The 254,620-nt window shown below is 45.3% G+C and overlaps 4 protein-coding genes across 9 annotated transcripts; 2 read left to right on the forward strand and 2 right to left on the reverse strand.

Annotated features, from left to right (window-relative positions):
• Positions 1–68,249: 68,249 nt before the first annotated feature.
• On the forward strand, positions 68,250–102,810 carry LOC144937206 (BTB/POZ domain-containing protein 3-like). 3 transcript variants are annotated; one of them, XM_078864555.1, is made up of 6 exons: positions 68,250–68,386; positions 83,945–84,197; positions 88,719–88,809; positions 93,374–93,492; positions 97,086–97,302; positions 99,894–102,810. In XM_078864555.1, exons 2-6 carry the CDS (start codon positions 84,073–84,075, stop codon positions 100,707–100,709), a joined length of 1,368 nt encoding a protein of 455 aa, XP_078720681.1. In that variant the 5' UTR covers positions 68,250–68,386; positions 83,945–84,072; the 3' UTR covers positions 100,710–102,810. The 3 variants fall into 3 exon arrangements, with proteins under 3 accessions (XP_078720681.1, XP_078720680.1, XP_078720682.1); XM_078864554.1 differs by lacking the exon at positions 68,250–68,386 and having other exon boundaries at positions 83,706–84,197; XM_078864556.1 differs by lacking the exon at positions 68,250–68,386 and having other exon boundaries at positions 84,103–84,186.
• An 8,948-nt stretch (positions 102,811–111,758) lies between these two features.
• On the reverse strand, positions 111,759–140,736 carry LOC144937207 (uncharacterized). Of its 2 annotated transcripts, none has more exons than XM_078864558.1 (4): positions 140,567–140,736; positions 137,717–137,823; positions 134,436–134,599; positions 111,759–112,019 (listed from the first exon to the last, which is right to left on the reverse strand). In XM_078864558.1, the coding sequence occupies exons 1-4, from the start codon at positions 140,601–140,603 to the stop codon at positions 112,007–112,009; spliced, it is 321 nt and encodes a 106-aa protein (XP_078720684.1). In that variant the 5' UTR covers positions 140,604–140,736; the 3' UTR covers positions 111,759–112,006. The 2 variants fall into 2 exon arrangements, with proteins under 2 accessions (XP_078720684.1, XP_078720683.1); XM_078864557.1 differs by lacking the exon at positions 111,759–112,019 and adding an exon at positions 123,617–131,245.
• A 13,264-nt stretch (positions 140,737–154,000) lies between these two features.
• LOC144937033 (potassium channel subfamily K member 2-like) lies at positions 154,001–169,173 on the reverse strand. Its single transcript, XM_078864271.1, is given in 6 exon segments — positions 154,001–155,789; positions 158,901–159,087; positions 159,934–160,094; positions 161,683–161,809; positions 161,811–161,825; positions 168,985–169,173. Coding segments are annotated over 6 exon segments (1,182 nt in total). The 3' UTR covers positions 154,001–155,286.
• A 7,946-nt stretch (positions 169,174–177,119) lies between these two features.
• SPATA7 (spermatogenesis associated 7) lies at positions 177,120–212,937 on the forward strand. Of its 3 annotated transcripts, none has more exons than XM_078864559.1 (15): positions 177,120–177,234; positions 178,824–178,941; positions 190,558–190,629; positions 193,149–193,241; positions 196,078–196,125; positions 198,213–198,349; positions 200,016–200,256; positions 201,880–202,132; positions 202,771–202,822; positions 204,004–204,077; positions 205,201–205,236; positions 205,775–205,852; positions 207,457–207,514; positions 210,685–211,134; positions 211,888–212,936. In XM_078864559.1, exons 2-15 carry the CDS (start codon positions 178,920–178,922, stop codon positions 212,659–212,661), a joined length of 2,388 nt encoding a protein of 795 aa, XP_078720685.1. In that variant the 5' UTR covers positions 177,120–177,234; positions 178,824–178,919; the 3' UTR covers positions 212,662–212,936. The 3 variants fall into 3 exon arrangements, with proteins under 3 accessions (XP_078720685.1, XP_078720686.1, XP_078720687.1); XM_078864560.1 differs by having other exon boundaries at positions 178,878–178,941; XM_078864561.1 differs by lacking the exon at positions 190,558–190,629 and having other exon boundaries at positions 211,888–212,937.
• The last annotated feature ends 41,683 nt before the right edge of the window (positions 212,938–254,620 follow it).

Below are 254,620 nucleotides of genomic sequence, written 5' to 3' on the forward strand. Positions count from 1 at the left end.
GAAAAGAACCAAAGAATAACAAATACATTGCTACATTATTTTACATGCAAAAATAAAGGAAGGGGGGGAACTGTTCACTTTCAAATTACACATTCGAGTTTCCACTTCGCACCGGTGGAGCGATTGAGCAAGCGCTGTGCACGATGGAAAGAAACATTTTCAGATGAACAAACTGCTTCCGAATTAATGACAACAAAAATCGGCCCCCCCCCCCCTCCTCGATTGATCCATTTTTTAACGTTACTTGTCCTCCCCGAACAACTCACGTCAGAATAATTCCCTGCACAAAAACGACGATACAGTACTTGAGAAAGTATCGTCGCTTCTCCGTACAAGCGTTCGCATTTAAGCAACGCTGACAACAACAACATCATCAAAATATCCCGTCAGATTTAGACATCGCCGGGCGATGTGACGTTCTACCCTCATACACGTTGCCTCGAATTTACATCAAAGTCAGTTTTTTTTCTCATAATTGCACTAATTAATTAGTCCAGGCGTGCTCTCTTGCGGAGTATACAAATCGAGGCCTTTCGTATACATACTTTCCCACCCCCGTTCATGCGTTAATCAAATTACGTGGATTGCTACATCCATGTTGGATTATGTAAGGGGCCGTCCATAAATGACGTCACGCTATTTTGGACGATTTTTGACCCCCCCCGGCGTCACAAAAAGTCAGACCCCCCCTCAAATATGACGTCACAAAGCTCTGCCCCTCCACCCCCCAAAAAAGAAAACATGCTTCAAATCGCTTTAAACTATTGTCATTGTAGTGCGTATTTAATGTGGCGCTACACTCTGATGTTGTAGGAGAAAACATTTATTAAAAAGTATATTTAATTAAGTAGAACGTGTTTCTATATTTATTTAAAGTTGCGTATTTTGATGTGACGTCACATTTCTCAAACCCCCCCCCCCCCCCCCCATCGTCACACATCGTCACAAATGTCTGACCCCCCCCCCCCTCTAGGTGCGCAACGTCATTTATGGATGGCCCCTAAGGGAACTGGATATGCTTTGAAAAGGTATGGAGAGTGCCTTGAAGTCGTCTCCTTTGTATCCAGCGCTCGTTCAACGCGACCGGCGTGCGGGTCTAACAGTCACCAGGCAAACCATGCGTCTGTGCCATCGTCCCTCGTCGGTGAATGATAACTAACAATATGCTTTCCGATTTAAAGCTTTCGTGACTGCAGGGATTCATATTCTTGGTTCTTTCGGTAAAGTCACGTAGAAGGGAAATAATAAAATTCTAAAAATATAAAACAATTAAAAATTCTCACGACGTTTCCGACTGCAACACGAGCAATCATCACCAGGTGTGAAATCCACAGCCGTACAGGTTATTTCAAGTCGAGATTGCCCGTTCGACCTCCGAATTTCGTTCGGTTTCCGGGGCAAAAAATGTTCGGAAATATCGTTCGAACACCGATTTGTTCGAGTTCTGGTGCGTTCGATCTCCGAGGTTCTACTGAATTATTAAACCGTTCTCCGAAGAGTGGGGCACTCACTGTTCAAACTTTTGTATGCGGGCCTGGTAGGTTGTATAATTTTTTTTGTGGGGCGGGGGGGGCGGTGTAATATACACGAAGATGGTGTCACCTATAACACTTCGTTGCAGATGTCAAGGCGTCCCCATCTCAATTGTCCTTCCCTCGTTGTGGTTTGAGAACCCCACCCAGTATGTGCAGGGGTGGGGAACCTTTTGTCTGCCAAAGGCCATTTGGATATTTATAACATCATTCACGGGCCATACAAAATTATCGACTTAAAAATTTGTCTGTTATATTTGGTCAAACATTTAATTAACTCACCCCTAATGCGATGGCTGCAACTGCTTCTCTTTGGTGAGGCCTGTGATGTTAGCTGGTATTGATGATGTTGCTGCTACTCGCAACTGCTTTTCCAGGTTTGCTCCTAGATTTATTGAATTTCGAGTCCCGCCTGCGGTTGCCTTGGCAAGGCCACACCAAATGATTTTGCGGGCCTCATACGGCCCGCAGACCGGACGTTCCCCACCCCTACAGTATGGGAACTCGGCCTACCAGACTCACGGCATCGTCTCATCCACATAGCGTTCAGGCACCACACTGCATATCTCGGCCTCGCCGTGCGCTGCGTTGCACCGCTAGTCGAGTAAATAACCATGTGTTCAATAAACCCCCGGAGCCAGGATGACCGTCCAACTCCGATCGTCATTTATTGATTGTAACAGGTAAAACTGGTGAGAAAACACAGATACAGCATCTGTTATAATTCGGAAACACCCACACAATGAACACCACAGCATCAGAACATTGTCTCAGATAACAATAGATCCTGGAAGGACCAGGCCCCCACATTACCCCTGAACAACTAGACAAAGGCACAAGCTGGTGCGTTGCATACAGGCACATAGTGTAGTCATCCCACTGCACCCCAAATGTACAGCATTACACTTAACACTAAACTGTGGATGAGATACTTCGTCATCACTCTCAGGATCGCAACATAGGCACAAGTCTGACTCGACCTACTAAATCACAAGTAACATCCACAATAAGGAACGTCACAGGCTTCGTTACTAACTAGGCCTCGTATTTACTACAACAACTTAACGGCACCATAAAGGCATTTACATTGCTATAACGGTCATTCCAACATTACAACAGCATTTCCAATATTATAGGAATATAAACAACTTACAGATAATGCTTCTTAAGCTCCCACAATGGACAAGTGCAGCTGTGATCTCACTGAGATGCGATGCGTGCCGCCATCTTGACTTATCTGTGTAATGGCTGACGCCCGCGTGGTACAGTGGAAATCTAACATCGTCACTTCCTGGTCACGTGACCAACATTAGCATCAAAAAACAGGAACTTCCTGTGAACACACGCTCCACATCTGCCGTGAGGCAAGACACTGCAGGTTACAACAACACACACACCCGCTCACCCGCTCACCCACCTACTCCACACTTGTCAACCCAAACGGCTTATCCGTATTCTTGTGCAGGGGAATTGAGTTTTCAGGTCAATACGGCGTACAGCCGTTGCAATACGGTAAAAGTAATGAAACTGCTTTTTTTTTCCTCTGGAGAGTAGAGACCCTCTGTGCATCCACATATCAAGCAATCGGCAGCATCAACATGCAAGATCACAAACAGTAGCATGATAAGTAGCATCAATGACACCAATTATCTAAATTAATATGTAAAACATTTTTTGTTCAGTAACATAATTTTGTCGATTTGTTTGTGTTTCTCCCTTGTGAGAGGCCTTTGTAAGATGAACGTAAGAGATTTATAAGAGGCACGGGGTGGCCAATTAGCTCTGAATTGGTTTGTAATAAGGTAGGCACTGATAAGGGGTTGACAGCTATGCTACTCACTCACCCACTCAAGCACCCACTTACCCACCGACTCACTCACCCACTCAACCACCCACTCACCCACTTACTCACTCACCCACTCTACCATCCATTCACTCACCTACTCACTCACCCACTCAAGCACCCACTCACTCACCCACTCTACCATCCACTCACTCACCTACTCACCCACTCAACCACCCACTCACTCACTCACCCACTCAACCACCCACTCACTCACCCACTCAACCACCCACTCACCCACCTACTCTACCATCCACTCACTCACCTACTCACTCACTCACTCAACCACCCACTCACCCACTTACTCACTCACCCACTCTACCATCCACACACTCTACCATCCACTCACTCACCTACTCACTCACCCACTCAAGCACCCACTCACTCACCTACTCACTCACCCACTCAACCACCAACTCACCCACCTACTCACTCACCCACTCTACCATCCACTCACTCACCTACTCACTCACCCACTCTACCATCCACTCACTCACCTACTCACTCACCCACTCAACCACCCACTCACCCACCTACTCACTCACCCACTCACCCACCCACTCTACCATCCACTCACTCACCTACTCACTCACCCACTCAAGCACCCACTCACTCACCTACTCACTCACCCACTCAACCACCAACTCACCCACCTACTCACTCACCCACTCTACCATCCACTCACTCACCTACTCACTCACCCACTCTACCATCCACTCACTCACCTACTCACTCACCCACTCAACCACCTACTCACTCACCCACTCAACCACCCACTCACTCACCCACTCAACCACTCACTCACCACACTGCAAGTCACATCATTTATCTCTCTCCACTTATTCACCTCGCACTCTTCCACTCTGGAATTCCCTCCCATCGTATATCTTTCCTGCACGTTTGTATAATCTTGCTCGATTCAATAAACGTGTTAAATGTAGTCTATTACAACGACGATGGCGCTTGATAGTTTGACGCCGGCCCCTTTACGTTTCGGACCTTTGGGGCCTCTGCTCAGCAAATGCGTTTTTAAAAAATGCACAGCTGTGGTGTGGTCTAAAGAGGTTGGAGGGAGATCAGTTGGATTGGTGTGAGCTCAAAACTAGGAAATATGCTTTTGGGCAGAGAACTTCAGAACACTAATATAAGATGTGGCAATGACTCGGACACATTGTCAAATGCAAATTGCCAGCAAGTATTATCTTGTCCCTGACAGGGAATTCGAATAAAATGTATTTCTGCAGAGGGTAAAGCTAAAAAGGTAAAATGCTCACTCATGTCACTGCTGGCAGAAGGGCCTCCATGAAAGAGAGCTATAGCAAAGCCCCTTGTAGAAGGCATTTTGGCCTACTCTTCCATGCTGGCCAGATGTCTTAGAAGAGGTGAGAGTATCAGGACTGTCCCAGCTGAATGGCGTTTCTCCGTAGCCACACCGATCATCTGGAACTCTCTTCCACTGCACACACGAAGCATTCAAGTACCATCCACTTTCAAGCAAAAACTCAAGGCTCTCATTTGTTCAGGCCCTCGCCTGTTCGGGCTCGCGTTTGAGGGACTTCGAGCTCCGGCTCCGAGTCCTTGATCGAACATTGCGTTCGATTCCAGAAATACGTACACTTTACAAATCGTGTAAATTACTATTAGCTATTCGTAGTAGTAGTAGTCATACCCACACTTAGCCCCACCACGTGTGACCCTGTCGATCTACAATGCACCCATTTACACCGATGGGTGGGCAGAGGCGATGGGGGAGGGGAGTTTAAGAAACTTGTGCCCATTGTTCAAACTGCCACGCCAGGATATTGGACCTTTTGCGATATCTCACGTGTTGAGAGGCTAGGCCTACATTGATGTGTTGGTGGAATGTTCGGGGGGCTGGGGGAGGGGTCCTGGGGTCCCCAGCAAATATTTTCCGGATAAACAACCACATTTATGATGTTTTCTCACAAATGCGATGCCTTTTCAGCCCCCCCCCACACACAAAAAATATTATTGGGAAAATAGTTCCTGCAATAACATATATTATGTATGGTGTAGACATGTACAGTATTTGAAGGATATATATTGGAAACTAAAAACTGGATACACCTACAAATATTTAATTTAAATCAAACAACATACTTTACCACAAGGGTATTTGTAGATTGCGAGTGTGTTAAAATAGCCACGTTGGCATTGTCACATTGTTCTTACTTAAATTATCTGATGAATTATTTCTGTGTCTCTTCCCCTGCTGCGGAAAATAATGTTGATGCGCACTTTATGTGGCATTTCATACAATGAGCTTCATTGCTCGCGGCTAACTTCCCCCCCGCCCCCCCACCGTTCCGTGCTATTTCTTTTTAAATGCCTTGTGGAGCAGAGTCGCGCACTAATAATTATACCTTCACAATAACTTGAACTTGTAACGCACCGCGGCACAGTAGTCGCTCGCTCTCGTAGAAAAAGAGTGACTCAGCAGTCCTATATATATAAAGGTGGCATCAACAATTCCCCAAGCTCTGCGGTCCTCTATATATAAAGGTGGCAGCAACGATTTCCCAAGCTCTGCGGTCCTCTATATATAAAGGTGGCAGCATCGATTTCCCAAGCTCTGCGGTCCTCTATATATAAAGGTGGCAGCAACGATTTCCAACGCTCTGTGGTCCTCTATATATAAAGGTGGCATCAACAATTTCCCAAGCTCTGCGGTCCTCTATATATAAAGGTGGCATCAACGATTTCCAAAGCTCTGCGGTCCTCTATATATAAAGGTGGCATCAACGATTTCCCAAGCTCTGTGGTCCTCGAAATATAAAGGTGGCATCAACAATTTCCCAAGCTCTGCGGTCCTCTATATATAAAGGTGGCAGCAACGATTTCCCAAGCTCTGCGGTACTCTATATATAAAGGTGGCAGCATCGATTTCCCAAGCTCTGCGGTCATCTATATATAAAGGTGGCAGCAACGATTTCCCAAGCTCTGCGGTCCTCTATATATAAAGGTGATAGCAACGATTTCCCAAGCTCTGCGGTCCTCTATATATAAAGGTGGCAGCAATGATTTCCCAAGCTCTGCGGTCCTCTATATATAAAGGTGGCAGCAACGATTTCCCAAGCTCTGCGGTCCTCTATATATAAAGGTGGCAGCAACAATTTCCCAAGCTCTGCGGTCCTCTATATATAAAGGTGGCATCAACAATTTCCCAAGCTCTGCGGTCCTCTATATATAAAGGTGGCATCAACGATTTCCCAAGCTCTGCGGTCCTCTATATATAAAGGTGGCAGCAACGATTTCCCAAGCTCTGCGGTCCTCTATATATAAAGGTGGCATCAACAATTTCCCAAGCAATGCGGTCCTCTATATATAAAGGTGGCAGCAACGATTTCCCAAGCTCTGTGGTCCTCTATATATAAAGGTGGCAGCAACGATTTACCAAGCTCTGTGGTCCTCTATATATAAAGGTGGCATCAACAATTTCCCTAGCTCTGCGGTCCTCTATATATATAAAGGTGGCAGCAACGATTTTCCAAGCTCTGCGGTCCTCTATATATAAAGGTGGCATCAACAATTTCCCAAGCTCAGCAGTCCTATATATATAAAGGTGGCATCAACAATTCCCCAAGCTCTGCGGTCCTCTATATATAAAGGTGGCATCAACGATTTCCCAAGCTCGGCGGTCCTCTATATATAAAGGTGGCAGCAACGATTTCCAAAGCTCTGCGGTCCTCTATATATAAAGGTGGCAGCAACGATTTCCCAAGCTCTGCGGTCCTCTATATATAAAGGTGGCAGCAACGATTTCCCAAGCTCTGCGGTACTCTATATATAAAGGTGGCATCAACGATTTCCCAAGCTCTGCGGTCCTCTATATATAAAGGTGGCAGCAACGATTTCCAACGCTCTGTGGTCCTCTATATATAAAGGTGGCATCAACAATTTCCCAAGCTCTGCGGTCCTCTATATATAAAAGTGGCAGCAACGATTTCCCAAGCTCTGCGGTCCTCTATATATAAAGGTGGCAGCAACGATTTCCAACGCTCTGTGGTCCTCGAAATATAAAGGTGGCATCAACAATTTCCCAAGCTCTGCGGTCCTCTATATATAAAGGTGGCAGCAACGATTTCCCAAGCTCTGCGGTACTCTATATATAAAGGTGGCAGCAACAATTTCTCAAGCTCTGCGGTCCTCTATATATAAAGGTGGCATCAACGATTTCCCAAGCTCTGCAGTCCTCTATATATAAAGGTGGCAGCAACGATTTCTCAAGCTCTGCAGTCCTCTATATATAAAGGTGGCATCAACGATTTCCCAAGCTCTGCGGTCCTCTATATATAAAGGTGGCATCAACGATTTCCCAAGCTCTGCGGTCCTCTATATATAAAGGTGGCATCAACGATTTATCAAGCTCTGCGGTCCTCTATATATAAAGGTGGCATCAACAATTTCCCAAGCTCTGCGGTCCTCTATATATAAAGGTGGCATCAACAATTTCCCAAGCTCTGCGGTCCTCTATATATAAAGTTGGCATCAACGATTTATCAAGCTCTGCGGTCCTCTATATATAAAGGTGGCATCAATTTCCCAAGCTCTGCGGTCCTCTATATATAAAGGTGGCATCAACAATTTCCCAAGCTCTGCGGTCCTCTATATATAAAGTTGGAGCAACGATTTCTCAAGCTCTGCGGTCCTCTATATATAAAGGTGGCAGCAACGATTTCCCAAGCTCTGCGGTCCTCTATATATAAAGGTGGCAGCAACGATTTCCCAAGCTCTGCGGTCCTCTATATATAAAGGTGACAGCAACGATTTACCAAGCTCTGCGGTCCTCTATATATAAAGGTGACAGCAACGATTCCCCAAGCTCTGCGGTACTCTATATATAAAGGTGGCAGCAACGATTTCCCAAGCTCTGCGGTCCTCTATATATAAAGGTGGCAGCAACGATTTCTCAAGCTCTGCGGTCCTCTATATATAAAGGTGGCAGCAACAATTTCCCAAGCTCTGCGGTACTCTATTTCTAAAGGTGACAGCAACAATTGCCTAAGCACCAGAGTGTGAAGGGACAACACTATATCCCATAGAAATTGTACAGGTGGAGTTCACATTTTATTGTTTCCACCTTCTCCTGGAAGGTCAAGATATGGCTACTTCGACACCCACAGCAAGATAATTTCAGAACATTTGTGTGATCCACTAACCCTCACCTCCACAGTGCTGGAAAGCAGGCACGTGCCACGACTAAACAGATAATTAATCACACAGATCCTGTCAAAAATAGTTTTTGTCAAGTTTGACTCTTATGATATATTCAAATGTTTAACCCGGATAATCCATTGAGATTTTACATTTTGTTGACAAGGGTTTCCAGGGTGTCATGTGAAAAATATATAGCAAACAGCTAAATTACACCTTATACAAACATTTAAATCTATAACCCATACAGTACACATTTATATAATGTCAACATACATTTGCACATTGTCGAGAACAGGAACAAGACAGCGTGTGCGTGAAACAAGCCAGCAAAAAAGCTCAACATTGCACGTGCCTTGTGTGCCAAGGTATGCAATCACACAGAGCTCAGAGAGCCTTTCATTAAACCAGCATTTTATTGAATTTAATCGAGTCTTTTACCGAGACCCAAAGAGTGAAACGTGCCAAAATAGTCCGCATCTTGCAGCAACAACGGGTCTGGCGGCGTTACGAAACCGAAGTAGTGTAAACACACTAACAAAAGTAAATGCCACAACCTCGGAGACAAATTGAGTTTCACCGTCCCGGACGGACCATAGCTGTTTTCATTCTCATTATTGTGTCCGTGGCCCATTCTGACGAATACTCATTTGGGTGTCGGGTGACTCGAGGATACAGGGTATTGCTACGGAGCCCAAATGCCCCCACACACCGAGCGAATGCGGTGTGCAGCAGGAGCTACGGTCCTCAGGGGGAACCTCCCGTTCCCACTCAATCACTGCGCTTATACATCCCAGGGCACTCCTCGCAAAAGCCGCTCCAGACGCTTTGCAACAGGCGGTGAGTGGGTCCTGAATTCAAATACAGCAGAAGCTGGATATAAGCACACGCGTGTATAGCCCCTTGGGAGAGAGGCCAGCTGTGTGTGTGTGCTTGTGTCCAGAGTAGTGTGCTTTAATCGGAAGTTGCCCTTTACCTTGCCCCTTACCCCAGCAATGTAATGGAAAAATGTTCCGATTAAAATAGAACTGTCATTGTACGTTTATGCAAAAAATTAGTGTCATTGTGAAGAATATCAGTAAAATATATAAATAAGCAGACAAGAAACTTACTGCCCATTGGTTGAAGATAATGTGTTGAATCAGTGCTGTTGGTATTACGCACTTCCAGATGGCCATGTGGCTGATGGGATGTGTGGAAAATAAAAACAAATTGTGAAGGGACAGATTTTGGAAGGAGGCATATTGTCTGCGTATTTATTCTGCCCTCTTATTAGGTGTGCTTAAATCCAGCTTCAACTCTGTCGGCGTGTTTTTAATGTGGCTGCTTGCTGGTGACTGGTTTCTCGACAAGTGACAGCCAGAGGATAAAACCTATCCATTAGTATGTCCGCTGAGAAAATGGAGAATATGAAATCGGCTCGTTTGCAGGTGCTAGGTGGTTCGTTACATCGCAGAACCACGAGTAATGGTAACGACTAGGGGAGCTCTTCATCCAGCACTGGATTGATTACGGTTGATCATAATGAATGTTAAATTGGGGGAGCGGTGGCTTAGCGGTTAGCGCACTGCTCTATGAACCTAGCCACGGCTTGCTAACGTCAACAACAATGCTGTCTGATCTGGTCCTGGGACTCCAACTCACGCTAACCAGCGTATTATCAAACAATCCCAGTGACTGAGATGGTGTGGAGAGACCTTTACCCAGCAATACAGTCGGGGATTGGCAAAGGGCCGTACATTTTTACTTCAATTATGATTATTAGATTCCTGTTAGGGGTATAACAATGCATCACTTCATCGAATAATATTGATTACTAAGCTCGCGATACTAAATAGATCCAATCATGCAAAAAAGACTTGGTGATTTTTTTCTTGGGATACACAGTATGCAGCCACTAGAGGCCAGTGCAATGCACCGTGACGTATAAAATATTGATTCGTACATCGATTTGAGACGGCTAAATCACAGAAATTAATCAAATCTCCGGGGTGGGAAAGCGGAGGGGAAGATCAATCGTATGCACCGTACTATTGTAGCTTAATAAGACAGTACAGTAATGAAATAATAATTTACAGCCTTGGCCAATCGACTGCTGAATGAAGGACTCCTCATGCCATATCAGGATCTGATTTGTTTTTTAATATATACTGGAGAAATCCGATGAGCTATAAAGCTCTTTTTCACAGGCGTTCAGTAGGGTTGTTTGACCATACTCAACCACGCTGGTAGGTGTGCACCGGTCAGAGGTCGGGAAACCCAGGACCTGTGAAGATATATACTGGACGTGAATATTTGGCATGCTATTGAATTTAAACCAACATTGCTATTAATTAAAGTGATACAGTATAGTATTGTTAGTTATCCTATGACGTGAATTGGATATAACGCAATAAATGCGTTCGGGAATTTTTCTTTCATAACGTGAACATAACTGCGTCGCGTAGCATGGCACAAGGCATTGGGATGCTGCTAGATGCTTCTAAATGCTACCCACGCACCTCAGTCTTTGTTCAGCCTGCGTATGCATCCCACGTGTTTTCGCGGACTCCGCTTTAACATATATTACTTATTATAACGCGATTTTTCCCATAACGCGGTGTTCTTCAGGAACGCAACTACCGCGTTATAGGAGGACGGTACTAAGGGCACTCGCGTTTCCGCTCACAAGCACTCAAAAAGGAATGAGCCAATGGGTCAGAACAGGAGTTCGTACCAGCTCAGGTGCCACCATCTTTAGTAGTATTGTACCAACGTGTTGCTGTGGTTAATTCAGAGTGGCATACTTGATAACCCCACGAATGTCAAGTGGCTATCAGATCAATTCACGGTTATTGGGCACACAACAGAAATTGGAAGCACACAATTTAAGCCACCTCAGGTGGTACCCAAAAGTTAATTATCTTGGGCTGGACTCATGGACTGAGTCAGACATTCCAAGCAGCACCCTCCTAAAAAAAAGTCAGCGATGACATCTCTTTGTAAAATGGCGTGTGGTATACAACCGCTTATGAATGAGAAAAACGTTGAAAGAGCAGCTGGACAGTACTCGTACATATATTAAACTACTCGCGGTCGCTCAAGTTCCACAAACTCAAGCACACGGGCGAGAAGCCGTACATGTGCGACGAGTGCGGCTAGAGGTTTCTCGTGCTCGGCCTCCCCGTAATTTTTCACTTGTGTGTTTAACTGTGTGTACCTTTGTTATTTTAAAGATGGCAGTTCTCCTGCTGTGTATCCGACTGCTGTCTCTCCCGGCCATATCTAGTGCCACTCTCAACTCGACCACCGACAACCCTCGTTATTTCTCGCCTGTACTTGATGCTCCATTTGCCACTACACCTGCTAGTGAAACAGCTAAAAGCCACTTCTACACTCCATCATTGTATCCTTTTAAACCCTATCTCTGTCCCATTACTTCACCAGCACTCCTTCCAAACTTCATTCTGCTCTTAAAAATGTCGCCATCTGTGAGCTGCTGCTATTCGTCCAAGGTTCGCCGCTCTTCATCCTTTCACAGAAAATAAACTGCAACTTGGATCACTACCTGTGAGATCTGCACTCAAAACTGCTCTTGAGGAGCTGTACACCCCCCAACCCCTCCGCTGCCACTGCTATGCAGAGTAGCCTGAAATGAAATGCATCGCTCCGGATGTCCGCTGCAAAGTATGGTCATGAGTTTGTATTCTAGTGTGTGATCTTTAAAGGTGCATTGAAAACAATATACATAACATGTACGACCTAACTTTGCAGCCATAGCTGGCAGCATGATTCACTCCATAACAACGGAAGTATAAACATAACTTCAACCGAGAAGACGAATACAAATTGAGCAATCATTGGCAAGATGTTATTAACCAAGTTAAATTTAACGGTTCATAGTTGTTCCATCTTATTTACCGGGCTACTAGTCTATTTCACCGAGTTGATTACATCCTCAACGTTCAGCAGTGCAGCTATTTTGTTTTGAGATCCAGCATCTGTCTTGACGGCAACCGTGGAGCCGTTTTGCTCTCCTCTCCGCACCCTACACCGATTCAGGTTACTTACAGCCCCTCCCACTTCTCCCCCCCCCTGCCCAGTCTCATGTTCCCAGTCATTATCGCACACGCAACGCTCCCCCTCTCCTCATTCCCCCCCCCTACCGCCCTCTCTGACTTATATAAACCCTCTTAACTCCGGCATCTCTCCCACTTTAGTAAAACAATTATTGCTGTGGTTGTCACACCTGATGATGATTGCTTGTGTTGCAATCGAAACGTCGTGATTTATTTATTTATATTTTTTATTTTACTTTATTATTTTTTCACTGATGTGACTTTACCGAAATAACCAAAGAGTATGGATCCTTGCAGTCACGAAAACTTCAAATCTAGAATTAATCTAAATTGCTTTATGGTTGTTATTGTTTGACTTGCATCCCACTGGGATTTTTGCACACCGCGTTGATGGATTGTTGCTTTTTTCTGGAAGATTTTTGCTGGTTTTTCCTGGATGTTTCTGTTGCGTGTCGTCACTTTAAGATGTTCTTTGTTCATGTTTTTGTTTGTTGCGGTTGCACCCGAGTCAAGAGCCGCATGTCTCACAGGGCTATACCTAATAAATAAAACTGAAGCCCAAACCCGATTCAGATTTGCGTTTGTCACAGCATCAAATCCCAGCGGTCACGATTCACAGAAACACGAATCCACAAACCCGTGTCAACATTGCGTCAGAACAATCATATCTCTCCCACTGCACAAACCACCCCGGTGAGGAGGGAGCATTACCACCCTCCCCCCTGCTGCCACTGCTGTGATACAACAAAAACAATGACCCAGGAGCGGGCTGTTGTTGTGCCGGGCACGATGCACATCAACTCGGGCTGGTCTGTGATGTCCGGGCACCGTGGGGCTTTGGGTGCGATTCCTTGGGCTTATTGTGGCTTGGGTGTTTTGTTGTCAACGTTATCCAGTCAACTCTCGTTTATTCGACGTAATTGTGGGGGGGGGGGGGGGGCTGGGGGTGGAGATAGCCCCGAGTAAAATAATACCACAGATAGCTCAAACATATAATTGAGGCTAGCAGAGCGTATGCTCTGTATTGTTAACCTATGTTAAACATTGGATTAATACGTGGATTATTATCCATTCCATTGCCTCGTTAAGGTAATCAGTATACTGTACTTTAGAACTTGCTTGTGGTCACGTGGGCACCGAATCTTTGACCCTCGACGAGTGAGGAGCAGATCATAATCAAACCGTGGCTCGCGTAAAATACTTTATTGAATCCCCTATCAGAATAAGCCACCCCACAGATAATCGGGTTACTGGTGCTAGAATCGGGTGGAGTGGTGTTGCAGTGGTTAGCAACACTGCACTCTGCACACAGCAAGCTGAGATCAGTGGCGAGTGAAATCTGAACCGGCCCTGGGTCCTCGCCCTAACCGATCCGCACGGACCAGCGTGGTGCAGCGTGGTGCAGCATACAGCGGTTGAACAACTCACACACCTGATGCAGGGCGCATGGGCACATTAACGCAGCAGTGGATCGACACGCAATACATAGTAATGTATGACAACATTAAATTGTCAAATGTGTTATATATCAGACAAAGATCCCCCGTATAACCTTACCATACAGGAGGGGCAAGTGCTGTTAGCGAGCACCTATGAAGGCTGGAACGGTACACGAGGGAGTGGGTGGCCAGCACCACGCCCGACCGCCTTTGTCTTTCCAGTGGCGACCGCACCAGGTACTCATTTGAGGCTGAGTCGACCTATGAGAGGCCCAGCACCGGTTCAAATAATCGTCATTGGTGTTGACCGTGAGCGGGAATCGAACTCGGATCGCCGGGTTCATAGCGCAACGCGCTAACCGCTACTCCACCGCTCCCTACAATATACACACACAGACCTAGCCAGGGCAACACGAATCGGTAACCCTAGTTTATTATTTAGCGGGTACCCGGTAAACATTAAGATTTTGGTTACACACTTCACCCCGTTGTACTCAATGGGTGTATTCGGTGAGGCAGCAGCGGTAGGAGGAGGGCATTAGCATGGAACACGTGAGCTTTGCATTTACATTGCCGAGGTCATCCGGAGTTCAATACAGGCCCTTCCACCCCCCACCACCACCACCGGATCAAATCGGTTGTATTTAATGAAGGGAGTCGGCTGAGCCGTACGCGGTGACGATGCGACGCCACGCCCCCCCGGTGGCAGGATGGATGGATGTCTGTCACGTGCGATGCGATGAGCCGAGCAATGAGGGGGCGAGCGAGCTGGTCAACAGATTACGCCCGCTGTTTATTTACACCCTCCGAACGGAGCTTCAAATCAAGGCCCTGTCGTACGCGCGTCTCTCTCTCTCTCCCCACGCGATGCTGGCTCGCTCCGTGGCTTGCTCGCCACTGACGTTTCCGCTCCCTGCCCAAATGTATTTCTCAGGCGGCATCTAGCTCGCTCAGATAGTGGCGTGTGTGCCATGTCGTTTGCCACTGCGACATTGTCCGATGTGGCTCAAACGTTATTGACTCCATTGTCTTTTCAGCACTTCAACAGCAGCTGCTGGGGGAAATGCCATGCAACGAGAGGGCCCAAATTGCGACTTGACTTTGTGCCATCTCGCATGCTCCGCGTGCAACGTCTCGCTCGCTATGAATGGATAACAAACAAAAAAAAACCCCAGTCAAATTATTCTTCGGTTCGCCAATGTGTTCCACTCAATTTGCAATTAGAAACATATATTGTATCTCCAGATTTGGAACATTTTTCGATTGAATGCAAATTTTGACATGCCATTCCACGTACTTGTTGGCCATACGCATTATAAAACTTTGCGGCAAGTTGCATTTTATTCAATGAAAGTGGCAAGCATTCCCATGTTGTATTCGGTTAAAGTAAAGGTGCAGCCATTACATTGTTCGCTCACGCTACTGCTGGCAGAAGGGCCTCCACTAGAGGGAGTTTAGAGAGCTCCTCTCGGGGGTGTTTTGGCCTACTCTTCCACGGTGGCAAGATGCATTTGAAGAGGTTGAAGTAGCCGCATGTTAAACCACCATATGCACGACCTGCCGACCGATCTTTAAGTTTGTAATAGGTATTCATGTTTATTTAAAGTAAAAAAAAAACTGGAGAATGTTACTGAGAATCGAGCTGACGAACAAAAGAACGTACATTTGAATGCAACTACGCCGTGTTGTTTTGTTTAAATAGAGGTATGATCTTGTATTGCATGTGACAATCTATTACTGGCAAGGAAAATATAGAAGCAAAACTCGCCAGTTCAAAGACTAAATGAAGTGCCCTCGATATTGTATATTGCAATCTTTTTCCACACACACCCATAAATTCAATTTTTACTCTGAGCTCTTACCATAAATCCCCGTGAGAGCGGCTCGCTTTACCGCCAATTCCTCGTCGCCGCCTGTGACTGTTACGGCTATTTCCAGCTGTACAGCACATCCCGTCAATCGTTTGTCCATCTGCACTGAACGCCACCTGATGTGAAACCTCGCAAAAACCACGAACCGGAGCCCCGGAGCCTGGAGCCTGGAGTCCGGAGCCTGGAGCCTGGATTCCGGAGCCTGGAACCCCAGTCGTCTATGTCTCTCCTTTATCACAGCTCTGAGACTCAAGCGAGAGAGTGTTGGTGTCCTCACCGACGGAGTTGGCCCTTTAACCCCGCCCCCCCCCCAACTGCACGAATAATTTGCTCCGCCAGTAACCACAACGGAGCTCATTCATCTTGCTCTACCAAGCCTTGCTCAGATGCCTCCTTAAAGATCACAGCAACCTCTCACAAGCTCCTACAGGACAGCGGAGAATAAGACCAAACGAAATAAATGGGCACAACTCTGATGATACTAATAATAATACTAACGTGAAATAAATTGCCGTGTTACATCAGTGTCAGTGTTGATGTTTAAAGCCCTTTGCATCCATGAGTTACGGATAAGGACCCCCAATTGAGACGCCAGCCACCCGTCGGCCAAAGGCAGGCGCGTGGGGATATTATTGCGCTCAAAATGTTTCAACGTTAAGGCATTGCGCGAGTGTGTAATCATTGAGCCAGGTAAGCTTCGGTGGCAATCGTCGTGTCGAGGTGCGTTAAAGCCAGGGATGGGAGTTTGGCGGGTGAATGTGACAGAGTGATTGTTCACCCGATTACCGGAGCGGGAAACGAGTGGAATAACACGTAAATACTGGCTGGAATGGCACGGTGAATCATAATCATCGGCGGTCGTGGTCTATCCGCTGCTACGTGAAAGCTCCCCCCCCCCGCCGTCGCCTTCATCTCTCAATAGCCCCACGACGCAGAGATCCGTCAAACGACCTCCACTGGGCGGCTGATGTTTTGGTACCCATCTCCATGGCGGGAGGATTTTCGTGCACACACATTGCGGACATTAATAATCTCTCTGCAGCATCGTTACTTAAGGGTGGTAATTATGGATTGATTCATCGGTTTGGATTGATTCTTATGCTTAGTACGTACGCCCATTGAATCGCGCGCGTAAGAATCAATTGTGTTTTATTCGTATTAGTCGATGCTGGCTATCGGCTGATGAAGCTGGTTGGATTCGCCAGCGAAACGTCACGGAACTCAAATTGTAAATGTTGTGGGTTTACTCCTCCAATACACAGGTGTGATGTAGTGGCAACTTATTGGCACGTTTTGTGTACATGACAGCCCTTACTAATTGGCTGTATCGGGCGTTGGCGGGTTTAACGACACATTTATATTTACGCGAACCCAAAAAAACCTTTATTATGGATCGTATATGTTGTATGCAGTTAGTTCATGTGACCCACGCAGTCACTAGAAGCGCTACAATTTACCGCAATGTAAAAAGAAGTACAATGCGAATTTGTTCATTGAATCGTGACCCTAAATAATGACGGTTGAATTAACCACTATAAGGGGGAAGTAATTATTACAGGCCTCATATGAATGTGTTATTCCGTGTATATGTACCTGATAAGAACAGTTATAGGGTAATAAAATATATATTTAATAAATGAACACAAACTTCCAATGACTATGGGACTCTTTTTCCAGCATCAAGACTCCGAATAATAAACAGGCTTTTACCCTTTCTGGCAGGTGTTAAGATGTTCCAACATCAAATTGACACCCATTACAAGGCATCATGTCTGTGAAAAACACACACTTGTGGCGTAAAACGCAAGAAAATACACTTTGATTATGTATGACCCACTGCCCTCGAAACTGATTGACCTGCAACAGAGAGACATCTTCCTTGTGGCTTTGTCTCACCGGTGCTACAGCACTGCATACGACATGTAGCACAGACGTTGATGCCTTGTAATGGCTCTCAATTTGGTGCTTCGACATTTTAACGTCTGTATTTACGTACTTTTACCATTCAAAAATCCTGCAATTTTTTAATATTTTATTTTGTTAGTAACCCTTACATCAATCAATTTCCTGTGTTTAACATGTGGCTACAATACTGGTATAACATATATGCGAGGGTGGAGTGGTGGCACAGTGGTTAGTACACCGCACTAAAAATATTCTGGCAATGGCTAACATGGGACAGAATATGTATATACCCTGTTGGGGTCTAGTTAACTAAGTGTACGTTATGAAGTTACCCTGTTGGGGTCTAGATAACTAAGTGTGTGTTATGCAGTTACCATGTGTTATGCAGTTACCCTGTTGGAGTGTTATAATAAACATGTTACCTCCCAGTTCAAGTGTGCGCCTCTGTGGAACGCACTACACATGTATAGCAGCCACATACTCTAAACACAAGTTTGTAAATGTGGAGGGAAAATACTGGAGGACCCCGATAAAAATCCACGCAACTGTGGGGAGAGAGATAGAAAACATGCAAACTCCAAATATACAGGCGTCAGGGTGGGGATGGAACCCACGACCTACTGAATACCAGGCAAAGTAGGGAGGAAACTGGAGCATCTGGACAAGACCCACATGCACGAGGAGGAAAAACTCTATATCCGTACAGATGCAAATGGAAGGCGATTAGTCCACATGCTGTACTGCCTTCTTCTGGCGAGGCGGGGTTATGGCACCTGGATACCCACAGCGTATGTGCGATCGACCAACTCTCGCTGCCTCCGCAGATCCAACCCAGTAACAGCCAGAAAACACATCAGAGGGATAGTATTGTATTTTTTTTAAATACACGAATTAAATGGCGACGCGATTTTATCACATTAGGGTGTGTTTGATTTTGCTCTTCACAAGAACATAGATACTTGTGGAATAAAGTCGCTGAAAGTGGCTCATCTAATCTCTACACTCAGTGCAGTAATGTGAGTTGCAGAAACTTAACGCTTTCGCAATAAGGGAAATAAATCAATCGTTCAATAAATGTCTTTCATTAGACGCCAATTACTCCACTCAGTGATACATTTTGAATTGTGTAAAGGAAAACAATATGGATAACACTCTCCGAATCATCGCGGTGAATTAAAATTATAATGTTTGATCAAGAGATGGCAGAAGCATCAGTTTATTCTATCATCTATTTGTGCAGGGTTTTAAACGTCACACCCTCACATGCATGTGTTTTTCTCTGGGTACTCCCGTTCCCTTCCAGAATGCAGAGCATGTCCGAATGGCAATGGCTGAACGTCCGAATGAAAAACAAGACATCATTGTTATTGAGTATGTACATGTACAGTCCTCTGTCAATCTATCATCGGCAGCAGCAGCAGCAAGAAGCAGAGCATAGAGGAATTCAAAAAATCAAGAATTTCATAAAACAAAAAATGTATCGGTCCATATAATGTATTCCATCATAGTTCTGCTATCTAATCACGCTGTTAAATATTAACACTGCCTTAAAAATATATATCACATAGAAAATTTGCTATGAAGACAGGCCACAAGACAGTGTTATTGATGAATATTTTTATATTGTTGTTAATTGTGACTGTGCATCACTGCCAACACAGCAGCATCATATTATTTATTAAATATTAAGGTGCAATATTAATGCTTGTATGATGCAATACTTGGTACGTCGGAATAAATGTGCAAATTCTCATGGGCTGGGAGGTGGCCACATGCTTGGTGGGATTTATACGATTTCCTCCCATCCAGAGCCAAACGCAACTTAACAGCATTGGCCAAACATTCCAAATGCGAGACCCTTCAGAAAATATTCCTGAGACTCGGCGGTGAAGTTTTCGTTGGTAAATAACGAGCAATAATATTTTTATCTTGACTTAAAGCTTTCGTGACTGCAGGAATTTATATTCTTTGGGTCTTTCGGAAAAGCCACGTAGATAGAAAAATAATAAAAATAATAATAAATAATTAAAATAATAACAATATTAAGACGTTTCGATCACAACACAAGCAATCGTCATCAGGTGAAAAATATAGTGGGAGAGCTGCTTAAGCAGGAAAAAATGTATAATTTTTTTTTCCTGCCAAACCAAAAACCCAAAGAATACAATAATATGTTATCATACATGTGCAGTGAGTCACTTCGGAGACACTAATAGTAGGAGGCACATACGTTAATTCTACACTTAAACACTTCTGCTCACACACGGGATAACAACAGACGGGTCAGGACAGCCGGCATGCTGCCTGACCCACGATGCCGAGGAGACGAAGACGTAGCATGACGGGTTCCATTCCAAACGACAGCCCCGATCCAGCCTCGGGACCTCCCTTTTATGCCCCCCAGCGTGGCCTGGCTCCGCCCTCGGCCACGCCCCCTTCTGGAACCTACCAGAAGGTTCTGGGCTATACCCCACGTGTCCCCTCTGTCACCTTTGCCCTACATCCCTTACCCCGGCCTAACACGTGCCCTGTTAGCCGACCAGGCTGCTACGTCCTCAGATGCCCTCTCTCTGCCAGCAACCAGCGCTACGCACCCCAGTGACCCATTCGAGGGCATGGCATGCTCTGCTGGCAGATCGGCTGCTACACCCACAATTCCCCTCTCTGTCAGTAGCCAGCGTTACGCGCTGTAGTGACCCATTCTATGTCACTACACATGTACAACCCGTTTTTGTCAATCTGCTGCCGGATGAGGGCCCTACTCACGTCTAGTGGACCTGTATATTGCTTGTATGCGTGACCCCCAGCCGCACAAATATACAGTGTGCTTCAATAAAATGTTAACACTTAAATGGCACTATCGTTTTTAATGGGAAAATTAAAGATAATATACTGTAACATAATAACAAATGTAATGTTAATAGCTTCAAAAAGGTCAAAGAGTCTCCACTTGTTCGCCATCATTGTCAACACATGCCTGTAATCTTCTCCAGGTGGTCTCCAGAGCCCGGAGGCACACTTCTTATGGCATTCTTGCAAATTTTAAGAAGCGTAAAAACAAATTAAGCACCCTGTATTATTTGGCAGCGCACGGCTTGTAACGCAGCACTGTGGAGGCGTGGGTTGGTGGATTGTAAAGATGCTGCGAAACACCCTTCCTGTGGGCCTTGAAGAGGAGCCATGCCGTGGCTTGTCGAGAGAAGGCGATACAGCAAAAAATGTGGACGCCACCTCTCGTCTGTATGGAATTAGAGCGTTCCTCCCTCAGATGCGTGGGTTTTCTCAGGCTGCTTCCGTGTCTTTCCACGTGTAAACACTCGCTAATTGGCCAATAATACCTTCGTATATAGAGGACCACAGAGCTTGGGGAGGGACTTTGGTACTGGCCAATGCGACATTTAGAGGAAGATGAGGATGCCTTGTACAACCTTTATCAGGTTGTTGGGGCAAGTGCTGTTAGCGAGCACCTATGAAGGCCGGCATGGTACATGAGGGGGTGGGTGGCAAGCACCATGTCCAACCGCCTTTGTCTCCCCAGTGTCGATGTTTGCACATTGCACCAGGTTCTCACTTGAAGCTGAGTCGACTTCGGAGAGGCCCAGGACTAATTAACAAATATTCGTCACTGATGTAGGCCATGAGCGAGAGTCGAACTCGGGTCGCCAGGTTTGAAGCGTGGTGTGCCAACCGCTACATTACTGCTCCCTAGCACACACAACACACACATACGTGCACGTGTGGAATGGGTGACAGTGGAAGAGGTGGGGGGGGAGAAAGGATGTGGGGGGGAAGCGATATATGGTGCATGGTGGCAACGGCCTCTACAATGCGGAGCAATAACGCCGAGCGCGTTGACACCGTGTCACCACAATTGTATCTCTGCCGCACAAACCGCTGTGGCCATCGGGGCATTACTGCCACTTGCGGCCACGATAAATCGCCCTCTGGTTGCATGGATGCTGCATAGGCCGTGTTGGTGAATACAATGCAGCTGCACGGACATCTACGTGCTGTGATATATTCCAGAAGAAGGTTGGCCGCCTAAAATCTGATACTTGGGCACTTTGTGGGTCCCGAATCTGCCAACAGTTACCGTGATAAGTCGATCCGTTGGGTGCCAGACTCGGCATTTAAGCGGTCATCAATAATGCTGGCCTTTTTGCACGTTCAATCATAATTACTGATTCCGAGGAGCATGGATAGGGAAAGCACGGATAGGGAAAGCACAGCCGAAAGTCAAATTATGCCGATCTATACCGTCATACGTCGGCCAAATGCTCTCATCCTTTGATGGAACTGGGCCAGTGGTGGAAGTTCTGCATTACTGTGGCAGGAACCGTTAACTCGAGCGGAAATGTTTTTTGACTTCCAATCACGGAACGCTTCTTCACTAGGTGGTATTCATTTTAATGACCCCGGAGAGATGATGGTGTGTCGATCCCATCCAGGATTGGAACTTGTGAAATAATTATTCAGAACTATGCCGCTCTACCAACTGGGTTGTATCCTAACTTCAGCAAATAATGATGGTCATTGTTTTTTCTTTTCCCAAACAGTGTTTATTTATATAATGACCAGAAAGATTGCTTTTATGTACATAACACATGTGCGCTCTCTATTAGTGTATGTATGTGCAAAGGCAAGTCTTTCTTGCTCAATGGATTTGCTTTGTAATCATTGGGCAATGACCTTGCTTTAAACAATTGCCACATAAAATAGCAGTTAGAGTAAATGTATGGTCGCATTTATGTGGGTGATTCTAAAGGTTTGGAGAGTGTGCTGATAAAAAAGAGCTCGTAAAAAAGATTGTACTATTTTTATTTTACCAGGTAAAGCCCATTGAGCTATATAGCTTCATTTCAGAAGCGACCTGGCCACAAATGATAGCTGAATGAAGTGACTTAGCACGTGGAAATGTATAGCGGCCAAATTCTCTAAACGCGTGTTGATTCTCTTGTGCAGGGAAACCCCGGAGGACCCGGAGAAAAATCCACGTGACCAAGGGGAGAACATGCAATCTCAAAATATAGGACAGGCGTCAGGGTCGGGATCTCATTCACGACCTCCTGGACACCATGCGAGGTAGTTAATATCTCGCCGCCGTGGTGCCTCTTTACCTAATAAAGGTAAAGTCCAAAGGTAAAGGTACAGGTCAGCAAATTTATTTCTCAATTCACTGCTGGCAGAAGGGCTTCCGCGAGAGGGATTTCTAGAGAACCCCTCTCAGAGGGAATCCAGCCTCCGGACTTCCTTTTATGCACCCCAGCGTGGCCTGGCTCCGCCCTCGGCCACGCCCCCTTCTGGAACCTACCAGAAGGTTCTGGGCTATACTCCGCGTGTCCCCTCGGCCACCTTTGCCCCACATCCTTTACTCCGGCCTATCACGTGCTCCACCAGTCGGCCGGGGTGCCACGTCCTCATTATGCCCCCTTCTGCCAGCAGCCAGCGCCACGCACCCTTGTGACCCACTCCGTGGCATTGCAATGCTCTGCTGGCAGAACGGCTGCCACGCGCTGCCCTGCCGGCAAGTCGGCCGTTACGCCCAAATTACCTCTCTCTGTCAGTAACCAGCGCTACACGCCGTAGTGACCCATTCTATGTCACTACACTAGTAATGAATTGGCATGTTCCGTTTACGTGACAAACCTTACTAATTGGCTGTGATGTGTGGTGGCGGGTTTAACGACGCATTTATATTTACGCGATCTAACCCAAAATAAAAATGATTTTACATATGAAATTCCAGAAACTCTCTGGTCACGAGGTGGCCTTTGCGGCCGTGCATGAGCCTGGTGTGTGGTATTCAAACACCCCGGGCATGTGTTTCACCAACAGACCGCGTTACGCGAGTGGCACTCAGGGCTCCGCGAGTCGGGAATTTCGAGTGGCACGTTCAAGCGAAAATCGCTCCGTCCGACCTTGCGGCGATTTGGCCCATAGCAGCCCCGCTTAGATTTTTCCGCCCTGCAAATGCCACCGTGCTTTTTTCTCGGTGCACAAAATGACAAAGATCCCCCGGATAGCCTTTAACAGACTGTCGGAGCATCTATGAAGGCCTTGCACGGTGCACGAGGGGGGGGGGGGTGGCTAACACCACGCCCGACCGCCTTTGTATCCCCAGTGGCAATGTTTACACATTACACCAGGTACTCATTTGAGGTTGATTCGACCTAGGGGAGGCGCAGGACCGGTTCAGATAATCGTCACTGGTGTTGGCCGTGAGCGGGAATCCAACTCGCGTCGCCGGATGCGTCGGCAGTGCACTAACCGATACACCACTGCTCGGGGCAAAAGACAAAGATCCCCCGTATAGCCTGAACAGACTTTTGAGGCAAGTGCTGTTAGCGAGCATCTATAAAGGCCAGCACGGCACACGAGGGGGTGGGTGGCCAGCACCACGCTCGGCTGCCTTTGTCTCCCCAGTGGTGATGTTTACACATCGCACCAGGTACTCATTTGAGGCTGAGTCGACCTAGGGGAGGCCCAGGACCGGTTCAAATAATCGTCACAGGGTATTGGCCGTGAGCGGGAATCGAACCCGGGTCGCCAGGTTCGTAGTGCAGCGTAGCGCTAACCGCTAATCACACACACAAACACGAATACCGACTCACACGGGAGCACGGGCGCACATCCTGATTCAAATATTAATGTCGACACATTCAAATGCAAATTCCGCACCTGCCGTAATCACACAATTACCCTCGGATTCTGGGAAGCTCATTGGAAATTCTTGGCGTGTTTGTTTTTGTTGTTGTTGTTAGATGTTTCGTCGATGCTGAGGGTGTTGCAGTTTTCGCGTCGACGTGTAGACATTCAGGACGCTTTTGTCGAGCGCGACCTGTACCTCTGTGTAGTCGTAGTTAGTATCCTTTATGCAACCAGGAGGTGAAATAAACCCATTGAGACACGCGAAACATTGCCTCTTTTGCAAGGGCGACCTGCGTGTTGCAGTTACTCGGGATTTAAAAAAAAATAATTTTCAAACGCAAGTGCCAACATTTAGCAACGTGCGAGGAAAACATCACATCGATGCATTGTCCCTTCCGATCTACTTTAACATTGTATCAAAAGCAATGTACATCCTTGTCTGCATAGTAGAAGGCAGTGAGCAACATAAGGCTTCTATTATATCCTGTGCAGCCTGTATCCTGTAATTTTTTTGTGTTTGTTTTTCTGCATCCCTGTATTGCATTCACGTAAAATCTATTTCGGCTGCCAGATGCATCCTCTGGTAAATATGCACTGCAAACAAGGCACCAATATCCCAGGCAGTAAAATGTTTTTTGTAAACACATTTAGTTTATTTTATTTTATGTCCAGTTGTCGGTGATTTGGCTAACACCATCAATCTAACAATACGTGAGAAAATATATACACATATATATCACCTGCAGACGATTGCTTGTGTTGCGATAGAAACGTCGTGATATTGTTATGATTTTGATTATTTTTTCTATCCACGTGGCTTTACCGAAAGACCCAAAGAATATATATACGAAAGTCTAGAAAGTTACATGTTTTGTTTTCCACTCATATGTCTGAGGTTTTAAACTTAGAATCGAGGTATTGAACCCAGAATCTAGGGCAGAAACCCAGAAATTCAAGCTCGAACCAGGAATCGAGGGAATCAACCTAAATACAAGGGCTTGAACCCAGAATAATCTCAGGACTTGGACCCATAATATGAGACTTGAACCAGAATATAGGACCTAAACCAGAATATAGGGCTCTAACCCAACATTTTGCATCTGAAGCCGGAATCTCATTGCTTGCACCCATAATCTAGAGATCGAACGCATGATCGCAGGCTATCGTCTCAATGTCGCAGAGGTGCTGATTGGTTGCACTGAGAGAGGCCTAGTGACAATTGAGATGTCAATAATTCCTTTCCCAATACTATTTTTAAAGTATAATCAATTACTAAAAATCTGACCTCATCTGTTGTATTAGTAAAAGGAAACGCCGGTCGTGGTATTTTAGAGTACTAATGTGAATCATGCATATGAATGGACACACCGTCTCGTTAAGATGGTCACGTGACCAGCTATGCATATGTAAGAGCACCTGATTTAGTGGGTCCCAGACCATGAATACCTCCTAAGTATCTACGTGACTTGTAATTACTAAAAAAAGAATTACTAAAAAGTCACATTGTCCTGCTACTTGTCTCTACACTCAGGACACAACATTGGTGTTTTGCTATACATTTTCCCAAACTAAGTCCTTGCATGCAGGGTAGAACGGCTGCCCAGTGGTGAGCGCACTGCGCTATGCACCCAGCAACTTGAGTTTAACTCCCGAAGAGCATCAACGGCGATTCATGTCTGAACCAACTGACTGCCACGACATGGGGGGGGGGGCTTTAACCAACAGTGGTTTGACAATAAATATGATTATTTCTTTGTGTATTTAGACTGTGTAATGATGCTTGGAGAATTAACTGACTGTTTATTTATATGCACTCGGCAAGAACAGAAAGCGATGCTTTTGAAAGTGAAGTTTTGGCCACGAGTAGACCATATATTTGAGTCATTAAAATAATATGATTTGTTCATTTTTGTATAAATACATGACAAAAAGCTCAACGCATTCATCAAAAACACTACCCTAAAAATGAAAACAATAGATATATAATAGGTGACGTTTCGGGCAATGGACCTTGTTCATATGAAGGAAAGCCAATGGATAATGCTATTGACAAACGTGTTTTATTTTTTTGTGCTTATGCACCGATCTCAATCGCGGTATTACACTTGCAATTGTGAATCAGAAGCGACTCTGGCCAAGGTATTAGAACTCAAAATGTTTGCCGTGTCAAAGCAGCAAGAGTAACATTTCGAGTGCCAAGGTACGAGCCTTGTAGTGAACAATGATAATACAGGTAGGAACAACAGGTTCCACACTGCCCACCAGGGATTATTTGTCTGTCTGTCTGTCGTGCATATCCGGAATTCCGCCCACCCATGCACCTCCCCACCGAACACAGAGCTACGCCGCGATTGGTTGACGATGTCGGCGAGGGTGGGGGGGAAGGGTCAACATGCCCACTGATCCAACTGCCCCCCCCCCCCCACCTGAACGCCGCACTGTCCAACCAAGTTCCTACCTGCCCACTCCGAAGGAACGTGTTAATAATGATATGGAGATGTAACGCTTTCGTGACTGTAGGGATTCATCTTCTTGGTTCTTTCGGTAAAGTCACGTAGAATGGAAATAATAAAATAAAATAAATAAAACATGATAAAATAATTCTCACGACGTTTCGGCCACAACGCAAGCAGCCGTCCTCAGGTGAAGAACAGGTCTGTCGGAAAGACAGCATCTGAATGTTGGGTTAGAGCCCTATATTCTGGTTAAGTCTCATATTCTGGGTCCAAGTCCTGAGATTATGGGATCAAGCCCAACATTCCGGGTTCAAGTCCTCGCTTATTGGTTCCAGACTTACATTCAGACGCTGTCTTTTCGACAGACCTGTTCTTCACCTGAGGACGGCTGCTTGCGTTGTGGCCGAAACGTCGTGAGAATTGTATTTTATAATGTTTTTTATTATTATTTTATTATTTCCCTTCTACGTGACTTTACCGAAAGAACCAAGAAGATATGGAGAGTTTGTCAAGAGAATCGCTGACAACTGCGTCACATGCGCCGCGACTTCCTGCAGCTCGCCCTTCGCATCCCATCATTTGTCGGCCTCCAGGTGTAAGAACCATCGGTCGGCAGCGCCCGGGGGGGGGAGAGAAATTACTTTCCAATGAAACGCGGCGGAGCTCACAACAGTCGTGATCCGAGAAATTGATATGCGCGAGTCGCCGGCATTGGGGGAGTCTCGAGCGCTTACCCATGCCGCGCCCGGCCGAGATCCAATTTTGCTTTGAGCCGACTCCGGCGAGAATCTCGGAGGGTGTGCAACGCGTCTCCGAGCTGTTTGACGTGGGGGGGAGGGAGCGTGTGGTAAGGTGGAGCCAGCGGGAATCCCACCCCCCCACCAACACCCATATAAGTGGTGCATTAGATTCGATCAATCAGCCGCGCGGCCGCTCGGCCACTCTTAATTGTCTGGCACTTTCGTAAAGCACTCATTTAAGGTTTCACGCTGCGTCTTGCAGTAATAACTTTCCAAATTACCGCAAAGTAATTTAATACGATTATCTGTCTTCTGTCGGTGGCTTCGCTTTTTAAGATGCCACCGAAATAAACTGTGATAAATAGATATGTGCTGTATATTATCGCCACCAATGAAACACTTAACACGTTTAAACTGTCCCTGGATAGATGCATACAAATTTCAGGATTGTAAGAATTTTTTAAATATATTTTTTCGTTATTGAACTCGTTAAAACATGTCCATGCGTAACATCTCATTCACGGCCGAGATCTGGCATGTGTGGTGAAATTCTACGGAGTTGCACTTCTGCCCGCTGCCTCTAAGCACCTAATATTTTCATTTGATGTCTCTAAAATTCATACGTTCCCTGGTCCATGTGTTCCTCGTTCTCACTCTCAGTGTAATTCCAAGCGTGCACGTCTCCCAACTTCTTTCCATACTTCTGTGTGCACTTCTCAGTGTTTGTTCCAAGTATTTTTGTTGGGCACTGTCCATGTTTCTAATCCACATCATAGCAGGCAATACGCACCGATTGCAATGTCCTCCTTTAGGCACATTAGTATGTTCCTTTTTATTACCCCATTACACTTTCAAGAGCACCCCAACCAGCTTCCAATCACCTGATTATTTAAATATTTTGACATCATATTCACGGTGAAAAAATAATTGGGCTTTGCCAGCTCACGTCGCTAGAATTGCTTATAGGCGATGTTCAAGACTGCTGACGGAGTAGCATCCTAAGGAGAGAACATGCTTGAGATGATGATGATGACCACTTCAGAATGAAATGTTTTATTTAAACTCGTTAAGGAGCATAAACCATCACGCTTAACTCCGGTCATCTTCACAGCGGCTTCTGGCTAGCCATCAAACAAAGGCGGTCACTGCATCGCGCGCTTTCAGATGCGCTTCTGCGGCCGTCTGGAACGCTCTTGCTTCCAATGTTAGGCAGCCACTGGAGCTCTGCACTTTAAATATTGAAAACTAATTTCTTTAGAACTGCTGTTTGTGTTTAGTTTGTTGCCCTTCCCCCGCACCTCCGATTAGCACGGATGACTACGTACTGTCCACAAAGAAGTTCAACATATATAAAAATGTAGATGGAGCGATGACACTAGCTCACAAGCGAGAGCCAGATAGACGGTTGCATCACAAGACTCTGAGAGGTTGGCGAAGATTTGAGAAACCGTTCATTCAGCAGTGGATAGAGCAAAACTGTTAATGGTGATGTTTTAATATGCAGACACACTTATTAAAACATTTAAGGGCATTTTTATTAGCTGTACGCCTACTGCTCTGCGTTTGAAATTAGTTGTCCTGCTAAATGAGTCATTAAAACACAATGTGTCATTACACAACGCCTGAATGTGGGATTTTCACTCGGGGTATAACGACTCGCCCCCCTCTCGTGAATCAGTGCATTGTGCTTTATCTTGTAACATCGTGGTGAGTCGTATCACCTCCACGTGGCTGGAGGGGTCGTGTAAACACATTATGTACACTATTTACCAAAATGAATAATACAATATAGATGATTACACGCATTGTACAATGCATCTATTGTGAGCTTCATGATGAATACACTGTGTAACATTTTTTTTTGTTCCTGGGTAGTAAGTGTTATTTTCTAATTGCTAATGCCTCAAAAATACAGAAAATGTTTATTATTCCACACAAACTTTGCTTTTGTGACCATGACAGTGATATTTAGAAATGTACCTATTTCCAATGAGAAAACGGGAGAATTTGTGTCTTTCATGCACATAAAATCAGAAAAAACAACATATGAATACAAATTTACATGTATTTATACTAAAGTAATACAAAAACATTATTACAAAAGATTTAGAAGTGAGTAGATGTGGTACGCCCAACACAGGGGCGACACCGCAGGGACTGAAATTGCTTGTCCCATCTTTAGTAAAATAAAACTAACATCGGAACCGCTATGCCACCGCTCCCCCAACCCCACTAAACTATATATACTGTCGAAGAAAAAAAACTGATCATGAATTTCAACTGGTTTTCGTGTGGATAAAAAAACTAACGTTTAATTAGCCTATGAACTCTTCACCCAAAAAAGAGTTAACAGTTTTTAATGCGTCTCTCCCTCTCTCTTGGTGGCAAGAGGATTAACAATCAATACGAACAAACTAAAACAAGTTCTAGTCCATCTGTGGAAACCGCGCAAATGAGTTGCGCATGTGTGCATCAACTCACAAAACGAGCGTCTTATCTAGAAACGGCTTCTGCCTGTATTCTGAATGTGCTTGTTGTATTAATTTGAACACAGACATGCTTTGAAACCACCCAGTGTCTAAAAAGTCGACCAATGCACGTAGCCAGCTGATGCCGTTCGGACTTCATGGAGAGGCGATTTGCTAATCGTGAGATTGTCAAAGCAGCTCAGCACTTTGAGAGCAATGAATGAAAATCATGTCCGGGATCCACGTGGAACAATGCAAATGTACAGACACTTTGTCAACACGGTGCTGGATTAGAGACCATCTTACGCCATGCGAGTCGTTGGGGTTATTTGACTATCCGTCACCACGCCGGCCAGTTGCAGGTTGGTGAAGACGTGGACCACAGATGCAGGATCATAGTACAGTATAACAATGTCGCACTGCCCTCTGCTGACAGCATAGCCCTGTAATAGCCCACAACACCTGTTCATATATATCTATATCTGGTGGTGCGCCAACGAATCGTCGAATACAATTGTCAACATTTGCTTGCTTTTCAACAACACTTACCTTATCAATATATAGATGTGTGGCACACTCGAAATGAAGGACGTGGGCAGGTGCTCCAAATCGGGGACAAGCACATTTATTGTGGTCAATAGCAATCTTGTGAAGAACAGCACCGTCATTCTGTAAAATGCAACAGCACGTGTCACACACAGCAATTCTTCCGAGTCGCCATTAACCATGTGTCTGGTTTACACGTGCGGTTATTCATTAACAGTTTTCTCTTAAACCCAATTCTACTACTGATAAACCACCTTTGTCTTTGATAATCACAATTGTACATCACTATTCGAATATGCCTTTAATCCTAAGCTGTATGTCTATCTATACCATCCACTTATATCGGTATCTTACACCCATTATATGTACTGTATGTGTACAGTATACGTACTGTATATCACCATTGTACAGCTTACTACTTTACATGTGTTCTATTCTCAATAGCATTGCAAGTAGTCATACTCTGGGTACATGGGCATGGTTATAGACTAAACAGTATTAGGGTTAGAGAATTACAATGACAGTAGGTAATTACAGTGCGTCATCCCTTTACCATGCACAGTGCTAAAACCCCTCTAATTGCATATATCACAAACGAACAATTCAAAGCCAAGCTTAACGTCTAGAACAAGTCTAGAAGAAGTCTAGAACATTTATATAACGATCAAAAACAACCTTTGGGTCCTTTACCTGTAAAATGCAACAGCACGTGTTACACGCAGCAATTCTTCCGTGTCGCCATTAACCATGTGGCTGGTTTACACGTGCGGTTATTCATTAACCCTGCCAGCCACCTACAGGCCCGACTCAGTCATCACATGCTGCTATACACACATGCATTGATGCACTGCACAGCACATCAGGACTTTCACAGAACCACACTTTACTCCCTTGCTGCACAAGGATATAATTAAAAGAGTGATCCATTCCTAATGTGCCACAGATGTATATGGCGCCTTATTCTAAGGCGCTTTACACCAATTATAAAATTGCACGTAAGAAGACAGTGGTTGAAATAAAGAGTGCTGTTATTGCAAAAATGGTGGTGTGATTATGATGACAGAATAACAGGTGGGAAAGGTTAAGGAGGGGTTGGGATAGTGATAGGTGTAATGATAGGGTAGTGATAAGGGTAATGATAGGGTTTGGGGTCGTGATATGGGTAGTGATCGAGGTAGTGATAGGAGTTGGGATAGTGATAGGGTTAGTGATAAGGGTTGGGGTAGTGATGGGTTGGGGTAGTGATAGGGGTTGTGAAAGGAGTTGGGGTAGTGATAGGGTTAGTGATAAGGGTTGGGGTAGTGACAGGTTGGGGTAGTGATAGGTTGGGGTAGTGATAGGGGTAGTGATAGGGATTGAGGTAGTGAGAGGGGTAGTGATAGGGGTTGGGGTAGTGATAGGGGTAGTGATAGGGGTTGGGGTAGTGATAGGGGTAGTGATAGAGGTTGGGGTAGACCTGGTCATAGTTGGGGGCAGGGAGTAGCAGCAGTCGGATGGACTATGGAGAAGAGATGGGGGTTGTTTACGGGGAGATGGGGGGGGGCAAGAAAGGATAAGGAGCGAGAGAGCGAGACCTGGCGCAGGGCGAGGGAGGCACAGAGACGGGTGGTAGAGATTGGGAGCGTAGAGGGCAGGATGGGACAGAGTAATATATGAGAGCAAGACCATGTAGGGATTTGCTGATAAACCAAATCGATTGGTATATTTGCACATGGCATTACAACTTGATTGTATTAGCTCTGTCGGGTGGTGGAGGGTTATAGTTAAAACAAATGACATCATACCTACGCGGTTTAACCCAAAATAAACTTATTATGAATACGTCTACAACATCTGTTTTTTTTTATTTATGCATGGTAGTGTTGGGACATCCAAGCACTATCCAGGCTCAATGATGCTTAGCTTCCAATACACATTCAGGTGATTCGGTTATGAGCAAATATGATTTGGTTGCATTAAATATTCGCGAGATGAAAACCCGTGATTATCTAGGCATACCCTGACACTCCGCTATTTGAAAAGTAACGCCACACACAAAGGGGCTTCTAGACACTATTTTTGCCATAAGCTCAGTACTCAAAGCATGTCTTGTATGTGTAGTAAGTTGCAGGAGGCTTGGACGACAGGGTCGGAGGCACACTTATTTATTAATACCAACTTGTGTACAGTAACGGGTACACACAGCACTGGAAGGGGTATCGTCCCCTTCACTCGTCTAACAGGGAGACACAACGTCTAACCCCGCTAACCTACGCCCGAGTCCTCCACTACGGAGCTAGGGGAGGCTACCTATCCCAGCCCTGGTCAAGCTGGGATCCCGGCACCCTGAGTCTCCAGACCGGCTCTTATAAGAACGTCAGTCTGGGCTCTCGGGGCCACGCCACCGGCTTGCCCTGGTCGGTCCTGACAAGGACAGCTGGTTAAAGCTAACACTCGACCTCGAGCCCTCCGGCTCACCACCTTTTATAGCACTCGGCCCCCGGGAGGGGCCCGTGGGGGATGCAGGTGCAGACGTCGGTGTGAGCACCTCCTCTGTGTACGGCCCTAACCACGCCCCTTGTGTTTGTTATCCATCCGTGCCCATAGATCTACACAATTACACCTCTACATCACCCCCCCCCCCCCCCTGTACAGCCCGCAGCCGTCCCCGGCTGCAACAAAATCACAATAAAGGTGCACCCCCCCCCAAAACCGTGTGTGCCTCGTGTAATTTTAACAAGAACAACAACAATAACAACAGGAAACAGAAAAAATAACCCGACGCACCCCCCCTGAATAAATACCCCATTCCGCAAAACCAACATATATACACGCACACTCCGGACGCCCCCCCCTTCTTCCGCAAGGGCCCCCCAACGGCCGACCTCACAAAAGTCTGCACGTTTTGGCGCGCGTTCTCGCGGTGGGCCCGTCACAAGGGGCCGCCCCGGCTCGCCCAGTGGCGGGTGTCGACAGTCCGGGTGCGAGAGTGTCTGGCTTCGCTGCTGAGTGACCCCCGACCCCCCCGGGAGGGGTTGGTGGTCGTGGACCCGTCACTCCTGGTGCACCTGGAGATGGAACAGTCGGTGTCAGGTTAGGCGAAAGCAGCGAAGCCGGGGAGTCGGCGGACCCCTCACACGTTTGGCCATGCGTGTGTGTGTGAGAACCCTGGGGCGGCGCAATGAACGGTTTCAACCTGGAGGGGTGCACGTACCACCGACGCTTCCCCCACTTGACGCGTACACATTGCGGCCGTAAGACCTGTATGACCTCCACGGGCCCCCGCCACGGCCGCACCAGCCAGTGGCACCTGGGGACAGTGCAACCATGCCCTGTCCCCCGGTTTCCATTGGAACACATGTGCCCACCCCAGACTAAGCCTCTCATTCGCCTTTTGGCGGAGTTCAGAATTTTGCACGGCTGCTTCCCGCGCCTCTGTTAATTTCCCGATGTTAAATTTAACGTGGTCGGACAATTTAGACATCGCCTGAGGCGCCGAGAGCTTCAGCTGAGTCGTCACAGGCGGGTTAGCCTCGCGGCCATACATTAAGAAGAAAGGTGAAAATCCGGTGGCCGCATGGGGAGCCATCTTGTAGGCTTGCAACACACCCGCAATGCGAAGGTCCCAATCTGTCTGGGATTCCGATACCTGCTGGGACAGCATGGACGTGATAGTCCGATGCAGCCGTTCCACCATCCCATCAGTTTGTGGGTGATATGGGGAGGTCCGAATTTTCTCCGTACCCAAGAGGTCGCACACCTCGCAGAGGAGTTTCCCCGAAAATTTTTTACCCTAGTAAGTCTGCAGGCGTTCCGGAGCACCCTTGTCGAGGACGTAGCCCTAGACAAAGGCCTCCGCGACGGCTGCTGCCGACTGGTTGGCCAGGGGCCAGGCCATTGGCCATCTCGTGAAGTATTCGACCCCTGTCAATAAGTACCTATTTCCCCTGGGTGTAGCGGGAAATGGCCCGAGAATATCCAGAGCAACGAGCTCGTTAATCCGGGAAACCTTTATGGACTGCAGCGGAGGGTTGGACCCCCTCGCTGGTGGCTTCCGCTGCGCGCATTGAGTGCATGACCCCAGGAGATCCCCCACGTCCTTTGCCATGCCCGGCCAGAAGAAATCGAGCTGGAGCATGGCGAGGGTCTTGTGAATCCCCAAGTGCAGGAGCCGCTCATGCGCAGCCCACACCACTTTACCCCTCAATGCTGCAGGCACCACCAGCCGTTGGCGGCGGGATTTTCCGTCCCAGTGCATTAAAAGCCCCTGGAACAACCCCCACGAGTCAACGTTCGCCGCCCCCTGACCAACCCCCCCGATGCGACGGCGCAGAGCGAGGAGGGAGGTGTCCTCCATTTGGAGGCATCCCCACTCCGCAACGGACAACCCCAGCAAGGAATCCCTCCCTCTTGCTCGATAGGACCCGAAGTTGAAGGCGCATCGGCGGTGGCCACAAGGACCGAATCCGTGGTCATGTTCGGGGGCCTACAACGCCCCGAACCTGAGAGGCAAGCGCACTCTGAAGTGGGCGGCAACCGCGACAGAGCGTCAGCGTTCGTGTGGCGGACGCCCTTACAATATGTGGTGACAAAGTCGTAGTCTTGGAGAATCTCCAACCATCGAGACAACTGTCCCGATGGTTGTTGAATCCGCAGGGCGTACTGCAGCGCCGCATGATCTGTACGGACGGTGAAACGTCGACCGTACAGATACGGGCGGTACTGCTGAATGAAATAAACGATCGACAATAGTTCACGACAGGAAACGCAGTACCGTTGTTCCGCCGGAGACAACACCCGACTACCGTAAGCCACCACATGATCTACGCCACCAATGAGCTGGGACAGCACGCCCCCAATGCCCGTGTTACTTGCGTCTGTATCGAGCAAGAAGGGTTGTGAGAAATCGGGATAATTCAACGGCGGAGCCCCCACCAGGGCATCCCGGAGGGACAAAAAGCAGCCTCCTCCTCCGGCCCCCAACGAAACCTGACTCCCTTGGACGTCAAGGCATGCAAGGGTTTCGCGATCGTAGCGAAGTCAGCCACAAACCGTCGGTAGTACGACGCGAACCCAATGAAACTCCTGACCTCCCCCACCGAGGTGGGAGTCGGCCAGGAGCTGACGCATTCCGTTTTGGCGGGATCAGTGGATATCCCCTAGCGTCCAACAATATGACCCAAATACCGCACCGATTCGCGGAGCAAATGGCACTTCTGCGGTTTAAATTTCAAATTGGCAGCCCGCATTTTGAGAAAAACAGCACGCAACCTCTGGAGGTGTTCATCGAATGTTTTGCTAAAGACGATGACATCGTCCAAGTAAATTAAACACGAATCCCATTGCAAGCCCGCCAAGACCAGTTCCATTAACCGCTGAAAAGTTGCCGGCGCAGAATGTAAGCCCATCGGCAAGCGGTTAAATTGGAAAAGGCCGTGCGGTGTACGGAATGCAGTCTTAGGTTTAGATTCGTCATCCAGAAGAAGCTGCCAGAATCCAGAAAGTAAATCCAGGATGGAAAAGAATCGCGCCCCCGCCAAGGCATCAAGCGACTCATCCATTCGAGGAAGCGGGTATGCGTCGGCTACTGAAATTTTGTTCAACCGCCGAAAATCGACACAAAACCGCAGTGAGCCGTCGTGTTTATTCACCAAAACGATCGGTGCACCCCACGGGCTGTTGGAAGGGGATATGATATCGGCGGCTAGCATGTCGTCAACGGCCGATTTGACATGATCCTTTTCGGCGGGACTCAACCGAAAGGGATTTTGGCGGATTGGCGCGCTGTCACCCGTGTCAATGTGGTGTCGCAGCAATTTAGTACAACCAATATCAAATTTGTGTCGACTAAAAACGTCGGCAAACTCTTTCAGGAGAACTCGCAGCCTCTCACACTGTGAGTCGGACAGGTCCACTGATCCCGCGCAAAGCGCATCCAGCCATCCGTCATCACAGTCCGAATGCGGTCATGACGGAGGATCGGTGCTCACCTGACCCACGAGCGGTTCCTCATAGGGTGCCGGCGTTGCGTGTGCAAGCACGGTCCCTTGAGGAACCACGGCCGTTCGCGATCCCACATTAAGGACTGCAATGAAGGGGTCCCCATCCCCTTTCACCATGGTCTGAGCCGCTATCAAATCGGGTCCATTGACCCCGGCTCGAGATGGTCCCAACAAGACCCCCCGATCCACAACCCCCTCAGCAAACGGCCGACGCAACCTAAGAGGGACGAGCATCTGAGCTCCCGGGGGTACGCGTACAGTTCTCGCCACGAGCGCCTGCACGGTCGCAAATGCCCGACGCTCCGTGGCAGGGGAAGACAAAAATGTTACACGTCGGCCCGACGGGAGTTCGATGCACCCCTGGTCGATCAATATACGGATAGGCATTTTGGCCAAGAAATCCGTCCCCAACAGGCACGGAATCGCCAGCGAGGAGGAAACCAATACAGGCCCGGATAATTTAATGTCCCCAATGCAAATTTTGGCGCGGATCTGCCCAATGATGCCCAGCGAGCCCCCGTTAGCAGCATAGCATGGCACGTCAACGGGGAGCAAAGGACGGCTTTGAACGGGAAGGATGTTATGAATCAAATCAGATATAATGGTCGCTGATGCTCCCGTGTCAATTAAAATCCGTACCTCAACCCCATCAATGTGACCGACCACGACCGCCAACCCCGCCGACGCTGCAACGACACGATGGGCGAGCTCTGACCACTGGCCCGGTTGGAGCGCACGCCGCATTTCAGAACAATCTGACGCAACGCCCGGCGATTTTCGAGCCCTGTTTGTTTCAGCGAGTGAATGTGTGACAGATGTGTGCACGGGCCAAACGTGTGAGGTGCCACGACTCGCCGTATTTCTCTGCTGGAGCTTGGGTGGAGGCGGCGCGGCGTCCTGACGAGGTGTCGCCCCGCGCTGACGAGGAGCCCGGCATCCCGAAGCCACGTGGCCTTGAAGGCCACAGTTGTAGCAGCGTGTGAGCGCCCCAGATGGCCTGGGCTGCTCCTGGCGGCTCGGTCCGTTCCGAGCCTGTGGTCCCGCAGATCTCCATTCCCCCCGCCGCTCCACCCCGCAGACCTCCTCTGATGGGAGGGCGGGAGCCGCCATGCCATGGCCGGCCACCCCCTTGGCGGCCTTGCGACGCAGGGACCGCAAGCCCCCGTGGATGTGGCGCGCGACCAGCAAGGAAGACATCTCTGTGTCGTCTTGAGCCAAGACGGCGACGTCCAGCTCGTCCGCGAGTAGCAACAGCTTTTCCGCCACCATAGCGTCCACTCCCTCCTCGTCCATCCGCGGAAAAGCTGCCTTCGCCAGGGCCAGGAGAGCCGTCCGGAAAGCCAGAGGCGATTCGTTGGCGCCCCGATGGCGATCGTGGAACAGCTGCCTGCAGTCCGAAGGTGGGCCGTAGACAGCGGACAGCAGCTGCAGCGCCAAGTGCAGCGTGGCGCGCTTTTCCTTAGGCGCCGAGGTGAGGGTAGCCAGGGCGTCGTTGTCCAGCATCGCCGGCAGCGCGCGTAGTGCTTCGCCGTCCGTCCAGTTCGCCATCTCCTGATGAGCGAGGAACCGTCTCTTGAAGCCGCCCCAGTCCCCGTCCGCGCCCACAAACTCTTTGAGAGGTGGCAGTCGCTGCTGTAAAGCGACGTCCGTGGCTGTGGATCGCGCTCCGTCGTTCCCGGCGCTCTGTACAGTGCGGGCGGGCTGCGCGTATGGCATCGCCGGTCGCTCCGTTGTCGACGCGCTGGCCAGTGTTGATGATGTCATGGCTTCTGCTTGGCCCTCGGCGGTCACCTGACGCGGCCCGGCCCCGCCCTCTGCTCCCACTGTAGCGATGGCGGGAAATTTGACTGTGAGCCGCGTCGGGGTGGCGGGAAACGGCGCCGCGCGTCGGCTGCCGTCGTCATCCCGCGCAGCCCCTCCAGCCCCCAGCCGCGTGATCTCCTCCAACGTGGCGGCCGCAGCGTAGAGCAACTCCGCCAGGCGGGAGTGAGCCAGCCGAAGTCCCTCGGCCGACGCATCCCACCCTTCCTGTCGTAGCGGCGTGGGTGTACTCGGCCCCGGCTGCTCGGATCCGACCTCGGCCATCTCTGGTGCCGAGTCGGCCGAGGTGTCCTCCATCTCCGACTCCCTGGTACGTGTCGTCCCTCGTGTGTCCATTGTTGAACGATCACTTCTGACCCCAGATTTAGTAAGTTGCAGGAGGCTTGGACGACGGGGTCGGAGGCACACTTATTTATTAATACCAACTTGTGTACAGTAACGGGTACACACAGCACTTGAAGGGGTATCGTCCCCTTCACTCGTCTAACAGGGAGACACAACATCTAACCCCGCTAACCTACGCCCGAGTCCTCCACTACGGAGCTAGGGGAGGCTACCTATCCCAGCACTGGTCAAGCTGGGATCCCGGCACCCTGAGTCTCCAGACCGGCTCTTATAAGAACGTCAGTCTGGGCTCTCGGGGCCATGCCACCGGCTTGCCCTGGTCGGTCCTGACAAGGACAGCGAGCCAGGGGAGCTCCGGGGCCTATTCTAGCTGGTCTTCACTCTTCGCTGGTTAAAGCTAACACTCGACCTCGAGCCCTCCGGCTCACCACCTTTTATAGCACTCGGCCCCCGGGAGGGGCCCGTGGGGGATGCAGGTGCGGACGTCGGTGTGAGCACTTCCTCTGTGTACGGCCCTAACCACGCCCCTTGTGTTTGTTATCCATCCGTGCCCATACATCTACACAATTACACCTCTACATATGTACCATGGCATCACCATACTGCACGCATCATTTACACAGACTTGTTAAAGGCCACCAAAGCATGGTCATTTTATTTTCGACTGCAGTAGGGCGTTTTAAACAACGGGATGCTGGTGTCATCCTTTTTAGGAATCATCGGTACAGCATGGCCACATTTTTACATATTCGAAAATTATTTTCTTCTACTCAAGTGAGATTCTACATCGCAATTATCACCCCCTACTAGTGGAACTAATGCCCCAGGTCACTCTTGCAAATGTGACCAACCTGCTGTCCTGGAGCCCTCACCTGGTTAAACAAAATAAACTTGAAACTTGACACTTGAAGGCATTATTGCTTACTTGCTGCATTGGGGCTCCGATGCTTCATGTTGACAAGCTGAGCCCGTTCGCCGTGTGGCAGGTCAGGTCTTTGCCACTCGGTCCTTTAGGCTATTTTTCCTGTTAACGTTCGAAAAATTAACTGGTGATGACAAATCCGTGGGTCATTAGAGCCATTTTGAGACGTAACTCACCCTCCGAGCCTCTGTTTATGTTGACATGTCGACTTGCAAATTGACGTATGCAAAGACGCGTGCCACCCAATGTATATGGGGAGGGGGGGAGTGGGGGGAGAACGTTGGCGCACCGGCTGGCACACTGCGAACCCAGGCAACCTGAGTTAGATTCCCGGAGACGGCTATCACATCAGCGGCGGGTCATATCTGAACCGGGCTTGGACCCTTCCCCCTTCATGAACCCGCACTGATGGTGAAATATGGGCAAATAACCCGCGTGACTGACGAAGGGAGGCCTTCGTCCAGCAGTGGGCTTAAGCAGGGCCGTAAGAATATTAAGTAATATTATGAAGTCCTACTTATGGTGTCTTCCATAGAATGTTAAATGTTCTTTCTGCGACAAGTATTTTGATTGTTTCATTCTCACCTTGCAGATGTGAATATTATATTTCTGAAGAACTGAATATTAAATTGACAAACTGAGTATATCATTTTTGCAGATGTGAATATTATATTTCTGAAGAACTGAATATTAAATTCTTGAAAAAGCCAAAGAAGCTCCCAGCACGTAGAGCGAAACGTCGGACATCATGCCAAACAACACGAGGTACAACCTGAGAACGCACTGGGGAGCTTATGGAGTGGGTTGCGTATGACCTTGTCAAACAGCAGGCAAAGAGGTTAGAGGTTCATGCAGACTTGTAAAACATCAACACCTGCTCAGCTGCAAAGGTGGCCAAGAGATGTCAGTACGACAAAAGTATGGTTGAATGCATCTGTGCGGATCTTTCTGTGGTCGCCACATATATCCGTGGGGTTTCTCTGGAGGCACATGCAAATCACTCTTTAATGGAAACGGCCAAACGTCCAAGTGAAATATGGTTTCATCTCGACTCCTTCGCAGTGTTACAGTATATATTTTTTTCTATGTCCACCACTCGGTCATTAATGTGTTCTATCTCCCTGGTTCGATAATTAAATGTTTAATTATTAAAGCAAGCCCTAAATTCGCGTGAAAGTTACACTTTATTTTTCAAAGCAAACCAAAAAAAACGTGAAATCTTTGCTGAAGGATGCGTAAAAAAAACGCATTGACGAGTGGTAGCGAACGCAGTATAATTTTTCTTTAACGCTGCTGCCAATTCAAAAGGATTTCACTCTCCATAAATCCTGGTGCTCATAAAACCTCTGCAGGCGATTACTTAAAATAAATCCTGCCACTTTATCACCTGCTCCCAGGCGCACGCAACTTTCTTCTTAGAATGCCGCTGCGTGACGTTCATTTCGGAGAGTTGACGCGCGCCCCTATCCACCGTCCCAATTTATATGATAAAACATATTTCTCCCCCTGCTTCATTACGACCCCCGATGTTAGCAGAGTCAAAAAATCCGAAATTAGCGCAGCGTCAAACTGTAGTAACGTCACCTTCCATCCTTGGCGACCACGTGCACCGAGTGTGAAAGCAAAAGTGGTCCGAAAGACAGAATCACAATATTTATTTACTGAAAGAATCCGATGAGCTATAAAGCAATTTTTTTTTACAGATGTCCAGTCGGGGGCAGATCTAACGTTACGGCAACAAACAATGCAAAAACACGATAGAAGTGCAAAAAATAGGAAAGGTAAACACATCACTAAACATTTACTAATAAAACGAAACTATATTTTATTTTACCAGGTAATGCCCACTGAACTGTTAGTTTATACTTTTTTCAGAAGCGACCCGGCCACAAATTATAGCTCAATGAGAAGCGGCTCATCAAAGGTGATGTCCTACTCAATTAAGCCGGGGCTCATTTCCTGTTTCTAACCCTGAACCAGTGGTGGAAATGCCACATTTCTATGGTGGGGGAGAGTCTATCCATTGGGCACCCATTGTTAATTTACTCACAAAGTGGTACCTGTTTTACCGATCTCAGACGGATGATGGGTTGAGTCAATCCCCAACCAGGATTTGCAACCTTCCGATTGCGAGCCTTGCAACTCCTCTCTTACCGGGTTTTAAAAACTCATCATTCCGCGGTCAATAAAACGAGCACCAATTTGTGAAGTCGTCATTGCTCGTTTCAATGGCGAGAACGTGTAATTTCTACAGCCCTCAGCCAGGTTATTGAACTCGCAACTCTTCCGGTCGCGAGCCGCTCGCTCTACCGCCGGGACGCCTGCACACTGCATGCCGCATTTTATGTTCGAAAGGATGGCAGCTTGCGAGAGTCTTGACGCCCCACAGTCCAGGACTTTGGAGTGGCACCAGGTGTGGGTTTACGAAGCGTGCAGTTACATGCAAGGGACATTAACGCCCGCGTTTGTTAAATAGCTGACAACACTTTTCTCATCCGTAGGCCATTCATTGTAGTTAAATTTCACATTTAAGGGGTGGCTCTGAGGTCAGAGCGCTGAGCTTCCATCGCTGAATTCCTGAGTTTGAATCCAGATTTCAAATACCTGTAATTAAACCGGATTCTCAAGTACAATGAGTTGATGGTGTCAGCCCGGTCATCAATGACTGCGCACAATTACCCATTGCATTCAATTTGGTTCCAATTCTATCCGTGAGAATGAAATATCGCGGTGGTTTAACGTTTAAATTCTTCGAACATTTCTGTCGTCTGCAGAGTGGGTTGCTGCCCTTCCTACTGTGTGGATCGTAGGTCACTTGAAGGGATCTCCGATGTAGTGTTTCGATGTCCTGTTTTACGAAGGGATGCGGTGCTCTGTGTTATTTTGCCTCATTTGAAGGATGATGATGATGACGATAATGATAGTACAGTCTAGATACAATTATAGGAACATGAAATAACGTTTCAAATCATCCTCTAAACAGGTACACTCAGGGTTTTACTGGTAGGAACCTCCTGGTTCCACCAGCCCACGGGATTATCGTGTCCGTCCGTCCGTCGTGTATCCAAAAATGGGAGGGGTGGGGCTGGGTGGAGAGGGGAGGGTGAAGAGGGCCTGGGTGGGGAGGGGCTGGGTAGGGAGGGGAAGGTGGGGAGGGGCTAGGTGGGGAGGGGAGGGTGGGGAGGGGCTGGATCGGGGCTTGGTGGGGAGGGGCTGGTCACCCCGTGGTGCCCTTATAAAACTCAACGTTTAACCTACTCACGCCGGCTTGTGCCCGCCCTCAGTCGGGCATATTTGCGGAATACACCACGCCGCCGTTGACCCTGGCCATTGACCGAGCAACCCAACGTTCCTACCAGCTCCCTCCGCAGGAATGTGTTCCTGTCTCTCCGTGTGATTCCAAACGGGCACCTTTCCGCATGTCCTTATTGAGACGCCTTCTAGATGTTGTTCCATCCTTCTTCACACTGTTCTTCATATGTCCGAGGCATGCGTCTCGTCGAGACACACTGCACCGGAATGAAGGAGGGGGAAATAAAGAGGCAGACGGAAACATGGTTGAAGTGCTCTTGGCAAATTGAATGTGATCATGAAAGGCAATGTGCCACCCATATATATAATGCATTACACAGCGCGGTGAGAACACAGCATTTCTATGGCAGCACTGCTTTACACCCTCTCACACAGTCGGTGGTGATGTAGTGGCTGGTCTTGTCCAACAACAAGAGTCAATCTCCTCCTACACGTGCCACGATGGCATCTCTTCATTTCCTCTTTTGATAGTAGCATGCGTCTGTGTGTCATTGTTGATTATATAAGCGTGCGTGTGCATACGTGTGTGCGTGTGTGGAGCTGTGGTGTAACAGTAAGCGTGCTGCGCTACGAACCTGGCGACCCAGGTTCGATTCCCGCTCACGGCCAACACCAGTGACGATTAATTATCTGAACCGGTCCTGGGCCTCCCCTAGGTCGACTCAGTGTTTAAACATCGCCACTGGGGAGACAAAAGCGGATGGGTGTGGTGCTGGCCACCCACCCACTCGTGTACCGTGCTCGCTAACAGCACTTGCCACAACAGTCTGTTAAGGCTATACGTGAGGAGGGGGTCTCTTTGCCTTTGTGTGAGTGTGCTCACTTTCATGTGTTAAGAAGCGCTAAGAATCTCCAATCTGCATTATAACACTGTATTGAATTTGACAACACAACTGGAAAATCCGATGGGCCTTCATAAAGTTCACCTGCCGATGATTTGCTGCATGGACAGGTGAACACGATGGGAAGGATTTCAGATGCTAGTGTTTGTTTGTGTGTGTATGTATGTGCTTTAAAGATATGTTAATATGAATCACTTCAATCCTTTCCCCAGTAGTATGATAAATAGTCACGAGTCGGAGGGGGAGGGTCACAATTTCACTCCATAATCGAATTTTATTTCTTGTCACATTTTTACTCCCTCGTTTGTGTTGCTCGCCGTCGAGCTATTCCGCCTGTTGTTCCACACAATGTCCCTTGTTTCACCTCACGCCACTCGAAGCTTCTTCAACTCCCTGATGGAGCACGTGAAGCGAAACGTCGGACATCGTGTCGAGGAACGCGCGGCGCAATCTGTTAAACGCATCCGAGGGTCGTAGCCTCTCATTTGTATTGTTTCTCGTATTTTTCCGGTCCCATTGGTACAGTTTTGTCCGTTCCATTGGGCCTACATGCAATATGGGCATATCATTTCCATACAATTTGAATACGGCGTAAATAATTGATTCCAGTGCAGGCGCGCATACACACGCACACGTGATTTGATGCATGTAACCACGACTGCACACTATGCCTGTTAAACACAGCTGTATCGTGATCGCCTTGCGCTGTAAGAATGAAAACAAATCGAAACGTTCGTCAATAAAAACTGCGTTAAAAAAATCTAAAACAACTTTATAACGGATGACATGTGGCTCTCCTTCATAGCACGTAGAGAGAACCCGGAGAGGCAGGGTCAAGGAGATTGCCGCTAATACCAAATGTGTACTCTTAGGTTTTTTTCGGTAAAGTCACGTAGGTAAAAAAAAGAATAATAATAAAATAAAATAATAATAAATGGAGGCAACTAAAGTCATTTATTATTTTATTTTATTATTATTATTATCTTTTTACCTACGTGACTTTACCGAAATAACCTAAGAGTATGAATCCTTGCAGTCACGAAAGCTTCAAATCTAGAATACCAAATGTGCTAAATTATCGTGGGCGTAAGAACATGTTGTAATTTTAATAGATATTGTTTTTTTGTTAAATCGTGCAAATACAAATGTGTCGTTAACCCCGTCATCACCCGACACAGCCAATTAGTAACGCTTTGATACGTAAACAAAACGTGTCAATAAGTTACTACTTCCGCACAACGGTGTATTGGAGGAGTTGACCCACAGCATTTAAATTTGAGTAACGAATAGGACCAGCTTCATCGGGCGATTCTTGCCGGAATTGTGAAGAAGTAATCAATGAACGCACGCATCATCGTTACACGGCTTCGTTAAAAACATAGCCACGGGCGCATGGACTCCTTTTGTCCTGTGCATCACCATTTGCATGTGCGCATTGCCCTGGTCCACAAAATAAACCAATTTATGGATAAGCCGCCCCTGAGTGACCCCCGCCCGTGAAGGAGCGGCCACCTGGCAGAGCTGTCGAGCTCTCCTCCTCTTCTTCATCCGGTGACACTTTGAAAACACGGCGACAGCGAGGTGAAGGATGACACTGGAAACGAGATAAGTCACAATCAGTCACACACACACACACAAGACAAATATCCCCCCGTATAACCTGAACAGACTGCTGTTGGGGCAAGTGCTGTTAGTGAGCACCTATGAAGACCGGCACGGCAAACTAAGGAGTGGGTTGCCAGCGCCACGCCCGGCCGCCTTTGTCTTCCCGGTGGCTATGCTTATGCATCGCACCAGGTACTCATTTGAGGCTGAGTCGACCTAGTGGAGGACCAGGACCAGTTCAGATATTTGTCACTGGTGTTGGCCGTGAGTGGGAATTAAACCCGGGTCACTGGGTTCGTAGTGCAGCGCGCTAACCACCATAGTACAGCTCTCTAAATATACTATAGTACACACACATCCATATGCATGCACAATTATACACATGCACGCAGTTTAGTATACACCTAAAGACGAATATTGTTGGGAGCAGTGGCACAGTGGTTCGTGCACTGCGCTCTAAACCTGGCGACGTGAGTTCGAATCCCGCTCACAGCTATAATTAGTGATGAATATCTCATTCTGTTCTGGGCCTCCCCTAGGTACACTCAGTCTCAGATGTATACCTGGTGCAATGTATAAACATCGGACTTGGGGATAAAAAAACAGGCCACCGGGCATGGTGCTGGCCACCCACTCCCTCGTGTGCCGTACCGGCCTTAATAGGTGCTCGTTAAAGGCACTCACCCCAAAAGTTTTCACATATATATACACATACACACACAACAATGCAATCATGCACACGCGTGAAAAAAATACACAAAGATCCCACATACAGCCTACATAGACTTGGATAGTGAGCATCTGTGAATTCTGGCATGTTGAATGAGGAGGCGGTGTGGTTAGCACTACGCCCGGGCCGCATTTGTTACCCCCAGCGCTGTTGCTTAAACAGCATAAGGTACCCATTTAGGGCTGAGTCGACCTAGGAGTGGCCCAGGACAATTTTAATACCTGATATCATTCGCCAATTATGTTAGATGGGAATTAAACCCGGGATGCCAAATTCATGGAGCAGTGCACAAACTGCCAGAGTCCTAAATCATTACCCCAAAGACAAAGATCCCCTGCATAGCCTTCACACACTGTTGGGGTAAGTGCAGTTAGCGAGCACCTATAAAGGCGTGGTGTAGCCCCCACCACACCGCGTCACCTTTGTTTCCCCAGTGCTGATGTTTACACTGCACTGGGTACCCATTTAACACTTAGTGTGTATACAAGCATACACTCATACACACTCATGCGTACAGCCAAACACACGTGCATACATACACGCGCGCGCACACACACACACAGCCATAGACACTCAGCATGACCCCAAGGGCATCTTTGTATTTTTAGGAACACAAGTTTTGTGTTGACAGTTCAGGAAATCATTACCAGTGGATATACATTATTAATAATGGCCTTTTCTAGTAATATATATACGCTTCTGCATATGTGCATACATACATGTGCCTGTATAGACATTATACATAATGCATAACAAGCAGACACCATACAACACTCTAAATCAAATGATGTACTCTACTACTTTATATTCATACGATGCTTATATGCAGTGCACACGTGTATCATTTTTAATAGACCACTGCCTTTAACTTGTTTTATAAATCGACCCAATGTCACGCACAGTGTATTGCTTTGTCATAATAACTCATTCCCCATTGGCTTCGTAAGCCAGGTACGACCAGTGCGTCATTTAATCTGTGCCTGCCTCGGTCAGCAAGCCGAGAAAATATATCTGCACCTGGGCACACATCGAGTAAACCTCTCACAATGGCCATGATTGGCAGTCGCATAACCTACCCGAGTCTTCCAGTGACCCGGAGGATATTTCCGCAACCCGACGCACCACATCGAGTAGACCTCTCGCAATGATTGTGTGGTTGTGGGCACCGCGGTGGCGAAATGTTAACTCCCTTGCCTGCTATACAGGAGTTCGTGGGTTCGATCCCGACCCTGACGTTTTTTTGGTTTGGCCATGTTTGTTTTTTGTTGTACGGAGTTAGAATGATGGCTTTAATTTAAGTTGTCTTGTGGTTGTTGTTGTTGTTGTTGTTTGACTTGCATCCCACTGGGATTTTTGCACAGCGTTGGTGTACGGTGCTTTTTTTCTGGAAGACTTTGCAGTTTTTTCCTGGATTTTTCTGTTTGCGCATAGTCACTTTAAGATGTTTTCTTGTTCATGTGTTTTGTTTGTTGCGGTTACACCCGATTCAAGAGCCGAATGGCTCACAGGGCTATACCAAATAAATTAAACTAAAAAAAAACGCCTGTGTATTTGGAATTTGCATGTTCTCCCCGTGGTCGGGTGGTTTTACTCCGGGTCCTCTGGTTTTGCCCTCCACATTTAGAATCAACATGCGCTTTGAGTATCTGGCTGCTATAAATGTCCACGTGATAAGCCACTTGATTGAGCTATCCTTTGTGGCCAGTCCGCTTCTGAATAAGAGCTATACAGTTCAGTGGGCCTTACCTGGTAAAATAAAATATAAAGAAATACAAAAATAAGATGAATTCTCGATGAAGAAACTTGAGGTAAAGAGGATGTTAAGAGGCAGAAAAAGTAAAATGCTGATTGATGACTTTAAGAGAGAAGGGCGTGCTTTCAGATGCGCTTCTGCGGCCCTCTGAAATGTTCTTCCTTCCGATATGAGGAAGCCACTGGAGCTATGCACTTTTAAATCGAGATTGAAAACTCTTTTCTTTAGAACTGCTTTTTGTGTTACGTTTCTTTTACTTCCCCTGCACCTCCGATCAGCACGGTTGACTACGTATGGTGCAAAAGAAGTTCAACATACATGCATTCAAGTGCAACAACGAAGAAAGCTCATGATTGGCCAGGATTGGAGGTAGTTTGAGCCAATGATCTGCCATTGGGCAATGAGCCCATGGCAGATCACTCCAAGTGGTTGGTAGCACTTGGAGTGACAAATGCTACCAGTAGGCACCTTGGGCAGTGTCCATCACAAGCAGAAAGCTGAGCCTGCGCACCATCTGTTTTATAGACACAGTTTCTCTTTATTTTCATATTTTGTCGATTTTTCAGCTCGCATAACCTCCCCCCCCCCCCCGTCCCCACCTCCCGCCCACCAAAATGACATTCTGTGTAAAATATACTATGGGTGCCAGTTTTATGAAATTTTTCTCGTAAAATAAAAAAAAAACTACCATGGTGTACTTGCTCTCATGCATATTTTTGATCTAGAGAAACAATTCTGCATGAAAATCAGCGTTGCCATTTGCCAGCCGAGCTTAAACGAATTTTTCGCTTTCAGGCCAATGGCTCAAGAACCGAGATTACCAAAGAAGACAACGAATGAGTGAGTACGTCAGAATCTTTATTCATCCTGGAGAAATACGATGAGCTATGAAGCTCTTTTTCACAGATGTCCAATACGGTCGGGTCAAAATGTTACAACAACAAACAATACCAAAAAAACGTCAGGAGTGCAAAGGATAGGAAAGGTAAACAAATAACAATAAATAAATAAACCATATTCATAATAGAGGGTTTTGTTTGGGTTAGATCGCGTAAATATATAAATGTGTCGTTGAAACCCGCCACCACCCGACACAGCCAACTAGTAAGGGTTGTCACGTAAACAGAACATGCCAATTCGTCACTAGTACAGCACACCAGTGTGTTGGAGAGCCAAGCCACAATATTTACAATCTGAGTATGACGTTTCGCCAGTTAATACAACTAGCTTCATCAGGCGACAGCCAGATTTGTGGAGAAGTCCACCAAGTTTTAACGACACATTTATATATGTACGCGATCTAACCCAAAAAAAAACATCTATTATGGATGATATTGGTCGCGAAGTCTACGTGTTAAAAAAGATTAAGTATGTAAGTTCAAATTGCATAACTACACCAACTTCCAAGCTGTGGGCAAGGCAGCAAAAACAATACCAGTCCTAGACCACACCAAGACAACACACAGTCCCTCAATAATATTGCATATTACAATTGAACAATGGATACATGGGTAAGGATGGAAGATACGAATCACTTTTGCAAATGCGTCTATATCTGACACTAATCTTCTACTTCAGGACATTTTCTGAAGGAAGATATATATGTACGATGTTAAGGTAGCAAACAAGGTTGTTGTTTAAAACGTCGTTGCTGCAATGGAAAAGGCTCCGTCACCTATTCCCATTTTTTGTTCTTGGGATAGTTAAAAGGCTTATTGGGTTTGACAATGGGGTTTCATGAATGAATCACGTTCAGTAGAACCCGTCTTAACGATGGTAATTGGCTCCACGAAACTGTCTTCTTGGTTCTTTCGGTAAAGTCACGTAGAAGGGAAGTAATACAATAATAAAAATAAAACATAATAAAATAAAATAATTCTCACGACGTATCGGCTACAACGCAAGCAGCCGTCTTCAGGTGAAGAATGAGACACTACCAAGCTAGGAGCTTATATATAAGCTGGGTTGGAGGTGGAAGAGCGCCTTAACAAAAAGAATGTGCATATGAAGAGGAATTTAGCATATTCATGGGAAATGCGTAGGAGGTGGGCGGGGGGGTTTCAAAGTCATATTATGCCCATGCATTATGCAGGATCAGCAGCACCAAGGGAGGGTGCAGGGAGTAGCATTAACAAAGGAAAGGAATGTTAATAGTATGTAGCTGTAGTTACTAAACAACCACGTAGAAAACTAAAGTATAAACTACATAAAAAACTAAAGTATAAACTGCATAGCACCATCAGTATACTTACTATACTCTACAATAAGCTGAGTTACTAACAGCAAGTAATACATTACAATTCTACGTCGTAAAAATTATATAATATGCTTCCATCTAAACTTTATTCTCTTACATCACACGAGCATACACCGTACTATATACTGCCATAGATAAACCCAACATTAAATTATATACTGTATTGCTATAAACCACATTTTTATATAACACTATGTATTATTTTCTACCCACCCTAATGTGTATCACATTGATATATGTTTACTATACAATTACGATACTATGAATATGCTAAATTACTCTTCATATGCACATTCTTTTTGTTAAGGCGCTCTTCCACCTCCAACCCAGCTTATATATAAGCTCCTAGCTTGGTAGTGTCTCATTCTTCACCTGAAGACGGCTGCTTGCGTTGTAGCCGAAACGTCGTGAGAATTATTTTATTTTATTATGTTTTATTTTTATTATTTTATTACTTCCCTTCTACGTGACTTTACCGAAAGAACCAAGAAGATGAATCCCTGCAGTCACGAAAGCTTTAAATCGAAATCCACGAAACTGGTCGTCAAGCGATTCGGTCGTTAAGCGGGAATAGGAAATACACGTGAAAGGCTTAATACGTTTCGATAGCACTGAAAGTTAGCCTTTTTCACCCAAAGAAACTTACTTTATAATATTTATACAATGGACATGAATACATAAAATACCAACAACATTATAAACACATAATATTAAAATAAACATCGTTAACCAATGCATTGAATAATATTGACTGTACCTGCAACAGCTCGTCGTTAACAGTAGAATGTTTACACTATGAGATCTCTTTTACCAGTGGCAAAATATAATGGTAGGTTTTTACCCTTTTAACTGGTACAATAAAGGTGTCAGTTTTGTACCAGTTAAAAGGGTAAAAACCTACCATTATAACAGTAGAATGGTCGGTAAGCGAACAAATTGGGCTCTATGGAGGCACGACACTACTATACGCTACACTTCTTTGCAGTACATTATACACTACTATACAACAACCGCCATTCACCACTAAATGGCGGTGATGTCACCACGACGCTTGTGCCAGGCCATGTGCACCTTGAGGCCACGTGAAGTGTCGAACGCCCACTGATAGGAAGTCACGGGGCAGACCCAGATGCCACAGGTCGACTGACTGAGATGACTGGCTGATACACCACCTGTGCCCCCTACTGTGCCAACTTTCTGTGCTTTATTCAACAGGCGCTCCACTCGTTGTTGTGAGTGTTGCTACTCCGCCCTTCGTTGTTGTTGGAGGGCGACTGCCTCCAATTGTCCAGTAGCGTCCTTCACGAGCCTCCTCCACAGAGGTCGATCTTGACACCGCTGGTACCAGTCATTGGCAAGTCCACTCAGCTCCACATCCTCCTGGACCACATTACTCCATCTCTTCTCTAGCCCGTGTCGCGCCCGTTTCGCCCCCTCAATCCGGTCGAACAAAAGCTGGGCATGCGGTCTACATGGCCCGGCCAACGCAGCCTTGCCCGCCAGAGGAGCTCACCGATGGGACTTTGTCCAGATCTTTCAAGCATTTGTGAGCTCCTCACACAATCCAGCCTGGTTAAACCCATGATGGATCGTAGGCAGGCCAGCCTAAATGTTTCTAACCGACGAAGATGTTCCATGAGGAGGGTCCACGTTTCGCAAGCATAGAGAAGGGAGGGAATGACCATGGCCGAGAAGATCTGAAGCTTCGTGCGGAGCGACAGACCAGGTAGCTTCCACACAGCATTACGCAACCGATGAAAAGATAATGCCGCTCGACTGATTCGAAGTGAGACCTCTGCTGTTAAACCGGAGCAGGTCATGAGCACACTGCCCAGGAATGAAAAACTCTCCACTCTCTCCACAACTGCCCTATCACCAATTGGGAGTTGTGGGGGCGGAGTGTCCGATGGTACAAAATACCCAGGCAGGTGCTTAGTTTTGGTGGGGCTGATGGTAAGGCCCCACCTCTTAGTTACAAGCTCCAACTTCAGCAGCAGCGCCTCCAACTCCTCCTCTGAGTGAGCAGCAATTACCAGATCGTCGGCATACATAACATGGTTGAGCAATAGGGAGCCATACCTTGACCGCACCCGGGCATCGATCAGCCTCCCATTGTATCTGTACCAGATGGAAATTCCTCCGGTACAGCTATTGAAGGCATCACGAACTACGTGGTCGAAATAGATGTGAAATAATGTGGGAGCCAGAGGACATCCCTGTCGCACCCCAAGGTGTACAGGGAATGGCTCCGACTACTGGCCACGTAGTTTTACCCGGGCCCGCTCACCATCATGAAGGTCCTTAATGATCGTGAGCAGAGGGTGAGGGACTCCGAAAGCACGAAGAACTACCCAGAGCCCAGGCCTAATGATGGTATCATAGGCCTTGAGCAGGTCAATAAAGCAGTGATGTAGGTCTTGTTGGAATTCCCTACACCTCTGCTGTAGCAGACGGACAGAAAATATGGAATTTGTGCAGGACTGCCCTTTCCTGAAACCGCATTGGGGCTCCGCAAGCCTCTCCTCAGCGTGCCTGGCAAGGCAATGTTGAATAATCCTTTCTAGGACCTTTCCCGGCACACTGAGAAGTGCGATGCCCCTGTAGTTGTCACAGTCTGTGCGGTCCCCCTTCTTAAAGAGGGGGACCACTAGGGCATGCTTCCAGTCCTGCGGAACCCGTCCAGTGGTCCAGACTGTTGTTATGATGTCATGTAGGGCAGTCTGTGCACAAACACCACCCTCCCTGAGCATTTCGCTTGGGATATCATATCTGCCCGGTGCCTTTCCTGGTCTCAGACTCTGGATCGCCTTCAGTACTTCCTCAACAGATGGCACCTTAGCCAGCCACTCACAAGAGGTAACTTCTTCCAATATTTGAGCCTCGGCAGGGTCATACCCACTTTGTGCCACATTATTATCCAGGCTGAGGGATGTCCCCTCCCCCAGGACCTCACAGAAATGCTCAGCAAATCTGCAAACCTGTTCCTGGGGGTCGGAGATTGGATCACCGTTCTTTCACCTAACGATGGTAATAGGTGTGGCTCTGCAGGTTACTTTTTTGATGGAATTGAAGAGCGATTTGTGATCGCGGGCCATTGAGGCAGACTCCATCTCCTCAGCAACCGACGACCACCACCCATCCTTGCAGCGCCTCACGGCTCTCTGAACCTCCGAGCGAATGCTGCGATAAGCCTCCTCATTCTCTGGCGTGGGATACTGTAGCCAATGAGAGTGAACCTGTCGCTTTTTCTCAGCCAGCTTGAATACCTCCTCTGTCAGCCAGGGTCTCTGGAGAGGTCTGGACCGTGTACCCAAAGCAGCCATTGCAGCTGCATGAGCCAGAGTCCTAAACCTCGCCCATTTCCTCTCGACATCAGGAGGAGTGGGGGACGATGCCAACCCCAGCCGCAAGCGATGATTAAATTCTCACTTGCAACTTTCATCAGCTAGCTGAGACCATGCCACTAAGGGTTCGAATGGGGTCCTGGGTGTACACCCACCACTGGAGTGGAAGAATGGCAGGTGCATCTTACAGATGACAAGTCGATGGTCAGTGGGCAGATGCGCCGATGCCAGAACAGCGTGTTGGTAATTACAAGCCTATGGGCTGCACTAAAATCTAGCAGCCTCCTGCCGTTGTTATTGAGCTGATCTGGCCCATGCCTTCCAATCACTCCAGACCCCGTGCCAGCATCATGACCAACTCGGGCATTGAAGTCACCCAACAAGATGACTCTATCCTAAGGGGCCACTTTAGTTAGCACCTGTGACAGGAGGTCATAGAAGGCATCTGACTCATCGGCCTTGCCTGCATCCCTCCACGGATGTTCGTCTTCAGTGGGGGCATAAGTAACCACGACCACCACTCCTCGCCTCTGGTTGATGGGAAGGTGAGCCCAAAGTAGCCTGGGGCTTACAGCTTCCCACACCTCACCGCTACGCTCCCACGCACCCTTCATTCTTTTGTTCAGAAGAAGAGCCACTCTCTGTTGTTTGGCAGTCTCCTGCCCCAAGAAGAGGACTGTCCACCCCTCATGATGGCAGGAGCCATAGCCGGTCCACCGAACCTCCTGAATACCACAGAGATCCAGGTGGTACTGGTCTAGCTCCCGACAAAGGAGTGGCAGCCTCTCCTCCGCAGTGAGTGTTCAAACATTCCACGTGGCCACATGTAGTGGTTTTTTGTTGTTTCTGGTGGAGCCCCGAGGGTAAAGATTCAGTCTCTTGGCTCTGTCAAATGGGGTTTGGCCAGGAGACGTCATAGACGCCTGTCCCCCCGGGGCCTCCGGCACAAGCTTATTAATTACATTTTTCCGTCGTGGTTTAGTGGTAATTAATTGATGGTGGTCACAAATGCCATGAGGGGAAAGGCCAATCAGAATTGGCCCTCCCCCGACAGCACTGCCCACGACAGCATTGCCCCGTCCGGCACCACGAGGAGGTAAGGGGTTGTTTTGCCGGACACTACTATACTCTACACTATACACTACACATTGAGCTCTATGGAGGCCCGTCATTAAGCGAATAGTTGTTAACAGGGGTCGTCGTGAAGAGGGATTCCAGTGTACTGTATTTAGCAGATATTTTGCCGATAAGGATTGTTGTGGATGAACGGGGCCCAATGAAGTCCGCAGTGGAACGGGAAGAGCAAACTCCACGGCGGGCCACCGGCAGGCGTCTGTCTGCCAAAAGGTTCCATGTGAGCGAGCGCGTGTGGCGCCGAAAGGGAAACGGATTTTTCTCGAGCAGTTTCCATCGAGCGACCGGGGATCGCAGAAGCTCCCTCCCCACGGGAGTGGAGCCCCTTCGCGTGACCCAGGGGACACTGCCACGGCCAAAGTCACGCAACAGCGGCGAAGCAATAGCCAGCTGTCAAAATGGATGGACAGCAGTGCCATCTCTTTCCATTTTTCTTCTGATATGTCTTTTTTTGCGGTAGGATTTCAGATTTTTTTCCCCCCGCCACCGTTTTAAAATAAATATTTCGGTGGCTACAGTTGCTCTGGTGGTTTAACGTGCAGAACACACAACAAAAAAATAGACTTGAAAATGTTTCTTCTACAATAATTTTCCCACTCACCAACAATAACCCAAACACTTTTACCCGCCTTTTCATTTCATTGAACGTTGCTGTATGCAGGTTATGCATTTTTAAGGGTGTTTACGAATGAAAATTGCGAAAAGTCGTGTGATAATATTTTACACAAACATGTTTTGCATGATTATGGCACATTGTATGAAAAAAGTACCTCAAAACTTGAAAACGTAAGGGAAGGATACTAAACAGTGTTAAGTATGTAGGCACCTCCACACTCCAATGGGCATTGCTCAGCTTTGTAGGCAGCCCAGAACTAGTGATAATAAAATCCACATTTCTATTGTCCAGAGTACAAACTGGACAAAAGGAATGTGGAATTACAAAAAAAACTATTACGAATGGCACCTAGGTTCCTCCGACCCGTGTGCCCCTTTACCATCGCCGAAGAGCGATTCGCATTCGACGCCGTGAAACTGGTATCTTGGGTTTGAAGCCTTCGTGACTGCAGGAATCCATACTCCTTGGTTCTTTCGGTAAAGTCACGTATTTTATACCTACGTGACTTCACCGTAAGAACCAAAGAGTATGGTATCCTGGGTTAATTGTTGGCATGGTGCCAAGTGCAAATGTGCGTCTTGAACCCAGATCGGAAATCGTCCAGAACTTTTTCAGCCCTTTGTCAATCCACAGCTGGATGAAGGCCCCCCCGTGGCGTGACGTGTGTGGGTGTATGAGGCTTGTTTGACCTTACTTCGCCTTCTCTGAGGTCTATTGAGCAAAAAAAATTAGCAGCCAGTGCAGCGATGTGTGACCGTCAGTGCAAAGGAAGATGAAGACGTGCCATACTTAACAGTTGCTTACACACTCTACAAGCCCCCAACAGTTTATAACATAAAATACAGAATCTTTCTCAATGCAGAAATCTCTAGAGCGGCTTTGACACGATCGAGTGACACATCAAGCACTTGTGGCAGCCTTCTCAAATTACCATCATGCGCATTGCATGCAAAAACATCACACAGCGTGCAAAAAAAATGCTTGGAAATGAACAAAATGTACTTCAAAGGCAAGAGAAAAACAATATTACCTGTGCCTCACCACATACAAGGGATCCTGATTGCTTTTGGCTGCAATTCCTTCTTATAACGCTGCAGTGCCACCACATCGGTCAATTTTATTTAGTGCTCATGCCAAACTGGGTATCAATGTGTGCCAAGCGTGCTGCTAATTTAGCGTATTCAGCGCATATTTTCCTTGACCGCTTTGCGGTTAATGGCAAGGTTTTTTTTTCAGTTCTGCATGAACCACTCTGCTGACTTTCCCTAATTCATTGTGATCAGGAGAGAACCCCCCTTTTGTCCACGACTCCTATTTTCCACGCTTGCTGTATGGTATGCAAATTAATTATATCCGTGCCACTGTTCCTATTATCCGCATTTATTAGCGATTTTCTCATCCAGTATTGCAGAACGGAGTCATATTGTCCGCAAATGCTTTTTGGTGATGATAAGAGGTTTTGCGCAAATATTTTGCAGATAAGCGATTCGAGGATTACTAATTGTGGCAGGGTACGCTAACATTTGAAAAGTGACCTCGTCAGGCGCTCATGTGAGCAGCCGTCGACCTATTTATCCAGTTTTTACTTTGTTAAAGATGTTTTCAGCCAACGTTCGTGCATTTGTATGGATGTATGTTGAACGTCTTTTGCACCGTACGTAGCCAATCGTGGTAATCGGAGGTGTGGGGGAAGGACAACAAACTAAACACAAAAATCAGCTCTAAAAAATAGTTTTCAATCTCAACCCAAAAGTGGAATAGCGTATCGGAAGGAAGAGGGTTCCAGACCACTGCAGAAGCGCATCTTAAAGGTGGGAGTGAACTGGAGCATCTGGAGAAAACCCACACATGTGAGGGGCAACACTCTATCATTTCTAGATTTGAAGCTTTCGTGACTGCAAGGATTCATATTCTTGGGTGTTTTCGGTAAAGTCACGAAGGTAAAAAATTTAAATTAATAAAAGTAAAATAAAAATAAAATAAAAATCACGCCGTTTCGGAGGCAGCTATCGTGCTGTGACGGTTCCACCTGAAGATGGAAGCTTGTGTTGCCTCCGAAACGTCGTGATTTTTATTTTATTTTTATTTATTTTTATTTTACTTTCATTAATTTCAATTTTTTACCTACGTGACTTTACCGAAAAAAAACCTCAGAATATAACACTCTATCACTGTACAGATGGGAACAGATGGTGATGAGTCCACTTGCTGAACCGCCTTTTCCTGACAAGACAGGGTATGGGCACCTCGACGCCTACGGGAAGGGACTTTCACAACATTTGCGCGTCTTCTTGGTTCTTTCGGTAAAGTCACGTAGAAGGGAAGTAATAAAATAATAAAAATAAAACATAATAAAATAATTCTCACGACGATTCGGCCACAACGCAAGCAGCCGTCCTCAGGTGAAACCAGGTCTGTCGAGGCGACAGCGTCTGAATGAAACAGCACACGTGCTTGGAGCATATATATAAGCTGGGTTGGAAGGGGGGGGGAAGGGGGCGCCTTGACAAAAGAATTTGCATATCAAGGGGAATTTAGCATTAAATCGAAATTTAACATTTGTGCGTTCCACCAACCCTCGCTGCCTCCACAGTGCTGGATAACAGGTCACGTGCGTAACCACGAATGAGATATTGCAAGAGCTGTTACTAGAAGCCTTGCAGATGCAAGCATGAAGCTGGTTGTTTTTTTTACTTTTTAAGTTGTGGTGTGTGATGAATAAAAAATAAATAAAGCCAAGTGCTAAATGTAAATATTTGAACTGGTACTCTTGGGATGACTATGATAACTTAGATGGTGTGGTATGATGAGAATTGTTTTTAACTATAATACTCCACAACTTGACAGAATCAATCAAATCAAGTTGTCACATTGGCAAATATGCCAATTTTGTTTTTTTCCCACGCAAGAGCGGAGTTTTTGTTAACACCTGATGGTGCTGTATGTAATCTCCGGCTAAACGTCATACAAAATCCTCAACACTCTGTATGTATGCATATTGAACTTCTTTCGGACCCTACGTAGCAAACCATTATAATCGAAGATCAGTTTAACACGTAATCGAAGGTGCTTGCTTTCCAACATTGCGGTTTGCTGAAAAACAAAATCCAGTTGCACAGTTTCTATCGTGACAACTTGATTTGTTTGGCGATCGGGTGGTGGAGGGTTAGAGTTAAAACATTGATATTACAACGACACGATCTAACCCAAAATAAACTCATTATGAATAATAACATTGGTCGGGGAAAGCCTACGCATGAAGTGATAACGGAGATTGAAGTTTTAACTTGTTTCCTTTATCGACCTTGTCATCTCGGCAACTGCACTTCATTTCCTAACATTCATACTTGCCCCTTGTTTTACATTATGCCATAAGAACAATGCACAACCCTTTTATCAATCCACTGCTGGATATAGGCTTTCTCATGCTGGCTTGGTCCTCAAGAGATTGTTTGACCATAATTCACCACATGCAGAAAGGTGAAGGGGGCAAGGGATAGGACCGGTTCAGATATCACTCGCCACTAATTTTAGCCACGGTTGGGAATTGAACTCAGGTGGGTCGGGTTCAGAGAGCAGCTGTGCTTACCACCGCGCCACCACTCCACACCATGCTGATAACGACATTTACAGCCCTTTTCTCAATTCAACGCAGGGTGAAGACCTCTCTCCACACTAACTCCGTGTTATAAAATCCGGGTGAGAATTAATGAACATGAAAGCACGACCATTTTATTGCATTTGGTTTCCTATTCATTACGTAAGGGTTGTCGTAATGCACTCGGACAACTGCTTGTGATCTTAAATTCAATTATGTTAAATATGGCCATGTTGGATTACATCAGAGAAGAAGCAAAATGACAAGGTGGGTTTTTATTGCAACAAAACCACATTAATGCACGGTGTCATTACATATGCATATACTGAACATATATATACACCACAGTAATGCCTTTTTTTATTTAAAGCTTTCGTGACTGCAGGGATTCATATTATTGGTTCTTTCGGTAAAGTCACGTAGAAGGGAAATAATAAAATAATATAAATATAAAACTTTTTTATAATTTTCTTGCTGTGGATTTCACACCTGATGATGATTGCTTGTGTTGCAGTCGAAACGTTGTAATAATTTTTATTGTTTTATATTTATATTATTTTATTATTTCCCTTCTACGTGACTTAACCGAAAGAACCAAGAATATGAACCACAGTAATGGTTAAATATATGATAATAGCATGGGGCCTCGTTGTTTATCTTTCTTGTTGTGATAGGTTTAAATGTACCGTACAGTTCTGGCAAAACAAGAGAGGCTGGAACGGGTAAATAAAACGACTAGACATGTAACTATGGATAGATTCATCAATCATGGGTATGTAAAGTGTTTACGATTGTTGTTGTCAGATTCATGCAGATCGTATGCAAATGGCGTGGCAGAGAAATAATGGCGCGTGCAGGTGGTTCGTGCGCTGCACTGTCAGTCCAGCGTTCCGAGTTAGATTCCTGGCTGATGCTATCAGTGGTGAGAGGTTTAAAAAACGGTCCTGCACTTCTCTCAACTTCACAAACCCGCACCAACCAGTTGTGGTTAAATAGGTTGTTTTTATTGTGATACCGTACACATGAGACAATATAATAATAATACAAATAAGATGTTACATTTGTTTTTACAAAACATGGATTCTTGAGTAGAATCATGCGCCTTGAATTGTGACAATTCAACAAATCGCTGTGGGTGGACTGATGTGTAGAAGGTTAATAATAATTAACAGATTTCTAAATAATAGGATATATCATGGCAATTGGAATTGATGATGCCTTTGTTAAAGCTTTGGAAATAAAAATGAGAAGAGATGTAAAATATATTATAGGTAAACTGCAAATTTCGATCAAATCAAACGTGGCCTGCTCGCTTGGGTCTCGATCATGACGTTGATATCACGGATAGACAAAGAAGTGAACAATCAAAGGCCCAAGACCACCCACAAAATCACTGTAGATGCGCCCAATATTGTCAGATCTAGGAAGCTGAGCACGGTGGTGCATGGCTGGTACAGTCCTCGGATGGGTGACCAATAGGAATTATGAGGTAGCCAGAGGATATCAATGGTGAGTGTTACCTTCCTCGTACGCAGAGTGGGTTATTTGCACGAGCACAAATTAAAGGTAAAAAGATAAAGCAGCCCGGCAAGTGCTTGATCACGCCACTGCTCGTGCAAAGGCCTCCACTTGACGGAGCTCTAGAGAGCTACTCGTCCACGCTTGTGAGACAATTTGGAAGAGTTTTGACTTTTAACTTTCGTGACTGCGGGAATTCATATTCTTTGGCTCTTTTGGTAAAGTCACGTAGATAGAAACAATAAAAGTAAATAAACTAAAAACTACGACGTTTCGATGACGGTCGCTTGTTGTTGTGATCGAAACGTCGTAGTTTTATTTTGTTTACTTTTATTTTTTCTATCTACGTGACATTACCGAAAGAACCAAAGAAAATTGGAAGAGGTAGGAGTACCCACATTTACTCCGCCACACTTGACCTGCCGATTGGCTAACTGCGGTGAACCAATTTATACTGCTGGGTGGGCAGCCGTGCGGGTGGGAGGATGGTTAAGCAAATTGTACCATCGGTTCAACTGCAGCGGTGGGAAAACCAAGTGGCCACCATATCGGTGTGCTAACCATCACACCACGGCAGCATCCCTCAGTATCGCAGTTGGCCAAATACTCCAAGGCAAGACGCTCCCACAAAAAGGATATATAGTCTGGAAACTTGGCTTTCATGGGTAAATAACTGTCGCGATGAGACTCTTCCTTACATCGGTAATATTGCAGAAAGTAAACACTGCAATTGATGAGACACAACATGCATGCAGTTATGTTCGGTTGGTTGCTGGGGGAGGAAGCGTGCACATTTATTTAAAATTGTAATGTGTTGGTAATGTTAAGGAAATTTAGAATACAACTATGTAACTATACTTGGCAAAATATGATCTTACACTTTACCCAAATAAAATATGTCCCTTCGCGAGATCTAAACAAACCAAAGTATGTACATTTCAATTATCAGTAGGCCGATTGCAATTAGGGAAAATAATATTATTCATATGATTTCTTGCTTTAAAAAGTTGATCACATTCATTAAACCATTTAGCCAGAGTCTGCTGCACCGAAACTGTTCAAGCAAAGCGACGATAACATTTCTTTCTATGTTGCCCATTTATATCGTTGCGATTATCGGGGTGTCAGAGCCTTTACCCATTTCCTCCAGGGGAGGAAATGGGTAAAGGCTCTGACACTGCAAGTGCAAATTTATACCATTTTGTAACACAACAAAAGCACCAACTTCTTGTCCCCCTATGGCGCTCGATGACCTGGTCATGACCTCGTGCATAGTTAACTTAAAGCACAGCTGTGAAAATTTGAATGTAATGAAATATGCAATTAAGTCACTCTGTGCGGTGTCCGGTGAAGGGAGCGGTGGCACGGGGATTCGTGCATTTGTGCCATGAGGCCATTGTGACTTGAGTTCAATTCCCGGCCATGACTGACATGGGTGCCGAGTGATATCAGAAGCGATCCTAGCCAACCCCTGCCCCTACCCCCATCCCGCCCAATCCCTACCACCAATAAGTTTGACAAGTACGGTTTATAACTTAGAATTTACATTTTGCATGGGTAGAGTGGTGGTGCAGTGATTAACGTACTGCACTATGAACCCAGAGGTCTGAGCTATATTATCGGCCGCGCCTAACATCATTGATGATGTCTGAACTAGGCCTGCGCCCACCCCCCCTTTCACCAACCTGTATTGCCCATCATGAGGAAGTATGGTCCAACCAAGCCCCCTTACTAAAACAGTGGAAGGATGCATTCATCCAGCAGTGGACCGACAGAGCCGTGATGTGTTCATATTTGTGACGTATGTAATAATTTACGGGACAATTAAAATCAACTATTTTAACACACATGCCTTACTGAATTGACTCCTCATTCGAATGCGCGTACCGTTCTGCATCCAATTAATTTTTGACATTTTAAACATGGTGGTTTGATTTTAAGAGATTACAAATTTGAATGTAGCATTAGCCCATTGTTTCAGCTGTGATTGGCCTTTGGATTAAGAACCCTGGCTTCACAATCATGAAAAGTGCTATCATTATAGATAGTCTCACTATTTCTCAATAGAAGGATATTGGCAATGCTACCAGTATTATAAAGATTGGCCATTAATTCTCAACTGCTGATAAAAAAATATTTTGTCCAATAAAGATTTCATTGCAGTCTCATTGCTGATGACAGATATTTTTGATGCACCAGATTAAAAGGTGTTGAATCTGACGAATATGTCAACTGTTTTGGTGACAATTTTTACGGGTATTTAGAAGTAAAGAAATTCCAGCCATTCTCAATTCTAAATGAATGAAGGCCTCCCCATGCAATTGGTGGTGGGGTGGGGGGGGAGGTTAACCATACTGCACCATGTTGGTCAGTGCGGAATGCTGAAGTGGGGGAGGGCAGGACTGGCTCAGATATAATATAATTTCCCACTGATGTTAGCAATGGCTGGGCATTTAACTGAGTTCACTAGGTTCATAGGAAAGTGCACTAGCCACTGTACCACTACTCCACCCGTTTACTGTCATTATGGGGTCACAATACTCTAATCTTGCTTGTGCATCGTGTACCCTTGCCATTAAGCTATACACTGCAGTTTTATACTCGCATTGCTTATACTGTAAGGGAAAAAAACTAATTTTTGGTAGTTGATAGCATTATGGGTTATGAAATAGACAGAAGTCTATCTTTGCACATAATAATCCATATTTTTATAGTCCATCAGCCAGTGGTCCTGACAGATCAATATTTCATGACAGCAATTATTTAAGCAGGCATACTCTAGAATAGTTTTGACCTTCCGAGCTTTTGTTTGCAATCAGGCCCATTAAAGCAATGCTCTTGCGAGATGCTATTGGTTGGCACTATCCGTTTAATATCTGTGCCTCACAAACACCAGAAAATAACACTTTCAAAACTCATGACCGACAGAGAATGGAGAGGCTTTTGCCAATCAGCGGATTGACAAAAGGCTGTAAAAAAAACATTACGGTAAAATAAAAAAAAATGTAAATGGTGTTTATTTATGTTAATTTAGGGTAGTGTTCTTCATTGCGGCCCCAGACAATACACACATGTGAAAATAACCTCCCTCGTGCTGTCAACCCCCAATGGTTTCAAATGTGTGGCGGCCCTCACACTGATGATGTCTTATCGGTGAAAGTGGCCCCCGTCTGAACATTAGGGAAAAACACTGATTTAGCGTAAGCACGGCTGATAATAATATTTTTTTCTTTTCGTTGCTGGTTTGAGCTATTGATTGTACATTTGTCCTTCTGGAAATACAATGAGAAGTGAAGGAAATCTAGTTACACGAATTAATTGAATGCAGCCGGACCATGCCATACTTTTTGCCTACACCTTGCGCATTTCACTTGTGGAACTTCATGCAGTCTTAATTACGATGCCCACTGAACTACGCGCATAATATAAGCGCAGCCAAATGCACATCGGACTGGAAAGCTATCCTCGCATTTAATTTAAATTGGTTCTGCAGGCTCACGGCCACACATTTGGCAGGTGAACTGATTCATCGGAATGCCTGGAAGGGAAAAAGGTAAGGCCAGGAAACACTGCTCTGTTTGCAACCGAAATGTAAATTCATAAATTTTATGAGAATATTGCTAAATTGTTATGTTAACTCATTACGCATTCACCCTTTCTGTGTACTGTGTACCGCTTAAGAATGTGGTTTGCAAGAAGGTTAATGGGCCACTGAAGGTTGTGAAAGGTTATACGGTGTAATGCCATATGGGTGCACTAAAATGAAGCGGACCTGCAGGGCTCCATGTAAGGACCTTGTATTTTAAATTGTGTCCAACACGTTAATTATTGATGCACATATTCAGTTGAGTATGTACTTTATAATGTCAAATCCTGAATATATTTCGGTGACCATTTTGCCGAAAGGTAATTTCAGGCTTCATAATGAATGGATGCCAAAACAAATCCAAGCTCATGTGTGTGTTTTTGAGTCCGTGTGTTTATATTTGCTGTACAGTAATTATGTATTTGTTTAGTTAAATATATATAGAATATACCAGGTTTCATATATGAAAATACCCTTTTGTGTAAACTCCAACTATCTACATTGTGTTATTTGCACAATATCTGTAATAGTCTCAGTCAATAAGTATGAATCAAATGGATAAGCAGCACATTATATTGATCATATTATAGATCCAGGCATGGCATTGCACACCTGTGATCCAGCCTTTGGCAGTAAGTGTTAATGGATAATGCAGATTTGTGAATCTGCAAAACATTCCGGGATATGGGGTGGCCAGATGTCAGTACAGAAAATGGTTTCATGAACCCATCTGTGTTACCTTTGAGCATTCTCCCCTATTATATATTATTCTTTGGTATATTTTGCTCACTCTTTATTTTCTTCCACAGGAAGCCGCTCATTCCACAGGTACCAGCTACTCGTTCTTCAGTAAAGAACCCTCAGGAAAAACATATATTGAGACTTGCTAAGGTTTTCCCTGGTCAACTGGTGTCACTTTATGGTTAACAATAAACCTCGCATGCTAAATTGAGAATTTAGATGCTTTGACATGACTTGCCACATGCGGTGAACACATCCATGCAGGAACTGTATCCATATTCTTAGGTTTTTTCGGTAAAAGTGACGTAAGTAAAAAAATTTAATTAATAAAAGTAAAATCAAAATAAAATAAAAATCACGACGTTTCGGAGGCAACACATGCTTCCGTCTTCCGGTGGAACCGTCACAGCACGATAGCTGTATCAAGTGAGAAACGTCGTGATTTTTATTTTATTTTACTTTTATTAATTTAAATTTTTTACCTTCGTGACTTTACCGAAAAACCTAAGAATATGAATCCTTGCAGTCACGAAAGCTTCAAATCTAAACTGTATCCATTTTTGAACATTCGTGCGGCAGTATTTCTGCACATATAAAACAAAAACAACATAATCGGATAGAGTATTTGACACTGTAATAATTTATAGCCCCATAATAATTGAATGCCCTTTGCCACGTGATGGTCATTATAATTATTTGCCTATACTTCACTGGGTTGGAGACAACCTGAGGGTAATTTACTCCACCAAAAGTTAATCAAGAAAACTGATATAGGTGTACTCTCTGCATACCACCTATAGTTGCAATTTCTGAGTTACAAAAGAACTGGAACATATCATGAGAAGAATATCTCTCAAAACTAGAAGAGGCGGGATGAACTACACACACGTTAAACGCATTGTCATGAGTGGTGCATTATCACGCAATTGACAAAACGGCAACTTTTTTCAATGTCCAGGGAAGACTTACAACCAAGAGGTCGATCCTGGGAAAACCAGGACAGGTGACAGCCCTAATACGACCACTGTTACATGCTGTTGCTGTTTTTGTAACATACAGCATAGTACTGGTGAAGCCACAAAAACCTGCTTTTTATATACAGTATTATTATACAAGCAGGATAGGCGTTAGTCTGGTTTAATAAGCCCGGGGTATCAAAACAATGAATGCCAAGAATCTTAAGACAGCCTTAGTTTGACTGAGCCTGGGGCATGTGCACTGAGCCCTAAGAAACTTTAACTTTTCTTGATATATTCACCGATGTCATAATCTAAAGCCCTTTGTCAATGCCACGACTGGATGAAAGTCTCCTCATGTCAAGTCAGTCATGGTTACTGGTCGACCACATTTCAGTGTAGGTTGGTGGATGGGGTATGTGTATATATATGTTAAACTTCTTTCTCACCGTACGTACCCCAACTATGCTAATTGGAGGTGTGGGGAAGGACAACAAACTCAACACAAAAGAAATTGAGTTTTCGATCTGAATGAGTTTTCAATCCAGGTGGGAACCCAGGATCAGTTTGGATATCACTCACGGCTGATGTTTGCTGTGGCCGCGAATCGAACTCAAGTTTCCCCGGTCAGAGTACCGTGCGCTAACCACAATGCCACCGCTCTACCACTCTAGATCAGTCATTGTCCATCTCACGCAATAAGTGATCGCAAATTTTCAAGCTCATGCCAAGCATGTGTACTCCACGGCTGCATAGCTGGGTAACAGAAGTACCACGTGTTGCTGCTGGTAAAGATGTATATATTGCAGGTTTATTTGCATGTTAGCGATTTGGAGATGTTTCCAAACATCCCTGGTTTGCTTCGCAGTGACTCCAAGATACTGACAAATATTGTAAATGTCTACTCTGAGGTGTAATTGACTGGAAACTTCACTTACACGACCCTCCTTTGGCTCATTACTGTTTTGACCTTCCAAGTGAAATTTCTCAGCCTTCATTAAGCTTGCATTTTGTGAAAATATATTGCGACGAATGCTCTTAATAAGAAGTGCAGCTGCCTAATGGTTAATTAGCAAATGACCCGCAGTGTGAATTTACCCTTGGACATCATTAACAATAACAGATTATTTAAAAAATTACCCAGCGTTAAGAAAGGTGTTGACGTATCTGTGAAAGCTGACATATCAATAAACGAGCTATCCACTGCTGGAAGAAGGCCACCCCAAGCCGTTCCCATCTGTCACGAATTTGCGTGCAACAATCTCTCTCGCATCTGTACACGAGCTGACTTCATTGCTCGATTCCAGCGGTGCATGTTCTCTAGAGCGTTTCCCTCCCTTGTCTGCTACTCTTTAGTTAGTCTTGACCGCCGGCCACCATTCCTTCTGGCCATGAAGTGTCACGCAGAAGCACACTTACATGTTTTAAGTCAATGTGACGCATCGAAATTTAACACGTAGGATTTCGCGACCAATATTATCATTCATAATTGATATTTGGGTCGGGTAGCGTACGGAGAATGTGCTTTACACCCTCCTCCAACCGACACAGCCAATTAATACACATACTGGTGTGCTGCTGAAACAGTAATACATTGGCACGTTTGTTCACGTGACGATTTTATTAATTGGCTGTGTTGGGTGGAGGAGGGTGCACAACACACGTTTAACCTATTCGATTCGACCAACAAATATAGTATGCATCACAACGTATCTAGAGTGGGTATTTTCTCTAATCCACGTGTTCCTCTTGATGTCCCAATGTAATTCCAGGCAAGCATTTCTCAGTGCAGCATTACGCAGTTTGCAACTCTTGGTCCATTTTCTTTTTCATTGTTGATTTTTATGATCCTGCTCAAAGCCTATAACACACACTGATACAAATACCCGCCGATAAGTTATACAATCTCTTACATAATCGTGTTCGTAAGTCACAATTTAAGTTCACACGTGTAGTATCTTCCACTTACATTCACCTAATTTTTTCTCTTAATATTCCAAGCAGTGCAAAAATATGAATTTGCATACAAGGCAAAAATTCTTATTCGTGCACGATTCGACTCTCCACATGTGCAATGTGTCTTTGCATTCATTCTTTGTCGTGGTTCGATCGATTCTAACCGATTCAAGGCATCCATTCATCGATGAACACTCTAAATAATCCACTCTGCAGGCAGCACGTGACCCCTGCAAACACCAATTACGTTAATTCATTCGTTCACGTCGGGGATTGCGTCCAATATCGAAACGACGTAAATCAAAGTGATGGACAGGGTAGGCGGCGGCGAATGCTGACTAGGACGACGTGAAAGGGACGTAAGCGTGGGTTTAAAACCGACGCAAATCTGGCAGTGGTAGAGGATTAACGAAGCGACGACGTAGTTGCGAGACGACGTATAACGGGGTATTGGCTCCTCCCCTCGTGACCTTTTGACCCCCCCCTGAGTTGACATCACGTGGGGGGGGGAGGAGTCGGGGGGCGGGGTAGGCGACTCAAGGAAGAAAAAAACCAAAACAAAAGCGAAGCGCTGGCGATGTGTTAAATGTTACACACACACATATATGTAGCTCCTTCAGAACGCTTTAACAAGTTCACCTCTTTCTTTATGCACAGGTGGTTAAGCGACGAGGACTAACGCGACAGGGTAAGACGAATACGCATCGAAGTCTCTTTACGTGATCGGATTGAGCCGTGTGCGAGTGACGTCACGTTCAACTTATGATAACTTCGGAGGTGTTTGTTTGAACTGCAGCACATCTCTGCGTTGTGTATGTACACACGCATGAGTGTACGTTGTTAACGTGTTGTGTTATTGTGTATAACGCCCTTGTTGTTGTGTGCCTGTGTGTACGCTTGTACTGTGTAGTGGTACACTCGGTAGAAACCTAAGAATCGCGTCACTGTACCAGTAAAATGTTTTAGAGGCACAGATGTCTTTGAATTCCACCAAATTGTTCAGCTTAACTTGTATTTAAATACGCTTCGCCGCTTAAACGTTGACGTTAATGTGTTTCGTAATCGGGGTAAATCCCGCGAAAATTTGTATTTGTGTTTTAAACTCGTGTTATGTGTGTTTTTCTCACTTAGAACTTAAACTTTTTTCCTACTTGTGGAGTAATTTTCATTCACTGGATTACATTCCTGTTTTTGTTACAGTTGAAGTTAATGTAGTTTGCACTCTCCTTGAATGTTGCAGACTTGCTGTCACCTTGTTACACCAGTTCAACTTTCAAACGTGTTGTTATCACGTACAATCGATATTGTTTGATGATGCCGTATTGTCTGTGATTCGACACAATCGTCAATATAAAATATTTAGCTGTGACGGTCCCACCTGAAGACGGAGACTTGTGTTGCCTCCGAAACGTCGTGATTTATTCTTTTATTTATATCATTTTTTTTATTTTTTACTTACGCGACTTTACCGAAAAAAACATAAGAGTATGAATATAAAAATATTAGCCTTTTGCCACGTCCTAGGACGGAAGCTGTAAAATTTACGAAAAAATTGAGCAGAGTATTATTGTATCTTGTGTACATTTAATGGCAGTGAATCATCCACAGAAGAATGTCATTAAACACTGCACTGCATTTCGCTGTAGCACTGTTTTAATGGCAGTGAATCTTGCACAAAACGATGTCATCTAACACTTCTAGATTTGAAGCTTTCGTGGCTGCAAGGATTCATACTCTTAGGTTTTTTAATTATTTTATTTCTATTATTATTTTTGTTATTTATTTTTATTTTTACCTACGTGCCTTTACCGAAAAAACCTAAGAGTATCAAACACTTCACTTAATTTAACTGTAGCACTGTATTTAATTGACCTTTAATTAGCCTTTTGCCCGTCCTAGGACGGAAGATGTAATATTAAAGATGTACATTTACGTTTTATTGTGATTGTACATTTTTTTAGGAATTGTTGCACGTAAATTAAATTTTCTTCACTTAAATTTTTTTATTTCGATTTAAAGCTTTCGTGACTGCAGGGATTCATCTTCTTGGTTCTTTCGGTAATGTCACGTAGAAGGGAAATAATGAAAATAAAACATAATAAAATACAATTCTCACGACGTTTCGGCCACAACGGAAGCAGCCGTCCTCAGGTGAAGAACAGGTCTGTCGGAAAGACAGCGTCTGACAGACCTGTTCTTCACCTGAGGACGGCTGCTTGCGTTGTGGCCGAAACGTAAGAATCGTATTTTATTATGTTTTATTTTTATTATATTTTTATTTCTCTTCTACGTGACTTTACCGAAAAAACCAAGAAGGTTAAAAAAATGAAACCTCGGTATACGATATTTTGTGTGAATCTCTTGTACTGTACAGGGTGTTTAAAAAAAGATGGACCCAATTTCAAAGCAGTATATATCACGATGGCAACATGTTACAATTGCACAAAAAGTTACAAACAGTTTAATGAGTTATCAAGTTTTACCAACCATTTTATATATGCTCTATGTGCCCTCCACCTGCTGTACGGACAACATCGAGACGATAGTTGAATTCGTCCCAAACACCTCTCAAAGTGTCTTCTTCCACTGAAGTCACCGCTGCCGTGATTCTGTTTTTGAGGTCATCCAGATTAGTCGCTAACTGTGGCACAAACCCACGGTCTTTGATGTATCCCCACAAGAAAAAGTCGCAGGGTGTGATGTCTGGGGGTGATCTTGGGGGCCAAGAGTGTAGCGCCAAGTCTTGGGGTCCCGTGCGACCTATCCAACGTTGAGGCAGTGTGGCTTGCGAATGACTGAGACTAGGGGCTGTTTGTGCGCTGAGAGAGGCATCGAGCGGTAATCATTTGAAACTCTATGACCCGACGTCTCTATGCCCCGCCCTCTCTATGCCCCGCCCTCCTCTCTATGCCCCGCCCTCCTCTCTATGCCCCGCCCTTTCAAGTGGTAAGAGTTTCATTCATGGGCGGTTCGTGGTTGCAGAGATATAGCGATTTCAAATCGGGTCCATCTTTTTCAAATACGCTGTATTAATGGCAGTGATTCTTGCACAAAACTATGTCATAAAACACCTCACTTCATGTCACTGTAGCACTGCATTTAACTCACCTTAAATTAGTTCGAAATCACTGATCTGATACTTTATTTTCTTCTGCTTTCGCTCGCTGGGGTTGTATGTATTCATATTGAATTCTATACAATGTCTGGAAAATCACGGAGAAATGTATATATAATAAAGACACCAAATACACTTTGTTGCTGCGTATAATTATTTATTTGATTAACTTTCAATAAAGAAACGTCAAATTAAAAGCGAATTTGCGTAAAAAAATATTTCCCCTCGACCTGCAGGAGTGTCAAAATCCACCCGCTCATGATTATTAATGAGGGGGGAGGGCCTCTTTTGCAGTGACGTCACGTGCGGATGTAGCACTGTGCTGCGTATATGTATTCTTGACCGTCACTTTCTGTAAAGAAACGTCATATTTGAAGCGACTTTGCGAAAAAAAAATTCTTTCCACTCAACCTTCTTCTGCGTGAGTGTAAAAATCCACCCACCCGTGATTATTTTATTATTAATGACGGGGGGGGGGGGTGTGGCATGTGGAGTGACGTCACGCGCGTTACACACATTTCTGGGCTATTATATATAAAAAATATAATGGGCGACGTTTCAGGCAATGGCCCTTCTTCATGGCCATGGCCTATTATGTATTTTTCCCTTTGATGAATTTGAGCGTTTTGTTAATTGTGCTTTTGTATCATTGCCAGTGCAGCAGCACCACCACCAAATAATTCGCGTCTGTGATAGTAATTTAACATGTTTTACCCACAGTGAATTTTAAGAAATTCTCGTCGACCACTTAAAACATTAATTCAACTTTAAACACAGTTTTTCTCACTGGCATATTTATACTTTACACTTTTAAAATTTGTAAAAAAACTCTGCGGTGACTCGGTTTGGCATTCTTGAGTTTTGCTCCTTCGAATCTTCTGAAACGTGTTTTTGTTACTTCAACCACTCCGGTTCAAAATGTTTACCCCTTTTCTCATGTAAACTTTATTTCCACTCGACACTTGTGTTTACGTCTCCTGTCCTATGCATTGTAAATCTGTTTTTTCAACCGTGGGCAAATCTTTAAAATCCCACGTTTTACTGAAACTGATCATAACTAATCCCGGCGAGACTTGTGAAAGTGTTATTACTCGGGTTGCTAAAATCGTTTTGTTTTGCATTACTGTCAAGTGCATGAAAAACCCGTTCCCGGTTTGCCGCACACATAGCAATGCCCAGCAATGAACAGTAATTGTATTTCCTTTATGCCAGAAATGAAATAAGCTGTTGTGGTGTAGTGGTTAGCACGTTTCACTCGGAATCAAGAGGTCGCCTGCTCAGTTCAATCTCCCGGTGCGGCAGTGGAAACAATTGGGCGATTTTCTAAATCCCCTTGCAGTCTAAATGGGTTTATATTATCCAGATAATTTTGCTGCTATACATTTTCACATGATGAGTTACTTCGTTGAGCTATAATTTGTGGTTAGGTCGCTTCTGAAAAAATAAGCTAATAGCTAAGTGGGCCTAGCCTGGTAGAACACAATAGATTCGTTTTATTTTTACATATGTTTTATTCATTTGCTTACCTTTCCCGTACTCTGCACTCAATCGTGGTTTTGCATTGTTGTTGTAACGTTCCGGCCAGCCCCTCCTGGGCATCTGTGAAAAACAGCTTTATAGCTCATCGGATTCCTCCTACAGTATAAATACAGATTCTGATTCTGGGTGCACCGCACTTAAGTCAATTAGCAGGTGGAATGTGGCAGGGTAAAGTGTAATTTGTACATCTTCCAACACGTCTGGTCGTCGTGGAAGAGTAGACCAAATAACCTCGACAGCTTCCTCTAGTAGAGGCCCTTCCGCTAGCAGTAATATGAGTAAGCAATTGCAGGGCTGCACATTTTAGCAACCAAGGCAAATGTACAACATGGTGACTTATGCCTGCGGCCTTGCGGTTTTTTCGTTCAGCACATACATAACCAATCAATGCATCAATTATAAATATCATTGCATTCATTACCAGTTGCCATTGGAAGCAAGTACTGATCCACAAGTTCAGGAATCGACTATTGGTTTTCGATGATCATTTAACAACTTTTTATTGCAAATTATTTGGGAATACTGACTTGGCAGTGGTGCACAAGCACAATTTAAAACAACTAATTTGTGAAGTAAAAATATTTAAAGATACATGCCAAAAAAGGTAGAGTTTTTTTTGGCAGACACATGCACAGGCTGTGTGTGTGCCAGGCTGTTTGACACAAAGTTTAAAACTTTTACTAAATGAAGAAATAGTTTATAAAATTGCCTTAAAGCATGTGAATATTGCGTTCTAGAAACATCACTCTGACATATTTTAATATGCAGTGTGTCAGTGCTATGTGGTGAGCAGTAGAAGAGGGTATTACATAAAAAATAATTTGTTGTACTGTACTTCTATACTTGCATGCGGAGGCCCTCATCCAGCAGTTGATTGACAACAGGGCATGTAAAAGGTTTATGCAGTGATGTCACGGAGAGCACTACGGCTGGGTGTCTGACCATGATTGCAAAGTAGATTCTCTTACGAAAGAAATGCTGCCTATTGTATGTTGTTTTCTCTTCATGGCAGTGTGTTTTATTGACGAATGTGTGCTTGTGCACCCACTGCCAATGCACTATCACCCAAAAACAATGTTCACTTTCTGTAAATGATGGGAACCTCGTTAGACAGAAGAGTATGCGTCGGCTGGGGACAATGGTGGGTTATACTGCGCTGATTATTCCAAATTCGTGTCGACAGTTGTCTCACTGTCGCTGGTGCCTAAAATAATGACCACAATTTTTACTTTTTGGGTTGGTGGTCTAAAGCCTGGCGGTGTGCAGTAAGGTACCCTATTACCACAATGCAGATGTCAATGACGAGAACTTGGACTCATACATATGTGAGACAGAGGTCGCAAACGGGTTTTGATTCCTTAACCGTACCCGGCCGCACCAGGGTCGAAAACGGGTACCCGTACCCTACCCGATACCTGGCTACCCGTACCCGGCCGGGTATCGGGTAGGGTACGGGTACCCGATTGCGACCTCTGGGATGAAGCCATGTTGCAGGTGCGAGTGGGTTGATTCTAGGAACTTGAATTGTGAGAAGAGACAAGACGTTGGGAAATGAGTGACAAACGGTTACTCACCAGTGACTCACGGCCTACCCGTACCCGTACCCGGCCGCACCAGGGTAGAAAACGGGTACCCGTACCCTACCCGATACCTGGCTACCCGTACCCGGCCGGGTATCGGGTAGGGTACGGGTACCCGATTGCGACCTCTGGGATGAAGCCATGTTGCAGGTGCGAGTGGGTTGATTCTAGGAACTTGAATTGTGAGAAGAGACAAGACGTTGGGAAATGAGTGACAAACGGTTACTCACCAGTGACTCACGGCCTACCCGTACCCGTACCTGGCCGCACCAGGGTCACAAACGGGTACCTGTACCCGGCCGGGTACAGGTAGCTGGGTATCGGGTAGGATACGGGTATCGGGTACCCGGTTGCGACCTCTGATGTGAGAGCACACCAGAAAGAGTCCGGATGAAAACTAAGCTTTTGCAACTACTGTGCCATTGAAAGCTCAAATGAGCTACACCAGCTAAATATATTAAAACACATTTATCTGCGAATTAGTATTCATCTATGAATTAAATTTTTTATTAATAATTAACTTATTAAACTGTATTTTACATATTCGTTTTCCCTTGCATATTTGTGTAAGTGTTTTCCCCCCTTTAATATAGTTTTTTTTACCCTTTTTAGTTTTGTTCATTTCGGGTAGGGTTATTTTATGTAAAGCGCTGTGAGGCCTTGTGTTAATAGTGGTGTGTAAAATCGAGTTTTAGTTAGCATCGTCATCGTAATGGAACAATTAATAATTACAGTCCTTTGTCAATCCACTGCTGAATTGTTAGTCCACACACAGTGTCAGGCATGAGGTTGATTGACCATATTTCACCACACTGGTCGTTGCAGGTTTGTAAAGGGGGTTGGGGTTCACAACTGATGTTAGCCTTAGTCGGAAATTTAACTTAGGTAGCCGCGATCATAGCGTGGCGTTGCTAGCCAACGCACCATTGCTCCCCCAATTCAGCATTAAAGTGCCTTTAATGAAAACATGATTTTGTTTTGAATACTCAATAATGATTCAACCTTTCATGATCCAATTTCAGTGCATTCAATTATGTCCTTTATAACCAGCTGAGAGCGTATTAAGACCAAAAGTATATTTCAAGGGAGACCTGTGTTTACGACAGTACAGTATGTGTATACACTATTAAGTACATGGCCTTTTCAGTGTTCTCTGTAGCCTCCAATGCACCACAAAAATGCTTCTAGAACTGCTTGGCAGTGCGTTACACAGTGGAGACTTCAAGGAGAGAATCCTTTTAAGAAGGGATGGATGAATTACTGTACGGTATTTTTTTCTGGGTGGTTCATTTGGCCATGACATGGACATTACATCTTCATATTTGCCAAAAGTGTGTGTGTCATCTGTTGTGTAATGAAACATTTTCCATTCTATATCTGCGAAGGAGGAGCGGTGGTGTCAGTGATTAATAGCTGTCGGTGATTAGTGATTAGAGTTTGAGTGATGTGGCGAGTGATATGTGCGCAGGTCCTGCTCCCGCCCCAACCTTCACTGTGCATTATGGTGAATTATGATTGAGAGAACCACCATGATAGCATGGGAAGGCCTTCATTCAGCAGTGGATTGAAAACGTTTGCAAGTCATTATTCCAGCATTGCAGCTGCTAAACATCCTGTCAAATGGACATCATTATTCGTTGAACTTGTACGCAAACATTGCGGTCAAGTTAAGTACTGTATGCCATGCTATTGACTCAGACTTTAGTAGAGAGAAATATTGCGTTTTAAATTTTTAATGCGTTTAAAAAAAGTGTTCACTCATTCGTGCATTCTGTATGCTTCAGTATGTAACACATTCATGTCATGGGTCAATTAATCCTTTATTTAACCATGCAGGAACTCACAGGGCAGACGTGGGAGAAACAATTTCCATTACAAATTTAACTGATAGAAAACTCAGATGTGTGACCCAGTTGTTTGTAATCTATTATCGTATTTTACTTGTGTCATTGTGTTAAAGTGACAATTATTTACCCAGGAAATCCCCCTTGAGCCTCAGGATCTTTTCTGGAGGGTCCTGTATTGGGATATTTGAATGCATTCTATTATTGAGTGTTTGGCTTCCTTTCGGAGGAAACTGGAATACCTGGAGAATACCTATGCATAAGAGGGGGTAATGCTCAGCACTACCATATCGCTGCCACCACCACAACCCAAGAGCCTACTGACTGCAATGTGATGAACTCGCAAATATTTGTGATACAGTGCCATATAGCACTAGCCGGCCAGTTATAGAGGCAGTGTGGTTGATTAAAGGCTGTACGTCTGAGACAGATGGATTATGTAGTTGCGAAGATTATAATGCCTTTATTGGAATGTGTGAGATTGCATTGCACTTACATTAATGGGCTTTGCCATCTGATACTGCATAAAAAATATCCCTACATGGGATACGTCCGCTCAGGAGACCCTCACCGAAGGCCCTCCCATGGGGAGGGTGGGGTACCCAATCCTGACCTTTCCCTGCGCCGCGGACTGCTTTGGTTCAGCGCCACCTTCCCCGTAGTTGCACCGCCTCCCTTGCGCCACCAAGAGGAGAACTCCTTTTGCGCCTCCCCTAGCCCCACCCATCTTCGCTCTTTCAGGGGCGGAATGGGATGCAAGTCCTTCTGTCCCCTGCCACTGTAGTCGGGCCCGGACTCGGAGTGAGCGTGGCCGTCTCCCCCCTCATCCCCCCCTCCCTCTTACCTCTCTCCCTTTTCCTCTCTCTTCCTCTTCCCTTTTATCCCCAGATTGTTAAAAGGGGATTGCGGGTGGTCGTTTTTGGTGTGTTATAGTTCTTGTTGCGGGTCGTCGTTGAAAAGAAATAGGGTCCGGCCTCGAGGGCTGCACCTCGGGAGTCCATGGTTGACTCTATGTTTGGGCTCGGTTTTCTGGGCCTGGTCGTGTCTTTTTTGTTTTGTTCCCCCAAAATTTTGTTGGCTTGGTTGCCCTTTCCCTGTTTTTGCCCTTGTGTAGCAGCTTCTAAATCCCATTTGGTACATTATGGTTACCTCTTTTGGCCCGGGTCCACTCCTTGTAGCAATGCCAGATGTTATAGACCCGATCCTCCCCTCCCGACTTCTGACAGCTGTGTGACAATCCCTCCGGCAGTTGTTAAACTCAACATAATTTCCCTAAATGTTAATGGACTGAATCAACCCATTAATAGACACCGCACCCTTTCCTTCTTGAAGAAACACAAGGCTGATATAGCGTCCCTTCAGGAAATACATCTTTTCCAACCGGAAGCCAGTAAGCATGAAAGGGGTTGTGTAGGGTGGATATTCCACGCTGCATATACTTCTGGCAGCAGAGGTGTGGCAATCCTGGTCAATAAAAAAAAAATCACCGGACTCGCTGGTGTTGGACTCCCAAGTTAAATGTTTTCCTCACAGGAAAATTACAGGGCAGAGAAATCACATTACTCAATGTGTTTAACACACCCCCATCAACTCTAAAACACTTTTCAGCAATAACGGCTCTGATTGACAAAAAAGTGGGGGAGGTCATTGTGGGAGGGGACTAGAAGCTGGTCTTGGACCATGCCCTCGATAAATCTAATACAACTATCTCAGACCAAAATGCTGCACAGAGACTTCTCTTGGCTGAAATAATATCTCAACACCAACTGGTCTACCCCTGGAGGACCCTGAACCCGACAATAAATTACTTGACCCATATCTCTAAGGTGTAGGACGCTGTCCAGAATTGATTACTTTCTCATTTCCAAACCACTTTTACCACAGCTCACGAAGGTTAAAATTCTGAACATGCAACTGTTTAACCATGCCCCAATAATAATTAATTCAACTCACTTTAGACCCCTACGAGGTGGCGAGTAACTTCTGGTCCCGAGATAGGCGGCTGCTTCTGGACACGGAACACATGATTGAGGAGCTGAGGAAAGCAATGGATGAATTCATCCGGATTAACTCTACTTCTGATCCTCCCCCTCCCCCCAGATAATTTGGGATGCTCTAAGAGCGTTTATCCAGGAAAGACAACATGAGCTGGAGAGGAACCTTGTTTGCCTTCATGGGAAGTTTACATTTTCATAGTCCTCAGGGGTTTTAAAAGAAATAGATGGCACGAAAATGGAACGAGAAAGGCTGTTGAATGACCAAGCTAGCCTGTTATTCAAGAGTCAGGCTGCCCTTCCATGACCCTTCCCGCACCACCACTAGATTTCTGGCAAGGATGGTTAAATCCCAGCGGCATTGCTCCTACATCGCCTCTATTCGAAGTGGGAAGGACTCTCCAGTGATTAAGACCAAGAACATAAATGCGTGTTCTAAAGAGTTCTATGAATCCTTGTACACTTCGTAATCTCTATCCGGAGAGGATATGAATTCTTTCCTGACCAAGATCACCTTCCCCAATTTGGGTTCAAACCAGAACATAGAGCTGGTCAGGCCCATTGCCCCTCATGAATTCCTCAATGCCATGGCCGCGTCACCGGCGGGGAAGGCGGCGAGGCCCGACAGGTTACCACTGGAGCTTTATTGAAAATTAGGGGCCGCCTTTACATGTCAGTTGAGGGTAACGTTGGACACAGCCTTAGATTCAGGATTTCTTCCCTGGTCGATGAACGAAGCCAGGATTTTGGTTCTACATAAGCCAGGTACCCCAGTGCACTGGGTAATTATAGGCCCATCTCCCTTTGCAAAGATCCTTGCAATGAGACTAGACAAGGTTCTCCCGACGATCAATGGCAAAGCCCAGACGGGGTTTGTCAAAAACAGAGATGCCGCAGACAATGTCAGGACTATGGTCAATGCGATGGCGATAGCCAGCAAGGACAACCTTTCCACTTACGCCGTCACCCTGGATGATGGGGAAAAGGCGTTTGATAGGGTCGAATGGGCCTTTTTGTTCCGGTTGATGGACAAATTGGGCTTTCTCCTCACGTTCATTGACGTGTGCAGACTTCTGTATGCTGACCCTATGGTCTCGGTGGTTACAAACGGCTTGACACCTCCCAACTTTGCGCTAAGCAGAGGTACAAGGCAGGGTGGGTTGCCCTCTCTCTGGCTGGAGAAGCCAGCAGTTGGCGGGACTAAGTTTCAGCACGGTAGAAAACAAAATGTTTCTTTATGCCTATGATGCCCTTATCAGATAAAAAACAGAAGTTTCAATCCCAACTATTTTGGACCTGGTGAGGGAGTATGGGGGAGACTCGGGATCTCAAATAAATGTAGCTAAGTCAAAATGAATCCCCCTATCACTGGTATCTCCATCCCATATCAAATATCTCAATGTTATGGTCCCTTCCTCACTGACAACGCATTTCGGGAAAAATGTCCCCCCCCCCCCCCGACCTCAGGAGATTGGGGCCTCATTATTGGCATGGGCAGACATCCCCCTCTCCCTCTATAAGAGGGCAAACCTGATCAAGATGCCGATTTTCCCCAAACTGTTGTACACTTAAGTATAATCCTTTCCCATATTCCAAGGCCCTTCAAGGTACTCCACTCCAGAATTGATATGTTCATTTGGAATCGTAAACTCTCGCGTGCATTGGCTACCCTTCTCCCACTCTACCGGTAAGGGAGATGGGCTTCGCTCTCCTGGATTTACCGAAATACCATACTGGTCCCTCTCCTCAGAAGAGCGTTGCTCTGGAGTAATCCGACTTTGAAAGTGGGGGGGAAGGAGATAATGTGGGTCAGCAGGAGGGAGTCCAGCCTGGAAGTTGTGGGGGATCTTCTGCCTAAGAAGGGCGGGGTGTTGTCCTTTAGTCAGGTGCAGGCTAAGTTTAATACCCCCCGCTCCCATTTCTTTAGATACTTAGAAATCAGAGACGCCATTGTGAAAGTCCGTGGTAAGAACCTGAGCGAACAATTTCACCCAATCATAAATCGGCTAGAAATACCAAAGGCCAAATATAGAATTGCACATGCTTATCGCCTGTGCCATAACCTTCTAGCCCAAGCAGGGATTGAGCACATAAGCCACAAGCTTAAAAGGAAGGAACGAGAGTTTGAGACCAGATGGTCCCCGTTCCTATGGAGCCTGATGGACGGCGAAGGTGCCCAGACCAGACCAGTCACTCGGAAACTTTGAAATTATTTCCCCCTGCAGAAATGGACATAAATCTGGCAAGCCCCTCAATCTGGCCCAAGATAAGGGCGACTGAGGCTTGTCCAGTTTAAATTTATGCACGGATCCTAGATGACCAATGAGTGAAGAGCAAAATTCATGGAGGTCTCCCCAGATTGTCCCAGATCCTCCCCAGGTACAGTTCAGTCTTACCTTCACGCCTTTTGGCTATTCCCGTACGTAATACAACTCTACTGGGAGATCTTGAACTTCTTTAACAGCATTTGTAGCACTCGTCCTCAGCCGTTCAGTTGAAACGACTCTGTGGGGCCTGACATCAGACACCCTGCCGAAACATCAAAATGCTCTACTTCAAAGCTTTAACATTGTGGCCGGGAAGGTCTTCTTGTCCAATTGGAAAGATCATAACCCCCCCCCCCCCTCGTGGAAACAGTGGTTGCCATAACCTTCTAGCCCAAGCAGGGATTGAGCACTTAAGCCACAAGCTTAAAAGGAAGGAACGAGAGTTTGAGACCAGATGGTCCCCGTTCCTATGGAGCCTGATGGACGGCGAAGGTGCCCAGACCAGACCAGTCACTCGGAAACTTTGAAATTATTTCCCCCTGCAGAAATGGACATAAATCTGGCAAGCCCCTCAATCTGGCCCAAGATAATGGCGACTGAGGCTTGTCCAGTTTAAATTCATGCACGGATCCTAGATGACCAATGAGTGAAGAGCAAAATTCATGGAGGTCTCCCCAGATTGTCCCAGATCCTCCCCAGGTACAGTTCAGTCTTACCTTCACGCCTTTTGGCTATTCCCGTACGTAATACAACTCTACTGGGAGATCTTGAACTTCTTTAACAGCATTTGTAGCACTCGTCCTCAGCCGTTCAGTTGAAACGACTCTGTGGGGTCTGACATCAGACACCCTGCCGAAACATCAAAATGCTCTACTTCAAAGCTTTAACATTGTGGCCGGGAAGGTCTTCTTGTCCAATTGGAAAGATCATAACCCCCCCCCCCTCGTGGAAACAGTGGTTGCCATAACCTTCTAGCCCAAGCAGGGATTGAGCACTTAAGCCACAAGTTTAAAGTGAAGGATCGAGAGTTGGAGACCAGATGGTCCCCATTCCTACGGAGCTTATAATGAGGTGCGTGGGTGAGGACGTTGGGAGATGGGGACGGGTGTAAGGGGAGGGGGCCGCAACCCTCCGTCGTGACGAGCGGGAGCAGAGCATCGCTCAGTGGGAAGGTTAGGGGACATCCATTTAGTACGTACGCAAAAATCTGTCAAAACTTGACCCCCCCCCCCTCCCTGTACGCATGCGTACTTTTTACACCCCCCCCCCCCCACCTGTGTATGTACGCTTGATGCACCCCCCCCCCCCCCCGCGAATTTACTACTATAATGATCCAATAATGTCTGTGTCCCGCGCGTGACGTCACTCCACATGAGGCCCCGTGTGTATTATTATTTTTTCTAGGGTTTTTCTTTGTACTCCTTTCCCCCCCCCCTCTCTCCCCCTTTTATCTCCCCCCCCCTTCCAACCTACCCCCGGCCCCTTTTGTTTTCCCAGTATGTTAGTTACCCCTTTCCCTTATCCCTTTCCCCTCCCCAAATCAATCTTCGTGCCCCTTCACGTGGTGCCCCACTTGCAGTGGGGCAGCGAGTCCAACTTCCCCCTTTGTAAGGTCCAGCCGCACCGACATCGGTTTGTTCCCCTCCGCTTGCGACCGGGGCTTGAGTTGTGTTAGAATAAAAACTGTTTAAAAAATCCGTACATCACCTTTGGGACCGTCCATAAATGACGTCACGCACCTAGGGGGGGGGGGGAGTCAGACATTTGTGACGATGTGTGACGATGGGGGGGGGTTGAGAAATGTGACGTCACATCAAAATGTGCAACTTGAAATAAATATAGACAACACGTTCTACTTATTTAAATATACTTTTTTTTTATAAATGTTTTCTCCTACAACATCAGAGTGCAGCGGCACATTAAATACGCACTACAATGATAATAGTTTAAAAGATTTGAGGCATGTTTTTTTTTTTGGGGGGGGGGGGCAGAGCTTTGTGACGTCATATTTGAGGGGGGTCTGACTTGTGACGTCGTGTGACGAAGGGGGGGGGGGGTAAAAAATCGTCCAAAATCGCGTGACGTCATTTATGGACGGCCCCTTTCCTGGTAATGCAAGACTCCTACAGTCGTAACCTACCCCGCTCATTCTGGCATGTGGATGCATGTGCGATTTAAGTTGCACCTTCGCCAAGTCTAAATTTCGATTTAACGCAGGACGGCAGATATAGCGCAAAGGAGGACAGAGTAGAACAAGCTTCTATTACAAAGAAACATGTCCCCCGTATAGCCTTTAAAGACTCTTGGGGCAAGTGCTCTTCACAAACACCTATGAAGGTCGACACGGCACACGAGGAGTTGGCCAGCACCACGCCTGGCCGCCCTTGTCTCTTGCGAGGCAATGTTTACACACCGCACCAGGTACTCATTTGAGGCTAAGTCGACCTTGGTGAGGCCCAGGTCCGGCTCAGATGATCGTCACTGGTGTTGGCCATGAGCGGGAATCTAACCACTGCGCTACCATTCCCCGTGCTACATACACACACCATAGACACATACACAGCATATGTACATGCTTGCAGTAATGCTTTGTTATACACTTTCAATACACTCGCTCACTCGCACCACGACCGAATACCAACACACAACACATACACGCAGAATTTACATAAATATACCCTTTCATTAATACTCGCATAAACATGCTGTATTACGCACGTGCTCGCACAACACAAACACACATACACATCATGTGGTATAAAAAAACAATTAAGTATATATCTTTGAAATAATATTCTGTTAGAGACTCTGTAAACGCATCATATACAGAATATACCGTTGCATCATTACTCTCGTGTACACGCTGCGTTAAAGACATACTCACACATGACCTGCCTGCACAAGGCACATCACGTGTACACCCTGGAGTTAATGATATCTTATAGCCACGCTCACTCATACATAGAACCAATACACGCAGCACACAAACAGTTTGATGTACACTCTTTGCTTTAATAGAGTACACACCGGTCATTGCATACCAACACACATAAAAGACAAAATAACAAACATCACTTGTATGTCTAAACATTACGAGGCTGTTCTTGTACACACGCCGTGTTGCACATCTCCACTCGGAACAACACTGGCTACACACACGACATACACACACACCATACGTAAACACTTCCATTAAAACTCCACTAATCACGCTGACCATTTCACAACACGCACAATATGTACAAAACCTTGCATTAACACACTGTGTACCAGCACACAACACATAACATTTACACACGCAGCATATATACTGTATATCCTTACGTGAATACATGTTGACCAGTCCATATAGTATACTACTTATACACAGCATATAATTGACATTTTCATTAATACTCTTATCAAACACGCTGACCACCGCATACTAACACAGTGCACATGTAGCTCACGCTCACAATATATGTACTTGAATGAGTACTCTATTAAACACGCTGACAACCGCATACCAGCACACAACACGCACACACAACAACACGCACACACACGTGTCCTCTGGTGCGCGTGTCACCATCGCGAACATCACACGCAGCGCGCTCGGGGGGGTTCAACCTCGGTAGCACCGCCGAGCGAACGCCTCTCGTGCGCAGTCTTAACAACACAGAGCGTGCACTTGTGTTCATTACAAGATTTACAACGCAGCGAGCGTTGTCTCTCTCTCTCATCACTTCAAAGCATCGCATCCGAAGAGCGGCCATGTGCGTGCCGGGATGGTAGAAATCTGCAGAAGCTTCCGCTGAACGTGGGCGCGTTAATGCCCGGATCGGACCCGGTCGCCGTGCCTTCCCTCTCTTCCCTCATCTGTCCGGCCGAGCCATGCGGTGTTTCCCCTTCTTTCTGCTACTGCCAGAGTCGCTCAAGCGGAGCCGCAAGCCTCCGAGAGAAGAGGGGACCTCCACCAAGGAGCTACCGCCTGTGCCGAGCCGGCCCTGGGACCAGGACGGGCCCTGGGACCAAGACGGGTCCTGGGAGCGAACCATGGCGGCGGACGTTGGAGGCAACGGCAAGAAGGCGCAGCAGAGTGCCGGTGGGAAGGCGGAGATAACTGGAGTCGAACCGGGACAGGCCAGCTGGCAAGCTCAGCGAGCCACAGTGCGAGAACGGTGGGATCTCGGCGCATTCTCACACATGCTGTGCGGCAGTTCCAATATATTCACATGTACATGTCAAGCATAGGATTAATGAAAATGTTTTAAACCCAGGGCTCCCTTGGAAAAAAAATAACTGGTTTAAATGGACGTTTAACCGATCAATAAGGTCTTAGTTTATATGTACATACAGATACACTATCTTCACTGTGTGACTACATGTATGTTGTGTACAGCATGCATGCGGTCTAGTGCAGCTTTATTTTTGTTCCACAGCTGTGATTCCACGGTGTGTTTTTAAAATAGAAACCCGCATGGTGTCATTAATAATCCACGTGAATATGTTGCGGCACATTCGGTCCGGACTTCAGGATCGTGGTCAGCACTTTTTTGTTTTCATGTTTGGGAGCCGAGTTACCCATTGGAGTTCAAACAGTCAAGCATAATTACGGCTTGTGGCATACACACTACGTATGTATGAATGTTGAACTTCTTTTGCTGAATATATTACACACTTCAGGTAAAGCTAGTTTGATAGCGACTTGCGTAATTATTTGTGGTAAACATATTTATTTCGATTTAAAGCTTTCGTGACTGCAGGAATCCATACTCTTTGGTTCTTTCGGCAAAGTCACGTAGATAGAAAATCAATCTATTGATATATGTAATCAATCTATTGATTTTCTATCTACGTGACTTTACCGAAAGAACCAGAGTAAGCAAATCACATGAAGACATTTGTAAACAGTGCCTTTATTTGATTTCCCTAAAGTTACAGAAAGTGTGGGTATTGTGGTGGATTGCCTATGGCTAAACATTTTTTGTTGTTCTGATAAATACCCTCCGTAAGATCGAAAACATGCTTTCACTTATCTAACCTTCACTCATTTACTGTACATATATGTTTAGTTTGAAGTGAAGTGCTCTAGGCCTTTGAAGTTGTATTTTCGTTTGTTTATTATCATCATCATTAGCCATGATATGTCGAAAACTGTATGAAGGACTCGCCAAGACATCGTGGTCTCATGATGCAACAATTAATCTTAGCTCCTGCACACAAGATGTTTTCATTGCTCCATCTCCAATGTCGACATACTGTCATTCATCATAAGTCTGGACCACGAGGCATCATCCCTTCTAGTGACGTGTCTTTCCCAAGCCCGATTTTCTTATGAGTCAATATGCTGGCGAGATGTTAAATACCTCTCCTGGTATACAGGAGGTCATGGTTTCGATCCCAACACTGACACCTCCTGTGGTCATGTGGATTTATTTCCAGGTCCTCCGTTTTTTCCCTCCACATTTAGAAACGTGTTTAGAGTATTTGGCTGCTTTAAATTTCCACGTGAATAGCCACTTGGTTGAGCTGTCATTTGTGGCCAGGTTGCTTCTGAAAAAGAGCTATATAGCTCAGTGGGCCTTACCTGGTAAAATTTTAAATGATTTAGTTTAGTTTTCATGTCTCCAACTTGTGAATTTTATCTCATCCATGTGTTCCTCTTCTAGTGATTCAGTGTAATTCCAAAATTGTACTGCTTCATGTTTTTATTTAAGCGTGTTATTGCATTCCCATTGTTACTTTTGTTAGAATTACAATTACCAGCATGGGTCTAACCATTCATCCTCTCCACAATTGGATGAATCGCCACGTTTGGGGAGGTCCCATCATACATTCAAGATTTAAGTCTAGTTTGACCCTTGTTAGAATCGATGCTGTCCGAAGTTTACAACGTCACATGAACCAATCACAATAACACAAATAATTTAAAGTAATCTATCCCTACATGCACAATTCGATGAATGCATTGCAAGTGGGAATCTGTTTCATTTGGTGAATCTTGTATCCAAAACAATAATTTATGGGGATTGTTAGTCCATAATAATGCATTTCTATGTCCAGAGCTTTTCATGAAAATGTAGGAGTGCATTGCTAATGCAACATAACACAATTGTCATGGTACAATGACACGCACAGAGACGGAGATAATCTCAATGAATTACTATTTGGCCATGGACACATTTTTTACGCTCAACAAATGTGCTCTACAAACATACGTGGCAAAGAAAGTTTACGTCTTCAGATCCCATCAGAGCCTTTGTGGTAAAACAACATCAAGAAACAAACAAAACAATTTCTTCTTGCTCATTTAAAACCCATTTTGACATCCAGCAGGGTTGGTGTGACCTCGGCTGAGATGCCGCTGATAAATCAAATACCCACTCACACCTATCATAAAATTGGTGGCACACTTGCTTGGCTGCAAACAGCAACAGGTGCTTGGGGCTTGCCTGAGAGACCTACTAAAGTGCACGCAACAGAGAGGACCGGTTGAGAATTGAGCCCATTACTGTGGCTCTTAAGGGTCAGGGAAAACCTGTCGCTCATTGTTTGGCATCATGTGGGACAGAATGAGAGGTATGATTGAGCCGATAATGCCTTGACCAAGCTTTTGCACCCTTTTGTAGGACGGTTACGGAATATGTGTGTGTAGTGTATCGAATATGTATAGCACGTGTTAAATATCGCATTTTGTTCATGGTAGTTTGTAATCTAATGCAGGCATGCTGTATATATTTTCACCGTTAGCCCTTTAATAATGTGCTTTGGGAATATTATCAAATAAGTGCACCATCTGCCCATTTGTATGGAAATTAAATATCCTATTACGTGCATTGCTTGCACTAGCATGCTCTTGTGATGGTGATGTGACGCAATTAGTAACTGTAACTGAAATGACTGAATTTATACATTTTACATTTTGCAACCACGCATGATTGTTGGGACTGAAATAATCTGGTAATCATGTGAAAATGCTGTGTTTGTTAAAACTGGGAAGGCAGTGTGTAGTAGTGGCGCTAAGTGTACTTGTAGGAGTTTTACTTTCAGTGATAATTTAGAGCCATCCTCACAACTGAGGGTTAATGCCGGTGAACTGATGCTTTCCCACCTTTTGCAGACTTCCGCATCATGGCATGTAGAGTCCTGTCCAATTTCTCACCGCCCACCAACTCGTCCATTTTCTTCCACTCCCCTTGTAAAATAGTCCTTCGTTAGATCTCTATATTGAACGGTCAGTGAAAGTGTCTTAAACATGTCATTAATATTATGGTTAACATCTAAACATGCTGTCCTTATCTAATTTCCAATTTTTATGCATTTTTTTAAATATACAGTATCTGATCGTCGATTATAATTTTAAATATAAAGAAATTGTAAATGGTTGAATCCGCATGCAGTAGGGTCAAGACAGAAATGTTCTGTAATGCTTACAAAGCATAACCATAGCGCTTTCCTAATGGCCTTTGTGCTATAAGAATGGTAAAAATACTGTAGGCCCTCAGTTGTTGATTATATTATTAACAATATGTAATAAAAGTGGCTCACAGGAGTGGTCAGGAGCTGGTTTCCAGCCTCCATAGTGATGGAGAACTTTTAAGCACAGCTCGGCATGTCTGGGATCCAGTTCAGGGCCTTAACCCCGTCACCTGTTGGCTCCTCCGTCACCACCTTCCATTCATACATCACCAAGGTCAGGGGTCGGCAAACCTGCACCTCCAGAGCCGCATGCGGCTCCTGAAGGACTGCTCTAATAAGCACAGTTGACTACGCAAGGGTTGAAAAAAGTTCAACATTCATAAATACATTTCTTTATTAAGGACCGCCTTGTATTCACCAGCATTGTGGCTCTTGAAATTTTGAGTTTTTTTTACGAAATTTGAAAATGATGGCCGACCCATGACCATGGTCAATCAGAGAGAGGTTAGATGAACAGGAAGGGATGTGGTGCACTATAAATGTATGGTACAACATAGAATATCTTACTGTCAGATATTTACCTTAACCAATTCACCACCCTTTGCAGTATTTTTTCATGATATAACTAACTTTCTATAAATGTTCGTATAAACTGACCTTTTCACATATCTGCCTATTCTCTGTCCCCAGCAAGTCGAATATGCAACATTGCATATCTATGAAACTATTTTACATTTTACCAGGTAAAGCCCACTGAGCTATTTAGCTATTTTTCAGAATCGACCTGGCCACAAATGATAGTTCAACGAAGTGGCTTATCACGTGGAAATTTAATGCAGCCAAATACTCTGAACGCATGTTGATTCTAAATGTGGAGAGAAAAACCGGAGGACCCGGAGAAAAATTCACGCAACCACGGGTAGAACATACAGACTCCAAATGTACAGCAGGCGTCAGAGTCAGGATCGTACCCACGACCTCCTGTATAGCAGGCGAGGTAGTTAACATCTCGCCACCGTGGCGCTCCATCCCTCCATCTGAGGGATGGAGCAGCGGCACAGTGGTTCGCATGCTTCTCTATGAACCCAGAGAGTTTGATAGCCAGCAACGACGAGCACTAACCAGCATGGTGAAATATTCTCAAACGACCCCTGTGACTGGCACGGTGTGGTGAGGTTTTCATCCAGCTGTGGGTTGACAAAGGGTTGTAAAGTAAAAAAAAACATTGTCATTGATTATGATTTTGTTTGTATTTGTATTTGATGTTGAATTGGATGCAGGAACGCTATGATGTTTAACAACGCGCTCATCTCAGATGTCACCTTTGTGGTGGGGCCTCAGGGAGCCAGCCAGCGCATCCCCGGACACAAGGTGAGATGACCCATTAAGCCCCTGAGATGTGCATGGACATTGCAGCGAGCAATCCGCGTGCGGCTGAAAGTGCCAGTGAAAAGGGCAGGTGTTGCTTTGTGGATTTCCGATGTACTTCCAAAGGTGATCCGATTGTCAGTAGCCCGCTGCTTTCTGATAGTCCTCTGAGTTTCTTCTAAACAGCTGGTTGAACATTGTGAAAATGATGGCTCCGTATCTTTGAGGAGAGTGCTAAAAGATATAAGTATTGAAATTGTTGGGAGATGTGTAGAGGCTTGGAAATATAATTGTAGTTTCTTCTATAATTGATCATAATTTTCGTTGGGGTATCTATCAATGGTCAATGGATAACCCTGTATCTATGTACCAAAAGACCCAAAGAATATGAACCCTGTATAATCACTACATTACAAGTCCTCGCTTAACGCGTTTTTAATAAAATGCGTTTCTTCTATTAGGGGGGGAACACTTTGCGCACAATGCGTAACGCGCCCATTATAACGCGGTTTCTGAGCAGTGGTCGACGAACTACTTTCATGAGCTGCGTGGCTGAGCGGTGTGGGAATTCTGAGTATAAGCGCAGAAGGATACAGTACGCGGCGGCGTACCTTCATCTCAGTCCATTATCCCGCCATGGGATGGCTGCATTCTTATTTTATGGTGCAAATATAATTCAAATTTCCATTGTATTTATTTATGCCCTGTAATTTATATACAGCAAATTCTCGATTAACACAGCATTTTTCAGGAATGCATCTTCCATTTTGAACGAGAAATTACTGCACTAATCTCAGCCCTTTGTCAATCCACTGCTGGATGAAGGCTGCCGACATAGTGGTTGTTTGACGAAAACTGCGCCACGCTGGTCAGTGCGCGTTTGTGAAGGGAAGGGCACCCTAGACTGGTTTAGATATCACTAGCCACTGATATCAGCGCTGGCTGGAAAATCAAATTCAAGTAGCCGAGCTTATTGGCCAGTGTGCTCATCATTATGCCACTGCTTCACCCCACTACTCAAACATTAATATGAATGCCAGTTGTCTTAATTCTTAAATGCAAAAAAATCGCCAATAATAACAACACTCCTTTAACAGAAGAATATATAATCGAGGATATTTCGAGCAATGGCCTGTCTTCATAGCACATTCCAGAGAGGCCAGAGATATATAATTTTAAAGGCTTGTAGACTGCACTTAACACCATGGGGCCTGGTGAGAATTACATAAAAACATGTTTTCTCATTACCAGTTTTTAAATTGGCATATGGATCGTTATGGCAAAATCGCCCAATGATGCTGGATGTAATTACCATATTGTAAAAGTTGTGGCTTTACTCTCCAACACACCGGTGCCCTGAAATGTAGTAACTAATTGGCAAGTTTTGTTTACATGACGAACCTTACTAATTGGCTGTGTCGGGTGGTGGCGGGTTAATGGCACATTTATACTTATTAGTAGCGATTAAGCGCCAGAAAAAAAAAACCTTCAACTATCTAAAAAAAATACGAAATTAACTGATACATATTAAAAGTATTTTTTTTTTATGATGCTGGCACAATTCATTTTGGGAAGGTTCTTGTTAAGACAATGTTCAATCCTCCCCCCTGGCAGTGCATTTCTGCCCGTGCACCATCACCAAATAATTTCTTTTAAATTCACCTCGGTTTGTGTGTTAAACAAAAAGTGCAATGTATAAATATTCCAAGGCCATGTTGTCCATCTTTACTCATTGTAAACGGTTTCAAACGTGCTCCTTGTTTTCCTGAGTGTTGTGATACATTCTTGGAAAACACAAAGAAATAGGTGAAAAGAATCAAGTCACATTGTGCCGTTTTCCACACTTTACCCCCTCTGCTTTGTACTGGCTGCCAACAATGCAAACGTGTCTTGCTGCTATTCACACATTTGTATAGACTTTCAGGACTGTTTGTTCGCTGATGAAGTAGATTCACGAACCATTACAGCCTTTGCCTGAACGAATAACGTGAAGTTTATTGTGCAAAAAAAATAAACGGCTTTCTGATTGAGCTTTCAGGAGAGAAAAATCCTATCATGAACTTTTGGTCATCTGTATTTTTGTAAAAAGAAAGTCCAAACAACTTGCGAGCATAATTTCCATAGTTTAACACGTAGGCTTTCGTGAACAATATCATCCATAATAGAGATTTATTTTGGGTTATATGGCGTAAATATATAAGCCACAACATTTACAAGCCACAACATTTACAATCTAGATTGTAATGTTGTGGCTTGGCTCTCCACCACACCGGTGTGCTGTCCTAGTGACGAATTGGCATGTTCTGTTTACGTGACAACCCTTACTAGTTGGCTGTGTCGGGTGGTTGATGGTTTAACGACACATTTATATATTTACGTGACATAACCCAAAGAAATACCTCTTATGCATAATTTCCTTTTTGTAGTTAAAGCAATACGTTCCCACCGCTCGTGACTGTTTGAATGCAGTATACATTTGCAACAAGGCTGGTTGTTAAACTATTGTTAATGCTGGTTGCATAACATACTCACGAAAGTATAATTTAGTCTTGACTGAAAATGACGGAATAAATTCCATGCCATGTTAAAGAATCATCATTTGCAGTGGTGTGGAGAATATAAGTGACAAATAGATAAGCAATATATCATTTTTATCTGTCTCTCCACGTAACAAATAAAAGTCATTTTTACACAGCCCATCAGTTCCACAGCCTTCAAGCAAGCCTGAATGCTGATTACACTGGTCAACACACTTTTTCTGGCATCAGGTCTTCCAACGGTTTTAAGGTAATTTTGGGGTGCTGATTCCAAATCTGGCATCAGTTTTTGTCTATCACATCAGGTTTTTGAGATATCAAATATTGCATTTTCAAGAAAAACTGCAGAAGAAAAATATTAAATAAATGTGGATATCTACATAAAATGATATTATAAACACACTATCCTAAAAATACAGCACCATATTTTAACACTAAAGCAGTCAATGACTCGCAACAACTTGCAATCATAAGTGACAGAGTTAATTTCGGATAAAATCAATGAAAATGGGGTATGCCGATAGCATAAAAATGAGATGTGATAGAGCAAATCTGAGATCAGATTTGGAATCAGCACCCCGAAATTAGTCTAAAACAGCTGCAAAATTCCAGGCCAGAAAAAAATGTCTTTTTTTTTTGTTGACCAGTGTTATATTACACTGTTTGTTGAAACTGGTCCAGAGTATTCATGTACTGAGTACATGCCCCCGAAATGATGTGCCTCCAGAAGGCCGAATGGCTGATGGGTTGTGCAGAAACTATTCTTACTTTTTTACGTGGAGAGACAGATATGACTACCTGAAAGGAGACATATCGTCTGCTGATCTATTTTGCGCCGTGGCAGAGTGTTGAGTCAGCACCGTTGAGATCCTGGGTTAGAATCCACGTCTGATTAAACTGGCTTCTAACTTTGTAGGAAGTTGATGGTCTTGGCCTGGTTGCCAATGACTGCGCAAATAAGACCATGATGTGGAATTATACTGTTTGTTTTTAATAATTTTTACTTAATCCTGTTTTTATTAAGTCCACAAATATCACTTCTATAGCAGGGCATGTATGTGCATAACCTGGAGTAGATTGGAGGCAAATTGAAGGGACCTCATAATTCGTGTTGTGCTATTATCTTCCAGAGGTTGTCTGTCATGCGGTAGTGTGCTTAATTCTGCAAGAGTTCTGAATAGAAGTGTCTTAATTTCATGTAATGATGCTGATGGCACACTTGGATTATAATTGGAGTAAAAAAAAAGGAAAATTGTATTATTAATATGAGTCAATCCATGGACAAAGAATGCTTTGTTCTTTAATGTATTTTAAAAACTTATATAAGAAATGTACGCTTTCATTTGGATCACCATGTCGTGCACTCAATGTCAGTCAAGGTGTTTTCTTGTCTTTTTATCTCCTGCCAGATAAGTTGCCCATATTTAGTCACTTTGTGACATGTTCTCTCTTATTGTTAGGTTCAGGTATTTCCACTGCTTTCAGCCTGCTTGACTGGATTGTAATAGTCACCTAAAAATATCCCTTAAAAGAATGCAGTTCTTCTGGAGTGGCTTGGGAACTTTGTTTGGTTGACCTTTTCTTTTAGTCCTGCAAACTTGTTGTGTGATGATACGATGTTGTGACATTGAAATTAACTTGTGGAGCATTTAATTCATGCTCTGGTAGTACTTGATCATTAAGAATAGCTACAGTGGCAGACTCGAAATATCTTTCCATGAGCAAAAGTGTAACCAAACTTGCACAATTGGTTTTCCGAGTGGACTTTTTAAAATTTAACTTTCCACGACTGGTCAAACTCGTATGAAACAAGAATTTTACTTTGCCTGCCCTTTCACACCATCGCCAGGAGCTTCTTTTGCCTGACTCTGACACGACTTCTTTCTAACATTTGGCCAACTCGCAGCTCTTGGCACTCCTCATTGAAGCGTCTCCACACCCCCGTATTGTTCCTGCTGTGCCGTAGCAAAGAGACGTGTGTTTGACTGCTGCACGTCAAAATCTTGACACGTTCAACTCTGCTTTTGCAGTACCTGCTGGGGGTGAGCAGCTCGGTCTTCTATGCCATGTTCTATGGAGAGCTTGCCGAAGAGAAGTCTGAAATTGTAATTCCTGATGCAGAGCCACCTGCCTTCCTCGCCATGTTGAAGTAAGCCTTTTCAATTTTTTCTAAAAGCCTCTATATCCTCCCCTCGTGGCTCAGTGTCACTCACGAAATAGCTCAGAGCTGTGAAGTGGTTGTGTTGCGAGCATCTTATTGTGATGGGTTACTCAAATCAGACAGGCGGCGATATCTACACGGCAGTGCGTGTGATGGACATGTGCAAGGTATTGGATAACATGGTGGGATGTTTAAGAGATGCTGTAGTCGTTGATCAAAAGCCTCGGTAGTTAAAAATCAAGACAAACGTGCAACACTATGAACCAATACCTGAGTGTATTAATATTAGTACATGCGCTGCATTTAAATGACTGTTAAACACAGCACGTCCGACAAAGGTGCATTACGTCCGAGGTGCATGCTGTCATCTTGGCCATAAACAGGTCGCCCTGGGAGCTTTGCATGTATTGTTTTTAACTGAGATATACTCAGTAAATCTCCGAGTGTATCTCAAGCACTTAACATGCATCCCAGAGCACTTTTTAGCAGCACTGACGTTAATGAAAAAATAAACTTGACCCCCGAGTGTTAAGACAAATGACTTTTCACCACCATATGCAATTCGTTGGCTGCATCTCATGCAAGATGTTCAGTAGCAATTAAATGTGGATTGAGGGCTTGATGCAAAACATTTTTGAGGTTTCACATCAGTCCTCACCAGGTATAATTGGCAGAGACCACTTTCTTCCTGACACCTGGAGCTAATCCTTCAAGTAGTGGCTTTAACACTGCATGGCCAGATCCATAACTGTTTGTAACTGACATTTTCTATCTGTCTATAATAAATGAATATTTCTTGAGAGCTAGCCAGCCAAAATCTCTGCGTGAAATTGCATCATCATCGAGTCCACAATTACACATCTGCAGTCAACCGTGTGTGTATGTATATACACATTTTAATTGAAATACTCTTCATATGGATGGCTTCAGCCATTGAATGGCACTTCAAACAAGGTACTGAATGCTCAATGCCATGAACCATTATTATGTTGACTGTTCTGTGATTAGCCAAGCATTTTACTGTGCTGTTGGTAATTGCTATGCAGAAGACTGCTGCAGCTTTTGACTTCTGACAAATGTATCCTTACTGCTGACAAACAGCCTCTAAACTTTTACCCGTCCGGGCCACCTGGCTGCCAACGCAACAAGCCTGGCGCGTGTTCCATTTGGGTCAAATTTCGCGTTTAAATCCGGTTTGTCCCCAGGAGCCGGTGTATGGGCTACGTGACAGACTTTGCCTTCGGTCGCAGCCATGTGACGACGCCGTTTAATTCCAAGGCAATTGACGCGGCAGTGAAACCTCCGGTGATGACCAATGGATCTGGAATGTAGTTGCATTTACGTTACGCAATGCATGCAAGTAATGTTCATTGGCTTTATGTAATTAGCGCCACAAGCATCTCGTTTTTAAGCCTTCGTTGCTTTTTGTTCACTCGGTGTCAAAAGTGACCTCGGTTGTATAGTTTTGATATGTCCATGTGAAATGCGTAAATAAACTATTTCAAATACTGGAATATGTTCTCAAACGTAGAATCGGTACACGTTTGTACAAACTCGCTAAATAAGTAGAAAAATGGCCATCTACTCAAAGTGACGCAGACGCTAAAGACATTTTACAATTGTTTTCTTGTATATTTTTTTTCCCTCTGGAGAAAATAAATGAAACAGTGTTACCTCTGCCTTGGCATGCACTGCACGTTTGGTTGCAGTCCAATGTAAAATGTCAAAGTGGGATAAACCCTACATGTACTTGTTCATGAATGAGAGTATCTATGGCTCTGTTGTCATCCGTGTGGCAAGTATTGCTTTGTGGCAGTTTGACCTCGAGAAAGGTTATTTCACTTCAGCAGGCATTCAGAAAGAGGTAACAGTAAGTGGCTCACGAAAAGTTAATACTATGCTTGTATTCATGTTATTAAGATGAGGCAATGTAATTGTACCATCTGTAAGTTTTGTCTCACCCTTGCAATTTATTTTGACTCAACGTGATGAAGATAGTGCACCGTCGCCGCTGGGCCATTTGGCACAGATTCTGATTAATTTCCTGTAGCAACCCGATAAACTGTCCTGTTGGGTGGTCATTAAAGTACCTCTGACGTCATTCAGACGAGTAAACCATCTTTAATACATTTCGTTAGGATCTGGATGTGCACAAAAAAAATCCTTGCAAATAATGCCTAAAATGGACTGCCATCTGATTTAATGAAAGTGGTCATATGATTAAAATGTTCAGTTCCTCACGTTTGTGTTTTGAGTGGTGCTCACCGCCATGGTCAGATCTGAGTCACTGATGTAAAGTCCACATTCCTATGGCGGGGGCCATTCTCTCCACAGGATCACCACTATTACCCTACCAGAAAGTGGGTTGTCTTGTTTTATTACCCACAGTGGTGCCAGTGTAACCACCGACCAGTAATTAACCCTCCTATTGAGACTTGACGACTCTGCCACAGTGCAACCCAGCTCAACATGGAAAACCTTTATCTTACCGAGTGTCATACAGTACTTTCAAATGCTTCTGGTGGGCCACATGAGTTGATAATACAATTATATCACACTTGGATTGTATGCATTGACTGTGTACGTACGTATGTTGAACTTCTTTGCACCGTACACACGCAACCGTGCTAATTGACTGTGTTCAAAACTACCTTAAAAGACAACAGGTGACCGAGTGTGCTAAAATCACAAACACAGTTTTAGCAGGTTAAAAGTATTTCCCTATAATATTCGCTAATTCGTACAGCCAATATATTGCAGGCCGTTTCCCAGTGGGGGGGTGGGCCCCATGTGGTCATGGGCCGTATTAAAATTTAATTTGTATTGACTGCATCAAGCCCACAGACCGCATCTCGCCCACAGACATTGTGTCCCCCCACCCCTGGAATAGAATCAATGCATTAAAGGTGCAGCTCTGCAATTCCCTGCTCACGCCACTGCTGGAAGAAGGGCTTCTAGAGGGCTCTTGGCCTACTCTTCCATGTTAGCCATACGTCTTGGAAGAGATGGAAGTACCTACACTATACCCTACCAAATGTAATTGGCTGATAGACTAATTGCAGTGAACCCATTTGTACTGCTGGGTGAACAGAGACGGTGGCAGGGATATAAAATAAACCTGCCCCATTGTTTCAACTGCCGCGCTGGGATATCGAATTGAACTGACGACCTCTAAAATTAACAAGTCCGGTGCGCTCACAATTGCATCATAGCAGTGTCCCAGGATAATGCAGCTATCTAAAACTAAAAACTAAACTTTTTATTTTATCAGGTAAGGCCCACTGAGATATACAGCTCTTTTTCAGAAGCGACCTGGCCACAAATGACAGCTCAGCGAAGTGGCTTATCACGTGCAGTTTTATCACAGCCAAATAGTCTCAACGCATGTTTCTAAATGCGGTAGGAAAAACCCGAGGACCCGGAGAAATATCCCCATAACCACGGCGAGAACATGCAAACTCCAAATATATATATAGGTGTCAGGGTCGGGATCGAACCCACGAAACCTCCTGTATACTAGGTAAGGTACTTAACATCTCGCCACCGTGGCGCTTTTGACATCTGAGCACTTGCACTGGCAGGTACATCTATTGCGACGAGATGGATCTGGACGCCGACTCGGTGCTGGCCACGCTGTACGTCGCCAAGAAGTACATGGTGCTGCACCTGGCGCGCGCGTGCGTCTCCTTCCTCAAGACGAGCTTGACGGCGCGCAACGCCTGCGTGCTGCTGGCCCAGAGCCGCCTCTTCGAGGAGCCCGAGCTCGCAGACCGCTGCTGGGAGGTGATCGACGCACAGGTGAGGGCCCGGGAGAAGTTCGTTTCTCGATGGCGTGGGGGAAAGTGCGGAACTGTTGCACGGCCGGGGCGCAGTGTGGCACGCGCTCGCTCACTAGCTCTCTCCTTCACTCGCTCTCTCTCTCTCTGATCCGGATACCGTAGATCTTTGGGTTGGATGACTTGCGCAGACGGGGTTTTCTGAGAGGGCCTGAAGGATGGGAGTCACAGAAAGTAGGTTGTGGACTTTTATATGTGGAGTTGGAGTGTTATATATGGTTGCCACCTAAGGTGCAAACCTGTGAACACGTGGGAAGAACGATGTATCACAATAGCGGAGGAGGAGAGAACCTCATATACATGCACTGCTCTGACAAAAACGTGAAAGCTCTGTCAAAAATAGGATATCCTGGGAATTCAGGACCGGTGGCAATGTTGGATGTTATTTGACTGTGTGTATGGGTCTCATGCAGGCACTCCGGTTTCCATCCACATGCACACAGACATGAAAAAGAACTGGTCACACATCCTGAGTGAGATTATGATCGAATATTGAGTTTTGACACCTGGATAGATTTTCCAGGGTGACCAAATAACGTGTTACTCTTCAATGTCAGACTTAAAATCTCTATGACTAGCAATAGATGCAACAGGATATACCGTAAGGAGAAAATCCAATGTGAGATCATCATTGCCTGCCGTCATTTTGAACAGGTGATTTAGATTTGTGAGGGATTCAAGTGAACAAACCTCCCAACAAGGCACGGCTGAGAACTGAAAGACCTTTCATTGATTTGTTGTTGCATCGGGAAAAGTAACCATCATCGTTAATGATGCATGCCTGCTCTTTTCACATCAGCCCCGAGTTGAGAACTCTTTTTGGCTGCCAAATTAAAATATTTCTCGAAGATCATTTGAAAGCATTCGGCCATCCATGGCTGATACTGGCAGTGGGACATCGTTTATTTTCTATGCGCTCACTGCGTGGAGTTTCTTTTAAAATAAAAATAAAAACCTCCAGGGGTGATAATGTTCTTAAAACCTTTTAAAAGTATCGCACGTGTATAATGTTCACATGCAAAATCTGTGTCGCCGGTTAACTATTTAATCGCACGAAACGAAGTTATGCCTAACACATCGGTCGCAATTAACCCTTCAAGTCTTTGTGTCATTGTTCAGTGCTTATATGTAATATCCCATTTTGTGTGCACAATGTAAAAAAACATGGTACGCGCATGTAAAATAAATTGGTCATCAACAATAGTGCCTCTTAATGAAGCAACGATAAACGCTGAAGAACAAAATGTGGATTGCGTTTGCGGTGGAGGATTCTTTTTTCGTTAATTCTCAAGTGTTTTGGAAAATTATAGCGGACTCCGCTGGGTAGAGGCAACCAGCAGACAAGCCTGCGTGTGCATGTTCATCCCCCGTGGCTCGCATTAGTCCGGGTCAGATGCTGCTGTCTGTTTCGTGCTGTGCAGCCTTTCTGCTTGAAAATCGGATGCAGTTTTTCTTGTGTTTCCCGCTAACAAAGACTGACACTTAAAAGGGCACTTGCTTTCAGAAGTTCGAGTTTTTTTGCGCATGTTTATTTATATGTTGCCTGATAAAAAAAAATCATTTTTCTCGTTGACCTCATGTTATTTGTGTGGTTTATTACGAACACCGTTGATCTGAATTGTACACACAGGGTGAAGAAAGAGATCACTGATTTGGAGTTGTTTGACATGTGTGTACTGCGATTTGCGGTGTTTTTTTTTGTTAAACAAGCAAATATGCGTTCAAATGCAAACAAACATTTGCTATTCTGGTGAATTCATCATTTGTTGTGCCGTGGCAATCGTTTTCTCATGTAAGTTCGTGTAATGGGAATCTGAAAACGAACATTGCCGGCTTCTTGTTACAAAGGCAAGCATGTAATCGAGAAAACACCATCACACGGCGATTCGTATAAACACGTGATTGGTAATCATCGTATGCTTTTTCTTTAGATGAACCAAGTGGGTTATAATTGTTATAGCGTAACATAGTTTTCCATGTGCACTCATACTCAAGTTAAAATGTTGTCATTGCAGCTCACAGTCTTTTTAATTGCACGTTTCCAGAAGGCCATCATCAAACGTTTAAAAGTGCATATGACACCGATTTTTTGACCACTTTGCACTTACTAATTTAATAGTACTATTGAGTATAAGAATTCTCCTGAAGTCATATTGAACCTTTTGGCAGTACAAATAATTACACTAAACCCCATTTCTCCTCCCTTTTTGAATTCTCAGACGAATCCAGTAACCCATCGAGGACAAAGAGTGATGAGTTATCGTGCTTAAAGAAATGCAGCTGGATAATATTGGTCTGGAAAGCCAATAGGGCAATGGACTGAAATATACTTTAACTTCTATATGCTTTTACCCAGAATGCACCACAACAGCTCGTAATACGTTTTTACGCAACGTGAAGGAAGCGTCGATCGACATCTTTCCCCCACACCTCCGAATAGCACAGTTGGCTCCGTACAGTGCAAAAGAAGTTTAACATACGTACGCACATACGTATGTACACACATCGGCAATGCTTGTGCACTGGTTGACAAGCGAACCCGCTCTGCGGCAGGCCGAGCTGGCGCTGCGCTCGGACAGCTTCTGTGATGTGGACCTGGAAACGCTGGCGGCGATCCTGTCGCGCGAGACGCTCAACGCGGCCGAGACGGTCGTCTTCGAGGCGGCTCTCGGCTGGGCCGCAGCAGAGTGCCGGCGATCGGTGGCGACGCCGACGCCCGGGAACATGCGCTCGGCGCTGGGCAAGACGCTGCACCTGCTGCGCCTACCCGCTATGCCCCTGAGCGACTTCGCCGACGGGCCCGCGCAGTCGGGCGTGCTGGACGCCCGCGAGACTCTCGACGTGTTCCTGTGGCACACGGCGCGCGGCAAGCCCGAGCTGCCCTTCCCGACGGCGCCCAGGCGGGGGCTGCAGCCGCGCCGCTGCTGCCGTTTCCAGAGCTGCACGTTCCGCAGCAACCAGTGGCGCTACCACGGCCGCTGCGACGCCGTGCAGTTCTCGGTGGACCGCCGCATCTTTCTGGGCGGCTTCGGCCTCTTCGGCTCGAGCGGCGCGCGCACCGAGTACGCGGCGCGCGTGGAGCTGAAGCGCGGCGGCACCGTGGTGGCGCACAGCGCGAGCCGCTTCACGGCGGACGGCACGCCGGCCACGTTCCCCGTGTACTTCGAGCACCCCGTGCAGGTGGAGCCGGACGCGTTTTACACGGCCAGCGTGGTGCTCGACGGACCCAGCCTCAGCTACTTTGGGCAGGATGGCCTGACCGAGGTGCAGTGCGAGGGCATCGCCTTTCAGTTCCAGTGCTCGTCCGACAGCACCAATGGGACGGGCGTGCAGGGGGGACAGATCCCTGAGCTAATTTTCTACAGCTGATGAGACTACGGGCACGCCAGCACGTACAGAGGTTTTATTTGTCTTATTTATTTTTGGACATTAAAGCTGCTGCTGCTTTAGGGGAGGCCTTGATGTAACAGTGAAATGGAAGTAGCTACCGCCTACTTCTGGGGATGCTACTGCTGTTCTCAGCGGGTAGTGGTGACGGTGATGAAGCTGAGACTGTATTGGGTGCATGGGTCACGAAAAAGAATTAGCTTTCCAATTACCTTGTGATGATGGAAATTGGAACGATAAGAGGACCAGCACACTATTGAGCACTTTCTATAACAAATGCCAAGACATGTTGGCTGATAAGCTTGTTGAGCAGGTAAGTACAGTGGTGCAGAGTAGGAGTGTTTCACTGAAAGCTGTTAATACCTGGTTATGCAATACATTTGCTCCAACTGAAAAAATTACACGCTGACAAAAGGAGCAAGGGTTAAAGTGTTTCGGCAAGAGTATGATGTGCACGAATTAATATAGGGCCATGGGTGTGTGAAGGTCATCTTAGAGACAGTGCTTACTCCGCTGCAGGGGGGGAACGTCTTCATCTTTCGAGGGTCATTTAGCGACTCATTCACTTCAGTCTGATGGATGGTAAGAGGGTGGGCTACCCACAGTTCACCCTTAGCAACTGGCATGGGCTCACTGTAGTGAAATGGTTATTTTATCACTGGGTGCATGGAGACACCCTTGACCACATCAGCAGGACTGTGCCGATCTCGTCATATCTCGGAAGCTCATCAGGATTTTGGGGCCTGGTAAATTCTTGGGTGGGTGACCAACCATGCACGCCAGGTTGTCCCAGGTGGATGTGGGGCTACTTAAACTATAACTAAACTATTTTTATTTTATCAGGTACGGCCCACTGAGCTATATAGATATTTTTCAGAAGTGACCTGGCCTATGTGGAAATGTATAGCAGCCAAATACTCTAAACACATGTTTCTACATGTGGAGGGAAAAACCGGAGGACCCGGAGAAAAATCCACGCGGCCACAGGAAGAACATGCAAACTCCAAATATACATGCGTCCGGGTCGGGATCGATCCCACGAACCTCCTGCATACCGGGCGAGGGAGATAACATCTCGCCACCGTGGCGCCCCTTGGTGGTCAGCAAAGGACAGTGTAGCAAAAGCCACTTTTGTACAGTGTTTCTATGCTCCCGAATCTAAACCACACTGACCCACATTGTGCAGTGTGGTCAATACCCACGTGGTGTCGGGAGGCCCTCATCCAGCAGTGGATTGACATTTGCGTGGGAGATGAGTGTTATCTTTAATAATTTCCTCCAGCTTCAAACGTTATTGACGAGGAAATGAACACTCAATTATGAATCCAATGTGTGCAGTCTCAAATGCCATTAATAATGCACAGTAATTCAGTTGTAAATGTCACAAAATAACAGAATAGTTGAGACCTACTTTTACTAAACGTATCCCAATTCAAGCCACGCGTATTATTTTCCGTCGTCTTGGAGAGGCACAGTGCGGCACTCTGATAAAACGCTGAGAGGTTTGAAATTGAAGAAAATGGCCACGAGAGTGCAAAAATCTAATAACACTGCCTGTAAAGAAAAATCATATAAATCATCTACAGCAGGGTAAATTTACACCGTAATAACTACGTTCTTTAGTGCTTTTAATCTAACGAGTAGCCTATTAGGATGAAAGTTTACACTGAAATAACTCGCGTCTAACTTACCTTCTGCATACAATACATCAGTCACGTGTATATATTTTAGAGAAAACTAACATCATATATGGCCGAGGAAAAACGCGTAGTGTGATATTTTGGAAAGGCAGTTGCTATAACTTGTGGTAAAATTGTGTTCCTGATTTGTAAGTTGCACATTGCTGTGGTGAGGGAACACGTGATCCTTATGGCGGTACCCCGGGGTACCAAATAATACAAAATGTCCGAGGCAATTAAACATTTATTTCTGGGACTCTTTTCCAGGGATGTTACTTAATTCTAGATTTGAAGCTTTCGTGACTGCAAGGATTCATACTCTTAGGTTTTTTCGGTAAAGTCACGTAGGTAAAAAATAACAATAAAATAATAATAAATGAAAAGAACTCAATTAAATCACGACGTTTCGGAGGCAACACAAGTCTCCGTCTTCAGGTGGGACCGTCACAGCTAAAAATTTTCACTTGATACAGTAAATTTAGCTGTGACGGTCCCACCTGAAGACGGAGACTTGTGTTGCCTCAGAAACGTCGTGATTTAATTTAGTTATTTTCATTTATTATTATTTTATTATTATTATTTTTTTCCTACGTGACTTTACCGAAAAAACCTAAGAGTATGGGTGTTACTCAACTCCGCAACTGGGGTACCAATCAATCCGAAATCGGTGCTACTCCGCGATCTCGAAACGCAGCGAGGACGATTGCGCTGAAACCCTGAACGCTCGCGGTACGTACCGTAGTGGTGCATCGTGTAGAGCTCGTCGAGATGAGTCGATTGCCGCATCGCCGACCATCAATAGACTAAAAATGACTGCATCACGGACATTATGCGAGAGCCAGGGTACTATGGTACCCTGGGGTACCGCCATGAGGTTCAAGTGTATATTTAGTGCTATCAGAAACAGATTATCATTTAGAAAAATGGCAGCTGTCATATAATAAAAAATTTTTATTTCATCCAGCATTTCCCGACGTAAAAAAGATTTCGGGATAAATTTTTAAGCATTTCTGTAGCCAGTCTTAGATTATATTAAATGTATAACTTTGTTAATATTTATTTTAAGGTTTTGAAAATGTTCACTTTAAAATGCAGTTCACTCAAAAAAATATATCTCACATTCTACAAATACTTTCAAGTTAGTAATGCACTATTATTTTAAAGGCTCTGTAAAGCATGGCTTACAACATCTAAAAATGTAGGTTATGGAGTGGATCACTTTTATAAAGGTCACGAAGATTTTAACACGGCTCTGTAAACAAGACACTGGGGTATCCTTTTACGCTTTTGAACACACTTGTTCGACATTCAACTTTGTGCCAATTCTAAGACCGGCTGCTGTTCATTAATCTGCGGAGTGAATTCTCTCGCCTTTAAACACACGTTCAACAAGTATCGAAGCATCTTAAATTTGTAAGGGCCAATTAAATTTGACGCAGGAGTTGTTGAACAACAGTTAGTCATATGCCACATCTTCATAAGTCGAGGCCGTTTATTGCACAGCCGATAATTTTTAACGTGGTGGGATAGCGGTCGCTACCTGCTGGGATTTAAAATCAAACTCCAGTTGACATTTCAGACGCTGTAGTTTATCGCAAACACACGATCAGTCAATATTTGAATAATTATTTTTTTAAATATGGTTTTGTATACGCAAATTGTGTAATGTAGCTCCAGTGTGTTTAGACCGTTCATTTGTGGCCAGACAGACGTATGTGGTTATTCTACTGTGGAGGTCGTTGCCATATGTCCCGTTGTGTTTCGCTCCACGTGCTGGAATCTTTCTTCAGAAACTGTTCCGAATATTCAGTTCTAAAACCTCAGCAAGTGAATTGTTCAGGAAGTGAATTCAATGTTGAACTTCTGAATTTGGAACCTGGTGTAGCTCCCCTAACACCGTGGAGCAAACGTCCGGACGTTGTGCTGGACAATACAGAATCAGAATATTTATTTATACTGGAGGAATCTTATGAGCTATAAAGCTCTTTTTCACAGATGTCCAGTAGGGGCGGGTAAGAACGTCGCAACAACATGCAACGTGGTATAACCCGAAAACACACGGGGGAGCTTGTTGATGATTGTTGTGAATTTCATAGAGAAAAGTGTGTGCCGTGTGTATGCACCGCTACACAATTTGGCACTTAATTGTGGCAAGGGTATTTACCATATAGCACTGACACCTGAACTGGTTTAATTGTAGTTTATATGTTGACAACGTAAAGTTTTGATCGGTGTTCTTTTTTTCATTGGTAATGTAGCATTGTTTAATCGTTGATGAAAAAAACAACACGTTGAACAACAAAAGCAAATTACTGCATGTTAGCACTTAAATGAAATATGGAGGTTATCTGTTGACATAAATCGTAGAGCTTAATGTATAAAAGTTCACAAAGAATATATGTGACGGAGTTTTGCACAGGAGTGAATGAGAGCGCCAGATGTGCAGCCAAGTCCGCGTGGATGCCAACTTATCATTACACGCTTTACACAATAGCCAAGTGCTACTTTAAATCTTGTTTTGGTTATGAGTACCTCTGTGAAAAGTCCTAAAACATTACGTCAGATTGCATATCCGTATTATTTTGTTTTGTAAGCTCAATTTTGTTTGAGACTCATTGCCTGAATTCAGTTACAGAATTTAGTTACCGCTACTTACAAAGGTAACGCTCGCATGGATGTTAGATGGCTATTTGCAAAACATAACTTACACCGTGAGGTCAAACGCAGTTGGAGAAAGAGCCATAAAACGTGTAACGTTCACAAGGTTTAGGCACTCAACCATAAGATGTTTCACATTTAGATGTGTGCACCATTATTTGATCATTTAACAGCACATTTATTCATTATTATGCTGTTCATACCTGCACGATTTATTTTTTCATGGACATTCATTTTGAAGGGCCGTCAAAGTTCCCTTCGATGCCCGTGTAAGACCATAATGAAATGTGTTTTCCCTGTGAAGTGGAACACACCTCGGTTCCCTAATTAAAATCGCCATTTATTATTTACACCGTGCCGCCTCCCATGCAGGAGGGACTTCAAGGCCAGCAGAAGTCCACACATGCCCTCGTCCACTGTCACATCGAATCCAGATTTCATTGTAGTGTAAGAAAAGAGAATACTCTGCTGGGCGTGGGCAGTATTTTGTTGATGGAAGAGAACCCACCAAATTAAACGTCACATTTGTGCAGGATGTGATGCCACCTAACATGCAGTGACGTTCACTTCCTTACGTAACTGAATGTCCTTTGTATCGCCATGTGCTCTCAACAACTGCCACTCTGTCATGATGAGATGAGTCCTTGAAATTGAGAACTTGTTTACAGTAATTGTCAAAGCTCTCCATGACACTCTTAAATATAGAGCCAATGCCAATGTCACCCTGTACAAAAGTAGCGATATGTCAATTACATCTCTGGCGCGACTAAATTCTTGATTACCTGGCCAGTTTACAACAATAGCGTTGTCGGTGCTGCACACGTCTGTAAAAAGAGGTGTGTATATTAATGAACAAAAGCTGCCCGTAGTAGCATAACAAATGGTCGGGTTTAATTACTTAAGTATGTGTCTCATGCAGAGGTATTACTGGTATTCTGACCTGGATGTGAAACGTATTTACGTCTTCTTCCACTTGCACGCCCCTACAATTTTTGTATTTCACAAAAAAATTCAGGATTTGTCGCATTCTGCTCTCTACATCAGTGGCGTAGCCCGCTGAAGCTTCCGTTCTCATTAATGCACATCAAAGGAGTTGCAGTGAGCCTCTCGCGTAATCTTGACAAGTCTCATTTTCCACAATCGCAAGTTCTCGGAGGCACCCGACTTTCAAAGTGTTGTTCGTCCTTTGGCTAACGCTCGTTCCGTGGTGTCCGTTATGTACCTCATAAGCTGTTCGCTTGGAACTACTTTTTGTATCTGAATCATTCTGTACAGGCAAGTGGGCTATCGCATTAACACAGATGCTCGTTCACGGTTGTTTCAATAGGTCAATACATGCACTGAGTGCGTATCGTCGTGTTTTTCGGTATTTACATCTGAATCTGTAATACTGTATACAAACGCCCTACGACCGACCGAAACGTCTGGAACACTCCCGATCTCGAAAGCTAAGCAGGTTTGAGTCTGGAGAGTGCTTGGATGGGCGACCACCACGCATTAAACAGGTGTTGTAGGCCTACTGCGCGGCAACTGTTACTCAGTGGAGGGGAGTGCAGCAACATGCAGTGTTGTGCAGTACTCTGCTCCAATGTGTATGCTCCCTGCCTTCACCAACCCTCATCAACCCACTCTGACCAGCGTGGTGAAGTATAACGCTGGTCAACAAAAAAAAAATTCTTGCCTGGACTTTTGCAGCTGTTTTAGACTAATTTCAGGGTGCTGATTCCAAATCTGATCTCAGATTTGCTCTATCACATCATTTTTATGCTATCGGAATATCCCATTTTCATTGATTTTACCCGGAATTAACTCTGTCACTTATGATTGCAAGTTTTTGCGAGTTAGTGACTGCTTTAGTGTTAAAATATGGTGCTGTATTTTTAGGATAGTGTGTTTATAATATCATTTTATGTAGATATCCACATTTATTTAATATTTTTCTTCTGCAGTTTTTATTGAAAATGCAATATTTTACATCTCAAAAACCTGAAGTGATAGACAAAAACTGATGCCAGATTTGGAATCAACACCCCAAAATTACCTTACAACTGTTGGAATACCTTATGCCAGAAAAAATTTGTTGACCAGTGTATAATCTAAATAACCCCCCCCGCCACCTGTGTGGCAGGGGGAGGCCCTCATCCAGCAGTGGATTAGCAAAGGGCTAAATATTTACAATTGAAAAATTGTAAACTGTTGTGCTTTAAAGTCGTTACAAGTGATATATTAAACCTTAAAATCACCATTTGTTGAAAAGCATAACAGTACTGTAATTGTTTTGTCACCTTCTGAAGCAATGTAATCTGCTAATGAACCTTCATACCATTAATTTGCTCGATTTCAATGCGCTAACAATGGACTGCCTTCATAATTTCACCAAGTGTTCTTTGGTGTTCATTTTGGTGGGGATTGTTGGGATGTAGCAGCTGAGGAAACACGTCTTATTTGTTTTAATGGACGTTCGTGGCTGTCAGTGCAATAAAGTGCTAATGTTAATGATTCCTTGCCACAGGTTGATCACTTTTCAAATGCTTCTCTATCATGTCGTCGTCGTGGTCAATCCACTGCTGGACAAAGGCCTCCCCAAACCATCACCATCCCTCGCCATCTTGCAAAAATAGCAATCCTCCCCCCCCAAGCACCTCCACACGAGCCGATTTCATCGCTCCATCTCTCCATGATGGACATCATCTCAGATGTGTTCCATTCGTTATCCCATTATACATTCAATTAGATAGCAATACTATATATAATGGGTTATGTTCTTGAATTCAATTCCATATAAATGCGGTTACAATTGCATTGTCATGATTAATGACATTCTAAATTCATTCCCATTTTTGCCGACATACTATATTCACATTCATGGTAATTGTGATAATTGCATTTCCAATTACTGGACCCTGGAGTTTTAGTGATTACCTGTACTTATTGTTATCAAATGGCTATAATCCCACAAATCCCCAGAATTCAGAACCGTGATAATTTGCCCAGGGCTGGATGATGCATCCGTATGTCGGTGGTTGTGATGTTCGCAGGGTGTGTTTAATGTAATCAATCCGTGTGTTCACATTTACATGCAGTATGCGCACTTGAAAGTTTAGTATTTTATTTAAGTCTCGCTTTAATGATAAACCATATTACTTTGGATATACCCTCAGTATGTGCAAGTTAAATTAATAATTATCTGTATACTGTACCAATTTACGATTGCTTCGGCACATCTGGTGTGTTGCCAGAGAAATACGCAATTGTTCAATGTGTCCGGATCGCTCTTCCAACACCGTTGTGCTGAAGCAGTAAAACAAAACATCGGCACCTTTTCACGTGACAATGTTATTGGCTGTGTTGGGTGGAGGAGGGTGTACAACACACATTTGGATTTTACTCGTGCGATCTGGCCCAAAAGTCGATGACGACTCACAACGTTGGTGGCGAAAGCCGACACGTTCAATATACTGCTTATACATTAGTCTTTTTTTGCAGTATCTATGTGTGTATGTTGAACTTCTTTCGCACCATACGTAGCCAACCGTGCTAATCAGAGGTGCGGGAGGAAGAAATTAGATTTCAATCTATTATATGATAGAATTACAAGGTAATACTAACCAGCCCTTTGTGAATCTATTGCTGGAAGAAGGGCTTCTCACACCATGTCTGTCGTGGGGGGGGGGGGGGCGTTGGCCATACCTCACCATGCTGGTCAGCATGGGTTGTCACGAGGACTGGTTCAGATATCACCGAGCCTCGTTAAGTCGTGGCCGAGGATCAAACTCAGGAGTCCACGAATTCACAGTGCAGTGCGCCAACCACTGCACCACCGCTCCCTCGTCCTACATGCAACAAATAAGGTAATATTCCTAAAATAACCAACCCATTTTAGTTGCATCATCCGTGCATGGTCAGGGAAATGTAAAGGTCAATTTTTAAACAGCAGTCACCACTTGGAACGTATATTGCTTTGGTCATTTCAGGCAGCGTAGTCTTTGCCGTGCACCAATGCATCACTTGGTGCCATCCATCATATAATTACATCTTCATTTCGCCGTCAAGGGTATTTCTATTAAGCTGTGCAATTCACTGTTTTACTGTGTGAACGTCCTTCAGACACGTACCCCCGAAAGAAGAGGAGTTGGCAGCCTCTCACCAGCCTGATCGCATCAGACTTAAGAAGCTAAGCAGGTTTTGGACCTGGTCACTGTCGGGATAGATGAAGGGCAATAGAAAGCCACGTGTTCATTGTTGAGTGGCATTGGATGCTCCTGGTCACAACCGTGTACTACTATGGCGCAGTCTGGCTTTTTGTGTGTGCGTAATCTTAAAACTATATATATGGATATCACTGAGAATTCATTTCTTTTTGAAGAGTCTTTTACTTCGGAGTGGTTGGTCAAATCGATTTTTGGTGAATGTGTTTAGGAGGTGACCAGGGTTCCTTGGAGAAATTTTATAATCTTTCATGCTTCATATTGAAGATTGCCCTCACCGTTTTCAAGATTCTCCATGGACTACCCTCCTCCCCCCATGGCCCCTCCCGTCTCCCACCTCTCCCCTTTCATTTCGCCCTACTCCCCTCACGAACTCGCCTATTAATCTCCTCTCTCACTACTACCGTCCATTCACTCGCCTACCCCTGCTACATCAGATGGGTTTTTTTTTTATCCTGGAGAAATCCGATGAGCGAAAAAACTCTTTTTCACAGATGTCCAGTGGGGGCGAGTCAGAAAATTACAACAACAATAAAACACGATCAGAGTGCAAAGTACAGGAATAGAAAGCGAATCGCTAGCCTAAAGAAAACTAATTTCTTTAGAATCGCTTTTTGTGTTTAGTTTGTTGTCAATCCCCTACACCTCCGATTAGCACGGTTGGCTGCGTACGGTGCAAAAGAAGTTCAACATACGTACTTCCTTTCATCTCTCCGATCCAGCAGTCAAGGCCACCCTGTCGAAATCTCTCACTCGGCCTCGGCTCGATGGGAGGACGCTCATTCTCTACCGACTCCACAATATGGAACCTACTCCCAGTTATCCGTGCTCTTGACCCCCAGCCCCTGCTCAAGTCCGGCGTCCTCTTCTCTTCTGCCTTTGGCAGGGGTGGCCAACCTGTGACAGACCAAGAGCCACAACGTACCCGTGAGTTCTGCAAATAGCCAAGTTTATAATATATCATACAACATATACAACTTTATATTCTTGGTCACGTAGAAGGGAAATAATAACATATTTTTATTTTATTATTTCCCTTCTACGTGACTTTACCGAAAGAACCAAGAATGTGAATCACTGCAATCACGAAAGCTTTCAATCAAAATATACAACTTTAATTTATCATTATTTGCTATTGTGATAGTTCTCCCTTATGCCCCTTCGATAGAGTGGCATGTGGTGGATTAAAGGGTCGCATGTGGTTCGGGAGACGCCAGTTGACCACGGCTGGCCTATGGCTATCTGTTCTCTCTAAAGTATATTATATATTATCATCGGTAATACAAAATGCATTCATCACACTGATTTTTTACAGCATCTTGAGATGCAGTCGTACTTAGTAGTATTGCAATATCGTTACATGGGTTCCAACACTAACTCCGGCGGTCACCTCGCTTCCCTACAGGTTGGTGCCGTGCACGCTCGATGGATCCATCTCTGCGTGAATCACCAATTCCAAAAGACTTGTCGTTCTAACACGCCATTACACCCCGTGATATTCAAGACACAACACCAAGGCAGTGTGTCCTGGTGGTTTGGGAGTCAGGGCACTCGGTGGCCGCTGCTGAGGTCCTGGGTTCGAATTTGGACGGACACGGTACCACAAAAACATTACAACCGGCTTCTCAAATGCAGCTGGGACGGTCGATAGGCTCGCTCACCAATGACTGCACGTAAAACAATAACATTTGTTTTTAATTCGGCTAAAATTGCAGCTCTAAGACTTAAACACGTCGGCTTGATTGACATGCAATCAACAATGCCGGGAATTTCAAAGGCGCAACACTCGTGTTGTATAAGAGGCCAATTGAGGTGACCTCAGAAGTAGTTCTGCAACATACTCTTAGGTTTTTTCGGTAAAGTCACGTAGGTAAAAATAAATAATAATAATAAATAATTATAGAAATAATCATAGAAATAAAATAATAATCACGACGTTTCGGAGGCAACACAAGTCTCCGTCATCAGGTGGAACCGTCACAGCTAAAATTTACTGTATCAAGTGAGTAAATTTTAGCTGTGACGGTCCCACCTGATGACGGAGACTTGTGTTGCCTCCGAAACGTCGTGATTTATTATTTTATTTCTATAATTTTTATTATTTATTTTTACCTACGTGACTTTACCGAAAAAAACCTAAGAGTGTGAATCCTTGCAGTCACGAAAGCTTCAAGTCTAGTTCTGCAACATCTGCGACACCGCTCTGACATCGTTGATGAATGCGTTTAATCTTCTGTGCGCTCGCGCAACTCTTCCAACGCAGTGCCACACACAAAAAAGACGTTTAATTGAGGGTGCAAAACACTGACATTCAGAGTCAACAGCAGTCCAATTTTGTCACTAGCATCACTCCGATACTTAATAATACACTAGTTGACGTTTTTAAAAAGCTCTTTGACCGTGAATACATGGGGTTTTTTTCACACAAATTGAAATTCGAACTTGCGACAGCCAGCCTAGGGACACGTATTACAAGTTTACAAGGTACGAGTTATTTGTTTTGGCTGCATCTTCTTTGAACTGATTTTTTTTGTCGCTCACTGGTGTAGCGTTTGTTGTCTTGAAGCTCTTGGCGCGAGAGATTAACCCTGGCGGACACAACGCGGACGTCCAGAATAAAACCCCGCCTCGTGCGAATCCCAAACATCGCACGCCTCTTGACTTTGATGTTCCTGCTTGAAGACACCACGTTGCCCAGTGTCGCACTAAGTTAGTGCGGCGCCTCTTGCATATGTTATAATGGGGCCCTACATGAAGAAAAAAAACACGCAATTATTAAAACACACATTTTTTACTTGCATAGTAAAGTAATTGTATTTTGCTATACTGCCAGATAATACGACAAATCGCTAACCTGAAACACCCAGTCAATCGTAAAAGTTGAAGGCGGTATATAGTACTATAGTAATAGAGCAAGTGCAGAATCGCTGAACCGGAATTGATAGCTTGAAAGCATTCAGCGCGGGGCCCTTGAAAGTGCGGGGCCGGTAGTAGCTACTACATATGTAGCTACTTTTGCTACTCGGATAATCCGGTACTGACGATGGCGTGACCATCAACCGCATAGGCACCATCAAGAGGCGAATGCGCACACCACCTTCATTAATGGCACTTTAAAGACACGATCCACACGAGTGTGGCCATGCAACCCAAACTGTGGACCACGTAGTGAACCACCACAGTCTTGTTCTTCGGTTTCAGTGTAATTTATTAGGTATAGCCCTGTGAGCCATGCGGCTCTTGAATCGGGTGCAACCGCAACAAAAACATGAACAAGAAACATATTAAAGTGACTACGCGCAACAGAAAAAAAATCCAGGAAAAAACAACAAAGTCTTCCATAAAAAGTAGAGGGAATAGCAAAACGACGCGAACTCTCTCCCGAAGCCCTCTCGTGGCGGACGGACCTCGACGTTTCCATTTAGCTGCTGGACATATTGGGATCACACACACAAGAACAGAACGGAATTAACTCAAGCACTTAGATAAATGCAGAATTCTGCAATCACAAGTGAGCGTGTTTACCGTTTGCGGCACAAAAATGTAAATCCACACCAAGTAAACAACGCATGATTAGCTCCATGCATAATTTTCATTAAGACCAAAAAAACAAGCCGTGCGTGTTTCACAAAGCCATGCAATGGACATCATCCATACCCCGTTGCTGAGCGAGCCGCGGACATCTCAATGTCATTAAAGTCGGCACGCCTTCGTGTGAGGCTCGCTCGCCGTGTCTAGACGCGACATCATCACTCACGCGGGCCTGAACGACTTGCCAAGGCGATGCCAACGGTGTACACCTGCCCCCTTGTGCAATCGGCTACAGAGAATCACTTAATGGACTGGTATTACAAGCACGTATCTTTTTTTTGCATCTCCCTCCCACCTCACACCCACCCACCCACCCAACACCCCCCCCATGATATGAGCAAGACCAGGCCCAGTGATAAGCAACGTCAGAGGTTGGAGGGACTTCCCTGGGAAATTTGCACCGAGATTAAAAAACAGAGAGCGATGCAGGAGCCTCTGCCCGTCAAGGTCGGTGACATCCTAATACGTTAAACCCTCCCGGGACATCTCTGGCGAGATTCGACTTTGCCACGTGTAGCCCGATAATGCCCTTCATTGTGTCGAGCGCCACACTGCCAGATGTTAGGATTAAATGCGGTTTTTGTTGTTTGTGGGTCAAATTGCACTGTACCTGTAAACACGAATAACCCCCCCCCCTCTCCCCCTTTTATATTATTGCATTCCCATCTTCGTTCTGTGCGGTTTTTTTAGCTTAATAGTTTCCCGTATTCATGTTCGTGGTTTTTGCTCCAATACACAATTTGGAAAACAGCATCGAACGTCACGGTGTTTAACCTTCGTGAAAGCGTGTCACCTTTCCTCACTTCCCTTCTGACACATGTTTATATTCCTTGCCGTATTTATTACATCTCAGTATAGCTGTTTTATTCTTGTAAATTATTTTAGGCTTCATTTTATTTTACTAAATCAAATGCCTCTTCGTAGTCTACAAATGCTAGACTCGACGATTTTTTACATTATGCCTTTTCCAGAATCTGATTAATGGCACTATGTGGTCGACGGTAGAAAAAAAGTCTTTCCCAAATCAGGATTACTCAATGGTGGTTGATTGGTCTGGAAATTCTTCCATTTAAAATGGTATCCATGGACAATGCATTTTAATCACAGGAAATTATTGAAAAACTTAAACAAGGAAGGCTGCAAAGTTGCACCAAAGATAAATGAGCAAACCAAAGCCACGGACAACAAGTTCACTAAACAAGTTGAGATACCCGACGGAGGTACACGATTGGAAACCACGTGATCGTACGTATAACTCGGTCAATTATCGATAGCGGATCAGAATCAAAATGATAAAGAGGTAAAGGAGAGGTTGGAATTATTTTAGAGAACTAAGCTTGATCGTGGAAATCAAATTGCCATTGCGCCAAGATTAAAACTTTTTTTAAATTAATGTGTACTGCAACCTGTTATGAACCATGGTCATGGACAAAAATACGATGGAAAACTGTCCTTCCCCGTACCTCCGATTATCTACGTACGGTGCGAAAGAAGTGCAACATACATGATCACAGTGAGATGCCTGCTTGGAATTATACTGAGAGGTGGAACACAGGAGCACGTGGATCAGAGAATAAATGCAAGTTATCAGCGTCGTACTGACTTAAAAAAGAAGTGGTCTTGGGATGCACGTGTCACCTGGAGGGAATGAGTTCTATAGATTAGTGGATTCTGACAACATGTGGGGGCTTACATGCAACAGTCGATAGATCATGGCTGATGATGATGTGTGCAGGTCAATTTAGGCAGCTGAATAGTCTCAAGATTACTTTCCCACAGGCTGATTGCAATGGTTGACCGATTTAAGCACAGACTCAATCCATTAATTTTTTGGGGCATTGCCAAAGCACGCTGGCATGTTGTAGAGGGTGTGTTAAAGACTAGGTCGTGGAACGATTGGCATACCAATCGTTACAGTGCTATTAATGAGCCTGTGATATTATTCGCAAGAGTTGAATGTTGTGTGCCACTCAGTGTGTCGGCTCACATTTCTCTTAATTTAAACACTGATCACAGCATCAAATTTGGCAAAAAATACATTGTGGGATCGGTTGTTCGCGCGAATAAGATGTTTATATGTTGGCATTCATGGCAGTTATATGTTTAAAATGAGATCAAAAGGAGATGTAGGTATGGTTAATATATAAAGAAAATACATTCCAATTCCAACCAATCTCAATCCAGTAATGGATGGTCTGCCCAGTCATCATCGGTTCAAGGGTTGTTGTTTTTACCATACTTCTTTCGCACGGTGCAAAAGAAGTTTAACATCCATACATACCACGCTGGTCAGTAAGAGTGTGAAGGAGTGGCAGGGCAGCACCAAATTGATATCACGTGGCCACCGATGTTACTCACCGCCGGACGCCAAACTCGGATCGCCCGTGTTCATCGCGCAGCGCGTGAACCACTTTCTACCACTCCCCAGTATAGCAGATTTGAGTTGAGGCTTATCAGTTGAGCAATTTGTATATGCCTTAGAGGAATAGCTTTCAATATTACACAACCCTTTGAAAAGAAAAAAAACATGCGCAAACCGATAAAATGCCCAAGGAATGCTTAACTGTTGTAAGGCCCATCTTCCAGGGTTTTTTCCCCTCACCTTTCAGATGGAGTTAAATGCATTTATTTTTGTCACCAGCCTCGTCCATCCGCTGTCATCCCTTGTAGCACAGTGTTCTTCTTTGCAAGGCCCACGGGCAACCGGTGACCTTTAGTGCAGCCCCTTGACGTGCCGCCCCAGACAATACGCAAATGTGAAAACACCTCCATCGTGCTGTCGAACCCAATGGTTTCAAATGTGTGGCGGCCCTCACGCTGATGACTTTTTCGGCGAAAGTGGCCCCCCTCTGAAATGTAGTGAAGAGCAATGGCCTTCGAGCGACATGCATTGTCCATGCCCACTTAGCTCTTCTTAAACACTGCTTCGTTGGCAGTGACGCACAAGCTCTCGCAAAAAAACATTTTCGGTACATTCGTCAATAAAACACCGCCTTAAAAAGAACGGGTATATCATCGGTGGTGTTTCGGGGTGAAGGCCCTTCTTCGCAGCGTGTAGAGAGGCCAGAGAGGTGGCGTGAAAAAGCGAATGCTTATTTAAAAGTGTTGACATCCACCCAGTGTGACACCCACTGGCACGTTGTGAATGTAGGTTGCTGACTTCTCTGCATGTAGATTTTAAGAAGCTGGCATTGGTCCAAACAGCCTCAGCAAAATCTTGCTGATAGCTAGTCGTTGAGGATTGTTGGAATTGCCTCCTTACCAGCAATGTCTGTGGCACAAGAGCATTGGCACAAAAGCAGCAAGCAACAGTGTTGAATATACAGTGCGTTCTGAATAGATATTTGGCCAGTGCAGGAGGACAATGCCAGTGTGTGTGATACACCCTCCTCCATCCGACACGGCCATCTTCTTACCTATAAATGTAATTTTTTGTCTGTGTGTGTGTGTGGACGAAACGTGGTACCCCCCTAATGGAACATCGGTTAAAAACATGTAGGCTGGCCTGCCTACGATCAATCCTGGGTTTAACCAGGCTGGATTGTGTGAGGAGCTCACAAATCCTGGAAAGATCTGGACAAAGTCCCATCGGTGAACACCTCCGGCAGGCAAGGCTGCGTTGGCTGGGTCATGTAGCCCGCATGCCCAGCCACCGCATGCCCAACCAGCGTATGTTCGGCTGGATCGAGGGGGCTAAACGAGCGTGGCACGGGCTAGAGAAGAGATGGAGTGACGTGGTACAGGAGGACGTGGAGCTGAGTGGACTTGCCGATGACTGGTACCAGCGGTGTCAAGATCGGCCTCTGTGGAGGAGGCTCGTGAAGGACGCTGCTACTGGGCAGTTGGAGGCAGTCGCCCTCCAACAACAACAGAGGGCGGAGGAGCGACGCTCAAAACAACGAGCGGAGCGCCGGGTGGCTAAAGCACAGCAAGTTGGTACAGTAGGGGGCACAGGTGGTGAATCAGACAGTCGTCTCAGTCAGTCGACCCGTGGCATCTGGGTCTGCCCGGTGACCTCCTGCCAGCGGGCGTTCGACACTTCACGTAGCCTCAACGTGCACATAGCCTGGCACAAGCGTCGTGGTGACGTCACCGCCACTTAGTGACGAATGGCGGTTGTTGTTGTGTGTGTGAGAGTCCATATGTGTGTGTGTAAGTTGATGTGTTTGTGTGTGTGGGTCGATGTATGTGTGTGCGTAAGTCGATGTGTGTGTCTTTTTCGCCCGGGCAACGCTGGGTACTTCCCGCTAGTAATACATAAACTTGGTACTGATACGTTTCAGTTAAAACGAATCTTAACAATGGTTTCAGTTAAAACGAATCTTAACAATGGTTTCAGTTTAAACGAATCTTAATGGTCGCGAAAGCCAACGCGTTAAATATAGTTTGTTAATACGTTCAAAATCACACCATGACATTCTTTGTAACAGGGGTGACCGAGTGGTTCAGAGATCAGACTACTGCCAAGGAACATTCACGGAGTGTTTCCGCTCCTATGTCAACCAATGGTGTACATTTAGAGTTCACGGTGATAGAATATGATTGATCAAATGGCATGTGTCCTTATGACACTGGGCCTATTATAAAAAAAATTAAAGTCATCATGGTGCAATCGTGGAAATGTAAATAAAAGTGAGAGAGACGCAGACGCAGCTCACGAGGGTTCTGCAGCAGCAGCAGCAGCACATCTGACGATTAATGTGGCCTCATCACGTGACACACTGCCCCTCCACAACTTCCTGACAGTTTTATTTGAGCGAGATGTTTATTTCTAAACAATTATTGAATTGGTGTGAGACGTGACTCGGGCCTGCAATCGACGTATCCCGCTTTGAACCGCGCACGCTTGATGAAATCCTTGAACCGAGGAGCCGGGATCTGGTTGTGTTGCGAGGGAACGTGAGAAAGTTGATCGCCATGAACTAAACTATCAACTAAACTTTGAATTAAAGCTTTCGTGACTGCAGGGATTCATATTCTTGTTTCTTTCGGTAAAGTCACGTAGAAGGGAAAAATAAAATAATACAAATATAAAATAATACAATTCTCACGACGTTTCGATTGCAACACAAGCAATCATCAACAGGTGTGAACCCCACAGCAATACATTTTTCTTGATGATGATTGCTTGTGTTGCAATCGAAACGTCGTGAGAAATGTATTGTTTTATATTTTTATTGTTTCCCTTCTACATGACTTTACCGAAAGAACCAAGAATATCAACTAAACTTTTTTTTATGTTACCAGGTAAAGCCCCCATGTTTCATAAGCGACCTTGCCACAAATGATAGCTTAACGAAGCGGCTCATCACGTGGAAACTTAAAGTGGACAAATACTCTAAATGTCGAGGGAAAAACCGGAGGACCCGGAGAAAAATCCACGCAGTCAGGGGGAAAACGTGCAAACTCCAAATATACAGCAGTAAAAAAAAAGTGTCAGTTTTGTTGCCAGATAGAAAGGTAAAAAACCAATTATCATATTTTTTACTGGAAAATGAGGTTCCAATGGGATACAGCAGGCGTCAAGGGTCGGGATTGAACCCACTACCTCCTACATACCAGATGAGGTAGTTAACATCTCGCCACCGTGGTGCCCGTAAACAGAAGAAGAAACGGCACCAGCTAAATACACCGTGGTGTGTGAAGGGATGTGGATGATGAGAAGGGTTGAAAGAGGCAATAAGAGCCCCATGAAAACGTCACCAATACATCTCCTTGGTTCTTTCGGTAAAGTCAGGTAGAAAAGGGAAATAATAAAATACTAAAAATAAAACATAATAAAATAATTCTCACGACGTTTCGGCCACAACGCAAGCAGCCGTCCTCAGGTGAAGAACAGGTCTGTCGGAAAGACAGCGTCTGAGGACAACAAACTAAACACAAAAAGCACTTCTAAAGAAATTAGTTTTCAATCTAGATTCGACAGTGCATAGTTCCAGTGGCTTCCTAATATCGGAAGGAAGAGCGTTCCAGACGGCCGCAGAAGCACATTTGAAAGTGCGCGATGCGGTGACCGTCTTTGTTCATTGGCTTGCCAAAAGCCGCTGCAAGGATGACCGGAGTTCGCGTGATTGATGTTCCTTGACGAGACCAGCAAGGTATTGTGGTTAATTTGTGGCAAGCACTTTGTGTGTAATGAGCACGACCTTATCATGTATTCGTTCAGTGTTTACGTGTCGCCGTGCATATTGCAGTGTTCTGTTTTTGGCGGGTTTTTTTGTTCAACACTTGAGAACTCGCATTTTAATAGGTTGAGCCTCTTGTTCAAAAGGAGTCGAGATAAATAATTTAAGCAGCCTGGCATATCAGCATGTGTAGACCCGGATCCGCAACCAGTCATTCTTCTTTAGCAAAATAGCATTTTTTTAAAAGGCTGCGCAAAAACCCTCTGGGGATGTACTAAACTTCAAATGTAAATGTTGATGGGCTTAAAAACAGAAAAGTAGAAATCCCAGCTGTGACGGAGCACGCTGTACAGATGGACAAGGTTATGGCTCGTGACGTTTCTCCCCTTTTAATGCGCGAGCATAACATGCCTTGCTCTCCCACAAACAGCCACTCTCGTTTGCCAGCTTTATCAGCGTGTGCTGCTTACAGAATGTGAATGTACACGTTAATATTGGTTTGCTAAAAAAATATATAGAGAGCTTATAACGTTTTAAATTTACTCATTTATCTATCAGAGCAGCGGTTCAAACTGGGAGTGGTGACACGTTGGATTGGGAATGCAGCGCATGTGATGCTGTAAGACTGCTAACATTGCAGGATGCGAGGTGGGCGTTTGACAGCACAGCAGATGAGTTACTCACTTGTCATTGTGCCATGCCACCTTCTCAATTTGCCAGATTCGTGTTTTTTTCCCCCATCTCATTTCATGTTCATAACAACGCATTTCATGTCGTTTGTCTTTACATGGGATGCTGCCGTGGTTAGCGCACGAGACTGGAAATCCAACGGTTGCCATTTCAAAATCTCCCAACCGTGGCAGTTGAATCGGTGGGCAAGTTTCTGTCCACCCAGCGGTTAAGTCGATCGGTAGGCTGCGTTCGGTGGGGTAAAGTGTGGGTACTCCCATCTCTTCCAAGACGTTTGGTCAAGCGTGGAAGAGAAGGTTCAATGTCCTCGAAAGAGGTGCTCGAGTTACCTGCCATAGAGGGCTTTCCACCAGCAGTGGTTTAATCAAGCAATTGCAGGGCTACACGTTTATCTTTTACGATGTATGGTTTCTTGTACAGCGTTTTGAGATGAGTCAGTATTTCACAACTCAAAGAAAATCCTGATTATGGTTATTTATTTATTATGATTTCTCCTCTATATTTCAGTTTCCTCATACAGGCAAAACACTTCTTGAGAACGTGACCCAAAAGGCCAGACCCTCATAAAATAACTTAAACAAAACTGCATGCAGTACTTTAAGAGAAAGCAGAGGGCTACGGAGTGGAGAGAAATAAAGTCATAGGTGGAGAATAACCAGAAAGTCTTCAAGCCTCGCACATCGACTCACATGCACACAAGGCCATAGACACACACATTATTATTTTAATATTTAGCAACTTAATTTTGAAATAATAGTTGTCTTCACACAAACATTATTTTTGAATATTTGCAAATACATTTTTTAAATATACGTTTTCTATCTACGTAAGTTTAGCGAAAGAAGCAAGAAAATAGTACTTAACATTGCCGTGGTGAGGCCTAGTACCGTGCAGAGCCCCCAGCCTCGCCTAGATTGTCCAGCTGGCCGAGGTGGCACCTTGGCATGCTGGGGCTGAGCTGCACCACCCCCCCCACACACGATCCCCCCGCTCTGCAGTAATATGTACAGGCTATAGTAGTAGCATTTACCGACTCTATGGTAGTAACTGCACGCATTGGGGTCGAAGTAGGGAGAAGAACAGGACAGCACACTGTGAAGAATTTACCTCAACGTTTTGTGTATTTTATTGCATTTTTAACGCGAATGAGAATTCCCCCCCCCCCCTCCACCGATGGCATGTGTGCATTGCTAGGGGCAGTCCCCGGTCAGCTTTGTCGCGCATGCGCAAATGCGTGCTGTGTCGCTCGCGGATCGGCGTGGGGAAACAAATAAATAAGAAATAGCACTAAATTTCTTATTTGACTACTTTAAAGTTGACGGATGGGAAAACGGAATAGCGCTGGCTCACCACGGGGCTTATGGCGTGGTACCTGACTACTTTTTTTAAAGCGTAAACCCCACGGTTTGACAGCCAAATCCTTTGCAAGTTGCGTCCACACACAGAGGGACAGATGGACACACAGACAAAAAAATGCCTTTCATAGGTAAGATGCTACAGGCCCCGCACTAGCTTAATCCGGCACTGCACGGAGATGGTGGGGATGGGGTTGAAGAAACTTCCCTCACTGCAAACTGCCAAGCCAGGAGATCGAATCGAACTGGCTACACCTCTGGATTGCAAGTCCAGTGATGTCAGCTACATGAGTACTGCAGCACTGTAGGATAAATTGCCAAAAACAGCAACCTTCTTTGTGTTTTAGCATTGTCCAAAGTCAGACTGGAGTGAAGATGGGTGCGTGCATGTCTGTTGATACTTGAGGCTATCTGCTGCATGCTGTCTGCATTTGCTAATTGATGCTTTTGCCCTTGGGTTTGGAGTGAGCCTTGTCGCATCTAATTGGCTTCCAACCACCCGCATAGACTGTCGGCTCGATGCAAAGGCTGAAGCATTGTAAAATAGCCCAACACGCATTCAAAGACATGGATTCCTTTCTCAGATATTAATTATGTACAGTAAATTAATTGGGCAGTCTACGTCACCATAAGCGGTGATAGCCGACGGTTAAGAATATTCACGGGCAGATAGCCGAAGAATGGAAAGCATCCGAGAGGACGTCAATTGAGGAGGTGGAGCGATGAAATCGGCTCGTGTACAGCCGCTAGGTTGAGTATTACATCACAGGATCATGAGGGGTGGCAGTTGCTTGGGGAGGCCTTCATCCAGCAGTGGAATGACCATGACGGAGGATGATGAATCGTACGTATTTTGAACTACTTCCCGTACCGTACGTCGCCGTGCTCATCGGAGGTGCGGAGATCAATTTAAGTTTGGACTTGGTGAGGAATTTCTGGGTAAATATGTTACGCTGTGTATAATAAAAAAAAATCCGAATACATCTTGTAAAGCATATCATTATTTTTATTTACATGCTTCGTGAAAAAAACGACACACTTCAATTTTACAAGCCAGGGATGTTAATTTTCATACTGTTCATCCAGTTGTTTTTCTTTCTAACAACGGCAACAACAGGTGGCTACTTAAGTGCACATCTTTAACGCGTGAAGTATAATCACAGAAACCACCCAAAGAGATAGCAGCTGTGCGCGAAAATATGCGTGGACAAGATGACAAAAAACTTAATTAAATCGGGAAAGCATTCACCCACAAGGGGGATCTCCGAAAGCAATAGACGCATCAGAATGATTGGGCCCTTGGCCTATTAGTCTGAGTTATGGATTGAAACTGCACGCTCGTGGTGATGTAGGGAGCACAAGGTGATGATGACCTGTGCTATAGTTTAAACTTTCTTTGGTCGATGCTGGAGAAAAAGAAACCTGAACAAAAGCAACTCGAGGAACATTTGAACGACCTTTCCCCCCCGACCTCTTCCTGACAATTCACGCCACCCACCTAAGTTGTGAACATCTCAAAATCGTCTAATTTCTCCTCCTGCCCAGCATACCCCCACCGGCCCCGAGCCACTTAAGAGCTGCCCAGGATTGCACGTAAAAGTTTGACAGCCACCGCTGCAACAAAGAAATACAAAGGACAAAATAACCGAGCACTGCACATCGTAGCTCGCCATTCAGCAGCCTCCGTTTGGCACGGCGTGATCTGTCTTGGCAATGTTACTGCCTGCGTTTGCTCACAGAGAGCTGCGGGCTACGGTGACGAGTGGGTCGTGATGGATGGTGGTGGTGGGCGGGGTGGGGGGAGAAAGCGCGAGGAAAAGCAGGCCATTGTATGCACGCTCATCCAAATGAGTCCTCATTCGGGGTGAGTTTTTCAAGACAGGCGGCCAAGGCTTAGCGCTCCCGGCGTCTGGAAAACTCCACTGAGAGTCCACGCAGGCGAGCCACCCCGGTCTCACGCTATTGCTCAGGACATTTTTGATAGGCTCTGGCCGAGCTAGCGGCCGTGGCGCTCATGCAATTACAGCCTGTATTGCCTTGATTAGGAAAATTAAATTAAGGCTGTGAAATCAAGTGCGCTTGCCAGGCTGTTGTTGGTGTGCTCAAGGGGACTGGTATAATAAAATAAGTCGTAGGGGAACGCGGGTTAATCTACAAAACATGCTTGTCCGTATTGTTTAGTCTCATTATTATTATGAAGTAACAAGTATTGTTTGTGCTTTATCAAATAGCCGCATGGCTAGATGACGATTATCATTTGTGGTTTTGTCTTATAATGCATACATATACGGAACACATTTTTGTTGAAGTACGTTCTGAAAAATGTTGGGTGTCACGAACGACCTACTGGTGATAAGTTTTAACGCAAAATAGCGAGATAGGCTGATGTAACACGCCATTCTCAGCCTGTGTTTTGGTATACACATTGCGTGAAACCTCAATTTTGAACCTGATTTAATGATTACTGTTTTTAGTAACACTTATTTGTTAAAATACCATTAATTTAGGATTCGTTATCCGGTCCTCAGCGTGTCTGTGGGCAAATTGTAGCATGGAAATAATTATGCATGACCCCATAACAAACTCGGTATGAAATGAAAATAATTATGTGGCCTTTACATAATTACAACCCTGAACACACAGGGATACACGTGTAATGTTTATAACTGCAATTAAACAATGCACCATCTTCAAGTGCTTGTAAACTTGTGGTCCCAAACGGAGACGTGGGAGGAGAGACTAATGGAAAAGTAACACTTAATGCGTTTTTATATTGTTTTAAACTGCTTTAAAAAGAGCACATGCGCACACAGACTCACGCGTGACACAAATACACAGCGCCAATATTTATTTAAACTCTTGTTTTATTGACTGCTGCATTGCCACAATTGTTGTGTGCCATTATCTTGCAGAAGCCACAAACGAGAAATAAGTTAATAGAGGTTTTGGGGTAGATCGCATTAATATAAATGTCGTTATTTAAGAACGAAACAGGAGGATTTCTCCACAAATCTGGCTGTCGCTTGATAATGCTAGTTGTAATTACTGGCAAAACGTCGTATTCGAATTGCAAATGGTGTGGGTTTACTCTCCAACGTACCGGTGTGCTATACTAGTGTAGTGACATTAATGGTGTCACTACTGTGTACCGACAGTACCGATCATTAACGGGTACTGTATGTGAGCATGGCACGGCATGCCTCACTAGAGGGCAAGGGTTGGGTGTCACTGAGGTCGGCTCAGGGCATGATACCCTGGGTGAACCTGAGTGGGCACGTGACCAGACGCAGGGGGGATCTGGGATATTCAACTCTGGGAATGAAGCCTCTGCGGTCCTCGGTATCCAGTCTCCGTCCATGGACCAGGCAACCTGTTAAGGTGTCCTGGTCCGGTTATATAGCTATCCCCTCGAGAGTTAGTTAGGCACGGTGGTCACCAACCTATGTCGTTATCCCATTAAACATTAGGAGTTACCTGTTAATAAACCGTGTTGCCTCCAAGTGCAAGTGTATGCCTCAATTGCACCCACTACACTAGTAACAAATTGGCACGTTCTGTTTAAGTGGCACATCTTACTAATTGGCCGCGTCGGGTGGTGGCGGGTTTAACGACACATTTATATTTACGCGATCTAACCCAAAAACGACTTATGGATAATATTGTTCGCGGAAGCCTAGTACTACGCGTTAGCTGAGAAATACTTTTCACGTGAAAATGTGCCGAAAAACGTATTGGAGCACTCGTAACTCCATAGAACATTTATTGCATATTCTCGTGTGAACAAGTTACGGATGTGCAAGGCTTGAGAGCACTATGGGCAACACTGGCTTTTGTGAGGCATTTGTCGACACGGTCCGAAGCGCATTATTCAATATGCACAGCAAACGCGGCGTCACTTCTGACTGACCCTCCATTTCGGTGGCAGGCCATAGCCAGTTTGAGGCAAGTGACACAGCAAACTCACACACACACATAACACGGAAAAAATATAAACAAGAGCTAACACAACTCAACAACAAACGAGCAAAAGCTGAACAGCAAAAAAAAACAGTTGTCTCTCCAAAAACAAGAGGACGGCATGTGTGGAATATTTTTACACAACTCTGGCTTTCACCTGATGATGCTAGTTGTAATCAGTGGCGACACGTTCTACTCGAATTGTAAATGTTGTGGGTTTACGCTCCAACACACCGGTGTTGCTGTACTAGTAACCAATTGGCACGTTTTGTTTACGTGACAAACCTTACTAATTGGCTGTGCCGGGTGGTGGCGGGTTTAACAACACATTCATATTTACGTGATCTAACCTAAAAAAAATTATCATGGATAATGTGCATGCTAGAGCCGTGTTTACCTTGGCATCCGTGAATATGCTAGGAACACCTGAAAGAGGGAAAACATTAATAAAGGGAGGGAAAATTAACTCGCAATGTGACATCAACTCCATACTGGACCACAGACCAGGGGCACACTTCTCCTGAAGCTCACTTCCCGGGAGTGGAGGAGGCCAATGTGTCCAGCTGATAATAATGAACAAAGAAAAAAATAACTCCAGGCTACAGCTCGGCAAATCTCATTTAGTCACACTGTTCAATAAAATTTAAATCCTCTGGGAGCAGCCTCACCTCCGTTTTTGGGGTCCACATTGGGCATAATGCGTGGCAGTGGTAGTGCAGTGGTTAGTGCAGTGGTTAGTGCAGTGTACTATGAACCCAGCAACAACATTTATTGAGTGATATGGTCCTGACGAGATGTCACCCTCCAAGGGATCCCAATGACAAAGGAAAAACAAATCAAGGGGCCCTCATTCTCAGTCTGGGCCAGGGGATATCTTCCATGGTGGAAACCATTCGACCCAACAAAATCACGAAATTCTTTGCCATTGTCCCCTCCTCGCCTGCAGTATCTTTGTTGCTTGTAGTTGAATTGTTAGTGATTTTTTATCAACGATAAAAAAAACTAATCTTTCCTGTTGTACACCCGTGTCGAACATTATGCTTCGATGTGTCAAGGACAGCTCGAGTGTGATCTGGCAATTCAGAATGTTTAGCAAGGCTGCTTGTGGGTATGTGTGGTTACCGTTCTTGCAAAGGGCCCCCCACGCGCACCAACAAAATATGCGGGAACACCTTTGGCGATGCACCAAATCAAATGGCCTAAACGCTGGATTGCGTATATCAGCAGCTCACAGTGAAAGGATAAAAACGTATGATGGTCTGTGATTTGGCATGTGAAGGTGATTTGAGTCGATCCAATCCTCTTTCTGCACAGCCCTGACCACGGGCCCAATGACTCCACTCTGTCTCAGCATCCCAATTTCCAGAAGTCTTGCTATTTGCATTCTCGAGCCTTCTTGAGCAGCTGGTTTCCGACCACTCAAGATTTTACTCATCTGCCACCAAGAGGAAATGCTCTCAATCTCTCCTCCGAGGCTGCACCCTTTCATTCCATCTTCCTCTTTAAAATATTGATCAGAATCACTGGACAAACATACTTTGCCCAATTTCAAGACAAAACTGGCTCCTTGTAGAACAAAAAAGGCTTACGAATCTTCCAGATCCTTCTCGTACTCATGCAGCAGGTCCCGAAATTTCTTGCTGAAAAGCAAACATCCCTCAAAGTGAACTTGGGTCAATGTTGTCTTCATGTATGGTGGCAGCCACAAATTCTTCAGCCAGAGTGCCCCTTATGAAAACTGCTGCTCCTGACACACAAGCTTGATCGATTGTGGATATCTAGCCTGGCGTCTGTGGTTCATCTCACCTAAAACCCTCTAAATAAACGTACCAGTGTAAGCAATGTAAGCTACAGCCCAATGCCCTGTGCATCTACATCGCCTCCGTGTCCAGGAGCTGATCTGGGGCATCCTACAGAACTATCGAAGGATCCACCAAATACATAGCCCTGTGTGGAAGAGCCCTGGACACCATTGGTGCATCCACATTCGGCACAACAGGGCGCCACGGTGGCGAGATGTTAACTACCTTGCCTGGTATACAGAAGGTTGTGGGTTTGATCCCAACCACGACGCCTGAATATTTGGATTTTGCATGTTCTGCCCGTGGTCGCTTGGATTTTTCTCTGGGTCCTCCGGTTTATCTCTCCACATTTAGAAACATGTCCTTATATTGTGGCTGCTATACATGTCCATATCATAAGCCACTTGCTTGACTTATCATTTGTGGCCAGGTCGCTTCTGAAAAAGTGAGCCTTACCTGGTAAAATGTAAATAGTTTATAGTTTCAAATAGTTTGTAGTTTACCGCAAGCTTAACTTTTTCCAACTTAAATACAGCCAGTCTAGGATTTTCTGAACTCATAAGGGCTTGGCCGGCTTCTCCCAATCATGTCCTATCGTTTCAAATCACATACGAGTCTAAAGTAAGAGAAGTAAAAGGCGTAGGTTTTCCACAACAAATCCTTCTTCTTCTCCTTCCCCCCAGCCTTGTCACTGAGCCTGATGCCTGTACATAAGCGCTTTCTGAATGTCCTCCAATCTCTTTGAAAAAAGTCTCCTGTTAAGGGGTTCCATGTGCATCGCCCCCCGCTGGAGGAATATATCAACCTTTTTTTCGAGAGGACCGGTCACCTCTTCTCTAGAGGAGGACCATGATGAGGTGGTTGACAAAGAGCCTAGAGAAGCTCGAGCCTGGCGGTGTAAAATGGTGAATGGTGTCGCTTCACGTGTCCCTGCCGCAAAATTTACCCTTCTTGCGGTTTACCCTTCTTGCGGTTTGCCGTCTCTGCACAACGCTTGCATGTCCCCTTATCGCTGTCCCCCTTCTCGCTGGTGGGACGGCCTTGTCCGATTTGGCTCGAATAACTGCTGCTTTACCTTGCTAGACATTGTTGGTCTAGGTCTCACCATGCCCTCTGGTGCACAAGGGCGAGTCATCTAGGAGGGGAATAAGCCCCTGAGAGGAGGCCTGTGGCATTGTTGCTGCTCCCAAATCTCTCCTTTGACCATCCGAGCATATTGGCAAAGGTCCACCTACGCTTGATCAATGCACTTGCCCTGCAGCGTCAACTATGTCGCCTACTCTGGCCAAGCTGTCGGGTCAGAGGGCCCTCTCGGCGGTGAAGGTGGTTGCGCCTGCCGGAACACCACCGGCAGGCCAACTCACCGCTCCGGCTAGTTCTGATATGTCGGCTGATGCTGGTGCCCATCTGGATCTCTCGTTGACTTGCAGCGCAATCTGTGTGCTATTTTCACAATGGTTGTAGCAGAGAGAGCCCATTCACATACCTCCGATGCCGCCGACGCTGCTTTTAGTGGTTTGATTAACTGTTTTTGCTCAATGCAATCGGCAGTAACTGAAACAATGGGTAATTCTGAAAATGAGGGGAGTAAATGTACAAGTTGCCAACCACACACTCAAAAAACTATTACGCAAGCTAAAGGAAGCACCACTTAACTTTCACTTGGTGTGCGAGCTATAATATTCCCTCGGTCATAAACCGAAGGCCATCCGGAATTGACACGGTGTGAGTTGTGCACATGACAAATGTCCTCAGAATCTGATTGTTTTTTATTAGGTTTATAATGGACGGGTAGCAGAGCTGAGTTCACGTACTGAAAGCGCTGACCACACGTGCTGTGTTTTGATATATTTACAAATAACATTTATTAATTTGATTGCCAAATTTTTACTGTCTGGAAATGTTTTTGGCAAAATGCTCAATTTTTCTCATTAATGGTTATGCTTTCAAATCCATATCTGGGTTTGAATTAGCATTTCAAACCTCAGCAGTCACGGTAATGATTACCACACTTGTGGAGGCGATTCCCGAACTATTTCCCACTTTGACCCCATTTTAATGCAAGAAAATTAATATGACCCCGACAATGACCATCATTTAAAAACGTGTCAATCAAGTCACTAAATATGTTGCACAAATATGAAACGACGTGTTGATTAAGTAACGATCTGATATGCTCGCCAGGTCTGGTGAGACACACGGGCTTGAGACATGTGACGCAGCTTCTCAAAATCTGGTGGTGTGGTTGATACTGCACATTTAATCTCAGCGGTGACATCCAGAGTTGATCTGTACTTGATGCAAACACGTGCGCTGACTCAGGCTTCACACATGTACATGCTTGCAAAGGGCACCGTCAGTTTCAAGGCATGCATTGATATTTCAGGGATATGCTTTCGTCAGTAAGCCAGAGTTCTGGAAGAAGAGCTAGGGACTGTGTCGTGTGCAAAAGCCGATCACGTGAAATTTCAATGAGCTGTTCGATTTTAGCTGCGGGGAAAGATCCATTGTTGCAAGCTGGCATTGAATGGGTTTTGTACCCAATTAAAGTCTGTCACATCCAGATCATGGAAAGAGGTTGAGAAGTGTGCTTCCATGCAGCTGAGGTGATTAGCCATCAACTGAGTGGGGCACTTATCTATTTCATTGTAAGACATAAACCCTGAAAGTTGAGTGAAGGAGCAGTTGCTCAACTACAATAAATGTGTCTTCCAGAAAGAAAGCTTTCCTATGAATGCTTTGATTCAAACACTCATTTGAATGATGCTTGTGTTGTTTTCTTGCACCCTCGCATTCAGTTAATTTAGTCTCCTAAATATGTCAGTGACATAAGTAAGGAAGACACATCTTCTGCTGATCGCAGATAAGATCAACACATTCCATCTTTTGGACGTCCGTTGTAAATAAGAGCAGTTCACTTAGAAGAAAAATAATCTCTCCAACACCCTTCCTCTCGACAACCAGCGAACCTCGGGTGTGAAACAACACACATCATGACCAAACCCAATGTCTTCACACCAATTTTTAAACAGACGTGCGCAGAGCAGATGAGGCTTTAAATGCAGTTCACAAATGAAGTGGCCTGCTGGATTATCTCACCAAGGTCTGCGCTCAGTTCTTTAGCTCAGATGGAACAAACTCCGATTCCCACAATGCACAAACATCTAAACCAATCAGAAAGGTATATGATCCGACTTAAATCGTATACACTTAGACCTCGCTTAGTGCTCAAGATGCGTTTCCAGGAGAAGTGAGCACTAATGGGATCACCGCTAAAAGGGGCCATTATACAATTGTATATATGGAGATGCGTTCCCAACAGCATTATATCTTATATATTAGCAATATATGAGGGCTTCATTGGGGTATTGTTAATAGAGATAATAATAAAAATAATAAATTAGTATGATAAAATCAGTCAATATTATTTACTGTACTCACCAGTGCATCCACCTGATGCTCACCCACCTCGACCCGCCGTGTCACTTGCATTTTAACATCCAAAGTGATACTTTCCCGTGACACTTTGGTCACATTTCAAGCACTAACACTTATAGTTCTTTATCCAGACATTATGGGTCTACAATGCTTACAAAAACACAAGAAAATAAGGCAGAGAGAGACCAAGGCGGACTGGCGTGTTTTCTGTTGTTGTTAAACTGGCGACCGCAGCTTGCCTCAGAGCGTACGTCGCTCTCATTGGCTGGATTTTCTTAATTTTTTTCGTTAAAATGTTCTCCAGTAAAAAGAGCGTGATAACGAATCTGCATTCTACGGGGTAGTGATAAGCAAAGGTCTGTTTGTACAGCTCTCTGAATGGTGGATATGTTTTGGGCTTACCAACCTGAAAAAACATTGCTTGTTAGAATTGTCTGAGACGTCTCGCTCCAGACCTTCGTTTTGCTTTATACTACCAAAACTTTCTATTCGTGAGCATGAGATTAGCGGGATTGTTCTTAATTTCTCGTGACCCCATCTTCTGATGAGATTATCCAATTTGGTGTCAGGACCCAAAGTTTAGGAACCGCTTTCCTATGGGAAGAACACCATAAAAACGTGAAATTTCCACCGCTGGTTCTGGACCACCAAGCGCTGTCCAACACTCTTAAAAGCAAGCGAACACTATAACCTCTCTAAAGTACATATGTATACAATGCCAGCATTGTTGAATCGTTTCCAATACCATCCAATATTAAAACTAACAATTACAACATAACTGCCACCCGTGTTCTTCCGTAACGATCTCCTAGAGACGCAGCTGGTTGCGGGGATCTGGGCGGTAGCTGAGCCTTGGGGTCACCTTCACAGGCGAAGCTTGTCGGCCACGCCCTCCACCAGCGTGGCCACCTGATTGGCTGGGAAGGGCTGGGCATGACTGCACAGCAACACACCGTAGGGCAGCGAGCAGGCAAGAAGGCCTCCCCTTTGCCGCCCGCGCGCTGCTACGTAGCAGCTGTGGGTAAGGGGTGAAACATGAATTTTCATAATTAAGAGTAGACACACCCATTGTGCATTGTTGTGGAGCACTATGGATAAATAAAATATTAAAAAATACTCTTTTTTTAAACACACTTTAATGAAATGTACCGTATTTGTAATGGCAGAACTCCACGACTCCAGAAAGTGGCCCTAAAGCTTGCCATAGAGTAAGGGACCGTGGTGATTTACAGGCAACGTGAGTTGAGCGTGGACAATTAGACCCAAGCCGAAACATAACATTTTAAAAATAATGTAAAAAAATATTTATTTTAAATTTTAATGATATAATATAGTATTGTCATCAGTATGACATACCTATACCAAGTTTGCAGTCGATACGCCATTGGGAAGACGGTTGAAATTGAGTTACAAGATTTGAGGATACGACAACAGAGTTAAATAAAAGCGTGTAAAATGTAAAAAAAATTATATACTTAATTTTTTAATGATAGAATATAAGTATACTAAGTTTGCAGTCGATAACACATTGGGAAGTGGGTAAAAATTGAGTTACAAGATTTTTTAAGGATACGACAACAGACGGAGTGAGTAAAATAAAAGCGTGTTATAATAAGCACAGAGATTAGCTGGGAGGCTCAGAGATCATTGGGTTGTGCTGGCACCGTTGGGAAACCTGAGTTCGAATCCAAGCTGTCCTCTGTGATTACACCGGGTTCTCAAGTGTGATGTGTTGACAGTCTCAGTTCAGAGCCACTGCCCTTTGAGCTTAAATGGATCTCAGAGGTAGCTCTGTGATATCCCTTCAGTGACCTGTCCTCTAACATGAAGGGCTTTGCAGTGGAGAGATCCAAAAGGATAGTTCATTTCACCATATGATGCTGAAAGCATAATCGAAATAAAAATAGGTGGAGATAAAAAAAAATACACTTCCACGTAGAAATGGACTTCCGTTCTGTCTCGATTTCAAATGTAATATATTGTAGTCTTTAACAAATTATCTTTGAGGACATAGTATATTTTTTAACAAGCTTATGAGATTCACAAGGTCAACACCAGTCCAATTGCAGACACAGAACGGAGGTCTGTATATATATGTTTTCATCATCACCATCATCGGCTCAAATGCATACCTGCAAACTCACAACATCGGAGTCGTTGGATCATGCATAGATGGGGTTTGTGCTAGACACCCACATGAAGGGCGACAAGGCAGTGCCTGTAAGAGGCTTCCTCTCAAAAGCAAAGGCATACAAAGTAGGAACTTCCTTAACATATCTTAAGACTGAGCAAGCTTGGCTGGGTAAACAGACAATTTAATATGATTATCATGGGACGTTTTTTCCAGATTCAAAGGATGAAAAGGTTTCTATTTGGTGTTTGAATATCTTAACGCCTATTCTATTGCCAGACAGGGTAAAACCTATTCTTAGTTTTCATATTATTACTTGCCAAGTATTGCTATGTGGCAGTTCATGCCCAGAGGAACAAAACACCTCCCATGAATTTTATCAGCATGAAAGGTACAACTGTATGTCCATCAATTTGCATGTAAATGTTCGCCATCACAACGGTGCATCATAAGCCCAAATTATTGTCGTTTGGCCCTATGCAGCAGCACGATGAAGAAAAAGATGCGAAGGGCTGAGAGAATCAAAGTTCTCGCTGCATCTGCTTGCTTGGCAGATGTTAAAGCTCCCATGGCAAGCTATGCAAGAGGAGGCTAAGGAGTGCCGTCACATTCAAGGTTAACGCACGCACCAATTAGTTCTCCCATGAAATGATCCTGGCCAAGAACAAGCCGTGTCCTAAAACATTCAAAAAAAAAAAAATAACTGTGTGTTATGGTTGTATCACACTGTAAATGGGGTATTTGTACTTAAGTCATATAAATTCAAAAAAGCATTGGGGGCAGTACTAAACTCCACATTTTCATGGAAAGGGCCAATCCTCTTCAACAGACGCTGATGTAGTAGATGTCTCACCAACTAGCACTCACTTTATTTGCACTGTTGGGATGAGTGAATCCCCCAATGGGAATTGAACTACAATTGTTAGTCAAGAGCTCTGCCAGCAATGCCACCTGTCCAAATTGATGTATTGCAGTCAAATGATGGATTCACAAATAGGTGGCCTCTTATGTGAATACGGCAGCAAGTTCACATTCGAATGAAAGTTCAGTTTGCCTATGCATCATTGTTTCTGACAGCAGCTGGGATACTGGGTTAGCGTGCAACAAAAGTCGATTAAGTTTATAAATGAACTCGAGATTGTAGTTGACCTTTTTTGATAGGTTGATGAAACACCGGTTGCCCCGACATTCCACCACCCGAAAGTGAGAAGCCCCTAAAGGCCACGCCAATTGCGAGGAGGCTGATGACGCCAATGATGTGACCAAGACTGGCCCATCACCATCCATTAAGCGGCACACTTGTGAACAGAGGGTGAGACTTTTTTCAAACTGTCTTCGTGTTATCCGTTTAAGTCGTGATTTCAAACCAATAGTCGATAATCGATTGTTTAAATGATCGCACAACTGATTATGCATTGCCATACAACATTATGGATAAAAGCAAATATACGCATAAGTCTGTTCAGTGTGTGAGAATATTAAGACTGTGGTACTGTGACTGGGGAGCAGTAGTGTAGTGGTTAGCGTGCTGCGCTATAAACCCGGCGACCTCCGTTCGATTGCGACTCACGGCCAACACCAGTCACAATTATTTTTACGGGTCCTGAGCCTCCCTAAGGTCGACTCGGCCTCAATTGAGTACCTAGTGCGATGTATACAAACATTTCCACTAGGGAGACAAAGGCGGTGTTGGCCACCCACCCACCCCCTCATGTGCCGTGCCGGCCTTCATAGGTGCTCGCTAACAGCACTTGCCCCAACAGTCTGTTAAGGCTACACGGGGGATCTTTGTCTTTGTGAATCTTTGTTACTATGACACCAAGACTGCTGCATACACTGCACAATGAAAATATGCTTCAGTCCATCGGCCTATTGGCTTTCCAGACCAATATCAAGCAGCATTTATTTAGTCTCTGCCCGTTTCGACCTTCAGCGTCGCATCGGCAGTCATGCTTGTTGAACAAATTCTAAATAAATCGGACATTCCCAAGTCTAGTTGCGTTGCACTGAACGTATGTAGGGGATGACGGGGGGGGGGGGTGAGGGGGTGGGTTTATGACGCACGGTTGGCTACCTGCTGGGCGTCTGGTAGTAGACGTGCAGCACGCGGTCCGGCCCGTCGCCCGCGGAGGGCACGGTGAACGAGCGCGCCCGGCAGTCGTCCGTCTCGCCACCTGCTGCTGCCGAGGCCGTCGCCACGCGATGCCCGAAGGCGGCCGTGAACTGCTGCAGCACCTCCTGGCGAGAGACACGAAACCCCCGGCGGGCAAGCCAAGCGGACCCGTCAATACAGATTTCAGCGCGCTTTGCACTCCATTTGTTCTCCGTCTTTGTTCTTAAGCATTATTAATTGATTTTGTGTTCATTTTGAGCTTAATGATGTCTTGGCAGTTTGATATGCTAAAAATAAAAAAATGACATGTTTTCCCTTACATATATTCCCTTGCAAGCATGTATCAAGGCAGTATTTAATAATGCCAATAATTTTACCCAAGAAAGCCTCTCTGAATCCCAAGGCTCCTTTTCAGGAGGGTTCTGTATTAGTATATTTGGCAAATACCGTGAATTAGTGTTTGGCTTCATGTGGGAGGCAGCTGGAGAACTTGGAGAAAACCCACAAATTTGATGGGCTATACACTCAGCTCTGCGAACTGGCAACTCGCAGTCAGTCCCACAAATACAACACCCGGCAAGCACTGCTGGGTCACCCAGTGGGTAATGTATTTGTTCGTGACTAAAATTCAATATTTGTCTATAGGGCTTTTTTCTGTACATTTTGTTGAAGCTGCACTAACATGTTATGTTAATTGGGCTGCATGGTGTTGCAGTAGAGTGCTTGGACATAATCTGGTTATGGAGAATTCAAATCCTGGCCAGGGTTTGAATCAGCCCACATTCCCTCCAAGGTCGATTAATAAATAAGTGCAATGTTCTGGGAGGTCAATAGTCAATTTGTCGAAAAACTGAGCCCCATCACAGTAATGTGGAATTTCTGCCAAGGGTCGAGTCACCAACAGAAAACGGCATCATACTATGCACATGTGAACATGGAGCCACTGATTTTAAACGTACCATTTATGATCACAGTGATAAGTTATACAAACATGTGAATGTCAAGAAGATAAAAGGTTAATATTTAGGATGTGGGGTCTGCAAATAATCTCCATCAAGGTGTCACCTTGAGCCTCAAGGCAGCATCGCTATACGGAACGCAATGCGCTGTGTTTTAATGTAAAATATAAGCAAGGTAATAGAACTGCCACGTCTACTTTGCTGAATAATGCAGAGCCACAGCATTGTCTCTGGTCATGCCGACTCCGCAAACCTAACATTCCCCAACCTCCATCAACGGTTGCCACCAGGTCTATATTCCTTAGACAATTTTAAGTAACAGTGGCATTACACATTACGTTGTTTAGCGTAAGGTGCACGCTCAGCAAGCAGTTAACATAGCTGTGGTACTGTAAAGCAAAGAGGCCGTGATGAATTACTTGAGTGCTAAGACTACTGGCTCCATCTACTGGCTCAAAGCCATATCACCAATTAATTGGAAACGAGCTGTCAAAAATGGTTATCTTTTGAAGAAACTGGTCCTTGGAACATAAATATTTCTACCACTGGAAAATTATGGCTTACTCCACGCCATCACGGTGATACATCGCCGTGATGGCGTGGAGGAGGCCGTGATGGTGTGGAGGAGGCCGTGATGGTGTGGAGGAGGTCGTGATGGTGTGGAGGAGGCCGTGATGGCGTGGAGGCCGCGATGGCGTGGAGGAGGCCGTGATACACTGACTCACTCACACATCATACACTCACTCACACAACCACTGACCCATTCACTCATCATACACTGATTCACTCATATTACACTCACTCATCATACGCTGACTCACTCACACATCATACACTCACTCACACTACCACTGACTCACACATCATACACTGACTCACTCATCATATGCTGACTCACACATCATACACTCACTTACACTATCACTGACTCACTCACACATCATACACTGGGAGTGACTCATGCTGCTAGCTATGGCTGAAAGTTTGGTCGTACATGTAATGTATATCGTTTATTGTTAAATTTGAATCACAGTTCCTATGATTACTGTTGTTACATTGTTTTTATAGCTTTATTTTGGTGATTTCAAAAACATGGTTAAGCCATGTTTCTTGCGGTAGTGCGGAGTTGGCCTGATAACTTTAATCTAAATTGTCTTATGGTTGTTATTGTTTGACTTGTATCACACTGGGATTTTTGCATACTTTTTTTTGCTGGTTTATCCAGGATGTTGCTGTTGTGCGTCGTCGCTTTAAGATGTTCTCTGTTCATATTTTGTTTGTTGCGGTTGCACCCGACTCAAGAGCCGCATGGCTCACAGGGCTCTACCTAATAAATGAAACTTGAACTTGAAAACTACTTAATTTCTGTAAATTCTGAATGAAATTGGGAGTGCCTGAAGAAAAATTAACCCTATGAGGAGGTAATGCTCAAATACTCTACTGCCCTCTCCTTACCACCTGGCAAGCCAAGCCACTAAACCACATGGTATTCCCAGGCAGTCTCCCATCCAAGTACTAAGCGCCATCCATTTAATACGTACGCAAAAAATCTGTCAAAACTTGATCCCTCCCCCTCCCTGTATGCACGCATACTTTTTACACCCCCCCCACCGAATCCTATAAAAATGGCCGATATTTAATCCATGCAGAAGCAATCAAGGATTAATAATATTAACGTGTTTAAGCAAACAGATAGTCCACCGCCGGACTATCTAACTCATTTGAAGGCCAATGTAGACAAATTATCGAGGTTTCACCCCCCCCCTCCCGTTTCCTATGCGTACATACATTGTCAGTAGACCCCCCATACGCAAGCGTATGCATTTGGGTTAACCCCCCTCCCCCCTCCATGGGTGCGTACGAAATGGATGGCCCCTAACCAGGCTCAAGCCTGCTTAACAGGCTTGCTTAGCAGGCTTGAGCTTATCTAATCTGGGCGACTTGGTACGATTACCGCCGCCCCATTGTGGTATTAAGAATAGGAACGGGACTCATTATATAAGCAATCGATTACTCGACCAATAACTCGTGTACCCATGTCTCCTGCTGTATGGGAGGTGATGGGCAGGGCTTGGTGACATCATCAGCTGCATCACGTTGGACATGGTTTGTATGAGGTTTCATTCATGCCTTCGGGAGACCCGGATTGTCAGGACAGCTGGCATTTTTGAAGAGGCCTGAGTAAAACGACCACATGAACATAATCAATTATAAATCTTGGTCCATTATTCGTCTTAATCGACCAATTGTCCCAGCTCCCAGGAATTGCAGAGGCGCTGTTACCGGTGGGGCGTGTTCCAGGCTGCGGAGGTCTCCCTGGGCATATTCACACTTTCGGTACCGGCTGATAAGCGCCACGCCCGTCAGCAGGCCGGAACGAAGGAGGTTCGCTGTGCCAAAAAAAGAAAAACAGCTTTTGTCATTATTTGAATTATTTTGAATGCCCAAATTATGTCACAGCACGCAATATATCATAAGTTGTACAGCGTACATGTCTAACAAATGTCTATCTAAGCATGAGATTATTTTAAGGATTTAATGGTCTGGTTTACCAAACTAGGTCGCCGAGACTAGACCACTCATTTATGGCTCAGTTCTCTTACTCATTCGAAAGCAGTTAATTTATTAATTGTCCGGAATATTAATTTACTCAGGACTTGAGCCATTGATGGTGAAGGCATTTATTCTGGGCCCTGGCCAATTAACTCACAAGCCAGGCCATTTATGACACATTTACACACACTATTCTATAAAGTTATTTAGCATTCAAGCATTCTGAGTCCAGGCTATTCATTCATTTATAGTATTGGTTATTTGGTAAGTGTCTTGATTTGGGTCACTTGAGTAATTCAGTTGTGCAAAAGCCGTGTCTGGTTTATGTCTAGTGCCTAGTTCGTTCGTTCATTGGCTGGATCAGTCATTCACTATCCTGGTCATAAAGGGAAATTAAACAGTCCTAGCTATTAATTAATCTAAGTTACAATCTTAGGGACTATCTTGATTTGAAGCTTTTGTGACTGCAGGAATCCATACTCTTTGGTTCTTTTGGTAAAGTCACGTAAGTATAAAATAAAATAAATCACGTTTCGGACGCAACACAAGCGTCCATCATCAGTCTTAGGGACTATTAGGCATTGTATTTCATTCACGCTCCAGTTTACTCATTCACTAGTTCTGTTACTGGTAGGAACCTCCTGGTTACATTAGCCCACAGGGGATTATTGTGTCCGTCTGTCCGTCGTGCATCCAAAAATGGGAGGGGTGGGGCTGGGTGGAGAGGGGAGGGGCTGGGTGGGGAGGGGCTGGGTGGGGCTGGGTGGGGAGGGGCTGGGTGGGGAGGGTGGGGCTGGGTGGGGGGTGGGAGGGGTGGGGCTGGGTGGGGAGGGGCTGGTCACCCCGTGGTGCCCTTATAAAACTCAACGTTTAACCTACTCACGCCGGCTTGTGCCCGCCCTCACAGTCGGGCATATTTGCGGAATACACCACGCCGCCGTTGACCCTGGCCATTGACCGAGCAACCCAACGTTCCTACCAGCTCCCTCCGCAGGAATGTGTTAATAATTCGGTCATGCACCAAATCTTTTAGTCCTGGGCGGCAGGGTGGTGCAATGGTACCACTTATGCCTCACAGCAAAACGAACCTGGGTTCGAATCCCAATTCAGGTGTGTTCCTATGTGGAATTTGCTCTCCCCCTGTTCTGTATGGGTTTCCTTCGGCCTCTCATCTTTCATCCCATAGCTAAAGCATACAATGTAACTGGTAGAGTATTGGCCAAAACATCCTAATGCTGAAAAAGTTACCTGCATATTACTCAATTGCGATTACACAGAGTAACATCATCCATCTACTGCGAAAACTTGGTAGGCCTCTCATAAAAAAGAAAACACTGAGACGCAGTTTGACTTCCCTGGGTAAATAAGCAAAATAATCTTAACACTAATTCTGTCCGGGAGTCCGTTTCGGTTGGGATGTACTTTTGTAAATTTTACTTATTAACTTTATTTATTTCTGCGTATTTATTGTTAGTGATTCGCTTACATTTCCTGTGGTTCGCACTCCCTATCGTTTGTGTATCGTTTGTTGTTGGAATTTTCTGACCCCGTGCCCCCTACTGGACACCTGTGAGAAAGAGCTTCATTGGCTCATCAGATTTCTGATTCTGAACATTGTTTCTCAAAAGAAGGCATGTTTCTATTTTTAACTTAGCCAATATCTTTTACCCGACCCCACCTCCTAATGGCAAGTCCGTAAAAGCGCCTTGAACGTTTATAAGGTCACGTAGGTTACGTGACTTTACCGAAAAAACTTATGAATCCTTGCAGTCACGAAAGCTTCAAATCTAGAGTTTATAAGGTCATCAGTGACTCCTCTACTTACGAACATTCGACCTCCGAACTTTCCGAGATACGAACAAACCTGTCCATATGTCTGTTCAGACCGAGAGTCGTAAGTTCAACCGCCGAGCAAGTAGCTGGCGGTGGTAGCATCTACACCTGCAGAAAGTGAAGAACCAGTGGCATCTACATGTACAGGAGTTTATACAAATTTTACAAGCCATCCCCGTGTTTAGTGTACATGCAGTGCGTGTTTGGAATGGTTTGACTTGCGAGCAAATCGACTTACGAACAGACCCCTGGGAACCTAACTCGTTCGTAAGTAGAGTACCTCTAATTAGAATTCACCAGCACCACCACCTCGTCCCCTCTTTTAGCCCCGCCCCCCCTCCAGATACGTTCCATTCATTGGCTACCACATTCTGATAAGCTCCTCCCCCCTCTTGAACTTGTATTTAAGAACTTGCATCTTGGAATCCCTGCCTCACTTGATGCAACAAATCTGGCTGTGACGGTCCCACCTGATGACGGAGACTTGTGTTGCCTCCGAAACGTCGTTATTTTATTAATTTTAATTTCATTTTTTTTACCTACGTGACTTTACCGAAAGAACTAAGAGTATGCCTCATTCATCCTCCAGGGCGCGTACTACTTGAATCATGGCCCCGCCCTAACAATAGCCCCGCCCTGACATTAGCCCCGCCCCTACGCCCCGCCCCTACACCCCGCCCCTACCGCCCAACCACCATCCATGAAATCCGCCTTCGCCTCCTGTTGCCCTCCGCTACCGTACCGCACCTTGCACAAAGTCCTCCCAGCACAGCACGCGCGACATTCAGGGCGCGATGGCTGCCGCCACGCTATCTCGTACGTCCGGAATGGTCGGCGGCCGCCGATGACGGAGGATGGCGCCGCGGGAACGCGGATATCAAAACGCGATGTTTGGTGGGGGGAATGCCAATGGCGGGCGGGTGCTTTCTGTGGGAGACCCAGATGGAGCGATCCGGCAATCGATTCGTGACTCGATTCCCCAACGGCGCGCGTAGGAGTGTAGCCCGGTACTCGATCCTAACGGTCGTAATCGATACCCATTGGCGATGCAAGCATTGGATCGCTTTTGTTAATCGATGCACATTAGCCGCAGTTGCGCAAGACTAATATTTTACTAAATAACAATACAGTACATGTATTACGATATAATAACAATGTGTTACCCTTTCTGGCAAAAAAACAGGTGTTAATATAATAGGGGTTTTCCCCTTTTTTTCTGGCAACAAAACTGAAACCTTTTTACTAGGAATTGTGTGCATTTTAACCACAATATTACAAAATTCAAACAAGTATTGTGGTTAATGCGCACATGATTCCTTGGAAAAAGGTTTCAGTTTTGTTGGCAGAAAAAAAGAGGAAACCCCCTATTATTATATATTGGTACTGACAAAGGAGGTCTAATGATGTAGGTGTTAAGATGTTTAAACACCAAACAATACTTTTTTCAAGGAATCCTGTCTGCATTAACCACACGTACTAGTGAACATTCAAACAAAACACATGCTCGCCACAAGCACGGGTAGTGAATGCGGACAGGATTCCTTGAAAAAAACATTATTTTTGGTGTTTTAACATCTTCACACCTGTGTTTAACACGTAGGCTTTCGCGACCAATATCCATAATAGAGGTTTTTTGGGTTAGATTGCGTAAATATATAAATGTGTCGTTAAACCCGCCACCACCCGACACAGCCAACTAGTAAGGGTTGTCACGTAAACAGAACGTGGCCATATGATAATTGGGTTTTTACCCTTTTATCTGGCAACAAAACTGCCACCTTTTTTTTACAAGGAGTCATGTTTGCATTGACCATAATACCTGCGGTCAGAATGCAAACAAAAAACACCAACTCTGATAATGTATGCACTGTCCTTGAAATTGATTGGTCCACACCCGAGACAGCTTTTCTTAGAGCCTAGTCTCACATGGTGTTGGACCAGATGAGTCCAAAAGGCGCACAACTCAGACAATGCACCATCAGAGTATGAGAGCTCAGGGTAAGCATAAAAAGGTGTGAGTTTTGTTGCCAGATAAAAGGGTAAAAAACAATTATATTTTGCTACTGGCAAAGGAGGTTCCAATGGTGAGAACGTGGCCAATGCGTCACTAGTACAGCACACCGGTGTGTTGGAGAGCCAAGCCACAACATTTACAATCTGAGTACGACGTTTCGCCAGTAATTACAACTAGCTTCATCAGGCTAGTTGTAAATCTGAGTACGACGTTTCGCCAGATTTGTGGCTGTTTTAACGACACATTTATATATTTACGCGATCTAACCCCAAAAACCTCTATGAGGGTAAACCCTATTGTTATATTTTGATACTGGCAAAGAAGATCCCTGGGGTATTTCAGTTCTAGGCAGAAATTTGATTCAAGAAACTTTTATTTTAAATTGGAGTGAATGTAGTGGCTTCAGGTGGTCAATCCTCCCTCCACATTACGAAACATGCGCTTCGACTATTTAGATTATTTTGCTGCTACAAATGTCCAAATGATAAGCCACTTTTGTTGAATCTTAATACACAAATAATTAGCCGAGGTATTCCTGGCTTTGCGATCTTGCATTTACTTGCAAATTCCATCTCTAGCCCCCCCCCACTCCAAGCATTTATAACCTGTGGCTGCAGTAACTCTCTCGCTATATTTCTTCTTCAACAGTCCGCCTGCTGTATTTGTTCACCTGAGGGCGATTGCTTGTGTTGCGATCGAAACGTCGTGGGGTTTTTTTTAATTATTTTATTATTTTTCTATCTACGTGACTTTACCGAAAGAACCAAAGAATACACTTTTGTTGAGTTGTCATTTGTGGCCGCGCTAGATCCCTTTGCCTCGTAAATATCTAGCAGTTCACGAGCATTGGGTTCACTGTGGAATCTTTGTGGCCCTCTCTGCGAGTCTGTGGGTATCTGTGCCGGTCTGTTGGGCCTCTTTGTGCCTTCTGCAAGTCTGTGTGAGTCTGTATAAATCTGTAGGTCTCTTTATGAGTCTGCGGGTCTCTGTGGGAGTCTGGGGTCTGTATAAATATGTGGGTCTCTGTATGAGTCTGTGGGTGTCTCTTTCTGTAGGTATCTGTGTGAGTCTGGCATCTGTATAAATCTGCGGGTCTCTGTGTGAGTCTCTGGGTCTTTCTGTCTGGGTCTGCGTGAGTCTGTAATTCATTGTTGTGTTGTGTATTATATATAACAGAGAGCGAGAGGGTCCTTGCCCATAAACAAACATCTGGCACTTCATCGCCAGCATTTGTTCGAGCAAGCTTGATGCTGCTGATGAAAAACTGGAATGTCGGAAAACCCGGTCCAGAGTTTTGCTTATGCTGATCCAACGGCCTTTGGTAGGATGGGGATGGTTTAGTTTTGTTTGTACGTGTTTGGGTGATTTCTTTGCCTTTCTTGTACTTTGCACTCCAATCGTGTGTGTATTGTGTTTATTGTTGTAACGTTCTTATCCGCCCGACTGGACGTCTGTGGGAAAGAGCTTATAGCTCATCGGATTCCTCCAGTATCAATATTTTTATTCTGATCCACTGCTGAATGAAGGCCTCCCCAGAGTGATCACTATCGGTCTCACAATGCAACACATCCTATCTCGTGCCTACCACCCAAGCTAACTTCACTTACATCTCTGTTTTTGTAAGAACTAATACAAAAAAGCGATAAAACAGCAATATAGCTCAACATCGAAGAATCTGACATATTTCCATCCCGTTCAGTTATATCGTACTGTTAAATATGGATTTAAAATGTAGCATTCAATCAAGCAAACCTAACTAGATTGCCGTTAAAATTTCAGTTTTCATAATCATTCCAAGTTTTTTCTTATTTGCCTCTTTCATCATTTTGCAGCCAATCTGTAATAATTGCCTTAACTATTCATGCTGTCGTCTGATTTATTTTCCAGTTGTGTCCTAACAATTATTTTAATATGTTTTACAACAAGTTTGCTCGACAAATATTGTAATTAAATCGTGGCAAGTTACGGATTCTCATGGGAAGATAAATGCATCCTCGATTTCCTAATTTCATTGTTACAAAATAATAACACTCAGCCTTTTGGCAGTCCACTGCTGGATGAAGTCCTGCCCATGCTTTGTGTTGGTTATGTTTAGGTTGTTTGACCATAACTAAGCATTCGCCATGCTGCTCAGATAGGGTTGGTGATGTGGGTCGACCAGGACTGGGTCATGTAGCCCGCATGATCAGCCACAGCTTCTGTTGGGCCAGATAGAGGGGGTCTAAACGGGCACGACATCGGCTGGAGAAGAGATTGACTGATGTGGTATGAGATGATGTGGAGCTCACTGGACTTGCCGAAGACTAGAACCAAGTGTCAAAATCGGCCTCACGTGAAGGACGCTTCTGGGCAGTTGGAGGCATTCTCCCTCCAGAAACCACAGAGGGCAGAGGAGCGACGCTCACAACAATGAGCGGAGCACCGGGCCGCTAAAATACAGCAAGTTGGCACAGTAGGGGGGGGGGGGGCACAGATGGTGCATCTGCCATAGCAGCTATCTCAGTCAACCGATGGAAACCTGCACGGTCTATCCCGTGACCTCCTCCCAGCGAACCTTCGACACTTTACGTGGCCTCAAAATGCACCTGGCCTGGCATAGGCGCTATAGTGACCTTACTTAGTGGCGAATGGCCGGTATTGGTTTTGGACCAGGACTAATTTAGATATCACCATTGATGACAGTCTATACAATTAGACTGAACACAAAGCACGTTTATTGACACAATAATTTACTTCAACATATTGTTTAAACCACTGGTTATTTTGAACAAACTTTTACTTACAAAAAACATTTAAAACGCATTAACTTGTTTTAAAGGACTGCTATATTTTAGATATCGCATTTCAAACGTTCTCGAACAACCATATTTACGATTGCAGATGGACAACCTTATGGAAAATTAACGGATCACGCCGTTGCGATGAATATATGGATTAATTCATTTATCGAATGCTTTCACACGTGACTTTCACACAGCGCACCAGATACACAAGACACGTAAGTTATTGAATAAATGCATATGTATGTCAATGTTATGTGAGTGCACGTTGGAGTAATGCATTTTAGTCAATTACGTTTCTTAATAGCAGCCCAAAGTTACCACCAGTTGTCCCGAGATTAATTTCGAACGTGATGCACATACAAATGTGTTACCATTCTAATAGAGTATTTAAAAAAAAAAGATAAATGCAGTATAACTTAATTATGCTACTAATTACAAAGTATAGACATTTTTGACTACTTGTGTTGTGGTTATTGCAAACATGATGCCTTGAATAAAGGTGTCAGTTTTGTACCAGTTTAAAAGGGTAAAAACCTACTACTATATTTTGCCACTGGTAAAAGAGATCTCATAGTGTAAATGCTTACCCCGAGCTCTCAAGACTCTGATATTGCACTGTGTTTGAGTTGTACGCCTTCTGGTGTCATCTGGTCCAACACCAATGGGGACTAGGCTCTAAAGAAAGCCGTCTCGGGTGTGGACCAATCAACTTCAAGGACAGTGCATATTATTATCATTATCAGAGTTGCTTCTTTTTGTTTGCTTTTTTGACTACTTGTGTTGTGGTTATTGCAAACATGATGCCTTGAATAAAGGTGTCAGTTTTGTACCAGTTTAAAAGGGTAAACACCTACTACTATAGACATTTAACTGCAGGACTCGCGTCTGGCACTTGAATAGCAGTGACTGTGGCGTCTGCTCTCCCCAGCAACAGGTTGCAGTGTTGACACTGGACACTTGTTAGCTTCAATGAAGCGATAATTTCACATCAACCACCAATAAGAATGTCTACGCGCGCATACATTCGTGTATAATGAGAAGTGGAAGTACATATGTGTAGGGGTGTTAGAGAGAGAGTCCGTTATGCATGGCAGCTTATGGCAAACAAACACAGTGGGCGGGGCTACGTGAGTGCACGGGGAGGTGCTCTCTACGACGTCCGCGCCAGGTACCCCGGGGGGGCTGATTCGGAGTTATGATCCCCCGGGGCCCCACCCCTCAGCGGGGGGTTGGGTATAAAAGGGGATGTAGCGGAGGGCTTGGGGTTCTTGTTAAGCTAACCAGTGAAGACTGAAGACGTCTTAGTTAGAGCCCTGGACTCCCCTGGTTCGCCGTCCTTATCAGGGCCGAACAGGACCGAGCCAGCGGCGTGGTCCCGAGATCCAGAGCCGGTGCTCTTGTCAGCGCTGATCAGGGACTCAGGGTACCGGGCCCGACTTACCAGTGTCGGGCCAGATAGCCTCCCCTAGCCCGTTAGAGGAGGACTAGGAGGCAGGCTAGGAAGTAGCTAGCGCGTGTATCCCCAGCTAGCCGGGTGAGGGGGCCGACACCCCCTCTAGTGTTGTATGCCACAACTGTGCTGTGTGAATAAACCCGTGTGCCTCCAACTCCGGCGTCCAAGAGTCGTGAACTCTATTACATCTGGTGTCAGAAGTAAAGATCTACGAACATGGACACGCGCCGGACAGCTCGAGTCAGGGTACCGAAGGGGGAGGACACCGTTGCAGTCGGGGAGCCCGGAACGGCTGAAGAAAACACGGAGCAGTCGGGGTCGGATGCGTCCACACCGCAGCAACAGGAGAATGGAGAGCCGTCGACAGAGGGGCTGAGGCAGGCGCACGCTAAGCTGGCGGAGCTGCTGTACGCCGCTGCCGCCATGCTGGACCAGATCACACAGCTGGGGGCTGCTGGACCGCCACGGGGCGATGGCAGCCGGCGACCACAGCGCCTTCCCGCCATTTCGACGGAGCACCACTTTGAAAATCCCGCCATCGCCGCAGCTGCTGTTGAGGGCGTGGCCGGGTTGAGCATCGAGTCCAACGGCGGGCATACAGTACCTGCCGCGTCATCACCAACGGACGGCACGTCACCACGGGTGCGACCGGCGATGCCATCGGTTGTTCGAGCCGCGGCACAGCCGGGTGGGGGAGACGGAGTCGCGGCACAGCCGGGTGGGGGAGACGGAGTCGCGGCACAGCCGGGTGGGGGAGACGGAGTCGCGGCACAGCCGGGTGGGGGAGACGGGGGAGTACGGCCTTCCGCGGCAGCCGCCGCGTTACATCAGCGGCTACCTCCACTCAAAGAATTTGTGGGCGAGGAAGGCGACTGGGGCGGCTTCCAGCGGCGCTTCCTCGCTCACCAGGAAATGGCGGAGTGGACGGACGCCGAGGCTCTCCGCGCGCTGCCGGCACTCCTCGAGAGCGACGCCCTTGCCACTCTAACATCGGCACCGAAGGAGAGGCGCTCCACGCTGCAGACGGCGATGCAGCTGCTGGCTGCGGTCTACAGTCCGCCGTCGGACTGTCGGCAACTCTTTTACGATCGCCAGCGGGGGGCAAAGGAGTCGCCCCTGGCGTACCGCACAAGCCTCCTGGCACTGGCGAAGGCGGCCTTTCCACGGATGGACATCGAAGGTGTCGACGCCATGGTCACGGAAAAGATACTCCTGCTGGCGGATGACTTGGAGATCGTCATCGTCGCACAAGACGACGCGGAGATGTGCTCCCTCCAAGCGGCACGACTCCTCCACGCAAACCTGCTCGCGCAACGACGGAAGCCCAGCAATGCGGCGAGCGGGCGTGCCGTGGCTGCAGCCACCCTCCCGGCGGAAGAGATTTGCGCCATCGACCATCAACGGCAGCAGGGAGCGGGAGTACGGGCGGACCGGGGCGGTTCGAGCCATCTCGACCATCCATCGTCTTCGCCAGCGCTCCCGCGCTGTTACAACTGCGGCATCCGGGGCCATGTCGCCTCGGGGTGCCGCTCTCCTCGGCAGCGGGGGACGACACCTCGACGGGACGCCGGCCCTCTTCCCAAGCTCCGTCATCATAACCCGGCGAGTCGCGGCACCCCTCATGTTTGACCCACGCACACGCCCGTCACACACTCAAACACCGCGGCGAAGGGGGGGTCGATATCGCGCACCACCGCACCAACACGCACCACTCTGGGTACTCATATCGAACCCAGCCAGTGGTCCGTGTTGGCCCATCGTGTTGTAGCCGCATCGTCGGGGTCGTCTGCCATTGTGGGGCACATCGACGGGGTTGAGGTGCGCATCCTGGTCGATACGGGAGCATCGGCGACCATTATTTCGGAATTGATTTACAATATTCTCCCTGTCCAGAGCCGTCCTTTGATGCCCGTTAACATGCCATTCTATGCTGCTAATGGGGGCTCACTTGGCATCATTGGACAAATTCGAGCCCAAATTTGTATCGGGGATATTAAATTGTCTGGGCCGATTTTTGTTTCCTCCTCGCTGGCGGTTCCGTGCCTGCTGGGGACGGACTTCCTGGCCAAAATGCCGATTAGGATATTAATCGACCAGGGATACATCGAGCTCCCGTCGGGCCGACGCATGGCGTTTCTACCATCCCCCGTTACGAGTCGGACGGCGTTCGTGACGGTGCCGGCGTTCGTAGATAGAACGGTGCGCGTTCCTCCGGGGGCACAAATGTTGATTCCTTTGAAACTTCGGCGGCCTTTCGCTAAGGGCGTTGGGGCCCAGGGGGTTCTGCTGGGGCCGTCTAGGGCCGGGGTTAGTGGACCTCATTTACTTCCGGCCCAGACCATAGTGAGAGGGGACGGAGACCCCTTCATCGCGGTCCTCAATGTGGGCTCGCAGATGGTGGTGGTCCCACAGGGGACCGTGCTTGCTCACGCAACGCCGGTGCCCTGTGAGGAACCCGTCGCGAATCACGTGAGCGCTGTCCCTGCGCCGCGACCACATTCGGACAGCGATGAAGGGTGGCTCGAGGCACTTTGTGCGGGATCGACGGACCTGTCAAATTCAGAGCGTCAACAGCTTAAAACATTACTGCGGGAATTTTCCGACGTTTTCAGTCGGGACAAATATGATTTGGGCTGCACTCATCTGCTGCGTCACCATATTGATACGGGTGACAGCGCGCCAATACGCCAGAATCCTTTTCAGTTAAGTCCCGCCGAAAAGGACCATGTCAAATCGGCTGTTGATGACATGTTAGCCGCCGACATCATTTCTCCTTCCACCAGCCCTTGGGAAGCGCCGATCGTCCTAGTTAAGAAACAGGACGGCTCGTTGCGGTTTTGCGTTGATTTTCGGCACCTTAACAAAATTTTGGTGGCCGACGCATACCCGCTCCCACGGATGGACGAATCGCTTGACGCCTTGGCGGGAGCGCGATTCTTCTCCACATTGGATTTACTTTCGGGATTCTGGCAGCTTCCTCTGGATGATGATTCAAAGCCTAAAACTGCCTTCCGCACACCGCACGGCCTGTTCCAATTCAACCGGTTGCCGATGGGACTCCACTCAGCGCCGGCAACTTTCCAGCGTTTGATGGAATTAGTTTTGGCTGGATTGCAATGGGACTCGTGCTTGATTTATTTGGATGACGTTATCGTCTTTAGTAAAACATTTGACGAACATCTCCAGAGGTTGCGGGCGGTTTTCCAAAAGATGCGGGCTGCTAATTTGAAATTCAAACCCCAAAAATGTCATCTATTACGTGAATCGGTGCGTTATTTGGGACACATCGTGGGACGCTCAGGTATTGCTACCGATCCCGCCAAAACGCAGTGCGTCAGCTCCTGGCCGACTCCCACCTCGGTGGGGGAGGTCAGGAGTTTCATTGGCTTCGCGTCCTATTACCGACGATTTGTCGCGGATTTTGTGACGATTGCGAAACCCCTACACGCTTTAACGTCAAAAGGGGTTCGGTTCCACTGGGGACAGGAGGAGGAGGCTGCTTTCCGCTCCCTTCGGGACGCTCTGGTGAAAGCTCCTCCCTTGGTTTACCCCGATTTTTCTAGGCCCTTTTTGCTTGACACCGATGCGAGCAACACGGGTATTGGGGGCGTGCTTTCCCAGGTGGTTGACGGCGTGGAACGGGTGGTCGCGTACGGTAGTCGGGTGTTGTCTCCTGCGGAGCAGAGATATTGTGTCACCCGTCGGGAACTGTTGGCAATTGTCTATTTCATCCAACAGTATCGCCCATATCTGTACGGTCGGCATTTCACCGTCCGCACAGATCATGCGGCACTACAGTACGCCCTGCGAGTTCAACTACCATCGGGACAATTGTCTCGATGGTTGGAGATTCTCCAGGACTTTGATTTTGAAACCACCTACCGTAAGGGCGTTCGCCACACCAATGCGGACGCTCTGTCGCGCATGCCAACCACCTCCGAATGTGCATGCCTCCTGGGGTCTGGACGTTGCAGGCCTCCGGGGGACATATCGGTTCCGGTCTTGGCGGCCGCCGACGACGACGAAACATTGATTACTAATTCGATTGCACAACAGGGAAAAGATTCCCTGTTGGGGTTGCCCGTCACTGAATGGGGGCGCCTCCAGATGGAGGATACCTCCCTCCTCGGGTGGCGTCGTCGCGTCGGCGGTGCTGGGCGGGGGAGGGGTGATGCCGACGCATGGGAAATGGTGCAAGGTCTGCTGATGCATTGGGATGGGAAATCCCGTCGACACCGGCTGGTGGTCCCTTCTGGGTTGCGGGGCAAGGTAGTGTGGACCGCTCACGAGCGCCTCCTACACCTGGGGACTCAAAAGACCCTCGCCTTGCTCCAACTTGATTTTTTTTGGCCAGGCATGACGAGGGATGTCGGGGATTTATTGGGGTCATGCCCTCGGTGCGCGCAACGAAAACCACCAGCACGGGAGTCAAACCCACCCTTGCAATCAATCAAAGTGTCCAGAATAAACGAGCTTGTCGCGCTGGATATTTTGGGCCCATTCCCCGCCACCCCCAGGGGCAATAGATATTTGTTGACTGGTGTGGAGTATTTTACGCGCTGGCCTATGGCCTGGCCCCTTGCCAACCAGTCGGCAGCAGCCATTGTGGAGGCCTTTGTTCAGGGATACGTCCTGGACAAAGGTGCTCCGGAGCGGCTGCTGACCGACCAGGGCAAAACATTTTCCGGCAAACTACTCCAACAAGTCTGTGAGCTCCTGGGCACGAAGAAAATTCGTACCTCCCCGTATCACCCGCAAACTGACGGGATGGTCGAGCGTCTGCATCGCACCATCACGTCAATGTTGTCACAGCAGGTTTCAGACTCACAGACCGATTGGGACCTGCAAATTCAAGGGGTCTTGGCGGCATACCGAATGGCCCCCCATGCAGCTACGGGATTTTCCCCCTTTTACCTCATGTACGGCCGCGAACCTGACCCGCCTGTTCGTGCCCAGCTGCAGATCCCCGCGCCGCAGGGAAAAACTAAATTGGCTGACCATGTAAAATTTAATCTGGCCAAATTAACAGAGGCACGGGATGCTGCCATGCAAAACTCTGACCTCCGTCAGAAAGCGAATGAGCGGCTCAGACTGGGTCGGGCGCACGTGCTGCAGTGGAAGCCGGGGGACAAGGCATGGCTGCACTGTCCCCAGGTGCCACTTGCAACCTCCTCTAAGCTGGTGCGGCCGTGGCGGGGTCCTGTGGAGGTGGTCGAGGTTTTGCGCCCGCAGTGCGTGCGCATCAAATGGGGGAAGCGGCGGTGGTTCGTGCACCCCTCTAGATTAAAACCCTTCGTTGCGGTACACATCCCCACTTCACACACGCGTGGCCAAACATGTGGGGGGTCGACTGACTCACTGGGTCCGTCTCCGTCGCTCTCATCAAATGCCTTGCCGGCTGTGCCACCTCCAGGTGCATCAGGAGTGACGGGCTCACGCCCGATCACCCCTCCTGGGGATGCCAAGGGTCACGCGGCGTCGGATGAGGACTCACTCCAAGACGGACAGTTGCCACCTGACGGTCCGCCACCCGGGGTTACCCCGTGTGAGGGGCCCGCTGCAAGGACGCGCACTAAAATGCGCAGACTGTTGTGAGGCCGGAACATGTGTACATAGGTTGTGTTCATTGTGTGTTGTGTGAGTGGTGTGTTCCCTGCTCATTGGATGTACATATGTTGGGTTCGCCATGTGTTGTTGTGTGGTGGATTCCCTGCAAATTGTATATAGGCTGTTTTTACGGAATTCGTATTTATTCGGGGGGGGGGTGCGTCGGGTTGTTTCTCTTCTCGCTGCTGTGTTCTTGTTGTGTTCTTGTTGTTGTTCTTGTTATTGTTGAAAAATAGTGAGGCACACGCGCGGTCAGGGGGTAAATGCGCTTTTATTGTCATTTTTTTGTATGTTGGCAGCCGAGACGGCTGCAAGCTATGCGGGGGGGGGGGGGGGGGGTGATGTAGGGGTGTTAGAGAGAGAGCCCGTTATGCATGGCAGCTTATGGCAAACAAACACAGTGGGCGGGGCTACGTGAGTGCACGGGGAGGTGCTCTCTACGACGTCCGCGCCAGGTACCCCGGGGGGGCTGATTCGGAGTTATGATCCCCCGGGGCCCCACCCCTCAGTGGGGGGTTGGGTATAAAAGGGGATGTAGCGGAGGGCTCGGGGTTCTTGTTAAGCTAACCAGTGAAGACTGAAGACGTCTTAGCTAGAGCCCTGGACTCCCCTGGTTCGCCGTCCTTATCAGGGCCGAACAGGACCGAGCCAGCGGCGTGGTCCCGAGATCCAGAGCCGGTGCTTTTTGTCAGCGCTGGTCTGGGACTCAGGGTACCGGGCCCGACTTACCAGTGTCGGGCCAGATAGCCTCCCCTAGCCCGTTAGAGGAGGACTAGGAGGCAGGCTAGGAAGTAGCTAGCGCGTGTATCCCCAGCTAGCCGGGTGAGGGGGCCGACACCCCCTCTAGTGTTGTATGCCACAACTGTGCTGTGTGAATAAACCCGTGTGCCTCCAACTCCGGCGTCCAAGAGTCGTGAACTCTATTACATATGTAACACGTGCATCCAGTTCGAATCTATGCAGTAAATTCATGTTTTGAAGGTGAAAAAAGCACATATTGGACATGCGTACGTAACTACTTTTGAACTTGGAATTACATTTTGCTTAATTTCTAGGAGCTATATATAATATAATATCATATAACGTACATGCAACGTTGCTACGACGTTGTAAAATCCATCCTGATATACAGTATATGGTGAAACGTTATAAAAACGGTCATTTCAAACATACCCAAAGTGCAACCTTAAACAGCGCTGCAGTAACGTTATGATAAATATACCTATTGCTATAATAGGTTAGCATTATAGCCAGGCAATAACCCATTGAAACAAGGTGTTTATTGTTCAAATGCAGTTGATGTTTAACAATGTTCTACCGCATATATCTGTATTGATGAGATCAGCTCATGGTGCAGGAATGAAATTGATTGTGGCATCACTGGACCATGAGGGATTGAGACTGTTTGGGACACCCTCCATAATAAACAATAGCTGATGATTATTACGCAATCCATTCCAAATACCGCATTAAAATTGTCTTACTACTCAAGCAATGGCAGCCCTTGGCCAGTGGCAGAAATCTAATATTCCCATGATGGAATGAGAATAACCACCCCAAATTGGGATTTGTAATATTCCTATTGTAAGTCATCCTCCTCCTGGGGTCAATAAAAAGAGTACCATTTTGTGAGAAGGCATCATTCTTCCAATATAGTGCATGACATCTGCAGCTGTAATTATGTCAGTAAATTAACGCGTGTGATTTTTTTTTGTGCTAATTATGGCTGACACGTGTGCTGGAGTATTAGCAGAACAAGCCACGCGCGTCTTTGTAAGTGAATTAATTTCGGCAATTAAATAATTTGTCCAAGCTAATTGGGAAGTGCATGCATAACCATTTCATGCATGCGCTTGTCATTATGGCATTGCAAACACATTTAATTCAACAGCAGTACGGTATTTACAATAAAATGATCTCACACAGAGTATAATTAACGGTAAAGGCACAAGCATATTTAAACTGCAATCTTACTTTTCACTGCAATCTACATACCACTGCTACTAAGGATACACGTGAAAATATGCATTTGTATGTGTTTATAGTAGGTCATATGTACTAGGTTATCTTTCACTGGGTAGTGTATGGGAAGTGCTGCGTATTCCATATTGTCCTACACGGGCATCAGATACCCACTAGAATAGGCAGCAATATAACGGCAAGGATAGTTGATATCGATGGAGATGAAGTGAGGGGATATGATATGTACGTTGTTTGTGCATGTAAGACAAGTAGCTCATCTTTCGTAGAATTACTTCAATTGAAGTGATTGGGATGCTGTCGCCATTATAAAACAATTGAATCAACATTTGTGCAATTGCTCATGGATAGTCCTTTAATGAAAGAAAGAAGAAAAAAAGCTAACCGTTACAAAGTCTACATTCTTTCAAATAAAACATGAGTGCAGTACAGAATACGTATATTCTCTACACGTCCCAAATGTTCCTAGAGGCCCAGGGCAAAAGCCACCTTACTCCATCATTGTGGGGCCCTCATTTGTGTAAGGTTAGAGTTAGGGCCTCAGTCAGACATTGGTTAGAGTGCCCTGCAATTTTTAGAAATAGGTACTAATGAAAGATATTGGGTGTCTTTAATTAGCTATGTTGTGCATGAAAAACCAATGTAACAGAAAAATATGTAAGACTTTATGTAAACGATTAGAAACTCACCAAAAAAGAAAGTGCATGCAGGGTAGGCACAATCATGGCCAATATATCATATAAGGCCAATATAATATGCTCAATACAACCACTTATTATTCAATCTTATCATTTCGTATACAGGCCATTACTCTCCATCATGCAGTTATTTCAAAATGTCCTTTAACATATACATATTTTCCAATTAAACCTACAATTGACTGCAAAACAATTCTTATACAGCATACAGTATTTCCAATCAAAGTCTATACCATTTCAGTGTAAAAACTCCATGCAGTTGGGCCATTCACATTTGCTCCAGTTTTTTCTGTATAGTCAAGTTTATTGCAAAATAATAATGTATAGGCTTGCGTGAATTCACTGTTAGATGTAGGCCTCCCCATCTTGCATACATGCTGACAATGTTTGACTGTCGACCTTCGACTTGTTGGTGAAAACCCTGCTGTTAAACCAGGATGATAACACATAAAAAAAATACCTGGTACCTAAGTATGAATTGATACTTTTAAATACAACAGTTCTGGGTTCATATCATCGCTGAAATTTGAGCGACCACAAATCTTAACTTCACTGTGGAATGGCAAAGGGCTATATCTGGGGAAATTTTATTTATGAGGTGCTGTAATCGATAACCAATTATTATTTTGATCACTTAACGAATCAGAGAACTCCAAAATAGCTGGGGGGAAAAGTTCTAAACTGTGTGGCTATGTGTGCCGCTAGACAAGAGGTAATGGGTGGTCTTTGGTGACGTCATCTGTATCATCAACTGCGTATTTAGGAAAGTTTACATAACTTGTGTCGTGGGGTTGTTTGATAAATAGAAAGACACATATAATACCTTTAATTGAGCATTGATTGTCCTTAGCTTTGGTCAGGCTGATGGGTGGCTACCATTTCAAAAGGGGCCCAAGTAATAGTCCACAAAACTAGTGGATTAAAATCTGCAGTTAGTCGATTAATGTCCCCAGCTCTATGGACTTAACAGCTGGCTTGGATCCCTTCTGAACCAACGTCTCCTCAACCCCGGTGCCGACCCAGGGTCGCTTGACCTCTTTGCCCTTGCACTTGCGACCCAGCGCCTTGCCCAGCATCCTGGGCCCTGTGGCTTCGGGGGAATCCGAGCCGGCTTCACCGCCATCGCCAGCCTCCTGCGGCCCGTCGATGTCCGTTGGGCCCCCCTTCTCGAGCAGGTCGAAGGGCAGCAGGGCATCGGCGACCTTGTGCAGCTTGGGGGGCAGCAGGTCGGAGGCGGAGACGTGCTCCTTGAGGCCAGACCACTGCACGGCCTGGGAGGTGATGCCACCCATGCTGCTGCGGGTGCGCTCTGACAGGGCACGCAGCCAGTCCCCGATCATGCAGAGCAGAGCCGCAAAGTACGCCATGCCCACCAGCACCCACAGCCACACGAGTGGCTTGTACCCGTCGAAGTAGATGCGATCCGGTTTGCTGCCTAGAGGTGAAGAGACAGGATGATTTATTTAAAATAATACTTTTTTTTTTACAACTTTTTACTCTGGTTATGATACCGGTGTCATCGTGAGATTACCTATGCATGTGGATCTCTGCAGAGCAGTGCAATGGTCCCTGTTAGAAAACAGCCCACAGAAGTGGATACCACAGAGCTACCTCTGAGATGTATTCAAGTGACCTCTGGTCAGTCAGAGGCAGCACTTTCCCACCTGCCCTGCCAGGGATTAATGTTTGTAGTGTGACTGTCAAGCCAATATTTTTTATTTTCAGATATGCAATGTATCAAAATGAATGGATAGAACAAAAATCGATGTTACGTGTTTTTTGTCCTGATATTGGTGACCAGGCTGATACTATTAGCTCATACTCTATACTCTTTAGTTCTTTTGGTAAAGTCACGTAGGTATAAAATAAAATAAATTAAAAATAAAACAAAATAAAAATAAATCAAATCACGATGTTTCGGAAGCAACACAAGCTTCTGTCATCAAGTGGGACACCCACAGCAAGAAACAAATTGCTGTAGTGGGCAAAAGAGCTGCTTGTGACAAGAGATTATATAAGGTAAGAAGGGGGGAGGAGCCAGGGAGGAGAGATGGAGAGGGTGGGGAGGTGGAGTGGGTGGGGGGAGCTCTGCCAACTGTGCAGTTAACACTGCTGGTGCGACACCATGCCGGAGCTGGGCAATGAGCAGGCCTGGGGGGGAGGGGGGGTAGAAGGCTGAAGAAACTGGAGATGCGGGTATGAAAGCAAACTATAAAGCAATTAAGATTTTACCTGGTTAATAACATCCTTCCAGTGATTGCTCAATTTGAATCCATCTTCTCGGTTGAAGTTATATCTGTGTCTTTATATCTGGATGGCCTCATGAACAAACCTTTGATAGTAGCCTGACGGTTTGCAGAGTACCTTGGTCTCGGAAAAGACAATATCATGAGAGCCCACAGCGTTGTAGCAGTGATCAGCCACGGCGGAAGAGTTAGTTCTGCCGTGTTTCAAATCTGCCTTGTGCTCGCGAATACGGTCCGATACATGTCATTTCGTTTCCCCAATGTAACAATCACCACACATGCAAATCAGTTTGTAGACTCCAGGGTATTGCATGTCAGGAATGACATCCTTTACGGATGGGATTAGATCACGGATTTTGTGTACTGTACTGAATCGGACCTGGATCTTGTGTTTGTTTAAGATTTTGGAAATATTTTTGATAATGCCTGCTATGTATGGTAACGTGATGGTTTTGATCGGAGTCTTCATGGTTGGAGAAACAGCTTTGCGGATAATACGGTCCGAATATCCATTAATCTTAAGGGCCTGGTGTACGTGTTCCAATTCACAGAAATGCAGTGGGCCCTATGGTGTAGTGTTTTGATGAGGGAATTCTTCTGTGCCGGATGGTGGTGGGAATCAGGTTTCAGATAGGAATCTGTGTGGGTGGCTTTCCTGTAGACAGTGTCCCAAAGAGCCATCAGGTTTCTTCTCAAACAAAACATCCAGGAATGGTAGCTTACCATCCTTCTCCACTTCCATGGTGAATTTGATGGATGGGTGTATGGAGTTAATGTGGTCGAGAAATTGGTTCAATGATGGCAGGCCATGTGGCCAAATGACAAAAGTGTCATCCACATATCTCTTCCACAGGAAAGGACGTAGGGTGGATGTCTGGATGGCGTCTGTTGCAAATTTATCCATGAAAACGTTCGCTATCACTGGTGACAAGGGGGAACCCATGGGGGTACCCTCATTTTGTTTGTATAAAGTACCATTCCAGGTGAAGTACGTGTTGGTAAGGCAGTGCCTAACCAGAGCAGGAACATCAGGGTTCAGTCCATGTTGGACTAAGTCTTCAATTATTGCTAAGGTGTCAGGCACTGAAACCTTAGTGAACAGAGAAACCACATCAAAGCTTGAGGTGCCAGTTTAACCGCTGGTGGCTCTGTGGATACGAACCTAGGATATCAGTGGTGCCAGCTCTGTGCTCTGATCTCTGAGCCACTCGACCCACTCAGGAGGTTTTGCTTTTAACAGTTTGTCCACTGCCATCCGGTACATCAAATTAGATTACTAGCATCTCAGTTGAGAGTTATTTTCATCACAATATTCATCGCAAAAAGGGAACATATGCCACTCCATCATTGATCTGGAGCATTGACAATCTTCCCCCCTTGTGATGTGTCCTGCTGGTGTCCAATTACTTTTCTTAACAGTCAATGTGATATATGATTCGTGTTTGTGGTCTGTTCTGTGGGTTTTCTTCCTCTTTCGCAGTGTAATTCCATACACCTCACCGTGCTTCAGCTTTGATTGTATTGTTCTTGTCAGTGTCCACATTTCTGGCCATCCGTCATGGAATAATTATAGTACTCTGGAAAGTTTATCAAGGTTCTAATTGAATGGGCCATTTGCTTATGCTGCATTGCCAGTGGCGTACAAGCAGCATTCACACAAAAAACTCAACATATTTGTCAATCACTCTGTGGATACTCGATGACTTTTCAGGCAATGGCCCTTTTTAAAAGCACATTTATGTGGCAGGTAGTGTTAATGAGGAATGTGTTTAGTTTTTAATGTACATGTAATGGGTAAGGGCTATTTATGTATAACGTTAATGATGTGATTTAATAAATATTGTCAGGAAATATATTTCAAAAAATTAAATGAACTGTAATTACAATTTAACACGTAGGCTTTCGCGACCAATATTATCGATAATAAAGGGTTTTTTTTATTAGGCTCACAGTGATGACATCACCATTGTACTATTGAAGACCAAAACAGGAGGACTTCTTCACAATTCTGGCTGATCGCCTGATGAAGCTGGTTGTAATCACCAGTGAAACGTCGTACTCGAATTGTAAATGTTGTGGGTTTACTCTCCAACACACCGTTGTGCTGAAGAAGTTTACTAATTGGTACCTTTTGTTTACATGACAAACCTTAATAATTCGCTGTGTCAGGTGGTATTTACGCGATCTAACCCCAAAAAACCCTCTCTATTATGTAATTACAATACAAAATTTCGCTAAATGAACATATTAATGATTTATTGCAGCAAACTGCAGCACGTCACGTTGCGCGTGGGACTGACCAGCCACAAAGTCTCCGAAACCGATGGTGGTGAGCGTGACGACCACAAAGTAGACGGCCTCCAGTGTGCTCCATTCCTCGATGTGCATGAACACGGCGATGGGAACCCCTCCAAAGAGCAGCAGCCCCACAAGGATGAAGAGCAGCGCCGAGATGACACGGATCCGGTCCGCGCTCACGTTCCAGCGCTGGCACGCAAACGCGGAGACTCAATGCACCAACACGCCCTCACCAGTGTGGTGTACAGTCAAATAACCCCTGTGTATTTATGTTGAACTTCTTTCAGATAGTACGTAGCCAACCGTGCTAGTCGGAGGTGCAGGGGAAGAACAAACTAAATACGAAAAGCAGTTGTAAAGAAAAAAAATTAAATCTAGATTTTAAAATGCATAGCTCCAGTGGCTTCCTAATATCTGAAGGAAGAGCGTTCCAGACGGCCGTAGAAGTGCATCCAATTAATTGCGCCGTCATGAATGTAAATAATAATTATTATTATTTACCCTTTCCCCATTCCGAGACGTCTGCAAGTTGGAGGGTGGGTCCCGTTCACCTATGAATCTCGGAGCGCGCAAACGGCTCTGCGTGAATGTTATTCAGAGAGGCGTAGCGCGGTTGTTTTTAAAGACATTGTACTCACCCCAAAGAACCATAGCGACACGATCGCACTCTACGATAGCTGGGGCCAAACTGTGCCACACGCCCTCCCACATGGCCTTGTAGGAGCCTCGGTACCGATAACATTATTTTATTTTCATTTTTATTCTGGTGTCGTTTTGCTGATGATGTACATGTACGTCATTGGAAGAAAAACTAACATCGCAACAGGAAATGGTGAAAAGGGAAAAAAATATATAGTCAATTCGACAACATTTTGGGCAATGGGCCTTCCCCAAAAGCACATGAATTAATTATCTATGAAGAAGGACCATTGCCCAAAACGTAACCTATTACATATTTCTCCCTTTAAAAGGCCACCGGTGTAGTGCAGTGATGAACACGTCGAGTGTTTTCGTTCGAACAACGACGACAGGTACCATGAAGAGGCGCTCCACGTGCCCGATACCACGTCCGATGAGCGAGCCGAGCTGGTCACCCACCCCGGCGAGCAGGAAGCCGAAGAGGGGGATGCCGAACAGGGCGTATACCGTGCAGAAGGTCCGGCCGCCCTCCGTGCTGGGGGACGGACTGCCGTAGCCTGCACGTGGAGCACAGCGCAAAGCGACGGGGTCACGCTGCTAACGGTCACCAGATGCTCCATTGATATGAACTTGTTGGTACCACCGAGTTTTGCCATCTCTCTTGAGGTGCACACAAAAATAAAACGGGACGTATCACAGTAAGAAGAATATTGAAAGAGGGCAGAGCTACGTGAAATGCCTTGTCTTGAGCGGTGTACTGACACGCAATTCACACAACATATAGGACTGCTAATGTCCTGGGAAGACTTACGGATTTCCCAGGACAGTTACAGGACATTTACCTCAACAGCAGAATGATTCTTGGAAAACACAGGACAGGTGGCAAGCTGAGTTCCACCTTAGACGGCAAAATGTAGTTATGTATATATTGTTTTACCCACCCCCGGTTTACAGCCCTGAAACACTCGATACTGTTGCAATGGTCACGCCTGGAAGACCAGTACAAGTGGTAAGGGGCCGTCCATAAATGACGTCACGCGATTTTGGACGATTTTTGACCCCCCCACTCGTCACACGGCGTCACAAAAATTCAGACCCCCCCCCCTCAAATATGACGTCACAAAGCTCTGCCCCCCCCCCCCCCCCAAAATAAAACATGCTTCGAATCGCTTTAAACTATTGTCATTGTAGTGCGTATTTAATGTGGCGCTGCACTCTGATGTAGGAGAAAACATTTATTAAAAAGTCTATTTAATTAAGTAGAACGTGTTGTCTACATTAATTTAAAGTTGCGAATTTTGATGTGACGTCACATTTCTCAAACCCCCCCTTCGTCACACATCGTCACAAATGTCTAACCCCCCTAGGTGCGTGACGTCATTTATGGACGGCCCCTAACGTATATTTGCTCACAAAACATTGATTCCTTTATGTAATCAGATACTAATGTCTCTTTAAGGTCATGCAAGAGCCTGTAACATGTATACCGAAGACATCATGTCTGGTCTCTTAGGACTCTCTCCCCCGTGAGCCTTGGGCATTAACACTGAACCATGAGAATTAGAATGGTGCCTTAGCCTGGCTCTATATGAGCTATGGGTCATTACATCGATTCCTAATAAGTTGGAGTTGGTAGCACAGTGCCACTAACCACTGCACCACCACTCCCCAAGAAAACTTGTCTGTGTGAGTATACCATGTACGTTCATAGTGGCTTGCAATGTTTCGTATTGTCGCAGCAGGTGCAAGGTATATTCTCTACGTCTTTTCTACACGTGAAGCTAAAGCAATGGCCCAACACTGCATACAACCACAAATGGTATTTATTCAACGCAAAAATGAATACTCCACATGTATTAAAATGTCACCACGTGTCCTTTACCACGAAAAAAATGCAAGTTAAATGCGAGCTCAAATTACCATTAGCAGTCGATAAATGAGTACCGCGTTGTGGAGCGAAGCCAAACAGCGGTCGTGCTATCGAGACACTAAGCACCGATCATGAGAACGATAAATCTCCACCATTGGCTCAGGGCTTGCAAATGAAAACAATAACCTCGTTGAGTATTTGAGCAGGCGGACTCTTTGACTGGACTTGACTAATCATATAAATAATCCCCTTTTGAATGACCACAAGATTCCCACCGATGGTGGTGAGGACGGTGCCAGCAAAGAAGATTGCATCTCCAATGTCCCATATGCTGACTCCGGTGTTGTTGGTGTTGTTGGAGATTGGATTAACGCCAGCTCCCATCACCTCCACCACCGTCTGCGCACAGGTTAAGGCACTTATCAAGATCAGCAATAGCAGCAGAGTGGTACATGTTGAATTGACGGCGCTCAAATGCGTAAATATGTATCTCGACGTGGAATGTGCCCGATCCCGTTATATCTTTGAAGCTAAGCAGTGTTGAGCCTGGATAATGTTTGGATGGGGTACCACCACGCATAGAACAGACGTTGGTGGCTGCTGTGTAACTACACTGTGGGCAGCAGAGGGGAATGGAGCAAACTCTATCGTGGTACTGTTCTTCTGTGCTCTCCATGCTTCCCACCTTCACCAACACACGCCCTGACCAGTGCGGTGTATGTGGTCAAATAACCCCCATGACCCGCACAGCATGGAGAAGCCCTCATCCAGCAGTGCATGGACAAAGAGTGATACATGTACAGCTGTGGTAGATTGTAACCATGGAAGGCACGGCATTGAAATTAGTAGCCTTGTATATTATGTCCGCGTTTTCAAACAAGTGTCGTGTGGTGCTTATTTTGATTGGCAGCCCTAAGCCAGTGGTGGAAATTCCACATTTCTGTGGCAGACACCATGGAATCACTTTTTACATCCCCACAATGTGATACATTACACATTTTACCGACCCCAGACAGATGAATGGCTGAGTCAAATGACCCCTGATCAGTGTTTTAACTTGCCACCTTTATACTGTAAAAAGTGTAATATGAGTGCTCCCATACAGGATTACTTGGCCCAATGCTGCATATTGAAATACATGAGCATTCATGCATTTTTAAATCCTTTATATTAAGTTCACTTGCTTGCTTGCTTGCGTGCTTACGACCGTGCAAATCTTTCGGTCTATTTTTTAACCCACTTCCCGTGATCCAATCGAGCTGACATTTTGCACACAGACTCGTTGTGCATGACAATTTATTTTTGTTAATTTTTTTTTCCAAAATGTTACACTTTTTAGGAATTTTTTTTAAATATTTAATTACCAATTGCTTAATGGTGGCAGGCAATCATCTGACCCATAGGTGGCAGCCATCTCAAGCCAGATGACGAGAGGACTCTATTCGCCACGCATATAAAGGATTTATAGTGAAAAACTTTGTTTTTACGGGTTATTAAGGCCTTAGTCTTCGGTTGCCACGACGTATAAGGTCAACAACAAAGAATCAGAGTCAAATTAATCATTGAGCGATTGGTGCGCGAGTGGGAGAATGATGCAGTCCAACACTAGATCTGCAGGTATGTCCGCAGCTACTCGGAGTGAAATTAATATACGACGCAGCTTATGGTGCTGAATCAGAATCTGTATTTAGACCACCGGAGGAATCCCATGAGTTACGAAGCGCTTTTTCACAGATGTCCAGTTAGGGCAGGTCAGACAGTTACAACAATACAAAAAAAAACGATAGGAGTGCTGTGCAACGCATAGGAAAGGTAAGCAAATCACAATAAATAAATTCACGTAAATAAAGTATGTAAGTACAAATCAGCACTCCCAGGTCTATGTTGCACTCTTTTGGCGATCAGGCTTTTGTTAGCGTGGCACCCAAGCGATGGAACGCCTTGCCACTTGAAATCAGGTAATCAGAGTAGGTAGATATATTTAAGTCTTCTTTAAAAACTTATCTCTTTAAAGTGGCCTTCCCTCTTTAGTTTGATTGGTTACCCTGGTTCTGTTTATGTTTCCTGCTTTTCATGCATTGCGAATTGGGATCCTCGGATGGAATGCATTTCATACAATTGATTTATTATGATAAAACTATATTAATTCCTCCAAATTTTTCAACAAATGCAAACTTGGCCAATGCAACAAAAATCTAACTAGAAAACTATAGACAGACATACAAGCAGACAGACATCACAACGGCACACAGAGAGAGGACACAAATCGGCACAAAGAGAGGGGTCGTTTCTGTGACGGTCCCTTAAATATAGAGAGGGGGGGCGGGGACGGAGAGAGGTAGGGGGCAGAGAGAATTAGCATATCAATGAGTGTACGGCAACGTACTGCTGTTGCAAGTAAGATGACAATGTCGAACAGGCACGCAAAATTGAAAACGGGCACGCAAAATTGAAAATTAGGAGACAGGCACACGAAAATTAAATAACCTAGCAAAATATCGAAATGTGATGTAATACAACACAGAGAGTCGGTTAACACACAATTAACGCATAGCCTGGTTGATTACGTGTTTCAAAATTTGCTAAGTTAGAATTTTAAGTGTGAAAATTCCAAAGAGAGGACACAGGCAGAGAGAACAAATAGCCAGAAAGAAAAAGGATAAGCTTAAAACTTCCCCGTAGAAGTGGTTCAATCTTAATTTAGGAGCTTTCGTGACTGCAGGAATTTTTTTTAGACGTGACTTAACCGAAAAGAACTAAAGAATAATTCCTGCAGTCACGAAAACTCCTAAATTAAGATTGAACCACTTCTACGGGGAAGTTTTAAGCTTATCCTTTTTCTTTCTGGCTATTTGTTCTCTCTGCCTGTGTCCTCTCTTTGGAATTTTCACACTTAAAATTCTAACTTAGCAAATTTTGAAACACGTAATCAACCAGGCTATGCGTTAATTGTGTGTTAACCGACTCTCTGTGTTGTATTACATCACATTTCGATATTTTGCTAGGTTATTTAATTTTCTTGTGCCTGTCTCCTAATTTTCAATTTTGCGTGCCCGTTTTCAATTTTGCGTGCCTGTTCGACATTGTCATCTTACTTGCAACAGCAGTACGTTGCCGTACACTCATTGATATGCTAATTCTCTCTGCCCCCTACCTCTCTCCGTCCCCGCCCCCCCTCTCTATATTTAAGGGACCGTCACAGAAACGACCCCTCTCTTTGTGCCGATTTGTGTCCTCTCTCTGTGTGCCGTTGTGATGTCTGTCTGCTTGTATGTCTGTCTATAGTTTTCTAGTTAGATTTTTGTTGCTATTTCTTTTATACCTGATGATGATTGCTTGTGTTGCAATCGAAACGTCGTAATATGTTATTTTAATTTATTATTTTATTTTTAGACGTGACTTAACCGAAAAGAACCAATAAATAATTCCTGCAGTCACGAAAGCTCCTAAATTAAGATTGAACCACTTCTACAGGGAAGTTTTAAGCTTATCCTTTTTCTTTCTGGCTATTTGTTCTCTCTGCCTGTGTCCTCTCTTTGGAATTTTCACACTTAAAATTCTAACTTAGCAAATTTTGAAACACGTAATCAACCAGGCTATGCGTTAATTGTGTGTTAACCGACTCTCTGTGTTGTATTACATCACATTTCGATATTTTGCTAGGTTATTTAATTTTCGTGTGCCTGTCTCCTAATTTTCAATTTTGCGTGCCCGTTTTCAATTTTGCGTGCCTGTTCGACATTGTCATCTTACTTGCAACAGCAGTACGTTGCCGTACACTCATTGATATGCTAATTCTCTCTGCCCCCTACCTCTCTCCGTCCCCGCCCCCCCTCTCTATATTTAAGGGACCGTCACAGAAACGACCCCTCTCTTTGTGCCGATTTGTGTCCTCTCTCTGTGTGCCGTTGTGATGTCTGTCTGCTTGTATGTCTGTCTATAGTTTTCTAGTTAGATTTTTGTTGCTATTTCTTTTATACCTGATGATGATTGCTTGTGTTGCAATCGAAACGTCGTAATATGTTATTTTAATTTATTATTTTATTTTTAGACGTGACTTAACCGAAAAGAACCAAAGAATAATTCCTGCAGTCACGAAAGCTCCTAAATTAAGATTGGCCAATGCAGTAAAACAACAACAATAGTCCCAGACCACAGCAAGACAACAACACACAGTCCCTCGATACAATTGAACTATTACCCATGACAATATTTCATTTTGCAACTCAATATTTGGATTCCATGGTCCCATAGGCAGCTGCCTGCTCTGACTTCGGAAAGTGTTACTCGCGTGGGTCTTTAAAGTTGAAGTAGGCAAAAGCCTCGGTTTGTACCCGTTTCTGTGTGCAAGCTACGTGAAGTTTCACGTGACCTATTAATTGATTATGAAATTCAGAAATGAATATATTTATATATCCATACATTGCTGGAATTAATTTGTATATTCAAACAAATAATTACATAAGTGCATGGGGAATTCAGTTGTAACATTAATTCTGTCTTGCTTTTATACCTATGAAAGTAATTGCAATATTCCCTTGGACGGTACTTTTGTTGATAACAAGGTGAGCCCATTGTAGCTGGGTTATGAAAACAAGTAGAGCTATACGAAATAAAATTATGTAAAGAACACTTGCAAAAATGTATATAACGTTATATGTCTGGTAGGTAATGACAATGTGTATTCTTCAGCGGATGAAAATGGGACATTTTTCATCTTGCACGCAGGCCTCCAATGAGTGTAGTTTAAACTCTGCCGAACGATAATTTTACGTAAAATGTTTCTTGTGTATGTTTGTATTTTACCTAGAGATTCATATTACAGTATCTGCTTCTTTTCCTTATTTTATCTTATATCTTATCTTATTCTTATATATACATAAAAGTCAAAAATTGTGGGGTTGTGGGTTTGTGTGTGGTCGCGCGCTTGGCTTTCAAACAGAGGGGTAAACGTAGAAAAAAAATAGCCAGGCACCACGCCGTAAGCCCCACGGTCAGCAAGCGCTATTCCCCTTTCACATCCGTCAACTTTAAATTCGTTTAATTAGCGATTTACTGCGATTTTTGTGCGCTTCGCTTTTATTTCTTTATTTATGACGCGTTCACGACCATACCAACTCACGCGCCTTTGGTGGGGAGGATGGCCCATGCCAAGTGACGCGTTCGGTGGGAGTGAGGGTCGCGTTAAAAATCCTATAAAAATACACTAAACGCTCAGGTAAATTCTTCACTGTCTCATGTCCCCCACCACGATGCATGCAAGTATTACTACTATACAGTCGATAGATGCTACCACTATAGGCCGTAGATATTACCGCAGAGCGGCTGGGGACATCGTGCCTGGGGGTGGGGGGGGTGCAGGGGTAGCAGGCCAGCCCCAGACTGCCAAGGTGCCATCTCGGCCGGCTGGACAATCTAGGCGTGGCCTGAGACTTTGCACAGGACTAGGCCTCACCACGCCACTCTGTCAGGTGAGTACTTTGTGCTATAGAGTCAATAAATATTGCTATAGAGTTAGCATGTACTACTGTAGTGATAGCAGGTACCATCACAGTCGGAATGCACTGCTGTAATCATAGCAGGTACCACCGCAGTCAGTATGCACTGCTGTAATCATATCAGGTACCACCACAGTCGGTATGCACTGCTGTAATCATAGCGCGCTACCAACACAGTATGCATTGCTGCAGTGAAAGCAGGTACCACCACAGTATGCACTGCTGTAATCATAGCAGGTACCACCATATTTACACTGCTGTAATCATAGCAGGTACCACCACATTATACACTGCTGTAATCATAGCAGGTACCACCAAAGACAGTACGCACTGCTGTTACATTTTTAAGAGTAGTTTTGAAATATTTTTAAGACCTGGGCAAAGCCGGGTACTTCCTGCTAGTATATTATATAGTTGTTTAGCTGTTACAGCAACCATATATAATACAAAAATTAAACACTTGTCAGTAAGACTTCGGTGTTAAATGGAAAAGTATTTGATAGGCGACGTTTTGGACAAATAATGAGGTCTGTAGAGATACCAGTGGACATTGCAGCAAAATCATTTGTAGTATTGTCATAATAATTTACATTTTTAAAGTGGTGCATTTCATCCGTAGATCCTAATGCGCCACCGTGTATGGAAAGCAGGAAACAAACAGAACGAGGGTAAACGGACAGAACTAAGAGGTAAAGGCTAATTTAAAGAGGTGACTTTTTAAGACAGACTTAACTCTATCTAACCAAGGCAAAGCGTTGTCCAAAGCTTGGGGAGCTGCACTGGAAAAAAGTGCGATCTCCCCAAGAAATGAGCTTTGACTTCGACCTAATTTTGAGTATAAAGATGGATCAGTTCCTGTAAATGTTGTACTTCTTTGCTGCTGCATCTATGACCCTTGCCTTTACTGACCCACACTGACTAGCATGGTGAATCATGGTCAAACTACTCCCGCCATGTGGATAGATCTTTATTCAGCAGTGGGATTCACGTGAGCAATCTACTCGTAACAGACAGCGTCTTAAATACGGTCTTCATAGGCAAGGTTGTATGGTGGGGTGCTGTCAGTTCAATGACGCATTCCAAACGAGTTAATATTTGGATTGTCTAAATAACTAAAAATTTGATTTTAGCAGGTAAGGCCGACTGAGCAAAATAGCTCTTTTTTTAAATCCTTCATATTAAGTTCGCTTGCTTGCTTACGACCGTGCAAATCTTTTGGTCGTTTTTTAACCCACTTCCCGTGATCCAATCGAGCTGACATTTTGCACACAGACTCGTTGTGCGTGACAATTAATTTTCGTTAAATTTTTTTCCAAAATGTTCCACTTTTTAGGAAACATTTTTTTTCATATTTTATTTAAAATACCAATGTGATAAAAATGAAACTCTTACTCAAGAAAAACAGAAATGAATAATAAAATAAAACCGATGCCACGCATATAAAGGATTTATAGTGAAAAACTTTGTTTTTACGGGTTAATTTTTTACAAGCGACCTGGCTATCCCATATGATAGCTCAACGAAGTGGCTGATCATAATGTAGAAGTTCGATAGCAGCCAGATACTCTAAAAGCGTGTTTCTAAATGTGGAGGGAAAAACCGGAGGACCCGGCGAAAAATCCACGCTACCATGGGGAGAACATGCAAACTCCAAATATACAGCAGGCGTTAAGGATGGAACCCACGACTTCCTGTATACCGGGCGAGGTAGTTAACATCTCACCACCTTTGGCGCGTCTGACTGAACTACACACAATACAGGTACAGTATAATGTACTCGTCTGTACAGTACATTATACTTACTGATGTTATACTAAATGTTTCTTATTTATGAAATATTTACCTGCCGTATTAATATTAGCGATGTTACCGACACTACAATGCTCGTAAGATAGAAAGACCGTTGTCGGGAATGCATCACCATAAACAGTGCTGCATATACAATGGAGAAACGCATCTTGAGCGCTAAGCGAGGTCTGCCTGTATTGCAAACGATCAAAGTAATGCGCTCTACTGTATGTGTGTGGGTGGCATGGATGTGTGGGTGGCATGGATGCGCGTGTCTGCATACACAATTACCTTCAGCAGATTCTGCATGTCTTCAGGCTTCACGCATTTGTGCTTATCCAGGAAAGACTCCTTGGTGATGACCAGATGGTTTCGCTGCTGCATTTCGTAGGGCCTCTCCAGCGCTCGGAAGACCAGCGCTCCTCCGAGCAGGTATAGCACCACAACGCCCAGCAGGGTCAACACTGCCTGCCACTTCATCGTTGGCAGCTTTTGTTTATTGCTGGCTATGCCCACATCGGCATGCGTCGGTGATCCAGTCGTTGTGCCTGCCTGCACTATAAGTCGTACACTCCGGTCTTGTTCGATGAGTTTTTTTTTTTACAGGATTGGAAAAATTATTGATTCAAACCATAAACACAAATTTAATTCCTCTGCAATGCCAATCTTGCGGTTGGACCGAAAGCAGCGGCAAATTGTCTACGGGTCTCGATGAAGACAGCAAATTTTCAGTCGGAGAATTGGATTTGTCGTTTTGGGTCTGGATTTATTGAATGACCATTTTACCCAATCTCGCAGCTGTTACAAGAAACCCACACTTGGGTTACTCATGCGACTCATCGCCCATGATGTGTAATGCAATTTGTTTCGAACCATTGCCTCTCCTAATATATTGATCAATATATTCTGCGCTACAGTGTTTAATGTTGATTGTAAAATATCAAAATTTGTTTGAAGCCCACTATAAAAAGCTGATGTTGATATTTCTGCCGCAGGCAACCATTTATACGTACAATACAATTTATGTCGCGTTTAAATGCAACCGTATCCCCAGATGATTGGCAGGATATATCTAGTCTTCAACATCATATTTTTAAGGATCTCATTTAATATATTCCACTTAAAATTGTCAACATAAAAAATACAGTACTGTAAATAACAACACTAGCGCACTTATATCTCTCTGAAACTGTTTGACATCGTTATCTTCCGTCGTCACCTACGTTACGGTATGTTACTGTCAATAACTAATATCTGCTATTTTAATGTCATTCTTCACCGTTGCGTGAGGCAACGTTGGCTGGCCAATGATTGCTGCCACGTGTTGACTTATCTTGCGTACGCGGATACTTCTTCACGCTTTTGCTACCGTTCAACCTTACAGCCATCCGTGCACGAGTCCTCTCACCTATCTTAGCCGAGTGCCTTGCAACTAAATACACGCTCGACTGTGAGCTGCCTATATATACCACAACGCGCACTCACAACAACAATCGGGTTGGGCCCATTTGTTGAATGTCCCCCAGGGGTGCTGCTGGCTGCTACTTCGACCGCTACTACATCCTATTCAATTTACACGAGAGATGGTAATGTTCATGATGAGACTTCCCCAAAAGCTCGCTGCAGTGCGGTCTGAAACTGGAGAAGCGACACTTCAAGATGACTAACAAGTAGCCTGTCGTGTGTTACAAACTCCCGCAAGTATTACGCTCGCTAGTGAAATGTTGCTGTTGTTGATTTCGTTTAAGTGCTCCCGATGAAATCTGGCGGGAGCCCTGTTGTAGGCAGACACGCGCTTGTCCAGATGGAGGCTGTCAGCTTCACTGCAAAGTGTATATGACTCTTGAGGGAAGGGGAATTGATTTTATTCTTGTATTATTTATTAATTCTTACTATTCTATAATTGCTACGATTCCATGAAACATTCGAAACCCTAATGGAGCCTCTTATCCGTGCATTAAGCGTGCATATACCGGAGCTATTAATGATTTGTGATCATGCATATTTTAGAGGCTCCTTTTCGTCTTGGGTCGCCTTTCTGCTACAAGGGGCTTAATCGATGTCTGAGCTATAGTGCACCTATGCCGCATTACATACACCGCCATGTACTCTGGTAAACAGTGCATAATTCAACTTTATAATTAGGATTAAGGTCTATGATTAACAATGCAGAACCCGTATGACTGCATTATTCCTGATCTCTGCGGGTAAGGGATACACACACTGAATGTTTAATTTGCACTCCATGTCTTATTACAGTACATGGAAGAATCTTGATTTGAAGCTTTCATGACTGCAGGAATCCATACTCATTGGTTCTTTCGGTAAACTCACGTAGGTATACAAAATTATAGATCTATAATTTTTTTACCTATGTGACTTTACGTAGGTATAAAAAATAATATATCTATTACTTTTTTTACCTACGTGACTTTACCGAAAGAACCAAAGAGTATAGTATACGGAAGGTCAAAACCAAGTATTTTCCCAGCGATTATCACAACATAAAAAATGTTGTACACGCGTGGATTCTGGTATGTTTTCCAATAATTGCGTTTTGTTGTTAGAAGTATTTCCAACATTGCGTTTTGTCTTAGAAGTATTCGCGATGGTAGGCGCCCACGTCAGCTGTGCAGGCAGCAGTAGAGCCGTCAGCCGCGACAAGGACAACGGTGCTCAGGAAAGCGACTGTCCAGGGTGGCACACCTCGCGCCGGCAGGGCTGGATCTCTGAGAACGACTGTTTAGCACCGTGAGAACGATTGTTTAAGGGTTCTTTACAAATTCTACTATCTCCGAAGACAACTCTTTTAGTATTGGACCGTGTCTCCTAAATTTTAGGCAACCTTTTCGATACATTTAGCCTTTTTTTGATACGGTAAGTCCATCATACTCATACAACATTTTAAAGAAATTTTCGTTGACATTCGACTTTATTTTTCACGAGTTATCGTTTGCAGGGCCGCGATGACACAGCCGGCCTCGCATAGGGGCTCTAGCGGGGAGGGTGGAGGGCCTTGGTCGGTTGAGACAGGTCACCATGCGGCAATCCTTTTGCGGCTGGTGATTGTCTCCAAATGTTTGGGCCACCCTATGATAAAAGTTGGCTGGTATTCTATGTGATGCATCCCGACGAGGCGCACAACGGTTCAGTAAAGTTGTATCCATATTGGATCATGTTTTTCTCATATTTCCCGTGCCTCCAACAGTACCAGATAGACCTGCGGACGGAGCTAATGCTTAAAGGCACTCAGCCTTAAATGGAAATTTTCAAAAAAATCCCAGTGCTTTGGGTAACTCAGGCAAGAAAACTGCTTGCGGGAACTTCAATATTGATGACAACCTGAGAGAGCTTAAAAATAAACAAAGCGTGAATTAAATATGAATCGGATGCGCAAGGTACATTAATGGCATATTGCTCTTCATGCATGACCTATGAGGCATCATGTACTATATTTACGTAGGAACCACGGGCAGTATTGGTTGTGTCTTTCATGCTTTCTTGCACTCTCTCCTGCTGCAGGCATTGGGACATGTCTCATTTACTGCAGGGCTTCCTGTCAACATTAGTTATTGTGTCGGCAGACTTGGTAAAGTAATCCATATAATATGCTGCAGGTGTGGTTAAACGAGACAATTTTAGAGCTCCCAGAAATCAATTTCAATTAGATCACATATTTGGCAACACCTCGTGTTAGGAACGTGTAAGTGGTCAATGTGCAATGTTGCTTGTCGTAAACTGAATAGGTTACAACTTAAAATCACCAGTTTAGTGTTCTATCTTCTTAGGTTTTTTCGGTAAAGTCGCGTAGAAAGTAAAATAAAATAAAAACAAAAATCACGACGTTTCGGAGGCAACACAAGTCTCGACGGAGACTTGTGTTGCCTCCGAAACGTCGTGATTTTTGTTTTTATTTTATTTTACTTTCTACGTGACTTTACCGAAAAAACCTAAGAAGATGATTCCTTGCAGTCACGAAAGCTTCAAATCTAGAATTTAGTGTTCTACTTTCTCAGCAGCGCGGTGTTACCAGCCATTACATATTCTAACTGCAACCACATCGCAATACGTTGTACATAAACCTACGGGCATATTTATTTTATAGAAAGAGGCAGTTAGTCATAGGCAGATGGAAACAAAAATTACGCCTTGAGCCTGGACTTGAATAAAGGCAGGGATAGTAGGCTCCAGGCTATGGAGGCAGCAGAGGAGAATGACAGACATCCCACTGAGAATGTCGACTGGAGGCTTTTGACAGAAATCCGTGGTTACTGGAGCGTAGAGTGGATGGAGTGGAATCGGGAGAGGTGAGAGGTAGGAGACTGCTTGTAGGGGGGAGTAGAGTGAGTTGAGAGGGGAGATGTTGGTAGGGGCGAGTCCACGGATTTTAAGAATTTAAGTCATTTTTAAATTGATCCAAGATAATATTGAGAACCAGTGGAACAACGGCAATATTGGGATGGTGTGATCAAGTTTACAGGCATGGATGAGGAGTCTCGCAGTAAAATGTACAAAAAAACTGGGCAAGTCACCCCCACTCCTCAAAAAACCAGGCCTCAATCCCGACGACCCGGCAAGCTATTGACTCATTACCAATCTCTCCACCGTCACCAAACTTCCTCTGTCCAGTCCAGTCCACCTTCTGCCAGACCTACTCCTGTGAGGCTGCACTGACAAAGGCCCTCGACGGCAGTCTTTGCATTGTGGACTCCGGTTCAGTCATCGTACTCGTTGGCCTGGACATCTCTGTGGGCATCGTCAAGCACCCTCTCCTCATTAGCCTCTTGGAATCTGATATCAGTATCGGTGGCCCAGCTCTACAATGTCCCACTCAGAAATAAGTTTCTCAGGGTGGGGGAGTATTCATCTGTGGAAATCGCATGCAGTCCCTCAGAGGTTTTGTCCACAGCCCCTTGCTGTTTGTGGCATTCACGACTCCTCTTAGCAACCTGTTTGAGAGCTTTGGTGTCAAACACCATTGCTACGCTCATGAAACCGTTCTCTTTACCTCTGTCAATTCCATTTACACCTCTCAACGTGAAAGAAGAGACTGCCGATATAAACGTGCTCTTTTGATCGACTGCGTTCATTTCCGTATTTATTGATATGACTACTTTGGTATTGAAACTGTAGTCACATTGTTTATACAAATTGTGATCTCAACAAATGTATCCGCTGCTGGATGAAGGCCTCCTCACTTTGGCGAGTGCAAATGGTGGCGTGGGAAGCTCAAGGTCAGTTCAGATATCACTCCCCACTGATGTTCGCTGTGGCTAGGAATCAAACTCAAATAACCAGGTTCATTGTGCACTTTAAGTTAAAGGTTTTTTTCACCAGGTAAGACCTCAATTGCAAGTGACCAGTGCGCTGATGACAGCGTTACAACTCCCCACGCACGTATTACTGCATTGTAATGTGGTATAAAGTATTTAATTGAGAGTAGGGCCATTATACGCTTGGAAGAGCCCTTTTCATGTTTGAAATAAAGTACAGTATTGCATATTAAATATTTTAAACTATTATCAGTTTACTAATTCTTCAATCATTAACAGGGGTTCAATCTTGATTTGAAGCTTTCGTGACTGCGGGAATCCATACTCTTTGGTTCTTTCGGTAAAAAGACGTAGGTATAAAAAAAAAAATCACGACGTTTCGGGCGCAACACAAGCGTCCATCATCAGGTGGGAAAGCATGTTGCTTGTGTTGCGCCCGAAACGTCGTGATTTATTTTATTTTATACCTACGTGACTTTATCGAAAGAACCAAAGAGTATTAATAGGGGTGTAATGATGCATTCTCAATTCAGGGTTACGCTTCTATTCCATAATAGATTATTTGGGATATTTTTTTGCATATATTATCAGAGCATGTTTGTTTGCATGTTCACAAGTACGTTTGGTTAATGCAGACATGATTCCTTGCAAAAAACATTATATTTAGTGTTTGTTGCCAGAAAGGGTAAAACTCTAATCTTATATTCTTGGTTTTTTCGGTAAAGTCACGTAGAAGGGAAACAATATTATTTTATTATTTCCCTTTTACGTGACTTTACTGAAAGAACCAATAATATGAATCCCTGCAGTCACAAAAGCTTTAAATCTCTATTCTTATGTTTTTCAATAGCTTACACTATGTAACACAATTTTTATTCCTGGGTACTAAGTGTTATTTTTTAATTGCTTATGCCTAAAAAGTGTAGAAAATCGCTATTATTCCCCACAAATTTTTCATTTATGACCAGGATTTTACGTGAACGAAAGACACAAATGCACACGTTTTCTCATTGAAAATAGATACATTTCAAAATATCACTGTCCTGGTCACAAAAGCAAAGTTTGTGGGGAATAATAGCCATTTTCTGTACTTTTGAGGTATAAGCAATTAGGAAAGAAAACTTACTACCCAGGGACAGAATGTTTTTGTTTGTTACACAGTGTTATTTGTTTTACTTGTGATATATGTAGTGGCTGGAAGTGGATCACGTGAATGAACTAGTCTATATGCGTCATTTATCAACAAACACGAATCAAAGCATGGAATTGTCCACGGAAATGATATCCGAAATCTACACTCACCGATTCAACACGTTCGTCAACAACACTGTGGCTTAAAAAAGGGAAATATATAATTGGCGACGTTTCGGTAAATGGCCCTTCATAATAACACATGAAGGGCAATTTTACGTTTACTTTTCAGGCAGTGTTTTTGACGAATTTGTTGGAACTTTTTTTTGGTTCATGTTGTTGCTTGTCCACCACTGCCAACTCTGTATTATAAATATAGGTTTGGTGATCTGTGCCTAACGTTGTAGCTGTGTTATAAAGTTGGGTAGGCGACGTGGATTTTCATGCAATTTTAAATATTTTAGTTTTTTTCATGAAAGGCTTCTTAAAATTGTAACTAATTATAAGTTTGTTACAAGAATGATCGATTTTCTTCCAAAAAATACGTATAGTTTTGGTGATCTGTGCCTAACGCCTGTCACTGCACGCTGTGTGAAATGCTGGGGAGGCCACGTGGATCCGACTGACATCACATATAATTATTATCCAGTATAGAATTTCTGCCCCAAGCTGCGAACACCATCTGGAATGCCACCTCATAAATTGGTTTTTAGAGAAAAAAAAGGAACCATTGTGATGCCGATTCGAAATCTCAACCCCCCAAAAAAGGATTATGCAATGGCACACGCTCTGGTGATTCGTAAAATGCACCGCAACTTTGTTGTGGCTGAAATCATTTCAGAATCCAATCGTGGAGACGTCCTCATTCCCATCAATTGATATGGCACCGTCTGATGTGAATTTGCCATTTATTTTGAAGCGAAGACAGTTTCCAATCATTTTTAAATGTTCTATCACTGTCAATAAGTCACAAGGACAAACTTTTGAGTATGTTGGACTTTATCTTAACGAACCTGTGTTTTTTCCCCCATGGACAACCGTATGTTGCTTTGTCAAGATGTAAAAATCAACTAACATCAAAGTGCCGATTCAGCAAAATTCATCTGCAGGAAAACTTTTGGGAGATGATCGTCATTTTACGTTAAATGTGATATGTAAATAAAAAATTAAATAAATTCAATCCAATCTTAAATTTTTATAATTTTTCATTACATACATTCTCTATGAACCCATCATATGACAGGCAATTACACTAGTCACCAAATAATGTATCTATTAATCGATGAATTGTTTTCCATCCCACCCCGGTCAAGTGACACTTTGCCGTTTGGATTTATTCCGTAACGCGGTTATTTTTGCGTCGATTTATATTCGCTTGCTTTGTGGAGTCTAATTTATTTTTGCTTCATTGTTCCCACTTGTTTTTAATGTCGGTTGCATTGTCATTTTAGGTGACCCTCTAGGCCAATGAAACTCATCATTGTCTCTCGAGTTCCCCACCTGAACGTAGACACCAAACTAAACATCTCAGTAAAGCGGTAGATTGTTCACTGGGAGAGAGGGAGGAGGAGAAGGGGAGTGGAGAGAGGGGAAGGGGAGAGAGGAGAGGGAGGGGAGAAGGATGGGGAGAGAGAAGGATAGAGGGGGTAGAGAGAGGGGGTAGAGAGGAAAGGGGTAAGAAGAAGGAGAGCAGAGCGTGATATCTTTTGTGAAATCTTTCATTTAAACAGGGGGAGGCACATAAAGCAAAGCATTGAAAAAAAAACAAAAAATACGAAATGATGAACGAAGCAAAGTGCCGACCACACCGATCATCTTCTTGTTTCCTGTGATCGTAAAAAAAGAGAAGGATGGGGAGGAAAGAGAATGATGGGGAGAGAGGAGGATGGGGAGGAGAGTGGGAGGGAAGAGAGGAGGAAGGGGAGGAGGATTGGGGGGAGGGAGGAGGAAGGGGAGGAGGGGGCTAAACGCACAGCCCTCTCAACTCTCTACTATAGCAACGCGAGCAACAGTGTGGGGCACAGTGCCGGAGATAGACAACAGCGGCAGCAGATACAACACCAGCAGGTCAAGGAGACGTCATGAACAGCTGCTGTAGTTGATCGTCGGATTTACGTTGTAGCTGAGCGCAGACAAGGTTTGATAACGTTGTGGTTGAGTGCTGATGAGATAGTATTCCATACATTATGGTTGTGCTTTGGTACATTGTATTGTAGCTCCAACTGGATATGTACATTGTATCGTAGCTGCAATTGGATACATGACAGCTAGATTTGGATACATGCCATTGTAACTGTAGTGTGATACATTCCAGTTTAGTTCTGGCTCGCTAAATCGTTTTGTAGATACACAGTGCAGCCCGTTGTATTGCTACAATAGGATACATTGTAGACTATTGTTGATATTAATTCAGGTTATATTAAATGTATAGTAGTGGCGTGCTGTAATTGGATAGATTGTACATCCAGTCGGATACACGATAATTGAGCTGCATTTTGATACGTCTACACTACATCATACACAGTTGTTATTTTCTGCGTCGTATTTACAATTTTGAAACATTGCTTCGTAGATAGATGTCACTGTGTTTGTCGTGATTTATACTGCATGTCTTCAGATTTTTAAAAATTAAGATACAATGTTCGGTTACATACTAATATAACGGTGAGTGTCTCCAATTGCTTGTGTGGTTATTGTGTTGTAGTTCCAATTGGAGTTCCCAGCTGGAAACGTCTTAACTGAGCGCGCCAATTCCACTGCATTAATTTGGCACGGTCTAATTAGCCCCATTGTACAGGGCGGTCCAGATGTCTTGTGACCCCCCCCCCTCCCATTTAATTATCTAAAAACTGATAACAAATATTTTTTTAATGAAGTCAGGTTGATTTCAAACAAACGAATGTTGCAAAGGAGAAAACAATGTAGGGGTCAATTGGGGGGCGTGGGGGGGTCACAAGACATCTGGACCACCCTGTCCACCAGAGCAGTCAGCATTTCACTGGGATTCTCATTAATTTGCATCTCCCAATTAAACACGTGCTTAGTTGCGTCATTGTCGAACATTACATCGGAACGCGTAAACTTCGTAATTGACACGAACTATTTCGCCTTCAGATGCGCCCCCAACCATTAGGATTATAGTTCGTGGCGAAGGGAACACAGCACTGTGTTATCCCGTTAGAAGTCAAGTTGTGGGTGCAGTGGTTTTACACGTCGGCTGTTGTAGCTGTAACAGTACAGCTGCACCTGCTGTTGTAGCTGTAACTTTGAAACAATTTAAGCTTTAGAGAATTGAATGGAGATGGGGGGTCACGTGACATCTGGACCACAGTGTATAACAGTCCACAAGTGCAATTGCAGCTGTGTAGAACGACTGTTATACAGCGTGGTCCAGATGTCTCGTGACCCCCCCCCCCCATTTAATTTTCGAAAGCTTAATACTGTATATGTTTTGTAAAGTAAGCTTTATTTAAAACAGAACTGAATATGCAAACGACCCCCCCCAAAAAAAATTGTTGGGGGTCAATTAATTTGGGGAGTCACAGGACATCTGGACCAGTCTGTTGTACAGTGGTCCTCCAATCTCCCCACCCCCACCCTCTCCTCCCCCACCCTCTCCCCCCACCCTCCCCCACCACTCTCTCCCCCCCACCACCCTACCCCCCCCATCCTCCCCCCCACCCTCCCCACCCTCTCCCCCACCCTCCCCTCCCCACCCTCTCCCAGCCGCCCCCCACCCTCCCCCACCCCCCACCCCCACTGTGTGTGGATGCGACGCAGCTCGGCACGTGGAGCCGGGATAGTGGAGATGAGAGCCTCGGGATGACGTCCAGCCGAAGCGCAGGTGATGCACGCCACGCATGCCCGTGGTGCCACACACACACAGACCCCCCCCCCCCACACACACACATACCCCCCCCCCCCACACACACACATACCCCCCCCCCCCACACACACACGTGTAGACTTCACAGACTGTAGGGGCAAGTGCTGTTAGGGGGGGCCGGCACCACGCTCGACCGCCTTTGTCTCCCTAGTGGCGATGCTTGCAATGTTTACACACCGCACCGGGTACACTGGAGTTGTCACCAGTGACAATTATTTGAACCGGACCTGAGCCTCCCTCCTAGGTCGACTCGGCCTCAATTGAGTACCTGGTGTAGCGGCGTGTAGCAAACATCGCCACTGGGGAGACAAAGGCGGTCGGGCGTGGGAGCTGGCCACCCACCCCCATGGTGTGCCGGGCCTTCATAGGGTGCCGCTCGCTAACAGCACTTGCCCCTACAGTATGTGAAGGCTACACGGGGGGAGGGGGGATCTTTGTCTTTATGTACAGTACACACGCGGACACAAACGCCGGTGACGAGCATCTGAAACCGGTGCTGGGCTTCCCCTAGGTGGACTCGGCCTCAATAAGACTCGGCCTGGTGCGCGGTGTGTAGCAAACATCGCCGCCGGGGGAGACAAAGGCGGTCGGGCGTGGTTTTGCTGCCCCCCCCCCCATGTCACGGTTGCGGCCTTCGTCGGTGCTGCTCGCTAACAGCACTTGCCCCTACAGCCTGTGAAGGCTACACGTGTGGGGGGGGGGGTCTTTGTCTTTGTAAACGCATTGGTGTCGCGTCTGTAGAGTGGCCACGCTTATCCTGTTCGATCCGACACGTGTGTTACTGCTTACAGAGAGAGATGCATGCTGTACAGTCAAACTTGCACACTTGTAAAGCGACACCTACGCATACTATACACACAGTACTGTCTGTATTATTGTACTGCATAGCTAACAGATGCAGGTCCACGTGTGGTGTATGTTGATATACCCTGCTGCCTAGCTACTGCCGTGCGTGCACGCTGGCGCAATTCACACCGTCATGTTCAGTAACAATTACGAGTAAATTAGTAGTATTTACCGTACTGTCTACAGGGTAAATGCACGTGTGCGTTCGTATTGTCGTCGCAATGGGGTATCGCCCACGTGACACGCATCGGGTGAGGGTTCTGGTGAGTGGTGAATGGCCCACGAGTGTTTAGACGAGTTCCGTGTGAATGTTTTAAGTCTGTGTCCCTATTTAAGTGCGGTACCAGTTAGGCCTCGGTAAGGTAAGGTAAAAGTTAAAAGGTAAATACAACGAGCCTACCTTTACCCTACCTTTTACCCTTACCCCATACAAATTACCCGATTACAGGGTAATTACTAGGGAACTACTACACATGAAACAGGTTTATAATAATAAATGCTGGGTAGAGCGCTTTATTCATATAGAATACTCTCGATGATTCCAATTTTACACGCTTTCTTTGAACTCACTCTGTCTGTTGTTGTCGTTGTTGTCGTTATTGTTGTTGTATCCTCAAATCTTGAAACTTAATTTTAACCCACTTCCTAATGTGGTATCGACTGCAAACTTGGTATACTTAGGTCATACTGATGACAATACTATATTCTATCATAAAAAATATATGTTTTTAAACCATCTTTTTTACATGTTATGTTACGGCTTGGGTCTAATTGTCCACGCTCAACTGACGTTGGCTGTGATTGGCCACGGTCCCCTTACGCTGTGGCAAGCTTCGGGGCCACTTCCTGGAGTCGTGGAGTTCTGCCATTACTAGTACATTTCATAAAGCGTGTTTTTAATCAAGTTTGTTTTAATGTTACTTATTAAATCTAGGCCACGGACTGCGCCACGGAGCTTTTAGCGGTAAACAAGGTACCGTAGTTACCGGGTAATACTTTGCGCTACCTTTACCCTACCGGGTAATTCTTCCGAGCTACCTTTACCCTACCCTTTACCTTATCCCTTGGCATGTCGACACCTTTACCCTTTACCTTTACCCTTTTACCCGGTAAAAAGGGTAAATTACCTTACCTTGCCGAGGTCTAGTACCAGTGTTGTGTGTCTGAAGCCACAGCAAGTCACCCACGTGCGTCGTAGAAGGGGCGGTCCAGATGTCTTGTGACTCCTACTCCCTGCCCTGCCCAATTAATTTACTCCTAAAATGTTTTTGACCTTTGTATAAATTGGGGTAACGAGACATCTGGACCACCCTGGACACTGTTGACATTAAGTACTCTCCACTGTATAGATTTTCCAGTGCATTATTGAGACATTATCAATGAGTAATGTATTATTGTTGAGTTGGGCTCGTCAACTGCTGCCAACGCTGGTTCCTTATGTCTAAATTTGCCTACAGATCCGTGTTCCTTTAGAATCGTTGTTGGTGTTTAGTTTGTTGTCCTTCCCCCGCGCCTCCGATTAGCACGGTTGGGCTACGTACGGTGCGAAAGAAGTTCAACATGCATACACACACGACTGTTATACTACCTACAGAATATTGTTTTCTGTAGTGATATAGTACGACACTGCATACATGGTCTTATTAATTACTGCTTCGGGTAGCTCAAATCATATGTGGGCATCGAGGTGTAGAGCCACCCAGTAAACGTGCCAACAACGTTGGTATGGTGGTGGGAACCGTGGGACCAAAGTTGGGCCCCAACGTTTCACATTTACCGAGTGAATTATTTTTACACGCTTTTATTAGTACACACTTTTATTTAGCTCAACTCTGTCTGTTGTTGTATCCTCAAATCTTGTAACAAAATTTTTACCCACTTCCCAATGTGGTATCGACTGCAAACTTGGTATACGTATGTCATACTGATGACAATACTTATATTCTATCATAAAAAAACATTTTAAAACATTATTTTTTATATGTTTTGTTTCGGCTTGGGTCTAATTGTCCACGGTAAATTGACATTGGTTGTAGATCACCACGGTCCCTTACGTTATGGCAAGTTTCAGGGCCACTTCCTGGAGTCGTGGAGTTCTTCCATTACTAGTATGGTACATTTCATTAAAGCGTGTTTTTAAAAACCTTTTTTAAGATGTTACTTATTTTATTTTGTGTTCTTCGTTCAGAAAATCTCGCCCGAGTCTCAATGCACCTGAGAGGCATACGATAGGATAACTTTAAACAAATGTCTAAACAGATGAATTCCTAAACCTATTTGCTCTCCTGCCACCCTATTTCCTGAATTGTTATGAAGATGTAGTATGCCTGCCTGCCCTTGCTTCATACATGCACCACAATCAAACGATTTAGCTTTTTACATTGATCCTGGATCAAAACCTTGATTTAAGTATGGGTTTCAGTCACCCACCCATGATTAATATCAGATTGTTAAGTGTAGCGAGTTAATGGTTGTTACAGCTGAGTCACCAATGACCACAAAATTAGATTTGTGTTTTCATTTAATTTGACTTATGAGCAATACATATTTCAGCTTCATTGCCATGTGATGAGCACTAACAGGACATACACATGTTTGCCCCTAAGGCTGTATGATAGGCCTAATGAAATTACTTATTTGTGCAGTTCTGCGACGTATAATTGTGGTGCTTTGCAAACGCAAAGTGGTGCACTTCTGACCGTGAGAATTATACATAGCGATATTGATGTTGCATTGATGAAATGTTTTAGGCAGTTGTCGCTCAGAACAGACATCGGGTCATTTTCCTAAAATGCCAGCACAAGGATGGGGAACCCACAGCAACCCATGGACTTAGTATGACCCACAACTCAATTTCATATGTCCCATGGCCACACAGAGGCTTACCCTTTCAAAAGAACCCACAAATGGCATTCGTCACTGCAAGTATCTTAGCCTCAGAAAAATTCTGTACTAGAGGTTAATATTACCTGGCAGCAATGTTTCTAATTTGATGACACTGAGTCACCTCTACGGATGACGTCCGTGGATAGCACTATAGTGTGTTTAATGTGTCGGTGGTCAGGTTTTATGTGGCCCTCATAAGAAAATTGTTCCCCAGCCTTGTGTTAATGTATAACTTAGAGTGTGTATCGGTTATGGGTAACTAATGCAGTGCCGCTGATAAAATTGTAATGCTGCACTGCATATTTTGATGGTTTATATCACTGTACTGGTCCGATGTTTTTTAACTTTAATTACATGTACAGCATTTTAATCTTGATTTTATTTATGCGGTTGTCACAAATTCTGAGCCTTTGCCAGGAACCAAACTCAGGTCACTGGGTTTGTAGCCCACTGCACCACTGCTGCATCTGACCTACTATCGATGCTCCATTGTAATTGGCAACATTTCAGCCTGAAGCTTGTAATCTATGAAAGTACGATAGGTATAGGACAGGGATGGCTGTGTATTTTTAGACCAAGGCCGACTAATTGTGATCCTGTATAAGCTCTAGGTCTGAGCTTCTATTGCATTCAGAGCTGCATGCAATTGGTTCAAGCCTCAGACCAGCTCACTTTAAACTTCACACTGGAACCTGTGCTCACATTATTTCGATGCAAACCATGACCACAGACAGGCCTCTTAACGCTTGCTACCAAGTGAGATTTCAATCACAATTTGTCGTGGATAAATGGAATGATATTTATTGGTGAAACATTCTTAAATGAATAACGGCAGATGCGCGTGCAGCAGATGGGCTAATTATATTGGTAAGGCTTACTATATAGCACCGCGACAAATAGGATTAACTGTGTGCCCTTGCAGTGGCTGCCATACGGTTGCAATATCTGTCTTACAATTAAGTAGAATGGGGTACTGATGCCTGCATTGAAGCCATCCTATGACCGTGATACTGGTAGGAACCTCCTGATTACACCAGCCCACAGGGGATTATTGTGTCCGTCCGTCGTGCATCCAAAAATGGGAGGGGTGGGGCTGGGTGGAGAGGGGAGGGTGGGGAGGCGCTGGGTGGGGAGGGAAGGGGAGGGTGGGGAGGGGCTGGGTGGGGAGGGGCTGGGTGGGGAGGGTGGGGCTGGGTGGGGGGTGGGGCTGGGTGGGGAGGGGCTGGGTGGGGAGGGGCTGGGTGGGGAGGGGCTGGGTGGGGAGGGGCTGGGTGGGGAGGGGCTGGGTGGGGAAGGGCTGGGTGGGGAAGGGCTGGGTGGGGAGGGGCTGGTCACCCCGTGATGCCCTTATAAAACTCAACGTTTAACCTACTTACGCCGGCTTGTGCCCGCCCTCACAGTCGGGCATATTTGCGGAATACACCACGCCGCCCTTGACCCTGGCCATTGACCGAGCAACCCAACGTTCCTACCAGCTCACTCCGCAGGAATGTGTTGTTCTCTGAACAGTGGCGAATCGTTTAGTTGTGTTGTATTGTGGTTGCTGAGCATCGGCTACATTTTTTTACACAAAGGATGAGAGGGGTACAATCACGGATAATAAGATATGTGATGCTAGTTCCCCATATCACAGTGGACAGGAGAAGTTCTCTATAGCGATTGCAGAATGCCACTTAGATTATAGACTCAATCTGTTGTGCTTAGAAATATGTGGCGTCTGTGATTTATTGTCAGAATAATGGTGGGTTGTACTTTATTGTAACAGCCTGCCCGTGATATTTTGGCATGTTTTAATTTTGTACACTAATTATGTGAATGCATTTTTATGCTTTATAATGTATTAAAAAAAGTACATAAGCATGAAAATCGGCTGCATATAAATCAGTATAAAGTTGAGGTTAAAATAACTACGTTATTATACTGAAGGTATTTTATATAAACGGCGCAGGGATTTGAGCTTAAGGTCGTTTTGTGTTGTGTCTTAACTACAGACTATTGTGTTCATTGCTGACGTTAATAGTTACCTTTCTTGGCACCATGGCATTTCTTGGAATGATCACCACAGTGCAGGCAGGTCCAGTTCAAGGGTAAAAATTAGGTCATAATAATAATAATTGTTTTTCTACCCTTTTATCTGGCAACAAAACTGACACCTTTTTTTTTATAAGGAGTCATGTTTGCATTGACCACAATACCTGCGGTCGGAATGCAAACAAAAAACACAACTTTGATAATGTATGCACTGTCCTTGAAATTTATTGGTCCACACCAGAGAAAAAAAAGGTGTCAGTTTTGTTGCCAGATAAAAGGGTAAAAAAACAATTATCATATTTTGCTACTGGCAAAGGAGGTTCCAATGGTGTAAATTCGGTCATAGTTAACATCCTTCTCAGGAATTTTGCCACTCAATGGATAGCTGAAAAAATAGTCATTTTATAGGGCACAATGAATGAGGCATTTTGTCAAGGTGACTCTCACGTATGTGTCATTTTGCATCATCACCCGCCGCTACTGAACATCTGTGAAAAAGAGCTTTGCAGCTAATCGGATTCCTGCAGTATAAAGAATGATTCTGGTTCTGATCCACTGCGCGCTAAATGTCCGTGCTTCTCTTCGATTTGCGCGAGAGAAGTGGCGTAGGTAAGCGAAAGGTTATCTCTGTCTTCGCACTGATCAATCGGTCGCAGACAATTTAGTCAAGTCCATTGAGCAAGAGTGCTTAGCGCATGCCTTGGCAAGCTCCAGTGAGCGTTGCAATTTTCTTATTCCCCCGCTGAGTGTCTACTTCAGGTTGAGTCAATCGACAATGGAGTGCGTGGTCTTGCTGGCACTGGGGTGCGAGGGCATTGCCAGTCATGTGTAGATGGAGTGTGTGGTTGCCGTGGTACAAAGAGTGGGCGGTAGTGTAGTGTTGGTTAGCACACTGCGCTGCCGAGTTCGATTGACCTAGGATTTCCCTAAGTCCACTCAGCCTTAAATGCGGTGTTTAAAAATATTGGCAATGGTGTGGCGCTGGCGAGACCATTCTATCGTGCGCCGTATTGCAGCTCGTTGACAGCACTTGCCCAAACAGCCTGTGTGGGCTATACAGGGGATCTTTGTATTTTAATTTGTCTGCTAGTGAGGGGAGTTTTGACGTGATATCAGAACAGGACAGAGTTATTACTGATCTAGCTGCTGTACTGGGTTCAATGCTTTTCTATGTCAACCAGTGACCAGGTTTGTGTTGTTCTCTTTGTAAGTGAATCATTGTTTGGAAAATTGAAGTGAAAATTTCCAAAAGTGAAAAAATTGAAGTGAAATTGGATTAGCCCTTCCAAAAAAAATGTATCCCACCTGTGAACAGAATACTGTAGAACTTTATTTTTTATTCGGTATTTTGTGGAATTGTTTTTTTCAGGACCCTGTGATTACATGTTAGGTTGACCATAGGATTTATTTGACAGATTCCATCCCATTAGTTATAATCAAGTTGCGACTTAAAAGCAACACAAATGATAGCAAACGACTCAAGTAGTGGATGTTGGAAGAATAAACCATTCTAGTTAGAAAATCAGTACACTATTAAACTTGCATAAATGCATTTTGTTCCAAATAAGGCGAGTTATTTCTCCTAATTCTTACTAGAAAAACAATCGGTGTGACATTTGCTTTCTAACCTGGCCTGAGCATCCCCAAAGTAGTCGCTGGCTGAAATTAAACATGGTCTAAATTTAGCTTTCGATGTATCTATGGCTAACCTAACAACTAATAAGAGGAGTTGAATGTGTGTGTGTATGGGCAGCGGTAGTGTCATGGTTAGTGCACTGTCCTACGAGCCCGGCGACCTGAGTTCGATTCCCGCTCACAGCCAACTACGATGGCGAATATCTAAACCGGTCCTGGGCCTCCCCTAATTTGACTCGGTCTTAAAAAATATTAGCTGTTCCAGTGTGAAAAACATCAGCACTGGGGAGACAAAGACGGCCAGGCATGGTGTTGGCTACTCCACCCCCTCATGTGCCATGCTGGCCTTTCATAGGTACTCACTAACAATACTTGCCCCAATACAGTAGTCCGATAAAGATCCTTTGTCTTTGTACGACGCACCCGTGTGCATGCTTGTGAATTGTGTCAACGGTTGGACGGACTTGTCACCTAAATTACGTTTGTGTTTGTGTTGGTCTCCAGGGAAACAAGAAGCTTGTGTTTACAGATAGCCCTGCCACCCACAGCATGTTAATGGCCAATGGCCCCTTTAGGTAGGGAGAGCCCTTAAGTTTTATGCTGAACTCCCAGTTAATGGTAATGGTGGTGGTGGTGTTTATTGAGGCATGGTCGTTTTTTTTTCTAAACCACTTGTGTATTGCACCACCTGCATAATTCATAGGCTTGTACCGTTATTGAAGAAAGCACGGCAGGCAATCGAAAGTCAAATGCTCAGCCTATGAATTATGAGAAGTGCAATTAATAATAAATTAATTGTTGAACAGGTTCACCCCTTTTGAAAAATCTCGCATTATCGATCGCAATAGATAAAAAATTAACCCGTTAAAACAAAGTTTTTCACTATAAATCCTTTATATGCGTGGTATCGGTTTTATTTTATTATTCATTTCTGTTTTTCTTGAGTAAGAGTTTCATTTTTATCACATTGGTATTTAAAATTAAATATGAAATTTCTTTTATCCTAAAAAGTGGAAAATTTTGGAAAAACATTTTCACGAAAATAAATTGTCACGCACAACGAGTCTGTGTGCAAAATGTCAGCTCGATTGGATCACGGGAAGTGGGTTAAAAAACGACCGAAAGATTTGCACGGTCGTAAGCGCGCAAGCAAGCAAGTGAACTTTAATATAAAAGATTTAAAAAAAGATTGAAGGTTGACATCGAACGGAAGTCGTGAACCCGGCTAAAGAAAGCAAATTGTGGCTGAGATTGGTTCGGCCCCCGTCATTGCTAATGAGCAGATTAAAGGGGGAAATTATGTTTAAGAGACCTGTAAATATGAAACGGTATTTTTGTTGCCTATATAATGATGGTACACTGCCATTCATGTTTTTTTGTTATCGTGATGTGCACTCTGTGCTCGCTGCTAAATGAATGGCAACTGCACGCGTCATATGCAATGCGTTGAAACAACACGGGTTAACTTGACGACGAGAGAATGTGGCCAGACACAATGTAGCCTCCGTTTAGAAGCCTTCATCTGCCTGGGCACTTTTGATTTTCAACTTTTAACTTATTTTATTTTCACCTACGTGACTTTACCGAAAAAACCAAAGAGTATGGACCCTTAAAGTTACGAAAACTTCAAATCTAGAACTTTTAATTTGCTTGAGGGTATTTTAAACTCCCACTTTTACCTTAGGAGACCCCTTTTTTAAATCCATAGGCGTGCCTCTCCAAAGCAAAGCTATTTTAATTGTTAGCTTTTCTTACAAGTGCTTTCCACGTCTCTAAGTTATTGAGCTAATCATGGGGAAATGTGTCTGCTTTACAATTTTTATTACCGAGTGTCGCTATGCCCTCTGCTTAGTTGGCTTCATACTGGTAGTAACCTCCTGGTTACACCAGCCCACAGGGGATTACTGTGTCCGTCCGTCGTGCAGGGATGGGGCTGGGTGGGAAGGGAAGGGTGGGAAGGGGGTGGGTGGGGAGGGTGGGGCTGGGTGGGGCTGGGTGGGGAGGGGAGGATGGGGAGGGGCTGGGTGGGGAGGGTGGGGCTGGGTGGGGGGTGAGAGGGGTGGGGCTGGGTGGGGAAGGGGCTGGCCACCCCGTGGTGCCCTTATAAAACTCAACGTTTAACCTACTCACGCCGGCTTGTGCCCGCCCTCACAGTCGGGCATATTTGCAGAATACACCACGCCGCCGTTGACCCTGGCCATTGACCGAGCAACCCAACGTTACTACCAGCTCCCTCCACAGGAATGTGTTAATTACAGCAGCAGCAGCTTCAATTGTGAGGTAACTCATGTGGGTCGCTGAGGTTGTTGCTGGGTGGACGGCTTGCACTGAACTTTTATTGTCAGAGACTTGAAGCTCCTACTCGCCACTTAACCAAACAATTAAGTGCGTGCACTTATCATGGCTTGCATTACTCCGGCGTTGTAACAGAAGAAAAAGAAAAAGCGTAGCTCTTAAATGTTGCGTCCGTGTTTTCTGTATTCCGGAATGGGTTTTTTCACCGGCGCAGAAAGATCGAGGACAAAATGCCGTCGTATTACAATAATTATTACTCCCATACTCAGCTGCTGCAACACTTATATGATTGAATTGCACACAGTCTGCTGCCTGTTTATTGATTTAGACATAATAAGCCCTGTTTTATAACTCTTAGCATTCTCAGACTATTGATATTCAGAGCAACCAGGATCTTGAAAGCTGCACTTTGTGTAGTAATTTGATGTTGCACTACAGTTGTCGTGTGCGTGTTATCGTTTACAACATTACATATGGTCTGTAAATCTTACATATGGCCAGCCTGGCCTATTAACACTGCGACTACTTTTCTCTGGGTGATTAATATTGTGCCTCCATGTGTTTACAGTATTTATTTTACATGTATACGTTACAGAGGTGTAAGTGCAAGGGCATGTCAACGCATGTTGAACAGGATATTGAATTATTAATGTTTGCACAGTATCACACTTGTTACTTTTCTTGGACAAACTACAAATACGGGATTCTGAGTCGTGGCAGTTAAGCCTAACCATTGACCATTAAGTTCATACTCGGTTTCCTAATAATCGTAACTGTACTATAAAAATTATGTTATCACTTTTTCATCATCTTCATACATTATCTGCCTAATGCTGGATGAACGCCTCCCCACGCCATTGCCATCCATCTGACTCCTGCACGTGAACTGATCTCATCACTCCATTTCCATAGTGGTCGTGCTCTTTCACATTAAATATCTATAACAGTGTATGTTTTTGATGGTAAAACAAATGTTACATTTTGATGAAGAATGTTCACAATCTGTGTATTAACTTTATTTTTTTACTTCAAACTTTAGTGACTGCAGGAATTAATATTCTCTTGTTCTTTCGGTCAAGTCACGTAGATAGAACAAAATAATAATAATAAATAAAGTGATTAAAAATATCACGTTTCAATCGCAATACAAGCAGTCGTCATCAGGATTATTATTTTTTCTACCTACGTGACTTTACCGAAAGAACCATAAAATATGCGTATGAACTCTTACGTGTGATATTTGAATGAGAGACGTGGACACCGACTTAAAATGCAACAAAGATGAAAAGTGTGCGAATAAGTATGAAGAGATGCAGGCTTGCAATTACACAGAGACAATTTGTGAAAACGCATGAATCGATGAACAAACAAAAATCAGAAATGCCTTGTTGACCGTTGAGCATAGTAAGGAGGCTCATCGCGAGTAGGATGATGGCCAATGGACAAAGACGGATGATAGATTGGCAGCCAAAGTAGGGATTGCACAGTTGATGTACGTGTGTTGAACTTCTTTCATACCATACCTTGACAACTGTGCTAAAGGGAGTTGATGCGCAGGAGCGAGATAGATTTTGGCACTGCTGTAATTAATTCAAAACTTAAGTAAATGAATTACAAGCACAATGTAGAAACAATGCCATATAAATGAAATGTATCACTCTAACTTGCTGTTGGAAGAATTTTCAGGTTAATTATTCAACCCTAAACCACATAAATGAAAAAAACATTGCATTTTTTAGGTTCTGTATATCGTCCTTTCTACTTTCCCTACTATGAAATTTATCATGTGCATATATATTTTTGGAGCATATGGGGTCATGCTAATTGTATATGTACAAGAACTGACGCCTCTGCCATGCTGTCTTGTTGTTTTATGCTTAGACGCGTCGTCATGGCCAGGGCGCCGCAGCATTGTGGGGTCAGCTCGGGGTCACCTGGCGATGAAGAGTGGCCGTAAGCCTCCCATCAGCCTGACATCACCCTCTGCGTCGTTTTTACTTTTTGTTCATATTGGCGGTGGAAAATAAAATCATAATGAGGCACAAAGTTTAGTAATAGGTTTTTACCCTTTCAACTGGTACAAAAACTGACACCTTTATACAAGGTATCATGTTTGCAATAACCACAACACAAGCAGTTAAAATGCAAACAAAAATGAACAACTCTGATGATGATAATGATATGCATTGTCCTTGAAGTTGATTGGTCCATACCCGAGACAGCTTTTCTTAGAGCCTAGTCTCCATTGGTGTTGGACCAGATGATGTCAAAAGGCGTACAACTCAAAGACAGCGCACTATCAGAGTATTGAGAGCTCGGGGTAAGCATTTACACTATGAGACCTCCTTTACCAGTGGCAAAATATAGTAATAGGTTTTTACCCTTTCAACTGGTACAAAAACTGACACCTTGTGAGTAGGCACAAAGTTGTTTACCTCTAAGCCACTTTTGTCAGCCCTCTGCTGGACAAGGGCCTCATCCACTCGAGCGGCGCCACGGTGACGAGATGTTAAACAGCTCGCCAGGTATACATGAGGTTGTGGTATCGATTCCGACCCTGACGCCTGTATATCAGGAGTTTGCATGCCCTCTCCCTGTGGTTGCGTGGATTTTTCTCCGGTCCTCCAGTTTTTCCTCCACATTTAGATTCAATATGCGGTTTAGAGTATTTGGCTGCTATAAATGTCCACACGATAAGCCACTTCGTTGAGCTATCATTTGTGGCCAAGTCGCTTCTGAAAAAGAGCTACGTAGCTCGGTGGGCCATACCTGGTAAAATCCAACTAGTTCAGTTAAGTTCGTGGGTTTTGTGGATTGTTTGACCGTACTTGAGCAATACAACAATGGGTTTTGCTGCATTGCCCTCTGCTGACAAGGTAGCCCTGCAGCAGCCTACAATATCTGTCTCATGGATGGTAGTGGGCCATCCACGCAAAAATCCTGGCTCAACCCTGCTTAGCGTCTCAGTTTTGACAAGATCTGGTGCATTCCAGGTGATACGAAAGACCAGATAGCAGTGTCAGAATGCAAAGCTGTCATCTCTTGGTTTTCAGTTTGAGTGATTAGTTACACGGATGATCGCGTTTATCCAGTTAGACCATCTATTTTACAAGGGAGATCCGTGGTACTTGAGTACAGCAGCAAACTAAAGACAAAAACATCAAGATGTTCACCTTGACCTCAGATGTTGTATGCACCTTGATGTACAGTTGGAACACCTGTGTACTGCGTGCATAATCACAAGATATGGTGTTCCAATCCGACATTCATCATGGTTAAAGATTTGCCATTTAAATCAAACTTCCAAATGAAACTTATTTATAAAAATGTTATATACCACTCTCTTCACTCAATGACACTGCAACCTAAGTTCAAAAACCGCATTGCTACCTTATTTTTAAATCGTGTATTTATATTTCGATTTAAAGCTTTCGTGACTGCAGGGATTCATCTTCTTGGTTCTTTCGGTAAAGTCACGTAGAAGGGAAGTAATAATTATAGTCACGTGCCGTTTCCTTTGTGCAGTGAAAGGTACACTGCTATTTCCACCATGCGGTATAGCTGCCAAATTCACAGCCAACAAAGCAATGAGCCTATCATTTATCCGTTCACCTGGAAAACGTCCTTATTCAAGGCACACCGTGTATTCTCCTAATTGTGTGAGAGACTGCCAGATCCACTGCACGCATGTTTTAAATATTGCCCATCGTACGAGTAATCCTGCCATGCTGTAATGCTAAGCACACCGAGATCTGCAATCTGGAGGCCATCGGGGTTGATCTCCTGGCACGGCAGTTGAAATAACGAGCAAGTTTCTTAACCCCCCTCCAACCACTGGTTCACCCAGCAATATGATTAGAGACACCGCAGACGATCGGCAGATCGCGTGTGGGTGGGATAAAGTGTGGGTACTCTCACCCTCTTTCAAAATGTCTTGCTAGCATGAAAGAATAGACCAAAATACTCCTCATAGTGGGTGTCTAGAACTCACTCTAGTGGAGGCTCATATCAGCAGTGATGTGAGCAAGATTTATTAATTTATTTTACTAGGTAAGGCCCACTGAGCTATATATCTCCTTTTTCAGAAACGACCTGGCCACAAATGATAGCTCAACGAAGTGGCTTATGACATGGATATTTATAGCAGCCAAATACTGCAAATGCATGTTTCTAAATGTGGAGGGGAAAACTTTAGGACCCAGAGAAAAATCCACGCAACCACGGGAAAAACATGCAGACTCCAAATATTCTGGGTCAGGGTCGAATCCAGGACCTCCTGTATGCCAGGCGAGGTAGTTAACATCTCGCCACTGTGGCAGCGTTATTAACAAATGTATTGGTGTTTTTTGTTGTTGATAGTGTTTGGAATGTTGTCTCACACGGGTGGGTTTGTATTGGTTCAGGTTTCCCTGCATGTAATGTAACCTACGGTGGTGATGCCTGTGGTGTTCCCTTTGTGTTCCATGGAGCAGCATTTTGCCCTGGCTCTTCCAGCAGAATTGCGAGCCAGATGATGATCGAGGACCAAATGACGTCGCATTACAACCGCATCTCTTCAGCCAAAGGTAGCAGAATCTTTTGTGTGTGTGTCTGTGTGAGCGTGAGTGCCTGCAGGGTGGTGGCACGGTGGTTAACCCACAGTGCGACACACCGGGCAGTACAAGTTGGATTCCCAGCCATGGCTAACATCAGTGGCAAGTCGTATCTGAACCAGTCCTGGGCCTCCTCTAAGTGCCTTACTTTAGTGCAGATGTAGTGTGTCAACATGAGCACTGGAAAGAAAAAAGTGGACTGGCTTGGTTGTGGTTCCACCACCTCGTCATATGACATGCCAGCCTTAAAGGGTACTTGCTAACAAGAATCTGTTGAGGCTATACGGAGGGTCCTTTTATGTGAAGTTGCAGTGGCAACCTAAGTTTGATTCCCTGCCCACAGATAACTGGCAAGTGGCACATAAATCTCCTGGATCTCTCCTAGGTCAACTCTGCCTTTAAATAAGTACCCGCTGAAACACTGGAAAGTCTTAAGTAGGCCATGCAAGGTAGTGGCCACACCACCTCATAATGTGCTCTACACCAGCCTTAGTAGGTGCTCCCCGAATAGAATTTGCAATTGTGGACTCTTATGGTGAAAGTTTGGATTTTTGTCTTGGTGTGTTTGTGTGTGTGTGGGGAGCTGAAGTGTAGCGGTTAGCGCGCTGCGCTATGAACCCAGCCACCCGGGTTCGATTCCCGCTCCCGGCCAACATCAGTAACAATTATTCGACTCAGCCTAAAATGAGTACCTGGTGCGGTGTGTAAACATTACCACTAGGGAGACAAAGGCGGCCGGGCGTTGTGCTGGCCACCCACCCCCTTGTGTGCCATGCCGGCCTTCATAGGTGCTCGCTAACAGCACTTGCCCCAACAGTCTATTAAGGCTATACGGCGGATCTTTGTCTTTTGTGTTACAATTGTGGAGAGTGGTTTGTACGCTGCGCTACGAACTCTACTCGGCTTAATAGATGCTCAGTAACAGCACTTTTCCCCATAAGCTGTACACCATAAATGGGGCATGTTTGTCTTCTCATGTTGTGCCCCTGTAATTGTTTTGCAGTCCATTAACTCCCACGTTCCTTTCTGCAGTCTATTGATCTCTAATTTAATGTTTTGCTCAAATGATTTGAAACCTTAGGCCGGTGTCTTAGTCCAGTGTCGCTGGCACATTCGAGCGAGTGGTATTTATTAAATGTCAAATCGCTCGTGGTGGAATTTGAGAGTGGGCGCCACTGTGTGTACCAGCATATCCGATGATTACTTTTTAACAACCGTTTCCAATGCAGACCGAGCAATCATGGGCTGTATTAAGAGCGGCTCAGCTTGGCTCGATTATTGTTGTTCTAATGCTGCACAGCAGCACATTTCCATGGGCTCGTTACCTCACTCCATTTCCCCAGCCCCCCTCCCTTCCATGCGCGGCAGGAGGGCAGCGATCGTAAACATGTCCTTATTTTTAACAAGAATGAATAAATTCTTGTCGAAGGTTATGCTATGCCAAGCACATTAAAATTTTCGGTGGAATAGTCTATGCATTTTCTTTGCATAAAAACCCACATCCTGGAAGTTGAACGTCTCTTCTGTAGCTTACCCCGAGCTCTCATACTCTGATGGTGCATTGTCTTTGAGTTGTGTGCCTTTTGGCGTCATCTGGTCCAACACCATGTGAGACTAGGCTCTAAGGAAAGCTGTCTCGGGTGTGGACCAATCAACTTCAAGGACAGTGCATACATTATCAGAGTTATGTTTTTTTTTGCATTATGACTGCAGGTATTGTGGTCTATGTAAACATGACTCCTTGTAAAAAAGGTGTCAGTTTTGTTGCCAGATAAAAGGGTAAAAAAAAAAACCAATTATCACGTTTTTGGGTTGTGACACGTGGTGTCAATCACGGTGTCAGACGTTTCGCTCTACGTCCTGGGAGCTTCTGTGTTCTGCTTTGATCAAGTGACATCATGACTGGACCCGAGGGTGGCACAAGTGAAAGCGTGCAGCTCCCTGTAATCGTGGGAGTCATTTGAACTAGCTAAACTGAGGATTGCCGTCTGGTTGATTTTTCCGGGAAGTTTCATATTGGGAGTCTGAGCGGAGCCCTATTGCCCAGTAACTCTTTTCGTTGATTGTATAAGTGTAGAGGAGTAGAGGAGCGTAGTGGCGTCGTGTGCGCTGTCCAGTGCGATGACGTCACGGGACGTGGGGTCACGTGCTACGCTGGACAGTGCACATGACGTCACGTCTCCTAGGGTACTTAAGGGATACCCCGTGACGTAAGCGGGGTCACTGTGGGAACGGGTAAAGTAAACAGGGTGAAGAGGGAACCAGGGGTAGAGAGAGGGATCGTATAGGGAGTCTGGGGAGAAGCCGGTGGTAGCCGTAGAGGTGCTTCTCTCTCCGGTCGGTGGAGTCGGCGGAGTCCACGATCCGACACGACGAGAGAGAGAGACCGGAGCTAGCCGGCAGGGACCCGGACTCAGAGTAGGACCCCGAGTCCCCGGGAGTTGTGTACCCTGTGGAATATTGTAACAGCTTTAATAAACCCTGGCAGAAGCCCTTAACTTACCTCCGTCTACGAGTACGTCCGTCGGAACTACTCAGCATGGTACAAGCGCTACATGCAACAATGACTTTCCAGATGGGTACCTAGCATGTGTTCTCTTCGTGATCTACCAATGCTGCCTCTTAAGTTTTATCCGCATCTCCGATTAGCATGGTTGGCTACGTACGGTGCGAAAGAAGTTCAACATACATACTCTAAAGGTTTCTTGATTACCGGCACACACCACCGCACCCGGATGTACATGCACGAGGCACCACCTCTGAGCGTGTCCGTTTAATGGTGGCGTGATGTCGTGTTCTCTCACAACAGCGGCTGTCGATTCGTCTCTGCCCAAGAGCCTACTGACTAGCGTGAAATGTAAGTACCATTACAGGAATGAACAAGGGCGGATGTGGGTATTCCTCATCGCAATGTGGCTCGGATGTCAATGTAGTGCACTCGCAGATCAGGTGTTAACCACTAATCGGATTTAGTTTGAAAGCGGCAATTATATTTTGTATTTTCTTTCCCCATTAAACAACTTTAGGAAGTGCTGCACTCAGAAGTGCTCGGTGCAGTGCTCGTATTTCATTATCGACAAATGAAGTGCTTGATGTAATGGAATCGGCCCTGGGATTGTTTAACAGTCCCCAGTATTGGGTACTGTGACTGTTGTCCAGGTGGTGGATTCATAATTACACTTTGCACGTTAAATAGATGACTCGCTGTGGGAAGCACTGGCACCGTGGTTGTTTATACCCAGTAGCTAGCACAATCTGGTGTGCTTGCAATGTTGTTCATTTGCACTCTATCCAATATTGTGTATTGCCACTGGCAGAACTCATGGCATTTAGAGGAAGAACTCTTTCCAGTAACAATCTGGTAAAACATTATTTGTTTGGCGAGCCTGACTGCTGATGAGATCCTTAATATTGAAGTCTGTCCTTAAGTTTCTATCCATTAAACATGATTCCACAAGGCCATTAATATAATGTCATAGACACTCAAACAAAACATATTCTTCAAATCTGTAATAAAGGTTGAATTATTCATTTAAAATTTTCCAATTTTAGCCTTTGAGTAATCTGCCCTCCTAATTAGCTTCAGTGGAGTCATCTGTACACTCTGCAATTATTAACGTCTGTTAGTTATCAAAACATGTGTTCAACAAAATGAATATGAGACCCCATTGGTTCACACTTGCTTGTGAAAAATAAACGAAAGGGTAAATCCACTACTTTAATTGATGGTCTGAAGGGTTCTCTGAACAATGGGTGCTTTGACCTAGCAGTTTTCACATTCCAATCCTGTTGCCTGCCTCCCCCTAACAACTAAACAGAATTTACATCTCAATGCAATACACTGCTAGACGGGCTACTCTTGAGGATGGGTGAACCTAATTTGAGAATTGCTTGCTTGGCAGGTGGCCGGGTGACATGGGGAAGAGAGGAGTGGGAGGTCATAATGAGCATGTGGCAGCACTGAGGCTACACGGATAACTTGGGTTCGGATTAGGGCTTAATCCATCCATCGGCTACGATTAAAGCAGATTTTCATGTATAGCTAGTTGATGGCCCCAGACCACCAAGATCCATTTTATATTCATCTCCGAAGTGTTTTTGAGTCGGGCTGCGAGTTGTTCGGCATGATGTCTGATGTTTCTCTCCCAGCACGTGGGGCGAGGGCCACTTTAGCGGGATGTTAACTCCCTCGCATGGTATACAGGAGGTCGTGGGTTCGATCCCGACCCTGCCACCTATATATTTGGAGTTTGCATATTCTCCCCGACGGTCCCGTGGATTTTTCTCTGGGTCCTCCGGTTATCCTCTCCACATTTAGAAACATGTGTTGATAGTGTTTGGCTGCTATAAATGTCCACATGATAAGCCACTTTATTGGGTTATCATTTGTTGCTTCTGAAAAAGAGCTATATAGCTCAGTGGGCCTTACCTGTTACAATAAAAAAAATTAGTTTAGTTTATTACAACACAGCCACGAAAACCTAAGTAGTATCTAATTTTATATTTTACTTTATTTAGATTATTCCAACCTGACGACTCGAATATAATTTTATTATTATTAATGTGATGAACAAACTTGACAGGCAATGAAGTAGTGCTTGCCACAATGAACCACAATACCTTGCTGATCTGGTGTCATCCTCACAGCAGCGGCATTTGGCTAGCCATCGAACAAAGACGGTCGCCGCATTGAGCTCTCAGATGCGCTTCTGCGGCCGTCTGGAATGCTCTTCCTTCCGATATTAGGAAGCTACCAGAGCTATGCGCTTTTAAATCTAGATTGTAAACTCATTTATTCAGAACTGCTTTTTGTATTTAGTTTATTGCCCTTCCCCCGTGCCTCCGATTAGCTCGGTTGGTTCCATATTGTGCGTGAGAAGTTCAACATAAATACATACGTACTCACATGCACAAATTGAAAGCGATGACTTTGCACGGCCGCAGACCGGGACCAGCAGCGGCGGGCGTGGCTGCGAAAGGAGGTGCGTCACGCAGAGAAGGATCTGCGGAGCAACCCGTCGCTGTCTCGCTCGGGCTCCCGGCCAGCCTCCGCTCGCACCGCATCACCGTCGCGTACATGGGTGGGTGAGCGACAGAGCGAGAGCACCGCGTTTTATCCGCCGCGTTACACTTCTCAACCCCTTTGCCTCGCTCCCACGACGCATTAGGTCAGGGGGTTGGCAGGGTTTCTCACATTTCGACATTATCCAGCAGTGAGAAGGGATGGGAGGGAGCAGGAGATATGGAGTTAAGATGGGATGAGGATTTATGGTGCTATGCGGCTCTGAAGCGTTGCCGCAAGCAATGCAACTAAAAAGCTACATTTATTTTTTTATTTTACTAAGTAAGGCCCACTGAGATATAAAGCTTTTTTTCATAAGCGACCCGGCCACAAATGATAGCTCAAAGGAGTGACTTATCACGTAGAAATGTATCGCAGCTAAATGCTCCAAACGCATGTTTCTAAATGTGGAGGGAAAAACCGGGGGACCTGGAGAAAAATCCACGCAACTTCGAGGAAAACTTGCAAACTCCAAATATACAGGCATCTGGGTCGGGGAAAAATCCCACGACCTCCTGCATACCAGGCGAGGTAGTTAACATCTCGCCACCGTGGTGCCCCAATGAGCTGAGTCCCACCTTTCTCAGGGTAGGTCTGTTTTTTTAATAGTTATTGAAAAGGTATCATTCCCCCCCTAGGGTCTCTCACCCTGCCTCGTAACATTACATGATCATATTCCAAGGTTTATGTCCTGTTGTTTTCCCTGTCTTTTAAAGCAAAAGGTGGGGGGGGGGTGTTTCTCTTATCTCGGTAGGTGTTAAGGTGTAACCGGTATTTTTAAAACAGGACAAAAGTGTTGAGTGCATCTGACTTCACGGCTCATCTTGTAATCTGGAGCCTACGGGGTTACGTGCATACATATTTCTGACTCGTATATTGAGGGTAGCGAGATGTGAACTACTTCGCCTGGTATACAAGAGGTCGTTGGTTCGATTCCGAATCCACGACCTCCTGCTGCCTGTATATTTGGACTGCATGTTCTTCCTGTGATTGCGTGGATTTTCCTCCGGGTCTTCCGGTTTTTCCCTCCACATTTAAAATCATCATTCATGCAGTCCAAATTAAAATTTCCACATGAAGACGAGCCACTTTGTTGAGTTATCATTTACGATAGCCAGGTTGCTTCTGAAAAAAACCTATGTAGCTCAGTGGGCCTTCCCTGGTAAAAAAATATATCTCCACATATATATAAAAGGCAAAGTTGTGATTATGTGTGTCTGTTCAAAATGTTTAGCGTACTTCCCAACATGCAACAAACTTGAAATTTGCCATGTGGGTACTTTCCAGATTGTACACCATGCAAAAATTATAAAAATACACTTTTTTTTTGGGGGGGGGGGGGGAGCTCAGTAATGTATATATTTTTTGCATGGCAAGTAAGCTGTGACGTCATATCTATCACGTGACCCGTGCATGTGGAAGCGTAACGCATTGTAGCGTAGCGGTTAGCGCTACGCTGCGCTACGAACCCGGTGACCCGAGTTCGATTCCCGCTGACGGCCACCACCGGTGACGATTATTTTAACCGCTCCTGGGCTTCCCCTAGGTCGACTCAGCCTCAAACGAGTAACTGCTGTGGTGTGTGAACATCGCCACTGGGGAGACAAAGGCGGCCAGGTGTGGTGGATCCAAGTTCCGGGCGAAGCCGGGTAGTACAGCTCGTATATGGCTTTGTTTTGCCACAGAGCCCCTCTCCTCCGCCGCGGTGCGGCAGTGCGTTGGCGTTGTCGTCGGGCTTCCCGTCGTATGCGGAGGCGCCGCGCGACGCGGGCCGCTCCCCGTCGCCCTCGCCGCTGCTGCTGCACGGGCGCGACGCAGCGCGCTGGGCCGACCTGCGGCGTCACGCCGGATCCCAGCGTGGTGGGGGGGGCGCGTCCCTGCCCGGCTCCCAGCGCGCCCGCTCCCTACTGTCCTGCCCCTCCGCAGGCGAGTGCCCAGCTGCCTACCCCTGCCCCCACCCCCTGGGCCCCCCTTCCCCCTTGTCATCGTCAACCGTGATCAGTCCACTGCCGGATGAAGGCATTTCTAAGCTGTTTTGAAAGTTGTTAAATAATTAAAGTGAGAGACCATCTGAGGATGCATGTACATGGCAATCATATAAACAGCACAACGTTTCGATTTAAAGCTTTCGTGACTGCAGGGATTCATCTTCTTGGTTCTTTCGGTAAAGTCACGTAGAAGGGAAATAATAAAATAATACAAATAAAACATCATAAAATACAATTCTCACAAAACATCATAAAATACAATTCTCACAAAACATAATAAAATACAATTCTCACAAAGTGAGAATTGTATTTTATGATGTTTTATTTTTATTATTTTATTATTTCCCTTCTCGGTGACTTTACCGAAAGAACCAAGAAGATGAACAGCACAACATCTAAATAATAATGATTGATGCAGGTCATCACTAATGGGACTGTCATTGCAAAATAGAACTGTCATTGGAAATATTTATTTATCTTATTCCATCTTTGAGACCCAACATTTTTAGTTTTTTATGCAGTGGAAATTACTTTTTGTAGAGCGTTTGGAAGAGAAGGTGAACAAAGAGTCCTGGCTTTACAATTCAGATCCATAAAAAATGTGGGTAATGATTATTCTTATTCTGGTTTTTTTACTTGGGCATCATATGTCAACCAACGAGCACTGTCATACAGATGTAAATAGTTGGTCCAAATTAGTTTGAGAGAGGATAATTGCTCATAACATCCCATGGTGTCGCACTTACTCAGATGATGGGGCATTCAGTTTCATGTGCGTGTCAAAACCATCACCTTATTCCGTGACTAAGCCATATTTAAAATAAAATGAGAAATACTTCCGACATCATTACTGATTCATACATTTTGCCTGCGAGGTTGTCTAATGTGTGGAGCCACGCTTATATTGACATGACTTGAGCAGTAGTTCTGTGACATCGTGATCCGCGGGCCTAACCCATAGATGGCAGCTAAACAATCCTTTATTTACCGCACCGGTGACATCCGGCGAAGTGCCTTTTCTCCGTGCCGAGCCACCGCTGCCCGGAGAAAACCCGCACGTGTAGGAGAGAACAAAGACAAAGATTCTCCTTCTTCTTGGTTCTTTCGGTAAAGTCACGTGACTTTACCGAAAGAACCAAGAACATGAATCCCTGCAGTCACGAAAGCTTTAAATCGAAATAAAACAAAGATTCTCATTATAGCCTTTACAGACTGTTGGGGCAAGTGCTGTTAGCGAGCACTTATGAAGGCCAGCACGGCACACAAGGCGGTGGGTGGCCAGCACCACGCCCGGCCGCCTTTGTCCCCCTAGTGGGGAAGTTTTTACACATCGCACTTCGTACTCCTTGGAGGCTGAATCAACCTAGGGGAGGCCCAGGACCGGTTCAGATAATAGTCGCCGGTGTTGGCTGTGAGCGGGAATCGAACTCAGGATAACCGCAACATTACCGCTCGCAGCAGCGAACGCAGCAGCCTGGAGAACACTCGCAGCAGCGAACGCGCACGGGAACCTCCTCGAAGGCTGCTGACGCTCCTGGCTGTGCCCCCCCGTAAACGGCAGGCGCCGCCTCGGCCCCCGAGCGGCCGTACCGCGACGCTCGCGGCCGCACGTTCGCGGGCGGCGACGTCCTGGAGAAGCACGCCGAGTCGTTCACGACGGCCGAGCGACCGTTCACGCCGCGCATGCTCAGGTCGGACGCCAGCGCCGCGCTGCTGGCCCGCACGCGGCACTACGCGCCGCCCCGACGCCGAGCTCGCCAGCCGCCTCCCGGGAAGACGTTCGTGGAGAGGGACGTGCAGACGGACCCCGACAGGTGTGGGGGGGGGGGGAGCGGGGGTCATCGTGGCGCGTTCAGACGTTGGGTGGTTTTATGTTTTTAACGAGTTTTTTTTTTTACGGATTCCTTCTTGGATTGAAAGCGTTCTGTCCATCTGTCTATCCTTAACGGTGCGGCATTATAGTTCTCATATTCTTGGGTCTTTCGGTAAAGTCACGTAGATAGGTTCAAAGACAATAATAAAAAACTACGACGTTTCGATCGCAGCACAAGTCTTGTGTTGAGATGGAAACGTCGTTGTTTTTTGTTATTTTTTGTTATTTTCTTTGAACCTATCTACGTGACTTTACCGAAAGACCCAAGAGTATGAATTCCTGCAGTCACGAAAGCTTTAAGTCAAGATTGTAGTTCTCGTGATGATGGTTCAATACGAACCAGATTTGAGTGTAGAGTTGTGTTGCTGCTATTTGGGACTTTTCTCACCGAAAATTGCCCGAATTGATCGAAGTGTTGCCCAAAATATGGAGATGAAAGACCAGAGCAAAGACCATCGATGTTAAATTAGCTCATCAGATAGCTTAGTCTCTGCTTAGACTGTCTCTATGCCCTGGCAGTGGCTTTTGTACATATATTGTCTTGTATCTCTCTTATGCCTCCTGATGCCCTCTGTGCAGCGAGGATATGTACCAGACGGACGCCAATCATGCACGCTGGGTGCTGGAACAGGTGTGTTCACTTACCTGCTCCACTGCTCTGCTTCAGTAAAAAAAACAAGACCATTCTTATTGTGTAAAGCAGGGGTGGGGAACGTCTGGCCCGCGGGCCGTATAAGGCCCACGAAATCATTTAGTCCGGCCCTGCCAAGGCAACCGCAGGCGGGACTCGAAATTCAATACATCTAGGAGCAAACCTGGGCAAGCAGTTGCAAGTAGCAACATCATCAATACCAGCTAACATCACCACACGCCTCGCCAAAGAGAAGCAGTTCCAGCCATCGCATTAGCGGTGAGTTAATTAAATGTTTGACCAAATATAACAGGCGAATGATGTTATAAATATCCAAATGGCCCTTGGCAGAGAAAAGGTTCCCCACCCCTGGTCTAAAGTAACTATGCCACATGCAGAAGGGCTTGGGCTACCTTTGCATAGCTGTCTCATATGCATTTTTTCATTATTAATTGTTCACCAATTACAAAATCACCCAGAATGCACCCATTCTTGTCAAGCTAAGCAGGCTTGAGTGTGGAAAGTGCTTAGATTGGTAAGCGTTGCGCACTCCAGGCTGTCATCAGTGGCTAAGGAGCTACTCTGTGGTGGTCAGCAGAGGGCAGTGTAGCAAAATTAATCTCTGTATTGTACTTCTATGCTCCCCAACTTTCACCAACCCACACCTACCAGCGCACTGTTGTATGACCCCAACGACCCGTATGGAATGGAGAAGAACCCTTTTCCATCGGTATATTGACAAAGGTCTCTACATCCATCAATCCAATGCCTTTAAGTTCATCATTGTTTACCTTCTGCTTTCATTCTCCAACACGAGAAGGGTTGCACTGCTCTGTGGAAAAGTGCTGCGCCCTGCTGTGTGGACGCGACGTGACGTGAAGGGATCTCAGAAGTAGTTTCGTGGTATCCACTTCCATGGACGACACTGAAGGGTTGCACTGCCGTCTGGCTGGAAAGGCGCTGCACACCGCTGTGTGGCACCAGAGGTCTCGTGAAGGAGTCTCTGAAGTAGCTCTGTGGTGTCCGCTTCCACGGGCTGTTCTCCAGCGCTAAGTTTTGCACCGCCCTGCGATAGGATACTCCGTCCCGTGACGCGACACCGATAGCATAATCTGGATAAAACATTTGGGAGGAAATCGGCAAAAAATTATGATTTGTGGTCTCGTGTTTGGCGACTCCAGGCAAGGTACACCGAGGGGCTAGAAGCCCCCATGCGGGCACGGGACTGGTTCCAAGCCACAAGTCTTGCGCCGGGGTAAGTTTCCAGGTGCTGGCATTTGCGTGCTTGGCACAACGAACGATACTGCCGCACGATTTTATCGGTGGAAGCGATTGTGGAAAACACTGAGCCAAGCGCTGCGGTAGGTGTCGCGATTGGAAATGTGTGCGCATTCTACGATGTTTTTTGTTTTTAAAAATTTTACGCCGAATATATTTGTGACATTCTTCATCGTCGCCAGTCAACAGTGGATTGACAAAGGTCCCTACGTTGTTGTTATTTTTTTAAACGTATATAATGTCCGTGGAAGCTCCCGATCGGCGCGTCGACACCATTCTTAGGAGGGGTGAAGTAGGATCCGCTGCCCCAACCACGTGGGGACCCCGCGTGAGGGGAGGGGGAGTGGTTATTATTTGAAATTACTGAATTATTTGATAACGTTCACTAGAGAACATGTTCAACTGCTTGCTAATTGATCACATTGTTTAATATCTTTATTTTAAACCTGGCAGCAACCCATTAAAGCTTTCTTTAGCTCGGAGGCCTGGGACTTAATAAAAAAAATTGGAAACTTAGATTAGAAGACTGGTGAAATTGGAATAAAATAATGGCAATAACAACATTCAGCAAGTTATTGTTAAATATAAATTGCTTAATTAATAGCTAAGCACCATACATGAGTGTACTGCGATAGTGGTGTGTTTTATTTGTTGTCTGCAATGTTTTTGTTTACACGCGTGTTTTACCCTATTATTTTTTTCCCCCCCACCACCATATTTCTATGGTTGTCCCTTGCAAACGAAACTTGTCTCCGCTTGTTCTTATACAGCACTCTCTCGCCAAGGAGCTGCGCGAGCTGGCCAGGAGGTGGCAAGCGTAGAGCGCTAGCCCTCGTACGTGTGGGGGGTTTCTCAGTGTTCTCCAGTTTCCCGCTGCGCGAAGCCCCAAACCGCTCTTTCACGGAATTGGCCAGAGATCGTAAATTCGGGAACCTCCTGAAAAAAAAAGTCTTGAATCTTCGCAATGGTTTCCTGGCTAAACAGTTGACGTAAAAACAATTGGCATTCTAAAATAATTGGCATTTATAAGGGAAATGACCCATCTCAAAGGGCTGCCACCCACCGGCTTCTAAATATAAATATTTTGTCGTTGGTTTTAGGCCCAAGTCAGCTGCAGCGGAGAGGGCACGTTTACAGTAAGTGGTGTCTCGTGCATTTGGTACATTCCTTTGTGTGCTTGAGTCAGGCTGACTTGCGTAGCGGGGACTGGGGGGGGGATAGTGGGGAGGAGAGTATTAGTGTCTGCACACACAGGAGGGCTTCTCTTTAAAGTGAACTCGCTCCCCTGTGGATGCCCGGCACTCAAGTGGAGTCACATCTGTTGGTGCGCAGCACTTACATGTGGCGCGAGATGCATTGCAGCTGTGTTGCGACTCCATTGTGGGCGGTGATGGAATCAGCGTGGTGGCTCTTACATCCAGCAGTGGACAGAGCATGGCTCCACAATGCCTTACACGCACCTGACTATATATATGCCTTGCCCTGCCAGTATACAAATTTACTCATGGTGTTGATTTTAAAAAAAAATATCTGTCTTGATTGTGCCTTTCTGCTCATAGCACATTGCTAATTGACTAACAAGGCTTAGAAAATAGAGAATTAAATCAGTGTTGTTGAATTGATCTGTGTGTACACTTAATCTATGTACACTTACCATGTTGTTCTTACCCACAGAGAAGAAGAGCTGAAATACTTGCAGTTTATTGGACAGGTCACCGATGACATCTTGGCAATGGGATTGTTCTCAAATTCGTAAGAAAGCAATCCAGTCATTTACATGAGCCTCATACACACTTTCACTTTGTAGTCATTTGTTGCTGGGAATGGTGGCATACAATTGTGGACCAAAATATATAAGGCAGGGGTTGGTAGAAACACGTGGCTTTGTGAAACTCCCACACATGCTGGGCCGCAAGGTGGCCAGAGGCTGGTAGTACAGCAAGTGGGTCCATTAACCTACCCACCCCTGTGGACCAATGAGATGTTATCCCCTCGTCTGTGTGGGTTTTCTCCGCCTGTTTCCGTTTCGTTCCGCATGCAAAACCTCCTTAAATAGGTATAGCCAGACACCCAAATGCAAGAGGAGCCTTCTGTAATTTTTTTTTATTGAGAGTCAGTGTGGCTGTCCTGAATAAATGAATTACATTATTATAGTTTTCATTGTAACTACTGTAATATTGTAAAATGTGAATGCCGGTTTATTCACGTAAGACATTCTGGTAGTAGCAAACAGGTCAACTTGTGAATTATATATTAAACTGGTATTATCACCAAAATATGCTGCTTTGATTATAATTGAGCATTTCTTTTCGTCGTAAATGACACTGCAACTTAAGTAAAACATAATTCATTGTTGCCTTATTTTTAAACCATCTATTAGTAGTCACGTGCATTGTCCTTTGTGCAATGAAAGGTACACCGCTATTTTCAACCATTCGATATAGCAGCCAATTTCACAGCCAACAAAAGCAATGAGGCTATAATTAATCCGTTCACCTGGAAAACGTCCTTATTCAAGGCACACCGTGTATTTTCCTAATTGTGTAGAGACTGCCAAATCCACCGTATGCGTGTTTTAAATATTGCCCCATCGTGATGCTGCCGTGCTGTAATGCTAAGCGCGCTAGACCCGTATTCTAGAGGTCATCGGGGTCGATCTCCCGGCACGGCAGTTGAAATAACGAGCAAGTTTCTTAAACCCGCCACCATCCCCAGCCACTGGTCCACCCAGCAATATGAGTAGAGACACCGCAGACGATCGGCAGGTTGCGTGTGGGTGGGATAAAGTGTTGGGTACTCTCACCCTCTTTCAAGACGTCTGGCCAGCGTGAAAGAGTAGACCAAAATACTCCCCGTCGTTGGTGTCTAGAACTCACTCGAGTGGAGGCTCTTATCGCAGCAGTGACGTGAGCATGACATTTCAGGGTTGCGTCAGTACCACTTGTACAAGTTGTGTTTGACGAACACACCTAGTAAAGGTAATGAAAGCAAACAAATGTAATTGTCTTCTGTAAATCATCTCGGGGTGGACGGATATCTTTGCTCCATCCGTTTCATTTCTTTGTCACATGACGGCACACTCGTTGCACCATCTGCTGCCTGACCTCCTTGGCCCCCCCCCCCGTCAGGGGATGCTCTCTGAGACTCGGTGTTTCTTCTCAAGGGATCAGTCTCTGAATCTATCTTTGAGTTTGCCCCGAGACGTCGGGGGACGGCTTCGCGTTTGTAAGAGTATTCGAGACTGACTGCCTTGTTTAAGTCTGCGCAGGGCTGTCCCCCCTCCCCGCGACGCTCGTTACACGTGGCCAGCGTTTGTCAACATGCTTTTTTTTGTTGTTCTTTCTTTGCTCCCGCAGGGTCCTCGTAAGAGTGTTTGAGAGACACGTGGAGAAAAACAGACACCGTCTTGAAGAAGTGAGCTTTGCGCGCGAGAGCTTTCAAGGCTGGGCTGGGGGATCGTCGCTGATTCATCTGGAAAGGCGGCATGGAGGGGGGGGGCGAGTGGGGGGGAGATGAGTGTTTTCGTCTTGTTTCTGCACATGCGTGCGATGGTTCCCTAATCCGTGGCAGTGTGTGGTGGGCCAAATTGAATAGGTTTTGTGAGTAGACCGTAGCAGAGGATTACTGTGAAGTCACGTGCTCTATGACTCGGGTGACTGACTGCAGGCGTGACAAATCGCCAGGTTCTACCATGACCTACCACCCGTAGAGTTCAGTGGTCACAGCGTTAATCCAGGTTAAAAGTGTTCCTGGAGCGTCTCGCATTGAGGCATGCGTTTCCGCTGAAAGTATGTATATGGAAACAAATATATCCAGAGCTCTGGTCGGTCTCCACGTAAAAATAGAAGTGTTTTAGTCCCATTAGCATGTTGTCCTTCGAGACCAATGGGATCTAGCAGCATGTATTTAAACACGCAAACTCTGAACTGCTTTTTCACCCTCCGGGACTCGTCAGCAAAGTCATGCTTGTTCAACGAATGCTGCTGGGTTACCAGATGTTATTGGCAAAAGCACTCCATCTGCACAATGTTGACCTGCTGTACGCAACATATATATTTTATTTTTTATGTTGAGACACGGAACAATGTTCTGCTACATATGGCATAGTGCTCCACAATGACCCTTAATTAGTTTATACGTGGAAACTATGCTTTATGAGCTCCCCTGTGATTTAGTGCGACCCGCTCCTGAATGGGTGCTCTAAATTCACCGTTATTTTGTGCGCATCTGTTGGAACGTACCACTGACATTATAGGGGTGTTTTGATGGCTCCTCGGACCCAGCGACATTTGTCGCTTATCTGGCTGCACGATAGGTGAAGAGAGGTTAAATATAATGCCATTGCCATTCGCCAAATGTTCCATTGTGTGGGGGGGGGGGGCGGTGATGGGGGGGTTATTATTTTTTTCCAGAGCCCACGCATAATGTGCGGTCATTAGGTTAACATGAATTACATCTAAAGCCATCAATAAATAAATGATTTAATCGAATATGCCACACCACACCTAATGCAAGCGTTCTGGAAAAAAAGCAGATTCGTTTAGCTAATGGGGGGTGGTGGGGTGGGGGAGAGTTCTTGTTAATCCCCGAGATTAGATCTGTTTGCGTGTCGCTTTGGCTGTGTACAACTGCTGCTTTGCTCATAAGCAATCGCTTGTGCTGTGTCGTCTAAGCAGTCGGCCGTCTGTCTGCAGCAGCAGCAGCAGCAACAACAACAGGCTCAAAACAAGCATCAGCGTTTTAACTGGACGAATTGAATGCACGTGCATCCTGTTATTGCCCGCTGCCAAAATATCACGTAGCTGTCGGAGGCAAAATTTGGCTTTCTCCTCGCCCTCGTGGCTTTTGGGGTCTATCCTGCGAGAGTCCCGATTGTTTAACGTCGCTTAATAATGGGCCGTGTAACGGCTCGGTTTTTCTCCAGGTAAAGTTTTTTTTAAAGAAAACATTTACAATTTGTAGTTTACACTTATTTTGTACCTAATGATATTTGTGCCTGGTGACAATTGTGTTAGCCAAGAGACAATTCCACAAAGAGTGACATTCCTGCAATGCCAATATTTTATGTCAATTTCACCAGTGTCTTGGGACCAATTTCCTTTCTGCCAACACTTGAATTAATCCTCAGGCATCCTTGTTAGCAAGCTTTTCTCAATGGGTTCATACCTGGTTTAAAATAAATAATTATTAATCATTTAAGCAATTACCAACCATTTATGGTCTTAGTGAATTTTACAATAAAAACGTTTGCGGTAATGTAGTAATAACGGTAATGCGTGTTCATGCAACCCGTTTTCGCGATAACGAGGTTCTTCCATTGGGGAAAACGCACCATTGTGACGCGGAGCCATGCACCGTTGTAACGCAGTTTCTGAGCGGTCGACCATGAACTGCTTTGCGCGCGGCTGAGCGGTATGGAAATTCTGGGTATGCCCGCGGAATGATGCGGTACGCGGCGGCGTACCCTCATCTTACTTCTTTGTCAGTCCATCTTTACCGTGTGTGCGTAATATCGTATCTTGCCAAATATTATTGTGACATTTATTTATCGTGGGGAAATCGTTCTCGCTTAATGTGTTTTTTTTGGTTAGCGCGGCACTTTTCAGAAATGCGTCTACCGCGTTAAACGTGGCGGGACTGTATGTTCAGCCCTTTGACAATCCTCGATTGGATGAAGGCCTTCACAATTGTTTGTGAGCATTGTTTTATCAGATCTTAACGACGCTGGTCAGTGCCTGTCGGTGAAGGGGCGGGGGGGGGTGTACTGAACCAGTTCAGATATCACTGAAGTTAGCTGGGAATCAAACTCGGGTTGCCGGGTTCATAGCACAGTGTGATAGCCACTGCACCACCGCTCACTCCACCCCACGTGTGTGACTGCTAGGAATGTTTATAATCCATAAAATTCCCACCAAGTCACCGGATTATCAGGAGAGTCGTGTGTTGGGACACCTAATAAGTTCCTAATAGATGGATGCCTCTGCTCTCTCTTGAGGCCTCTGCCGTCTCTTGAGTCTTCTGCTAAAGAGAGAGCAGGTCTTGGCTTACCCCCTCCATCCTGTCCGATCTTTAGCTTTCTTAATCATTTTACTGTACAGAACTGATCCAAGTTGTCAAGCTGGCACCGTTTTCTTCCTTTTTGCATCTTGCCAACAAACATCCTTACTTGCAGAACTTCCTTCATGGCACTTTCACCTCTTTAGAATGTGTCCAATCCACATTTAGCATTTTCTGAGACTCCTCTCCTCCTGAACTGGCTCTAGAATCTCCTCCAAGTTTCTGCTGGATAAAACACTACGCTGCATACGAGGGTTTTCACTCACCTCTTCAACGCTCTGCTCGTTCATCTTGGCAGCAGCATTCTTCTCTTGCTCAATTCCGCTTTCCGTGGCAATCGTGGCGCTAATCTCCTTCGAACATCTGCCATCTTTTGTCAGAATACTTCCCAAATATTAGGATTAGTGACTTCTCCTCGTTGATATTTTTGCAAGCTGTTACATTTTGCACAGCCGGTAGTAATGTTGACTGATCACGACGACGACGCCGCCACCGCCGCCGCTAATGAATGCAATTCCGTTATGCAGACCAAGATGCGCCACATGCTGGAGGTGCTGAAGAGCGATCTCGGAATGGAGAAGTCGCGGGAGTGGGGCAACTCCCCGCCGCGGGACTGGAGGCCCGACGGATCGGACGGTCCGCTCGCCCGCTCTCGCGATTCGCTCCGCCGCGACGGCCATGATTTCGACGACGGCGGCGCTTCACCTACGCGCCCTGCTCAGGAGCGCCGCACGAGAGACGGACACGGCCAGCACGACCGCTCGCGCCGCCCCGTCGACCGCTGGAACGGCGCGGGCGCCGAGGCCTCGCCGGGACACGCGCACGGGAGCTCCGGCGACAGGAGAGGGGGGCGGCACCGGCCTTCGCCGGCCGCCTCCGATGTCCTGCACGGCCACGGGGACGCGTCGCTGGAATTGTCTGGGAAGCACGGTGACCCGGGCACACGTGAACAAGAACTAGGAGAATTCAATATTGATGTAAGTTGCTAAATAATGTTTAATTGTATATTTATAAAAAAAGATGCGTTTCGTAGTTTACTTTGAATTTAATGGAGGACTGATTTGATGATGCATGTATACCTATGCTTCCTATTATGCCAAACAATATATATATTTTTAGTAAAACATTTTAAACGGAGTTTCTTGCATTTGTATATACAAAGACAATACAAAGATCCTCCGTATAGTCTTAACAGACTTGGGGAAAGTGCTGTTAGCGAGCACCTATGAAGCTTGCCACGGCACACAAGGGGGTGGGTGGCCAACACCACACCTGCCCCCCTTTGTCTCCCCAGTGGCGATGTTTACACACCTCACTAGGTACTCATTTGAGGCTGAGTCGACCTAGGGGAGGCCCAGGACCAGTTTAAATATTCACCACTGTTATTGTTTCGTGAGCGGGAATGCAACTTGGTCGCAGAATGTTTGAAAATATACACATATAATCGCGTGTGCAAGTAAATTTACAATGCTAAACTGTGCAAGTCGGTGTACCTATTTGAGAATTGAACAATGGTCCTATGGCTAAACTGGCCCTCGGGTATATCCACTCCCGGTCCAGGGCCGCCAATGCAGATGAGCACCGACCCATGGGAATTTGCACAGGGGAGACGCGCCGAGTCTCGACACGTTGACATGTTTGAGGGTTACTGTGGTACTCGGCGGCCGTGGTCTGAGCATTGACCGATGTTCGCGTAATGATTAAGCGATTGCCTTGTCACCCTCGGCCAGGCTGCCCTGGATGATTCATCGCCGCTTCTCACAGACGATGGACTGGATGACCTCCTGGCAAAGTATCGACATCGGCGCGACTTGAAGTACGACCGTTTCGGCGGCTTGCAACGCGAAGACGAGCAAGCGAGCCCCCAGCGCACCGGCGCCTCCAGCCCAGCTGAAGACACGGGGAAGTTTCCGGTGACGGGCGAGTCGAACCGCGAGCGAGAGGATGGTGGCGATCCAGAACCCGTCGGTGCCACGGAGAACAAAATCGAGGAGCGAGGCTCTGGTTTAAGGCGCCGGAGCCGTCAGCACGCTGGTGCCTCCAGCCTGGCTGAAGACACGGCGACGGTTCCGGTAACGGACGAACGAGAGGATGGTAACGATCCAGAACCGGTCACCGGCACGGAGAACAAAGTCGAGGGGCGAGACGGCGCCGGCGAGATTTGTCCCGATGCCGCCGATGTCGCCGTTGCCGCCGTTGATGAGGACGACGACTTCTTTGGCGGAGCGCAGACCGTCCACGCCGGCTCTGGGCTCAAGCTCGGCAGGACCATGGTGACCCAGGACATTGAGAAGTTGCAGAAGGTCATAACGAGTGTGCTGCATATCGGGGATGAGGAGACTAATGGTCAGTGTTCTGCCGACGAAGAAGCAGGGCTGGGCGATGAGGAGGAAGGCGATCCAGAGCGGGGAAGCAGCGACAAAGAAGGGGGAATGTCTCCTGCGGAAAGCGAGAAGGACGATGCAGAGGCACGAGATGAAGGCGAGGGCAACGACGATTTTTGACGAGTAGATCAACCCTGCAGCAATAGCCCCTTGCACTCATGTTTCGTTTCTTCCAAAGGTTAAACCTTACGTTGCAATTTTATCGTTCACAAAAAAGTTCAAACTGAGGTTACACTGCGTGCAGTTCGTTGTGTTTTTCGCTAATGCATAGAATAATTTTAAAGCTAAAAGATTTGTATCCACTATATCCACGAATATACTGTTAACTTGACTGATATATTGTGTGATGCTTTACAAATTGTATATTTTTAGATGGACAGTATTAATGGAATAAAATAAAAACGTCTTGTGAAAGACATTTGATCTTTATTGCAATTTTTTTTGTCATTTCATCATCCCGAGGTTGCGTTTTGAAATGCACCGATCGGTTTGTGTCTTTAACGTGTTTGTAAAATGTACTTGGTGCCGGAACCTGTAGCCTGGGTTTGAAGCCGGCTCTTTCGTGCTGGCATCGTCTGCAGTTGAACATCTCCCAGGGGCATCTCGCAGGTCACCTCACCTGAAGAAGCCACTTGGTGAGGACCTATTCTCCACCCCTGACCGAACTCGGCTTGACACGAGCACCTGGCCAGTTTTCTCTACCCACTACAGTAATTCTGTTTTTTTTTTGCTGTGGTTGTCCCACCTGATGAAGGAAGCTTGTGTTGCCTCCGAAACGTCGTGATTTAATTTTGTATTGTTTTCACCTACGTGACTTTACCGAAAGAACCAAACAGTATGGAGGCTTGCAGTCACGAAATCTTCAAATCTAGAACCTGGCCAGTTCTTTCTTGCGTTGGGGAGGACTGCCTCGATCCAGCAGTGGATTGATCATGGTTGATGATGAAGTTAATGTTTGACTTTCTGGGTTTCCACTAGCACAGGGGTCGGCAACCTGCGGCTCCGGAGCCGCATGCGGCTCTTTTGAACCTTGACCGCGGCTCCGGGGCGGATGCTAGCGAGGGGAGGAGGCGCACTGTGACACCTGCTCTGGCGTTGCCGCTGCTGACAGGTCGCCGCTCCGCTCCACACTGCCCGCCCGGTGACAGGCAATAACGTTGCCGTTGCTTTGTCACATGTTTGGAAGAAGTAAAAACCTTCCTGGGCAGCAAAGAGCTCACCTTTGCTGAGCTGGAACAGCCAGAGTGGCTGGAAAAATTACATTTTATGGTAGACATGACAGCACATCTAAACACGCTAAATACAACCCTTCAGGGGAAAGGAGGCACAGCCCTGCACATGCTGGAGGAGGTTTTGGCATTCGAGCGCAAGTTGACAGTGTTTGTCAAAGATTTACAGAGAGGTACACTGTTTCACTTTCCCTCTTTGAGAGAGTTCAAACAAAGTCATGATACGATAAATTTGGAATATTTCAAGTCTGCAATCACCACAATGCAAAGTTCGTTTGGGAAACGATTCTGTGAGTTCAGAGAGGAAAAAACGACATTATCCTTCCCTGTCACTCCCCTGGCGATCGATCCATCCCTATTGAATATGACTGCATTTGCAGGTGTAAGTCAACCTGATCTTGAGATGGAACTGGCCGATATAGCCGACAAAGATATATGGGTGTCCAAGTTCAAATGCTTGACCGCTACTCTTGAGGATGTTGCCCGTCAGAAGGCCATTCTGGCTCAGAATCATAAATGGAGTGATGTTGAAAACCTTCCCAAACAGGACAAACTTGTATTCGAAACATGGAATGCCATCCCCAACACTTATATAAACATGAAAAAGTATGCATTTGGAGTCCTGTCGATCTTCGGCTCCACATATGTATGTGAGCAGGTCTTCTCCAACATGAACTATATTAAAAACAAACATCGATCACGCCTCACAGATGACAGCTTGCAAGCCTGTGTGAAAATGAAGGTGACGTCTTACAGCCCTGATGTGCAGACACTGTGCACTGAGGTTCAGGAGCAAAAATCCCATTAACCAGGTAATTTAGCTATTAATTTGCAAAAATATATTTTACATTGTTAAGTGAAAAAGTCCTTTTTTTATTCAGATTGACAGCTGACTGCACGATCCTGTATATAGCAATAAGGTAAGAAACAATATATGCAGTGTTATATTTGTTTTAAATGTTGCAATGGTTTTGCGGCTCCCAGTTTATTTTTTCCTTCGGAAACGGGTCCAAGTGGCTCTTTATGTCTTAAAGGTTGCAGACCCCTGCACTAGCAGGTCGGAGAAATGCCAACTAATTAAACTCAAATGTTTCCTATTTAAATCTGTGAAAGGTAATATAATGTCCCACTACTGGTGCCTATCGGTGTGCGACTGTCCATACGTCGTTTTTTATTCATGAGCTTTCTTGATTGTAACAGTAATTGGATGGAATCCATCATGTACGACTTATTTTAACGTCAAAACGTATTCACTGCTGTTCTATACGCATTCTAAAACATACAGAGAGGATGTATTCATATTTTCATAACGTTTGAGAGTTGGGTCAGGACTTGCGATACGAGTGATGCGGATATCGGATGCAGGAGTGGTGGTGATTGAAGCAAATTAACCGTACTGCGGTCACCCCTTGTATTCACTTCACAGCCAGGCAACAACAGTTAACTCTGCATGTGATGATGTTCTTCACTTGATGTCTCACTCAAATCTACCTTTATATATGTGTTTTTATTCCCATAAGACAGAAGAGTTTGATAGTGTTATGGACGCACGTATAATATTCTATCTGCTCTATCAATTCACGAAACAAATTGTAAGCAACGCTTTATAAAACCCCGGTATTGGACTGAAGTTGAGCGAGCAATGCTTTGAACGCCGACTCGTTGCCTAAAGTTTATTTTCTCTCCGCTGCAGCTCATATTATGAACCAGCAGAGGGCACTAAAGTCACAGTAATTTACGCACTTGAAAACCAAACTTTTTATTTTACCATAAGGCCCACTCTTTTTCAGAAGCGACCTGGCCACAAATGATAGCTAAACGAGAAGCGGCTTACCACGTGGACATTTATAGCAGCCAAATATTCTATAAAAGCTTGTTTCTAAATGCGGAGGGACAACCCGGAGGACACGGAAAAAAATCCACACGACCACAGGGAAAAGATGCACACTTCAAATATACAGGCGAAAGGGTCGAACCCACGACCTCCTGCATACCAGACAAGGGAGTTAACATCTCGCTACCGCGGCGATTTAAATGCGTGTATAGTGTTAACTTTGGGAAGGCAGGCAGTTTCATCTTAATGACGTGTTACTTTTAAGGGTGCACAGCCAACGTTATTAATATTGAGAAGTATGGTTTGTGTCCATATAAAATAAAACAATGCTATGCGTTCCCCAGTGAAATGTCTACAACTTCTTAACGGAATTTTCCCGTCTTGGTCAAAATATCACGACTGATTTCATACCTGAACAGCAAAAAAAAAGGTTTGCTGGCTTGGGCTGCCTGGCTGACTGCATCCCACAGCGTTGAGTGGGGCCTATGCGTGCTGACGTCATGCCCCCCCCCCCCCCATTCTCCACCCTGGCCTTGTATCCCGCGCAGATGCACGGTCAGTGCTCGCCATTAAAGACTATAAATATACATTTCTCCTTAGGGGCCGTCCATAAATGACGTCACGCACCTAGGGGGGGGGGGGTTGAGAAATGCAACGTCACATCAAAATGCGCAACTTTAAATATAGACAACACGTTCTACTTAATTAAATTGACTTTTTAATAAATGTTTTCTCCTACAACATCAGAGTGCAGCGCCACATTAAATACGCACTACAATGACAACAGATTAAAGCGATTTGAAGCATGTTTTATTTTTTGGGGGGGGCAGAGCTTTGTGACATCATATTTGAGGGGGGGGTCTGACTTTTTGTGACGCCGTGTGACGAGGGGAGGGGGGGGAAATCGTCCATAATCGCGTGACGTCATTTATGGACGGCCCCTTGTATAAACTAATGATGCTGACATGCACTCCAAGAAGGCTGTGTGGGTGATGAAATGTTTAATAAAATACCTTTATTTTGAACATGGCAAACAAATATGGGAAGGATGCTTATCATGTATGTAGGTATTTTGTTTGTAATGCGACTGAATTTCAATATCGGTTCATGTGAGCAGGTTGCAAAAGCATTTTCCACACACGTACAGCGTTCTAAAAATGAGCATGAAGAGACAGGGGCAGATGATTGAACCTTTGGACCATTTCCCACTTTGCAGGCCGGGTCACTCGGAGTCCGGGTTTATGCCAAAGCTGAAAATCAGAACGACACCACAGATTGCGATTTGCCATGGTATAGCAAGCCCCAATGTACCCCCTTCATTTAAAAAAAAGTGCAGATGTTCCGATTATGTGTGAGTAACCGCTTGCGAGTGCTTGTGTATCTGTGGAAATCGTCACGTAAAATAGGAGACAACTAACTGCATTCTCTTGATACATAAAAGTAAAATTAGACACCCATATAAAGGGCCTGTGTGCATTCCAATACAGAGCATCTGTCAAACGTTAAGCTCAACATTTGTGAAGAACGCTGCTGTAACATGAATAATGGGTGGCGTTTTCCGTCTTCACAGCACAACAAATAAGTAGCTATACTCTTTGGTTCTTTCCGTAAAGTTACGTGGGTATCAAATAAAAGAAATCCCGACGTTTCGAGCGCAACACAAGCGTCCGTCATCATGATGTGTTGCGCCCGAAACGTCGTGATTTATTTTATTTTATACCGACGTGACTTTATCGAAAGAACCAAAGAGTATGGATTCCTGCAGTCACGAAAGCTTCAAATCAAGATTGAAACAAGTAGCGAAATATTAAATACTTGAGAGGTATTACAACAGATTGTTTTCGAATTGCATCTGTTTAAGCAAGCACGCCCTTGGTTATGAGACCCCGCTAGTCCAAACCGGTCCACAATTTGCTGTTTAAACAAAATTCTGCTGATAACATAAAACCCGCAAGGCCGGTTGACCATTCGCCTAAAACAGTTTAACGTGGAGATACGGAACTGATGTGGATTTACTTTATTAGCCATAATACACAGCAATGAGTTTCTTCACATATATGCGTTCTCATTGATCACGATTGATATTTGGGTTTGGCCATAAAATAACAGTTAGGGGCAGTGGTAGTGCACGTTTAATTCTCAACAACTTAAAAAAATTCAAGTAAGGTTAATTTAAAACAGAAATTAATATTTCTAGATTTGAAGTTTTCGTGACTGCAAGGATCCATACTCTTTGTTTTTTTTCGGTAAAGTCACGTAGGTAAAAAACAAAACATAAATTAAATCACGACGTTTCGGAAGCAACACAAGCAACCGTAATCAGTTGTTGACTGCTCCAGACGTCTCAGTTATTTTGCTGGAGCAGCCAACACCTGATGATGGTTGCGTGTGTTGCTTCCGAAACATCGTGATTTAATTTATTTGCTTTTTTACCTACGTGACTTTACCGAAAAAACCAAAGAGTAGAGAAATTATTATGGAAAGGGGAAAAAACATTTGAGGGGTCAATTAATCGGGGGGTCACAACACATCTGGAAACACCGTGTAAAGTGTTTCTGTAAATTCTGATAAATCGCCAGGAGCAACAGAGAAGCCGTGGGGTCAACTCTTCGTGCCAACCACCGTCTCACTCGGCCACTCGTGCGTCGGTTTGCCTTGCCCCCTCTGGGAAACGAAATGACGACATGTCAATGGAAAGGAGACGAATGTGCACGTCTTGCCTTGAGCGTTATGTCATTGTGTAAACTGACAAAGACCACGACTTTTCATGTAAGGCTCATAGGACGGCTGCCTCAACTCGCGCGTGTGCTGGGGAGTGAGAGTGGAGTGGTTTAGCGCTGCGAACCCTGCCACCCGAGTTCGATTCCCGATCACTGCCCACCATGAGTGGCAATTATCTGAACCAGTCCTGAGCCTTCCCCTGGGTCGACTCGGCTTTAAATGAGCACATTGCTGGGGACAAGAGGCGGATATAGAAACATCCCAGGGGGGAAATGCCCCAAATTTAAAAGCTTTTTAAATGAGACGCACATCAACAATAATAGTAGTAGTAATAATAATATAAAAACATGTCTTTCTGATTAATGTCTATGAAATGTCTGCGACTAGCTGGGGAGATAAAGACGGCCGGGAATTAGGGGGTGAGATGGCGTAGTGGTTAGCACCCCGCGCTGCGACCCCGGCAACCCGAGTTCGATTCCTGCAAACAGCGAACACCGGTGACGATTATCTGTACCAGTCCTGGGCCCCCCCCCTAGGTCGACTCAGCCTAAAATGTGTACCTGATGGGGCGTGTAAACAACATCGCCAATGGGGAGACAAAGGCGGTGGGGCGTGGTCCTGGCCTTCCCATGCCCTTCGTGTGCCGTGGCGGCCTTCATAGGTGGCTACTCGCCAACAGCACTTGCCCCAACAGTGTGTTATAGGTTATCCAGGGGGGGTGGGTATCTTTGTCTTTATATGCGTGTCGCATGGGCCGTTGTGCAAATCGGCATTCCGATGGGCGGGTAGCGTGATGCGAGCGTTGCCCTCTCTCCGCCTCGTGGCTGTCACGCCATGCGATCACGACGGGGGGCTCTTCTCGGCTCGGGCACGAGCCAAAGCGTAGCAGAAGCAGCAGCATCGGTCTCAGTATAAACACAGAGACAGAGAGAGAGAGCAGAGAAAGGGGGGCATTGTGGGGGGTGGTCGGGTGGGGGGCTCAGAGGGTAGGGTCTCTGGCACACAAGGCCATCAAGAAGACAGTCGTTCCTTTGTTTCTGTCCCACCGAGCGATTTAAATAAAACAAGATTCCAGATGAGAGGCGTCCTGTAGCCAGTTTTCTTGTATTGGGTTTCTCCATTTGCGCATTTTTTCTTGGAGGGGTCAGTAGTGGTGGGGGGGGGGATTCCTACAAAGTTGAGCTGTAACTATTTTTCGTAATATTTCACGGAGCGTGCCGCATGCGTATTTTCGAAATACTACAATGTGTTTACGTATTACGTTTGGTCATGAACTCAATAAAAACATTTTTATCGTCGTATGTTTTACAACATTGCATGGGTGGGCGGAGGGAGGTGGAGTGTGATGAGGATAACTGTTACATCGCAAGGCCGTGAGAGATTGCAACAGCTTTGGCAGATCTTCATCCAGTAGTGGATTGCTCATGACTGATGATGACACCATTGTCATTCGTTCAGCGTGTGGTGCTCATCTTCATTGGTGGTCCTAAGGCCTCAGCTAACTATGGCAAACATCCCACGTGACTGTGAAGGGAGCCAGTCTGCCGATAGATACATTGTAGAATTTGCACAAAGCTATTCTTAATATCACATAAGCAGTTCTGTCTTTATGCAGGATGGACCTGTATCCCATTCACATGGGCCCCTTATATAACACTTGAACATGTTTGAGGAATTGACCCGGTAGAGACATTGAAAAGCAACGTACAACACCTTTAAAATGTGTGTGTGTGTGGCGAAACTAGTAATAGCGCCTGAAATATTTGCCCATAGAATATTTCATGACCACGGGGTGTTACACGACCTAAGTTTAACATCCCATTCGTCAAAGATTTCACATTCGACCGTACATCATCCAGTCAGATAGAACTTCCATTTACCTCGGGTGCACTGAAGACTGACAAATTACAAAGAATGCCCCTTTTTTTGTTGGTCACCCATCCAGTTACTGTGCAAGCCCTACTCCTTGGCTTTTGAGGTCTGGCGAGATCGGGTTGCAAGGTGCTACAGCTGCAGGCCACGCTACCTTGGTTAACCTGGCAAGGGAAAGTCACATGCCCTCATCTCTCATGCTTCTCTCTTTACACTCGCAGAGCTTTCAAGAATCTCACCAGTCATGCTGCATAAGTGGGCGGAGCTGTGGCGCAGCGATTAGCGCACTCATCTACGAATCATTCGGACAACGTGCATTTGATTCTCCAGGTCACGGCTAACTTTAGTGGAGAGTGGTACAGGAACCAACCCTTTGCAAGCGCAACTTCCACAACCCGCACTGAACAGCAACCCCCACAACACGAGGTGTGGGAAGGGCTTCCTCTAGCAATGGATTGCCAAACGGCTTTTAAAGTGTGGGTACTCTCACCCTCTTTCAAAATGTTTTGCTCGAAGCGTAAAAGAATAGACCAAAATACTCCCCGTTGTGGGTGTCTAGAACTCTCTCTAGTGGAGGCTTTTATATCAGCAGTGACGTGAGCAATACATTTTTTTATTTTACCAAGGTAAGGCCCATTGAGCTGTATATCTCATTTTTCAGAAGCGACCTGGCCACAAATGATAGCTCAACGAAGTGGCTCATCGCGTGGAAATTTAACACATTCCTGCGGAGGGAGCTGGTAGGAACGTTGGGTTGCTCGGTCAATGGCCAGGGTCAACGGCGGCTTGGTGTATTCCGCAAATATGTCCGACTGTGAGGGTGGGCACAAGCCGGCGTGAGTAGGTTAAACATTGAGTTTTATCAGGGCACCACGGGGTGACCAGCCCCTCCCCACCCAGCCTCACCTTTCCCACCACCCACCCAGCCCCACCCTCCCCACCCAGCCCCTCCCTCCCCACCCAGCCCCACCCAGCCCCCCCACCCTCCCCACCTAGCCCCTCCCCACCCTCCCCTCTCCACCCAGCCCCACCCCTCCCATTTTTGGATGGACGGACAGAATAATCCCCTGTGGGCTGGTGGAACCAGGTGGTTCCTACCAGTATAACAGCTAAATACTCTAAATGCGCGTTGATTCTAAATGTGGAGGGAAAAACCGGAGGAGCTGGAGAAAAATCCACGCGACCATGGGGAGAGAAAGAACATGCTAACACCAAATATACTGACGTCAGGGGTCGGGATCGAACCCACGTCTTCTTGTCTAGCAGGGGAGGTAGTTAACGTCTCATAGCCACCGTGGCTCAGGCCAGCCTGTTTAACCTTCCCGTCCGGGAACAGGGGGGAGGTTCAATTGTCGAGAAACTTTTCCACAAAAAAATGACACAAACCTCCGCGTGCATTCATTCAGGTCTTACTTTCGCTGCATTCCTCGGGGCCCGTGTCGTGACGTAAAGGGACAACAGAGTAAAAAGAATGTGACTTCTCCCATCCAGAGTAACAATAACCCAAGGTCACACACACACCCTGTGTAAACTGGTAGCTTGATGTTTGGAATGTTTGTGCTGATTCAATGATAAACGCCTCTCACCGCTTGCAGGGGTCGCATGCTCCCTGTTTACAATGCATTCTGCCGCGGCAATCTATATATTAATAGCATGATGCGACAATTCGCATTTAAGTTGTGCGTTAGCGTTTCAATTGTCTCGGTTTTTTTTAATCGCGTGAAGTTAACTCGTTCATTCCTTCACCCGTTGGCGAGGACGTTCTCATCGCCCACACACCCCACACCCCCCGATACGGTGCTCAACCACCAACACTGCAGCTCGCAGGAACACGAAGATCCACCCCGTGTCGCCCGAACAGACTTTTGGGGGCAAGTGCTGTTCGTGAGCACTGTAAAGGTCCGCACGGCACACGAGGTGGTGGGTGGCCAGAACCACGCAACGCCCGCCCGCCTTTGTCTCTCGAGTGGAGATGCACACACGTTGTCAACACCAGGTACCCATGTGACGCCGAATCGACAGAGGAGATGCCCAGGACCGGTTTAGATATTGGTAGCCATGAGCGGGTATCCAATTCGGGTGGCTGGTTTCGTAGCCCAGCGCGCTAACCACTGGACCACCGCTCCCCACGACGACACGCAGAGTTCGTCCCAGTGCCGGATTAAACTCGTGCGTGGCCTGTAGCACGTGTTGTTACAAAGGGGCCCTAAATAGAAAAAAACATAAATATTAAAACACAATTAGATTGTTTTACTTGCATAGTAAAGTAATTGTATATTTTATTTGCTATACAAACATAATGCGACAAATCGCTAACCTTAAACACCCAGTCGTTCATAAAAGTTTAAGGCGGTATAGTACTATAATAATAGAGCAAGTGCAGAATCACTGAACCGGAATTGATAGCTTGAAATCATTTAGAGCGGGGCCCTTAAAAGTGCGGGGTATGTAGCATTTGTAACTACTTTTGCTACCAAGATAATCCGGCACAGCCTCGTCCACCACTCACCACAACACTGCAGTTCAACACACTACTCTCCCTGCCGCTTCGCTCGCACTGCTCAACTTTGGGATGTCCTCCCATCATCGTCTCTTCCCCAAAGTTCGTATAACCTGGCTCAATTGAAGAACCCCGTGCGTGTATTTTCTCATATAATCATACATGTATCATCAATAGTTTCTGATTGTTGTGCGAAAAAACCACGGTATTTACATTGGGGGTGTAATAGCAGTCCGATTATTGAGAGTGATGGTCATGCAATGTTCTTGCCCAAGGGTGGCACCGAAGCGATGTAAAAGCTCCTGTAACGTGCAAAATACCAAGTTAGTATAAGCTGACCGCACGAACTTGGCAGGCAGACAATTCAAATAATTTCTAACTTATTGGTTGCATAATAGTGAACATTTTATAAATCACATTCCTTTGTCCGTCCAGACCGAGACTTTATTTCAGCTTTTGAAGGCCCATTTGAGCTTAGAAGCCCTTTGACGAGGACAACAACAATCCATTACTGAATGAGGACGTCCCACTGCATCGTGTCGGTCATGGACATCTGTGAAAAGGAGCGTCGTAGTTAATCGGATTCCCTCCAGTGTACATAAAGATTCTGATTCGGTGGGGATTCGCGAAGGAAGGGCCGGTTCAGATTTAGCTCACCACTGACGTTAACTGTGGCAGGAAATTGAACACAGATCGCTGGGTTCATAGCAGAGTTAAAAAACGAAGTTAACCTCATTGAGCATTGAGATTGAGCAATCATTGGAAGGATGTTATTAACCAGGTAAAACCATAACTGCTTTTGGCCTGTCTTCATATCCGCATCTCCAGTTTCCTAACCCTCCCACTCCCAGCCCCGCCCACTTTCCCTCCCCACCCCGGCATTTTTTGCCGTGCTTGCATCTTACTTGTAGCCTCCACTCCCCCTACCCCACATCCCCACCCTCCCTGTCTCCCCTCCCTGGCTCCTCATCCCCCCTTCTCTTGCCTATATAGCCTCTTCTTGCAGCAGCCCCCTTTGCCCACTTCAGCAATTGTTTCTTGCTGTAGTTGTCCCACCTGATGACGGATGCTTGTGTTGCGCCCGAAACGTCGTGATTTAATTTATTGTATTTTATACCTACGTGACTTTACCGAAAGAACCAAAGAGTATTAACCTCATTATTATATTGTTCCTATACTTTTTGGTTCTTTCGGTAAAGTCACGTAGATAGAAAATTAATAGATCACGACGTTTCGATCGCAACACAAGCGACCGTCTTCAGGTGAGAGAGAGAAAGCTACTGAGACACGAGGTCTTATATAGGCCTGAGATGGGTGCAGCCTCAGGGTAAGAGGGCGGGGCTAGAGATGGTCTCCCTGAGGCTGTGGAAGTGGCCATTGTATTGTGAGAGATTAGCATGTCAATGCGGTGACTTGCCTAGTATGTCGCAGCATCGGTGACTGAGCGAGAAGGACATCCAGCCCGTCAATACAAAGACATCCAACCTAATAATGCAACTCAGAGAGTCAGATAAAACGCAGGAAGGATGGAAACATCACAGCCAGTTATGACTTTACCTGGTTAATCACATCCTTCCAATGATTGCTCAATTTGTACCCATCTTCTCGGGTAGAAGTGTGTCTGTGTTTATATATCTGGATGGCTTCATGAACAAATCTCTGATTATAGCCAGTGGGTTTGCGGGATTTCAGTGGTCATTGTGAAGCCCCCCCCCACCCACTGTCACCTACCCAACTCCGCCACCCCTTCCACAACCCCACCCTGCACTACCCAAAGCAACCCAACCCCGCGTCTGGGGAAAGGAGCTGGGCTGTAAGCAGAGGCGGGGCCTAATGAAGAAGGGGCGGGGCCTAACGAATAAGGGGCGAGGTCTAAAGAAAGGGTGGGGCCTAAAAGGAAAGACGCAGAGTGGAAAAAAAGAAGATGCGATAGGGGCCATAACCAGGAGGGGGTGGGGGCTAATGATTAAGTGGGTGGGGGCATAAAGAGGAAGGAAGACCTACAGAGGTTCCACTCCCCTGTCGATGTTAATGTAGTAAAAGCATGGAATTGTATACGTGCAGCAGGCAGCGTAACTTAAGTGTCGCAGATACGGCCACAATGCCTATAACTTTGGACTCTGAGCAGGATGGACCCTGGATAGTGCTTGAATGGGTGACTCTCATGCATAGCAGGTGTTATAGGCTACTGCGGAGCTGCATTGTGGGGCAGGGGAGGGCATTGCAAAAATAAACACCCATTGTCGCATTGTTCTCCTATGTTCCCACGGCTTTCACAAAACCCGTGCTGGCTAACTCGGTGAAGTATGGTCAAATAACCACCATGGCCTGCCTGCATTGCGTAAGAAGAAGGGTAGTCATCTGGTAGTACACCATTGGGTTAAAACCAACTTGGTTAACCAGTATTTCCAGGACTTGGTAAAAAAACATTAATCAAATGAGATGCTCCGTTGTTTAATCTTTTCCTTCCCTTTTAATCAGCCACTGGCCCTGAGTGCAATCATTTATGCTCGTCGCGCAGGTATCTCTTCAACAGTGACAGCTCAAGCACGCGCGCCATCCCGAGATAATGAAACGAGAGGACATGCATGGAGGACACTGTTTTTATATATATAATTTATTTTTTGGTTGCGGGATATCCAAGTGGGTGGAAAGGAAATGTGCTACAATTCATGTTAATCTTGGCTGTGGAATGGATTCCGCAAAGACCAGAGACAGGGGCTCGTCAGCAGTAATTGTATGCGATGTATGCAGAGCCGATAATGTGCACTTTCGAACATTCTGTCAAAAAATAGCCCAACTAATTTCCTGCTCAAATGAACATGTGGGGGGGGGGGGGGGCGCTCATCTCCCACTTAGGCCAGACCCATTGGTGAAATTTCCACATTTTTATTATGGCAGTGCAAAGTCTATACATAGGACAACCAATGTTGTTGACTTTGCCACAAAGTGATACTTTAGTCATTGTGTAATGACAATAGAGTCTGCATGCGGTGTGAAGGGACTAGTGGCCACGGGAGGTAATGACAGGGAGGTCAGCCTACAGTACGAATGCACCAGTGGCCACGGGAGGTAATGACAGGGGTATCAGTTGTGAGCCTGAAGGGACTGGTGGCTACGGGAATGTTCGAGAAGGGAGCGTGGCCAGGCGACGGAAGAGGACGGTGGAGTCTGCCAGTAGAGGGAGCGTCCAGAGTCAGCGAGAAGGTTCGAGAAGGGGGGCGTGGCCTCGTTGTTATAAAAGTGAGATGCGTGGGAGACTTGGGGCTGTTGCAGTGGGGGTCTCCGCCTTATGTCAAGTGAACGTGTCTTCAATAAAGTGCCATCTCAAGAGAAGTGTGTCAAGTCGTCATTACAATTGTATTGTTCCCGTGCCTCCAATTCGCACTGTTTACTATGTATGGTGCGAAAGAAGTTCAACATGCACACACGTCCCTGGAGGGATGATGGGCTGACTCAACTTCTCGATGAAGTCACAACCTTCCGATTGCGAGCCACCTGTCCGTTAAGCATATTGTAGTCGAATTTAAACGAATTGTTTGCATGATAATTAGTCCACATGTTAATGGGTTCTCACCTGGTTACCACTGGGGCATCTATTGATACGAAGCGAAAATCTATAAATTTAGGTCACCTCAACCGCAAACCTGGAGGTTGTTGAGAAAAATACCATAACACTGTATCAGGATGATCAGAGATTGCTTTCTTCGAGAACCAAGAAAGTGATGGACAAATGGCGTAAGCGAATGGATAGGGATGAAGATTGACAACCCCGTGAGGCTGGCGGAGACCAGAGAGAGAGGTGGAGGGAGATGCTATACTGAACGAACTGAGATATTTTCCCAAGTAAGGTCCACTGAGCTGTATAACTCTTTTTTCAGAAGCGACTTGGCCACAAATAATAGCCCAACGAAATGGCACATCGTGTGGGAAATTATCGCAGGCAAATACTCTAAACGCATTTTGATTCTAACAGTGGAGAGAACGTGCAAACTCAAAATATACAGCAGACGTCAGGGTCGTGATCGAACACACGACCTCCTGTATACCAGGCGAGGTAGTAAACATCTCACCACCATGGCACCCCTACACATCGCCAGCACGTCTGGGAAGAGGACGGCGCGAGACGATATGATTTGTGTGGCTGTCTACGAGTTACATGAATCACGAACGCAATATTATGAATTCAAATTCCCAGTGAGGGTCAACTTCAGCCCTAACCCCTCTGATGTTGGTAAAACTAGTCATTGTCTGGCACTGAGCTTTGTCATAGGAATGTGGAATTTCCACCACACGCTCATAACAATCAACATACAACTGCCCGAGGCATGACACACATTTTTTTTTTCACGAGCTGATGTATGTCAAGGATGAATCCTCTGCGGTGGTGCTGCTGCTGCTGCTGCCGGTTGAGTCAGCGGCTGGTGTTTGCCCCTCGAGGTGAGGAGCGCAGTTGTAAGCGAAGCATTGTCCGGGGAACGGCAGGCATCTGCTCCCTGAGCAGCGGTCTGAAACCCGATAGCAGGAACACCATCTGCACAAAGCGCTCCGTCGCGCTTTGAAGAGGCCGTCGTCCTAAGATGTATGGCCAATATCGTCATTGTCATTCCGTGGCTGTTGCTGTTGTTGTTGTTTTTGTTGTTGAAGCCACCGCGATTTTTTTTATTATTATCGCGGTTTCGGCGCACAAAGGGTCCAGACCTCCAAGCGGGCAGCAACAAACGGCACTCTTAAAGTTGTCGAAGATAAGAGTTCAATGCGTTTTTATTCTTTTTTTAACCGAGCATGAACTTGTGGAAAAGAGGCGATGGGAGGGAATTCCAATGTCGTGCAGTGTGTTAAGGAAATAAGCTGGAAGGGGAGTGATTTGACCTGCAGTGTGTTAGCGGTGGTGGTTGAACACAGCTTGAATGAGACGAAACAGTCAGTGTGTCCGGTAGACCGATTCCTCAACATGGGTGGAGGATTTCGATTTAAAGCTTTCGTGACTGTAGGGATTCATCTTCTTGGTTCTTTCGGTAAAGTCACGTAGAAGGGAAGTAATAAAATAATAAAAATAAAACATAATAAAATGAAATAATGTTTTCTTTCTTTTATTTTATTACTTCCCTTCTACGTGACTTTACCGAAAGAACCAAGAAGATGGGTGGAGGAATCGATCAGTGAAGTTCACGGGAACATTAGCCATGTTACAGTAGTAGTAGCAGCGATACAAGAGCGATAAGGAGGCCACTGACTACTGGTGAGCGAGTGAGTGGAGCGAACCAGGAGGGAGCGGTAGTGGAGCGCTTTGCGCTATGGACCCGAGTTCGAATCCCGCTTCTGTCAACAATCGTGACGATTATTTGAACCAGTCCTGGGCCCCTCCCCTAGGTCAACTCAGCAATAAATGAGTCCCTGGTACGATGTGTAAATATCGCCACTCGGGAGACAAAGACGATCGGGCGTCGTGCTAGGTACCCACCCCCCGTGTACCGTGCCGGCCTTGATAGGCGCCCGCTAACAGCGCTTGCCCTAAAAATCTGTTAAGGTTATACGGGGGAATTAGTGAGTGCTGGGTCATCAATCACCGTGATGCTCGTCCCGGTTTAAGTGCGATGATACCATAGCAAAATACCTGTTCATGCCTGAAATTTGTGGCGGCGTGCGAAACACCCAGCATCATAATCTGGCCTGCTGTGGAAAATAAGGCGGCTATTGTTAATGTGTTGGGGTTTTTTTTTGCATTGAGCCAGAGTGCAGGACTTGGTGCATGTTCATCTCGAGGTTGAGGTTGAGCTGAAAACGGCTCGTTACGTTGGGTAAAAAAGAGGCAATATATCAATTTGACACGAAGCAATGCGTCGTGCCAATTTCCAATGTTGACACGTGGTTTATGTTTCAGTGGCTTTACTACGCATAGGGTGTGCGTGTAATATCATAATACAGCAATATATTACTCGTAAAATAAGCAAAACAGTGAATGGGATATTTAATCATCACCATCAGCTTTGATTAATCCAATGCTGAAGTTTTTTTCCCCAAGACTTTGTCATTTCTTACCGTCTTGCGATGCGCCCAATCCATCGAGCACCTACTTGAGCTGATTTCATAGCTCCCTCCATATTCACGGTGGGCTAATTACCTGGCGCGATATCTCCTTTGGATTCCACTCTGTGATTAGTCTTGGCCACTAGGCATCATCGTTTCGAGATAGTACATCAAACATGAAATTAATATTTAAACAAAAAAAATCGACAGAAAAAGAAATACTTAATGGAGCTAGAAAGGAAGTCAAAGTGATGGCTGTTGCAGACAGGAGGAGCGACTGACTCCAATCAAACACAGGCCTTGTTCAATTCACGACTGTGCTATCTTGTCTGGCAGTGTTGCGAGTTATCGGAGGTGTTTGACTCGACTTCAACCACGATGGTTCGCGTGGGTTGATGAAGGAAGGAGGCCCAGAGCCGATTCAGAATATCGCTCGATGACTACGCGAGCCGTGGCCAGAAATAGAACTCGGGGTCACCAGGTTCATAGCGCAGTGCGCGAGCCACCACTCCACCACTCCGTGATATCCTACCATGTGGCGATTCAGAATGATGTCAACTTGGAACGCGCACAGTAGTCACAGACAAGCAGCAAAGCAGCAAAGCAACCGCGCAGTGAGCCGGCGCCTCCAGCAAATGACCAAGCTCTGCGATCCTCTGTATATTAAGGTGTTGTGGGCCTATTAATGAGAGATTACATGTGGAAGGAAACCCTAGCACCCGGAGAAAATCTATGCAAGCGAGGGGGAAACACTATCCCGAACAGACGGAACATGTGGAATAATAAGAATAGGCATTACCCTTTCTGGAAGAAAAAAATAAGGTGGAGTCTACATCTTTTTTTTACCTACGTGACTTTACCGAAAAACCCAAAGAGTATGAATCCTTGCAGTCACGAAAACTACAAATCTAGAATAGTCTACATTGTGTTGCTGTACTGCATTCCCCTGTCGAGCCAGGGTATGGCTTCTGAACGCCCACGGGGTTCACAACATTTGTGGGATCTGCCAACCCTCGCTACCTCCACAGTGCTGGACTACAGGTCAAGACAAAGATCCCCCGTATAGCCTTCCTCAGATTGTCGGGGCAAGTGCTGTTAGCGAGCACCTATGAGGGGGGGGGACACAGCACACGAGGGGGTGGGTGGCCAACACCACGCCCGTGCGCCTTTGTCTCCCGAGTGGCGATGTTTACACACCGCACCAGGTACTCATTTGAGGCGGAGTCGACCTAGGGGAGGCCCAGGACCGGTTCAGATAATCGTCACTGGTGTTGGCCGTGATTGTAAATCGAACTAGGGTCACCGGGCTCGTAGCGCAGCGCGTGCATCGCCACCAACGCCCGATTAATGAGACAAAAAGCGGATTCAGTGAGTATTGGAGTGGATGGTACAGGAAAGAGAGAGAGGGAGGAGGAGAAGTGAAATATGAGGTCACAAAAGTAAATAGAAGTAAATCGATCAATGACTTCGATGCTGAAGCCAGAGAGAGAGAGAGCGCGCAGTGGAAGTGTGCACTTCAGTTTCGCTGTTTGTTTAACATTCTCAATTATTCCCGACGTTCATTTCTCGTACGGGACATACCGTTCATAAGGTGTTTTTTTATTGAATTCCTGCATGCCTGAAGCGTGCATAACACCGTTCAACACGCATGCCCGTGTGTGCTGCACTCGGGCACGTATTGGCCCCGTTACGTTACTGATGACGAACGTTACATTAATAATGTACAGCTCCCTTTGTTGATTCCACTTATGGATGAACATCGCGCTCTGTTGGTCGTGAATCCTTCTTTGGACAAGCTCAAACAGACTTAAAATAATGCAGGTAGGTGAAGGGGTACTCCAAAGACCGGTTCCAGATATCACTCTACCTCGCCTGGTGTCCAGGAGGTTCGTGGGTTCGATCCCGACCCCGACGCCTGCTGTATATTTGGAGTTTCTGTGTCTCTCTGACCGTGGTCACGTGGATTTTTGTCCGGGTCCTCCGGGTTTTCCCTCCACATTTAGAAACATGCGTTTCGAATATTCGGTTGCGAAACATGTCCACATAAGCCACTTCTTTGAACGATCATTTGTGACCGGGTCGCTTTTCAACAAGAGCTGTATAGCTCAGTGAGACATACCTTGTAAAATAAATGAATCGTCTGAAATGAAAATCAGCTCGCCGGGTGAAGAGTGCACAGCGCTAACCACTGTGTCACCACTCCTCCCACCATCGAACAGCAGGACTTCATTTCCACTGAGTCTGTCAGGGGTCACCAACCCAGAAAAAAGTTCTGCACCCGGCACACCACATCCCTCATCACGCATCACGCTCTGGTTGTAGCTACAGGTCACATGCCGACTCCAGTCGTTCAGTGACCCGTAAAATATCCAGTCAGATAGTTCAGCTTCGGCTACGTACATTTTAAGCGCATGTCATCATGATGAGCAGCAGCAACAGGAAGCAGCAGCCCCAGCATCACGGAGAGCAATGGATCAGCGGCCACGCCGCGCCCCCATAAGTAACGCCCCGAGGGGGAAGCTAATGATCCAAACAGTAGTGGCCGAATTCAGGGCCGTATTATCCAATAGGCAGAGCAGGGCCTACGAAAACGAAAGGGCCTCCGAAAAAATACATTTGACCAAATATAAAAATGAACGGCATACTTTTAAAGCTGCGTCATCCGATATGATAATGAAAGTAAAAAATAACTTTTCGATTTAAAGCTTTCGTGACTGCAGGGATTCATCTTCTTGGTTCTTTCGGTAAAGTCACGTAGAAGGGAAGTAATAAAATAATAAAAATAAAACATTATTTCATTTTATTATGTTTTATTTTTATTATTTTATTACTTCCCTTCTACGTGACTTTACCGAAAGAACCAAGAAGATAAAAAATAACTTTGAAGGCATTTTCGCTGAAATTTTTAGGCTTACCTTGTTTTTTTCCACTCAATCGTTTCAAATCAAATCTGCTTATCTGCGGCACACAGCGCGCTGCTATCGAATTAGTGCACGGGCTAAATAATGAACGTATCGGCAGTAACGACGTCTGTCCAGCGGCTGGACGAGGAACGCGTGAGAAACCAGCGAAGTGACATCGGCAGTGGCAGTGACACGAGGCAGCAGCAGTAGCAACTGTTGAAAGTTATCACTGAAGGTCTACGGAAAACAGAAGTGGCCTACATGAACATTAATCTGACCCTGGCCGAATTCTGCATCCGAGCTGCAACTCTGCGAATGAATCCTGCATGGTCTCAAAAACAAAGACACCCCCGTGTCGCCGGCTGGGGCCAAGTGCTGTTAGCGAGCACTTAATGAAGACCGGAATGGTCCGCGAAAGGTGGCCAGCACCAAAACTCGACCGCTTTTGTCTCCCCAGTAGCGATGCTTACAGCAGTAGGTACGAAGTTGAGGCTGAGTCGACCTAGGGGAGGACGAAGACCGGTTCAGATGGACATCTGTAAAAAAAAAGCTTCATAGCTCATCGGATTCTTCCAGTCTGAACAAAGATGTTTCTATACTCTTTGGTTCTTTCGGTAAAGTCACGTAGTTAGAAATAAAATAAAACAGAATTACTTCTACCTACGTGACTTTACCGAAAGAACCAAAGAGTATGGATTCCTGCAGTCACGAAAGCTTCAAATCAAAGATGTTTCTGAAAATAAAAGGCAATTGTCGCTGGTGTTGGCCGTGAGCGGGAATCAAACTCGGGTGGTGGCGCCGTTCCACAAACACACAAAAGACAAAGATCCCCCATATAGCCTTAACAGACTGGAGGCAAGTGCTGTTAGCGAGCACCTATGAAGGCCGGAACGGTACACAAGGGGATGGGTAGCCAGCACCGCGCCCGACCGCCTTTGTCTCCCCAGTGGCGATCTTTACACACCGCACCAGGTACTCATTTGAGGCTGAGTCGACCTAGGGGAGGCCCAGAACCGATTCAGATAATCGTGTTGGCCGTGAGCGGGAATCTAACCCGGGTGGCCGGGTTCGTAGCGCAGCGCAGCGCGATAACCGCTACACTACCGCTCCCCTACACACACACAGACGCACACACACGTGCGTTGAATACAACAACTAATAAACCAGGATCACCAGCCGTTCTCGATTCACAGCTGGATGAAATTCCACTCCGTGCTTTCGACGTTGCTCCCAAGGACACTGGATCAACACGCGGGGCTGGGGAATGGTCGATCTCCGCCGCACAGGAATCCAACTTTGAACACCCAACAAGGCAGCCCATTGTTAGCAGATGCTTTGGGAGGGAGAGAGAGAGGGAGGGGTTTTTTTTAGCCCATGTTTATTTTGGACAGGACGCGCTGCTATTGTGCATACGTAAGGTGGCACGCCTGTAATCCTGCCAATTAGTTTCACGTGCAGGTGGATTTTTTTTTAGGGCTGGGGGGGGGGCACAGGCTCATTGTTTAAACATAACTGTTTAGTCTATACCCGGCCTGGCTAGACTGTGAATACTCCACGGAGCTACGCACTTTTGCATGGCAGATTTGCAAGGTCTGTGGCATTAGCGTGTCACGACGGCGATTTGTGGACCGGTCGATCACGGATGACCCGTCACGGCGTGCGACAGATCCACGTTTTGATATTTGGTCAAAGTTAGAACGTGCCACGTGGGATTGCTACATCCCAGCATCGCGAGGAAGTGGCGACGGCCTTGGGGAGTGGGGCGTCATCCAGCAGTGGATTGACCATGGCTGACAATGATTAAATGCCACAACGAACGTAAAAGAGCACTTAAGTAAATGTATTCCATAAAATCAAGTTTTTTTTGTTTCCCCTCAATTGTTTGAATTGCAGGCGCAGCGATGAATTACAATGCACAATCTCCCCAACACCTTGTAAGTTGACTGCTGGATGAAGGCCTCCCCCACACCATTATGTGTTGGTCAGGGGGGGGGGGGTGTTTTGTGCGTGCAGAATGAACCTCGGCAGCGCAATGCGCTAACCCAACGCCCCAGCCGTCGCTCCATTCCACAGTAAATATAATAACATCAAATCATTATCGTTCTCCCGAAAAAATAAAAAAACTGAGTGAGTTGACTTCAGTGGTGAGTGATATCTAAACAGGTAACGCCCCCCCCCACCCCTCCTCCTCCCCCCCCAAAATTAAACCCTTCACTAACCCGCACAGACCAGCGTGGTGAAGTATGGTCAGATAACCCCATGACCTCCACAGCGTGGGAGGGAAGCCTTCCAAATCCAACTGTGGATTGACAATGGACCACAAACGCTTCACTTCTGCAGTTATATACGCAGTATGTGTAAATATATATTTAAATGTACGTGTATTATTTGTTTGTGAGAGCCGAGGCTTTATTTGCTGTGTATTATCACGCTCGTGTACAGCGTGGTCCAGATGTCATGTGACCCGCATTTAATTCTCAATTTTTTTTTTAAAGTAAGCTTAAAAATATATAGCAGGCAAACAGTAAAGAATATGCAAAGAGAAAAGCAATTGTCAGGGGTCAATTAATTGTAAAGTATTTCTGTAAACCCTGATAAATCAGACACAAGTCCGTGGGCCGACCCTCCCTGCCAACCACCGTCTCACTGTGCCACTCGTGCGGAGGTTTTGCCACCTCTGGGTTACAACACAAACTCGGACATCTCAATGGCAAATGAGAATATCTCACAATAGCAGGGGACAGGAAAACGAATGTACATGTCTCGTATTGAGTGTTGAATAATAGCAGCGGCTTGGTGTCGAGATGAGAAACAGAGAGAGAGACGGAGGGAGGGAGGGAGGAGGGAACACGTTTGTCTGGAATTTAGATCACATTGTTATTAACCTCGTTGCAAATCGTTGCAAAAATGTGGGCGTTCAAGCCGCTCGTGCCCTGCGCGTTGCCGTCGCGGTTGTTTGCTGGGCTTGTGTGTCGGTGCACTACGAACCCGGCGACCAGAGTTCGATTCCCGCTCACGGCAAACACCCAGTGACGAAAATCTGAACCGGTCATGGGCCTCCCCTAGGTCGGCTCAGCCTAAAATGAGCACCTTGTCCGGTGTGGAGTCAACATCGCCACTGGGGGAGACAAAGGTGGTCGGGCGTGGTGTTGGCCACACACCCCCTCGTGTGCCTTCATAGGTGCTCGCGAACAACACTTGCCCAAACAGACTGTTAAGGCTACACGGGTGATCTTTGTGTGCCAGTGCGTGCCTCAGGGGAGTTGGAAACCCGCTCACGTCTCAACCAACACCATCGGTGGCGATTATCTGAACCGGTCCTGGGGCCTCCCCTAGGTCGGCTCAGCCTCAAATGAGTATCCGGTGTGGTTTGTGCACAAATCGCCAATGGAAAGACAAAGGCGGCCCTGGCGTGGTGTTGGCCACGCATCTCCTCCGTGTGCCGTGCCGGCCTTCATAGGTGCTCACGAACAAGAGTTTGTTAAGGCTACATAGAGGATCTTTGTCCAGTGTGTGTGTGTGTGCCTCAGTCAAGTAAACACATTCCCCATCGCTTGTTTTGTTTGTGCCCCATCCCAAACAAGACACATTCCCGCTGCTTGTTTGTCTCTTTGTGTGGGCATGGTGGGGCAATCGCGACCACCGACTGGCTGGCTGACTTTGTTGAGGTTAAGACATAAAAAATGTATATATTGAAATGCCTATGTATATATGAAGAGGTTTATTGGGAATAATTTACTTAACTGGCTTCTTTTGCCCGTGCTAGGACGGAAGCTGTGGTATTTACGAAAAAATTGAGCAGAGGATAATTGTATCGTGTCAATTTAATGGCAGTGAATCTTGCACCAAAGTATGTCATCAAACACTTCACTGCATTTCACTGTAACACTGTATATAACTGACCTTCAAGTTGTTCAAATTCACTGCTCTGATACTTTATTCTCTTCTGCTTTCGGTCGCTGGGGTTGAAATACATTTGAAATCGATACAATATCTGGAAAATCACCAAGAAATGTATATTCTACCATAATGTAGAAGCATGAATTAGACTTACCTTTTGTCTCAAGTGCTGAAGAAATAAATAAAGACACCAAATCCACTTTGTTGCTGCTTAGAATTATTTATTAGATTCACTTTCGATAAAGAAACGTCAAACTTAAAGCGAATTTGCGAAAAAAAAATGTTCCGCTCTACCATCTGCGTGAGTGTAAAAATCCGACGCTCATGAATATTAACGAGGGGGGTGCGGCATGTGGAGTGACGTCACGCGCGGGACACACAGACATATATTCTTGTCTCATTATAGTAGTACTGTAATCATTTCTAGGCATTCGCAATGAATAGCATATGTTATCGGCTGCTGCGGAGATAGTTTATTGGCAACAGCGTGCAGTCAGTGCATTGTGAATACTGTAGGTGATTAGAGACATCGTGATGATTTGTAGTGTTCATTTCCTTGGGTTTAAATAGACGTGCCGATGACCACAATCAGATAATTAATTTATACTGGAGGAATCCGATGGGTTATTATAAAGCTCTTTTTCACAGATGTCCAAATCACGTGAAGTGAGTACGGTCTCATTGAATCTCGGAGGCTGAACAGGGCAGGAGCCTGGTCAGTGCTCGCAATAACATACACAGGATACAACATTCGTCAATAACACTCTGGCATTAAACGTACATCATCAGCGACGTTTCAGGCAATACCCCTTCTCCAGAGCGCACGATAATGTCTGTATAGTGCATGGATTGGTGACCACCATGCCTAATACAGATGTTGGAGGCGACTGCGGGGCTATTTTATGGACAGCAGAGGGCAGTGTGACGGCATGCATTGTTGTACGATACATATATGCTCCCACGTCTGTTCTCCTTGCTTTCACCAACCTGCACTGACCAGCATGTCGAAAGAAAATGTAAAATTTAACCCGACCACCCTCAGTTCCTATGATTACTGAGTTCCTATGATTACTGTTGTTACATTGTTTTTATAGCTTTATTTTGGTGATTTCGAAAACATATGGTTAAGCCCTGTTTCTTGCGGAAGTGCGGAGTTGGCCTGATAACTTGAATCTCAATTGTCTTATGGTTGTTATTGTTTGACTTGCATCACACTGGGATTTTTGCACATAGCGTTGTAATACGGTGTTTTTTCCTGGAAAATTTGCTGGTTTATCCAGGATGTTTCTGTTGCGCGTCGTCGCTTTAAGATGTTCTCTGTTCATATTTTGTTTGTTGCGGTTGCACCCGACTCAAGAGCCGTATGGCTCACAGGGCTATACCTAATAAATGAAACTTGAAAAACTTGAAACTTGAATCTAGCAGTGGATTGATATATTGTGATCGCAAACGGGCAACAGGAATCCCAGCGTGCTCTGCACGTCAAGATACCATCACGATTCTTGTTCATATTCTACACGCAGAATTATGATCATGGCCACCAGCTGGTAGACCGTAGGTTGATAGAATGTATGTTGTATAATCAGCCAACGGAAGTGGGTGCTGTTACATGGGCACTTATGTAACAGGCACGATATTCCTGGGCACGTAGGAATTCAATTCCGCGTGGTTCAAATGTCCAAGTTTATGCATCACTTATCGGCATCGAATCATTTCAGGGATTGGAATGGCAGTGGCGTAGCAGTACAGCCTCAAAATATCGTATATCATATCAATATCGTCATTCACACTTTATTATAGAGTAACATAGAACGTGTAGCTTATCTTAGGGTTTGCCCCTTTAGCCATTGTGAAGAAGCCACGATATTGGCCATATTTTGTTCATTTGACGTATAAGGCTGGTTAATATTATTCAACAACTTCGGTAACAGCTAGGGATGCTGCCGTGGGGTAATGGTTAGCATGTTTGCAATTCAGAGACGGTCGGTTCGATCTCCTGGCGCGGCAGATGAAAGAATGGTGCTGTAACAAGCTTTTCTTAAATCTCCTCATTCCCTCTAGATTTGAAGCTTTCGTGACTGCAAGGATTCATATTCTTAGGTTTTTTCGGTAAAGTCACGTAGGTAAAACATTAAAATTAATAAAAGCAAAATAAAATAAAAATCACGACGTTTCGGAGGCAACACAAGCTTCCGTCTTCAGGTGGAACCGTCACAGCCACGACAGCTGTATCAAGTAAATGAGAGATTGCAGGAGCTACCACTCCGTTTAGATAATGGTTGGAGAGGGGGGAAGGGCCAAGTACAGCACACTTTTTATTCATATGGTAAGGTGAGGCTTAAGAGGGTGAGCCTTTGTTATGGAGAGGTACGGTTTGTGACTCAACCTGTGAAAAGGAGAAAACAACTGAACATGGTAAACCTGTAATAGTTGTCTGTCAAATAAGATTGGCCAAATAAGTGTAGTTAAATCTTTTTTGCATGGTTAATCACATCTTTCCAATGATTACTCAGTTTGTAACCATCCTCATTCCCGCCCTTTCTCCACCCAACAGTATTAAGCGGTAAACCGTAGTTACTCGATCGGTAGGTTGCGTGGGGTGGGGTAAAGTGTGGGTACTCTGACCTGTTCCATAGACGTCTAGCCAGTGTGTAAGAGTAGACCAAATGCCATCTGGAGGGGCTCTCTAGCGCTCCCTCGTGTGGAAGCCCTCCAGCCAGCAGGGACATGATCAAACAACGGCGCCAAGGAGGCGAGATGCCAACTACCTCGCCTGGTACACAGGTTCGATCCCAACCCTGACGCCTGCTGCATATTTCGGGTTTGCATGTCTCTCTCCCCGTGGTCGTGTGTATTTTTTTCTCCGGTGGTTTTTACCTCCACATTTAGAAACACGCGTTTCGAGTACTGGGCTGCTTTATAAATTTCCACGTGATAAGCCACTTCGTTGAGCTATCAATTGAAAAAGAGCTATCATAGCTCAGTGGGCCTTACCTGGTAAAGTAAACAAAGTTTTTCGTTTCAATTGCAGGGCTACCCCTTGTGACCTTCAGATAATTGTGTGTGTGTATGTTGAACTTCGTAGGAGTGGCATATGTATGGCACTATATTAGCACAAGTTCCCCTGCGCACTATTATGGTGATATGGAAACTATTTATTATACCTGCTTTGCGACCACAGAATAGGCTCAATGGAATCTTGGCTTTAATTCAATATTCAAACGTTGGGTGATACGTGATCCTCTGGTGTATTTCAGTAATGCAGGTACTGTAAACATAACAAACATTTCAATACTTTGCCTTGGGCTCGTGGTATGCTGCTCTCGGTATGGCAGGCATGTGATTACACTGCTGGTCGGTATCTGAACAATGTCATATGCCCAACCAAAGTGTGCCAAGTCTGACTAGTCAACAAAATAGACCCAACACAATTCGCCAATAACATCGTGGCCCTGAAGGAAATAAATCAGGCATCGTTTCTAGACAATGACCCTTTTTCATACCAACACACGTGACTCGTCATCGGTTTGCAATGTAAGTTCAACATCTACGTCGTGTTAGATTTCTTTGTTTTTACGCATACACACTCGAGTGTGGAAGAGTAGGATCTCGAGAGAGGCTGTAGTCTCCTTTAGTGGAAGAAGCTCTTCAACCAGCAGTGGAGTAGCGGGGGTGTACCTTTCATAAACTGTATACACTATACGCTGCCCTTTATTAACCAACACAAATCTAAACTTCACAATAATGACTTTCCACGACTCGTGATATGCTGCTGTAGTTTTTTTGATTCTTTTTTAAATACCATAATAATTTCAAATTTTCATCTGGAGAATCTCATGGGCGGACTACCTTATTAGCAAGGGTGTCTGTGGTGTCATTGATACATTTAAATCGGCAACCACGTAATTGACACGTGTGTACACGTTTTAAATCTGTAACTGTTCAGGTATTCATGATGAATAAGAATAGGGTGCCATAAATACGCATTCATACAATGATTTCACACGCAGCCTGCACAGACACATCTTAACGTTTGTAGCCACTATTGTTTGAAACGAACAAAAACCCAACAGATTTGTCGCAATACGCTGTGCCATTAAGAGTAACACTATGTAGGCGACGTTCCAGACCATTTAGTCCTTCTAACAAGTATGGAAATTGGTCGAAACGTCGCTTCAATTATTTTTGTTTTAATTTAAGCCGACACAGCGTTGTTGACGAGTGTGTCGAGTTTGTATTTTCTTGTCCTTAACTTCCAAAGGAGCATCATCACCACCACCACCACCACATCAAGCAGTGTGTCTGAAACTAGCGGCTCGCGCTACACAAAGTATTACGACAAATACGTACGAGTGGCTGGGCGTGCTTTTGTTTAATTAGCCATAGCCAATTAACAAATCCTCGCGGCTTAGCATTGTGCGGTGGCTAAGTTGCCCTTTCGCTTGCTTTTGGGAGCCCATCACCCACTGAATGCGAAGAATCCAAAGAATCGTAATCTGCACGCATTCCTCGTTCGTGATGTAAAAAATTGAGGGGGGTTCCGCTTCTGTCGGTGATGGCGTGAATTACGAGAAGGTTGTGGTGAGTCCACGGTGGCTAGGAGATGTTAACCACCTCGCCTGGTGATACAGGAGAGGTCACGAGTTCGGTCCCGACCCTGACGCCTGCTGCTGTATATTTGGAGTTTGCGGTGTGTGTGTTTCAGTTTCAGTTATTTGGTACGGCCCTGTGAGTCATTCGGCTCTTGAATCGGATGCAACCGCAACAAACAAAAAACAAGAACAAGAAAACATCTTAAAGTGACTATGCGCAAACAGAAAAATCCAGGAAAAAACTGCAAAGTCTTTCAGAAAAAACACCGTACACCAACGCTGTGTGTGTCTCTCTCACCTCGTGGTCTCGTGGATTTTTCTCCGGGTCCTTCGGGTTTCCCCCCCCCTTCCCCCCCTTCCCCCCCTTCCCACATTTCGAATCAACATCACGCGTTTAGAGTGTTTGGCTGCTATACATTTCCAAGTGATGATGAGCTACTTCGGTGAGCTATCATGTCGTGGCCAGGTCGCTTCTGAAAAAGAAAGCTATTTTAGATTTGAAGTTTTCGTGACTGAACGGATATATTTTTAAAATATGTTTTATTATCGGTGAAAAAATAAAATATTTTTTTATTGTCGGTGAAAATTTTTTATTTTTTTATTTTTTCACCTACGTGACTTTACCGAAAGAACCAAAGAGTAAAGAAATCTATGTAGCTCAGTGGGCCTTACCTGGTCAAATATTTTATTTAGTTTATAGATTTGTGAATCATACCAGGTGCAGGCCCTGGCACATGTGTCCCCACCATCAATAAACAAATAAACCAGGACACACACTGAATCCCTGATCCTTCCTTTATTGATCTCCCCACGAAAGCACCTCCACCCCAGTAAGCTTCCCAACGTTGGCTCCCCAACGTTCCATGTAAGGTACAAGACGAACCATGGGAGATGCTTTCGGATGTTTGCGTTTAGATGTTGCGTTTTAGTCAAACCCAGAGGTGTGTGCCCCCCCCCCCGCAAGACAGACCCGGCTAATAAAACTACGGACAACGCATTTAATGTATTTGATGATGATGCTGCTGCTGCGTTTAACAATGGTACACGGTCACAAAGGACATAACAAAACTCAACACATTCCTGCATAACACTACCTTAATTAAGAGGGAAATTGCCCTTCTTCATAGAGCACTCAGAAAGAAACTGGCAAACACAACCGTTAACACATCAACTTTAAAGACATCAAAGCATATCAAAGCATATCTAACGTCATAAATCCGATATTAATAAAAACACCTCGTGCCAAAGCACAAAACACGGTACATTCATTACTGCGACAATACACTATTGCTATAAAATGCAGTTAACACAAAAAAATATAACTTAATTTCTCTGGTCGGGTACATTTTAACTTGTGGAATGGGACTTTTGATATGCGCACCATTCTTATAGAGCGCAAGAATATTGTTTGTAAAGGCAACTAGGATATTGTTGAGTACTGGAGTTCTACATAGATTGCTTTCATAATTAAGTTTAATATATGGTTAGGGAAGGCGTATCCGTTAAACATGAGAGAGTTGTAATGATATTCCATTTGGCAGTAATGTATGTGGCTGCTATACAATTGATGTCATTTAAAAAAAAAGCTACATAACTCAGCCGGCCTGACTTGGTAAAATTATAAATAAAAAACTTTCTAGTTTTAAGACAGGGGCAGCACGATGGCTAGCTCGGGTTTAGGGGTTTTTGTGTGTTTCTTATCCATTAAGTTGTGTCATTCACGTGTTTGTGTACCGTTTGTCCCATGCGTTGAGCCAATCTCGAGCAAATGGACAACATTCATGGGTTTGCGTCACCGCAGACTTGAAGACCTGAGAAGTATCAATCTTAAAATTATTCAATACATCTATCAAACACTGTTAATTCAGTTTAACACAACAAAACATTGTAAATATTGTGATTTCACGCTTCAACTCACCGGTGGGCTAAAGCAGTGAACTATTTGTCTTTTGACAACGTGACACTTTTTTTACTGATTGGCCGTGTCGGGTGGCGGAGGGTTATGACACATTTATAAATAACGCGATCTAAACCCAAAAACGTTCATTATGAACTGTTAATTAACCTTAATAGTTACCACATTATATATTTTTTACCCACAACTAAACAAAAACATTCCCCTTCTAATAGTATTTACAAATTACTGTTCTCAGCACACTCATCTCTAATCTTTTAATGCTTAAACTTCTGAATACCAACACACACACAGAGAGAAACCTCTAGACTTAAGCCGTGAAAACCTCTCATCTGACAACCCCCCCATCCATATTTTGTCAGGAATTTGCGGGTTCATTGCCCCCCTCCCTCCCGGGTTTGAAGGGGGAGGGGCGAGGGGCCGTGGGGAGGGGGGGACCGTAAGGGGGGGGGGCACCAAAATCTCTTTCAGAATTCCCACTGCGGATAAGCATCACGCCGCATCAACATTCACCGGACCGCTCCCACGTGACCACTACCCCTCCCTCTTTCCTCTGCGCGCCGATCCCTGCTATGAAATACAATCGCAAGTAGTGCCGGTTGCAGGGGAGGGGGTGGGAGGGATTCCCCCCCATTTTCTTCCCCCCTCCCCTCACATTCTGCAGCCTGCCTAATATCACTACGCCCAGTAACAAGGTGAGTGAAGCGGTCCGCTGCAGCCGCTTGCTGCTCCACGTGACAAATTCATTCTTTCGCGGCAGTGCGCGCGTAGACGATTGTTGTTGTTGACGTCGTCGTGGAAAAGTTGCCGCTCGATTGTTTTTCTTTCGCTTTTGTTTGTTTAATAACAATTCACGAAACGAACTCAACGATCCGAGCAAGCGGCTTGCCGTTTGCTTCGCTGGCCGTCGATTCGTCCGTCCGTCCGCACGCGACACAAGGTAAGAGAAATCAACTTTTTTTTAGGGAGGGGATTTAACGAGCCGCTAAAAAGACTACGAACGAAAGCTTCAACGAGGAATACTTTTCGAGTGGTTTGTTTCGCGAGGAATTTGACAGCCCTCAAAGAGCCGAACGAACGACTCATGCGTACAACCACCACCACAACAACAACCCGTGTTGTTGTCCGCGAGCCAAACGAGTTTTTATGAATTAGTAAACGTGGAGGGGATTAATAAAAATAAAGTCTAAAACTTTTGTTAAAGTTACGAACCGAGCTGCTCCGTTATTAGCGCGCTGCGCTGCGGGGCCATGAGGATGGAATTGTTAGTGACGTCACAAAGACGTCACGCACGATGGAAACTTTTTTTGAGTTTGTTTTTGTTGTTTTTGGTTGTTTTTTTAATGTTGCTAGACCTGTGGCGTAAGCCACTACGTAGTAGAAGAAAGCTCTCCGCTTTGTAACGTCGTCGCATATTTGAGATGAACAAATGTCGCGTTTGAATTTCTCGATGTGTATCCGACGATGCCGGACAACAGGTGGCAACAACACGTGCACATATTCAACAACAACAACAACAAATAGCTTCTCCCCAGCTCCTCCTTGGGGGCAAGGGCTGTGAGTGAACACCTCATGAAGAAAGGAATGCACACACACAAACGTACACGCATAGACATTGCCCACACACACACACGTGTACAATCACATCTATTTAAGGAGCGAAACGGAAGGATTTCTCCACAAATCTGGCTGCCGCCTGATGATGCCGGTTGTAATTATTTGATCGTACACTCGGATTGTAAATGTTGTGGCTTTGCTCTCGAACACACAATCGGTGTTGCTGTACTCGTAGCGAATTGGCCTTAAATGAGTACCTGGTGCGGTGTGTAAACATCGCCACTGGGGAGACAAAGGCGGTCGGGCGTGGTGTTGGCCACCCACCCCCTCGTGTGCCGTGCCGGCCTTCATAGGTGCTCGCTAACAGCACTTGCCCCTACAGTCTGTAGGCTATACGGGGGATCTTTGTAGCGAATTGGCACGTTCTGTTTGGCTGTTAGGTGGTGGAGGGTCGAACGACACACTCATTTACGTGATCTTAACCCCCCCAAAAAAGACCTGCATTATGGGTTATACATGTACATACAGTACACGTGAAGACACGTGTACACATGCATGCATGTTCATACGTTAATGGACGTCCATACACATTCCTGAGAATGTCTGTCGTTTCTGTAACGACCCTCACGTTTATTCCACCGGATTTTCCATTCGTTCGCCTTGCGTGTGGAAGTTGCTACTTTGTGTGTAATGCTAATTCCCTTCGCATTGTTTTGTTAAATCGTTTGCCTTTCCCACACCACATACTTTCGTAGTACCGATCTACGTGGCGAATTAGAGTGAGGAATCCGTAACCACCCCACTCATTTACAATGGTTGAGCACTTGATTCACCGTTCTGTGCCCGCATACAGAATATCGGTGACGGCAAGTAAAATACCTGGTTCTGTACCCATGTGCCAAATGTCATTGAGTATCAGTCCCACAAGGAGAGGAGTGCTAGAGTCATCGTAATCACGATCAATTCACCGATGGATGAAGGCTTTGAGCGATTTGCCTGTTTGTACGCCGATGTTTGAAATCGGTCGTAAAAAAATGTTTGTCTTAACGTGTTTGTCTTTGTAGAACTAAACAATCCAGTCGGGTGGTGTAGGGTTACGTGACACGAATTGGTGGCATCAAACCTTACCACGTGGCCGAAATCCCCCAAAAATAAATATGGATCAATATTGTACCGTACTAAAATAAAAGTACGGTTTTGTACGTAGGTGTAGACATGTAACCGGGTGATATCACATCATGGGACAAACATCCCTTTTGTAACTTTGTTAGAGTATTTGTAATCCTGTAAAATTGTCGCCAGTGTATTCATCCAGCAGTTGATAGTGTCTGATGGTAACGTAAACACGTGCAATGCTCTTTAAAGCAGTGCTGATGGTATGTAGTGACCCTACTACATACAGTACGTTATTTTTAATGCAGGTTATATTTGTACAAGTGAGTACAGTACTATTTTTAGTGGCAGTACTTACTATTAATATCACATTGTAATAATAAACTTACATATGCACGATGTATAATGAATTCCAATACAGGTATTTATGAATACATTAGTAACCTTTTTTGGATTTGTATTGGCATATACTTGTAACGCATTACAGCATAAATAAAGTTAAAATAAAACCTGGCAGAAAAATTGTGGATGTATTATAATCGCAAACAAAAACGTCAAATATCTTTAATTGTTTCCACGAAATAGCAGCCACATGCTGTTGTTGTTGTGAGCGGCGTGTCTCAAAGACTTGAAACACTGTTGAAACTAAAAATGCCTCCATTGTGTTTGCTAATTCCAGAATTAAAAATGATCCTATGATTAAAAAACAACAATGCTAACTGTAATATCTTGTAATAAATAAATCTCAGAAATATAAATGTTCGCCCACAAAACTTAACCCATGCATTTGACCAACTACTGCTGTACTTTTCGATTTAAAGCTTTCGTGACTGCAGGGATTCATCTTCTTGGTTATTTCGGTAAAGTCACGTAGAAGGGAAGTAATACAATAATAAAAATAAAACAATAAAATAATTCTCACGACGTTTCGGCCACAACGCAAGCAGCCGTCCTCAGGTGGAGAACAGGTCCGTTCTCCATCTTTCTACTTGACGGACCTGTTCTCCATCTGAGGACGGCTGCTTGCGTTGTGGCCGAAACGTCGTGAGAATTATTTTATTATGTTTTATTTTTATTATTGTATTACTTCCCTTCTACGTGACTTTACCGAAAGAACCAAGAAGATACTGCTGTACTGTAATGAAGTTTACTTTAAACTTGTCAGCTATGCTGTGTGTATTGTACATAACTCCCACAGACGCATTAATCTGGTAATACCCAGTGAACATTAATCCTAAATGCAAACTCTTAAAAAATAAATTACAACTGTCAAGGTTTCTCCGAGACCTTTACGAAAATGCCACTCCATAGCTTGGCATGGCATCACCATGCCTGCAACTTTGCTGCTGTGCTGGAAGGTGGTGGTGGCTCTCTTCTGAAAGAAGTACACGAGAGGCTTGTGATGTTTAAGGGCACTGTTGAATTAAAACGTTTCCTGTCTTCGGGGGGTGCATTTGTGCTGGATCCAAAGAATTGCTTTTAATTACAGGCAGTAGGAGGGGGTGGAGGAATGCATAATGCTTCCATGTTCTCTCCACATTAAACCTGTGTGTGTGTCTGTTATTAAGGCCAAGACCAGTGACGGTTATAATTATTTGGACCGGTCTTGGGCCTCCTCTTGGTCGACTCGGCCTCAAATGAGTACCTGGTGCGGTGTGTAAAAACATCGCCACTGGGGAGACAAAGGCGGTCGGGCGTGGTGCTGGCCACCCACCCCCTCGTGTGCCGTGCTGGCCTTCATAGGTGCTCGCTAACAGCACTTGCCCTAACAGTCTGTTAAGGCTATATGGGGGATCTTTGTCTTTGTTTCAATTTTTTGTTAAAGTTGTACTCGTGAAATTAAGTTGGACCGGGCATATTTGCTTCCCAAGACGTCACTGTTGTTGTCACGATGCCTGGAATGCATGAATCTTGTTTTTATATACAAAGCTATGGCACTATAAAAAAGCAGCAAAAATGGCTGAGGTTATTTCTCTACCACCATCGTAATCATTGACAAGCACTTATTTGTATTTTGAAAAAATACCGAGTAACTTAACGTTGGATGTTTCAGGCAAAGGGCCCCTCTTTAGGGTAGCTTGAGAGAAATACAACTTACGTTCTTCAAGCCAGCATTTTAAATTGTGGCCTCGTTAAAAAGTGACAAGCAAAAATGTAGTTTAAAAAAAATTCAGTTGTTGTATGAAATGTTTTCTCAAAGTGTTCCGATTTTTGATAGATTGTAAACTAATTGCAACCTTGAAGATCAGTTTAACATGTAGGCTTTAGCGACCAATATTATTCATAATAAAGGTTTTTGGGTTAGATCGCGTCAGTATAAATGCGTCGAAATCCTCCACCACCCGACACGGCCAATCAGTAAGGGATTTGTCGCTTAAACAAAACTCCAAACAGTTACGACTTGAGCTCATCGGTGTGGTGAAGAGTGAATCCACAACATTTAGAATCTGAGTATGACGTTTTGCTGGTAAGTTCATCCAGCATCATCGGGCGATTTGCTAGAATGGCAGAATGGCAAATCGCCTGATGATGCTGGATCTAATTACCAGCGAAACGTTATACTACTCAGATTGTAAATGTTGTGGATTCACTCTCCACCGCACCGGTGGGCTGAAGTAGTGAACTATTTGGCGTTTTGTTTACGTGACAAATCCCTTACTGATTGGCCGTGTCAGGTGGTGGAGGATTTAGACACATTTATACTTACGCGATCTAACCCAAAAACCTTGATTATGAACCTTGAAGATAATTGCGATGCGGTTATTTGGAGGTACGATTGATGTGATGCCTTGCAGTGCTTCAATGTGGCCCATGTACAACAGCCAAGTAGGCCTCTGACCCAGCTGTATGGATTGAACTATCCCGTAGTATGTAAGAGGTGTCCTTGACTACTGCAGTTTTAAAAAATAACGAACAAGTGTTTCACCAAACAACCCCAGCAGGACTCTCCTGAAATGTCCTGGGACTTAGCTTCGGCTTCCTAGAATAAACAACTAAATTAATTTGCCCGTGACACTTCGTACGTACGTATGTTCAACTTCTTTCGCGCCGTACCTAGCCAACCGTGCTAATCGGAGGTTGTGGGGTCCACATTGCGAGCAGTGCAGCTAAATCTCTTGCCACTGTACTTCTATGGCCCCCTGCATCCTTCGCTCGCCACATTTAACCCGCACGACAAACCAGCATGCCCTAAAGCATTGTCAAATTGTTCCTATGATACTCTTAGGTTTTTTCGGTAAAGTCACGTAGGTAAAAGATTAAAATTAATAAAAGTAAAATAAAATAAAAATCACGACGTTTCGGAGGCAACACAAGCTTCCGTCTTCAGGTGGAACCGTCACAGCCCGACAGCTGTATCTTATGATGCTCCCCGCCCCCCCATTCGGTAGCGGGATTGACAAGAGGGCTGTACTTGTATGTTTTGATTACATGGCATGTGTTGTTTTTTTTAAAAGATATCACTTTACATGCTGATTTCGTGAAATAATGTTTAGAAAATTCGCACACGGCAGCAGCAGCAACACATTTTGCCGCACGTTCGTGAGCTGTACGCACCACAGACTCTCGCTTCTCTCAAACCTACCACCCCCCGCCAGTCCCTGGGCCAGCTTTGATTAAGTCATTGGATGCGGTGCAATACGACCGTAATTGTAACAAATGCCTGGCCCAATGAACGGCCATCATAAGTGCCCCCTTTATGCCCCGTGCCTTCTAGAATCCTGAGCCGTGCTGGTAGCGATGGCAACCGCACCTCACTCACCTGCCAGAGGACTGGTTAGCTGCATATTTACTGTCTGAAGGTATGCATGCTATGCAAGGGCTGTCTGCTGCTGGGAAAGAGCAGTAAAATGCCATCTCTTTCACCTTGACATGAAAAGCATGCCTAGAGTTTTAAAAGCTGCGTGTGTGTTTGTGACTTTTGGTGCAGTCAAGCTTTGTTTGGTCACTTTATATCACGATATTGTTTTTTCCAACTGTGCTATCCGCATCATGCCATGAGTGAAGAGCATCGCACTGCTCGACAACGAGAGAATGGTCCGCACAAGTGCGACCTCATTACCACACTTGGAGACAATACTTATTTATCCTTGTCATGACGTTACGACCAATATATCGCTGGAATTAGACAATTGATTGCGGATCGAAATGTACAATGATGTTTTTTTTTGTATCGTTTTTGGTGACTGGGCAGAGAGATGATGAAATCACTACGTTTGAGAGCCCGATTTAATCAAGGGTGCTTGGTAGAATTTGAACCCAGATATAAGCAGTGGCCATTCAGCGCTCTTACCTTTAATACTTTTTTTTCATAGCCCTCTTTTCAAATGTAGCAGAGGTATTTTGAGGTAAAACAAAGTGGTGGGAAAAATATACATGAAATGGTTTGTAAGTCTTTGCTATGGCATTAAATGGACAACATTGTAGGGGCTTAGTAGTATTTGGTAGCCGGTAGTAGACAATGTCAAGATGTGTGCAATAGTATTCTTGTTTATTGATTATGTAAACTTATTGTGCCTACACCGATTATACAGTAGCGCTGTATATATATCATGTAGGCATGCTATGTTTCATGATTACATGTTAACACTATGGCAATTGCTTCTCATATTTTTGGAATTCCCATTATATTTAAATTGCACCATTTTGAAATAACAAAAAAAACAATGTAAATAATTTATCTTTCCAATTGGCTGCATCAAAAAAGTGTCACAATTCGCTCACGCCCTTTATTGACCCGAACTCTAAGCTGGCTTGACCCTTACTGATGGTAATGGGACCCCACCTCCAGAGAAACCCTGTGAGACCGATGCCCAAGAGAATTGAGCAGTTGACGTCGTCACGCACGGTACAGCTGGACTCGGCTGCGTCGCAAACCTCTGGCGAATAACCTCCTCATTCCTTCCACGTGCGCGGGTCATACAGGCGCTTGAAGCGCCCATACAGAGCTCGTTTAGGGCACTGTGTAGCTGTAAAGTGGCACTTTCTGGGCTCTCGACGCCCCGAGTTGTTTTACATTACGGCATGTCAAACAGTGGCCGTGGACGTATTGTTTAAAACAACAAGTCGGCTCCTTAAGTGGCCACCAAGCACATCTACTGTCAAACAATTCATTCTGCTCCCTTGTAAATTGGGTAAGGGCGGCATTGCATGGCTTCTTGGCTGGGTTGGCAAGACGGATCACGGCATTTCGGTTCGGATTTTCTCAAACGGCGCATTCTGTTTATTGACTAGATGTGGATTAGAAAACATTTGTGGGTTAGTGACATCGTATTGGCTGTTAAAAACAAACGTGGGCTTGGGCAGGACACGTCACTAGAAGGGATTATGACCGAGACTAAAAATGGAGTTGAAGCCGGGAGAGGAAATATGCCCAAGAGGCCGTACACTGCGAAAATGTAGCGATTAGATCAGCTCATGTGCAGGTTCTGGGTGAAACGTTTACTTCGCCGGACAGTGAGCGATGGCAATTGCTTGGCCAGGTCTTTATCCAGCAGTTGCATGATCACGGCCGATGATAACACAGATCTGTGTGCCAGCGACTTGGAAGACAGGTGTTGTCGGGTTTGCGAGGTGCAAGTGGGAGACAGCACAGCAAGTAGGTTACTGACCAAATTGTGTGCTGACTTACTACGTGCATTCCATTTCTGTAGGTGCGTGGGTTTTCTCCCACCTGGAGAACAAGATACTTAAAAAACATGACTTTCTGAGACTGAATCCTTCATCACAATCCAGCCAGCATTCAGAATCACGAAAGCTCAAACTGTGCAATGCAGTGGTTTCCAACTTGTGGTCTGCTGACCACCGGTGGCTCTAGAAGGCCCGCGGAACCGTTTCGGATGCAATTTATTTTCACGAAACGCAACGGTGTCGTGTTTAGTGTACGGCGGTCTACGAAAATGTCGGGAGGGTTGCCAGCGGGGCGCGGTTCTAGAAAGGTCTGGAACCTCCGCCGTTATACCTTATCGACTGGTGAAGCGGCAGGACACCTTTCTGAGTTGGTGTTTTGACACCTTATTTTATAGTTACAATATTGGCACTCTTTGGTTCTTTCGGTAAAGTCACGTAGGTGAAAAGAAATAAAAATAATAAAATTTAAAATAAAAATGAAAATAAGGAAATTTAGTTATTTTCATTTAAATTTGCATTTTTTTATTTTTATTTTCACCTATGTGACTTTACCGAAAGAACCAAAGAGTATGGATTCTTGCAGTCATGAAAACTTCAAATCTAGAATATTGGCACTCCATTGTACATTATACGAAAACAAATGACCCCTATACTAAAACAAAGGACATTGACCTGGATGATTTATTCGCACGCATCTGTGAAAGACTCGACCCTTGTCACCCCTCTGTGCGCAATGGTATGCTCCAAATTAAAAGCTTTACACCTGCGTAGTAACAATGGCTGTGTTGACCAGGCATGGTATGCAGTTTGGAGCATTCCATTAATGATTATCTGCAGGGATCGGTGTAATCAGGCCTTTGCCGCGAAAAAGAATATGCAAAAAAATACTGAAAACTATTAAACTTGGAGAATGTGAGTGCATGTGCTAATGCTGGTGCTTATTTTTGTTGAGCGCGCAATAACAAGTCCGGCGCTTTTTTTGTTCGCCCTGTAAAGAACTCGTAACAATTTTTGTTCCGCTGCGTAATGAAAATAATTATTTAATATTTTGTTACAGCGTGGATGGAAAATAAAACCACAAGGGACTGTTTAGCAAGTGTTTATATGATATTACCCAAAGTTCCTATATTAAAAAAATAACCTTTCTAAGTCGTGCACGGTGAAATAACATCTACACATTTGTTTATATTTTTTGTGGGGGGCGGTGGGGGGGAAGAACTATGCGCATGAAAAAAAATCAGTGGGGCCAGAAGCGTTCCAGAGCGGATTGGACCTAAAATAAACTATTTTCTTTTCACCAGGTAAGGCCCACTGAGCTATGTAGCTCTTTTTCAGAAGTGACCTGGCCGCAAATGATCTTTATGGCGGTACCCCGGGGTACCAAATAATGCAAATTGGCCTAGGCAATTAAACATTTTACTTCTGGGACACTATTTTTTCCAGGGGTGTCACTTAACTCCGCGACTGGGGTACCAATCAATCCGAAATCAGTGCCACTCCGCAATGTCGAAACGCCAAACATTGGCATAAAAAACCCGTTATCGAAAAATTAAACTTTGAATAGTGCATCGTGTAGAGTCGATTGCCGCATCGCCGACCATCAACAGACTAAAAGTGACTGCATCACGGATATTATGCGAGAGCCGGGGTACTATGGCCGTGAGGTTCAAATAATAGCCCAACGAAATGGCTTATCACGTGCAAATGTACATCATCCAAATACTCTAAACGCATGTTTCTAAATTTGGAGGGGAAAGCCGGAGGACCCGGAGAAAAATCCACATGACCACGGGGAGAGAGACACCGCAAACTCCAAATATATAACAGGCGTCAGGGTCGGGATCGAACCCATGACCTCCGGTGGCGAGGTAGTTAACATCTCATGCTCGACTTTTATTTAACAGAACTAAAATGGCACTGCTTTGCTTTGTGAAAACAGCGTGTGTGTTTTGAATACCGGTGAAAGGTAGAGTAAGAGCCCCCCCCCCCCCGGGTTGTTTGCTGAGAAATTGCTGAGATGTTTTCAGCCAAGTGAGGAAGTGGTGCAGTGAAGGGGGAGTTGGCAGAGGGTGGGGGACGGTGGTTGGGGGGGAAGGAGATGGGGAGGGAGAGGGTGGGGGGTGATTGAGAGAGTGCGGGGAATGACCGAATGACTCGGTGAGGATTTCTGGAAGTGGCTTTAAAGTGCGGGCGGCCGTCTCTGAATGCCTGGGCACATTCTCGACCGGGCCAAGCCAGATGACCTCACGCAGAGGTTGTTTGACTCGGTGTGGACACACACACACAGACACACACTGACGACAGCGCAGACAAAAATAAAAGTGGGGTACACTTATAGATTGCAGCCCCCTCCCCCCGTTCCACCCCCATCCCTCGGGGCTTTAAAACTTTGCATGGCTCTCTTCTTTAACAACGCAGCGCTTTTGAAAAACCCTTGTTCTCAATTGTAAATAGATTCGATACATCGTGATGCTCTGTTCGTAACAGACGGTGCCTATGAGTAAATGAACCGGAATGCGCCCGATCTCGAAAGATCTCCTGAAGCCGAGCCGGGGGTTCGAACCTCGGTCGTGCTTGGATGGGCGACCAACCGTGCTCAACAAATTCGTTGTTGTACTGCACTTCTGTCCCACCACATCAACGCTCTCCACGAACCTCCACTGACCTGCGTGGTGAAGTACGCTCGATAACCCCCCCCCAACCTGCGTTGGGGAAGGGAGGCCGTCGGCCAGCAGACGTGCGTAAATAGTTTCTGAATACTTTATTGTGTTTATGAAACACAAAAGGCACAGTGCACGTTTTGCAGCCTTTTTTGTGTGAAGGCAATAGCCAGCTGTTTCTTTAAGTATCGACGCTTCCTTCTAACACGTGCTCTCAGATGTCTTGTGAAAGTAGGGGTGTCGAGAGAAAACGCGCAAACAGCATTTTATTGTGCCAGGGATTTATTGATTTATTTAGCGATGGGCACATCCCAGTCTACCCCTCTTGTGCCCGTCTCGTGTATCTATGCTTTTCTTTGCCAAAAGCCTTTGTGCTCAGAACGCTTCCTCCACTCGGCTTGTGGCCTTTAATACTGTAAAATTTTGCAAATAAGGCCCAACTATAAAGGAGGTATTTTCATTCATTTTGAATGTTCTTTTTTGTCGCACGGTAACAATGAGGTCATCGTGTTTTGAAACCAGCATTTGTGGCACGGTTCATGGACAGATCTCAAACTAGTAGTGTATTTAAGGATTATTCCCCCTCCCCCCCTTGGCATTTATATCTATCCATCTATCTGCGAGCCAGCTTAGCTTTTTTTACAAAACAGTCCAGGGTCTGTGTGTGCAATGCAGAGCTAATGAAAATGATTTCCACTTTTCTATGCTCTGCGTGCACAATCTATTGGCCCCACTTGACATTACAGCCCCGGAAAGTCTGGGCTGGCTCGTTTTTCCCCCCTCCTCTCTCCGATGCTCCACATATGGACTAAGCATTGAGCCATGTATTTTAATGAGCCTTCAGCATGTGTTCTCCCTTTTGCAGCTGCTAACGAAATTACCGTGTTGTGAATGCATTTGCCAGGGTACAAACTGCGCTAATGCGGGAAATATTCGCCGTTGTAGGGCCAACGCTAACGTGTGGATTTTTGGCAGCGAAATAAAAAAATAAGTGGCGGGCATATCTTCCCACAGTGAGCAAAATAAAGCACGTCCAAGTTGCATTTCACACTTCACTGTAGCTGAAATGGAATTCTACGTGTTTAAATAATTCTTAGTCTTTGACTGCCGTTTTTTGACCAGAGTTTATGTGTAAACTGTCTAACGCTCTGTCCTTTGTTTTTTTTTCCCCTGCTAGGTTCTTGCGGCACGGAAGATAAACAAGCTAATGGAATATTCAAGATTGTACTGATGCCTTCCAGGGAGGAGCGGTATTACTTACAAGCGTCCCGTCTCACCGTGGAGCCTCTCCCACTATAGCTGGATACAGGAGGACGTACGGTTCCTGTTGGAACTTGAGGGGCAGAATAAAAATCCAAGCATCAACGCAAATTCCTGCGAATACAAAAAAAACCTTTCCTGAAAGGGTAGCGAAGCCATAATAAATTAGGGTTGTTATTTTTCTTTTCCGGAGACTCTTTGGAAAACAGGACCCGATTTCAAAATCCCCTGCAGGACAGGGGAGTCATGAAATGCAAACGTCAAAAAAAAAGGCAAGGTTCTAGGAAATAAAAAAAAACATCTCACCCGACGTATATATTCGTGAAAAATTCAAGCCGCCAAAGAAGCCCCTGCCAGGCAGGTGA

The sequence above is a fragment of the Lampetra fluviatilis genome, chromosome 18 (genome assembly GCF_964198595.1).
Source record: "Lampetra fluviatilis chromosome 18, kcLamFluv1.1, whole genome shotgun sequence".
NCBI classification, from domain to species: domain Eukaryota; kingdom Metazoa; phylum Chordata; class Hyperoartia; order Petromyzontiformes; family Petromyzontidae; genus Lampetra; species Lampetra fluviatilis.

Coding starts and splice junctions, on each gene's coding strand:
- LOC144937207 (XM_078864557.1), bottom strand. CDS start 140,603: ATGTCGCGCGTGCTGTGCTGGGAGGACTTTGTGCAAG. Junction 137,824..140,566: donor CTGGGAGGACTTTGTGCAAG/GTGCGGTACGGT, acceptor TTTTTGGCACAG/CGAACCTCCTTCGTTCCGGC. Junction 131,246..134,435: donor TACTACCAGACGCCCAGCAG/GTAGCCAACCGT, acceptor CCTTACCCACAG/CTGCTACGTAGCAGCGCGCG.
- LOC144937206 (XM_078864554.1), top strand. CDS start 83,911: ATGCGGTGTTTCCCCTTCTTTCTGCTACTGCCAGAGTCGCTCAAGCGG. Junction 88,810..93,373: donor AGCGCATCCCCGGACACAAG/GTGAGATGACCC, acceptor CTGCTTTTGCAG/TACCTGCTGGGGGTGAGCAG. Junction 97,303..99,893: donor GGGAGGTGATCGACGCACAG/GTGAGGGCCCGG, acceptor GCTCTGCGGCAG/GCCGAGCTGGCGCTGCGCTC.
- SPATA7 (XM_078864559.1), top strand. CDS start 178,920: ATGACGTCCAGCCGAAGCGCAG. Junction 205,853..207,456: donor ATGGGATTGTTCTCAAATTC/GTAAGAAAGCAA, acceptor TTGCTCCCGCAG/GGTCCTCGTAAGAGTGTTTG. Junction 207,515..210,684: donor ACAGACACCGTCTTGAAGAA/GTGAGCTTTGCG, acceptor TCCGTTATGCAG/ACCAAGATGCGCCACATGCT.